Source organism: Coturnix japonica, chromosome 7 (genome assembly GCF_054131305.1).
Source record: "Coturnix japonica strain WE chromosome 7, WE-NBRP24, whole genome shotgun sequence".
Taxonomy (NCBI): Eukaryota; Metazoa; Chordata; class Aves; order Galliformes; family Phasianidae; genus Coturnix; species Coturnix japonica.
The window spans coordinates 28,342,662-28,627,337 of NC_140669.1; the positions used below are offsets into that span (position 1 = coordinate 28,342,662).

At 36.9% G+C, this 284,676-nt stretch overlaps 2 protein-coding genes and 1 long non-coding RNA gene across 24 annotated transcripts; 1 reads left to right on the forward strand and 2 right to left on the reverse strand.

The window, feature by feature from the left end:
- Positions 1–2,616: 2,616 nt before the first annotated feature.
- On the forward strand, positions 2,617–101,783 carry LOC107316438 (uncharacterized). 3 transcript variants are annotated; one of them, XR_004308043.2, is made up of 4 exons: positions 2,617–2,717; positions 23,834–23,929; positions 30,075–30,163; positions 83,794–83,937. It is a non-coding gene; the product is annotated as an uncharacterized LOC107316438 (long non-coding RNA). The 3 variants fall into 3 exon arrangements; XR_014948407.1 differs by lacking the exons at positions 30,075–30,163; positions 83,794–83,937 and adding an exon at positions 97,725–99,678; XR_014948406.1 differs by lacking the exons at positions 2,617–2,717; positions 83,794–83,937 and adding an exon at positions 97,725–101,783 and having other exon boundaries at positions 23,831–23,929.
- Positions 79,670–138,172, reverse strand: CALCRL (calcitonin receptor like receptor). Of its 7 annotated transcripts, XM_085553591.1 has the most exons (14): positions 137,728–137,936; positions 114,047–114,288; positions 105,897–105,996; positions 104,734–104,878; positions 103,216–103,326; positions 102,162–102,274; positions 101,034–101,125; positions 94,969–95,095; positions 92,748–92,901; positions 91,498–91,558; positions 91,313–91,379; positions 84,451–84,669; positions 83,870–83,911; positions 79,670–81,629 (listed from the first exon to the last, which is right to left on the reverse strand). In XM_085553591.1, the coding sequence occupies exons 3-14, from the start codon at positions 105,945–105,947 to the stop codon at positions 81,408–81,410; spliced, it is 1,404 nt and encodes a 467-aa protein (XP_085409717.1). In that variant the 5' UTR covers positions 105,948–105,996; positions 114,047–114,288; positions 137,728–137,936; the 3' UTR covers positions 79,670–81,407. The 7 variants fall into 7 exon arrangements, with proteins under 7 accessions (XP_085409717.1, XP_085409718.1, XP_085409722.1 ...); XM_085553592.1 differs by lacking the exons at positions 114,047–114,288; positions 137,728–137,936 and adding an exon at positions 138,029–138,172; XM_085553596.1 differs by lacking the exon at positions 114,047–114,288 and having other exon boundaries at positions 104,734–104,850.
- Positions 138,173–141,866: 3,694 nt separating this feature from the next.
- On the reverse strand, positions 141,867–246,725 carry TFPI (tissue factor pathway inhibitor). 14 transcript variants are annotated; one of them, XM_015867886.3, is made up of 17 exons: positions 246,596–246,725; positions 191,742–191,819; positions 190,978–191,029; positions 189,757–189,882; positions 179,938–179,998; positions 174,166–174,256; positions 173,152–173,322; positions 172,739–172,890; positions 168,878–168,951; positions 157,654–157,772; positions 153,208–153,408; positions 151,845–151,883; positions 151,117–151,293; positions 149,503–149,598; positions 148,930–149,025; positions 144,052–144,234; positions 141,867–143,693 (listed from the first exon to the last, which is right to left on the reverse strand). In XM_015867886.3, exons 10-17 carry the CDS (start codon positions 157,766–157,768, stop codon positions 143,584–143,586), a joined length of 1,017 nt encoding a protein of 338 aa, XP_015723372.2. In that variant the 5' UTR covers positions 157,769–157,772; positions 168,878–168,951; positions 172,739–172,890; positions 173,152–173,322; positions 174,166–174,256; positions 179,938–179,998; positions 189,757–189,882; positions 190,978–191,029; positions 191,742–191,819; positions 246,596–246,725; the 3' UTR covers positions 141,867–143,583. The 14 variants fall into 14 exon arrangements, with proteins under 14 accessions (XP_015723372.2, XP_085409724.1, XP_085409725.1 ...); XM_085553598.1 differs by lacking the exon at positions 246,596–246,725 and having other exon boundaries at positions 190,978–191,033; positions 191,742–191,814; XM_085553599.1 differs by lacking the exons at positions 172,739–172,890; positions 174,166–174,256; positions 179,938–179,998; ... (2 more) ...; positions 191,742–191,819; positions 246,596–246,725 and having other exon boundaries at positions 173,152–173,270.
- Between the last annotated feature and the right edge of the window lie 37,951 nt (positions 246,726–284,676).

Genomic DNA, 284,676 nt, shown 5'->3' on the forward strand with positions numbered 1-284,676 from the left:
CATCACTCAGGGTTCTGCTGTTATGGTCAGAATCTCCTCCTAGATAGTGGTCAATAGAATTTAAATATTAAATCCTTTCATATATACAACATTCAGCAATAGGACATGACTTTTTTGGTGCATTAGTCAACTCTCGGTACCTTCCCTATGGAACTTAAAAGACGTAGGTCAGTTGTTAGGGTATTTCTGAGGTAAGTATGGGCTAATCAACTGTTTGATCATATAGCAGTAGTTTAGTTTTGTCCAATATTCTGAGTACAAATTGAGAGTAACTTCACTGAGCACAGTGGGGGCTACGCTGCTGATGTATAGAGTGAGTACATCCCAGGTTTTGGGCACTATCAAGCTATAGAAAGTTTTCAGGCTGCTGCAAATGAGGTTTCTTAAGGCACTCTGACAGCCTGTAGGAGTAATTTGAGAATAAGAGCATGCATGCTTATCAAAATGAGGTATCAGTGCTGAGTCTGCTAGTGTTTCTTTGAGCTTAATTGCTCTTATGACTGAGTTACGTATCAGTGCTGAGTGTACGGGGTAGTGACTTTGGGACACTGAAGACGCTGCAAGTGAACAAAACTTGGATTTCATATTAGTCATCAGAGGAACAAGTACTGCTGTGTAGGTAAGCTAGATTGAGTTACATTTGGAAAGCTGCTACGTTGTAGGAATGTGCTTCAGGGTGCTTGCACAAACAAAGGCGATCTTAACAGGTTGCCCAAGTAATATGTATTTCCAGGTACTTATCAGTTGAAAAGCCTGAGGTAGTGCAAGTTAACAGGTTTTGTGAAGATTTGACTCTTGTGTGTTTGAAACACTTTCTTTCATCCCCCTTCTCCCTCCCTTATCTTGTAGGTATGGTAGGGATATTAGTGTTGACCAAGATGACCAAGATGCAAGGTCTTCAGACAGAATCTACACAGAATACCTAGGGCAAATAATTTAGCTTGCTACCTAAAGTGCTATGTACAAAGTTTGCAGTGCTCTGTGGTGTACAACTAGTCCTACAACAAATCAAACAATAGAGAGTGCATTAGGTGGAACAAAAACTGAAGCTGGATGCTCGAGAATGAGAAGTTGGCCTTGGACAGAAATGTTATATTTGATAGATGAGCCAGTATGCTAAACCAGAGTTGTTGTGTGAGTTATTTCTGTGCTGTTGATCTTGGATACACTTACACCTTCTAGAAAACAAACCAGTGTGGTTTTTCAGCCTCAACAATTGCATAATGTAAGCTACTGAATTTTTTCAGTAGTCTGAGTTTTTGTGACCTCCGTTAAAGATGACTTGTTGCTTTACTAGAAGTATTGCTGTATGTTCTTATCAAATTGCCTCTCCTTTTTGTACAGTATTTACTATTTCTTCGGATGCTGTTAAAGGAAGTGCTGTGAGAACTTTTCATGTTGGTTGTAGTAGATGGTGCAGAAAAAGAGATCTTTTTTCTCTTGATATGTAATAGTTCTTAGGAATGGTTTGCTAGGTTAAAGCTTTTCTGTGTTCCTCTTTGATGGTTCTGAAATAGTTTAGATTAATGGAACCCAAGATTTAGTGCCCTTGTAAATGATTAACCTCTCCCCTCCAATATGAAGCTGTTTCTGCTTTGGTTTTCCACCTTTTCATCCACTTAGTGTAACTCGGATTCAACAAGACCCAACTTAGAAGCATCTCGCAGAAGTCAATGCAAACAACTTTGGCACAGCTCTGCATGTATCTCATTGACTGTATCTCTGTATCTCCAACTGCAGAAGGGATCATGTCTGTCAATTATTATGTATGTATATTACGTGATGAGGAAGCATTGTTGGGCTGGTGCATTTGAGGGACACTAAAGTTACTGGAGTTCATTGAATTTTAGGAAACAAAGTCAAAGAGAGGAACTGAGAATCAAACTAGTGATTGCTTTGTAACCTGGCTGAATGAGTCGTGTTCTGAATTGGAGAGCATTGTGGTTTTGGTGACATAAGGTCACAGAATCACAGAATTATCAAGGTTGGAAAAGACCTAGAAGATCATCTAGTCCAACCATTCCCAATACTTCCCGGCTAAATCATATTCATCAACACAACATCCAGACGTTTCTTGAACACTCCCATGGTCAGTGACTCCACCACCTCCCTGGGCAAAAAAAAAGGTCACCTGGTGATATAGGCAGCATACATGAGATGATACGGTTTAGGTGCTGCCAAAGTCATAATGGGATGCTGAGCTAGGGAATACCCGTGATGTTAAAGCACTCGTGCGCAGTTGATCTCTTGAGCTCAACTTCAGCATTAAAGCAGTGCGGCCTTGTCAGAATTTTCTGGCCCTTCCCAGCAGCCGAGTTACCTTGCTGTGCTGCCGCTTCACTTCATCAGCCTAAATAGAAACAGCAGAGCCGATCGAGATGGGGTTTAAAACGCGTTTAAATACAAGAGGCTGGTCCCCCTCTTGCCTCATCTCTCCCTATTCAGCCGCTTTCCCCCCCGGCAGCAGCCGGCTGCTATGGGCTGCAGAGCCACCTGCCGGCATCACCTCGTCCCCGCAGCTGCAGTCTGCCTCATCCTCCGTGCTCGCTGCTGCTTTTCTCCAATCTCCCCTGTTTTGTTTCGTTTTGCTGATTGCAGCCCCGCTGTCGTTCGGGGCTATTTGTGTGGCAGCCGCCAGGGGGAGAACTTTCCGCTCCCTCCCAACGACGAGCTGGAAGGAAGCGGCGAACGGGGCGGAGATGGGCTGCTGCTGCCAGGTAACAGCTATAGGACCAGAGGGAACGGCCTTGGGAGTGATAATGCACTGGAACGGGCTACATGGGGCTGTTTTCTGTCTCTGGGGGTGGTCAAGGTGTTTTATTGAGGGATATGATTTAGTGGGTAAATAGACTTCTGCTTTCAGTTGCAGTTCCCGCTGGTGCTTTTGCCTGTGTGGGATGTGTTGGTCCCCGTGACTCACTGTAGGTCTGTGTGAGTTTATAGCTATGACCACATATCAGGGTTCTGTGAACTTGTTTAATGAGCAGGCTTCAGGAAGAATCTGCTTCAGTACGTGTTGTGGTTCAGCAGCCTCGTTGCACAGTTTAAACACGCATCTTTCACAAGTCACAGTACGGAGAGTTCTTGTAGCCAAATGACGATGTAGTTAAAATTGGTTATTACATATCCCATGTGACAGATCATTCCCTTTTGCAGATCTGAGCCAATCCGTTACAAGATATATTGAATGTCGTTTTGGTCTTACGAGGTGATGGTTCACTTTTCAATAGCTCCTGTCCCAGAGGCCAGTCTAACGCTGATTCGCCTTTTGGTTTGCAGAAGTGCTTTCAGGCCTTCTCCTGCGCTTACAAAGGGCCAAGTGACACTGTTTGCTCCATCTTTTAAGCAGACCAGCTTGTACAGATTTTTGCCAGCATACCTAGCATCTCAAATAGTGTATCCATAGTGTGAGAATTCTTTATATGGTGGGATCCAGCTGTATGAATAGTCTTTACAAATAACTCTTATGTAATAGGGTGCTTTTCCCAGTGTTTTTCGAGACAGCGAGTGCCTTTTATTTCATTTTATTGTATTTTAACAGAAAAAGCTTCTTCTTTTCTGTCAGTATGTAAAATCTTTTGGAACTGTCATTGACGTTGATAGAAGTATGTATATGTGGCATCATCCATCTTCGTCTCTAAGCTGTTACCATGAAGAGTCCAGACAGCAGTGGATTATTTCCCTTCTAACACAATGCAGTTTTGAACGCTGGAGCTCGATTCTCTTTTCAGTTTTCAAGAGGAAAACACAGTTTTAGCTCTCGCCTCCTAAGACGGTGATAAATCTGCATTTCTTACTTAGGTAGAAAGCATCCCATTTTCAGAGTTAAAACTACATGAAGTAGTATGAAATGCTGTCCCTCTAATTTCTGGAAAGAAATTAGAACTGACAATGGTGACTATGCTGAAAAATTGTTATTGTGAGAATCAAAGAGAATTATTGGATCTAGGAAAATCTCCTGCAAATCCTGCAAGCAGAAGATGTTTCCTGTCGGAGATACTGAATTAGAGGTAAGAAATCTATTTTAAGGCTTAAAAAGCAAGGTGACCTTGTGTTGCATTGATGGACTTCTAGAGATTCTAATGATCCTGGCTTTTCTAAAAACTTCCTGAGTGGCCTTGAGCACAATTGCTCAGTACCTCAGTTTTCTAACAATAGTATTTCCTTTCTCCTCTTCCCTGCCTCATCTGTTTAGACTGACTCTGCCCCTAAGGAGGGGGATTTCAGTTATATCACTGTATACTAAAATATCTTGCTTAATAATGGCAATGACATATTTCTTCAGTTGTCAGTATGTATTGATAGTGACACAGGGTTTGCTTTCCTGTCCAGCTTTGTCATAATTACTAGTTGACTGGTGGTTGATTTCTTCCAATGATCATATTAGAAATAATCATATGGCAAAGAAGTCCCTTGTGCAGTTGAGTTTGGATTATCTTTTGGGATGGAGATCCCCCAGTCTCTCTGGAAAGCATCTTTTACTGCTCTCATAGTAAAATGAAAATAAAATATTTCTACTTGTTACAAGGTATTTCCTGGATTTCAGTCTGTGTCTATGGCCTTTCATTATTTCATTGGGCACCACTAAGGGGCGTCTGGCACTGTTTTATTTAGTCATCCTTGTCAACGGTTTAAACGAAAATCCACCTGTGTCCGTGACAGGGAGCCATGGGCCCCGCAGGGGCCCCAGGCCGAAAAGAAAAAAGTTAATTAGGAAAAGAAAACAGCGGCAACGATCTAAGGAGGCACACTTATCTACTAAATACTATATCGAAGTACAGGATAACACAATATAATACAATATAATTGAAAATTGAGCTAACGAATCAAGCAAAATAGGAGAGAGAACGAGTCCCGAAACCGAGAGGCCTTCTGTGAATCTAGGCAAAACGGTGAAGGCTCCCACACTCTCCCCTGAATGCCAGAACTCGAAAGACCATCAGTCTAGCCTGCGTCAGAGATAATATAGTGTCCAGGTCCCATGATCTATCTCTGACCGTGTTGTTTTCTGGGAGATGTAGTCTTCTTCTGTAAGTTGCAGATTCAGTAAAATTATTAATGCTTTATATGATGTTATGATGTGAAATACTGATAGTAAAATTACAAAATTATTAAACCATGACAACCCTCCGTGAGATATTTATAGAAACGAATAGGTGAAGCTAATCATTTCCAGCTTTTTCAGCCTCTTCTTGTATGACATGTGCTCTAATCCATTTATTATCATTATGGCACTTTTCTGGAGTGACATGAGTGTGTTCATCTGTGGAAAGCCGAGCTGAACACAGCACTCCAGCTGTGTTTAGTCAGGCTTAAACTGTGCCAAATACTTAACTTGCTTGATCTGTTGGTAATGCTCATCCTAAAGCAGCAGAGGATGCTGTTGATCACCTTTGCTACAAGGCCCACCCGCTGTCCCATGTTCTGCCTGTTCACCAGGGCACTCAAGGTATTTCACACAGTCAGCATCTACTGGTGACTCATGGGATTATTCTTCCTCAGCTGCAGGAGTCTGCATTTCCCTTTGTTGAACTTGTCATTCCTGTCTGCCTTTCCCCAGCCATTGGCAGTACAACCAACTGATCCATCAACCACCTCTCCTGGTTTTGTATCATCTGCAGTTTTGCTGAGGTTGTGTTTTGTCCTGCCTCTTGTGTTATTAATGATCACCTCAATTGATCTCAGCCCCTGTGTCAGTCACTGGGATTTTCAGTATTAGTTTGATAAATTAGGTGTTGTATTTGCAATATTTTCTTCCGGTCTTATTTTCTACTACCGTATTTCTGTCGTTTTGTTTCTGATGTGACCTGTAATATTTCCAAATTTGTGATCTTTATTTCTATTCTGTGGTTAATAGTTTTGCTCTTGGCATCCTTAGATAGAAGCTTTTTCATTTTTCATGGCTTTAATTTCCAATCGTTGATGATGTATTGTGCTTGTACAATGGCTCTTTTTATCTTGGAGGGAAGCAAATTTGAATCTATAGTTCAACCAAAGTGATTAAAATTCTTACATTGTAATGACACTTAATGGAAACTATTAACATATGCTGAGTTTCTTTGGTATTATACAAATGCATCAGCGAGGTTGCAGGTAAATGATTTCCAAAGAGGTTCATTTCATCCTGTTAGTCACTATAAGGATTTTCATAGTTTACTTGTAGGCAGTTCTCAGGAGTCTCAGTTCTTTTATTTGATAATTGTGCTGAAGCCACAAAGCAGCAAATCTTTGCTCTGTTTAATTTCCATGTGTTTGCTTCTGTGATTAAATTATTCCTGTGTATGACGCAGGCAGGTGATAGTTGAGACAAACCAGAACAGTAATTCACACATCTGCTATGAGACTACCTTCTGTCACTTCTGAGACTGTCAGCATGGTAGTAACTTGTCTGGAAATTCAAGTGGTTCATCAAATGTATTTTATTGATTTAATTACAGAAACAGGACAATCTGCTCTGTTGCAGCAAATGTTGTTTTCCAAAGACGTGATTTGAAGACATTCTTCCCTGACTCATAATATCGTTTGTATTTATGCTATAAGAACATACTCATCACAGGGCATTGTGTCTCTTTTTGTGTTACTGCTATGAGAGTATCTTAAAAAACACGTGTATCCCATCAAATATGGTTAGCATCAGGTAACACTTGAATCTAAGGAATTTCATTCTGAGTTATAACCTTTCTAAGGAAACTTCATTGGACTGAAGTGCTCTCAATTTGAGGCAGCTTCCATCGTGAAACTGTTTTCTGACCGTCTGTCACAAGAGGGAGCTCAAGTTCTTTTCGGTTTTTAAAAGCTGATATTCCACTCCTGGGAGGGGAGGGATTTTGTATATGCGTGTAGGTCAACAAAAGAAGCCCTCCTTGTGTGGCTTCTTATTTGATTGTGTTGTTTAAATATTGGTCTTCAGAATTATTGGAATAGTTAGTTCAAAACGCTGGGTAGTTACTCAGAAAACTATTTTCATATTGTTTCTTGTTTTGTGCTTTGATGGCACATATGTAATTGTAAAAGCCATGATGTACAACTTTGCATAGGTAGATAGATTTTTCTATATGGTCAAGTTGTTAAGCAGTGAAATTCACAGAATCATAGAATCACCAAGGTTGGAAAAGACCTAAAAGATTATCCAGTCCAACCGCACACCTATTACTAATAGCTCCCACTAAACCATGTCCCTCAACACAACATCCAGTCTTTATTCCTAGATCCAGTCTTAAATTCCTAGAGTATGAGACAGGTTTCTGCATAGGATATTTTGTATCTTTAGAGAACCATAGGAAAGTGAATCTAAGGCATCAGCTAACCAGGCTAAAGTAAATGAAACAGAATCACAGAATGACCCGGGTTGGAAGGGACCTCAAGGATCATGTAGTTCCAACCCCCCTGCCTGGCAGGGCCACCAAACATACACCTTTACTAGATCAGGTTGCCCAGGGCCCCGTCCAACCTGGTCTTGAACACCTCCAAGGACGGGGCATCCACAACCTCCCTGGGCAGCCTGTTCCAGGGCCTAACCACTCTCCTAGTGAAGAACTTCCCCCTAACATCCAACCTAAATCTTCCCTCTTTTAACTTAAAACCATTTCCCCGTGTCCTGCTACTGTATTGTGAAATGCTTCACAGCTCCCTGATAGTTAAGTATAGACCATTCATTGTGGTTTCATGATCTTTCATGGCTTGAATTTGGCTTCCCATATCTCTTTTAGATTAGTTGGCAAGTCAAACTCAGCATACACTGAAACCACTAACAGAAGCATAGCTGCGTATTTATGGTTGTTATTAGCTATCAGTGTACTGTGTAAATGCTGTTCTCTGATTTTGTGCTGGAGAGACAAATATCATTCCCTTTTTCAAAATACTCATATGTAAAAAGCCATGGGAGACAGTAGTAGTACAACAATAGGGTCATTTTTTCTGGATAATCGCTAAGAACGTGACAGGTTAGGGGATTGTGTACATTCTTGGCTCATTTATTCACTTCTGAGCACACAGATCCAGGATGAGGAGTGCATTTTTGGCAATGCTTGTGGAAAAAAAAGCCACCATACACAGGGTTACTGAAATGGTTAAGCCTCCCCTTCTTAGGGCAGAAGAGGATGTGACTCAAAAGATTATGTGTTTCATGTTTGGTGATAAAATAGATTCAGGAAGGCTTTTCCAGATTTAAAGAGGTTCATAAATGTTAGATGACTGGAAAGGCTTTGTTTCAGTTACTGGTAAATTATTGTGATGCAAGAAAGATTATAGAAATTTCTGCATTCAGTCTTGTGCAGAAACCTTAACCACCTTGCTCCTTCTTATTCTTAGAGAACTGATTTTAAGTTATTTGTTTGAAAACCATTAATTCTTAAAAAAAAATACACACCCTTTCTTGCATGTCTGCATTAACGTTCTGTACTTTTATTGTGTTATGTGGTCTGCATTATCTGTCTGTAGGCATCTATGAGGCTTGGATATTCATGAAAATCTCATCATGCAGCAATAAATGGATTTGAAATGTTGTGCATCTGGCAGCAATTCAAGACTTTAGAACTTCAACACACAGCTGAGAGGGTTTACAATGCTATGGCAATGCCTTTTCTCTTTCATGCCTTCATGTTTCAGTCTTCTAAGATCATTTTTTTACATGAGTTTTCTTAGAGCTAAAATAAGAGAGTGCTTATAAATGCAGCATTTTCGGGGAAGAAGTGATTTTGAACACATGCTGCTGCATGTGTTCATTGAGAAATACAGCTTCAACTAATGCAACCACAAGAAAAAAATATTGACACATTGCTGATATGTGTACAAATATCAGGAAACTATATGCAGTCCTTATGAAGAACAGTAGTATGGCGGCCCAGTTTCTCCCTTTCTCTGGAAATGATTGCAGCTTTTTTTCTCTCAGGTCTGTTGACTTTAATCTTCACTTGAATATCCTGATCAAAGAAAGGGAAAGAGACAGAGAGTGAGAAAAAACCTCTTGGGCACTACGCTGCTGGCAAAATATGCCTTACACTTAAGTAATTTTGGTTTGTAGTTACTGAATATTTAAGGAGAGTTTGTACCCTCACTTGTTTTTTTTACTGTTGTTACTGAGTACAACAGAGTTCACACATCAAATGTAGAGTATCATAAGAACTTGACACAATGTAAGCTATAGTTCACTTCGTATTTACTCTTGGGAACTCTGAATAAAGGTCAGCACAGGCTTCATTGTGCCTCCCATGTGGTTTTTCCCACACTTCTCTTTTTCCCACACTTGAATGAATTGATCCAGTACTTGCTTATGATAGTTATGGTGTTTTATATTTAAGATATTACGTGTTTTTCTTTTAACTTGAATGTGATGCAGACCCATAGCTGGCATCCCATGAGATACTGTAGCTATTAGGCCCTATTTCTCTCAGTGAACTGAGGACTTCTCTCTTTTCTCCTCTTGTTTGGAAATACTTTTCCTTACATTTGTAGTTGATTCGCCACTGAGAAATGTCTCAACAGTGGTTTTTCTTAAGGAAGCAGCCCAAACATGCAGTTTAATCAGAACATCTTTCTTGTGACTAAGACTCTCAAAATATGAGAGCAGGCACAACCTTTTCCCTGTGAACTGTAAACTGCAACCTCATTTACCTCCACTTAGCTTACTTGTTCTGATCTTGGTCCCTAGCTGAAAGATGTGAACAACAATAAGGAAACCTTATTTTGACAGGGGTTACAAACAGGACTCAGACAGAAGGAAACATTTCTGTTTTTAAACTTCTGTTTACAGCATCAAGCATGATATTTTGTATCTTTTGCTTTATCAAGCAGGGAAATCCTAGTTCTTTATTGCATGTGTGAGAGTTTAAAATATTCTGTTAGATTTATATAGATCTTAAAAACAGCTGGTAATAATAAAAAAAAAACTTCTTGTAGGTCACAGTCTTTGTCTTGTAAACTCTTTGCAATGTTCTTCAGCTGTTCAAATGACTTACCTTTTCCTGCTAAGGAGTTACTTCATAAGCTCAGAGGAGCAGGTGTCATAAAACACTAGGTAGCCTGAGCATAAAAGAATTATCTTGGGAACATCTTTTAAATGTATCTACTAGTTTTACTTACAGTCTTACATACATCAACTGTTAAGAAACGAACAACTCTGAAAGTTAAGTAGGAATTTACTTTGTATATCTTTCAAGGTGAACGTGTATTTCAGTCGGAAATGGGCCTAAATGCCATCTGCAAATCTTGAAGAATGACTTTCTCTGTTGGAGATTGTTACTCTGTGATATGAATAGTGTGTTTATCCCAGACAGGTGGGTGTGGTAAGAGACCAGATGGAGGCTGTCAGCTGTTGCTTTTCTTTTGTAGCTATTGTTTTCAAGTTGCCTTTCTGTGGTTTGTGTACAGGCAGAGCTTCTCTTGCATCATGGAGTCTTGTTAATTTCAGGCGAGATTTGTTTGTGATATAATTTGACCAATGAACAAAATAGCCTGATAGCATCACAATTAAATATTTAGTTTAGAATACAGATACCCATTGAATTTCTATTGACATGAAAGCAGTGTTATCCTGTGGTTAAATAAACCAACAGAGGTTTAGAATATAATATGAATATCACTGAGTAAAAGTATAAAAGTAAAACAGGGTATTTCTACTGCCATTACTGTAAGTAAAATGTGTAACATTGAAGAGGAGAATGCACATAGTTCTCTTGAGGCCAGAGATGTTGGTTTAGTTCTTTTTAGAGGAGGCTGCTGCTGAAGACATTGCACTTTCCTTATGTTCTAGCTGCTGTGCGTTTGAAGAGTTTATCTCAATTTCTCAGGTGAAACAGTTCAATTTTTTTGTAACTTTATCTGACTTGAGAGCTATGTCCCCATCTCACTTTTAAGAGGGTTCTCATGAGAGGTAGATCCTGAAGGACTTTTAACTGACAACGAGTAATACCTTGTCAGGTTTGTTCAACTTCAACATAATCTTTTCTGAACTGTGACCAATACTACATTTTTGTTAGTTGTAGCTTTATTCTATAGAACTCATGTTTGCAAACACTTTCTGAACACATTTGTGGCTTCTGCTTGAATGATAAAGCACAAAAGAAAGCAAGCAAATGGGAACTAAAAGAATTCTGTAGGTTGTATTTGCCAAGAAAGGTCCAAGAGAGTCTGCGTTTGTACTTAAGATTTGTTTTGCTTTTAGCCTCTCAAATAATACCTTTCAGAACCATTCTTCAGCTGCATTCTATAGACCAGATGCTAAAGGATAGAAATTGTTTTACTACATCATCTGTTCATTCTAGCTGGTCTTCCCCAACTATGGTTTGCTGTGTGTGTAATAATACACCTTGACTCCTTGCTACTGAAGTATGCCCATTTTGTTTTTTTTTGTTTGTTTGTTTTTTGTTTGTTTGTTTGTTTGTTTTCTTCAAAAGCTTTCTGATCTCTTAATTAATCTTTCTGTTAGGTCTTCTCAAGACCTTTGATAACTTTGACTTAGTAATAATTTTTTTGTTCTTTACTTCTGCCTCTGTGTTCTTGTCTTGATGATCTCCCCTCAGCTTGAGCAACCATTTAGTTTCAAAATATCTTCAAAATGTATTATAAAAAATCATTAAGATTTAAGATTCTGACTATCTTAGTGTAGATATGATTCAGCTTTGCCAGATTATGACAGATACTTAGAAACAAAGGTACTCTCTGATGTAATCTATTTGATGAACTTTTTCTTGCTAACCAAATATGGTGTGGTGCACAGATTTTTTGAAGCGATAGCATCTACTGAAGTACAGTTCAGTGTACCAGTGAATACACAATGTTTTAAATTCTTTCCTAGGGAACATTAACAGTAGCTGGGGTGTTATGGAATAAGCTGGGTTCAGAACATATTAAGTTTAATGAGGGTATATATGAGCTGAAGGTCTACTGTTTTCAAGTATTTAGGTATATTTATATTATATATTCATATTTAGGTATATACAACATATATATATTTATATTTAATTGTATTGTAAGCTGAAATACTTTTAAAAAAGAGTCAGATGAGCATTCAGGATATCCCCTTTCAAAAAGATGTTTGTAAGAAATTGTTAGAAAAATTAACAACTGCTGATAGTTACTGTAAAACAGAACTTCCATACAGAAATAGAATGGCTTGGGTTGGATGGAGTCTTCAAGCACATAGGGTTCCACCCCTCCTGCTGTGGGCAGGGTTGCTACCCACCAGCTCAGGCTGCCCAGAGCACCATCCAACCTGGCCTCAAACACCTCCAGCAATGGAGCATCCACAGTTTCTCTGGGCAGCAGTGCCAGTGCCTTACCAGCACTAAGATAATATGTTTATTTCTAATCCCTGATTCAAATCTCCCTTCATTTAGGTTAAAATAGCTTCTCCTCATCTTATCACTATCAGAATGTGCAACAATTTAGTGCCCCTTCTGTGTATAAGCTCCCTTTAAATACTTGATGGCTACATTGTGGTCTTCCTGAAGATTCTTCTTCTCCAAGCTGAACAAACCCAGCTCCCCCAGCCTTTCTTCGTAGGAGAGACACTTCAGCCCTGTGTTTATTAAATGTCATTGCAATTAATGGTAGCTAAAATTCACAACTGAAAAAAACACAGCCTGACTCAAATGAAATCTACTCAACACTTGAAAAACTCCATTTGAGAAGTGCACAAAGGCTTTTGAAAATGTGCAGACCGAGCAGCTGCCTCTATGTACAGCTGAACTCGTTGAGACCTTTGTCAAAAATGGGTCTCAACATATTATACAAAACATCGGAAAGAACAAGTTTTGCTGTAGCCTGGCATGTCATGTTCAGTACAGCTCAGGCGGCAATATAGTAGCTGTAGTATGATTTCTTTTTTCATTTTTTTCTTTAAATAAGTGTTGGTAAAATGATCTTTTCCATTTAAGTTTTAAGAAAAATCACCAAACAGCTCATTATTGTTAGCCCAGAAATTTTGAATCCAGTATCACCATCTGTGCTTTTTATCTGACACAATTACAGATGACTGAGTTAAAGATGTCTTAACGCCTGTGTGAGTTTTAAGTTCAGATGTTACATACACCAGTGTAAGCCAGATCTTCCTTTCTAAAATAGAATATGAGCGAGAAAAGGACTAGAGCTGCTGCTTCTGTAGCTTGTTGCTGTTGACTGTAAAGGCGTACCCTCCAAATGTGGGAAGTGAATGTCTTCCTCGTGAAAGTAGGCTTGAATGCTGTGATAATCTTAATTTTCCCCATAGAACAATTTGATTTTTAATTTAATTTTTTTTATTTTTTTTTTTCAGATACTTGCTACACTAACACTGTAGGCCATAGTGAAAATGGAGTTAAAATCTTGGAGAGGAAGCTCTGATGCTTGCATGATTCAATTTTGTTAGCTGCTGAGCTTTGGCTGGTACCATAAATCAAGTATCCACGCAAAGAAAAATCCCTACACAATTCAGAAGGAAGTGGGATATGATAAGCTCCTGTTTACAGTCAGAATAGCTTCCTTTCAATCCTTCTTCTTTTGGGAACAGAAACATTTTCCTAAGGTATTTGACAAATTAGTATGTACTGAATGTATTTTATATATATTAGTTCCTTTTGTGATGAAGCATAGGCACTTTTACTGGAGACTGGGGCGCTTGTAGTGCTAAGCAGAGTTCAAAACAAGTTGAAAAAGCTGGGCTGGCTTTGAAGACTCAGTTTTAATTACCAGACACAGAAAGGAAAGAGCTTTTCCTTCCTGTCTAAAGCTCCAATTGTGGGATACTTCATGCTGGACTGTAAATCTGCCTAAAGGATGCAACTGAAAGAGCTGCTTTTTTTATGAAGAACAACAAAATATGATATGGCTACGAAGTGTGAAAATGAATTTTCAGAAAAAGTAAAGTTGCTGTAGGCTTGTACGTAGTTGTTTTGCTACATTTAAACATGGAACTCATCACAGCTTTTGTATCAAAGCTCTAAGTATTAAACTGAATGTAGGTCATTATAATCCAAACAGAAATATATAGGTTAGTCAATAAGACACAGCTTTACTGCTGCCAGTGCCATTTCCTAGTAGTAATGGATCACTTAGGATCTCCATTCTCATGCCACATGGAGCACATGAGTTAGTAATCTGTGTGTAAGAGAAAGGATATCTGGCATATGGACTGATAAGGAAGGAATTAAGTGGCCAAGACAGCAAGTTAGCCCATTTGTTCCAGGAGCAGAACACAGAAGGTTTTTAAGCTTTTGCATTTTGTTGAAACTAATGTCTTAAAAAACTTAGCAACTCCAGATTTTCTCATTGCCAGCTATAGAAAAGCTTAGTGACTTTACTTGGTCTCTTACCAGTTTAGCCTTCTCTGTTTAAACACAGCTTTGGGAAATAAGAAGGAATGGGTAGAATTAATAGGCTTGCTGTTTAGTTGTCAAAGTACAAAGTCAGAGCTCTACATAAAGGCATGAAAAGTTGCGAGAAGCATCTATATACTTTCTGCAGAGCTTTTATTGTTTTTCAGCCCACCGAAACTGCTATGCCGGCCTCTGTAATTTATGTGATTCTGACTAATACGAGCACATCAAATTTTCCTTCAAATTACTACTGCCCAGTGTTAGATGTGATCATAAAGTACATGTCTTTATTTGTAGCCTGGATTTTAGAAATCCCCACAGACCAATTGAGGAAGTGTAAAGAGACCAACCCGAAATGTCCTGGGAGAATTTCCAAAAAAAGCAAAGAAGCAAGAAATAGAAATCAAAATAAGATCTTTAAATGTCTCTGCCCTCAATTCTTACAACAACTTCCCTTTCAACTTCCTCACAAAAACGTACTGTTGTCATTTTGGTAGTTTGCAGCTACTGTAGATTGAAAAGCATTTCGGACCACCATTAGAGACTCAGTCCAGCCTTTCTTCCAACTCTTTTGTTTTTTATTATTATTAAGTGTCTATGTTCAACTTCCTAGTGAACAGAGGACTTAAAAAGTGGAAAGAAAGTTAAGCATTTAGTGGGATTAGTCAAGCTATTTGCATTTAGCTACTCTTTTAACTGTTTTACTAAGGACTAGTCTATATATTCTATATTTGCTCTTAATGTGTCTCTGGTAGTGCTGTTGCAGGTGAATGTTTGCATGTACAGAATTACAGTGCTGCAATGTGACTGCTTAGAAGACTGACCTCAGTGATTTCACTATTTAACAACAAACTTCTTGAGTATTTTAAGTCCTTTCCTATTCTTAAAAGCTATTATTACTTTATGGTGCATATTAGCACTAAGGACACCGTGCTACATTTTGGCCTGATGGTGATGGTGCCCTACTTTTAGACCTACTGGTGAAATCCCTGTTGGTTCAACAGTATTGGAGAATACCTACCTACAGCTGTTATTTACACTGTTTTAGTATACTGATATTTGGATGCAAGGCAAGTGAATATTAGTTGTATCGTGATTAGTACAGTTACGCTTTCTGTTTTTAGAGCCCTCAATTTTGCATACAGTGGAAATTCAAGCAGATTGGTAATACCTCTGTAAAGATAAAGCATAGTGTAAATTTCTGATGCATTTATATAGCAGATGAGACCCGTATGAATATTCTTTTATTAGATTCAGATTAGTCTTAGTCCTGCAAATCTGAAATAAAGAGTATTATGGAATAGATTTCAAAGGTTGGTGCTCTCACTAGTGCTCATTTTTCTGCAAGGTTGCAATGCTTGACACAATGTGTGACACAAAAATGGAATCTGGATTACAACCATGAAAGACACTTCAGTGAGTTCTTTTCAGACTAAACATGGATATGATTAAGCCACGAAACCATTTAAATGAAGATGATTGAATCTCACACAGTGAATGGTTAACCTAGATATTGCTTCCATCTCCCCTGGCTCAGGGACACATTTTCTTTCCCTCTACGCATCCTTCTGAAGCAGGAATCAACATTACAGTTACATCAACACCTGCTTCTCTCTGTGAGTTTTTGTCTTCTTTCTTCTCCCCGGTCTAACACAGCTGCCAACAACTGTTTGTGTCAGGACAGAATAGAGATGAGGAGGCTTTTTACTGTTGGAAGCTTTTGGCTGCTAGTAGAGCTTTCACTGCTCAAGCAGCTGTTCCTTATAATCCCTGGGGTAAAGTCAGAAATATGGAAGGAAGCCAGCTGGACTGCTTGAATTTGGGTGTCTTTCACTTAAACTTATTGCATTATACTTCATAAGAGGTTGAAGCAGTTTTTAAGAACAAGCTATTGATTGCCAACACATGACCAGAAAGTAATTTCTAAACTGCCAGTTTTCATTGTTTCTTCACATGTATCTTTTTTTTCCCAATTGAGTTTTTAAACATAACTGCAAGTAGAATATTTTAATAGCTTATTTAATTTGCTTTTTCTATACCAACGTAAAGTTCATATATTAGTATCACTAAGTATCTTAAAATGTCCCTTTAATTTACCGATGGTGTCCAATTAAAATGTGCTTCTGGAATACTGTAAAGGAGAGCATATCTGCAGCATTTAGTGAATTTAAGGTTGTACCCCTTCTCCCTTTTTACTGTTTTATCTTAAGCTAAGGAGCAAATAAGAACTGTGAGCCTTTTCCAGCAAACTAATAACAACTGGTATCAAGATAATGCTTATCATATAAAATAAGCTGTAGCTGTATACTACAGCTATATTAAGATAAAACAGGGAATAATTTATGTCTCTATTCTAACATATGAGATAGATGAACAGAACAAAAATGTAGTTTTCCTTACTGGTTGCTTTAACATTATCTGTTCAAGCTTTGGTTAATTTTTCAAAGGAGCTTGAAAATACAAATAAAATTCAAAATTTGCTAATTGCATTTTGAAACAGTCCACACAAACTGTTTTCTTAATAATCTTTTGTATTGTGAATTTCCAGGATCAAAAACAGGCATGAATGGCATTTGCCCCTGTTTTCTTCCCTGCAGACATATGCACATCTGGAGTGTCTTAGAAAAAAAGTCACTGCTAATTGCTAAAGTGAACAGATTTGGTCTAAAGTTAGTGCTGGCAAACTTTGCCATGAGATTTGTTTGTCTTTGAGGCTGCATTTATGAAGAACCTTGAAATATTTGTACCAAATGTACAAAGAAAAAGCATTGTTATAGCTCACTATGCTTACCTGTGGATTCTGTTTCCTTCTGATACATTTATTTTCTAAAAAGTGTGGAAAACAGTGCAGTTCATGCTCCATGTTTTGGAACTGTTTTTCAGCAAAACACAGTTTGCAGCACATTGGAAGTACAACAAATGTGTTTTTCATGTTTACTTTTACTGAGAATTAGGAGTGTAGTTCTGCAAGCTGAAAATTGCCCTTCTTTGAAGAGCGTGAGTCTCCTATGGCAGCAGACATTGAGTGCATGTCATGTTTTTAGTTCCAAGTATTTGATTCTGTATGGCTGACTGCTTCAGAATGGGATTCTTCATACGTGTTTTCTCCATACACCCCTAGTGACCTGTTTGAGAACTTTGTATCTACGTTCTCAACACTGTGCAGATTTGCCACTTATTTCTACTTTCACTAAGACATTCATAAGGGCTGACAACAAGTAGATGATTTACAGTACTAAGACAAAAATATACGAATTTTCTTAGCACTCTGCTAAGAGAAAGATAGAGCACTATGAGCATCCCTGAAGGGACTTAGGGGCAGAGATAAGAGAATGGTGAGAAGTGACTGTCAGCTGACCTGAGGCAAGTACCTGCAGCTGTATCTGAAGCAATTGCAGATAGCAGAGGTTATCATCTTCCTCAGGTACTACTCTCTGCTTGTTCTTTGACCCAAATCATTTCAGTGTATTTGTGCTGTTTATTGAAACGATATGTTCTAAAACGAATGAAGTCACATAGTTTTCCCACATCCTCCTTGGCTGTTTTTGAGGAAATTTTGTGTTGTAAATTAAAAATTAAAGATGATTGCTAAGGATACCAGGATTAAATGTGCTTTTTAGCATCTTTATCAGTGACACTGGAATGGAGTGCACCTCTACCAAGTTAGGAGATGATATCAAGCTGAGTGATAGAACAGAAGAAAATCATGCCAAAGGGCCCTGAACAAGCTTGAGTACTGGGCACACATGAACCTAATGATGTTCAACAAGGCCAAATGAGAGATGCTGCACTAGATATAGGACTAATCCAACTATACATACAAACTGGAAAATAACTTAGAGAGCAGCTCTACAGAGAAAAACTTGTGGGTCCTTATGGATGAAATTAGTGAACATGAGCCAGAATTGTGCTTGCAGCCTTAATGGCCAACAGTATTCTGCACTGCTTCAATAGAGGGGTGGCCAGCTGGGAGAGGAAAGTGAGTGCCCTCGCTTGCTCTGTCCTCGTGAGGCTCCACCTGAAGTATTTCATTCAGGCCTAGGGCTCCCAACACAGAAAAGATGCAACTGTGCCCAAGGATGGGGGTTGCTTTTATCCAGTCTTGAAGGTCCCTCCAAACCCAACCCATTCTTTGTTTTATATGATGTAATTTAATCAAACCAGCCAGTTTTAAATGGCATTTGTACTAAACTCTGTATTAGCTTTATTGATTTATACTTTTATATTTAGCTTTATTGATTTATACTCCCTGTAAAAGGCAATTCATGGAAAATTGGCTTAAAAAGGCAGCCATCTTTATTTTGCTCTTATAGCAGTAATTGTCAACTGACTTCTTTGTCATTTATTGCATTGAAGATTATTCCTAACAATTACTGGAATCAGATTTCTTTCCATATTTCTTTCAAAAAACCATTGTCTTAATAATGTCAGTCATTTTAGTTATAATATTACTTTTTTTTTTTTTTTTTCCAAAGCAGATTTTACCATTGACAAATGCTATAGACCTAGCATATGCTGTTCCTTGTAACTTCAACATTTTCAAGCTATTTGTTTGTTTAAGCCTAGCATAGCAAGAGTGAATCTGTAAATGCAAAAAACCCACAGGGTGTACCACTTATTGCACAAGATATCAAGTCACACAGTGTCTTTCTGGTTTGATTTCCTAATGCAACTTCACATTCACAAGCACAAACAAAGTTGGCTTGGTTTGGGAGTTTTTATGCTGACAAGATTCTAGAGCAGATATCTTGTAATGCGAGCAAGGTCTTTTAAGTATGCCATGAATAAATTATGATTCTGCATCTAACTACACAGAAAAAAAGTTATTAAAAAAAGGAACACAGTAGCGATATTAATTTGACCAAATACCCAGAGAATGAAGTCATCAAAAATCAGTCTGTTGCAGTGGATGCTCAGTAACTTTTGGCTTGACCTGTTTCTTCAACTGCAAGAGTGACTGTTTTAACAAACAGTTGAAATTCAGAAAAATGTAAACCAAAGAAGAGAGAACTTACTTCCATTTTAATTTAAATGATTTTAAAAGAGATCTGTTACTTAAATGAGAAACACAGTTATGAAACTATGGGCACAGATATTTAAGTCATAAGATAAAATATTTAAACCAGCATCTCTCTTTGCAATATCTCTAGATTGTATTTTTGTTTAAGTACAAATTTTAGTGCCAGCTTTTGGTTCTTTCTGTCTAAGTAAGTGACTTAAGGTTTGTATGAATGTCAGGAAAACAAAACTTTCATTTAAATAAGTCACTTATGATTTAAATAATCACAGGCCCACATTATCTGCAATTGTTTGAGAAGGTGTTTTATATGCCCTAGAGCTTTTCTCAAAATGAAACACTTCTTTAAAAATGAATCCTATCTGATCAAACCCCACCCAGTTTTGTAAAGTTGCTGTAGAGTTGTATTGTAAAAAGAAGTACTAATTAAAGCTATGCCCTCGGATGCAAAACTATCTCCTAACCCTGAAAGCATGGAACAATGAGTGATAGGAAAGAAGCTACTTATTTTGTTGTGAGGGACTCATACACAGAGAAAGGAAAAACCTCATGAGGAGGCTTTCCATGTACTTCAGGCTGAAAAGGAACAGAAAGGATTCCATGCTCAAAGGATAAAATTGCACATTTAACTGAGCTGCTTGAAGGGTCTTCTTCCCTCCATGTTACCAAGTAGAGATTTCTATAAATCTACTAATGTCAAAAAAAACTATGAATTCTGCTTATGATTACTTTAAAATTCAGGTGCGTTCACTCTGTAGTTTTATCTATTATATTTTCTAGAGTCTCTGCTGCTTTTATTCCACAACTAACTAATGTGGGAAATGAAACAAATTATTAATTAACTACTCTGGTGTGAAAAACAATAAATTAAAACCACTAAGATCACATTAATTCTTGTCTGGAAATGGGTCATTGCGGTCTACTCCTGCAATTCATTCTTTAAGTGGATGGAATTTGTACTGTTTTATCACTTGTTGTTATAGGTAATTAAAAGCTACTATATGGTAGAAATAATATAAGTATGGTATTGTATGTTTAAAAAAAAAAAAGAAAAAAGAAAGAAAGAAAGAAAAAGCACTCATCCACTCTGAAGCCTTCAAGATAAGTACTCCGCACAAAAACACCATAAAGAAGCAACATCCAGAGGTAAAAGCTACCTTAGCCCTCGAATGGGATCTGGGAGAGGTGGAGTCCAGCTCCACCCGTTCTGGGAGCACAGTTTAATTACCTTCACTTGTGCTCCTGCAGCTGACTCATTGCTTGTGTCTGATGGTTAGTTAGAAATTCATGCTGTGATTGGCCGTTTTTCTTATAATTATGTAGTTTTAAGGCTGGAAGTTGTTTCTTTTGGTATTATGGGTTTGTTTTATTCAAAACTCAGGTAAGTTTTTCAATATGTATTTGGTGGATGGTTTTATTGGTGATTTTTTTTTTTTTTTTTTTTTTTTTTTTTTTGTAGTTGTTTTGCAAAGCTGATAGTTATGATTCCTGTGGAGCAACTTCCCAGTTGTACCAAAGAAACTGTAAACTAGAACAGAGCAAACAGTATCTATGGTAAATAAGATATGTTTGATATTTTTTTATCAGCATAAAGATTTTCTACTTTCAAAATGGTTTTGCTTTTCCATTTCATGCTTATGGTTAAAAATAATGTAATCATCTTGTAGTTAAAAGCCAACTGAATTGCCAGGGAGACAAAAATTAGAAGTGCTTTCTGTAGGCTAGTTAAGAAATAAACTAGCTTGGGAATGTCTGGGTATATTTTTTGGCAAATTTATATGTGTAAACAAAATACATTCAGTTTTAACTATCAAACTTTTATTTTTGTGAAGTTATCTTAGAGTAATTATTATTGTAAGTTCCATTGTTGGTCTTTATTTACACATTTGTTTCAATTTGATATGTGGTTTTTTTTTTTCCTATTATTTTAGATATCATATAAAAATGAGGCTTAGAATCATTAGTTTTGAAGACTGTGTTACTGTGCAGGAAGGATACTTTAATTGAATGCATGCTTGTTCCCCTGGAATGTCTGTCAGTCCTTGTTGTTGTAAACCAGCTGTTAATTTGTCTGGGTAGGGCCCAGTGAGGGAATTCAGTGGTTGTCTCGATCTAATCAGAACCACTAGAGCGATCATTTTAGTAATAGTTTTAGAACATGAACAAATATATCTTATTTGGAAGATGTTGAATAGGTTACTGTGATCCTAGTAGTGTAAAATATGCTTACAAATTCAAGTTTAGATCATCAGTGGATTTGGCCTTTATGTTTACGAATTTTTATTCTCAAATTTATGGTGACACTTAGTCAAAATTTAAGTAACAAATACAAAGAACAGTAATGCATCTTGTTAAAATCTTATGTCTTTTTTAATTAGTAAATTGTGGTTGGAATCTCATACTAAGAAATATTAGAACTGAATGCTGGTGCCTGTATTTGATACAAACAGAGCTGTGTGTTTTGAATATACCAGATCTATCCATTGCCAGGAATAGTACACATTCAAAGTGAAAAGGCGGTAATACGTAGAAGTGCATTTTCCTTATTATGTAATTTTAGTGGCTGGCTTTATCTTTGCATTGTATTGCATTGAGAGGGGAGAAACAAGGATGCATGTGAATGGATGGGATGGACTGGGAAATAAAGAAAAAAAAAAACTTGGGCATCATGACTAATCACGTGTATTATTTCACTTTCTTTCAAGGGTAGGAATATTACACCTAAATGGAACATTTTGCCATTCGAAGTGTGTTTTTTTTACCATTCTACATATTTTCTTCAAGTTAGTATCAACTCCCTATGAATATTAAGAAAAATGTTTCTTGTTTTATATTATATTTTTTTGTGAATTCCAATGGAATTATTTAAACAGAGTTGGTTTAACTACAGATTTATAGAAGACTTAATCATATGACTTCTCATTAAAAAGGAATTTAGTTTCACAAGTATCTTGAATGCATATTAGTCAACCTGACCACACTTCTTGTGTGGTTATACTGTCTCACATGAAGAGAAGCAAAATTATTTCAGAAAATTGAGGACTTCATTGTGAGACTGTCTTGCTTATAGCCTCGTCTTAGGGAGATGCTGTTAGTGACATCAGTCTCACATTTCCAGTATCACATCTGGCTTTTTCTTAGTTGAAGTAACTAATCCCTATCTCCTTTCTAACTCTCTTTTCTCTCTCTCTCTCTCTTTTTTTTTTCTTTTTTTTTTTTTGTATTTTCTATGCATCTCTTATTTTGTTGTTTATGTATTGTCTGTGCAACCTCTGACCTTTATTTAAGCTTATCATTTTCTTCACAGTATCACTATGGAATTCCGGACTGATCATTGCTATATGAACCACTGTAACCATTTCTGAATCTTGTATTGGTTTGTGGGACCAGTGAGCTCTGTGCCTTTTGAAGTTCAGCCTTACTTACAATTAATTTTTGTAATAATTCACTGGCTGTTGACTTCCAATGAGGAAATAATAGTTCATTATGATATGTACAGTGCAAATGAAAAAGTAACTTGATATCTGAAGATATAGCCATAAGAAATGGATACATTCCCATCTGAGGACTGAAAAGGACAAAGAAGTAAGCTGGCTTCCAACCAGATGGAATAATGATTTCAGTACTTAGACATAAAACTCATTATGCCTCATAGCTTCTACGCTCGTGTAAAATCTTTCTTTGCCACAGTAGGAGAATTGCCAGCTTTGCAGACGTTACCTTCTGTGACCTCGAGTCCTACTCCAGAAAATAAATTTTTACTTCTTGGATGTTCTCTTCAGAGTTGTAGTAGTTTACCAAGAACTTATGCTGAGGATTTTTGTCCTTTGGGGAAGAAATGTTGTCTCTCAGAAATTTGAGCTATGTTGTGCAGACAAAACTAATGATGTTATAAAACATAATTAATCGTGCAGAACTTGATTGATGCAGTATGTTCTGAAAGTTCTCGTCTTATTATTCATAACTATCTTCTTTCAAAAAGCAATGTTCTGACTGTATGGTTTCCTTTCTGGGAAGAAGCTTTTTGCGTCTTGCAACAGTTTTCTTAAAAACCCTTTATACACTTAACAATAGCACAAAAGCAATACGTTGTGATTTAGAATTTTTTGAAGTATGCCAGTAATGCTGTCTGCATTAAGAGGCATGATGAACTGCAAGGAGGTTGAGATTTTTTTCATTGTGTCTATACAGTGTAATAAATCCTGGCAGATTTGTACACAGCTCTTTAGTGTTAATATCACGTAATGAATTCTTGGTAAATAGAGATGGCTGTTACATCTTATGCTAGAGGTATATGAGTTATTATGAAGTCCTGTAATTTTAATTTCTTTCATTACCATGTTTTCTCTTTGCTCTTTGGGTTTTGAAATTCATATGGCTTTGGTAACAGTTAGAGGGAGCCTGGTTAGATCCAAATGTTTTAATTTCTGGATTTTCTTTAGAAACTGTTCTGAATTTGTCTTTTGCCTGGAGAATATTCATTTATTTATTCATTCATTTGTTTGTTTTGTTGGTTGTTTTTCAGAGCCTGAGAGGAAGAGGGGAGTTCAGGCTCAGTTTTAACCATAAACATACTGTGAAGGGTACCAAAGGAACAAAGCCTGGCTAACTAAAGGCTATGGTGAGTGGTTTGCTTTGATGTTTCAATGTTAGTCTCTCAGGAATGATTGTTTGTATTCTGTTGACGAAGGCATTTTTAATGTTTTTGTGGAAATCTATCATGTCTAGTACTGTGGACTGTATTTTCTATGTGCCAGTTTATTTTGTAGAAAACCATCAGAATGGCTACCATTATCACATTCAAAACAACAATGTATTTTCTGAATGACTCAATCCCAATTGTCTCTTCCTTGGATATCTGTCTTCACTCATAGTATACTAATATCTAAGTGCTGTAATATTTTAGTTAATGTTGTATGAGGTTTCAGTTTTACAATGTAGCGAATATAACCATTTCTTATGAAGACCTAGACTATTAACACAGTACAGAGCCATCCTCAGATCCCCAGGCAGTACTGCTAAATTTTCATATGTAAAGAAATAGACATTTGAAATAACTATCTTGAGTACTGAAAATGATCCCATTGTGTTGTCACAACATTGCAGTTGGAGTAATTAGCACTACTTCTGACATTACGATGAGTTTTCTGCCTCTGAGTATGCAATTTGAATGTCTGGATGGTGCTGTCCTGAAAGTATGAGCAGTGGTTCCATGAAAGGTCAAGACATCGAGGGGATGAACTTGCTTTAATGTGCATTTGAACTATGCAGAAGGGAAGCATATTTACCAAGAGCACAGAAGCACTCTAACATAATAAAGTTAGTATTCTAGACCTTGCTTGACTGACTCAGGTATCCAATCTGCAAGCTCGGTACTACTCTCTGTGTGTGCCTGAGGAGTTATACAAAAGAACATCCATTTGTCCTGCTTGTTCTCTTTACTTACTGGGTGGTGTGAAGAATATACTGCAGATCATATTACTATGTGGTTCTTTGGGCTTTTGTGGTTTCCTAGTGCTAAATGGCTTGTCTGTAAAAGTAAACAATGCCAGGATTTTCAAGAATTCCAGCTTAAACACATGGGAGTTGGGTGGAACATTTCCTCTGTTGTATGTCATGTAGTTTAACGGTCAGCTTTGATGGTGTTCAGGCTCCATTTTTGCTATTAAAGCAATGAAGCAATGCGCTGGTTCAGTTTCCAGCTACAGTAAGAAACTTCTTTCCAGACTTGTAGGAGTTTAGAAAAATAGGATTGGAAGGGCCCAAGAAATAATCTAGGTTACCCTCTTGATGAAATCTGCTCGCTCCACAGTCTTTCTGACAGTAGTAAAAATTACTAGGTAATAGCCTGAACCAGACTGGCATATGAAAACGTGACTTATATTCTGGGTGAAATTTTGCTTTATGCAGAAACAAGCATAGAGCACCTGATTATCTTTTAGAAACTTAAGTAAGTAAATTGACTAACACAATTCTGTTTGATCATGTAGGTGGAGATAGCTGCTAGTGTGAAAGTTTACATGCAGAGAGGAATGAAAATACAGTGGGAAAAAGCCTTTTGTAATTTAGCTTGCAGCATGTACTGTCTGACTTAGTTGTTTTTTTTTTTTGTCTAGTGGATTAAATTTCCTTTACCTCTTATTTCATGTATTTTCACGCTGCAGTTAGTATAGCAAGTTGAACTGAGGTTAAATGTAAGAATGCTTAGCCTATAGCTGGTCATCATTAAGAGAACTGAGATTTAAAGCTGCTCAGTCTCTTGGATTTTCAAGTAAATGAACCAGTGCTTCAAGTTTTCCTAGTTTCATTTATTAAGGATAGCTTAAAAGAGCTAGGAACAGGTAATTTCTGAAAGCATATGCTGCAGACCAACTTGGAACTGTATTCAGAGGATTTGAACAGCGCTCATTTTTAAGCCTGTTTCAGTCTGTGCTATGTCATTTTACAGACTATAACTAGGGGTTGCAAGTATAACAATTGTTTCTCTATAATCAGGAAACAATGCCACTGAAGATGCTTCAGTTGTCAAGAGAATCAATCTAATATACAAAAAGATAATGATAATGGTCGTGAATGAATAGGAATGAAGGCTGATGTGAATGATTAAAATAACCTTCACTCTTGTACATTTGACAGTTGTGCCGATTGAAGATCTATGCAGCACATCTAGTTTGAAACAGTATTTGTATTTTCCTAGATATGCTAGGAGCATATATCAAAGGTCTTGTTCTCCAGCACCAATAACAGATGTTTACACTTGTTCCAGAAGTAAGATGATTGCTTCTGGGGGGATATGTAGCAACAGAAGTTTTCAACTGTATAAATGAAGGGTATTTTTTTTTTTTTTTTTTCCAATATGAGTGTACATAAGCACATTTCTATTTTGCCTTTTTCAGCACTGAAGTTTTTCTTTGTATTTTGGACTTAAAAATGTTATTAATATATTTTAATTCATGCATAGCTTGGAGTGTAATTTATTTTGATCTGTATCATGGTTAGATCTTAATTATATGTTTAATAATAAAATAATGCTCATTAGAGGCAGAAAAGGCCTTCTCCGAGGAGCTGGCACTCTGATCAATAACAGATATCATTTTTCATAACAAATTGCAGAGTTTATAAACAGAGCTTTGAATAAGAAACTCCTTCTTCACACTCCTCACAAAGGAATGCAACTGCCTTAATGGAACATTTCAAAACCCCAGTTTTATGTCTGAATAACCACAGCATCTTCGGCTATAAACATCTTAAAGCTTTTTTCTATAAGTACTGTTAGATGAAAATTACCAGAATATACAGATTATCGTAAGGTCTATAATTCTTCATTAGAAACAACTTGAAATACTTCCTTCCTGAGCTGATGTGCAGGTAGAATCAACGAGTAACCGAGGCATTGCTCTTGAAGCATGAGTCAGAGCTGGTAAGATACTGCACTTGCTGTAAGAACTGAAGTTGGACGCTACATCTCCTATGATGTCAAGAAATAAAATCTATCTTAAATTGTACTGAAGCTGTATGGAATGTATTGAGTTCATACATCATCTTAACCATCTGGTTTCCTTAAATATTGAGGCTCTTTATTTGTTATTTTAGTTATTTTGTTATTTACTCTCCTGGATGCAAGTGACTGTGAAGTCCAAGCTTTTCAGTGTGTTGCTGACTGCAGTCCTATGAGTACATCATTCCTGTTGAAGTTCTTTGGAGCTGACAAAAGCTGGAGTAGAAGTTATCATGGATACTCATTTCAGAATTGAAATGCAATGAATAATAGAAAATGCAGTGTACTGTGCAATTTACAGGAGGGAGGCAAGGCTGTTTAATATATTATACATGGTGTGATATCAAGAAACAACAGTTCAAATGCTGTTGTGACCAGTTTGTTACAAATAATAACCAACTGGGAAGATGAGAAAGGAAGAGCGGCGACTAACGAGTATTAGGGTGATGGAGAGGGAAAGGGGACAATAGGAAACGTAGGAAGAAAGCAGGAATTGCATAAAGTGGGGATAGTCACCACCTGGATGCAGCAGCTTTCTGTCACATGGCGTTCCACTTGTCCAAGGCAAAAGCACAGAGAAGAGCAGCAGCAAAGTGACCAGCCCCAATATCATCTTGCTACAGACTCCACTCCGTGATTCTTCAGGAGTGGTGACATGAATATTTCATAATGAATAGAAAGGTGAAAAGCGACAACCGTACATCTAACAACAACCATGCATTTACCAATACCAAATAAAGAGGTACAACGTTACCACCCACATCAACACAAAACACCATGCTATTGCAACTAACATACTAAAGTAATCAAGGGGTAAATTCAGCATTCCAGTGTGATTGAATTTAAAGTATTTCTGTCACAAAACACAAATTGCTAAGAGCTCTTTCTGCGTTCAGTCCAAGTCCACAGGAGTATTCTCTAAAGTAAAACAAGACAGCAACTTGCCCTTTTTTGGGCTTTGTTGGGGGGGGGAGGCAAAGGCATTGTCTCTCATGGAGAACCTTCTCTCGTTGCCCCTGGTCTTGTCCATCTGTGTTCCTCACGCAAAAGATTGCTTGACCCTTGCCCAGGACTTACTTGGACTTGTCCATCCTTAGCAAACTTGGAGGCAGTAGTGCAAAAGCATGGTATCTTGCAGTGTTTCATGGAGGATTCCTAAAGGAAGACTAGAAAGAATTTCAACTTAATGTGAAGTACATGGAAGGCAGCTGTGGCAAATGGAAGTCAGTTAGCATTAATGTTGCTAATGAATATGTACAGACTAAAATCTCTTCTAATTGGCATGGAGAAATGCAGGGAAGAGCTCTATTTCCTTATGGCATATGGTTAAAAGAGGAGAGGAACAAGTGTAGTTACTGGAATAACTGATGCATGCTATAAGAGAGAATTACGTTTGGAGCAGCCCTTGTATACTAATAGTTCTCTACATTCTCTTACTTGAATATCTCACTTTTACACACCATAATTAAAAAACAGAGACATTCAGTAATATTCTTATGTTGATCTTATTTAGGAAAAGAAATACAGAAGAGAAAGAACTAACAGAAAAGAAGTACATTTAAAATATCTGATGGGCATTCATTTTGATGAGGGCTTGCAACCAGCAGATCACTTGAATGTAGAAGACATTTAAGTCAGTTTTGAATCTATTAGTCATAATTAGATATTACATTGGTTAATCGAGTTGTGAGAAAAGTGAAAAAGAGCATATGAGTAAGCTTGATAGAGAGAGGTATTCTCTGGCTGAGGACCCTCCATGTTCTTCCCCTCATCTCCTCCCTCATCTGCTTTGGGGAAGAGAAAATGTATGTCACACATAAAAAGCTGACCACAACAAATGGCAGAGGCAGAGGAAGTGCCCTGACACACTAAGTGTTACATTGGATAACAGTTTTACAGTTTGCCATTGTAATGTGGTGTGCATCTCACTGCCTCATCTGAACCGGACTGTTAAGCCATAGAAGAGCTTCATCTACCTTCAGTGCAGCCTTCCCAGTCACGTGCCTTCAATATCACTAGAAAATGCCTCTCACAGTAAATTAATGTCTGAGAAGAGCATTAGATGCTTTTAAAGGAGGAAGAGAATGAGTATGCTAGGCAGAAAAGGAAGTAAAGTGCCTGTACCTGTAAAGTGTGATCATTGGTTCCTATAAAATAATAAGATGAACTAAATGTTCAGTGATGGATGGCAGAGCTTTTGTTCCAGCATGTGTACCTCAACAAAGTAAGCTGTCTACCACTAACTAGAGTTCTTTGCATGTGTGCTGATATAAATAGAAATATGCTAAAATAGCATAGTTTGACATGTTGGTATAAAAGTTTCACTTTTTGGGTGTTTTCAGTGAATTCAGCTTCCATTATGACAACCTGACAAACTATTTCCCCTAGACTGTCAAATTTTGCAGTAGTAAAAAATGAGCAAAATGAACCTCTGGGAAAACTGAAAGCATGTGATTTTGTCTACCTTCTGTTAAGAGGAAAGCTTTCATTTGTAAGAAGGAAATGTCCAAAATATTTCTTAGTATCTTATTTAAAGTTTAGCTCCAAATGTTTAAAATAAAGGTGCACCCATTTTTGCTTTTATGCTTATAAGTACATGTCTGTGTTGAGACTAGTACTGCTACATCCAATATTTCTCATAAAATTCTAGAGGATACAGCCTTGATGAGTGTAGCTGCATAGTAGCAAAGAGATGAGAAGGAGCTCAGAAACAGTAAATTTATCTTGCTTTTTAGGAAGATGAACCTTTGAATGTCCAACTTACACATTCTCATAGTTTTTGTGCAAATACATAGAAACCCTGAGAAATGTGGTAGATATTTCCCATTCCTCAGTTTTTGTTTTATTTGTTGTAAACCACATACAAACCTCTCTTTTATTATTTGCCATAGTGGTTTTTCATTTCCAGACAAAGAAAAATTGGGCTAAGGTTTGGAGTGCTTTGTTGGCCCTATTGTTTTTTGTTTGTTTGCTTGGGGATACATATGGTATGGTTTAATGGCCTTTTATTCATAGCATATCTTAAAAAAGACATATAAACTCAGTATTGCTTTACTTTTGAAACTCTAACAAAATGTTATTTTATGGTTACCCAGCATTTTCAATAGTGGAGCCCTATGATGAGGATTACATTGTGAGATGCTCTGCTGATGGTCACCTGTGTAGTCTCAGGTTTTTGGTGTTAACGATAACGAGCTGTTGCCACAGTGATAGATAGAATGCACCTGTGTCAGAATAGGGTTTATTCAGGCTGTTTTTTCCCCACCAGTGGCAAATAAAAGATGCCAGCAGGATGAGATGTCATGGTTCTGTTCTGCAGATCATTCCAAGTGAACTGCTATTAACACCATGTGAAGGGTAAGTTTGTATTTTTTGTTTTTGTAATTGGGTTTTTCCAGCTCAATTTTAGTAAAAGAATTTGTTTGTTGTTTTTATTCTGGTGAATCATGATTAACTCTTGCTTGCTGTTGTACAATTGAATTTCTTTGTCTCTTCTATGTGTTTGAGAAACTATGCTTGTTGAGATGATGTTCTCTTGTGTGTAGTTTTAAATTTATTGTTCTGTGGGCTAGTGGTTTGTGAGTAATGAGTGTACCTGGTAGGAACATGTATTTTATGAAAGACTTATGTATTTTGTGTAAAATTATTATTTCCAAAGCTGAGGGTGTTTTAATTTACTCTTGTGATAGCAAGCTATTTAATTAAGAAAAGATTTTATTCAAATTTATTGTGGATCCACTGTGATGTTAGAGGTTACGTTTTTTTTTAAGTGCTTAGTAGACAAAGTCATGAGGACTGAACTTGTTCACCAGTTATTTCATAAGCTTATTGTAGGCCAATGGTGCTGCTGGATTTGTTTTAGTTTGAGTATGTCAGTTGCTATACTTTTAATATGTGTAATTAAATCAAAGGGTGCTGTTAATAGTAAGAAAAGACTAGAGTTGAAGACATCAGAATTCTGTGTAATAAAAACATGCTCATGCACGTGTAACTCTTTTGTTTGCTCCAGAAAGTTTTTTTTTCCCGGTCTTTTAATTAAGGTTTTCCTGGTCTTTTAATTAAGGTTTTTATTTTGTGTTTTGTAATGTTTTCTGCTTAATTCAATGTTTCCCTACCTTTTTTATTTCTACTTGTTTATACTGTAGAATTGATCAACCCCAGACAAGATGCACTTCTTAAGAATTTTTTGCTGTCTTTTTACTTAAGTTCTGTTTTCTTTTCTTTTAATTGTGTGTGAATGGTTTCTTACTTTAGAAAGTAGCTAGTGTGATTGCATTCGCCTGTGCTACAAAGTTCTGGTTAGCCTTCTAGTGTTTTAATTTAGTCTAATGGAAGGAGCTGTTGCAGCTGTGTCTGTAGAGCCATTTTGGTTTTTTTTGTTTTTTTTGTTTTTTTTTATGGTTCTTCCCAGCATATGGACTTGCTTTGTTAGGTTTATACTAAATTTCCCTTATAGGTAGCTTTTTCAGGAAGCTAGCTCAATATTTCAGTTTTACAAGAGGTATTTTTAGTCCATAGTCTCCAGTTACTTGATAATTGCTAAATTTATCAAATAGTTTTGGATATAGATACAGGAAATTCTTTTGTTGAAGAAGAGTGGATGGATGTTTGTCAGAGTAGAGATAAGTATGGATTAACAAGAGAAGGTTTAATTATTTTAATATTATGTTTAAGAGTTTCTTTACTGCATGCTGATTCCAAGGATTGCTGTTTTCAGAATGCTTTTACCAGATTAAGTATTAAGTGGTTCTTTTTGTTGTTTTTTTGCCTGTATGTTTATTTTTTTAAAATTATTTTGGAAACTTAACTAATTCAAGCTTAATTCACTTTTAATGGCAGGTGAGATGATAATGTGGTTTTGAAGAAATGTGTGGAAGAGATTATAATTCTGCTGACCAAAATACTGTTAAGAAATGTGAAGTGGTGAAAACAACTTGATGGTAGAGAAGAGATAGTATACACTGTTATCTCACAGAGGCTTACTTTTTACTGGAACTGCTTGTGGCACTGACTTAAGTGACATTATAAGGGGTTTAAGTAATCAATTGCTACAGGGTTGGCAAGCTTATCACTAGACAGTGTATATAGATTAAGAGCTCTATGGTTTGAATACATCTGAAGAAGTGATTTGTAGAAATATCAAAGCAGTACTTATTTCGTTTTTTTTCTGTAAGCTGCCCAAGTTAGCCTAATATTTAACCTTGACTTTTTTTAATAGTCACATGTAAGTGTATAGACAAGATTTGTAGCTGTAGTAATGAATCTGTTTCCTTTCTGCTTTCTTTTTTGGTTTGTTTTCTTGTTCCATTGACAGAAACTTATGTTTGTCCACATAGACAGACATATTTCTAGTCAGTTACATCATGTTTTAGGTGCATCAGAAGTTTACCTAGTGTAGTCAGCAGTCATGTCACAGATGACTGCTTCTTTTCTAGGTTGTTTTTTATTTCCTATGACCAATAATTTTGTTGGTTTTTCTTTTTTTCCATTTTTTTTTTTTCTCTTACAAAAATTTCTTTGCAGTCAATGCAGGTCATATTGCCCTAGAAGTGTTTTATTTAATTCTTTATGTTGGCTTCCCTTTCTTAAGTGGTATTTTATCTCTACTGAATTCAGGGACAGGAGCTGCTAGTAATTCTACTGGTGTGTTCAGAAATCAAACATACTTAAATAGCTAGTGGTTCAGTAATTGTTGGTTGATCTGTTGATTATTTGGGCCAAAGGACTAGGGGCAGGTTGGCTTTTCTGTTTCTTGTTTGACAACAGAAAGGGTCTGGTATGTGTTTAGGAATACTGGGAGCCAAAGAGATAAACAAGGCAGTTCTTGTAAGACAATTAAGAATTGGAAGATAGTCTTATTGATTTTGATGTTATTAGCTTGACAGAAAAAGCAGAAATGGCAGTAGGGGATGTTAGCCTGTGTTTGCAAAGACATCTGACTAATGTATTTAAAAGGCAACAACAAAATGAATTTTTTAGAAAGCCAGTGATGATGTTAGAGCTGTGGAGAGTGACATGGTAGTTTCAGTTACTATCTTAAAAGGATTGTGGAGTTTTTTTAAAAATTTTATGTCAATTTTCTAATACTCTATTTTACTTAAAATCATGTTTTTTAAGGATAGCTTCCTGCTCAAATCATCAGTGGTAGAGCCATAACTATGTCCGGGAAAAGTTTATAACTTAACTACCATTGCTCTCAACTCTCTGGCTGAAGCTAATGAATCACTTGCATGTTTCGTTTTGAGTAAGAATTGGAGGTGATGAATAGGGTTGCACCTTGATTAGTTATGATAGTCTTAGGAGTTCTAAGTATTTAGCAGTGCTGATTGTCTGTCATTCTGGTGCTAAATTTCTCCTGATCTGTATGTTTAGACTTTAGTGATAAATATATATTAATTTCTGCTTTGAGATTGCATCGAGTAAGTTTTTTCCTCAGAGAATCTTGGCTACTCTTACCATTGTATTTTGTCCTTGTGAGTTGTTCTTTAATGTAGGTTATGATATCTGCAGGAAAAGATGAAGTGGTTAAAAATAAGCCATGGTATGATAGAAGCACGTACAGATGTCTGTCTGTGATGACATTAAATATATGTAAGATTTGCAGTTGATGGAATAATGAACTGGATTTCTGTATATGATACATGTGATGGTATGATAGTCAATTTAGTTTGAGGAGTGTCCTTATCTGTTAAAGTGACAACATAATGCAGAAACGTGGAGTCATGGTGTGTGGTCTATTTTAGTAATCGTAGTTTAGGTTATTTTCTTTTTCTTTATTGAGTTTATTGATTGTCAAGAAAGCATCTAAAAACAATTCTCTTAAATATATATCAGTAATGATTAAGGCGTACTGCTTTTTTTTGTCTTTTCTTGGGATGTGTAATATACCTTTACTTAGCTTTGAAGGCTTCCTGGTTCTTAGAGTATTGCAGCATTTTATTGTATTTTTTTCCCCCTGTACTGTTTGAGTACAGTTTTATCTGTCAATAGCTGTGAATGATTGGATGAAGAGTGATTACAGTTTCCTGGGATCTTAGATCAAAATTTAGAAAACAGTATAGCCAAAGCAACCAAACAGATAAACTAATTACAGCACTGTCCTTTTTGCAACTGATTATTTATCTTAGAAATGGTTTTATCTTGGCTTAAGTTAGATGATGGTAGAATTTAAAGCTAAAATGTCCTATTACAGAACTGTAATTCCATTGTTTCCTCTAAGCTAATTCTAACAATTGTGGCTAATATTGCTCATGTAATTCAGGATATTAGAACACTTACAGGGAGGAGCAGTTGGTTTATTTGTCCTGTGCATGCAGCTGGAATCGTGTTGTGTCTGGCAAGGAGAGAAGCAATGATAGTAGGTTTTTAGAACTGTTATTGCTTAAATATCAGTAGATATTTAATGAGAAGGTAGAGCCTTTTTGCTTTTCTCCTTTCAGTGCAGATTATTAGCTTTGAATATTTGTTTGTAATATCTACAAGATATATCTATACCACTTTGATTAAATTGGTTAGAACTAATTTATTCCCAGTGTTGTAATTTTCCTCATACCTTGCTTTTGTTACTCCCTGAGTTTTTTGTTTTGGCAATCAGACAAGCACATTAGGAAGTGGCACAGTTTTTAATAGTAACAAACTGTCAGATGCCGCTGTGCTATAACCTTTACTGTGCTCTAGTTCCTGGGTATGATATATAAGGAGAGGGTTGTCAAGGTATGTGAGTAATTCTGTATAGGTAAGATCTTGCACTTTGTTTACAAGCCTTGAGAACAGCTCTGTCACATAGTATAGCTTTTTAATTGTAATGGAAGAGGGTAATTGGTAAAACAAAAAAGGAAGGATAGGCAGATTTGAATGTACCTGGTGAGTTTACAGCTGGGGGTTTAGTAAGGCTGAGTTTAGGGCTAGTACTAAAACCATGTATTTGGCATATGGTGTCAAAGCATTTTCAGTTCTTGAATATCTAGTGGCATTTGACAGCTGTTGGTTTTGAGTTTTCTTTATGTGTCATCAAGTGCATGAAGATCAGTTTTTTTTATTTTTTTAGTAAGTAAAAGGAAGGAGGAAGCTTAGATTTTTAATTTGAGAAATGATTTAAGGAAAGAAGAAAATGTGAAATAGCCCAGAAAACGGGAAACTGACCTTTAGTTATAATAAATGCACTTGAAATACTACTGCCTTTTTATCTTTTTCCAGCACAGGACTTGTAGGTTCACATCCATCTGAACATCTGTAGGGCACTGTGTTGTGCAGTTATGTCATTGTCTACTCTGTCATGCTGCCAAGCTTCAAAGGAGCAGAACATTTATTGTAATACTATGTATGTTCTGTATTTTTTTTCTTTTACAAGGTCAGTTTTGAGTAACATGGTGGATTTTGAAGTATGCTTTTAGCTTGCCAAGTTAAGACTTCTTAAAGAAAATAAAATATTATAAAAAGTCTATATTTTTCAATAATAATACATTTTGTTATAGGACAGATCAAGTGCACAGAGTGAAGTTATCTGCTGAGGAGAAAAGCTAATACTCTGTTTAGGGAATTGAGATCTGCTGCAGTTCCTCCAAGTGACTCATGCTGTGTTTGTAATCTTGCTCAAAAAGAAAGAGATGTGTATTTCAGGTAATCTTAATTTCTTGTGCTTTCAGAAATGATGTTTGTCAAGGCTCACAGAACAATTGGAATATAGCTGTAGTCAGTTTTGTATTAGTAAACTATTTTTAGGTATAGTTAGCTTTCTAAGTGAGTCTTAGTGTCACCATAAATATCATAAAGAGTAGAATGATGAGGATTAATTATGTGTGAAGGGAATTTCTGAGGAAAATGGTGTGGATTATTTTGTACTTCATAATGTGACACAAGCTTGTTATCTTGATTTCATCATGATCTTGCTATGAGCGTGTTGTCTGAAAGCAGTATCCTGATCTATTTCTCCAGCAAAATAAATCAGAAGGTTGTGGAAAGGAAAAGGTTGTAAAAACCTTGTAAATGGAAACTCAGTTTCTGACCTCTTACCTGGATTGCTTCCAAATAGGGCAGAGAGTCTCTTGGAGAGAGGAAAGGTAATTAATGTTTCTGAGAAGTTTGTATGCTCCAGTGAAAAACACTTAACTTTGTTGAGGCTCCTGACAGGGTTGTATCCTTTTCTATCCATTGCCACCCTTGTTCTTTAACTCAAAGGAACATTTCCTCTTTTCTGCTAGCAGTGGATTTAATGTCTTGGGAGGGTTTTTGTATTCCTGACCAGACCTATTAAAATAGGGCTCAGTAGAAGCTTTCCAGCTCATTAAAGAAACAGAATTAACTTAGTCAGTTCTAACATCTGGGGACAGCCAAATTCAATTCTGTGGAGGTGGCAGCCCGGTCAATCTTCAGGCTCCACTTCTGTGTGCTTCTACTTTGTTTCCTTCTTTATGACCAGCCCTTTTGGAGAGATGCCTGACAGCTGCATGGTTTTGTTTCCCCAGAGCTTCTCGCATCCTCTGCTTTTGTGGCAATTTTTGCTGTCTCAACTGGGGCCCTAGGCAACTGCTGCTTTGACTGATTTTTAAAGCTGGCGCATGTGATCAGCCTATTTTAGTGTAGAGGAGTATATTAGAAAACAGTCGTTTTCAATACTGTGTATACTGTGAGCATGAGGTGTGTAGCCAGCTTTCATGTAAATTTTCCTTATTTACATGTGCCTTGATTTTAAAAATTTTATTCAAATTGAATAGGTTGTATTATTGGATATTATTAAATTATGTAATACAAGTGGAGGCAATATTCATTGCTACACATCTATGTGCAAGTACAATTTTAAGTTTTATTTTAACTGAGGATTTGAAATAATGTAGAGGACTATGGCCTACACAGAAACTGACCCAGCCAAAAGTGTTCTGTAGCTTGTCACAAGATGGTGACATCATTCACAACATACAAATAAGTTCCTGCCAATTTTTGTCTTTCAAAACACAACAGCTGCAAGTTTTCTATTAGATGAGAATATTAGTGAAGTTATATTTTACAGAATCTTATAGATAGTAAAGGTTCAATTGTGAATACGCCAGGAAATCTTTAAAATAGAGAATGGAGCTGATTGTTGCAGTACAATATTGTTTAGGTAGAAGAGAGAGAAGAAACCAAGGCAGTTTTAGCTGAACTATCTTACGAAACAGTTTTATTTGAATACATGTCAAGGTTGCGGGCTGATAGAAGTTGATACTTGATTGTTAAGAATTGCACTAACATTTTTGCTTGTGACTGTAGTAGTTGTCCAATACATATTATTTATGGAGAATCAGTCATTGCTTTTAAGGGTGTTTTCACCTAACTTCTTCTGTCACTTAGCTGTGTCCCTTTCTGTTTCTTTTTGTTTACTGTAATTGGTTCAGAAGCTGGTCCTGTATTACATTAAGCAGCAGTTTTGATTTCCTACCGTATGTAGGTGGTGTATGGAAAGCAAGATATATCACATGAGCTCTGTTTAAGTTGAAAGAAGTTTGTCTGTGAAGTTGAGTAAATAACTTGACCATCAGTGTTTTAGGAAGATGGCCATTGTACTCTCATTGGTTAAGGGATGGTAGGCATTATGTAGAGATTGTGGTAAGGATAGTATTGTCTCTTGTCCTAATCCTATCTTACCTGATGTTAAATTTTTGCTGAAGAAGGTTGTCCCTTTGTATGTTTTGTGAATATATTTTTCTGCTCCCTCTTGTATGTTAGACAGCAATAAAAAACACATGTTATTTCTGTTGTGTTTTTTTTATCACTTAAAAATTCAAGTATTAAAAAGAGTATAAAACAATGTTCAGTTAATATTGAATAAATTATTCTGTCTGATAGGTACAAGTTCTGCTGATAATATAAATCTGAAATAGTTAAACTGTTTCAAGAAAGCTGCATTTTTGCTTTTTGACAACGATCTGACCAAGTATCAAAATTATGCAAGATTTTGAGGATGTGAACCTGTGGATGGATTTCATGTTGTTGTATTGTGAAAACAGATGCCTAACTGTTTAGTGTTCACAGTAGCTTCTTTCTTTTTCTGGTCTCCTAGTTGGATTTTTGTCCATTTATCAGGTAAAAATGAAGTTGTGGATTGTTTGCAGGTATTGACTGTATTCTGTGCTGAAGAAATGGCTTAAGCAGAAAGGTTTTACTCTCCTTGTAATGTTGTGTAATGTTGCAGTGATGTTCACTTGTTTAGGCAAATCAACTTTATCTTTAGTTTTGTTTTTTTTTGTTGTTGTTTTTTGGAAGGTCTTAAATTTCTCAGAATACTTTGCCAAATCACAGGCCAATAGATCATGTCTATGTATATGCATTGTCTTAAATATAGCTCTTAATTTCTCTGATTAATCCAGTAGCTCTCACATTTGTTAAGAGTTTTCCTGGTGCAATGGCTTGCCACATGTTAATGGCAAGTGGGTAATATTACAGCGATACATACCATCTGGGAAATGGTTACTGTGAATTTAATGTAGGTGAAGGCTGTAACTTATAAAACTAGTCCTTTAAGTCTCTGTTCATCAGTCATCTTTTGGAGACTAATAAAGTGAGGGTAAAAACTTTAAGCTTAGTTAGACTAGTAAAAAGTTTTTGGCTAAAAAGGAAAGAAACATAAATCCTGTGGGTCACTCCTTCCTTTTTCTTTTTGGGAAGTTGATGTGCAAATTCCATGCAATAACATCTGAAATATCTGTCTACACAGGTCTAAGTTCAAAAAGAAAAGGTATTATCGTGCCTGTGAGTATTGGGTTGTGGAATCTGAAACCTTGTTTGAGTTTAAATTTTCAGTTATTTGCTGCAATTGCTACTGTAAGTTGTGTGAAAATTGAGTTATGCATGAAAGTCTTGCCTTCCAGATGGAGCTGTCATTTAGTAGTGTGCTGGTGCTGATCTGTAGGAAGGGAAATGATGCAGTTCTTCTTTTCTCTATACCTTGTCTAATTTCTAATGACTGTTTTAATTTGCTTCTAATGAGACACTTAAGAACACCTTTATGGTGTGTGCTCCTTAACAACCAGGTATTTAATTCCTAATGTCAAGTTAAGCTAGTAGTAATTAAGTCCTGCAATTTAAATTGCTTGATCTGTCTTGAGCTGGTGATACAGATAGGGAACTCTTAAGCCTGTGTCTAAAGCTTCCATGAGAATTTACTCTTTACAGAAACATGTTTAAGTGAGCAGTCCTGTCCATTTTGTAAATGAAACCTGGCAAATTTGGTTAGGTATGTTTAGTACTGTATGTAAGATGTTCTGTTCTCTGGCAACTGTAGTTGATGTATTCTGTAGAATTAACAGATGTTTTTTCCTAGTTACTGGCATTAAAATGAAACAAAAACAGCTTTGGTTTCCAACTTTGCAATAAATCTAGCAAGGGAACAAAAGCCAAGTATTGTGTTCGACCATTTGTTTCTGCACAAATTCAATTTTTACTTGATTTGGAGATGTACTTAGTTTGAAGGATTTTGAATTATTTGTTATTATTGTTGATGCTGTTGTGCTGAAAAAGTTGGTGTAGATGAACCTTGGTGAGAAAGGTTGTCTGCTTGTCTGTGCTGCTTCTGAATAAGAGTCTGGACGGCATTTTTCCTCTGGTGTTGTTTCAGGTGGTTTTTCAATTATTATTTTGTCCACCGCTTGTTCCTCATTGATTTGTTGTTTTCTTTACATGTTTCTTAAATGTATTAAAAAAAAAATAGTAAAAGAAAATTGATCCCTCTACCATTGTCCTACAGAGCAAGTAGACAGAAAAAGCTGTCTTAAACAAACCAACACTCCACTACCAAACTGGACCACCAACAAAACAATGACCATCCTATCTGACAGTAGGAAAATAAATAGCAATAACCTAATAGAAAGAAGGTCAAAATACTGATGACTATTTTTCCCCCTTTTGATGTTTGGTTTTTAAATAACCACCTGTGAACAACATGCAGAGGGTCCCTAACTGCAAGGACTTTGTGAGAGTGTTCCTCCAGCTGGACTACTTGTAATGTTTTAAAGCATGTCATCTCGGTAGGATATGTTAGCATGTGTCAGCTGCATTTTCCCTGCTTCAAAGTCTTTGTGCAAATCTGCTGACTGAGCAGTTGTCATCAATTAAAGAAGCTTTGCTGTGTTGAGGTAAGATTAGTTTCTGAACTGTGCTCCATGACCATGCAGCCACTGTGTGTGTTTTACTCCAAATCAGCGTGTTTCCAAGTTGAAAGTCTGCATACCTGCTTGAGCTAGGTATGTCACCCCCCTTCCCCCACCCCCCATGACTATTAATTGAGTTTTAAGTAAAGGGAGTAGGTTCAATGATAAGAAATGTGTATGTTGATTTCAGTTTGAGCTGCTGGACTGCTAAGCCCTTCTAAGATTTAGGAAGTAACAGTTTTGTAAGTACTGTTCTACAAGAGTTTTCTTGGCTTCTTAACATTAAATAAGTTTTCTTTCTCTCCTGCTTTGCCTGTGCATGTGACATAATGGCTTATGTGGAGAAAGTACTGGGATGAAGTCCAAGTCTGGCAGAAACTAAAAGAAATCAGAAATTAGTTGTACTTAAATTCCCTTATGGCTCTATGCTTGCTTGCCTTGTTTATGAGCTAAACTGATCGACAGAAATCATTGAGTCATGATTAGAAAGACAGCATGAAAAATGGTTAAATCAGATGGTACTTGTGGTGATGTAATTAGCAGAGAATGGAAGCATGCATTAACTAAGAAATTATGAGTTCGAAGACAATAAAAATACTTTTTAGCCTTGTTTCTTGAAATCTCTCCCCCCTTGAAGCCTCTGAAGTGCTATGTACTGTGAAATTTCAGTTTCCAAATCAATTGGTGATTTCTGGTATTTTTTTCTTCATTGGAGTTCACAAATAAGATCCATCAATCAAGAGTGACCAAATCTACTTAGTTCACAACATTTTTTAAAAGATATAAAATATATTTATATTGTAGTTATTGTGGAAAGATTTTATTATTCAAAATGGGGAAAGTATTTGATTTTATTCCCCTCATTTGAGCCTGGTAATGCTAAACATATGCATAGTCTTATCAATCAGTGATTAACATTTATATCTGTATGCAGATAACAATTCTGCCAGACAGTTTAAGATTGGTGGCTCTGATCTGAAATGAAGCAAGCTATAACTATCAATCTTGAGTAAGCTGCAGACATTGTTTTTTGTTATGTGTTTTTTGTCTCCTAGTTTATTATGAGTCAGTTATGCTCCATGATTTTGTTCTGTAGTGTGTCTTTTTCATCAGCTCAGTTGTATGGGAAAAATACAGCAGCCCGATTACAAGTGGAGAATACATTGTGACTTGATACAGTGTAGTTCCTGCTAAGCACCTAGAAAGCTCTCTCCGTCTTATTTCATTCAACTTAATTCAGCTACCTGAGTAAATAATTGGGTTTAGTTTCTAATACGTGTAAAATAGCTTGACATCTGAAAATGTTAAACCTTTTTAAAACTAGAATGGGAAACTCTTTGCAAACTTTTTTAATGATTAAATTGCACAATAGAACCTAGATTTTATTAGATGTGTAGGAGATGCAGGGTTTCTTTGGTGACTTCAACAGAAGTCTTTTTTACGTAATAGTTAAGATGATCAAAATGTGAAATCTCTGATATTTCACAGTGCACAGTGTAATATTGTAGCTTAACGTGTTCCCTTGTGAGTACATACTATTGTCTATTAAAGAGCTGTTTATAGAAGGTACCAGTGAAATGTGATCCTGGAGCTCTGAAATAGTTTTCAAAAACTTGTTTTGTGTGGTTTCTTTATTTCATTCAAAAATCAGGATTGAATTTATTTTTGAAAGAAGGACTCAATCTGCCTTATGTCACAACATTAGATCTAAAGATAGGAATTGAAGAGATTGTGCCTGAAGGTTAGTTGAAATTGTATAGAAAATTACAAGGAATAGCAAAGAGATTTAAGTAAGTCCAGAAATAGTGTCTGGCTTTGTTTGGAGTTTGATCCCTTAGTTATACTTAACTGTACTTAAATTGAGTAATTGGAGTAGGGTTTGTTTTTATGTTAGGCTTTTGTAGTAGGCAAGGCTGCTCTATACAGATGGCATTTTGTTGTTATTAAGTGCCTTCAAGTTTATTTTCTAAAGACTATTTTGCTTTCTCTACATCCGTCTCTTGTGTAAGTTAACAGACAAGGGGAAATGGTGTCAGACTAAAAGAGGGGAGATGTAGGCTGATTTTTAAGTAAAAGTAATTTACAGTGAGGGTAGTGAAGCACTACCATGTTGCCCTGAGAGGTGCTAGATATCTTGTCTGTGCTGGTCTGGCTAGACAGTACTCAGAGCACCTTGATGTAGCTGTAGGATTCCCTGTTTTTAAGAGAGTTGGGCTAGGTAATGCTTTCAGGTATCTTGTGACTTAACAGATACTTTAGTGTTCCATGCTTTGTAGGAATAATAGCTTTTTCTTCACTGTCAGATTTGGGCAAGTCCTTCAGTGGCTGTCTGTTCTTTTGTGTATTCTGTGGCACTTTTTTTTTTTTGTCTATTTAAAACACTGCTGCAGAGAGATGATATTAAGGCAATAGGATTAACTTTGTTCATGTGTGACTAGATATGAAAATAATACTGGTACTCAAGGACTTGAATGTTGCTATGACAGGGAAAGCACCGGAACTGTTGGCAGTCGCAGCATCTTGGGAGAAAAGGAACTGAGGGGAGAGAGGGAAAATAAGGGAGTCTTGACATGTTGCTTCTCCTTTGGCAAGAGGACATCTGGACAAGATTCTGTAGAAGCAGTTTGGATTACTTGTCTGAATAAAGGGGAGGGAATGAGGGGGAAGAAATCTGAGAATTGGTGACCCAGAGCTTGTAATTCAAATCCCTGAGAACAGCTACGGTTGCCTAAGGATAGTTTAGTCATGCTGTGTGTGTGCTGTGGAGCCTCTTACATCTTAACATTCAGTTCTTTTCACTTAGACACTAATTCCAGGAAAATAGAAATTAAGGATGATCTGGAGGCTTGGATTTAATATCATAATGCGACTTTGCAATGCTAGTTTTAGTAAAAAATGTGTTATTAAAGAAAACCAGAGTACGGAGCATATTCTCAGTGAACAGTAGCGTGTTTTGTCTATAGTTATTTTAAAAATTGAAGGCGCATTCAGTAACTCTTTAAGTAAGAATGGACAATAGCATTAATACATACTAACTTTTAACAAGTGAGCATTTAATTCTTATGTAAAAATGATTTTGTACTCTTCATTTTCCTGTTAAAATAGAATCTTCACTATGTATTTATTACTTCAGAAACATGAGAGATTCTTGTTATAGTTACTGTTTCTCAAAAAAATCTACCTAATTTTGAGTTTCACATGGCTGAATGATACTGCTCACACCCAGTGATAAAAGCTGTGCAGAATACTGACGTAACTGGGTGTACTGTAGTTCATCTCCTGCTGACGTATCTGCCTTTTGGATTCAGAAAACATCAGCTGTTCAAGACAGTGCAGTTAATATTAAGTGGAGAACAATTTTGAGAGAGTTGTTTTTCAGACATTCAAGTTTATGATCAGAGTCCGGTTGTCTACTTCAGTTTACTTATGTTAAGCAGAAATTAGCAAATTATTTATATAGCTTCCCTTTCCTACTGAAATGTATCCATATAAAGGGTGTCATTTTCCCCTACAGCTTGATCCTAGCTTTTTTTTTCTCACCCATAATTGGTGTAGTTTGCTTTTTGTCCTCTGATTTTAGGACTACTGCACAATCCTATGCTTACAGCATTGGATTGCTGTCAATTTTCAGTTAAGTTATGTTTTTGAGAGCTCATGCTTTGTGGTTTAATGCTTCAGTCACCTACTTCCTGAGCAGAGGGAGTGGAGGGGGAGGTGCTGATCTCTGCTCCTTGTTAATTGAGGACAGGATGTGAGGGAAAGGCACATAGCTGTGTTGGGGGAGATTAAGGCTGGAGATGGAAAAGCTTTTTTGTCCTGTGAATTGTCAAACACTGGAAGAGAGATACTGATGGAAGGGCTGATGTGTGGTGCAAGTCTGTGTTCAGATGACATTTGGTCAGTTTCTGGGGTAATTTGCTTTCCAATTTGGTTGATCCTGGTGTTTTCAGGCAGTTGCATTGTATGATATTTGTAGGTCCCTAATTCTGATCTCTCTGGTTAGCAGTGTTTGAAATATGCAATTTTAGAAGTGATTTATAGAAGTGCTTCAGACAGTGTTCTATCCCAACAAAGCACCCTATTGGACAATATAATTTTCTGCAGAGAAGTTGTCCAAATGTTGGACTTCAGAGGAGAAAACAAAGCATATTTAAGGAATTGTCGCTGTTGTTGACATATGTGTTGAGTGAGTGTTTTGAGTTCTCTGCTACTACTTTCAAGTGGTAACAGTTAAAAGTATTTTTACTTAAGATCTTCTTTATTCTGATAACTTGTGTCAAGCCATGAGTTAAAAGTCATAAATAAGTTATTTCCCAAACTTGTGGCATTGAAATTCACAGCTGCATCAGACCTTTCTGTGTATTCCATTTTCAGCCTTGCTTGTTTAGTTATTGCATCTGTTCTGAGTCTGGGAGTGGAATTTTAAGGCACACTGGCTCAAAGCTAGAGGCTTATATGTATTTTCTGCTCTTAATTTACAAGGGTTGTTCTGAGTATATTGCCTTCAATTTTATTCTATTGGTCCTTGATGTTAGAGGGGGATTTTGGCAGTATGGCAATAGAGGTGTAGCTTTTCTGCCTGGGTTCTGTTACAGTTTGTAGTTATGTTACAGAGTGCGATAGATGGGCAGTCTTACTGAAGGTTGTTTGACACTGAAGTACATATGTAACAAAGATGTGCCATTACATTCATCCATGCAGGAAAAAATGGCAACTATGAACTCTTGTTGAAGAGTTGTGGAGACCTAACAGTGGATGTGAGTGTAGTGAGGTGGCCAGTCTGATTTTTGAACAGCAGTGAGAGTGGGTTACCTCTGTCAGTGTAGGTTTCTATGATTGTGGCATCCAGATTCTTGTTCATTCCTGGTGGAAGTGTGTAGTGAATGGTGGTTATTATTTTCTAAAATGCTTTTTCATAGCTGGTAATTTATTCTATCAAATACTGCTCTGGTGTTGTTTTAATCTGTTGCCATTTTTACAGAAACAAATGAAGCATTTCTTTAAGAGTGAGCTGTTTGTGTCATGTGTATTGCAGGACTGTGCAAATACTTAAATTGAGTAGAAAACAAATGTTTCATTTGGTATCACCCAGCTTTTTTCTGAGATAGGACTGTAGTTAGACTGCATAGGCACTACTCTATCTTTGTTTGTGTGATCTAATATGTAAGCAAGCATAGAACAGGCAATGTTCTTTACTTTCTCTTACATGCAGCTTATGACCCTTGTTGTTTTGGCTCTTGCTTCTGGCAGGAAAACTGCTCCACTTCTGTCTTTTAAACCTGAGGGGGTGGGATAAAGTGTTGGACAAATCCGTCTATACAATAATACTCTTTCTCTAATTGTTCCTGTTTTTGTTTTTTTTTTTTTGTTTTGTTTTTTGTTTTTTTTTTTGTTTGAATCTGTTTTGATTTTCCTGGTGGGGGAGAAAAATTTCAGTTCTGGATGTGACCATCCTTTTGTTTCCATTTTTTGTCTATGAAGAGAAGACAAATGGCATAATGCAGTACAACTTTGCTTGTCACATCCTTGAGCTTTACTGTTTCCTTAGTTTTCTGCCTAATGCTGCCTTTGAATCACATCGTTGTTCAGTTTTTTTACTTTGTTATTTAAGAGATACTAGTAGGAAAGGAGCTTAGCAATCAGGATGAAGGTAGGTGTCATGTTGAGGTTTTTCTTATAGTAAACTAATATACATAGTAAACTGATATAGTATGGTAGGACAGACATAAAACAATAGTGCTGTATAGTATGTAATTCAAGTTTATATGTGTTCTGAAATATGTATGCACAGGTTTTTGGAATCATCAGTTACTTAGTATTGCAGAGGACAGCTTGTTTTATCTGGAGATCTTGTTCCTGCTGGGCCTTAGCATTAGCAATGAGGTTAGTACATGATGTATGTTAGGCAGGAGAAAAAGGGAAAAACTGCAACTCAATTATTCCGCAACTCAATTATTCCTAGAATTCTCTTCGTGAAAACTCAGAATCATAATTTCACTTCACTGGTCATGGTATCAAAAGGAGAGGAATCTTGTTTGCAGATGGTTTTTCTATACTAATGGCCACACTTGATATAAGATGTACTGTGGGGAGTGTAAGGGAAAGAAAAAAGTCAGTGCAAGAGTGAAACAGCCCATGTTTTGGAAATTGTATCTCTTAGGTTTTTTTTTGTGTTTGGCAGCTACACTAGCATTGGTAATGGACTTCAGGAATAATAGGGCACCAATGTTGTAGGATGGGAGTTGGTGGTGCATCTCCTCTACACAGTAATAAAAATATGAGTTCTACATTGAAGTACTTTTGTGAACTCTTAGTGTGATTTATTTTTTTTAAAAAAAAAAAGCAAGAAAAATGGCTGTGTTATTTACATAATGTTCGTATTGCCTATGTGGGAAGAACACTTTGGTTGTTCATTTTATCTAATGATAAATTAATTTTTTTCACATTGTGTTTTGTTTTTTTGTTTTTTTTTTACTTCCCTGCTGTTCACACATGAATAATGATCCATTACGCTGCAAATCTTATTTTTACAAGCGGTTCCTGTTTGGTTGCTGTAGAGAGAATTCTTGTGGAACGAGCTATTCTCAAGAAGGTGTGTGTTAATGCTAAAGGGACTGAAAATCTAAACTGTTGAACTCTGTTCCCAGTATGTCTGCTAACTGTGTGGTCTTTTATGAGACTTAACCCTCTGCATTTCAGCTTTAAGTTCTTAATGACTGTGAAAATAGGATTTCCTATGGGCTACTCCAGGTGTGGGACTTCTTCCTTAAATTGGTAAAAATACTTCTGAAATGCAGAGCAGCGTTATTGAGAAATATACCGTGTGTGCTGTTAAGTTATGATTTGTATTGAGCAAGCATTTGTAAGTGTGATTGTCTATTAATTGCTTTCAGAATAAAAAAGCTCTATAGCCCCCCCACCCCACTGAGATTTTTCAGTAGTATTTCTGTAGTGTCCAGTAGTAAGCTTGTTAGGAATTCAGCTGGTTTAATTGATTGGTATCTTATCTTTCTCCTTTCTAAGTGTTTGCTTTTTTTTTTTGTTTGTTTGTTTTTGTTTTGTTTTAAACTTAAAAATGCAAGATCTCATATAGTAATAAGAGCATGTTACGCTGAAGACATTTGGAGCAGCAGCTTTTTTTTGACTATCTTTTCTAGTGTTTGGGCGAGCCGATATTTGCTTAACTGGGAATGAGTTAATAGGGAAAGGCACAGGAAATTTTAGAGGAAGGTGCATCCGGGGAGTGTGTTCGCCCATCCCTTTTAGGAAGTGACAATATAGTTCTCTGTCATGTCAGTCTGCTTAAAGCCTCTCGATGCGGCCCATTTCCTCCAATTCACGGTTGTGTAAGTAAAGTGCTGATAGGAGTTTCTCTCCTAAGTTTCAAAGTTCCCTTCTAGGAAAAAATAAAAACAACAAAGAAAACCCAACCTGCAATTCCACCATTTCCTGCTTTTGTTCTACCTTAGGCTGAAGAAGATACATGTATAGCTGGAAAAATGCAGGATGCTGCAACATCTAACTGCTATTTTTTTTTTTTTAACCTGATTTGTTGCCAAAGGCAGGTGAGAAAAGTTGCAACATGATCATCAATAAAGAAACTTTACAGAAGAATTTGAAACTGCTCAGTCAAATGGGTGTTGAGAATTTGGATCTCTCCACTCTTGGAAGTGTGGGAAATAGACTCTTAATGTCATTTTCCTGCAAGTCCTTTCTGTGGTTTTAACTTTGAAGATGGCGTAGTAGACATAAATTTACTGCAACTGTCATTTTGTTGTGGTAGATATTTGATGCCTATCTATTCATTATCCATGTTTTGCTTAGCAGCTTGGAATTGCTGCATAACTGTTACAGAGTTTTTAACTGTGTTTGTCCAGGTTATTACTGTAAGACTATCATTTTGTAATGTACTGCACAGGTTAAATTGCCTTTAACACTTTTCAACTTAATACCACACAGCCCAAAGGAATAACAATTTTGTTTTACTGTGGAGAATCTATCTCCAAGTAATCAACTCTTAGTAAGATATTAACTCCCTTAGTTACCTGTTTCTCCCCATTACTCAGTGGGATGTCAGACTTCAGGGAAAATGGTTCGAGTTAAGTCTTTATATTACCATTTTACCTGTTAGTAATTGAGTTTGTGGAAGGTAGTAGAGCAGAATAATTGGGCTTAGGATCGACTTTCTAGCCTGTTTGACTTTCGTCTGGCTAGATGAGCTCTTATGCATTTGTTATGATGTGCTGGAATCCAAGTACTGCTCTTGTTACATTGGGTCAATTGTGATTAACAATAAATAGATATTTTTATTGTATGGACTGTTTTTGGAGATGAATTTACATCATGGAAATGCTATTTCAAGTTTTCAATTTTACATCTTAACTGCAATTAAGGGAGGGTGGCAAAATCTGATGTGGCTTAAGGTGTCAGCAATTAGGTGAAATCTATACACTGTTAAGATCTTATTTATGTTCTTTTTATCAGTAATGTATATCAGATTCTAATTGGCTTTTTGTTCAGGTTTTTCTTTTCTTCCCCCACCCCACCCCTTATAATGCTTCAGAGTAAAGAAGAATCTTAGGAGATCATTCACTTTTTTCTCAGTTTTTCTTTAGAAAGCATAACATTTTTTGTGTTTTGTCTACTTAATGTATGTTCTTATTAATACATGTCTGAGTTCATGTGTAAACAGTATATATTTTGCAATTGATTATTATGGTCCAGTGTAGTCCAGTATGATGCAAAATTTGTTTGTTACTATTAAGAAATGTGAAGGAAATATGTTCTTTGCTGTTACCTACATGCTCCAGTAGGGAGCAGTGTATTTCTTTGCGTTGATACTTACGTTTTCAGTATTTGCCAGCTGCGCTGTAGCTCACTTCTCTGTCAAACTCTGGATGCTTGGGAGCAGACTTCCTCGTAAAGGAATCGCTGTTCTGAGGAACAGACTGATTACTGGCAAATTAGGGCAATAGATAAGCTTTTCAGAACAAGAGATTTTTGAAAGGTTGTAGTATCTTTACCTTTTATGAGTCTTCTTATGAATATGCATGTTCCATACTTAGCTGTCTGGATTAAGTGATCATACTGTTACACTACCTGTGCAAGTTGTGGTTTGGTCCAATTCAGCATGCAGAGAGCCTCATGTGATCTCTTGATTAAAGGAGTCACTTAAAGGTATAAATGCCTTCATCATTCATGCATAAATTAAAGACTACTATTTGTTCCTTTGAAATCAAAATCAAATAGTACTATTTATAGTTTCAATCCTAGTAGAAACAGGCCTAGGAGGGAGCAGTATTTTCAATTGCTCTGTTTTTATTTTGTCATTTGCTATTTGATTCTTTTTTCTTGGGCTGGGTTCTTTCCTATGCAGTAGAATGGAATTTTCAAATAGTCTTCTGTACCCTATATGTTACATTAGCTTATTACTTTAATAAGTATTGTTACAACTACTGTGCAAGAACTATAGTTAAGGATGTTTGAAGACATATTACAATCCTTACTTCCATTGTCCCACTGTTATACTTGGTGAACCCTTCCAAATGAATTTATGTATTTCCTTTATGGACCAGAAAGTGCTATGAAATGGTCTTTTTTCCCTCAGATATCTTTTCTGAGAGCTCTACAGTGTCAGCTCATTAAAGCAGAAGGATGGCAGTTTCAGTGAACAGTGGTAGAATTATTTTGTTTCCTCAGTTCAGAACTTCTTGGTTTGGTATGTGCAGTTTTTATTTCTCTTTTATAGAGTCTTAAGAAAAAAAATTCCTTGAGGCTCCTTATACTCCTGTTGGTCTTGGTGTTCAGCCAAATCTTTAATTACCTTCCTGTCTTTTGATTGTTTTTTCTGCCTTGTAATAATAAAACAGAGCCTCTGCTTTGTGTTGTGTACTGCTAGGTACATCATGACTTTGCTATGGAAATCATGTTGAAATACAGTTTCTTATAGTATCTTATTCTTTAAATGTTATCCTTTGAAATAGAAGCTAAAATAGGCATAACTTTTTTTTCTTCCACTAGAATCACTCTTCATATGCTGACATACCAAGTTTTTCTGTTAATGTCCAATCTTGTGGTTTTTTTCATTCCAGTTAAAGCCCAGGCTTTGTTCTGTGATATGCTTTAATACAGTTCATTCAGAGAGTTGCTGGCAGTGTTAAATCTTCTTCAGTTAATTAGGCGTGATGTTGTTTTCCTTTTGTGAGTTCTTATTTTAGCATTAGGCCTGACCAAGTAACTGCCTGCTGACTTAGAGGGTATTTTCCTAAGCACTTGTTATGCTTAGCAGTTGTATTGCATGTTTTTAGTATAAAGGTAAGTGGTAGCTGTGCATTTAGCATTACAGGTTTTTAACTGCAGACCAAACTTGTGTGGGAGCTGCTCCCTTGTTGCTGGGGGATAAGTGGAATGCCAAGTAGATTAAATAGGAATCTGTATGTTATTCACTAATACAGGTAGGGGTATGGAATATAGATGATGGAGTCAACAGCTTAACTCTAAAGGTGCATCTGTGGAGGCAATTAGCTACATTAAGAAGTTATTTGCATGGTAGTGTATGTTAGACTGATCTCTGTGGGTGAGTAGAGAGAGCTGTTGAGATGAGCTATTAGATCAAGCAGCAGTTTGTAGGGCTCAAGGATATGTGTTTTTTTTTTCACTTGATAGAACCATAGTGGATATATGTCTAATAAACTGTTAAGTGATAATAGTAGTAGAAAAAGAAGAGGTGCATTAGAAGATAAGCATCAAGTCTTAGTGTGACTGATGTGGTTAGATGCATTACACTTAATTTTTAATCTGAAAATGTAATGTTTCAATTAAATTGTATATGTATGACCATGTCATAACCAGTAACATGGGAGTATTGTTCCATTATGGCATTTAAAATCATTCCTCAAAGTCCTTCCCTGTTTCTACACTGAAAAACAGTATATTTGATTCATGCTGTAAGTGAGGATGGGTCCAGATAAGCAGAAACAGCTACATAAACTTCCCTCAGGCTTCATTTTTACTGAAAGACTTTAACGAATCATATGAAAGTTCAGCAGAGCTCAAGAGGGGAAAAAAAGAACAAAAAAAATCAAACAAATGAAAACAAAACAACAACAACAAAAAAAAGCAGAAGCATCTTAAAATAGCAGGTTGGAATGGTGAGATTATTACTTATAATGACAGAGAAGCAATTATTGTTTTAAAAGATAATTGAACTGGTAACAAAGCCAGTGGTGTGTTCTAAAGCACTCTAAAGTGAAAAGGCACCGTGTATTTTTTTTGTAGCATTTACTTAGGTCGCTGTGTTAAACTGAATTTAAGTATAAAAAAGGCACTATTTGTACAACTCCTGTGATCAACACCTGGGGGAGAGAAATGTTTGCAACATCACTAGTTTTACTCATAAGCAGAAGTTTTAGTTCTGTCAGCTAGCTGTCTGTACAGGCAACACAGATGAAACTATTTGTTGGCCCTTCTTTTAAAAGTAAAAATTGCCTTTTGTATGACTGCCCAAGGAAACCTAGTTTCCATGCTAGTAATTAAAGAATATACTTAATATGTCTCTCTCAACGCAGGCCCTTCATTTCCATGAAGACTAGAATAAAGAGAAATAACACAAAGGCTCTGTTTGACAGAGCAAATTCTTAGCTGCAAAACACTGTTTTTTCTATGTAGTTATCACTGTTTGTGGATTTGTGTAGATGAGCCGATTGGGATGTTCTTCATGTCTTTAGTGTGACAGCTGTTCATAGTGGTCCAGAACGTGGCTTGCCTTTCATGTTGTTGTCAGCAGTGGCTCCTGGGAGAGAGCACTGCAGACTGACTCCTTTCAGTTTCAACCTTATGTTTTGAAGTAAGTTAATATCCTTAGCATAGATCTGATCTTGTGGCTGGTAAGTGATAATGTTACTTTAAATATCAGTGGAAACATCCTTAACATTAACTAACTGATGAATGGATGCTGTTTAATGTGAGATTTACTAATGGATTTTTACAAAACTGTTTCATTTATTGTAATTACCTCTGTATATAATTGCATCTGTGTATGTGCATGGGTAGTGCAGGTTAAGTATGATAGGCAATGAAGAACCTGCTAGCAGGACAGCGTCTGCACCCTGGGAATGCCTCGTAAATTTATCTGTAGTGCTGCATATGGTCTGTGCTTAAAGCACCCTCTGTGACTGTGGTCTTGAGAGTATGCAAAACTGAGCAGATGATAGTTTAGATGCCTGTTGGATTTGATTATTTTTTTGCTGAAGTACTTAGGGCTATTTTACCTTGCTATTAAAACTATTCTCAGTGGTGAAGTCCTAGCTCACTGCTTTATTCTGCATGGACAAACTCTGCAACGTTTGGAGTTGAAGATTTATGATAAAATTAAGGTCGTGCAGACCTGTGTGAAAGGTCTGGCAAACATTGTTTCATGTCCTTGAGGTTTCCCTTTCTTAGAGCTTAGAGTTTTCTAAAAGCAAGTACTCAGCCTTACCCTAATAGAAACAGCAGAGAAGAATTGTCCTTAAACAAACACATTTCCGACTCGGTTCAATTGCCAGGGTTCTGATCCTGAGAATTGCTAGATGCAGCTATCTCAGGATCACTGATGACAATAGCAATTAGCAAGATCCACGGATGAGCTGAGAACTGTCTCTTTAAGCTTGAAATTTTCTCCAGAGGTTTTGCAAAAAATGAAGAGAGAAGCTGTTTATGATTATTTAGTTGTTAGTTGTAGGCAAGTTAAGTTAATTAAATTTACTATGGAATGCATGAAAATAGAAAAAAAAAATAGAGGAAATAATAGCGTAAGAGATGAATTAATTGGCAGTTACTTTGGGTCTTTAATTATCGTGTAGCATCTGATAAAATTTTAGATATTCCAGTAAAGTATTTTGCATTGGTTGGTCATCAGTAATTTTGGGAAGCTGCCTCAAAGTTAAGTGAATTTGATTTGTTTATACTAACTCTTCACTGAACCGGAGTAGGATATGCTTGTCATATGTTTCTGTCCTGTGAGCAACTTGAATCCTAGAGCCTTAATTTCTGCTGTACATGCAAAACTTCTGGGAGTAGCTCCACCTTTGAGTGCATTTATTCCTATTGAGGTCATAAATCATAGATAAATGTTCCACTTGTTTAGGGTGTTGTTTTTTTTGTTTAAAGCAGTGGCATCAGAAAAATGTATTGTTGATGCCAGTCTGAGAGTAGCACTGAAATTTTCACTTAACTTGTTCATGCTGTCAAACCACCCTTTTTTTTTTTTCTTCTTTTCTACCCAGTTTCTGTCATGTTTGATTTTCAGTTTTGTCCTTCTCAATACTTTAAACTCTAAAATTACTCTTTAAAATACCCTTACGTGTATTTCCATGGATGTTTCAGTAATGAGCTTGGAGCAGTTTCGTTTGGTCTTCATTTTGTGGTAACACTGTCATTCACTTGTTTGTGGTTTGGTTTTTTTTCTTTAGCTGACTCACTGTGTCAGTCTTTTGCAGCAAGCTTTCTTGGCAGGGTTTACAGTTGAGAATCTGAAATTGGTTAGTAGTATATATAATAGTTTGCTGTGTAGTTTGTAGTGTTGCATTTCTTTATTCTTTTGGATTTTTGTTTTTTTTATTTTTTTGGAGGGGGAGTGGGGAGGTTACCTATGTTCCAGAAAAATAGGTCTGAGTTATTTCTTTCTTAAACAAATATACCCATCCTTTCTATTTCTTGCTGTATCTTTGTTTGAAGTCTTTGCAATAGAGGGTATCTGCCTTTTTCCAAGAGCATCCTACTATTTATGTGCAACATGTGGTATTGTTGCATTTCATTTCTTTCTTCTGCAGGCCTTTAAATGTGTCCTTTTTTTTGTCGCCTCCCGATCCAGCAACAACTCAAAGCTGCCTAGTGAAAGTACTGTGCCTCCATGCACAGGGAACAGACAGGACTCTCACACAGTGTGTAATGCCAGAAATACTATTTTAATGCCTCGCAACAAACCCTATATAGTGGTACAGGTGACCACCCCTGGCAGACACTCGTGACCTAGCTGACTCCACCCCAGGTGCACGCAGGCACCACCTACCCAATACCCAACACTTTTTGGTAGTGCTACTGTTTACTAGTGGCAGTTTCTTGTTTTACAACCTCAGAACAGGCACACGTTACATCACAGAGAGGACAGTATATTTTGGTGCAGCTTTGCTTTATGAGGCATTAGCTGTGTTTAAGATATGTGGTTTTGTATCCATGCTGGCTGTGTATTTGGTAATTCATCCATCTTAAGTTGTCTATGCATATATATAGATTGAGTCACTAACTGTTATTTTGCTTTCCATTATGTCTTAATATGGTGCTAATTTGAAGCTTCTTCAAGGCTTCTGTGAGATACCCAGCATTATGCATGTTAGTGATGCTTCTGTAGTGCACTGGCCAGAGTTCAACAGATAATTAAAACAAGGTTGCCTTGGGCATTATCTTTCTCATGCGTAATGAAAGGATCATTTATTACGCTTTGTTTAAATAAGTTTTTCTGTTACATCATCTTGACTTGGTTCAAACTCTCTTCCTAAGGGATGTGAAGTGTTTCACCCATTGCATTCAGATTCAAGAAAATGAATTTCACAAATGTCCAACTAGTATGTAGCAATTGCACACCTGAGATGACACAAACACTTACTGTATTTGATGAAACTGTTGCTATGAGTGGATCCTAATCCTGTGTGTAATACTTGATCTGCAGAAAAGAACGTAAACTCCTGGCATATTTCCCAACTAAGTATTTTTTTATTATTGTCTTCAAATCTTTTCAGTTCTTTCGTAGTGCTGGATAGCCTGATTGGCTTCAATGCAAGTTAAAGATGCAACTATTGTAAGCCAACACCAAACAGTCTTGTTCTCTATAGGGAAGTTTCCAGGTAGATCTTGAATTTTTCTAGATAAATATATTCCATGATCTCTCTCGGCAACTTGTTCTAGTGCTTTGTCACCATTGCAGTAAAGCAGTTCTTTCTTGTTAGGGGGAAGTTCTTTACTAGGAGAGTGGTTAGGCCCTGGAACAGGCTGCTCAGGGAGGTTGTGGATGCCCTGTCCTTGGAGGTGTTCAAGGCCAGGTTGGATGGGGCCCTGAGCAACCTGATCTAGTAAATGTGTATGTCTGGTGGCCCTGCTAGGCCGGGGGGTTGGAACTACATGATCCTTGAGGTCCCTTCCAACCCGGGTCATTTTGTGATTCTGTGATTCCTTGTGTTCAGGTTTCTGTGTATTGCCCCTTATTATTAATTTGTGTGTAACCCATAAGTTTATGCTTCCATTGACAGGACTTTGTTGATATATATATATATATATATATATAACATATACTATATATATATATATAACATATACTATATATATATTATATATAGCTATTGCTATATATATATATATATATAAACAGCGATGAGTCCCATCTCAGTCATTTCTTATCCAGACTGAGGAGGTCAGGTCTCTCCCTGCATCTCTCCCTGCAATATTTGTCTCTTTTTAAAATGCTCTTTAAGCAATGTTCATTTAAGTAGTGTGTGTCTATTAAATGGGCTCTAAAAGGAACAGCTTACAAGGGCTGTCTGTTGCAGCATCTCAGTGAATTCTGTTTGCATTCTGTACTTGTAACTGGGATTGCCTTGAGCCAAGTGCAACACCTTGCACTTGGCTCTGTTAAACCTCATTAGGTGTTCATGTGACTGCATGCATCTTGTGTGGTTTTTTAGGTTGTGTTTTCTGTTGTGTTTGCGTCAGTATGTACAGAAGGGTTGTTGTGTTTCTTATGTCAAGAGAGTATTTCAGAGATAAGCTCAAGCTGAGGCTGCCCTGAATGAGCTGGTCTTTACTAGTATGGTGTGGGCATAACAATGATTAAGTGTATCTATTATAAGTAGAAAAAGGAAAGTTTAGGGAGTTGAAATAGGTAAGTTAGGTAGAGATGGTTTTCCTATTCTTTTGTCAGCTGTTTTTGAAATGTTATCTAATACTAATTTTTTTTTCCATGAAAAATGTATTATATTGTTAGATACTGAGTTTTTTTTATTTTCTGCTTATTTTTGCTCATAGAGGAGTAGTCATGAATTGTATGTGAGCGTCTTTGCACACATTGTCCCATTTTATGTATTTGTGTAGACATAATGCTCATTGTTTTATTTACTTATTTATTATTTTTTCCAGAAAAAATTATCTGTAAAGATTTCAGGAAAGCTTTTTTATGGACAGAATGGCTCAGTAATAATGAAAGTTTGTTGCACAGTGAGATAAGATGACTACACAATTTCCAGTCTGTTGCAACTAATTTATGTCAGAGCTTTGTTAGGGAAGGTCTGTACACTACTGTGGACTAGTTGAGGCTTTATGGAGGAAAACTGTTGCCATTGTTAGCAATAGTAAATGGGTAGGAGGCAGAAGTTACAGTGGGTAAAAGGCAAGCTGCTCATGAAATGTCTCTAACTATAACAGCTTTTTACTAATTGGTCTCCCAAAGGGAGTCTGTTGCTCTGAGGGAATCCTCTTGGTGTTGTTAGTCTATGAAATGACACAGTATTAAAACAAGAGAGAGATCTTACAGAGGCCTGTGAAGATGTTTGAAGGGAATAGGCTATGGGGGAAAATGTCATGAAGTCAGCCGGCTTGCTCCATGCTCAGTATCTGATTCTGAAACATAATAACTAAGAAATAAAAGCTGTAACAAAGGGGTTCTTTCTATGCTGTACCTCCAAAGCAAACTGAACATGCTTAAAGTTGAGGGGCTTTGTTTTTTAAACTTTGTGTTGATTTAAACAGCAGCATTTTTTTGATGATTTTGTTGATCAGCTATTATGTTGATTCATAGCAGTTTGTGGACTGTGGGGTATGTTTCCAGTTGTAGCTTGCATGTTATTGGACCTCTGTGTAGTCCTGTTTTGGTGCCTGCGTGCTTACGTGTGTTCATGCTGACGGAAGACAGAGTTCCTTGGTAAGGCTTTCCTAGCAGTGAGATGAGTTCTTAACATCTATGAAGCTGTGAGTCTCTGCTTTTTTTATGAGCATAGTATGCATGCAGAGTTGTTTATTGGTGGTAAAAATGAAGTGTAGCAAGTAGTGGTGACTAGGCTGAAATACAGGGCTTTATAGTTACGAGTTTACTCTATCAAACAGTGTTGTGTTCTTTGGTTGTAGTTTTCTTGGAAATATAGAGTAAGTAATACTTGTGGAGTTACGTACATGGTTTTGCAGTAGGTGCACTCTAGCTGAGAAAAAAATAAGACAACGCTTTTTTGGTTTTATACACATGGAATAATAGAGCTTTTCACATTGCAGGTCAGGTCCGAAGTGTGAAGGCAGCAAATCCCTGAAATGTTTTAATGAGTAAGTTCTGTAAAAGTCTGGAGCCTGCCTTGGGGGTTCTTGAGACATAGTACCATTCAAACAGAAGTTCTGCATTATTTTACTAACTCACTTTTTTTTTTTCCTCTCTCCAAGTTGCTGGTGACTGAGATCTTTGGGTGTGACACAGTTTGTTGCTGGCTTCTGTATCTGACAATTTTGCTTGTCCATGTGGATGCTGAACAAAGTGTTGCAATTCAGCTATTATTACTGTTAGTGCGGTGCACAGACAATATTGGCAGAAGCTGTTGCTGTGAGAATTGGATAGGAATGACTGGGTATTCTTTGGTTATTGATGCTTTTCAGGGTCAGCTTAGTAATTTCCACTGGACCCTGGCAAATACTCTTTGTATGTTAATTATGCTGTTATTAGCCAATGAAGGCGAAAGTAAATATTCTGTGGTAAAGAGTACAAGGAACTTCGTGGATTGTCTGAATTAAGGAAAGGTAGAAGCTCTCTGTGTAGGGTAATAAGAGTCAGCATTCATTACTTGAGTAAGAAGAAATTTAGAGGGAATGTAAATGCAGGTAACTAACAGCGAGAGCTCATGAAATACCTTTCAATGTAAGTTAATTTTTTTCATTCTGAGGTCTCTTGGAGACGCAGAGGTTTTTCATTGTCAGAATGTTTTTGTTTTGTGTAAACAAACCTGTATGGTAGCCAACCTTGGAAATATTAGAGTTGGTAACGTTTTCAAGTGTCTCCAAAGTTTGTAGTTGTATCCTGAAAATATGGCTCAAACATCTTGTTTGTTTTTCAGGTAGCCTGTAAAATATCAGATGTCAGGGGTGGCTTATCAGGCTTTAGCATTACCAACAATTTTGCCTTAAATGCCAGTGTATAAATGGCATGAAATGAGGATGAGGTTCTCACAAAGTTGTGTTGATGGTGCATGGTTGTGGGGTGTTGATAGCCAGCCGTGATTAGTTCTCCTAGCTGCTACAAGCTATTTTCATTATTTGGAACTTAACAGTTAGTAAAATATAAAATCTCTTCACATGAAGGTTGTTGGCAATCTATTTAAGTCATTGTTGCCTTAGAACACACATTCGATTGTTTTTGTCCCAGGTTGCATCTACGCTGCTTACGTGTTACTAAATGTGCTGAATAATATGCTTGAAATCTTATTTAAAAATTTGAACGCCAATACAGAACAGGGTCAAGTGTTTCTTACAGACTTGATGTGAAGATACATATTGGAGTTTGTTATGTGTGGCTTCATAGACTAAGCTGTGCGCTACTGCTTGAGAAAGGGCTTGCAAAAAGCAGTGTTTGTTGTATTGATTCAAACAGGTTATTATTATTTAGGAACAAACACAGAGCTGACAATTAGGGACTCCTAAATTTACTTTTGGTTATTCCTTTGGCCCAAATCCTAAAGACTCTGCATTAGTAGTTCAGAAATGGAGTCTTGGGAATTGTTTTAAGTGCTGAAGACTCCCTCCCCTGACTGACTTCCTTCTTTATCAGACACAGCTGATTAGATAGGAAAGCATGCTAGCTGGCGCCTTCCCACCCTGTTTGTTTTTGTACTTGGCTGCTGTGTGGTGCTGGGTCACGTTCCTATTCATTTTTCAGGACCTTTCCTCATTACACCCTTCTTAATTGTGGCTCGCTTCTGTGACCTCAGAGTCCTATAGGGCAATTCAAAAGACCGGGCACTGTTTCTAAGTTACCTTCTGTAAAGGGGGGAAACACAAATTTTTACTTCAAAAGTTTATGACTTTGTATGTATTGTGTTTTCTGAGTGCTGTGGATTTCTTTATATTTTATCTGTCATTAGCAGTCTTCGTCTTAGATGCTTTGTGATGATGCTGTGCAGCCTTTTTGTCTGTGTGATTACATACCTTTAATTTTTGCAGGTAATAGAAAGCTAACAAATTTTATGTTGAAGGATTCTGAATTAAAAAGCTTTTGTATGTGGTATATGGGTGGGTATGTAATTTAATTAAGAAAAAAATAGTACAATAAACTAGTGTTGGGTTTGTCTTTTTCATGAGTTTTCCTCTCCATTGATTTTGTACTCTTCATTCTATTGATGTGTGTTCCTGCCATTTTAAAAACATTCAATTGTAGTGGCTTTGAACTTGTTTGTTTTTGCTGTGGACAAATAACATAATGTGTTTAACTTGTCATATAGCAATTAGGTGAAATTAAACGCCTGTCTCTTAATGTAGTATTCACATTTCAAAAGGCTTAAGTAGGTATTGTACTTTGAGTGTCAGAGCTGTTTAATGTTATCTTCATGAGTTCTATGTGCAAGTACTTGTAACTGTATCTCTGTGCTTAACTGATGGCCAAGTGTACCCTGACTCATTGAAACTGCTTCCTTCCTCTGCAAAAACCATCTACCTATCAGGTTTAGTGCCAAAAAGGAAAGATTTGGAAATCATGCACTGTGTTTTGAGTAACCATGGAATATGTCCACCTGTTTAAGAGTACAAGAACACATTGTTATAGATCAGTTCTCCATGGTTTTGATGTGGGCAGGATGTGAGTTACGTCTGGCCAGAAGTTGTGTAACATTAATTTGTTCGGCACCGAGCCTGTGTTAACGTACCTTGCTTGTCAGCATCCAATTATTGCTCCTGCATGGCTTCTCAATTGGTGCCGTCTCTGTCTCAATGAGATGTGTAGAGCAGTTCATGCAGTCATGTTGATTTGCATCAAATGCTCCTTGGAATATTGGGGAGCTGAGGCATTAGCATTATGTGTACAGGCCAGTACAGTCTCTGTTATATTATGTTTTGCAATATGTAGAAAAAAAAAATGACTGATACGTCAGCTCTTCTTTGCCCTTGTTTGCTTTTTTGGAGGCATTGATTGTCTGATGTAACTAAGAAGGGTTTTGAGACAGCATTAGCAAGATGAGGGGATGTGCACCTTGCTTGTGTCAGTCTCAACTTCTTAGAAGAGGAAGAGCAAATGGTCCTTTCAGTTACAGTATTATAAATAGTTAAGTAGATAAATACAAAGCTGTTTTGAGTGTAACCTTGCTAACCTTGTTGTTTAATGCTTATGAATGAAGATTAAGATTTCTTCAACCACTTTGATATGAAGAGCAGAACGTTCATTTAACAACACTCAGAGCTGTAGCAGAATTTAAAATTTTGTTGCTGTTTATTATAATTGTATTTTTACATTGTAATCAGAGTATTTTCTTTTGAATTTTATAAGGTTTATTCTTTTTCTAAAAGGCTAAAAGATAATTAATAATGCAGTAAGAAGCATCCTATGGTAGTCATCTGTTTTGAAATAAATGTGTTTATAAAGTTTCCCAGAAGATTCGTTTGACTGTGGGGAAAAAAACTGTAGTCAGAATAAACATTGATGGTTTTTTGCCTTTGCATGACTAAATTATAACTAATAATCTGTTGGGTATCTGAACTATATTTTTAAGTTAATCAGCAGTCATACTGGCTCTTAGTATAACTAATGTGTTAAATGTCTGCTGGCACTAAAAGATTCCAATATGTAGATTGTAATTACTGCTTTGTTGTTGTTACAACAGCAGCAAAGTAAGCTTTTGTCTAATATATATGGTCATAGATCTATATTATATGTAGTGTATGTTTTGTCTAGTATTTATTTCTGATTAAGTGTAATGTGTGTTATAAAATATTGAAAATTCAGCAAGTTTTTAATTCTGAAAAGAATTTTGTGAAGAGCTTTATGTTAATTACAATATGCTTCTACTGAAGTTGAGGAGATGGTTGTATTTGCTTTAAGCAAACATCACGCTAGTCACTTCTTAAGAGCTGTTAGAAATCTCTCTGAATTTGTGTATTGTTCATAATCTTGTTAAGAATGTTTTTATTCTCTAAAGCTTTTGCTTTGTTCTTTGTAGAAAGAAAAGACTTTTTAACCTGATTGATAACAATGAGCAAGTACCTTTGTTCACTGTGGTCTGTTCTACTGACACTTGTGGATCTCGAAGCAGGCTCTTAAAAGCTTACAATGAGAAAAAATACATGTATTATGCCTTCTTGCTTTTTGTTTTTTGGTTGTTTGGTTATTGGGTAAGTAGGTTGTTTGTTTTTTTTTTTGGTTTTGGTTTTGCAAGAGAATGTGAACAGTGCAGGCTGTGCTTAAACTTGTCATGAAATACAAATTTGGTGTAACAGGTTGATGCTGAAGCAAGAAATGGTGTCTTGTTTTAAGACAAAAATGTTATTTCTTGTAGTGACTGTATACAACATGGTAAAAAATGAGTCATTTCCTACTGCTTATGATGCTGCCCACTAATAATGGTTTTACCAAAGGATAATCTGAACGGTACCTTCCTGATCATTTCTGGAAATGGTTCCCATTGTTCTTGTTCCAATTTCTACTGATGATGTAAGTTATCAAAAGGCAGTCAGGCTTTTCAAACCAAATGTTTTCAGGAGTCCCATGTTATTAAAAAATGGGAAGGGTAACATAGCCAAATATTTTTTTGCAGATCATTTGTGGCAGAATACATGTCTTGTCTCCTTGTTTAACAGTTTAATTTACTTGTGTCTCTGTGTAAGATGTAAATATCAAACTTTAGAGTTAGCCAGGTGTTTACAATACAATTATGTACTGATAGTTACTGATCTGTATGAATCTGGTTTATTTTTTTAGTTGGTGCTTGAAGAGTTATCTTAATAATCAACTCTAAAATACTAGATTTTAGCATGGGGTTGAGGAGAACACAATTTTTGTTTACAGCTTAATGTATTCAACTGGGTTTGTTTTATTTAGGTTTTACGTCAGCCAGATAATAGATATTATAAGATGTAATTGATGAGTTTACTTGAAACTAATTATGTAAAAATGTTGTTTGTTTAAGTAATAGATGTTAAATTAAAAATCAGATTTGACAAGTAGGGAGGGTATTTCCTGGCGGTTGTCAGCCGTTTGAGTTGAGTGCCAACAGCAAATTGCAAGTATCTATTGCCATTAATTAATTTTCAGGAAATGCCCAGCTTGGGTGGAGTAAGTTGTTATGATTGTATTAAATGTAAAACTTGGTGTTGAACAGAAATAAAAATCTCATATACAGAATGGTCTGCATGAGACCAAGGGCAGTTTCTTCAGTGTAGTTTAACAGCAGCATTATTAGAGTGTCATAATAGTTTTGTGCACAAGCATAAGTCAAGCAGCTAATATTTGAGGCGCTTTTAGAATTGTCAAGGAATGCCAGCATTTTGCATTGCTACTGGATTAGCTTTTACTACAATGCCTAACTCTTAACTTAAGAATTGTTCTTAACCTACGCTGTTTAGACTTTTCCTAATCATAATGGAGAACAACTTTGGTTGTTTAGCACTTCAAATAGAGGGCATTTTGTAACTACTCCTTGCTACCCTGGCTGTAGAGAATCCATTACGAAGATCTTGTCATTATTGACGGTTCCAAGGTTACAAAATGTAAAACGAGTAGTTGTATACATTTTCAAGTTATTAGTAATGGAAAGTGTGAGAGACGTCATTACCTGTGGTATGTTTGTGAAAACTCTTGTTTGAAGTATTAAAATGATTTATTTTTGTGAGAGTAGTTTTAAAGGTAGTTTCAATACTATTCGGTTGCACTGTCATAAGATGTAGACAGATGGACTTTCATATGTAGTTAATTATCTTTCAAGAATGTTAATGTATAAATCTGTTTTTCAGTTTATCAGCTTAGCTTGAAAGGACTGTAATGGGGTAAAAATATTTATGTATTAATGCACATTCTGTGTTTTTTGTGTACGTTCAGTGTAGCTGTAGCAATGCAGAGGTATGTTTGGAATACAGTCATGGGCTCACATTCCAGTTTCAGCATTGGAGAAGTTTTGGGAACCTCAAATTTTCTTCAGGATGACAAATGTTTTTAAAGAGAGCACTGGTAATTATTATGTGACTTAATTAAGGGGGAGAGTTTCTAAACAGTTCAGTTATCCGGTTTAATACTTGTGTGTTTTAAACTTCATGTTAATATATGCAAAGGTTTATTCTGTGTAAGAAATCCTCACATATATTAAGACAACAGCACTGTTTGCAACAGTCAGTGATTAGGCATGTTTTTTTTATTAAAAAAAAAGTGGAATTTGATGGGGATTTGGAAGGTTTGCTTCCTACACTCTATCGCTGCTGATGCTGTTCAGTAGTGGAGTTATCACAACATATGATTCTTGGGTGTGCAATAATTTTATTTCTGTCAACATACAGTGCTTGAGCCTGCTGTTTTGTTTTGTTTAATCATAAATCAACTGTTATAATGTGTGTACAGAGACAGGGAAGTTATTTTAATTGGCAGTGCGGGAGGTGGAGAAACAAATGTGACAGAGAAAGGGTAAAGTGTAGAAAGAGTGTAACTGTGAATAGTTTGTTTCCTTATATTTTTGAAATTAATGAGATACTACGTGCTATTGTAGTCCAGAATAGTGGCATTTGAGTTTTAACAACTGGTGACCATCAGTTGGTACCAGGGATAGTTAACTTATTTTGTTCCAGGAATTTTCCTTTTCTTTTAATAAAATAATGCTGGTGGTATTTTTTTTTTTGTTTGTTTTTTAGTAAAAATTCTTTTTTTTTTTTTCCAAATAATGTTTTTAAGCAAAGTATTCCTGTAATAAGGAATGGCAGGAACTTGTTTGTATCTTAATGAAACTCAAGTGCATTGTTAGTATTTAATGACTAGTTGTTTCCATAGTATTTGCATGAGATAGGAAGAAGTATTGATAAGAAACAATCTAATGGTGAAGATCTTAAGATTAGAAGCTTTTTGATGATCATGCTAATAACATAACTCTATTCTTAATGTAACAAAGTAGCTTACATTTATAAATTTGAGTGGATTTCAGTGTAGATTATACGCAAAGCCTTGTTTAGATGTTGCTTTACATAGCATCACAAATTCTGCCATTGCTGGAGTGAATGATGCAATCTGAAAAGGAGTGGGAATGCACCCTAGTTATCAGTATTAGTACAGATACAGTGGAACAATGAATAAAAAACACTTAGGGTACTTTGTGTATGTTTTCTTTTATTCTAGATGTACACCTAAGGGTAAAACAGGATTGAGTTTTATTGTGTTACCTTTGCCCTGTGGGACACAAGTAGTCATTACAGTATTATAGGGGTTTTCTTGTTTATGAAATGCAGGTTTGAGCCATATCCAGAATCTGTTCAAAATATTCAAGCACGGTATTAAACTCAGTTTGTACCTTACATTTCTGTAGAAAAATCAGCTAATATTTTATGGTGTGACATTTAAAGGTAATATCTTAACCTTGTTTTAAAGTCACAAAAATAGCTAATGTTAGTAGTAGGTTACATTTTCTGTTCTTTAGCCACGTTTATTAATGCAAGCTTAAGGGCCAAAAGGATAGTAAACAATGTCATGCTAGTGTTTTCTTAAAGGAAACTGACCAACTGTGTGAAATGTCACCTTGATCATCTCTGTTATCTTGACTAGAAACTACAGACATAGTTGGTTTGATTATCAGTGTGGTTTTTTTTTAGTGTACATGTTAAATGTTTTGTCTTTAAATCAATAGTATATTACTTATGTGCCTATTTAATAAAGGTGTTTTGAAATGTATTTTCAGCTCCTTACTTTCCTGTTGGTGTAATAGATTATGTGGGGACATTAATCAGTGAAGCCGTGGAAGCTGATATCCTCTGGATAGCTAACAGTAGAACCTTTTTGCATATCTTTTAAAAACTTTGCAGTAAGAAAAATGATGCTCTTAGAAAGATCTGACATCTTAGTTCTTTAAAATGTACCTGTTTAAAGTTTTCTGCTTAAACCTGTGCAAATTACTACAATTACACGTGTGTCTGTTTTTACAGTGTTACTTTTTTCTTGCTTCATTCTTAGATGACCCATGTATATAATGGTTATCTAAGATATTTTGGAGTAGTGCAACAAACAGTGTTTCTGACTGTGGAAAGACACTGGTGCCCGAATAAGGAACATTGTTGTAAAGGTGCGCCATGTAGATGCTCATGTGCCTAGAGGTAAGGCTTCTGAAGAACATAAAAAATAACCATCAGGTTGATTGAGCTGCCAAAATTGAGGTGGCTCAAATAGACTTGGACTGGCAGAACAAGGGTGAATTATTCCTAGCTTGGTGGGCCCATGAGACTTTGGGTCATCAAGGAAGGGATGCAACATATAAGTGAGCCAGAGACCGAGGGGTGGACTTAACTATGGACGCTATTGCTCAGGTTATTCATGACTGTGAAACATGTGCCATAATTAAACAAGCCAAGAGGATGAAACCTTTTGGGGGGGAAAGGGCGATGGCAAAAGTATAAATATGGAGAGGCATGGCAGGTTGATTATATCACCTTGCCACGATCTCGCAATGGTAATCGTTATGTACTCACCATGGTGGAGGCATGGTGGTGGCTTGAAACATACGCAGTACCCCATGCTACCACCCAAAACACCATATTAGGGCTGGAGAAGCAAATCCTGTGGTGGCATGGCACTCCAGAAAGAATCAAATCAGATAATGGGACTCATTTCAGTGTTTGTAACCACTTGGGCCAAAAATTATGGCACTGAGTGGATTTATCATATTCCCTATCATGCACCAGCTTCTGGTAAGACTGAACGATACAATGGGTTGTTGAAAACTATGTTGAAAGCAGTGGGTGGTGGAACATATAAAAATTGGGAGAACCATTTAGCAGAAGCCACCTGGTTGGTCAAGGCTCGAGGATCTAGTAGTCATAATGGTCCTAACCAATCCAGCTCCCTACGTACTGTGGAGGGAGATAAGGTTCCTGTAGTACACATAAAGAGCGTGTTGGGAAAAGCAGTTTGGGTCCTTCCAGCGTCTGGAAAGGGCAAACCTCTCCGGGGTACTGTTTTTGCCCAGGGACCTGGGTGCACTTGGTGGGTGATGGACAAAAATGGGAACGTCTAATGTGTACCACAAGGGAATTTGATGTTGGGGGAGTGCAGCCATTAATTTCTTGTATATGTAAGTAGAGCCTCAGAGATATATGATATATTATGAATGTCCAATTAGATGCAGGACTTAAGATAGAGTGGATTAATGTTAAGGAAACACTTTTTCTGTATACCTTAACTAGGCTTTCTGTAAGCAAGTTTTCTATCTGGGCTCTATGTTGTGCACTGGCCATGCATGTGTAGAGCACACATGGAAAAATATAATTCAAAAGGAAATCTGCTGTGGTGGCTGGGAAAGGATGAGTGCACCTTGGTGTGGGGGATGCCCTACTAGCTCTGCCTTTCCCCTCCACCGCTGTCATGTTTTCCTTTTTCCTGGCAGTTTTGCCATTTTTTCCTCAAAATTAATAAATGATAGTGAGTTAGGTTATGAAGTTTTGTTCTCAGCTTAGGGATTTCTGTGGACCAGATGTAAATTGTTAAGAAAATAAGGTTGCTGATTACTCACAACTATGCATTTTGTGCATGTGTGTGTGTTTTAAGCATAATGTAATGATGTAGAATAAGGGGTGGAATGTCATGGTTTAATAATTTTTGTAATTTTGCTATCAGTATTCCACATCATAACATCATATAAAGCATGAATAATTTTACTGAATGTGCAACTTACAGAAGAAGACTACATATCCCAGAGAACATCACAGTCAGAGATAAGTCAGGGTACCTGGACACTATATTTATTTCACTCCCAGGCTGGACTGATGTCTTTTGAGTTCTGGCATTTAGGAGAGCCTGTGGGAGCCTTCGCTGTTTCGCCTAGAATTTACAGTAGGCCTCTCGGTTTTGGGACTCATTCTCTCTCCTATCTTGCTTGATTTGTTAGCTTAATTTCAAGTATATTATATTGTGTTATCCTGTATTTCTAGTTATGTTTACAATTCAAGGGGTGTCCATAACAGTGTGAGAGTTTGTGAGTGTCACTACACAGGAGAAATACACTTTCAGGATATTTGCAAGTGCCAAAATAATTAAGGCAGTATGTAGCTTGAAGTCTGCATCTTGTGCTTTCTATGCTGGTAATCAATGTAAGTTTGGCTTTTTCCATTAGTACATGAAACAATTTGTACGTTTATGTATAGATCTACATATGATGCATGGACAGGAAAATCTTGTAGTTGGTTCTGAATAGTTCTGAAATACCAGTGTCTAGTGTTTGTTAAAATAATTATAGAAATAAAGTTTTCTAAAACTGGAATTAATATGATGCTGTACCTAAGTCATGCTTTTAAAATAAGGTTTGTTTGCTTTTTTTTTTTTTTTTCATCCACTGTTTTCTCCTATTTTAGTAATTCATTATTTCATATGTATGTCATATGCTATTGAAAACTTTAATTTTCTCTCAAGGAACCATGTTGGCTTTAGCAAAAATGGCAAATTTCTGATGTTGCTCTGACTTCGGATGTTGTGAATGTGTGTGTGAAAATACATATTGAATGTGATGATCAAATGTTACATCCAGTGGTAAAGGGTAAATATCTGGCTGTTAATGGAGTTAAGCAGTGTTTTAGAAGTGAATAGGCAGATGATGTCAACAGCAGATTTGCTAGGCATATACAGAAATCAGTCGGTTGTGTCCCTAGACATACCGTTCCAGTTTCAGTAACAATTTAATGTGTCTTTGTAACTCTGTATGACATACCTTTGTGCAGTTTTCTCCATGGAATTCATTTTAACTTGTTGAGCTTTGAGTTTCTGTTCATGATCTTTGCAGAATTGCAGATCTTGCAGTTTTTTTTTTTTATTACTGATTTTTAAGTAGTTGGTCTTTTGTGGTTCAAGACAAGGTTGGACAGGGCTCTGGGCAACCTGATCTAGTAAATGTGTATGTTTGGTGGCCCTGCTAGGCAGGGGGGTTGGAACTACATGATCCTTGAGGTCCCTTCCAACCCGGGTCATTCTGTGTGATTCTCTGTGTGTGTGTTTTTATGACAGTGACAGCTTAAGATGTTACAATTACAGTGTAACTCAAATATTTTTAAAAACTTTTTGTCATATGTATAAAACACAAGTGAGTAGTACATGTCTTTAAAGCCGAGGAAATTTCTTTGGTTTAGATTTTGTTTGACTTTCGGATGTTTGATTCATGCTTGAGGGTCTATAACATTCAATGATGATCTCACAAGTGATGTAAGTCTCATTGTTTCCTTTTGTTTTCTTGTTGTACTTCATTAGTTACATCATTACCTGACACTTTTCCTACTCGATTCTCATTTTCTTTATCTCTTTTTACACGGGTTTACTTGTAGCATTGCCTCATTCAGTGCATTACAGTCTCACAGTTCCTTGATAGTATCTTCATTTATTGTGTATGTAATGGATTTGCTAGGCCTTGGTTTCTTGATCTCTCACATTTATTTGTCCCTAGCGTGGCAATTCTTTAGCACTGGTAGTGCTTATTCCAATGAGAAGGATGGGTTCTTCTACAGTCAGATGTTTTTTGGAAACAATTTCCTAGCACTGCAGATTTGTGTAAGGAAGAACATTTTATTTATTTATTTACTTATTTATTTTTGCTATTACTTATGGTCATTTCCAGAGGTTTTGTGTGTAGCTTGGTGCAGGAAGAGAAGGACTTGTGTGCTGTGAGTGCTTTTGTGAAGGCTCTTTTGGAGAATAGTTAATACTGGGATTAATAACTACTTAGTTGGTTGTTCTTTTATAAAGCAGCAATTGACTTGATTTTTAGTGTCTATACAAGTATGTCAGAAAACAGAGTGCTAAACAAAATATGTTAGTCTTTAAGAAATCTATGAATATAATACAGGTTGGAGGCAAATGAAACGTTTGTTTCTGTATTTGCTGGGTGGAAACGAGCTTTATGTGGAGCTGTATTTCTGTGTTCTTTTGTTAAATGTTCAAGTAGTTATGCACTGATTTTAGACATGATGCAATTAAAAACATTTGCTAATGCTACGCTCAATTGATTGAGTCTAGTAAACTGTCATGAAGAACATGACAGCCAGTATCAATGAACTTTCCTTCATGGTTTAATTGGTGACTTAAGTGTAGCACCTCAATCAAAAAATGACTATTGACCTCAGAATTGTGTGGTTGTCCCATTTTCTCACAAAATGAGTGATGGGATTAAGGAATGGGGCAAGAAGAATTAATAATCTATTAAGAAAATAAGAGAATATTCAGTGTTAAGTTAAAACCTTCACATCTGATGGGAAAATAATAATTAAATGAACTTCTATTTTATTTTTTTTTTGGACAGGTTTTTGTTTGTGAGCTTTAATTCAGAAGGAATAAGGGAAGACGAGCAGCAATTACTAGGTGTAGATATGTTTAAAGGAGAATTTAAAGGGTAGACCACTGCAACATAGTAGCATTTTGTCAGCCCTGTAAGAAAGCTGTTGCAACTTAATGTAACTGGCAGTAGACAGTGGAAGCAAAGAAATGAAACTGACAGCAGTTGGCTTTTGGTGTAATATGCCATTTACAAGGCAAACTGTGGTATACCTTAGCTACTCCCTTCTTTGAGGATGGCTGCCTAGATTGGTATTGGAGTTTTTGTCAATTTCATAGATCTGTTCCTCAGTGCGAGGCTAATGGTAGGTTTTGTAGTAGAAGGATGCTGGTGACCAGCAAGATTTGAATGTATTCTTACTAAGCCTAACAGGTCTACAATACTTTTGAGTGTTCTTATTGTAGGGAGGAACATTTAGTCTAGGGGTCACATTGAGGAGACATGATTTAGAGAATTGGAGATAATACAAGACAATTCTGAGAACGTGTTCACAAGTTGATATGACTCTGTTTGTTTATAGGACTTGTAAACATAGAGGGATAAAAGGGAGTTCCTAAAGGGTAACTATTGTTAGGAAAAGAGAAATTGACTGTAGAATAGGAAAAGACTAATGATAAACTAAACAAAGGAACAAAGGGCAAGCAGATTTAGAAACTGGGGAGGTGAGTGGTTGAAGAAGTTTGATGTAGACAAAAAAAAAATAAAAATAAAGCTGGGAATTAGAACTAAATCTGTTTTGCAGAATCAGATTAGGTTTGAACTATACTGGTTTTGTTTGTTTTTTTTTTTCCAAGTTAAATTTGCTGACTGTCAAGTACCTTTTGTCAGTGTTAAATTGTGTGTATCCAAAGAGTCATTGTGAGTTGCCTGTTGTTTCTTTCCTTCTGCTGTTTTTTGTCCTTATGTATGTGTCATGCCAGGTATGGCATGTGAAAGGATATACTTTGTCTCTTGTATGAGTGATGAGGGTTAAATTGTTTAACAGTGTGGATTTGATCAAGGGAACATAGTTTGCCTTGCTTAAGGAATTTGGATTTTGATCATAACAGTGGTCTGATTTGAACAAACATTGTAATTAACGAATGAAAGTATTGATGCCACTGCTGGAGCACTTCTGGGGAACTGAAGTGACTGCATCAAGTCAGACAGTAGAGTGTTTTGTTGTTTTTTTTTTTTAAAGATTACATATCATAAAAGCTTTTTCAGGATAGTCTTTTGTGTGCAGCCCTTGTTTAAAATTGGCTTGTGGTTTGTTAAAGGAATGACAGTCTATTTGTTACCTCTCATATGGTTTACAATGCATGTGAAAAATGTGCAAGTTATTTTTATTTAAAGAAAAATAAGTTATTGTTTTTTGATGTGTGCAGCATAAAAGTCATAAAATATCATCAGCTATGATGATACAGCAGTATGTGTTCTGAAGAAATGCTCTTGTCCTTTACATTTATAAGACAAATTATCCCATGTTAATAATAATCCAAGCCCTAAGGTACTGTAATTGTGAGTTTAGTCATGAGCTTAATTGGGTAGATCCTAACCCAAAAGTGACAAAACACAGGAAAAATAGTTTGGCATGTAGTGTTTATCAGTAGAGGTTGAAAAGGGTGTGCCTTGGGTAGAAAATAAAACTTAACCGTACTTGAAAAAACGAAGTAATAAAAGGCAACCATTTGAGGCTTTCATAGATTTGTTAATATGATAGAAAACTTGTGGGAAGCTTGTTAGAACTGTGGTTTTTAAGTGGGAGATTATTTACAGAGTTGATAAAGTAGAGCAAAATGCACAGTTAGCACGCTCCATGTTCTCTGGCATGTGCTTAAGCTGTCTTAAATAAATGCCTTTCTTACAAAGTGAAATTGAATTGATGTGTGGATAGCAATGACTTAGTTCATCGAGTTTTTAATTCAGAAGCAGTTAGAAGCAGTTAGTATGATAACGTAACACAGATACATGGAGCTATAAATTTAGAATAAGGACAGGGATATGAGTTTGACAAGATTGATTTTTATTTTTAATTAATGCTCATCTCCGGTGGTGAATTATTGCTTGGTTTTTCAGAGGATTTTCTCCACAAGCTTCAACTATTGGTTTTCTTTTCAGGAGAAAAGTTATTCTGTGTTTGTAGAATGAGAAACTTGCATTTCTAACAGCTACTGATTAGTAGCTGAATTTGCTTGTTAACTGTTTTTGGGGAGTGTCTCCTTTTATCTCATGATTTTGTTATTTAGCCCAGTTTCACAGCATTCTGGCAATAAGATGTGGGTTTGTAGTCATTAAGTGGCATAAGTACTGAGAAGGTGATCTAATGAATGGTGGTGCTATATGCTTTCAAGGATATTGCAGTAAAAAAGAATGAGTTTAAGTACTGGAGCAGTCAGTTTTCTGGACAATTGCCATAGATAATAGTTAGCATTGAGGAACTACTTGTCTCATTCATCTGTGTCATCTTTAGGTTGGGGTGTCATTTATTAAAGGAAGAGCAGTTACTGTAAGTGATATGAACAAAAAATGTCTGATTAGGTTTTATTACTTAATTCTATTTAAGTCAGTAATGTGCTGATTGTATTCTGAAAGTTTATAAGAAGGGACTGAGTTGTTCTGTCTCTGTCATACATTTGTTTTATAAAATAATGTTGGCTGTTGATTAGGAAGTGACTTTAGTGTGGAAGCGCATCGCTTTAAGTATTTAAGCTTTTAAAGTTATTCTCCTTTCCTGCCATATGTAGTGGTGTGTATGCATCGGTTAGTATGGTGGTGTTTCTGGAGGAGTTTTTTTCATTGTAATTTGATTAGTCAGCAGTCTCACACTGCTGTTTGGTGACTGTCTGAGTTTGGGACAGGAGTTTTTGTGCCTAGTCTCAATAGTACTGTTAATGGGACAAGAAGAATTGTTCTGCAAGCACAATTCAGCATCTGGTGCAGTTCAGACACCAAGAAATTTTAGTGTTATTGTGATGAGATAAAGATATTGCAGAGCTAATTGGGTCAGGCTGGTGGAGAAAGACTGGTTTCATAAAAGGGCTATGTGAGTTCCTATCAGTTCAAAAGCAAATAGTTGTACTGTGTAAATTATCCTGGCCAAGTCTTTTCCCATAGTAGAATGACGATTGTTTTAGACAGAAAAGCAAGATTGCATTAGACATTAAAAAAAAAAAGTGAAGCAGTTAAAGGACATGAACACTCTGGCCTTGCTCCAAAGCATTAGTCTGTCTTGATTCAGCATGGTGAACTCAAACATGAAGTTTTCTGTTTCTGCATAAAATACAAGTTTTACATTCAACATTTCTTCGCATAGTTGTGAAGTACCACTCAAGAGTAGAATTTTGAGGTGTAATGTGCAAATGCAGTTTGTTTTGTCTATAAGAGTGTAATGAACACATTATATTGTATTTTTAACACTGTTTTGTGTATGATATAAATTGGAGATCTTTTTCTTTACACACAATTATGTGGCTTATACCTTTCTTCTTACTGGACATGGGATAAATTTAAACAGCTTGTTTCACTCCAGGTCTGTGTCCTATGTAAAGTACATGAGAAGCACTGAACTACACAGTAACTGTTTTAAGTTGAAATGGGAGGTAGTAGAAGGGTTTAAGTGGAATATACTGCTGTGTAAGTAGTTTCCAAAATGAACTGTTTCATTTGTCATTAATGTTAAGGTGGCTTCCCCCTCATGTGCCACTGGTCTGCGAGGACAGTGAACCTTGTCAGGGCAGCTGTGTCTGGAGCTAAGGGCAGTACTGGAAAGTACTAAGGCATTATTTGTTGGAGTTTACTAGTTCACTAAACACAACTGTTTTGTGGTCTTACTGAAAATTTAATCAAATTTTGAAAGACAGTTTGAAGGAAAAGCAAATTGGCTGGACAGTCTGAAAAAGATGGCTGTTTAAGTTGAAGAAAACAGCTGGTGGGAAATGAACAATTTGCTTTTAGAATGGATTTCATAGGTAGATAGGACTTGACTTAATCGTTATGTAGACCTGAACTACAATCAGAATAATCATAGATTGGGATCTGTTATATCTATTATTACAGCATTTCTAAGCAGTGTTCCTTTGACTAATGATTTTAACATCAGTGAGTAAAAGAAAACATTTGGGTATAAAAACCTAAGGTTTGTTAGCTGAACTTGCAAAATGACAGGGAAAAGGGAACGTAGTTCCATTGATAAGTGTTTTGTTTTTTTTTTAACTACAGTTGTCTGAAACTGACTATTGATATCACAGTAAATGAATTGCTTAGTAAATAATGTTTTGTTCTACAAATAAACTTATGTTTTCTTAGATGTTGTCTTGTTATTTGTATATGTGAAAATGGTTATCCAGAAAATATTTTACAATATGAAATCATTGTTTTGTTTCAGATGGGAGTTAAATAATACTGCATGTGTTTAATAGTTAAAGCTATTGAGGGTACTCTGTAATATACATTTATTTGTCTTTATATGTTGTACCTTGTATTTCAGATAGTGATAAAGCCTCTTAGTTGGAGTAACAAAATGAAGTGTCAGACCTTTTATTACTACTTATGTAGGAATGACACTGACTGTGTCTGATACATCTGTTTCAGACTGCTTACACCATAAAGTAGTTGTACTCAAATACTGCTGAAATTGGAAAAATTGTATTATGCCAGAAGCTTGCACAGTTCTCTGATTTGTAGAATTATAACTGAGTTGGTGGCTCAGAAGTTTTTGCTGAGGGAAAGTCGTCTGAAGATCCATTCAGTGGCTATTTAGAAAGTAAATAAATAATTCTCATTGCATGATTTTATAATAAAGTAATAAAGATGTTGGTGTGGTTTTCTTTTTTGGCCTCCAAGTTACTTGACTCCTGGGTTATGGTTCTGATGTTAGTTATTTTGAACAGTGTTGTGTACAGGACTGTAACTTGGGAATGAAGCTGAAGAAGTTAGAGAAGTGGCCTGAGAGTATAGCACACATTAGTGCTCTTGTTAGTATGGATCGCTGTTTATGTGTTTATGCTGTATTTGTTAAATACATGCGAACAAAAGTATAGTGGCTAATCTTGAAAGCTGTTCATTTGCAAAGTTACCTCAGCTTTTTTATTATTGTGCTTCACTATACCTACAGTTTTATGCAGGTTGCGTTAGGGTTTCTTTGTCTGAAGGAACAAAGAAAGACCAAGGAAAAAAGGATGAGCTGTATGCTACATTTTATTATTAAGCCTGTGCTTAATAATAAAGTAAGATATGGTAAGATTATCACAGAAACATGGTGGGATGACTCCCACAATTGGGATACTACCATCGATGGCTATAGACTCTTTAGGAGAGATAGGTGAGGAAGGAAGGGTGGGGGAGTCGCTCTTTATGTCAGAGATTGGATAAACTGTGAGGAGCTCCCCGTGAGAAACAGTCAAAAACAGGTTGAGAGCCTGTGGGTTAGGATTAGAGATGGGACTAATAAAGGTCAGCTGGTATTAGGGGTATACTACAGGCCACCTGATCAAGGGGAGGCTGCTGATGAGGCTTTCTTGCTCCAGATGCATGAGGCGTCTGGCTCACGGGCTCTTGTCCTGGTGGGGGACTTCAACCATCCGGACATCTGTTGGGAAAACCACACGGCGAGCTGCAAGAGCTCCAGAAGGCTCTTGGAATCCATTGATGATAGCTTTCTGGTTCAGGTATTGGACAGACCGACCAGAGGTCAAGCGTTGCTGGACCTGCTGCTTACCAATGCTGAGGAGATCATCAAAGGCGTCAAGGTTGGAGTATGCCTGGGCTCCAGCGATCATGCCCTGGTTGAGTTTGTGATCTCAAGTGATGTGGGCCTGGCAAAAAGCAGGACCAGGATGCTGAACTTTAGAAGAGCAGACTTCAAGCTACTCAATGGAATGCTGGCCAAGATCCCCTGGCACGCTGCCCTCAAAGATAAGGACGTTGAGGAGAGCTGGCTACTGTTCAAGGATGCCCTCCTGGCAGCACAAGAGGTCTCCATTCCCCTGATTAAGAAAGTGGGCAGGAGAGGTAGAAAACCAGCATGGATCAGCAAGGACCTGCTAAGAGAACTGAGGGTGAAGAAAGGGGTGTACAAGCTCTGGAAACAAGGCTGTGTCACCCGGGAAGAATACAGGGATGCCGTCCGAACTTGCAGACGTGGGATCAGGAAAGCCAAGGTGCAGGCAGAACTGAACTTGGCGAGGGACGTGAAAAACAATAAGAAAACCTTCTACAGGTACATTGGCCAGAAGAGACAGGCCAAAATGGCCGTACCTACTCTGGTAAATTTAAAAGGAGAAATGGCTTCAACAGAAAGCTGAGGTGCTGAATGAGTTCTTCACCTCGGTCTTCACTGGTGGCCAGGATTCTAGTCTTTTTCATGTCCCTAAGTCTTGCACCCCCATACCTCTATGTGGGGACCAAGGAGGTAAATCCCTCCCCACTGTAAGGGTAGAGCAAGTCCGAGAGTGCCTCCTTAGACTGAATGAGTATAAGTCTATGGGGCCAGATGGCGTGCATCCCAGGGTCCTGAAGGAGCTGGCTGAGGTGGTTGCTGAGCCGCTCTCCATCATATTTGAGAAGTCATGGCTGTCAGGTGAGGTCCCGGATGATTGGAGGAAGGGTCACATCACTCCCATTTACAAGAAGGGGAGCAGGGAGGACCCGGGTAACTACAGGCCGGTGAGTCTCACCTCTGTGCCTGGGAAGATTATGGAACAGATCCTCCTGGACAACATGCTTGATCACATTAAGAACGAGCATGTGATCCGAGACAGCCAGCATGGCTTCACCAGGGGAAGGTCATGCTTAACTAATCTTGTGGCCTTCTATGATGGAGTGACGGCGTTGGTGGATGAAGGGAAGGCGACTGATGTCATTTACCTGGACCTGAGCAAGGCCTTTGACATGGTCCCCCATCACATCCTCATCTCCAAATTGGAGGGAAGTGGATTTGATGGGTGGACAACTAGATGGATAAGCAATTGGTTGAAAGGCCGCAGACAGAGGGTGGTGGTCAATGGCTCTATGTCCAGGTGGAGGCTGGTAACGAGTGGTGTCCCTCAAGGGTCTGTCTTGGGACTGGTGCTCTTTAACATCTTTATTAATGACATCGATGAGGGAATGGAGTGCACCCTCAGCAAGTTTGCTGATGACACCAAGCTGAGTGGTGCAGTTGATACGGTGGAGGGAACAGATGCCATTCAGAGGGACCTTGACAGGCTGGAAAGCTGGGCTCGGGTGAACCTAATGAGGTTCAACACGGCAAAGTGCAAGGTTTTGCACTTGGGCCGGAAGGACCCCAGGCACCTGTACAGGCTGGGAGGAGTTGTCCTTGAGAGCAGCTCGGCAGAAAAAGACCTAGGGGTCCTGATAGATGAGAAACTTAACATGAGCCAGCAGTGCGCTCTGGCAGCCCGGAAAGCAAATGGGATCCTGGGCTCCATCAGGAGAGGGGTGGTCAGCAGGGATAGGGAGGTGATCGTCCCTCTCTACTCTGCTCTTGTGAGGCCCCATCTGGAGTACTGTGTCCAGGTGTGGAGCCCTCAGTACAAAAAAGATATGGAGATTTTGGAAAGGGTCCAGAGGAGGGCCACAAAGATGATCAGGGGGCTGGAGCACCTCCCCTATGAGGACAGGCTGAGGGAGTTGGGTTTGTTCAGCCTGGAGAAGAGAAGGTTGCGGGGTGACCTCATTGCAGCCTTTCAGTACCTGAAGGGAACTTACTCCCAGGAGGGGAGTAAACTCTTCGAAAGGGCTGATAATAGCAGGACTAGGGGAAATGGTTTTAAGTTGAAAGAGGGAAGAGCCCAGTGAGGTTGTGGATGCCCCGTCCTTGGAGGTGTTCAAGACCAGGTTGGACGGGGCCCTGGGCAACCTGATCTAGTAAAGGCATATGTTTGGTGGCCCTGCTAGGCAGGGGGGTTGGAACTACATGATCCTTGAGGTCCCTTCCAACCTGGGTAATTCTGTGATTCTGTAAGTTGTATCAGATATGCAGTCCCATGGCAACTGTATAAAAGGAATAGGGAGAGCAAAAATATTAGGTATTATTGAAGGACCCAACATAGTGAATGGATGAAGGCTGATTTATTGATCCTAAATATGCCCTGGTTTTGTGGAGAGTGCCATATTTTGCTTCTCTATTAGCTAGCAATAGAACAATTATATTTGGAAAGTTGTTATAATAAATCTATCATGAAGAAAGGTTCAAAGGTATTATTCTAGCACAAGCAAATCTAACAAAAATAGAGAATAGTGGTTTTTTTGTTGTTTTTGTTTTGTGAAGATAGTCTCCAGATGAGGTGTTTTGGAACTATTATTTTGGATTAAGTCTTCTGTTAAAGTGCAATGACTTTTTGGGTTAAAATTGGTTGGAGAGACAAGCATGTGGGCTGTAAGCAAATAGTTTTAACTCAAATGCGGCAAGGGAATTGTACATAAAGGTTTAGAGTTTGTAAGTCTAGCTCAGATTCAAAGAACAGATGGAAAACTCAAAGAACTACTTTCTAGCAAATGTTGGTGTGCGGTTTAAAGGACTGAATAGGAGAATAATGCAGCACGAGGCAGTAGGGACTGAAGAGGGCACCCACTTCAACTTGCTTTCACAAAGCCTCGTACTGAACTGAGAGATTAATGTGGATCTTAAGTAAGGTACCTCTGTGGTGGAGGTGTTGCTGTGGTTTTCTTGTAGAACAGGTCAGGTGGCTGTGTTGCAGCCTTCAGTAGGTTTAAAGTTAACAGTTTCTGGGGGCTGCACTGTAGACTTAGTTAAAACAGTCTGCAGGTAAACTCAATTTGATCCAGAAGTAAAAAAGAGTAATTTTAAGGACAGTGGGAGAGAGGCTAACATTATTATTTTCCCTCACATGCTTGTGTTAAGCAGTTAAAGATGACAAAGGAAGCTTGCAAAGTAAAAAAGTGTAGTGCAAGCAGAGAGAAGCCAACTGGTCTTTTATTTTTTCCAAATTCAGTTTTCACGGATAACAGAAAAGACAGCAAAAAGCAGGTGACATACAGTTACTGGAGGTCTCTGATTCTCAGTACAGAAGCCGTTACTTAAATAAAAAGGCAAGGCTGTCATAAAGGAGAAGTAACGTGCTATTCATTACTCAAAATAATGTATCAAATGCTTTAAGGGTGTTTTGTTGAGTTGTGTCTGTGATGCTGTTTAAAAGCCAAAATATTAAGAAAAGGATAAACTGTTAACTGCCTGAACAGGTAAGTGGTATGCTTTGCCTAGGTCAGGTAGAGTGATCTGGCACTTTTATTTAAACACTAGCAGGGGCATGCACACACTCAGGGGCACAATCACACTTGGGAGCACTTGGACACAGGGGCACACTCATGGGCCTACTCACACTCGGGCACACTCGCAATCAGGGGCACACTCATGGGCCCACTCACACACAAACACAGTTGGGCACACTCACACTCAGGGACACACTTGGTAAAATTAAGGAGCACGAAAACACTCAGGAGCACACTTACACTAAGGGGCACACACAAGGGCACAAGGACACTCAAAGTAACAGAGGTCAGCAGCTATGAGCGTGCTGTGCTTTGTATAACAAAACACATATTTGCAGGTTAGAAAATTTAATTTTAATAACCTAGCCGAGAAGCAAACTGAATTCCAAACCTCATCTCATTTTGGATTCTCAGATGTTACCTGTCTCGATTGCAATGACCAGGCGGATACCATTTAAATAATTTTCCTATGATATGCCTTACTGGGTGGCAAAGCACCTGCTGATAGATGAGTGTGTGCACAGACTTTGATTCTCAGCTAGTACCCGCCGATACTTAACTCAGATCTCCAGGATTTATACCGGTGACTTGGATGATACATTTCCCTGGGCGTGCAAAGCTGCTATGCTAGAGCAGGAGTCTCCTGCTCTAATAATTTTTCAGAATGTTGCAAAGACTTTTAAGTAACACTTACTTATTTAGTTCCTTCCCTAATTACTTAAAAACAAAGAAAAAACAAAGAAAAAACATACCCAACTTCTAACCATCATCGAATGCTGTGATACGTAAATGCCAGATTTCACACTATTCTTGTGTGGCACCCACCTGATCTTTCCGTCAGTTTCATCGCTCGAGTTGGTAGCCTCGCAGATGAACAGAAATCTAGATTTTAAAATCTTAGCCACATTTGACATCACTAAACTACACAATGAATGCAACTCTGCGCTCATACTCTAAACAAAAGTGTTTAAAAAATACATGAGACAGTGCAAGGTGCAAGTGGCGTAAATTTACTGCGTCCTCCTAACATTATCATACTAAATACAAAGCGTGTCAGGCCTTTTGAAGTTACAAGACAATAAATACTAAGGTAACGAATTACTTCTATGCTACGGAAGCTTACACAAATGCTACCCAAACAATTGTTTAGGTTCAACTTCTTCATACACAGAATGAAGTACTTAGAACTACAGTGGTTTTGCGATAAACAGCCTTTCAGTTCTTTGGAACTGCTTACCTGATGCACGTGACCTTTATAATTGTTGATCAACTTCGCTAATCTCTATTCTGTTTTTGTGCCCTGTCTTTTGAGTAGACTTTTCTGCAATATAAACCTATAAAACCATTTAACCTTGCGTAAGGCTTACGCAAATTCACATCTTAGACTTGATCGATTTTTTACTTTTAATTTAACTAGTATTTCTTTTAAGTATTAAGATGTGCAAATGCAGTTTACTAGACATTTTTCCGATACCTTCTCCACAAACTTCCCGTTTTCCAGCAAGACCTTTAAAAGCGGCTATGACAGAAAGCAACAACTTCCTTCGAAAAAACCGTATGGAATTGAGCAGCTCTCAAGTAACATTACAATCCTTAAACCTTAGCGTTTTCTTAATCTATCTCACAGGTAGCAAATTGTTGGCACTGTGCTCAATTTGGTCTGCTTTTCAGTGACCGAACGAGTCGCAAACTTAATGGAAGTGCAGCCCCACAAAACCGAGGAATACAATGTATTGGCTGAGAAGATACTTAAAAAAAAAACAACGAAACAAACAACGTGGCTACAACTAAATCTGCACGTGATTTTTCCCACCCGAATAAAGTGTTTAAGCGCACAGTTGAGTTCCATTGGTTTGAATTAATGCTTGGATGGATTTTGAGGTGTTCTGGTTACTACTGTTTCTGTACTACTCCTTACTTTTCGTTAACACTGATCTTATCTCCGTTCACCAATCTCATCTTCGTTTGTGACGTTGAGGAGGAGGAGACGCTCCTGCATATGCAAAAATGGTTTAAATATGACTGCTGAAGGCCCGCTGTAACCTGTTACACTGTAATATGCAAGTAACAGAGAACCTTAGACTTCTACTAGTGTCTCCGATGCTTCCTTAAAATTATTCGTGACACCGAACAGGCTCAGCGAAAGCATCTTGAGTCAATTATCTTAATCTACCTGTTGCTGTTCCTTTGTTGGACTATCGAATGCCGGACATCACGTGAACCTGGACGTTCTGCTGTAACTATTGCACCCATTTGAACAAATTTCCTTCATTCGGTAGGGGTCTGATTAAGACGACGCAGTACAGTATTTACACCCTACGTTTCCGTAAGTGAACAAAACAGAAAAGTAAGTGGCTTCAGAACGACCTGTCTCGATAGAGACTTCCAAAAAAATATGAATTCCTTCCTTCCTTGATTCCATTTGTACAAAAAATTACCGACTTTGTCTACATAGTAGAAACTGAAGGGGCAACGTTTGTATGCTTACTTTAATGCGCATAGATATATAGCTAAGTAAGTAGATAGATGTACGGATGACCGTACTGTATCAGTAGACACACACAAACACTTTATATATATACATATCAAAACCTGTTGGTTTAGTTTGCATTGTTTGGGAGAACAAACTTCTCCCGAGTTAGAATCTTCTGGCCGTTAAGTCATCAAATCGCACTTAGAGTTCATCAAATGTGATGGGGAACGCTGGCATCGAGATTGTCTTATTGGTCAACCGTATAACTTCTCAGATTTTAAAACGATGCTCTCCACATCGTGGTAGCCCTTGCCGTTTAAATGTTCGCTGGTGCAGTCGTGATTGTAGCTGTAGCCCGGAACATCGCTGATCGTCGATACCGTATAGGAAACTGTGCGCATAGCGTCCGAGTGGCTGAAGCTGTGCTCGAACTGGATTTTGTACTGATTCCAGTGTCTGCGCAAAACAGCTTGGACCTATGATGGGAAACGAAAGCAAAAGCACATAAAACACGTGGAAAGATACATCTGACTTAATTTTTTTATGAACAAATGCCATAGCAGATGTCTCAGGGAACTAAGAAGTAAGGCTCAAAAATTCCAGGTACTTAGATATCACGTGAGATATTCTGAAAGAATGAAAATATACATAGGGGTTATTGGTGCTTTTCACACCAAATTTGCAAGCTTGTCAAAAGAGTAGCAATAATAAAATTTTCTACTTTTTCCCCTATGGCTGCAAGTAAAATACGGAAAGAACAGATTTACAGTTAAAAAAGATCACTTCTATTCAACCTTATACTAAATATGACAGTGTAGCAACTTTAAAATCTCGTACGGTCCACATACAACGAATGATTTCTTCTACAGTCCCAATACAAGAAAACCTACATTAACGTCTGACCGCTACTTCATAAAATGACTAGTAAGACTATTTTCAGAAGGTTATGTTTAAAATAAAGGTGAGTTAAAAATACTGATTATAAAATAGCTCAAGGCCCAGGCTTCTTGCGTAAGCATCTCTGCAGAGAAGATGTGATGTTTATCACGGGCTTCCTCCCCTGCTGTATGTATAAACACCTGCATGTGTGTGATAGATGAAGTATCACTTTAATTAAATTCACACGGGATCAGCTTGGACTTGAGACACTGATTAAGGAATGCTAAGAATGGCAGCAGCTACTTTGGTTTTAGAATCATAGAATCACTCAGGTTGAAAAAGACTTAAAAGATCATCCAGTCCAACCATTCACCTATTACCAATAGCTCCCACTAAACCATGCCCCTCAACATAACATCCAGTCGTTCCTTGAACACCCCAGGGTTGATGACTCCACCACCTCCCTGGGCAGTCCATTCCAGTGTCTGACCACCCTTTCTGAAAAGTAATACTTCCTAATGTTCTAACGCACTTTTCTTCCACAGGAGAAGAGAGTGATGTAAAAAAACACGAGTTTGTAAAATGTGGAAAAAAAACAGATTATGCAAAAACATGAACGCGGGTAGAATTAAAGTAGCCTCAGAGGATCATAGGGATAAAAGGCAGAGCTGACTGATGGACCGTATTATTTCATAGATCTCTGTAGATGAATGTAATATTTTTGTCCACGTTTTGGCTTGAGACAAAGCAAATACTGTCTGATTTTTTATTTTTTTTTTCCCAAAATGCCTTTTACGAGGGAAGGAGTGTGTAAAATATTTATTCCAAACATAATAAAAGTATCCAAACCAGATACGTAATGCTTAGCAATATGTCCTGCTTGGAATCAAATATATGAATGGAAACTTGAACTGGGATCAGCTTTAGCATAAAACTGGATCAAAAGTGCTGTCCCGGACCTTATACAGTGGAAAAGAAGATCCTCTTATTTCACCTTTTCTGCCTCCTTAGCTAAAACTGCTACTAATAATAATGACACAGACTGACGCTCATGAATTTCTTGTGAACAAAATGTATCCGGAAACCACAGGGAATGTTCATTGCAATTCATACGACTGGAGATTAAAGAGTAAGGGGAGGAAGCGAGATCTATGGGAAATGAATAATAGCCAAATAGTTAACACTTAAGTAAATATTGTTGGTCTGATAAAATGATGGAAGAACGCAACGGGATGAAAGAAACTCAAGGTTTGGTGCCATTAAAACATGCAACTGCACTAAGTGCAAAAAAAATGAACATACAGATGTGAAAGAAAAAAGGACAGGACTGTACCTGTTCCTCTGCCAACAGTGTTGGCTAAGTCCTGCTTCTTTGTCGGGAATTTATTATCCGTTTGTTGTGGTTTTTCTTTCAATCGTGAGTTGCAAAAATTGCACCGAGAAAATTTGCGTGCGTATGCATATATATTTAGGCTTTCTACTGTGTCTATCTTAAATGCTAAAGCCCTCTAAGTATACTCTCATGGGTGAAGCTCAGTTCACAAGACCTTATTCTATTCAAGTTGACAGAGAATGCTTAAGAGCTGCAACAGGGACCCATTCCATAAAATAACAAAACACGGTGTGATTCTTGGGCAAAAAGATGAAGAAGGTAGTTATTGGAACTAACTAATCATGATTTCTCAAAAGTACGCTTCTTATTCAAGAAATTGTGACCAAGGCGCAACAAGCTATTAAGCTCTGACTTTCTATGTTTTTCAGGTGTGCTATCTCCGTTATGGCTAGAATAGACATGATCCATAAACACAAAATAATACGATAAAAATGATCACTTTACCTCTCCGTTGAAGAAGCAGAAAATTGTTGCTACCAGTAGACCCTGTAAAATAAAGATAACTTTCTTTATTTCATTTGTGCATGGATTTTTTCAGGTCTGAAAAACAATCAGAGGTTCCCAATACTATTCCGATAACATAGCAAACGGAATGTTCTATAAATCTAATATCTGCGTCCAGTTTATAAGAACACTCTACAAACTAGTAATAGACCATGGTATGTTTCTATTCTTTAAACAACAAAAAAAAAAATTCAGTACACTGAGAAAGCTCAAGTTGTTGATGGGACTATTGCATAAAGGTCTTTATATTATAAAGTAAAATGAATGGATAGTTTTTTCCTTTGTTTGTTACCTATGCTGTGCCCCGGTGGCGCAGTGGTAGGAATGCCGCCTTGCAACACTGGGGCCCGGGGTTCGAATCCCCCCTGTGGCACAAGTGGTAGAAGTGCCGCTCTGCTACACAGAGGCTCGAATCCCAGGGGTTGGACTCGATCTCTAAGGTCCCTTCCAACCCGCACGAGACTATGATACTATGATATGATGATATGCTGACAGATCGGCAAAACATATTTAATTCTTACCTGGTAATGCATAAGGATGTGCACCACGTAGTCATAGACTTCTTCCGTGATTCGACCTTCCGGTCGCCACGGAAACAGCACAAATTCGATGCCGAGCAGGGGAACCAGAATGAGGGTGGCTCGCACCGCTTTCATGTATAGGTTGGATTCTGCCTTGTGGGTGTCTTTCAGCTTGGTTATGAGCACACGGACGATATTTAACAAGAAGAAAAGATTCACCTGTTGAAAAAGAAAAGGACAATGAAGCTATTCTGAAAATAAACCGCAGACTACTTTTTAATGCTAAAAGCCCTAAGACTAAAAAGGCACGCAGCACGTACACAACATTCTGGTCACACAATTACCAAAAGTTAAGACTCTGAAAACACACTGAAGAAAATGAGGCTGACTGGGGTCTGACATCTAATCCCAGATCGTCTTCTTCTATCCTTTCAAGGGAGTGTCAACCCAAGTTATACTTCCAGTGTTTACAATCCGTATACCATTTTCTTTGCTAGTACACTAATAGTACAAACCTGAATGATGCTTACGAGGAATTTAAACTGCATCTTGTGAAAAACAGAGTGGCAGTTGCTGTTTTGTACAAAAGAAGGAATAGAAATGAACTGCCAGCCGTGACTGATGCAGAAGAAGCGCCTTATAGAAGGCCACAGCTGCAGGCCGATATACACAAAGATCTGACATGTGGTGCAAAGCTGAAAATGCTTAATATTTTGCATCCAGTTGTGTATTTTAATAGCCCTGTATGAACTATAATTACATTCTTTGGAATGACCTTTATCAGCATTAACTTTTCTGAGAAAAGGTAAGCAAAGCACACAGATATCACCACAGCATCCGTAACGGCAGTCTGATTGAAATTAGCTCCTAATAATTCAGCGATCCATTGTGAATGTAATACATGCAACTCGAGCGCGGTTCTCTGCAGTTGAGATCCTTACAGCAGTGCAAAAATCTGTTTCCATATATGGTTTAAAATCTACCCTTCCTCGTCTATATATCTTGGTGATCGCTCACTTCATCTTAAAAGCTTACATTGGAAAACTAACCAATTTCCATTACGGATGTACTTTTATTTTAAAAACAATTGAATTTACCTTGGCCCTTCTGTCCAAAAACTTCCATTCACTTTTACAGTTTAAAAAACAATACTGTCACAGTAATGCTCTCTTAAGATTTCAATGTAAAAAGGGGGGGAAAACATCACTCTTTTTTGAAGACCTAGGGTACTAATGTGAAAGGTTATCCTGAGCTCCACAGCAGTAAGAGAACTGTGTCAAATCCTTATCGTTAATATTTATTTATTTTGCAATAAAATTTTAAATAGTCCCATGTTTTATGGCTGAAATAACAAACTGACCTGAGTGTTAACTATTTATTAAAAGATTGCACCTTGTAGGTTGGCCTGATAAAGAATGACATTCTCCCATCTCTGTATTTTAAACAGGCTTCTCATAAGGACTATCCTTTTTTCTTTTTTTAAACCGTGAATTTGAATAATCTATAGAGAATAATAAGTAAAAGAAATCTGACAAGTTCGGTGTTATTACATAGTTACCGTAGCTGTTAAGAGCTTCTTGGGGAATAGTAGTGAATATCTGCTCATTTAGTTTCAAAACCAAAACCAAACCAAAACAAACAAACAAAAAAATAAACAACCAAAAAACCAAACTGCAAACACAGCTATCCATACTAACTGTCAGTCGGCATATTAGCGCTCATTCTCGATTCGAAAAGCAATGTCTTCACATATGTATATGCATATAAATACATACATACACGCTCAACAGTCTAAGAATGCAAATAATGAGACAAGCAGCAATGGTAGGGTTCTATTTTAATCCATTGTAAAACCCCTACAGAAACTACACTTGAGACGCTATAAAAATAAAGCTAAAGGCCCCCTCGAGAGAGTGCTGCCAATCCAAGGACCGTGCCCAAGGAAATGAGAGGCGAGACTGCTGTCTAGCATCCCACTCCAGAGGGTGGAGTAATAGCGTCTAGTTCATTTATCTCCTCTTTGCATCATCTGTCCTTCCTGCCAACAATTATATAGAGTAAAAAAGAGAAGCAGGGGAAGGAAGAAAACATCAGAAAGACAGAAAAGCTCCTTCTACAATACGTAGGAATTCCCGGCCTCTGCCTCTCAGTAGGACGAGTACGAACAGGGAAGCTGTTTCAAACCATGTGTGTCACTGTGGCCTCCACAACCCTGGCAGAATTCCTCTCACATCCACTGAGGTTTTCAAGATAAACAGCTGTATACTGCTACAGCAATATGGCCCTTGACGGACATGTTATGTTATTTATATTCCACTCGCTTTCTATTTAAACTATTATAACAGGAAACTGCTTTACATAAGAAACTACTGCACTAATTTCTTCTGGAAGATTCCAGCTACCTCTTGGCTTTGTTTCAGCAACCGAGGTCTTTCGGTTCTCTCTCAGGGGATTCCTTAAGATTTTATGCAGCCCGTGATTCTCATCCGATTCCCTGTGGCACACGCAGACAATAAATCCGTCCTCCATTTCTAACTTTAGGCCTCCTCACTTAAACTGCTAATTCATCATTAGCCTCTCTCAGAATTGTCTTCCCTCTTGTACTTTGCTAGCATAGCTGATCCCTATAATACTGTACTTAGAATGCTAACTGAAGATGAATGCAGCTGCATATAGAAGTAAATACCACTCAGAAAATAATTTCTTTTGCAAAATGATTTTCCATTCACCTACGAAAACACAAAAACAATCAACAACAACAACAACAAAAGAACACGGTGAAAAAAAAACATTCAGTGTTTGCAAGTAAAGATCCGGACAAAAAACTGAGACCAAACATAGTACCTGATGAGGAAGAGCAGTATGAAAGTTAGTAAAAGTATGTATAACCCATGACACAAGCATATGGAGCACAGGACAAACTGAAGTCTTAATGAAGTGAATAGGTCTCGATTTCAGCAAGGTAGAGAGTGAATCTTTGCATTCAAAGACAAGCAGGCCAAAAGAACTACTTCAACATATCTTATCATCAGATTGCTTGCTACAGTTTGCAAAGGCCCAAAGGAGTCCTGTCGGGCCAGCTGCGGCACGAACATACAGAAGAGTACTGGCAGCCGCACGGCGACATGAACATCAATCCAGGTGAGTAAGTGAAGGCATAAAGGAAGGCGGGGAAGGAAATCCTAGATGAAATGCTGGATCCTATGCTATGAACTTAGTAGAATCTAAGTTCTACCTTCAAACTGGTTATGATGTGCGGTCTCTGTGACCTGCAGTTCTCGATTTAAAAATTCCCCGGTCTCTGATACTTCTACTACTCTCCACATCCAGTTTGTGCTTAGCAGTACTGTAATTCTTACAAGGATATTGGTATCAACTCTATTTAAATTAATTATCAGTTGCTATAAACAAATCATTCCTGGATCCAGAAACTCAAATATTCTTAGACGCTAATGGGAACTGTTTGCTTTTAATACAGGTATGCAACTTGAGACCTATGCCTACCTGAGCTCGGCTTTCTTGGCCTGTGTGCCTGTATGTGTTCGTGAAGACACGATTTATACCCAACTTACGGACGTTCCCTAGGCTGAGTACACCAGTGCTAGGCTTTCCACTTCTTCAACGGAGTACAGCTGAAAATCATGAAACGTGTTGGTGACAAAAACATAAACAAACTGGGTCCCCTGAACTTCCTTCCAGTACAAAATCACTATATGTCAGGCTAAGACAGCGGACAAAACAACCATCCCTTGACTTTTACTTATATAAATAATGGCATAGCTAAATAAAAAACTATTATTTCAGTGGTGCAAAAGCTAACTAAAACTCTAGTGTACTGGCATATCCAACACTGAAATCTACCTCCCCTTCTATCAGTATTTCTCTAATCATAGAATGGTAGAATAGTCTGGGTTGGAAGGGACCTTTAATATCCTCTAATTCTGACACCCTGCTGTAGGCAGCGCCGCCGCCTGATAGACCGGGTTGTTCACAGCCTGATCCGGCCTGGCCTTGAACACTTCCGGGGAGGGGGCATCCACAACCTCCCCGGGCAGCCTGTTCCGGTGTCTCACAACCCTCACACTAAATAATTCTTTCCTAATAGCTTGTCTAAACCTACTCTCTCTTCCAGATTAAAACCATTTCCCCTCACCCCATCACTCCCTCATCCTGTCCTCTCGGGAGAAGTGCTCCAACCCTTTCATCATTTCTGCAGCCCTCCTCTGGATTCGCTACAACATCTTTAAGTCCTTTTTTGTGTTGGGGGACCCAGAACTGGACACGGTGCTCCAGGTGGTGTCCCACGAGACTGGAGTAGAGGGGCAGAAGCACCTCTTGCACCCTGCTGGTCATGCTTCCCTCGATGCAGTCCTGGATACGGTCAGCCTTCTGGACTGTAAGTGCACATTGCCAGCTCAAGCTTAATCTTTCATCAAGTGACACTCGAAAATGCTTCTCCTCGAAACTGATCCGGAGCCATTCTGCACCTGACCTTTAGTTGCGCTTCAGATGACCCTGACTCAGGTGCGGCACCACGCTCCTGGCCGTGCTGAATTTCACAAGGGTGGCAAAGACCAGCCACTCAAGCCTAACAAGGTCCCTGTGGTTAGCACGCCTACTTTCTAGCAGGTTAACTGCACCGCTCAGCCTGGTGTCATCTAGAAACTTGATCTTATAACAAACATTGCTCTCTACTGCTTAATTCCCATTCTATTTCCTTAATTGTGGTTACTTTGGCAAACATGTGCAATTAGAATCGTAAAATCACCAAGGTTGGAAAAGACCTAAAAGATCATCCAGTCCAACTGTTCTCCTATTACTAATAGCTCCCACTAAACCTCAACACAACATCCAGTCTTTCCTTGAACACCCCCAGGGTCAGTGACTCCACCACCTCCCTGGACAGTCCATTCCAGTGCCTGACCACCCTTTCTGAGTAGTAATACTTCCTAATGTCCAGACTGAATCTCCCCTCCCGTAGGTCTGATCCCATCTGCAGATTATTTGGCAGGGATCTGGCCTCAGTTACATAATAGCAGGGACCAGCAGTTAAGCTGCTAACATTATGTAATTGTAGGATTTTCAGCAATGTACGAGAGGTACAGGCCTAATCCCCAATGACTTTTGCCAATTCTTCCCAGCGCCCCCTTGACGATTCTCTTTGTGCCCTTTGAGATCTTCCGCCTGCAAATAGAAACCTTGTCTTTTCCCTCGATATCTAATTTGCAGTTTAATATTGTTACTTAAACTTCTACTAAAGCAGGTCACATTTAGTGAAGTGTGAAAATTGTATCTGGCAAGCAGGCTGGGAAGCAAATGAGGGTTCTGTTTGCCAACTCCAAATGCACGCTTTTCATCTTCTGTCTTTATCTCTGGCCTGTCTTTTCTAAATCAGTGTATTCATTTTTTTGTTTTGTTTTTAACATCCAAGCAAAAAGTACAGTACTGCCGCATCGCAAACATCACAGACAAGATGTATAGCCATGTCTAATCTGCTACTCTTTCCTGGTTTTCAAATCCAGCTGCTGATCGCATTGAGGCAACAGAAACATACTATGTGAAAAATATACATAAATCAAAGGTATACTTATTTCTAAATTGCAAAGGCGACGGATAGGGATTCTGCCAAAAGCGATAACGCGCAGCACATTAATGTGCACCTAATAAAATCCAAAGACATTCTTAGTGTTGCTATGAGCAGAAAGAAGACTTGACCTTTCGGACTGATCTTTAATGAGCATCTCAATAAGTATGAGTTTTAGCACTGTTTCAGTATGATTTTACTGATGCCACTGCTGGGCATCAGTAACAGCTGGGCTGTTCTCATAATACAGGTCTGCTTAAGCGGTTATATCTTAGCTTTACAGAGCTTTTCTAAAGACTTCAATCCGTGAAGGGACACCTACACGAAAGAAGTGATAAGCCCACATTACAATAAAAAGTGAAATATGGTGCCATTCGAGTAAGCAAATAAACATTGCTTCCTGAGAAACCAAAATTTGTTTTTTTATGGAAATTGGAAAGAATAAAATTGGACAGAATTTATCTCTGGTTTTAACTGTAAAAATTGAACTACTAGCTATCCTGTCTTTAAGGCTACACTCATACACACTACCTAACAGACCGAGGGATAATCAGGGACAATATCAGGAACGTGCCAAGGGCCACGGATCTCAATACTTTCATGGGGATGGCCTCTGGCTTCCTGAGGCAAAGGATCTCAGATGTGTCACACTGTCAAAATGTTCTCAAAAATACATGCTCATCGGTCAGTTTCACTGTGACTGAAACTGAACCTCAAGAACCGTGGGATTTAAGGAAGAGTCTTCTGAGTGATTTCTGTATGCACACAAGTGCCCCATGAATATCCAAAAACACTTTAAAAGTAGAGAAAGTTCATATGGATCAGAACCCATAATGTTTCCAAAGATTACTTCACGTTATCATCCTTAATTTCCTTGCACAAACTGACAGTGATAAGGGAAGTTGTTACACATGCTTGATATCTTTGCCAGATCGGCTTTGAGTTTTTGTTAAGGTAAGTACATCTATTTTAGATATAAAATAATAATAATAATAATAATTATGACCTTATGTCCTTACTCCTATGTAGAAATTAACCACTGACTGAATGTCTTCAATTCAACTCAATCTTTTGAACATTTTCAGAACTTTCTTGAGTAGCAAAAATGTATGAAATAGTAAAAAGGTCAACACAAAGGTATCTCATGTGCTTGGGACACTTAATGGATTAAATGAGAATCCTGTAAATGAGGGACTGTTAGTTTTAAGCTCTTCCCTGCTTTATATATCACCAAGAATAACTGTAAAAACTAAGACAAATTATTTGAACAATGCTTACCAATAGAGCGGCACAAATAGGGCCGTGGATGATGTAGAGAAGATGAGTATCAGAGCTAATCCAACAGCTGGAGAAAAGAAGCAAGGAGAGAAAAACATTAGGTACTTTCTTACCTGTTCTATTCCTTTTTCTTCTCCTTAAACTAAACATATACATTTTGCAAAGCAAATTTAGATACTACTTACTTGTCATTATAATACAAGCTTCTAGCGACGGCATGTATGCAAGCGGGGATCAGTGGAAAACCTGTGAATAGAAAGCAGTTTCTTAACATGTAAACCTATTAGCTAACATGTAAACAGCTAAATAAACCTGCATCTTCCGCAGAGATCCTTCAAGTCTTCCAAGTTATCTGTAAGCGTGGAGCGAAAAAAGGATAGGTCCCATTTCTTTTTTCCCATATTTATTTTAGAGGGGTGTATGAAACCTTATTCCCACTCTCTCCTATCCAAAAATCGATACTGACATACAGGAAGAAATGGTAAAGTAACATTTATAATGGTTTAGAAGGTAACAACCAATGTTAATGCAGATGGTTTGCAGGCTGAGATCTGCATTAAGGCTAAATGGTAAAATAACTACATATATGTCTGTAACTGCATATAAATAACACAATGACTAGCAACATTAATTGAGTTCCTCCCATTTTTGAGTATCCATAAAACAATATTCCTCGCACAAACAAATAAAAAATTAAACTGGCACATACAAACTTTAAAATATTAAATAGTTATTCGAGGTGCTTCACACCCTGGTAATGCCTATATTTTAGAAAGCACTGAGCACAAGTTAGCTCTCAACCTGGACTCTGATGTGTCCACTGCGGTACGGCCAGAGACACGGGCACCAAGTCACGCCGTAGCTGAACGTGCCTGAAGGAAAAGTTGTCACTCACACCTTACTACGGTATCTGAAACCGCCAGGCTGGGCGTGCCAGTTCTAATCTGGATATTACTTTAGATTATTAGCTACAACTGCTCTGTATTTGCAGAGTGAACAATACGGGTCAAATGGAACCGCTGGAAAAATAAGTTCTTAGCCATCTCCGATTGGGTTTTGACCCTCTGCCCTAGACGTGGAGAGACTTCTCTAAAAACAAACATTCACTCCTGAATAAACATCTTCAGATGAGGAACAATGAATAATTACTTCTTAATGTCTTTTTAAAATAAGAGACTATTTTCTCTATACAAAGGAGGAGTCGCTTCCTGACCACAGAAACACGTAATCTCTCTTTCAGCGAAGATAGGGGTATGTTCTAGTTCCTACATCAATATTCCTAGGCCTGTTAAAATATGACAGACAAAGAAGAAAGGCATGTTGTCATTGTTCAAATCCACCGCCTCAGAGAAGCGATGGGACTGCTGTTCGATTGCTTGAGAAAAGGAGTTAAAGAGAGCATTGGCCTGAAAATACAGAGAGTGAAATTGCATACCCCAGCCGAGAAGATAATACCACATCAAGTGCTGTTTCTCAGCAAAAACGGCCACCACGATAAGGGTGTGCAGGTAAATGCCTTCGCACAGCATCCAGAAGTAGTTGCAACCCATTAGGTACAGGTAGATAAACGTTGACACTTTGCAGCTAACCTGTAGAAAAGATAGCACAGTACGATATAAATTCTTCAGTTGCAAAAATCTCACACAAAAGTACTTGGAAAAAGTATTTTCTTTTACAGAATTAAACTTCCATATTTGATAGCCAATCTATTTTTACTCAGTGAACATAAGAAGCGAACATCCTCTAGCATGATGGCAGGAAGCGGGAATGATAGTATTTCCTTTTGTCACAAATAGCGACCCATTTGATCATTCCAGTTAAAACAGAGTCCTCGAATTAGCAGATGCATGAAAAAACATGCTTCTAAAAAGCAAATTCTCTGGCAGTTATACCAGTCACAACATAGAGAATGATAAACATTCTCAATTTCCTTACAGTATTTCCAATGTAAACCTAGCCCCGGGGGTACAGTTTGTACGGCAGGTTCTAGTCATAAGCATTTTTTAAGGCAAATATTAGGCTCACTCAAAATATTCTGGCATTCTTCAATTGCAACAGTACGTAAGAGTTTATTGTAAAAGCAAAAAACCTGAGATTGTAAATAAGAAATAAAGTGCTGTTTTGGACACAGTGGATCCTTTCTTCTTTGGAAATCAAAATGTTTGATCAATTGGGGTGGAAAAGGACCTTAATTATCATTGAGATCCAACCCCTAGGCCGTGGGCACAATCGATGCCTGCCAGCTCAGGCTGCTGAGGCCCTATTCTACCTGGCCTTGAACACCGCCAGGGATGGGGCAGCCGCAGCTTCTCTGGGCAACCTGCGCCATTGCTTTGCCGGCCCCATGCAGAAAGATGTCCTCCGAATATATCATCTAAATCTATTGTCTCTAGTTTAAAGCCACTTCCCCTTGTCCTGTCACAGTCTGCCTGTGGAATAAGTCAGCCACCATCCCATCAAAAATATCCTTTCAAGTACTGGAAAGCCACAATGAGGTCACCCCAGAGCTCTGTCTCCTCTGAGCTAAGGAAGAACAAGTGCTCTGTAGCCCCGGACCTGGATGCAGTACTCCACATGAGATTTCACGTAGACAAAGTAGAGGCGGTTAGAACTGTCACCTCTTTCACCCTGCTGCCGCCCCTCTTCCAATGCGGTCCGGGATGCTGTTGGCCTTCAGAGCTGCAATGGTGCGTCGATGGCTCACGTCAATCTTTTCATGTGCCAGGACCTCCGGGTCCTTCTCCACGTGACTCTCACATAAACAACTTGTTGCCTGCCTCCATCTGGACTTAGAGCTGATGACCACAGCCCTATGGCTGTGACCAAGTATTTATCCATCTAATTGTCCACCCTTCAAAATTCATATTTCTACAGGTCAGGTGAGGGACCACATCCGAGGCCTTGCACAAACCCAAGCTGATGACATCTGTCACCCTTCCTCTGTCCACTAGCTTAAACCAAATAAGCAACTTGATAATGTTTTACTGTGTTCTGCTAATTAATTTGCATATTAACGATAATTAGCAGCTATGTCAAGCCTGTTTTTCAGTATTTTTATGAGCTTTCACAGAAGAGAGAATCGATCTTTTTTACAGAAGCTATTGGAGTTGAGTGTTTGTACCCTGTCACAGTATAAAAATTGATCTAACATGTCTATTTAAAAATAAAGCCATATTTAGGGATCTGTATGTGCATTTCAACTCCTAACCCCGCGGGAGAGGCTACCGATTCACACTTAACGCGACAAGAAAGAGACACAAAGAACTCAAGGTGGAAAGCAAAAGCCCTAGAAAAGTTCCTGAGAGAGCCAAAATGTACTACCAAACTTCAGCCATCTCAATCTCCCTGCCATCATCTAAAACAGGCTACTTTCTTGCAGCTGTTTCAGCACGCTAGTCATCTGCACAAATCTGGAAGAGCGCTTCAGTACGCTGTGTCTGTGAGGCTGCTTTTTTATTTCAAAACCTCAAATATGAAGTGCCCAAATCACTGTTTGACATTTGCTGTAATACGTAACGTGGATACATTATAACTGAACATTTTGACCTTGCTGTATACAACGTTTCATCAACTACCGATGTTTCATTTATCCCTTCTACATTGCTGAAATTTTTCATATACAAATCAACAAAGTGGCCAGATATACTTTCACTTACTGGATTAGCTGCAACTAACTCCTGATTGTTGGCAATTGCGGTCAGTGAAATTATTGTTACGACAGAGTTGCAAACAAAAGAGAAAAAGAGATTTTTATGTAGGGTAATCCTTTGGCAACTCAAGCTCCTAAAAAAGAGAAACAAGAACAAATGAATACACAAGGGGACAGCTACGCGTAATCGGGGACAACTCTAACATTTTGAAATACTAGAGCTTTTTATTATGTACTCTGACATCAACCCTCTCTTCAACTCCAGTCCAAATGGAATAGAACCATGTGAAAGTTAATACATTCCCTTAATCTCCAGTTTATTGGACAACAAGAGGTAAACGAGTATATACAGTTGAAATACATCTACGACAAAGAGCTCGCATTGCAGCGGTTACCTAAAAATAATCTGGAAACAGGTAATGTAACATGTTTTGCTAACGCTAAGCAATTCTGCTTTTGTTAGTTTCTTCCAAATCACAGTCACACCCGAGCTTGAGGAAGTTGTGCCAGCCTATGTTTCAACTTACGTCTGCCTAGATTTTTGGAGGACAACTCTATTTTACTGACATTCTTAGTCACTTTTGTTCCTTAATCCTATAGCTGGAGAAATACCCAACTAAGTAAAAGAGGAAAAAAGTCACCTCGGCTTCTGCATAATCAAGTTTTAAAAAGTATATGAAACAGTTATAAAATGCAATATGCAAATGTTTCTTTTCCACATTTCCTTTGTAGACTGCAATAAAGTTTAAGACTGAAATATATATCAAAAGACTATTAAGAAATATAATAATAATACTCAATCATACCATCATGAGACAGGTTATTATTAACCTACTGATGATGCACTACTGCAATCCCAGCTAATATTCCTGCTCAGTACAAAAGAAACCGCAGGTCCAAACATTCAATGTAAGTGCTTGTCTGAGGAGCTACTGGAGTGAGGCTGCCACCTGCGGGATTATGACCGAATGCCTCTAAGTCAGAATTCCTCCCTAAACGCAGTAATACTGCAGTGCTGAGGCATCTTGGTGGGCTTGCAATAGCCAGCCGCTTCACCTGCCAGTGCAGAGTAAAGGGGAGCTAAGGGAAAGAAGGGGACGGACTCTTTAGTAGAGTCTGTTGTGACAGAACAAGAGGAAATGATTTCAGACTCAAAGAGTCTGGTAGATTTAGGTTGGATGTAAGGAAAAAGCCTTACAGTGAAGGTGGAGAGGCAGTTGATGCCCCAACCCTGGAGAGCCTCCAGGCGAGGCTGGATTGCTCTCTAGGCAACTGGATCTGGCTGCAGGGGAGCCCGACTAGATGGTCTTCAGAGTTTCCTTCCTACTCTAAGGGTTCTCTGACTCTGTGATTCTAAATTATACCCAACAGTGAGCATGGGAATAGTAGATTTCTGCTTTCTCATCACTCAATATTACACAAAAGCAGATCTAACATAGTGTCATTGCAAGAAATAGGAGCGCCATTCATCCAGCTTTTCCAAAGAAACTGATTGTTTCAAACAAACCCTAAATAAAATAAGCAGCCTATGTGGACCAGACTAAAAGTATATTGAAACAATGTCAAAATGTCCCAAAAGAGCAAATAACACCTTTCGAGTTATAAAAGCAGATGATAGGTTTAAAAAAAAAATTAGTTAGGACAGGGAGCTCATAGCACATATGAGCAAGCTGATTTGATCAGTTATACGGCACGCCAGGGACAGTGGTTGGGAACAGAGCCCACTGTGTGCTTGTGTTACCGAGCGAGCCCTCCCAAAGGCAAAGTGAAGTGACAGAGGCTGCAGTACAGCAGACGCTTTGGGGAAATGCTCTAAGGTTTCTTCAGAAAAAGCATCTACAGCAGCCTTCAAAGAGACTGTACTTTTTAACTGCCCCTCCCGTCTGTGTTATAGCCAATGCTGTGCAGTACAGCTGATTCCCAAAATGAACTAGCTAACCGGAGGGAGAAGACTCGCTTTCATATGCAAACGCTCTTCAATGTTAATGGATATCAGACATACACTGATGAGGTCAGCGGTGGACACCTCTGAATTGTTACACGGTGGACACCTTTGAATTGTTACACGGGAAAAAAGAATTCCACTTTTCTAACCTTTGGGCTAGAACGAAGTATAAACTGTGGCAAATCATTTTTTTATTCTGAGGGGAGAGGGGAACAATAAGAAGAGCTTTATATTTTGAAAGAGAGGCTCAGAAATTAAACAGTTGCAAAGTCTAGAGGAGAACATTGATGTCTGCTGAGAATATGATAGACAAAAAAAAGAAAACCGATGACCTCACTAAAAGAGACTCAAAAATCAGTGGCTTTCAAGATTACAATCCATGGCTGCGTTACCTCGAACTCTCACGAGCGACAAGTATGAAACATCACAAAGATACATGGACTAAGCTACCAGGTTTGCATAATGTAATACTGCAGATGGACAGACTGAAGTTTCTGCAAGTCATGCCTTGCAGCCCTAAGACTTTTTCAGATTCCTGTCACCAAATATAGGTCACAGAAAACATTCTAGAAACCACTGGTGCCGTATGGCGTGGCACTCAGATCAGCTCCGATCCTAAGTGATCTTCCGCTATCTGACCTTTATCTGACTAACAAAAATTCACATATAGGTAAGAATTAAATGAAAAAGTATATTTTGTTAGGCTTTTAAAAATACTTTCTCTTTTAATGCCAACAATGCAAAGCTTCAACTATCAAAATATGCTTAGTTTTTATGTTCTTTGAATATATATATATTCCTCTGAACTTTTTTCCTAGATGGTTCACATAGAAAGAAGGAAAGCGGTGCAGGATTTCAGCTAACAGTTTTGTATAAACAAGTCCTGAAGAACTCTGGAAACCCGTCTGCTTATTGTTAAGATTCAGCGAGGAGGCAAGGAAAAGCACGTACAGCTAACAGGGCCATCTCCCGGGGTCATCCGGCAGCTGTTCCTGTTGAATATTCAAACACACCCATCCACACCCACCTCCACCCATGCAGAAAAGCACTAAAAGGATTGCCGGACAAGAAACAAGATGGCAAGACTGCTGACATTTAAAAATTAAATGTGCTTTTGGTAATACAAGGATTTCTTCCTTGTGTTCCCCACCCCTCCCTTTTCTGTTACCCTTCCTATTTCCTTCTTCTGGCTGTTTTTCTTAGTGACATAATGTCCTTTAATCATCTCTCATAATGACGATCTGAGAGCATTCAGATGACCTACCATTGAATGTTTTACCCTGCGTGGTACAAAACAAAAAGCGACAACAAAAATGTCCTGTTAAATTATGTACTTTTATCTATTATAATTATGTATGTATAAGTTCACTTCTGTATGTCTTGGGCACAATGGAAAAATCAGTTCCAGAATAAAAAAATTAACATTTCATTTTCAATGTTCTATTGAAAGAAAAAAAGTAGATCCTTATATACACCCAAGAAGTGAGATCCACGTATACACCTGACGGGAATTAGCCTTTACTCTTATGTTAACTGAAAGTTATTTAGGAACCCAGTATCTTCCCATCTACCATATCCAGTTTTTGTCCAGACTAAGTTCAGTGTTCCTAACCTTTGCAAGTGCTGTCAGATCACTGAGCCATGCTTCATCAACAGCTTCTCCTGTATTTCCTTTCTCTTGATGCTCTGCTCTTTAATGTTTTCTGTTTACTCATTTTTCTTTCTTTATGAAAATAACCATAGAACTTATATATGAAGTTATATATGAAACTTAATTACAATTTTGATTATGTAACAGAATGAGAAAGGAGAGCCACTGCTAATCACTACTCCAGTCTTCACTGATGATTTCTCTTGGAGAAAGACTGGAGTTCCGAGCCTATAACCATTTAAAAACATATTTAAAGCTTAAAACACATGAGCACAGGTCACAAACTGAACTGCTATTTCCAATGATACAGTTTTCTGAAGGAAAAAATTCCAATTGAAAATAAAGTGCACACAACTTGAAAAAAAACACAACAGTCACAATCAAGCAATTGATACTTGAAAAAGCTGAAAAATGTTGGAAAAACAAAACAAAACAAAAAACAAGCAACCTGTCATTTTTCCTATGAAAAAAACATCCCACTTCTGTGATTAAACTTACAGTTACTGGAAACAATCTAAGGGAATAAATGCAAAGGCTTCCATGCACAATACAGGGATAAATAAATAAATAAATAAAGGCCACCTGTTCAGAAGCTATGACTAATCACACAAGCTTCGGTTGATACATAATACATCCTGGTTTTAATCTAGATCCTTAAATATCCTTCTAGAACTAAAAATACTTCAGTGGAACTGCACATCCCAAGAGAACAACTGTAGAGAACTTTCTTTAGTTTCCTTTAAATTCTGTAAATTCCTTTTTTATCCCAACATAACCGCAGTCTAGAAGTTGCGGTCTACAGTCTAGATTAATACCACGTGCTTCTCTGTGGACAGAGGATCCTTCTACTAAAGGGAGAAAAAAATATTCCTGGAGGATACAACAAATGAAATGTAGTTATAATGGCAGTGAAGCAAACCCCTTTCTGTAGCAAGAGCCACAGGTTAACATAAAATGGGCTTGGTTTGCTTTTGTAACACAAAAAAAACCTTTTCCTTTTGCCTTACACATTCGTTACAATGCAATTTTTTTTTCTACCGTCTGAGATTTTTTTTTTTATCTGTCAAACTTCATTGTGAGGTTCACAATAAAAGCGTTGCATTTTTTAATGCAAAATAAAACCTAAGGGGACTTGGGGTTATCTATAATATTAATTTTGTGGAGGGAAAGTGAATTTGGAAATAGAGAAAGAAGTCAGGAAAAGCCAACAAATCACATTACATATGTTTTGAAAGGAGGAGCTATAAACCTGGAACGCTCTATAAGAAATTTATTGCCACGGTATTCCAGAACTCAGGCAACTAATGCATCCCTAAATTGGAAACGCTACCTTCGGCCAGATCAAACAAAAAAACCACCACGTTTTTTTAGCAGATATCTACAACCAAATGAACTCCAAGTCCAGAACAAGAGAAAAGTAAAACCTAAAATAGCCTCACCATGACTGATATCTGTGCTACTCATATTTACGTATAAGGCGAAAAAAAAAAAAAAAAAAGAAAAAAAAAAAAAGGAGTGAAATGTAAGAGTACAGTGATGAGAAACCGATAAGATTGTGAAAAGGATCCATCTTTTACAAGGAGAAACGAAACAGAAACAATTAACAGAGAGTTAACGAGGAGAGCCCATGCTGCGCAATGCAGCATTTGGTAGAGAACGGCTCATCGCTGACAGCGCTGTGCTTGGCCTCAGCTCTGCTCACGTGGCAACCCTGAGGTGATACTGGTTTCAGCTTTCTACTAAGCCTCGTCAACTTACAAACACAGAAAAGTGAGCAAAGTTTGAAGCATACATAACATTTAAAGATGCATGCGCTACGCTTCACGTTTTGAAATTGTTTATGGTGGCAATGCAGTACTTGATTGCTTGCAAGATACACTGTAACTGCTAGAAAGTGGGTAGAACAGAGCTCTCACCAGAATAATATGATGAAAAAGGAAAATTATTGTCCTAGTTGCCATTCCTAATGTTGCTCTTTGCTTTATTTTCCTCACTACTACATTATGTGGCTCTATCCTTCGTAATGTGATTTATATGCCACATGTCTATAAAATGTATGTGACTTACATACCATCAGTACTTTAGTTTCCGTTTAATCTTCAGCATGACCCACTCTTGACATATCCACACCTTAAGATATTACTAAAAACAAACAAACAAGCAAGCAAGCAAGCAACACTCCTCCACCTTCTAAAACATGCTTGTTTAGTAGTTGGTTGTGTTTTCTATCTGCCATTTTCCCCATTTCCAACATCTGCTACAATTTTTAATTTGCAGATCGGGAATGCTAGGTTTCTGAAGACAGAAACCTAAGATTTTATTGTAAAAGCGTATTCAATGCCAAACCCATATAGAGTTTTTTGTTTTTCACCTTGTTGCTCCATCCAATTTATTTGAAAGGCCCGTGTTTCTAAAGCATTGGAACTAGTGTTGCTGCAAACAACAATATTTGGGAAAGAATTTTAAATATACTTACTTAAAGTAAAAGAATATGCCAAGAGAAATCAGAAGTGAGGCGATTGAAAGACCGTGTCCTATGATGGCCAAATAATATAAATTCAGAGCAGTCTGCAATAGAAGAATAAAACCAATAGCATGTGATACAGAATTATTAAGAATGAACATACTTCTACATCTACCCACAAAATAACTGTAATGAGGATTAAGAACACAAAAAGTTGACTGAAAACGATGAGTCAACTGAGAATCCTGCAAATTGCTATCTTACTAACATCTCTGATGGGTAAAACCAGATTCATTTAAAACACAAAAATTCTCTTAGATGTTAAGACAATAGGTTTTTAAATATACACTATGTTTTCTCTGAGTAGTTATACAAAATCAGGTCATTTTTGCAACTGTGCTTAGTGCGCTCCCATCTGAGGTTAGATTTGTCTATCGTGTGTCTCTTAAAGAAAATAAATTAATCTGCTACACATATGAAGGTATGTACTTTTTGCTCCTATAATTTTGTCTCTTATAAGGATACTTTCCTAGAATCGAGCTTTCGTTTGAAGGATACAAATAAAATATACAATGGCTCCAAAATAGCAAAGACTAAGTGGAACTAACAAATAAACCTGCAGCCAAACTATAGTATTATGAAAAGCTAGGTAGAGAGCAAAATAATGAAGAACGGGTGAAGTAATGTTAGTCATATATACAAGATGTTATCATCACTTATTTGAATTAATAACTTAATTTCTACCAATAACAACATTCTGCTTTCAATGATGGAGTCTGCCTCATAAATAGACCTTTTTTGTTTTTGTTTTTTATTACAAAAATCATTTTATGCCGAAGAAAATGAACATCTTTAGGTTGAACCCTACATGACCACGATAAAGCATAGTTGTCCAGATTGCATAAGAAAGTATAATAGCCTGCATGCACAGGCTCACGTACTCCACATGGTACATGTCCTCTGAACCTATTACTCAAATTAAATGTTTGAACGGATACATAAATTGACTTGTGAAATCATATAAACAAATTATATGTAAAACTTTAAAGAAATGTTATTAGATGAGACACTATCTGTGCGTTTTTAATGTTTCGCAGATCATTTTTTGAGACCGGTGATGTGCATTTATTCCTTTCCTACCTTCACTTTTTCACGTGTATAGATATTACACTGGGTGTAGTTCGTCCACGTCCTGTTGCTTTCTGGGTGTCTAAACCAGTTCCCGCTTGAATCGCAGATCTTTGTAACTTTTTCTACAGGCAGTCAGAGTAGTGGAAAAGAAAAACAGAAAAAACAAGGCAAAAACACAACAGTCAGCAGCGAAGCTCTACTTCCTGATCCTCGTGTTTCACAAAAAAAGATTGGCAAATGAATGACAGCTTTATTAATATGACTAGAGAGACGTTGACTGTTACTTGGAGTTCTGAGAAACCTGAGGCCGTTGCTTTTGCTTGGCATGGGCAACCAATTATGTGTGTTTTTTCTTAAGAAAACACATACATTCCTCTTCCACAAATTGCTATCAAAATATATCCAACTGTTAGAGAACTACCAGATGAAGTGATGAGGATATTTAAATGGCTACTTTAACATCCAAGATATAAACAGAAGTCTAACATTCTACCACTGTAAATTGAACAGGCAGGAAAACATCAATAGAGAAACTGCTCTAGAACCAGACTGGAGAATTTCCAGGACTGCATAATGGTTAATTCACATACTAAATGGCCACCAAAAGACCACGGGAAATAGCAAATGTGGCAGAAGCAGACAAGAGTGTCAGTCTGTGACATTTTGCACATGCTCACACAGTTGCCAAGTTCAGCTTACTGGAAAAGACTCGCTTGTGGGAGAAACACTTGTTAACTTCAGCTGCCAAACTAAGGTTAAAAAAGTAAATAAATTACATATCTGCTTTCCTCTCAGAAGGTAAATCTCATCACCAATAGCAAAGAATGGTCATCTAAATTAAATTTGTATTTCCTAATCTATAGAATTCTACCATGGCTACTTTCAGAAAAGTAAAAAACCTTAGAACTTTCCTGTAACAAAGCTAAGTGCAAATAATGGATGTGGAGTTGCTGAAATTCAGATGCATTACCGACTTGAGTAAAGCAAAGAGTAGGCATCAAGCACACAAAAGATCATTTCTTTTAGCAATATCCTTATGTAGAAAGCCCACATACACACTTACCTGATGGATTGAAATCTTGGAAGTAGTCGGGACAATGCTGTACCGATACAGTTCCTGCAGCAACATCGCTCCAGCACAACCAGCCGTCCCATGTCCTGTTACAGTAAGGACCTAGACACAAGTGGACAACTGCCAATAAAATGGCAACTCTTCCTTCAAAGTAGCCTTTCAAAAGTTAAGGTATAACACCAGGAAAGGTAAGTTGCTCATTTACATGGGAGATGACTTTGTAAAGATAAAAATGGAAACTTAAAATTTAGCAGGAGCTAATTAGTATTTCATGTTGTAAAACCACTTCCTTACAGGTATATTTCTCAGAAATATCCATTATCATTCTTATTGACATTAGCTATTCCTGCAGTTCACAAAACACATTAGATCTAAGGCACGGTAGGGTAATGTTCTCTGGGCAAAGAGAAGTAAACCAATTCAAACCAAAAAATACACAACAAAGAACTTTACATTTCATCTGTCCTGACAGGAGGTTGATGATCTTTAAGGTCCCTTCCAATCCCAGCCATTTTGTGGTTCCGTGATTTTGCAAAGACCATTTCGCTGAATTTATTTAGATTTTGGATGTGTACTTCAGCTATAGATGTGTTTGAAAACTGAGTGGTATCCTCGAAGATATCAGAAAGCCTATTCAGGAAGCAGCCATGGTTTCTCTTCCTCAGAGATGAGCCTGCAGACATTTCTCTGTACATTTGAGAACAGGGATGTTGCAGTGTCCCTCTAGAGCCTGTTTCAGCCTCTCACTGCGCTCTCCAAGATCTCTTTCAGAACACCTAAAATAAACTTCCTTTGAGAAAGAGCTGGGGTTTTATAATGAATTTCTTTCCCAGAACACACGCAGAATGACTGACCACAGATTGGAAAAATATTTTCTGTATCTTCCTTCAGTTTTCTCTTCGAGAAATTATACCACATCCTCCCTGCTCTTCAACCCATCTCAAAGGCTCAAACACCGTACTTCCTCTACTTCTGATGTGGAGACTATGCAATTTGTCCATGCTGTTCTTAAATTGTGGTGCCCTGGCCTGTACCTGAGCTTCTACATAAGCACTCTCATATCCATTTCTGGCCTCCAGATATTTGTTTTCTTCAAAGAAACATCTCAGAACGCAAACAAACAAACAAAAAAAGTATTGTAAAAGAGTGCAATTGCCTTTTCTCATCTGGAACCACTTAATATTTTCAGATATTTTAAGGCAGAAACCGACTCAATTTTTAAAATCAGTATATCCCTTCAACATTTTCTTATTTGAAATAAAAGATTGATGCTATACAAGATGCAGTACAGTAGTTAGGTGGTAGACATCATATTACTTTAATGTTGCGTCTAAAAAACTGTACCAAGAGTCTGAAAGAAGTCATGTCTCGGTGGCAATACTTGAATATAAATATAAATATAAAAAAAATATAAATATAAATATAAAAAAAAGGGTCAGGAACTTGGATTACTTTAATCATATGCTTGGCGCTTCCCTTTGGAACACCTTATGAGAAAGTAAACCCTACCTTCTTTCCTATGAACAGGATCTTGCATAATTTTCTGGTAGCATTCATACTGCGCCGTCATGATCTTATTCCGTGTAACGCTCAGTTGACCAGAGTCCTCTGTCATATTCTGATGGCCTTCAGATGGAATAGCGGTGGCAAATAACTAGGAGAAAAAAGACTTTTTTTTTTTTTTTAAAGCAAATCACCTTTTTACAACCGATTTTGAAACCATGACTTGCATAACAACTGATAACAAAATTCCAATACCTTAGAATACTTTATTTAAAATAGAACTTCACTGAAGTGAACCAATCTTCAGATCTTACTACTGATAATCTGACATTGTGTTTTCCTGTCTAACTTAAGAATTCTTCTTATTACTGAATCTTAGCAAATATCACATGATGGACCATGAAAAAATAAATATCTGCAAGATTCATAAATAAAAATTAAAAAAACACATAGGCAGCATGGAAACAATCAGAAGTGTATAGATAATGTTTTCAACACACAGTAAAATATACAGTATTTGTATCATTCTAAGAGGCATTTAGATCAGAAACAAAATGATCCTTCATGAAGAACCTGCCCATACGCCTGAAGCTTTTGACTTGCTTAGAGCTTGCTTGTTCATCCACCATCTTGTAAATGCAGCCCACGTCCAGAACAGAGAACAATATTGCAATGATATTAAAACCACAGTGGTAGTTTTTCAAAATAAAGCATGCCACACGCAGAAGTGCATCTTGAACTACATTGTTTTAAAAAGTAGCAAATTTTACCTGAATTGACTGAGCTTCATGGAAAAAAAACACTTGCAGATAGGAATACTGTAACCTTTTCATACAAGTGGTGAAATTAAAAGTTCCAGGGATTTCCTCTGAATCTGAGCGGATAAGGCTCCCCCACTATCCCATGAAACTACTTGATACTACTTATATGTCACGTGTCATCTGTTACCATAAACTGGCCAGCTAAAGAAATGCTTGGTTCAGCACGGCAATTGCTATTACTGCTCCTTCAGTACAAGAAATAAAACCAAGACATATGACAGATTCTAATTGTGTTCTGCAGTATTTGAATAAACCATTATATCTTAGATAATACCAATTCCTACAGTACTCCGTACACGGTTACTCACACTGATAACGATTTAAAAAACAAAGTGTGATGAAACTCACCAAAGTAACTGAGAGGAAGAACAGCAAAAAGGCGATCCAGTTTTGTGTCATTTTTATATCCGATGCAGTGTATTTTATTTTGCTATTGAATTAACTCGAACTGCCGGGGGAAAAAATATGGGGAAAAAAATATTATTTCAGGAAAGCAACAACTGATGAATGAATTCATATTTTCTCTATGCATTAGAACAAATCAGTGCAGATTTGCCCAATTTTTATTCCACCTTGAGTGTGTAGACCTACATGGAGATGCACAGTATGGTGTGAAGAACATGTATTTGGTTCACCAGAGGTATATTCCAGCAGCTGGATTTTGCCCGCACCAGCACATATATCTCTCACGGTTCAGGCAGGAAGGGCCACCCATTGCCTCAACTAACACAGCTTCTTCAGAGGCTTTACCTCATCTCGGTAGCTGGTATTGACTCTAACAGATACACGGCAATTAACATGTCCCCAAAGGCCGAGGTCTGAGTTGTGTACTGAATTCAAAAACCAAACTGCTACTGAAGTGAGAGGACTACTGCTGTCTATCTTCCTCCCGACTCAAGGCACATTTGTCCTTCAGTCATGCTTGTGATTGTTTTTGGATGTTTGATTTATTTTCTTATTCAGCATCACAACCTACAAACAATTGGTGCATGAAAAACAAATGATAGTACATGGCCCAGCACAGAGAATTAAACACAATTCCTTCTAAAATATCAATTTCACAGAAAAGCAAGCATTCTGTATTTTCTTTGCTAACAAAATAACACTGAGTCTTCCTAATGTTACTGTAATTCAATAAACAGCATTTTGTAGGCTGTACAGTCTAAGGATACAAGATTACTGTCGTCTACTGTAAATCTTGACAGAAATACAGAAGCCTGTTTTAAAATCAGTTACTGTTGTCCCCTTTTAATCCTGAGTAAGTGATCCTCCCTCTATTTTTTTCTGCTGGCATTCAAACCTCTGATACCAATTGCTGGAAACTGCCCAGGTAATTCAGTGGAACACTGAATTTCAAATACGCCAAAGATTTTTAGAGAAAGACCAACTGACAGACATAAAATATATTTGCAGTGCACTCCAGTAGCTCTTTAGAAAATCCCTATCTGATGAGAAAGAAAAACTATTAAGGAAAAAAAACAACAACAACAACAACTAAAAAAAACAACAATCCCACCAAAAAAGATACAAAATAAACCAACCAACCAAAGGGAAAATAACAACCCTAAAACTTTGCACAGCCTGCTTGTTGCCTTCATTACAATCCCTGAAAGAGAATGCACTGGTCCGTGTTGTGTTTCTCACTGATAGCGGTGACATCTTTTGAAGAATGAATTCCAAAGGAACTGCAACGTAGCCAAGAGTCAGTGGTACAGCTTTAGCAGATGTTCACGTTTCTCTTCCTCCTGCTTTCTTTACAGAGCCATCCGTCCTGCCTCGTCAGCTGTTTCTACTTTTAACCTTTTCCCACTCTCCCAAGAATAAATGTCACCCTTGCTGAGTCCCAGACGCTTCCCGTTTCAATCACACAGCAGAAGGGTAAAAAAAAAATAAAATTAAATTAAAAAGTAGAAAAATAAGGGTATTTTGAACTTCAGTCACCTGACCGCTTTTAATTCACCAAGAAAATACAGAGGCTTTTACTTTAAGCGCTTGCTTGTTAGCTTAAGTCAACATGTGTCTACGTACAAGTGGGATAGAAGAGAGTTACTGACATCATTGCATGTACATTGAAACACATGCACAAATATATTTCATGAATTCTCTGCTAATCTGCAGTTCCTGAGTAAAAAAAATTCAAGCTGATTACATTAGCTTGCAAAAATGCTAAAACATTGCAACACAGAAGTTGAAGATACAAATATAAATGTATGTATCCTTACTCTCTACTGAAAGCAGGAGTGCAAATGTCAATTTTCTTGAAAAAAAAAAAAAAACAAAAAAAAACACCCCAACCAAACAAAAAAACCCATCATCAACAACAACAACAAAAAAAAAAACAACACACACACAAAAAAAAACCCCACCCTCTTCCTGTTATGGTAGCACTCCCTACTTTCTTGAGGCTAGCACTCTCAGACATGGAGTATTTTGCTATTTCTTGTTCTTTTTAGAGACAAAGATACAGCTCAAAGTATTCCATTCCCTCAGGCAAGTTTTGGTTCTTTTAGCCCAAGGTATAGCCAAAAACACAAGTTGGAAAATACTCAACTCTTTCCAAGCATCCCTAATTTGAATTGCTGTATTACACTGTCAAAAAAAAAATCCAATAGCCCCAACTGGAGCTACAGAATCGCTTATTTCTCACATAAGCTTTGGACAGACAGACTTTTCTTATTAACAGGCACATTATTCTAACTTGAATGTTTTCTGTGCACCAAATTATTTTAGTCCTGAAAGCAAGCTACCTCCAAACTTGCAAAGAGACAAATTCAGGGCAATTCAGCAATCCTCCTAACCAACTCAAGCTCTCTTCTAATTTCTGTAGGGACTTCTGCTAATTTTTGGGCTGGACTGCTTGGATGGTATTGCACAGCAGTTCACACCTGTATGGGTAGGAATGTCTACCTCCTCCTAATAATTATGTGGGTAAGGAATGAAAGTGAAAAAAAAAACGTTCAGAGAAAAAAATGTACTGAACACTGCGTAGAACCATTTCACAACATTAAAATTCCTTGCTCCCTACTGCTACTTTTAACCAAGAACCAAACATCAGCAGTTGCATATTCCCCAAACAGTTGAGAAAGGAAATGGAAAGATCAATCCTCCCTGAGACAGCTTCTATGGTGTAGAAGCACCAGCTCTGCTCAGCTGCCTACATACCTCACTGCACTGTTTATTCAGGCTTATTAAGACAACAACACACTTGTTCATTTACATACACTAAAATCACCTGGTACATTACCAAACTTGTCAGATCCATCAGTTGCTGTATTTTACAATAAACAAAATTTAACGAATTTAAAACACTAATGCTACTATCCTGTGAATGCTGGCATAACTGCTATAATGCAGTGCTTACAGAATTACCATCGCTGCACTTATTCTTTGAAATCTGTGTGACCACCACAGCGTACTGCTGGCTCATAGTGGGCAGCATCACAAAAATGCAGAGCTACAAAAAGCTTGCCCTAAGAAATGCAGCAGCACACATAAGGATCAACTGAAATCCTTTCATCTGCAGAAAAAAATATGCTTACAGGCCTATTGGAAGACCTCCCCGAGCAGACAGATAACCATGAAAAGATGCACAATATTCATTATACCACCCCAAAACATAATACAGAAAACAAAGTGCAGGTCAGTTTCCTTTCACTTTTCATTCTTCAGACTCACATAATTATTCACATAAATGGAGACATATTATATAAATGTCAAATTTGTAGTTCCACACGCTATCTTTTCTTCCTCTTTCTATCTTAATTTCCAGCTGTGGTACAACAGCATTTATTTCCTTCTTTTGAACTAAGAAAGGAAATACATGAAGCAGAAACAAAGGGGTATACCTTTATAAATCTTATGGATTTATTATTTTATACCAATTTCATCACGCATTTGGTAGCAGTCTAGCTTGATGCGAGAGCATTCACTGCTCATGTCTAGGACTGCACAGTGTGTTTTTCAAGGCCCACTTACAGGCTTATGGCAAGTAGAAAATTAGGTTTAGCTCCAAAAGACATGCCATCACTTTGATACTATTAGCATGCAAATTATTTGGGTTTTTTTGCAAACAATTTTCACTGTAGTAGCTTGCCAGAGGCCTTGCAGAGATTGCAGAACCGTCCGTAGATAAGATTACACAGACTCAATTACTTCTGTGTAGTTTTTCCCGTTAACAGCTTTTGGCAACCATTCATCTACATTGTTTTCTCCTGCTTGTCCTACCACTTCCAACAGATTATACTAGTAGTTATTGGCAACACTTTTGGCCATCTCTAACAATGCATAAAATTGGAAGAAAGTAGCATAAATGGATGGTGGTGCTAGTTCTTTAGGCTATATATTACCATTAAAAAACAAACAAACTAACCAACCAAAAAAAACCCAAAACAACACAAAATAATAAAACGACCCCAAAAAACCACGACCCATGCAAACACACACACAACCCACTCACAACAAAATCACTGTAGGAGTTTTGAGGGTGAAAGCTGAACAGGTTTCTTCCCATGGAACATAAAACAATTTCTGCCCTCAGGCGCTATCTCTTCTCTCTACGTAGCACACCGCAGAGCTAAGATGGTTTTGTGTCTTTGTCCATAGCACCAACTTGACTCTAAACATACACACTGACAGGGACTTTATTGACCAAAAGGGATGTGTACCTTTCAGGTATGGCAGTCAGAAGTGCAAAAACATTTCCTCCTTGCTCTTGCGTAGACAGGCATTCTTTCTGCCCCTGTGTTTCAATGCTGTTATTATAGATTACTGAAGTTCTACTCTTCCCACTGAAATAAGTTGAACTTATTATTGACTTAACAACATACAAAGCCAGCAGTAAAAAATGGTCCAACTGCATGTGGAAGAAATGCGATGACTCGATTACAGATGAATAAAGCTAAAATTCATCAGGATTGTTTTCACTTGTTGGTATCTAACTGTGCCAAATAAATGCATCATATAAATGTTAGAAAAATTAAAGCAAAGTAACAATACTCTACACTTCCAAAATAATTACACAACATTTTCTTGGTTATATTTTCTGCCAATAGTACTCATTATTTCATCTACTAAATGAAAACCTCTATCAGCGCCTGACAGCAGAAAATAATATAAAACTTTTACAACTGCTTGAAGCTCGAATATGGGGCAAGGATTTGTACAGACAACGCTGACATTCCTACAGTTGCTACAGCAAGGACAAGTTTGCTTCATCCCTACACAGCGTGGGCACAGGCCTTAACTGAGACCATGAAGACAGAGAACTGACTTCTTTGCTACAATTAAGAGAACCAAGAGCCTTAACTACATGCTCCAAACAAGAATGTTTCTAATCTTGCTTTCCACTCAGCTTGCAGCTGCTGATATTAATAACAAAAATGTAACCTGCAATAATTCTCAGCAGCAGTGCGTGTTGGAAGGGTGCACAAAGAGAATTTTATCCTGTAGCAGACAGTCTTTGCTCGCTTCTTTTCTTTCCTCAAACGGTTTCTCTTATCTCTCACACTCGGCTCCCTACTCCCTCTTTTCCCAACCGGGAAATACAGGGGGGTTTATTTGAAAAAAATTATTTTAAACTGAGTATGGCTATAAGATTAAATTTTATATGTGAAAAGTAAGGCATATTAACCTCCCTCCTCCAAATACTTCTGCACTTCCATGAAAAATCACTGTCGTTCTGAATTAAAATAACGGCAGTGTGTGTTGAGGAATTCACCAAATAGACACAAAGACAATTCTACTGTAACTGTCACTCAGGTGTTTGACATTCATTTATTTTCCAGACGCTGCCCGTTCCCAATTGCAGAAAGCGAACTGCTGCTCTATGTATGTCTTGCAATTGGTGTTTTTATTTGAAGGACCGCTGCAGCTTACCAAGTAAGGACCAAAAAGAGATCCAAAGGTTTCTTTGTGAAAACAGTTACAGCTTGAAGCCATTTGCTCATCTGGTCCTCTTAAGAAAGCTTTGTTGTTGTTGCTCATTAAAAGACGCTAATTTTACAAGAACAGTATTTTTGTAGTTCAAAGCGTTTTCTCAAGGTCAGAATAATGCAACAGGAACCAGAGAATGGATAAAGCAAAATGCATCAGGACTTCAGTTTTTTTGTTTTTTTTTTCCAAGCTCGCTGACCACTATTTTGTCACCGACCTCGACCCAGTCAGGCAATTGCTCGTGTTCCACGAAAGTCACAGGTCTTACATCAGAAGTTCCCCCACATTCACATATAGAAGTGTGAACCTTTTCAAAAACAACACAGACAAAAATGCTCTAAAATAATGTTGATGAAGTTTTCTAACATGAATTGTTATGTGACCATTGTTTTTTAGGCGGACCACAGAAGACTAACAACTCATAGCAGGACAGAGAGAAAGCAGGTGGCCAGGAAAGGGAACTGCTCGTGCCAGCATAAACACAGTGTTGCAGCAACCACCATGTTAGAACTGGCATCCTAAATTGGAGTTCACCTTTGGTCATTGACTTTAATAGTATGCATAAAGCAATCAGAGGTAAGCTTGCAAAGGAAGTATCTGAAGCACTATCATATATATCTGCATCAAAATATATATATAGTGTGCCCCGGTGGCGCAGTGGTAGGAATGCCGCTTTGCAACACTGGGGCCTAGGTTCGAATCCCCCTGTGGCGCAAGTGGTAGAAGTACCGCTCTGCTACACAGAGGGCTCAAATCCCAGGGGTTAGACTCGATGATCTCTAAGGTCCCTTCCAACCCACACGAGACTATGATACTATGATGATTATATATATTGGGGAAACCAACCAACCAAAACATAATATAAAGAATTAATAATATAATCAATATAATTATAATAAATATAATATATATACATTATAATAATATATATATAATATAATAAATAATATAATAATATAAAGAAACAAAACACTCCTAAAGTTTTCATCTTCTCAGCAGTCATAATTGGTCTCATTGAAAATGGAACAGACAGAAGTTCATTCTGAATATCGACGTTTTCACTCACGGACAATTTCTGATGCCTTCGCAACTTCAAACACAGTTCAGATAAATTTAAGGCAATTTAAAAAAATTAATAAAAAAAGAAACAGTTTAGCAAACTTACAATAAAATAAACCCCCAGCTACATCAAAGCCTTTACCAGGTCAACCTAAGACACCACAGTTCAAGTCATTTCCTCTTTCAGAACACATTTAAAATTTCACACGCCAAAAGTCAGAAGAGCAAGATCTGGTATATTTCAGCCTTTGAATATTAGACATTACAAGTTATACTGTGCTAAATTATCAAAGCTATTAATCTTTACTGTAGCAAAAGCCAAGAAAAAGCAGCAGCCAAAACCAACCTTTTCAGTTCCAGTGGTTTGAAGCCTGTCTTCTTTCCTTTTTAATTAGCTTGTTATTTCCCATTTTTTTCCTATGCTTTTTCATCTTTTGTATTCCTCAAACAGTGTTTTACCAACAAAAACTTTAATTGGACTCATAGAGAATATGCTATCCCTAAAGGAGATTTGTGAGACTCAAAAAGTTGAAAAACAGTAGTAGTTAACCCCAACAGTATGGAAAGTAGCATAAAACATTTTAAGTTTGGAGGGAACGCGAAAGGTCGTCTAGTCCAACTCCCCTGCAATAAACAGAGCCCTGTCCAGCCTGGCCTTGATTGTCCCTGGGGACAGGGCTTCCACTTCTCCGGGCAATCACTTCCCTTGTCTCACCACCCTTAATGTTAAAAAACCACTTCCTTATGTCCAACCTAAATCTCCGCTCTTTTGCTTTGAAACAGTTTCCCTCCGTCCTGTTACAACAGACCCTCCTAAAGAGTCTGTCACCTTCCTTCTTACAGACCTCTTCAGATAATTAAAGGCCACTCTCTGGTCTCTCCAAAACCTTCTCTTCTCAAAGCTGAAAAGCCCCAGCCCTCTCATCCTCTCCTTGCAGGGAAGCTGTTCCACCCCTTGGATCATTTTTGTGGCCCTCCTCTGGATGCGTTCCAACAGGCCCACATCTCTCTTAAACTGAGGACTCCACATCTCAGTACTCTACATGATGTCTCACCAACAAACAGTACAAGAGAGATCATCTCCCTTAGCCCACTAACCATGCTACTTCTGATGCAGCCCAGGCCTTCTAGACTGTAAGGGTACATTGCTGGCTCGTGTCCACCTTGCCATCCACCCGTACGCTCAAGCCCTTTTCGGCAGAGCTGTGCTCCATCCTTACATCTCCCTCCTTGCCCTCATAGTAAGGGTCTTGTCATGATTGAGACGGAAGACCCTGCACTTGAATTTATTGAACCTCATGAGGTTCACCTGGCCCTCTTGCTTGAGTCTGTCTAGGTCTCTCTGCATGTCATCTCCTCTCCTAGGTGTGTCGATCGCACTGCACAGCTTACTGTCAACCACAAACTTTCTGACGTTGCATTCAATCCCACTGCTGATGTCATTTTTGAAGTTCTTAAAGAGCAATGTTCCCAGAACTGATTCCCAGGATACAATACTTGTCACCTACCTCCATCACCATTCACCACCACCGTGACATCTCAGACATCACCAGCAGTGGCTTAGTGACTATTTCACAGCCAGTTCCCTCAGGACTCAGGGACGTATTCTCATTGGGACCCATAGGCTTATAGATGTTTGGGTTCCTCAGGCGGTCATGAACCTGATCTTCACTTGCAGCAGGAAGGACAACGCCCTCATCTTCCAAACTGTCTGCTGTAGGGCTGAGTACAGAGCAGCCACGAGTGAAGACTGGGGTAAAAAAAATAGTTGTTGAATGCCTCAGCCTTCTCTTGGTCCTTTGAGAAATTTCCTCCTAGAAATTCTTTACAAGTCTATAGCACTGAATAATGTTTCCTAGCTGTTTATCCATCCATCCAAATCTTCTTGACACCCACAGAGGCATTAGTCTCGGCTTCCAAAATCATGGCCTATATCCCTAAACAAGCATACAGAACACATCAAAACCTTGCGAATGAGTCCTAACGACAGAAAAGAATTGAAGCACACACTCAAGAGACAAATTAAGAAAACAGTAATATCAAAGCTCTTGACTTTACATAATGAACTCTCTGGTTATAGATATCTTTCTCCTGGTTTTCCTCACAGGGTTGCTGCAGAGATGGTTTTAAAGCAGACAAAAGAAAAATGACGGATAAAAGTGGGTTGTTTCTTTCTTTTTCTTTTCAATCCCCCTTCACAAAACTTCAAGTGCTACAGCTAATAATAAGTTATGGCTAATTTTCCACCGATCTGAATTAATATTAGTGTGGACAAATACAGGAAAATACAATCTGACGATGATTCTAAATGGGAAGTCCTTTTGGCTTCTTCCATACTGTACTACAGAGGAATATTAATGTAAGTGCAACTCTGACACAGGTTCAAGCTCCTAAGTGTAACAGAAACACTTGTTGTGCAAGAGTTACTATCAGTTTTAAGAAGAATTACAGGGCCATAATAATTAACTAATCACCTTAACAAGTGAAGTGAAATTCTTTGAAGAAGAATGCGAGTGTTACTGAGTGACTATGCTAACATACCTTTTGGTTAGACCCAGGTCTAAGTGGCCTTAAATTTGAACTAACACGCCATTCTATTTTCATGCTTTTAACCTGAATGTGATGCTATGCCATTGAAAAAGATCTACTTGAAGAGTTTATGCTGAAGGTAAAGATGTTACAAGTTTGAAATAGCAGAAGCAGTCGGCATGTCACCTAACAATTTAGCTGGCATGCAGTCTGTAAGCCACACACATATTTCATGGCCAAATGCCACACTATTTCATTTCTCCAAATGCAAACTGCAAAAATGACCATTAATAGGAGACCTATATCAGGCACAAAATGCTGCCTTTTTCCTTCTTTTCTCTGCTCCTACCATCTGTTTCACATAGCTGTGTGGTAACCCTGTGGCTGGATGAAATGTAGCACGGCACATTATCACATAAAATCCTCCTCTCTTTGTGAAGCACAGATTTTACAGACAGTGCCAGCTGCAATCTGTAGGAAGCAGCCTGAATGTTTCCATGAATTCAGTGAAAGATCATATGCTCAGGGCGTGGCCGTGGGAAAGGCTAGTCTATCTTACACACTGTCCCAGAAGTCCAATTAGTCTTCCTTTAATTACAAACAGATTTTTCCATATCCTTTTGCACTATTCCACCCCCCAGCTTACCTGATAGCAAAGCAAAATAAAAGTATGAGTTAAGAACATTAAAATACCACAGAGGCTGAACAACATTTCACAGCCTTGATAAAACTGAGTCTCTCTTGGATAAGGAATTTCTAGAGAACCAAATATTTCGTTCCAAACGTAATAAAACATTACAAGTACTATGGCCACAGCACAGAGGAAGGGGAATTACATGCAGTTATTGAGCTCATAAATTATGTATAAATTCGACTTATATTCTATTCACATATTAAAGCACAGTGTCTCCACCCCAAATGTAAAAATAGTAATAATTCTAAGGCCCAAAATTATTGTGTAAAATCACAATTCAAGTTTGTCCAAATGGCAAGCAACTGAAAATTTCCACTATAAGCACAGAAAATACAGGTGGCTTTAATGTAGGCATGCATCTTTTCTGCAAATTTGCATCCTGTATTTATTTTCCTAGATAAAAACAAAACCCTACAAAATTCTCATAGTGATTTCACTGTTCTCCCTTAACTCTATAGGAAGCTTTGATAAGGATAACTTTTACTAAAATTAAATTAAAACTCAATCTATTGACCAGTTCTTGCGCATGATCAGCCAGTGTCTCAGACGCAACTACAATACTCACTTTCAGTAGGTTTGCAATTCAACTTTAATACAGCAAATACTTCTGAGACTAAGTTACCCTAAGTCATTATAAGAGATAATCTTCTCTTCTGTTTTCCCACACTTTCCTGCACTTCTCTACATAAAACACCTTCAAAGGATCACCCATTGCACATGCTCCCATTTTACTCAGAGGATTTGAACTTGCGTACCTCACCTCATCTCTCTCAAAGCTTTGCATGTGTTTTTCCTGTTCCACACAGCGTGCAAAACTTCAGATTCCTTTCGCTGAGAAATTCTGTTCGCAGCTGCTTGCTTGGCAGAGATTTGGTTGGGGGGCAGGACAGGTGAAACCAATTTTCCTAGCAATGGGGAAAAACAGTTCAGACTTTCATCATCAATGGCCTTGGCAGTGCTGGAGCCAACGGAAACCACATCACCAAACTGATTCCATGCAAGGGAACCATCCAGAAGGAAACAACCAAAAAAATGTCCTGCTTTTATATCAAGGTAGCTTATGCCAAGCTTCCTTTGGTGAAATGCAGATTTCTCGTGCATGGGCTTCCTCTCGCTGTTGATAGAGCAGGATATTTGCTTAAACCCAACAGGTAATGAATACAATATTCAGAATTAATCAGCATATACGGTAGAGAGAGAACACTGTTCTCTTCTGAAGCTGAAAGAGCAGGACATCGATAACTGGGTCAAACACAGACACAAAACGTCCATACTAATTCTTAACTAGATGCAAGTATGTTCTGTAAGAGGTACGTGCTTTGTGTATTTGCAGAAATAAAAGCGCTTGACTACTGCTTCAGATCTACAGAATTTCAAGAGCAGAAAAGATCTTCACAAGCTAACTACTCGTTTCTCAATTGAAATCAAAATTTGCAGGTATAAAACTTCTATTTCCCCCCCCCCCCCTCCCCTCCTGCCACCCCAAAGTAGGCCTATTTCCCCTTATCAGGACAGCATTAGGAAGCAATCGTCGTACTGGTATTTTTATTCTTTTAACTGCCTGGTGATGTGACATACAGAGAAATAAACCAGGCACCTTCTTTAGAAAACCTGAAAGCTGTTATTACCTGGACAGTCTGTCACATTTTACATACCCTTATTTATTTTATGCAACATCTCAAATCTATACTGACTGCACTGCTGAACAGTTGCTGTTGCTGCACATGATTCCAGGTCTAGTGGAATTTTTATGATGGCATGAATTATTCTGGATAGCATATAAATGATTTACTAGGAAACGCAGTGCTTCTTGCTTAGTCTAAGCAAAGATAAGATGGATAAAACACAGACTTTGATCAAGAGCAACGCTGACAAGCTTAGTTGCGTCTGACCTGTCCTATTCCAAAAGTCATCATCTCCCAGATACGAATTCAGGAAGATGCTGAGATACCAGTAAGCACCATTCTCATCCTCCAAACTAAAGCATATTCATTCCCAGACTGTTGTTATCAGAGAACATCTAGCTTTGAAGTCAATACCGATCTGTCTTGTACCACTTCGGAAAGCTATGGAGAACGGAGAACCTTTGATAAGCATTTTTAAGGAATAGAGAACTTCAATTCGGAAGTGGCTATCACCCAGAGAGCTGAACTCTGAACCCCACACTGTTGAGTACCAGTCATTACAAAAAAGATGACCTTAAAACATCTGTTGAATATCAAACTAGAAATCTTATGGGAAATTTGAACTAATTCAGAACTAAGAGCCAAATAGCTACTGAAAGTATATAGCACTACTAAACGTGGAATGATTACAGTACAAACAACATGGGTTTAATTCTAACAAGAAAAAAAGAAACAAAAAATGCCTTCAAAAGATGTATTTTTCTATTCCTTTAAGTTCACAGAGAAGCACCAAGAGAACATAAAGAGATAATAAGGATTTTTAAGTATTTTTATTTCTCTTACTGAATCACAGAATTCAGAGTCTTTAATTAGCTAACACAAACCTAATTTTTATTCTCTGCAGGAGAGAATACGAGTGAGAAACGTAGTGTTTACAATCAGCCTACTCAAAATCTGTTCTCAGGCTATGGTTTGGACTTGATGACCTCTGTTAGTACACTTCATATGCTGAGTTGGAAGGAAAATCTCCCGGAAGGAATTCCCAATATTAAATCACTTCAGTAAGACAATCGACACCATTATTTTCTCTGCACCTACAAACCACCAACCAGGCTTTCAACACAACTAAGTAAATGTATAATCATTACCTAATGTGACCTCCTATAAGCAGCTCTATCTTCTCATCGCTTGCAACCCATTCTAAGAACTCACCTTATAGTATGAAGTGCATATAACAACCTCATATAACAAATATTTGCAACCATACTAATCATAACTTGACCCCCAATAATCTGAAAATTATATATTCACATCTTAATTATCAAAAGATATTCAGGAGTAGCTACATTGTAGTGAAGTGCAATGAGACACCAGTGCTGCATTCCGTAAAGTAAGTCTCCTGCAGCATACTGGCATGAAGAAAGGTGATTAAAATTTAAAACCCATCTTAACTCTCTGGCTGTCAGTCACATTGATTGTTGTGGATTCCTTCATTTCTCCCAAAGAGTCTCAAAAGGAATTAAAATCCACCTATGCTTAGATAGATAATAATGGCCAATCTAGCTGCTATGACTGACAGGAACCCCAAATGCACCAAACACACTTCTACAGCACCCCAGACCAAATAAATGCACTTGAAATACATATATTTATTTATATTTTTTATAATACCTCTTGATATTTCAAATTATCATCTGGAAACAGCAGCCAAACTCAGGACTGCCTTTTCATTATTACTATTATAAATGATATTCTTGTAATGCCAGCATGGGCCATTACTCAAAAGCAGTCTGACCTCAAACTTTGATCAGACAACAGGAAAGTTAGGAAAGAAAAAGTACTGTAACAAAATTACCATTACTTGAAATATAACATATTTCTTGATTAAAATTCAGAAAAATACTACAGCGTACGAAAGAATATAACTTACATTAAGTTATTATATGTAAGGGCTAAATATCCATGCCACATTGCAGAGGATTCTTAAACTAAACTAGTATCTGATGATTATCTTCACTGAAAATCAATTTAAAAAGCTATGGATGTAAGATCTAAGACTTTATTCAGATTTTGAAGCACAGTCCCGAACAGCAGTTCTCAAAAACTTTAAAGTCCTTTAGTTGGGCAGATTCATTCATAATTGTTCCAGTACCGTAGGGATTTCTCACATTTCTCTGTGCTTAAAACAATAGCGCTGAAAGGGTGTTAACTTCAGAAGCTAATGATTATTTTTTTTTTTAATACCAACACCATTAACAATTTTACTATTCAAACAATACCTTGGGGAGATTCACAACGCATGCTGGTGGTGTGGAAATGGACCTGCCTACCTACTCATAACACTCATGCCTTTTAATTTATCTTTTGTAAAAGGAAAAAGTAAACATCAAGTACAAATGCCATAGAGAGCGCAAAAAGTGTTACAGACCAAACCACTGGCTCTCACTCTGACTTTTCTACAAATTGCAGGTAGCATAACTGCTCTGTAGTATTAACTGTACTTATCTCAACTTGCCATCTGCAAATGCACAGATGTAACTACACACACAGTACATCTTCCCATCCAGAACCCATCATGCATTTCCATACTGAGAGAGATCAAGCCTGAGTTCACTTGCCTGCAGCTGGGCTCCTTTGGAATGCCCTGAAGGGATAAAAGACATATACCAAATCTGGCCCCAATCTCCCTCAAGCACCCTGCATGGAGGCAGTTGCACTTGAGGTGCACTTCCCAGGCAGAAGTAGGTGCCCATGTACTGGGCAATCTCATCCCACCTCAAATATGTAAAATCCTTTCAAATCTCTTTGCTGTTAATAACTTTCCTACACACAGCTTAGCTGAAGGAGCGAGAGATAAAAAATATACAAAACATACGATGAGAATTTTAAGCAGCAAAATATATATATATATATATATATATATATATATATATATATATATATATATATATATATATATATATATATATATAATATATATATATATAAAATACATATCACTTTCATATTCTGAGTTTCCTAGTCGTTCCAATGAAGTCATTATGTAATCACATGCCCAGAGCAAAATGAACAACAAACTCAAAAGCAAAGGTCGAGTGAAAAGAGGAGAGAGGGATGGGTGGGTGTCGGCATTTAAAGGCCTCTACAGAGCGCAAACAAAGGGCAAATTGGTTAAGTAAAGCTGTCAGAAAAAAATCAGCAAGGGCCAGAAAAGCATTAGGAAAATTCTGGGTGAGATCCCAACCAAGAGCTTTAACATCATGGTATGACTGTATGAAACCAGAAGACAGCTGAAAGAGCACTGGAAATAAGTAGTGCAGATCACCAGCAACTGCAATCTATCAAAACAATCACTGAGGCAGATGAGTACAGCAAGCCATGTAATTTATCTTGTTTACATAGACTTCAAATATTGTATACCAGAAACACTGACAAATACAGAAATATGGAATCCTTTTTTCAGCAAACATCTCCTCCCACAGTTTAAGTGATCACATTCAAGTGTTCTTGAAGCACTGAAAGGGGTGAAGGAAGGTATCCTCTTGCATAGCATATTAGTTTTACTAAAGCGTCACTAGCTGCTGAAGCCAGCAGCTTGCTTCCTTGATTGCAAATGGCACTGCTGGTAGCTGTTATTTGCCAAACAGACATGAAATGGCAGCCCTGAAGGTGCAAATTTTGTACAAGTAAAACAGCAGCACCAACCTCTATTTCCTAAGATGCATTTTGTAGAGGAGATATTCGATGCTGGAAAACATAGCCAAAAACAAGAGGCACACACTGCTCAAATAAGACCACACTGGAAATCCTGACAGCCCCTTGAACAATTTGAAACTTCTCTCCAACAAATTATTTTCACGACAGAGCTGCACAGTTCTGGTTAGAAAAAAAAATAAAAATGAAAAAAGAAGAAAAAAAACAACCCCACACTCAGTGCTGCCTTAATTTTGTTCAAGGACTCTTACATGGACCTTTGGTAACTGTTCATCTGGAAATTAAGGACTCGAGAGATTTTCTGAAAGCAGCAAGGGATATCCTGAGTCCCAGCCAGAAGCCTAACAATACAGCTCGCAGCAGCCAAAACTGTACAAATTGTAAACATGGCTCACTACCATGCTGCATGCTCACAGACCCTTCATGTAATTGTATTTTAACTACACAATGTTTCTGTGAAAGATACTAAGTTGTATCTCATAGACATCCAGTCAATTAAAAAAAAAATAAAAATCAAACTATGGTTTTAAATTACAGTTTATATCTGAGTACGTTTAGGTAGTCAGCTTTGAAAGCTATAAAGTCTAATTGTCATGTACTTTTTAGGAACAAAAAGTAACTTGAGATTTGAAAAGTCTATTCTCTACATTATTCCCATATCATTTGCATTTCTCATCTTCCCAGTATAACATTAAACTTTATTTATGATAACTCATTCTAGGCATAGAGAAAACAATGAAAAAAAAAAACACAACAAACCTGATTCATATTTCAGCATCATGGAAAAGCAAATTTTCCCATATTTACTACCATAAAATGTCTCCATTACATTTCTTTAAGCAGTATCCTTTTTCTCCAATAGGACTGTGACATAGGTGGAGCTCATCACTAAGGGATTCGGATTAGTTTCTTGGCACAAGTGGTTATGACGTACTTGCTGCCACATCCTAACATTTGTTAGCATTCTTTGTCCTAGATGCAGCTACCACATCCAATGGGGATAACTAAGGAATTATTGCAGAAATCTGTTATCTGATCTATACATTTAAGAATATCATTATTGAGATGTGCTTCTGCAGCATTTGTTGCATTCATTGCAAGGAATGCATTCCTTCAATAACTTTGAATGCTATCTGCAGATTATTTCTTGTTTCCACTCAAGTATGCTTGTAACAAAGCAGGGCTGTTTACGTTAGAAAGATGTAAGATTTCCAAACTATTCTAATAAGTCATTTTCAGAGCAACTGTTCTAAAGGCCTTAACTATGCAAATCTGTTTGTAAACCCTATCATTTTTCTTTAAGTTAATTCAGTTAACTTTGGTAAATACATCAAGTAGTCAATTTTGATTGAGGTCTTTTGATTTGAACGAGAGACAGACTTGATGAGACATCCACAAATGTGTGCCTTCACATCTTTGATATTCTAGTGCTTCTCCTGACCCAGGAGAAGCCCGAGTGTGATCCTGACTCTAGCAAAGTTCTCTCATGACAGAAACTGGGAATGTATTTCTGTTACACTTCTCCGTCCTCCACTGGCCCTGAGGCCATCACGAGAGAAAAGAGTCTTTGAAGCGTAACTAGTGTGTTGAAGTTGCCAGAGATGATTAAAATGCAGAATGCTACAAGAGAAATGACCCTGTTCTGAATAAGGCTACATGCCCAGATGGTCGCTGTGAAGTTCTGTTAGCATTCTTGGAGAACAGAAACTCTACAGCTTAATCAAACCTACTGCATAGCTGGCAAACATGCATTTCATCTGACGACATATGTCATTTATGAGCAAGTAACATTTAGAAAAGTAAAAAAGAAAGTTAGGGAGCTGTTGTTGATCAAGACTTTAAACAAAACACAAACACCTTTCTTTCTGTGCTTATTCTAGGAGGAAAAGGAAGTAAACACCATTAATGGCCGATAATCACAAAAATAATGTTACTTTTTATAGCCTAGAATATAGCTTAGATAAACACAGATGATTTTTTAATTTTTTTTTAATTGCTTTTAGTCACTGGCTTTTGAAAATGTCTGGTTAATTACATACTACAGTTATTAACTAAATGTATAGCTAGATTGCGATACGTGAGTTTCAGAGCAATCAGTAAGTTCCTATAGAACTAAGGAGAAATTCAACTATTATTATTTAGGCAAAGCAAAAAGAAATTTAGTTCCTTAAAGCGACCCAAACATCTTTTTTTCATTTCAGCAAGCACTGTGCATAGGATAAGAGACATGCAAGAAAAAAAAGGATACTAAAGCTCACCAGGCTAGAACTGATTTGAGATCAGAAATCCTTCCTCTGAAGTGTAACTGCTTCAGTTCAATTTTATTTGTGAAATGTAATTAAGTATTATAAAATAAATGAAAAGATCAAGAGGCGCATTGCAAAAAATAATGGCCCTGTGATATTCTGAAGCCAGAAAACAACATCACTGCTAACAAATCCAAAACATCTGTTGCCACACAGCATTAATTGGTCTTATGAGCAATTTGTTATGGAGCCAAGCTTCTAAAAACAAGATCATTGGGACTGGAGAAGAGGTGAGGGTGGGAGATCAGTTGCTTCCGGTATACTTAATGTTCTTCCAAAAGCAAGTTGGTCTCTCCATAAGCGCAGTTTTGAAACAGAACTCATTTATGTTTGAGGAGTGGAGGACAACCATTAGATGCTAGCACAGGTCTACAAGGTGCGAAAACCACTAGCAAATTACCAAGAGCTGCTTTTTCCCTTGCTTATTCACAGTGAATACACATTCAAAAGTGGTTTTTGGTACCTCACAGAAGAATTTTGGGGACATTACTCCTAGACTTAAATATTTCCAGGGAGTTCCTGCAAGAGGACCTAAGTGCTAAAGAAGTAAATTCTTCCCAGGAAAAAGACATGTAACTAAAAGAAGATAGAATCTAAATTAGAACTCAGTTACATACTCCACTTTGCTGATCAGTTATCTAAACTTATGTAATCAATTTTATTCTAGGATACTACAGATACTAAAGTAAATACAATTTGAACCAAAATAATAAACCATTACTAGGAGCAACTGCTGCATAAGATAAATAGATTGCTCTGAAAGTAGTGCCTTCTATTTATTTTTTGTACGTAACTGTAATAGATACAAATAGCATGAAAACGCTACTGGATAGAATGAATTCTCAGCTACAGAACACTTTTTTTTTCCCCCCCTACAGTCACTGCTGTTGGTTTGCAAGGACGAGCTGATTGAGATGCCTTTCATTTCATGGTGTGCCAGCTGTGCATGGTCAGATAGAACATGGGCTGTCTTCCACACCACTGTCAATACTGCTGAAACACATCGCCCCACCACCAACAGCTACACTGTGCACACCACCACTGTTTGGTCTCCAGAAGCCTTCAGCGAGCATCAATGAATGTCAGCGTGTGCCATTTTTTCCACAAACAAGAATTAAGTTTTAGAATTTTGCCTCTCACACACCACGTCAGAAGCCATTCTATCAGACTGCCTCTCTGCAGCCATCTGTCTCACTGCAACAAAATATAATGGGATACTAGCAGGAAGGTTCATTGCTGCCCATTTCACCAATGTCTACTTCTAGATGTCACAGACCAAGAGAATGAAATAGGACTCATTACTTTTGGAACAGCCCTCATATGTTTGTCCACATAGGTAATGAGTGTCAAATATGTTTTCCTTTGAATGATTAAGTTTACTGATTTTTATCTGTGAGAGATGAGAAACAGTTCCAGCGAGCTCAATCCCACTTCCCTGAGAAAACAAAACAAAAACAAGAAACAGCACCAGCTGCTTGGCAGGGTTCTGCTAGAATGATAACACAGTCTCCAAGTGCTCTCGTTAAAGCAATGGAATTAATTACTGATGAATACTGACACAGTAACAATGCTGACAACTGCATCACCTACACTAGCAAAGTAGCTCTCTGCTCATGCTACACTAATAGATGGATCCTTGTATGAACTGTTTTTCTATTGTAATGTTTAAATTAAGTACATTTCAAAAGCAAAGACTTGCTAGTTAAGAGAATTTGATATACTAAAAACATGCATGCTCTTTATTAAATCTACCTTAATTACACACAGGAAAAAAATCAGACTTTTCCTAAAGGATATTCACCCTCTCACTTGGGTTAACCTTCAATATTGATTCAGTTGAAAGTTCATTCTGCACGTGGGCTGCTACATTGTCATCCAGCTCCACTTTAAATTAACAGACTAACGCTCATGTCAAATAACACCTATTTTACAAGTACGGTGAATGATGAATTGCATTAAAAACATAGGAAAGGGACAAAAGGACATAGGAAGTTGTTACATACCAGTTTTGGTGAGAAGACGAGAAAAACAGAAGTAACTAAAATCATGCACAAAAAATTAGTGGCAAAGAAAACACTGAAAAATATCTAAACAAACAACAAAAAACAGCAGCAACAACAACAACAACAACAAAAGCCAAAACGTCAACCACAAGTTCTGCTGTAACTCCATGAGCATCAAAGGATCTACACTTTTTTTGAATTATGTTCCAGATTAATAAATCTGGAAGTCAGGGAAGTTAGACAGGAATCTCATGAGAACACATTTTCTGATGATATTTTAGATACTCCCAAGTTGTAAGCCTGCCAGAAATAATGCAAGAGCAGCTTTTTTTCCACAACATTTTGGTACTTCAATTCCAAATCTAGCAACAGAATAGGAACTGCAGAGGCATGTGAAAGACTCGTCAGCAATAAAATCTTCACCCATTCATCAGCTATGTGCAATATGGCATAACGTGGATTTTGGAGGAGAAGACAAGAGAGGACTCTGATCTCATTTGAATCACTTCATCCCTTTCTCATTGTGGAAAAAAGAAAAAAAAAAAAGAAAAAGTTGGCACTACTTAAAATAAATCAAATTTGACAACAGTCACAGTTCTGTTTGTTTTGTTACCAAGCGGTTTTCCAAACATCCAAGGTTTTTCTTGAATGCTCCGCTGTGATTTCACATATGACATTTCTACAGCTAACGGATATGCCTGGTAAATAAAACGGAGCACTGCAAAGGTTACCTTCCTTAACTAACACAAGGAACAAGATAATCCATTGAAATGCTGTCAGAAGGGATTGTCTATTGGTAACAATGATAATGTTCTTGCTATATTTCCTAAAAAGCAAAGAAACCAAGCTATAATTTTCTGCAAATTATTGCTTAAGTCTAGCTACGACAAAAGAGGCAGTTATATCCATGCAACTGACCACATACCTACCACTTCCACAAGCACATCTTGCATTTCTTCAAAAGACATGCAACTTGAAAAAAAGGTCTCCCGATAACCATGCTCTCATGGAATGATGATTAAAGTAAATCAAAAGATTAACTCAGGAAAGGAAGGTTTCTGGCTTAATAATCCTTCATGCTACCTAGGTAGATTCGGTCAGGAAAAATTACTTCATGATTTGCTCTATTACAATATATACACAGGCCATATATGTAAAAAACAGCAAGTTCTTCTAGATAGTTAACGAGAAGTAGCAATCCTCCTAACGATTTGGGGATATGAAGAGCTTTTGAAATGCAGCAGTGAGAGAATAATAAAACACAGAAAAAATAAAAAATGTATATACTTGGTAGTTCCACAGAGTCTATGCAAGATGAAAACACTGTCTACAGGATCTCAAGTGGAACAACAAGCACAAAACAAATAAGTAAGCAAGTAAACTTGAATTTTGCTTTTGCTCTTTTTATCTAAATGACAAGGCCTAGATAGTGGCAGCATCAGAGGAGCAGTGCTGTTTTCTCTTTGAAAGCTGATGCGCCCCAACAGAAGGGCAGGAAAGGCATCTGAATCTCCTCGAGGAGACAGCAGTCGCTTGATAACTTGCTGACCTTCCTGTTAAGCCCAAAGGCTGCAAACACACAGAATCCATACGACCCGTGACATCTTCGAACACTGCAAGATGTGAACTGAGGGTCCCTGCCAGGAAACAACTGTCTCTCCGTGACAAACTGAGGTTCATCTCCCTCTGTGGGACTGGAAATAATTTATACTCCACTTGAGGATACTTACAAATGTAGGCCCACATTTATTTTCTTTTTGAAATATCTGAACCAATAAACCAAACTGTATATAGAAGCCTTTTTCATCTTTTTATGCATAAAGCTAATCTGCAGAAGCAGGAGCAATTTGAAAAGAAAACAAACAATAATTACCTGAAAATTTCTGATGATTTTTTGAAGGTTCTTGTGATAAGAAAGGCCAGCATAATTTAAATTTCCAGGAAGTTAAACTCCATAAAAAGCACATTGGTTTCATCTCCACCTAAATCACTCTGATGATCTATGGCAGTATGACTGAATCACATCCCCTTGGGCAAATTGGTATGACCCATTTCTAGATCGCAGGCTTGAAGTGCATCAGCTAGAAGCCTGCCCAGGTGAGAGCTATTTCTATCTCACTTTCTTGGGAACAGAGAGTAAGGAGATAAGCTTTCTCACACGAAAAGCAAACCAACAGACATCTTCTTTAACCATGGTTATTGTCTTGTCCTGGAGACATGACATATACTCAACAAGTCCAGTGTATTTTCAACTATTCACTGTCTAAGAAAACATAGTTGATTTCAACAAGTAAATCATCATCATATGTAGTCCTTTGCATATGATCAGTGCCCTAAGCAGTTAAACATTCCTTTTGAAAATGGATTCTGTGACGTATTTCTTGGAGCTACTTCCATTGAATTATTGCATACATACAGGCATACAAGATAATTTTCAGAAGGAATGATGTAACCAGTGTGCTGTCACAAAAAAGCTGCTAATTAGTATTAATCGGTTGCTTTGTTTCCTACATTAATCATTCTCTTTCCTATTCCAAACAATATACTGCCATTTTCTGTTAAACAGATAATACAATTGGATGTGGAGACTACTGGGTATCCCTTCAAAGTAGTAGCACGGCCCCAGTAGCCAACCGACATTGTTTCCCCACACGTGCTTTCTTCTCAATGTTTTCTTGTCAGTCACTAGCTTTTTTCCTTCCACCTGTACAATTCCCTTCAAATTGTTGCTGATTTTGCAAGCCTCTGACCTTGTGTTGTGCTCTGCGCACCATCCATACAGTTTCACTTAGTCCTTTGTAAGTATCCTACTCTGTCTTTAAGGATTTGCAGGATTAAAACTCGAAAGCCAAAAGAGCAGAAGTAAAACACTTGGTCTCTGACACTTCCAGCAAGCCATTCAAGCTGCACAGTAACTTTTCAATTAGAAAAAGATTTTGATGAGTAGCATCAACTCCAGTCTCATCCACTGACACTCCATATCAGTTAATGTGTCTCTTATTCTGAAAGAACCAGAACCTTAGGGACGAATGTTCACAAGCAGTGTCTGATTTCTCCACCCCTTGTCCTCCCATGCAGAAGTTCGTGCAAAAGAAGGCAGCACAGAGATATTTAGCTGCCAGACAGACTTCCCCTCACAGTTCTGCTAACCTCAAAGTTGTCCTATAGTACCCTTAGTTTTCCATTTCACAAGACTCTGTCACAGAGCTACAGCCTGGCATTCCAAATTAAGCTGAATTTAGACCAAGAATTCTTTCATCTCAGAAAATAAGATAACTAGATTAAAGACTGAGATATTCTCACACAATCCTGAAAACATGCAGTCTTCATCAGCACCCAAAATCCACCTGGGTTGGTTTCTAATCTATCCTACTACTTCCTGGAGAGCAATTCCAAATTTGTGTCCTCCCAGATGTGATTGAATCCTCTCACTTGACCTCCTTATTTCACACTAACTCAACAGCTTCTTAAAACATTTGCTTCTGTGACCATTTGTGGGTGTCCTTCAGCTACAGTAGTGTCAGTGTAAACACACATCACATAAACTGTCCACAAGTGCTTCAGAGACCCACAAGTGCTATTTCACGCCCTCGCCTTTTTAGAGCAGACTGGCCTTCTGTATTATAAATGTTGAAAATAACCTGAAATGTACTGTGCACGTCAGAAACCAACACTGCAAATGAAATGTTCTCTTTTACAACTTTAAAATCTAAATTTTTGTTTTAAAACATTTATCTAGACTTCTAAATTCAGCAGCTTGGCATAAGCTTCTGGAAGTTCATTTTGCAAAGTACACTAAAACTAATTTGCCATTTCACAGTGCAGCATTTCCTGGCTCTTTTTCTCATTACTTTATCCACCCTTCTTGTCATTACCAATGATGATAAATACTGAATATTTAAAAATATACATGAAGTATGAATAACTTTCTACAAATATATTAGATAAAAAGTCTATCAGATTATATAGAACTTTGATAGAAAACAGGCAGCTCATAACCTTACTGCGCTAATAATAGGGCGCTGACAAATTAACCAAGCTGGTAAATACGTAGCTTGGTCATAACAGGATTGCACAAGAAAATATACTGTAATGACCCTGCCTTGAACATCCTGTTATAACCCATTGTTCCTCTCTATTACTCCAATTCAGCAAGTTTGTTGTGTTTTTTTTTAATTGCGGATGAATGGCAGCAAAGGAACCAAAGTAACATTGAATTACACGTGTACAAATCGTGGCTTATAAATAAGCAAAAAAACAAAAAAAAAGATCCTGAAAAATTGAGAGAAGTTTTGAGCCACCTGATAGCACAACAAAATTTGCATGGCAACGGAAATAGGAAAATTCTTTTCCTTGCATAGAGGAGCAAAAGACACAATAGTAAGAAGCTTCCATACACAGCGACTGGATATCTCGCCTTCACTCCATATGAAAAAATACAAGCTAGCTTATCACTGCAGCTACTGGCATCTTAGCTGAGTAAATTACTAAAACCAAGCAACTTTATTTGTTGCCAAGTTCACATAATGAATAGAAAATGTATTCAGCAACCCTACTGTGAATTCCTATCGTACACATAAATGCAAACACATATCTCACTACCTAAAAGAATCTTTCTATTTACATAAACAATCACATATGTAAAGAAATGGCTGGTTACTGACCACCGGACACCTGGCTCAGCTTTGCCACTGCAGTCAGAATGTCATGCTCTAGGCACTATCATTCCAATTACTTATTTGCACACAGGCTTTACAAAGGGCACTGCATTATAATTATTATGGACATTTTCTGACTGTGTGACAGCAGTTTTAATTCCTTCCATCACATGATCTTCCTTGCTATCAGACTTCATCATTTTACTGTTACTTCATGCTCAAGAAGGCAGAACATCTTCTACCTCAGAACTGTAATGCTGTTCTGTTTAAATGCTTATTACAAAGGTTTAGAAGTCTAACTAACAAGCAAAGGAATTCTAAAAGGAAAACAAACTTATGTGGGACTTCTTAAGCGACTCCTGCATGGTAAAATGCTGTTTTTGAACACTTTTGTTTGGCATGTGGGCACTTTCTGAGAAAGCTGAGTTATCACAGGTGACCACCTGTGAAGCCACAACTGTCTACCACAGTTTTGGTTTCATTAGATAATATGCATTTAAGAGCATCTTTGCTCCCTTTGTCTAACCTTATTCAGAGATCTTATTGCATTTGAGCCTTAAAATCCACTTTGAGTTATTTCAGTGCTGGCTTTGCACTGACTGTATCCGCTTAATCTTACAGACAGTGGTTTATGCTGATATGTTCTGGTGCCCTAGTGGCCTCACAGAGATGGTGTAAGTATTTAGCCATCCTTCCAACATACCTTAAAACACTGTTGTGTCCTTCATGGGCTGTAACATGACTCTAGGAAAAGCTTAACATGTCTGCAGACTATGTTATCTCTATAGCTCTAAATAAAAAGTGCCCAGCTAAACTACATAGAGTGAATTCTACCCTTGGATTGCATGCATAGTTTATAGAACAACCACAAAAGAAATGGGATTTTTAAAATGTACTCTGAAATGTTGGGGGAGGAGGGGGGAGAGAAAAAAACACACAAATGCAGGCCTAGCACTTGTATCTACCTCAATGCAGTGGACAGTGCTAAAACACAAGGGGGAAAAAAAAGCTCTTAGGAACCATGATGAGAGCTATGAAAAAACTAAAATAGAGCATCCAGCATGCAAGAGGACAACGTAAGGTTCTTGCAAGGCAGTGCTGGGACTTCTGAAATCAATCCGCAAATGACACTGTCAAGATTTCAAGACTGTTCAAATCACCTTCTGCACTCAGAAATTAAGCACCTCCAATACAAATAACTGAACAAGCATTAATGAATACCCAATCATTGTACTTCAGAGAAAATAGTTGGATCTGCCAATTACAAACACTATCCCTGCCTGTGATAGCCAATTTTCTATTTCTACATTGCTTGCTGGTGTGCAATTTAAGTCCATGTTTAATCTTTTATATTTTATTTGTTTTTTACAACATCTGAAAACGATAGAATGGATTTAACCTTTTAGATCTCCTTTACTGAGAGCTGATGGAGGAGCGGGGCTGCCGTTCTGCAGCTCTGTGGGGCAATCGGAACACTGCAACAGCAGAATTCAACCTAAAGGGAATCCTTATTCTCATATGTTAATTGTTTTCCAAAGTTACTCTTCTCTAGGACTATAATTCTCCTTGTCTGGTTTTAGCACAAAGACTTTTGTTTCCTGATGCACGTACACAATTAACTGATTAGATATATTTTTTTAGTGTTTATATCTTTACCTACCCAGAACTGAAAAAACAAAACAACACACATTAAAGAAAAACAAACAAACAAACAAAAAGTCCAAAAACAAAACAAAAAAGAAAAAGAGAAAGAAAAAAAAGAAATAGCCTCAAAACCCAAAACCGAGCTGGCAAGCACATAACCACAAGAAAGGATACAATTTAGCTCCGTGTTTAAGTGCTCTCTTAGTGTTAACCAAGGGCGTCTTCTGATTGCTGCAAGCTTCAGGCAAAAAGCGCAACCCCGGTGGCCTTCAATATGTTACCATGCATTATACAAGACGTTTAATTAAAAACAAATTGAGAATGCAGAACATGAGCCACGCAAAGAGTACCTGAGCAGCAGTCAGGAAGGAGCCTTAATTTTGACTTTCCTGAATGTTTTCCAACTAACCTTTTCCTGACTGAATAATAAATCTATTTTATGAGAAGTCACCCATCTTGATATTCAGCTGTGGTACACTCGCTGGTTGCTCTTAAGAGCCTTTCACGGAAAAGGACTCCCAGTTTAAACAGGTAGTAATTTAATGGAAAGGGTTCGCACCCTCACCTTCCCCTTCCAAGAAACTGGATGTGTTAGGACATTCATTTCTCTTTGAAAGGAAGGATAAGGCAGAGGTTAATTTCATCCACATGAGCTAGAGTAGGATAAGCTTTAGGAAACACTGTCAAGACATGTTCTTAATGCCTGGCAAAGTGACTCATTCAGAGCCATCACAGGAAAGGAAGTGGAATAGAATAAAAAACGGAACAGGATGGAGGCTTACACAGGAGAAAGAAGTGACAGAAAGGAAACTGAATTGTTTAAAGAGGCTTGAGGTTACAAGTCCTGTAACTAGATAATTTTTTTTTCTTTTAAAGTGTATAAAATATATTTTTATACATATGCAAAATACACGTGCTCTATGTGTATAATGTACATATATGCACACACACTTAGGTATGCACATAAGTGTAAAAACAACTGCTTTCTGACAGAAAAGAGATGTATTTGTGCTTCACTTTGCAAAGCTGCCTGCTGAAGTTTTGATTCAGTACAAGAAGGCTTTACCAGGGTATGGGAAATAAGCAAGGATTTCCTCTAGAAATCCACACATTCTTCAATATGCTATTCCATACAACATGGGATGCTTAGAGTACAGAATCATCCACTTACGCAAAAAATCCACCGAAACTCAACACACAGTTACACTAGCCTCTAAAAATATACTCTGTGCAACAGATATAAGAACAAAAACAACAAAATGCCCCTATTTTCTCCATTACAAAACATAGAGCATTAAATTTCATGTACTAGCAACTTGATGCAATGTGAAAAAATTTCTCTACTCCAAGTATTTTGAATGTTAGGATAATTATTTATGATGTCAATTTTTGGATTTAAATGTGTGGACTGTTTCAATAAACAAACAGCACTTGTGCAAATAGGATTTCTACTGACAACCAACTTTGACTCCCGGGGAAGAACATGGAAGTATTATTTTTAGTAAGGGCAAAGCTTAACTGATTCCCAGCTCTCCACAGATCAGATCTGACACCTACAAGTAAAAAACTTCTCATTGAATAGTCCAATACAAATGCATGGGTTTTCCTGCTCAAATGGATACTCAGAAAGACTGACAGACTCATTAAATCACATCATTTTAAACAAGAAATGAGACATTTAAAAATGAAAAAGGCACAGTCCAAAAGTTATCCGGGAAAAAAATATACCAAAATAAATATTTTTCAATTCAACATCTCATCTCCCAAACAAACTTATGTATCACTGTGGAATAATCCTTATTTAATCCCCAGAGTGACACCTGCTGGATTTCACTAAGAGAATAAAAGGTCAGGTAACCCCATAATAAGAACATTTCAGGACAACTGGTACAAATCTGTGCCCTTTAAATAAAAATAATCAAAGGATGCAGTCACATTTCCCCCCCACCTCCCCTCCCCCCTCCATTTATGGCATTAAATTAATACATAAATACACAGAGGAAAGAAATGAGAGCTTTAGACATCACATTAATGTCTGATACTTACATTGTTTATTATTTCTGTCTAGGAAGGACTACAGAATACAAAAACGCTGGGAAAATAACTATACTAATTTCTCATAAAATTGACAAGAATAAAAAATAAAGCCTAAAATGCATGGGTTTGGAGTGAACAACCGTCTTTGCAGTTTATCTTCTGTTTACCTTAATAAATCACTACTAAAATAAATGGGCTGTACACTTTTCAAGCTCAGAATTACAATACAACAAGCTCTTAAAGGAAGATAAATCTTTGGGAACTAAAAAGATACTCTGCCTAAATGCAGATGATGGAATACTGTATAGGGAGTAGCTGCTTTGAAAAAAAAAAAAGGAAGAAATAAATATCAAATTCACTGAAGTTTAGTTCCTTGTTTTTGGTATAATAAGGGAAGTGAGGCTGGTATGGGCTTCATTAAACAAAGTTCTGTCACTAATTTTGTTTGGGATATTTTCTTAAATAAGGGTTTCATGCTCCAGGCACAAATCCAGAAGCACAATGTTATTTTTGCTTTCCTAAAATTTGGTTAGCATCCTAATTGTCAGCCACAGCTTAACAGTGGCCAAAACTGCCAGAAATTCTTGGGTGATATCTGTGTTATGTTAAAAGGTAACACCTTCAGGGAGACATACAAATTTACACAAGGAAAAAGAAGAAAGATTCCTAACTGAATTATGTGCTTCTCTCATGGAATTTTTTTTTTTTTTTTTTTTTTTTAATGCATTACATTCAGCTAAATGGATTTCAAATGCATCTTTCCAAGGAAAAGCAACTCTAAATAAATCATTTCTGTTCTTTTGGACAGCATCTACTACAGTAGTGATTGAAAGTGCTTGTGCTGAACTAGGGCAGAAAAAGAATGACTGCTGGGAAAATGTAAACGTTACAAACAAGGTTGGGAGACTAAGACGGACATGCAGAAGAGATGGTTCTGGAAATAAAAATAACTGAAAATCCTAAAATGTAGCCTTCCAGTTTTTTGTCTTGATTCTAAGATAATAATAATAAAGGGCTTCAAACATGCATGGAATTCTTCCTCCTTTTTCTTTTACGTATTAATACAACATTCATATGCACCCAATTTAAAGCAGTACTAACGATTCACTGTTTTCTAAACAAAGGACAAGGTTTGAGGCTAATTCACTTGGTACATCTCCTTCAAAACACGTATGTTGCCTCTTTAGTTGATACATGAAGAGTAAACCTGAGATAGATACTTCCCACACATGTTTAAAAATTATAATACAAGGATATTGTCTAACTCGACTCCAGCACTCTGACAGTTACAACAACTGTTACGTGAAACAAGCAACTGTTTTCAGCAGCATAATGCTAAATGAAAGCAGACCCTGCACAGAGCAGCACCAGCCCCTACAGCAGAGGTAACCATAATGCTGCGGTACTACCAGCACTGCGCATGTGCTCTATAGGAATGACTGCTGATCAGAAGCACAGAATATATTTTGCTAGAAGATCATCAACACTGTAATCACATTGGAAACACGTGGGAGCTAGCTCTTAAAGAGAAATTCTGCTTAAAAATAAAAGATAAAAATTCATGCTTTTGGACTTGTCACTAGATAAATGCCTTCAATTTCCTTAATAATATCCGACAGTGTGTCCAGCACTTACTATAGAAGTGATTAAATAGATACTTTTAAACTATCATTGTGTACACTTGATTATTAAAAACACATTGATAGCAACAGTTCCCTCCAAATGACTGGGCTGGTTTGAATCCTTTATCAGTATGATTTCATACTCTTGTGGGCCCAGTCCTAACCACCTCTTCCACGTGCTACAAATGCTGATGGAAGCAGCTAACTTACTGAAATTCTCAACAGATGGAACTAAGTTCATAATTACAGTAGTAGCATAGGAAATTCTTTTTTCTTCTCTCAGTTCTTTTCTTAATTGTAGCCCACTCTCTAAACCTGGATTGCAGTACTCAGCCCATAGAACAGTGCTGCTGTCCCTATGTGGGCTCCATTTTTTAGCCAGGTAAGCTACCATCACCAAGAACAAGGCATGTAGATCTATTTAATGAGGAATACCCCAAAAATGGCAAAATTTATTAAAAAAACAACTGCCGGTAGATCACAATACGCCAGTTACAGGATGGATACTGTCTGTAACCACAATAAATACTCCTTCAACATAAAAATACCCTCACTGAGGAATATCCTGCCCTTTGACAGTCAGTGGAAAAATTCCCACTGGCTCTCAGTAAATTAGAACTACAACAGTTGCATTGTATTGGGATAAGCATACTCAAAGGGTAAAACGTTACATTTCTTAAGGCAGAGCAATAACCCAAATGATCAGGAATTCAGAGTATGGCAACATTTGAACAGGACACCTTGTCACTCACACTGCATGTTCAGATAGTCAAGTTTGTACAAAACAACATGGACATTTGTCCTACATATCGTCTTGCTTCATTTAGAACCACCAAGCGCCTTTTGTGCTGGTGGTTTTTAAAGCTGGATAAAGACTTTGCAATCATTACTAAACGCAGTCAAGTCAATGACAGTTTAAGCAGATTGCAACAGTGAAAATACACATCTTTATTTATAATTGAACATTTCGGCATGGCAGCATGTGTGTTTTGTAAGAAAACACAGATTCCAAGATTGTCTCATTCATATTTTTCCAGAACCAGTGTGCCCCCTTTCAACACACCAAAAGGACCTCAGAATGCAACAATCAGGCTTTTGGCACATCACGAACCTGAACAGTTTTAAAAGGTTATATGCATTATTGTTGTAAATGAATGATGCGATCCCCAGGATGCACAACATTACTGCAAAGACTCAGCAGTGGCTCATTTGTAAGAGTAAAATCCAGCTCCAAAGTATTTGGCACAAGTTTATTAAGGAACAGAACAATAAAATCACAGCTATTTTTCATGCTGTTTCAACATAAGCACCTTGGGATGACTAAATGAATCACCGCAGAACCAAATGCAACTGTGAAATCAAACCTATTCTGATTCTCAACTGCCCTTCAGTAATAAAACAACATCTCCTGATTCTGTAGATCCATTACACGTCCAAACAAGCAGATGACCAGATGCAGTGAAGGCAATAATCATAAGTGTGCAACTATATTATTCAAAACAGAATATTGCATCTGCTATCAGAAGATGAAGAAGTGGCAAGACTCTTAACTATACACTGGAAGACACAGAATCACACACTACTCGCTGATAAATAGCTTCTCAAGGCAATTCAGTACAAGACAACTACCTTACAATAAATCAATTCAGTGAGTGTTGGAGAGACCCCAACAAGAGAACTCCTGCACATGTACAAGCACTAAGCTCAAACTGACTTTTTCTCAAGCAAATGGATGCTTCATGTGTTCTGTCGTGCTACAACAATGCTAAACCTAGCTATGAAATAATTTGGATATGATTTCTTCTTGAAATAATAACACCACTAAGATTAAAGAAGCATTCAATAAGAGAACTTGCACCACTTTATCACCCAATTTGTCTCCTCTTGAAAGAGCTTCAGTTGTATTGAATTAGTCTCATGGACCATTTTCAAATCGGGATGCCTCTAATTCTCTCCAGATGCAGAGTCAGACATATGGCTAACTGATATCAGGGTTTTAGAAGGAAACCTTTCAACGATTATTAGGACTTTTTTTTTTTTTTTCCTTTTTTTTTTTTTTTTTTTTTTTTTCTTTCCCCAATCTTTCTATTTATTTATCATCGGTTACTTCCCTCAAGGATATATTAAAGTAACACTGGCTATAAAATCAGCTCAGCATTTGGTAACTAAAAATAAACGAAGCTTTTTCCTGAGACCCTTTTCTCCCTGCAGATCACATAGGACATGCTGAGGTTCACGTAAACGCATGCAAACACACCTAAGTCGTCCCTCTAACATATGTAACACCAAACGCGTTCAGACGGCACCAACACATCATTCTTAGGTAAAACAATGACGCTGTTTCGATGTGTACTCACCACGCAGAGTTGTTCCCAGCTCGGTCGCTCAGTTCTCCCTTCCCAGCAAGGGTGCAGATTGCTGCTCGTTCGCCTCGTCGCCCGGCCGGCTCGGAGCCGTGCGGACGCCCGCTGGGCACCGCGCAGTCCGAGAGCCGGCGGTGCCGGCAGAGGCGCCCAACAGGGAAGCGCGGCTCTGGGCAGCGCCGGGAGAGGCTCAGCTTCTAACTGAGAAGCGGCGGCAGCAGCGAGCCATCAGAGCTTCCTGTTACATCACCGAGACCCCGCCCGCAGCCCGCGTTAAGTTACTCTTCGCACTCACATGGCGTGGCCCAGGGAAGCGAGGCTCGTCTAGGGTTTCGAGGAGCTGCCCCGTGCTGCCTGGCAGCCTTGTTCCTGCACCATTCCCGAGGTCTGCTGCGATTTGTCTTGTTCGTGATCCTAAACGAGTTGGAAAAGACTCATCCTACAGAAAGGAGAGCAGAGGATTTGTCTCACATATCTTCCTCCTCATACTAGACCTAGAGAAAGGAGTCATTAAATGAACGATTACTCCGAGCCGAAGTGTTATCAAGCTGCAGTCCTCCCAAACCTGAGTGACCTGAGTCACCTTCGCTGGCACTGAGGGGCTGCATCATGCCCCAGAATCAGTACAGAAAAGCTGTATAGAGAAATGCCTACGTTCCTCAAATAGAAAACAGTGCTACAGCGCAGTCACATTTAAACTATGCACTTGCTTAAACTGAGAAAGTATCATAATAATTTTGTTTCAGTATAATAACAGTTAATGAAGTCTTTGAAATAACAAGGATATGGAATCGACAGAGCAGAACATACCTCCAGCTATATTTAATTACCACTGGTTTCAAAGCATCAAGTATAAGATGCCCAGTTTGCAAACTGCTACAGCTCAAGACAGAGCAGAACAGATGACAATCCTTAGACTAGCTGCAAAGAAGCTTAGATCAGGACCTAAAAATGTTTCCTTACGAGCAATTATTGCTTCCTCTTTGAACAACTGATACCTGTGCTACAGACAGCATCTGTGCTCTCCAAACCAACAGTTGCCATGTACACACATGTGCTACACTAAACAAATGCGGAGATCATGTGGCATTGATCTCAAATACTAGAAACACCACCAACACCAGTAACCTGCATGGGACGCATTGCAGAAAGTCATGGTTTTCTAAATGATCATCAAAATCACAACAATTTAATTTGCTCATGAAACAAGTAGTTCTGCTTGCTTCTTAGTACCCACTGTGAATCCACTATTTTACCAGCAAAAGCATTTGTGGAACATGCAAAACCGAGAAGGGAACACATCAGGCTATTGAAAACCCTTTCTCCGAAAACATAAACAGCCAGAAACCTAATCCGAAGCAAAAACAAAAACCAAGCCAGGAGCACAAATGTTTGAAAGAGAGCAAAGGGGCAGCAACAGTTTAAACTCATGTAGTCGCTGGACAGTATGAATTCTGAAATTCCACTCTGGGGCTACTAAAGCAGCAGGCATATGAATTTAAGGCTCATTTGGCATATGCAAATGTTGGTACTTCTAAGATCTTACATCCATGGGAGAACGTCTGAGATGTATAATCAGTAAGGAACGAAGAACTGGCACTCTAAACTTCTGAACAATGTAAACAGAAATAAGACAGGGATTAGACCTGACTCTGACTAGGGATGGAAATTAAACTGTTTGAAATAAGCAAGGTCACCTCAGGTGGTGGAATTTCATTAGAAGTGAGCCTGGCTGCCTTATTTTAGACCAATTAGGTCTGGGTAAGGGATTGCAATATGGTACATTACACACCATAACCTAGAAAATAATCCATATATTCCAGCTAAGCACATATGTTTGAAACAGACTAAACATCTCAATTAATAGCACAGATTTATTACGTAGACCACGTTTGCTTTGGCATGTCAAAATCAGCAGTTGTGTGGGCTTGAGGTGTTTTTTAAGTTCTAATTCCTTACATTCTACTTATTTAGCTGTCAGTGAAACTTTTTTACTCCTACTCTACAGGTATTTGAGACTTCTCAGCTGGTGTAATCTGCACTTCAAAGATGCAGCAGGCCCCCACACTACTTCAGCTACCCCTTTTCTCTGGTTGAAAGGCATGTGAATTACACCGTATAGCTCTCACAGCGTGGGTGGGAGCACTTAAAAAGAGACTTAACAGAACAGCAGACTATGTGTGCTTCAACTGAAGCTTAAAACCTCGGGATGAAAAAATTAACCATTTCCACCTCTTATCACGAGTTTTGATCTGATGCAAGAAGCTCAAGGATAAACAGTTTTCCTAATGATGGGACTAATCATGAGGGGAGGATGCTTTTTCCCACCTTTCCCTTCGGGCCAAGCAGCGCAACACAGCACATCAGCGCTTAGGCCGGGGCCATGCCAGGGTACGTTGCAGGGACCACGGAGCGCACGGAGCAACTGCCTGCCCGCTCCGTCTGCGGCGTCCTCGGGGCGGTGCGGCGCTGCCACCTAGCGCCCGTCTGCGCCTCCGCTCCTCCCTCCCTACATCGGGCCGAAGGACCTGACCGGCACGGGAAATCGGGAATAACGATGCTCCCCGTGGGGACAGGACGTTGTCTGCCCATCCCCCGCACGGTCGGCAAAAACAGCAAACGAGCTCCGTGAGATAAAGCTTCAGTAACCGCATGGAAATCGCCACGGGTTCAAAAGGAAGTTTCCTCCATGTGGTGATATGTTGCCTATAAACCAGAGTTCATATGGAAACACGGAAAGCCTGGAAATGGATATACAAAAGTTATTCTTTTCCAGGAGATACCACCAAATGTCATCTTTATGTCTACACTGAAATGTTTCAGAAGTGGATTCTAGGGGGATGAAAACATCATTAGTCTCTAAATAAATGTACCAGTTTTGAAAAGGAAATGGATAGGAGATACAGAGAGAAAACTTCTTTAGTAAGAAAATGTGGGGAGGAGGGGGAGGGAAGAGATATAAGGGATAGAAAGTAGAAGTAAAAAGGAAAAAAAAAAAAAAAAAAGGCATGCCAGTAAGAACAAGGGTTAAAAGATGTAAAATGATTTCTCAAAGACATTTTGTTTCATCACCTGCATGGACTGAGGGCACATACCAAGTTACACACAGAAAACCATCCAGCCTCTAACTTGATTGCTTCAGCTTGTTGTCTCCCAACACAAAATGTGGGGAAAATTTCCCAGCAACATGCATGCTTGCTCTGAAGCAATGAAGGCAAAAACAGGAATGAAATTTCTAGATTAATGGACTCTAGTTAATTAATCATGTACAAAGTAACTTCTGACTTGTCAGCCTTACATTTTAAGTTCTTCACCATTCTGACATATAATTCTTTATTTTTGTGCATGCCTGCTATGGCCCAATTATTCCCCCTATTACGTTCATAGTTTAACTGCCTTTGAGAAATGCAGTGATCTCACATCTTGCATGTGGTATTTATGCAGATATTAAAAATACAAGAATGAATCATAAAAAAAACAAAAGGAATTTCTGTTGGAGTTAATAAAGATACAGTCAGATGATACCAATGTGGACCTTTTACAGGAAAAACTGATTCAGTGCGTCTTACAGCAATGCAAAAACAACTTAAGGAAAACTGAGCTGGGTAACTGGTATCATGGCTGAATCCAGCACCCACATCAAATTTCTGATTATAATCAAATCAGTTCTTTTATAGTATATAACATGCCATTTTTCTTCCTCATTGCACTAAGCAATTATACTAAAAGATGAATATCTTTGTAATGGCCTCTTGGTTAGCACAGCTAATTAATCTTGAGATGCCGTAACTCAATAGTCTTTTGATGTTCCAGCAACCACAGAAGAGTTTCCCCAAATGATCATTTGGAGCATAGGGGAGTACCTGTTAGTCCTGCCTTAGCTACTGATGTTCTGGAAGCAGAGAAGAGAGCACAAAGCAACTAAGCACACTTGGTGAGGAGAGTCTGTTAGTTGGCAGAACTCAGCAAGCAGACTTAGAATGGGAAGCAGCCACAGAGCCAGGTTCCTACATGGACAGAAAGGATGATTTTTCCTAGACTTCTGTGTTGGATTTGGTAGTTGTGGAATCCAGGCAGCCAGGGACAAGTTGCTGACCGAAATAGAGACTGAGGAAAGACATACTACCATGAAATGACACATGATTATAACACCATATATTTACAAACACATCAGTTCTTTTTTACACATCTTCAAAATCATAGAATAACAGAATGGTTTGGAGCAGAGGAGACATGAAAAGTCATCCAGTTCCGACCCCTTGTCATGAGCAGGGACATCTACTAGATTATGCAGGCCTTGAACACCTTCTGAGATGGGGCGTATCTATTATCTCATTGAGAACACTTTAAGAAAGATCCAATCATACTTGATAAAACCTAGATTAAGAGCCATTATGGGATTTGGGCACCAGAAATAAGAATTTCTTTGTAAAAATCTGTGGCTGTTATTTAGCCCCCTAGATTCAAAATGCAAAGCTACTTTCATCTTCAGCAGTCAAGCTTATCCTCTTTGAGGAGTTAGTTCGAAGTTCACCAGGTACATAAAAACACACATTTTCTGAAACCACACATATTTCAGAGAGCTCAAGCAAAAGAAGGTTAGTCCAGCAGAACATTTATGTTCTATCTTGTTTACCTTGCTCCTCACTGTAGTGTCTGAGACTATCACATCTATTTCAGATAATTATTTTCATGTTACCTCTCACAAATAATGGTTTCAGTATCCTCAGTAGTCTTCAGTCCAAAGAGAAACTGATACAAGATACATTAAAACTGATCAAGATACATTAAAAAAGATTTTCAGTATTATGGAAGGCTGCAGGGTACTTCTGAAAACCTTTCTAGGAAACAACTATGTTTTCCCTCCTTAAAAAAAAATCTTTTCAGGCTTACCCAAGATGAGAGAGGTGTGTTGCAGAAGGGCAGGAACTGAATGACAGTCTCATGTCCGTCTAAAAACAAACAAGCAAAGCCTACCACAACAAGGACAACAAAAAGCTACCAACTAACAAAAACACAAACAAAAGAACCCTCACACCAATAAAGTCTTCTGGCAAGCATATGTACTATTATATCCAAAGCAAATGTATTGATTTCCTCATCCATGAACTGGGATTGTTCTTTCTTTTTTTATAATAAGAACATTTATTTCTGCAAATCATTAACTCACTAGCCACGAGTCTACTTTATTAACAAGGACAACATCAGTGAACCTAGCAAATATATTTTAAATTCTTATAAATATCAGTTACATTGCTTCATACACTCAAAATTGCAATTCTCTCTTAATGGTTTCACTGAGTTAATTCCAATTCACATTCATCGCACATTAGTGTAATTCTGTGCACTTCAATGGAGTTACATCTATCTTGCATAACCTAAAATAAATCTGATTAAAAACAAACTGAGTTTTTATTTCTGCCTTTAAGCAATAGATCTGTCTCAATCTACAGGACTGAGATAATTGTGTATGACAAGTGATTACTCTCTGATAAGTCTTATGCTTGCTTTTCTCTTGTTTTTAAGATCAAAATAGATTTCAGAAAAGAATGGGGAAATAAAGTAAACTGGAACCTTTCCTACATTCTAATCTTGAGTTCTACACCCACATAGCCTATTACATCCTGTTTCAGCTCTAGTAATTATATTGTCAAACTACATTTTAAGAGCTCCTTTCCAAAGAACAAGGTAATGTTTATTAACACAAATGAGGCATACAGAATAAAAATATAAACAGCTTAATAATATGCAATCAAAATAATCCGTACAGTAAAAATATATTTAAGTGGTGCATTCTAAAGGCTTTCATTCACAGGTAAAGTAACAGTTTACTTCCCATTTCCATAAAAATTAAAGCTGTATTCTTCTGTGGATGATTCCCTCCCCCTTGGTCTTTCGTGACTGCTTCTTTTTTTTCTTGATTCTTATTAATCTTCTTCCATCTTCTCTTTTAATGAATCCTGAGAGTAAAATGACAAAGTTAAGACTGCATAACGAAAATCCTCAATTATCCAAAATGAGACTAGTCTTGTTTTCAAGAAAAATTCTTGAGAAAAGAAAAAGGAACATTCAGTCTTACCCGAAGTCTTCATATGCCCAACCAGTGTTAAGCAGCCTGTTCTTGTACACAGTATTTTAGTATCCATATTGCTCTCTCTAGCTCTCTCTTGTGCTTACCAGTTGCACTGGGCCAACACTTTAAGCTATTATGTTCTACCAGCCCTTTACTTTCTACTAAAAACTGCAAGAATATTTCAGCCCATAGCATGCATAATACTTGCCTTTTGTGACACTCTGTGGCAATATCAGTTCCCATACCTTTCCTGCAGATTCTTAAACATGACTTCCTGGAAGTGAAATTATTTTCATTCCCACCACAACCACTGTAGGTAAAAGGACGACATCTTCCAGTTGAATAGTTGTAGAAAAACCTTGTCTCTTTTGCTCTACAAAGTCCTTTATCCATAGGAGTCAGGCATAAGGAGGGGATAGGAGGTGGTTCTAGAAATACCAGAAAAAATGAAGTTATACAATACTACCCTGTTTTTGTTTCACTTCTATTTTACATGAGACTTGAAGCTTTCGGATCCTTGAAGCCTATGAACTTTACTGGCAAATTTAATTCTGTCCTCCTGAAAATCCAGGATACTGAGTATAAGCATTTGTCATTTCACGACCATGAAAAATAACAGCAAATATTATTCTATCCTTCATTTACAAAAGCAAACAAAACTTTACCTGAAAGCAAGGTTTGGTTTATATGCGTTTACTGACAAAAACAATATTTCTGTGGTTGGAGATAATATTCAAAATCAATTGGGGGAATTTACTTGTAGAAAACGAAACAAAAGAACTGAAATCAGGACAGCCTCAAAATAAATAAATAAATAATTAAATTTTAAAAAAGGGAAAATACTGGTAATAATGAAGGAATTGGACTTTCCAAATTACTGACAGATAATCTGAAATTGTACAGAAGGGCTGCTTTGAAAATAATGCTTCCTATTTTATACTGTTAGTCCACTATGTCAGAAATGGATGTTAGTGGTGTGGCAGCAGAGGTTGAACCTTCCCACCAACATTTTGTCACATTTTGGTGTCATGCAACAGATGGCAGCAGAGGGACAGTCTGACAAAATGGCTTCTGACGTGGAAGTGCATGTGATGTAAGGTGTGATGTTGAATTTCTCCCTGTGGAAAAAAAGGATACTCATTCACATTCATGCTTTTGAATATTTCTCGAGCCCAAACAGCAGATGCAAGCACAGTGAGACGCTGTGCAGTGCCTTTTAGCAGTGGCAATAGCAAGTCATCTTCACTGCACAGCATGTGGAGTGAACATGTGTTCACAGCATGTGTTCGTTGCTGGTGAAAATGCATATATAGCCAGTGGTGGTGATTATGCTGAAAAGCAGTTTTGTAGCTGACAGTTTACCAACCAGCACTAGTGCACTCTTTGTAGCAACCCACAGAAATAAACAGGAGGCATTTCTTTTGGAATGATGTACACACATCATATTTCATGTAGGATTCAATACCTTAAATATTTTATTGATTTTTTTGTTTGTTTAAAGAATATAGAAAGCTTGAGCTAAATAATAACATTTGTTTTACTAGAGAACACTGATCAGTAATCAAGAAAAACTTCTAACTGGCAGAAAAACAAAGGACTGAATGTAAAGATTTAAGTTCTTGACACAACTGCAGTGCTGGTGACTTTAGGGCTGCTGTTAGGTTTTTACCATTCACAAAAGACTGATGTTTTGTTTCTTCAGTGTTGCTGCAAGCAAGAGTGTGAGAACTGAAATACCAGCAAATGACCTGGAGTTAACTGAAGTACCTGAGCACTGGGGAAAACTCAAGCAGCTCACCTGCACCAGAATTCTCAAGTTTTCAGAAACTGTTATCTACCCAACCTGGAAAGATTAATTAGTAAAAGCAAAACTGACATATGGTTGCTGTACAGAAAACAAGAAGAGGAACAGGAGCCACCATAGCAACAATTACGAGGGATCCAAAGGAGTGCCATTTTCTTTAAAGAAGTTGCAGCGTTGAGACAGTTGAGGCCTGACTGCATAAACAAACAAGTGAAGCTAGCTAGATTGCCTGAAGTTAGAAAGCCATGTAATCCGCAAAACTTCTTTGGAGGAAAGACCAAGTTAAAATTTGAGGATTACAACAGAGCTGAAGGCATCCTGTTTTTCAGAAAAGTGGGAAGCAGGTGGGTTACTGAAAGCAAGAAGTTACGAACTAACTTGAGCAATTCAAGAGGCTGAAAAGAAAAAAGCATGAAAAAATACACTGCATGTCTAACACATACCTGATGAAAAAGGCTTGTTTACTAAGTATAATAGCTGAATCGGCATATTGATGAAAAGATGAAAAAATGCCAAAAAAAAAAAATAGAAATAAAAGCGTAACTTGTGGAAGACAGGCAAATTAAATTATTAATATATTTTAAGCCATGCTAGCAGCAATGTACTATTCAAGAAGAACATTGCAGATGCAATAAGTGAGTCATGAAATGGTATTTGAAGACAGATAAAAATAGTTTGAAACTGTTATGAAAAAAGCACTAATTAATTTCCCTGTATTATCTGTGACATTATTATAGCAGAAAGTGAAGTTCACTTTCAATCCAGAATATGTGCCCACAACAGATATTAAACCTACTGTCTTATTTATAATGAAGATGGTAGACAAACTGACTATTGCTGTTTTTGGTATTGGTTCTCTGGAAACTCATGTGCCTAGAAGAAATAACACCCGGCATGGAAGGGAAACTAATATTCTAAAGACATTTTTAGAAACATCAGAAAAAAAAACAAAACAAACAAAAAAAAAATCCCAAGACAACAAAATATGCTTACCTATTTTATAGCAATAGAAAGGCTTTCCAGTGATGAAGGAGGTAAACTAAATTGTTTTGTTATTTAAATTTAATTTAAATATATACTCATAAATTGTTTCTCTTGGGTGTGCTTTTCAGAATCCTTGTTTCTAAAGATTATAAATTTTATTCTGTTTCTAGATTTGTACTGTTCCTAAAAATTGCTTTATTCTCTAGAACACAAGAAAAATGCCTAAGACACTAGAATGTTATTTCTGCTCATCTTCAAAGGATTTGCACATTCTTCACACAGACAGAAGCAATCAACTCTTTATTTTGTCACATAGCAAAATACTGAGAATTGTTGAAATGGTTTTTATCTCCTAGCTTTTCTATGGGGGACTAATAGAAGAAATAGACAAATCGCATAAATGACAAAACTGCACAGAGACTAAGGGATATACATAAAAACACTAAAAACAAGCGAGCATCACCAACACATATCCCACTAGCAGAATTATATTCCCCTCATGTAATCATTAAATTTGTATGAATTCATTACAGATGTCAACTTCACTGAGTGATGAATCCAAAGTGTATTTTTAAATCTACTTTGCTCTCAATTTAGATTGTTACAGTTATACATAACATCAATATTACATATTTTTTTCTTGAAATCAAGACAAAAAGTACTTCAATTGCATAGTAACGTGTTCTAAAATTGATAAGTTCTCAAAATTTGTTTTAATGGTGGTCACGTATTTTAAAGAAAAGATAAAAGACCGAAAACACAAAATGTTATGGTAGCAGATCAGCTACTTCATCTGTTCTTAAGGAGACAGGAATCAAACATTCCTTCCCAAGCAGCCCGTTTTAATCTTTTATGTGTACAACTATATTCTCTCACCCCTCACAGAGGGCTGTGGAAAGTCAGTGCATATTTGCAAGAAACTTGCTTTACTTTACAACTTTATACGCAGCCTAGTGCAAAACAGATGAAGGTTATAAAGGAGAAAAGAAAGTAACATCTTCATATTTTCCATTGAAATTCACCAGTCCTTCCAATTTCACATTTCCCAGCCACACTGACTCCATCTACCCCTGTTACTGCAGTCTTTCTTCCCTTAACCTTCCAGTCTCTTACCTTCCCCAAATCTGCTTAACCTCAGAATTCACCACTGCTGAAAAAACCAAGAACTTTTCTTTTTTCTTTTTTTCCCCATTTTTTCTCAGAGAAAACACGATAAATAGGCCTCTTTGCTTTTATAGGCCAGTTACTTTGTGAATCGGGGGTTCATGTTATGAGCTCAAGTCTGAGCGCAGGTACACTCTTAAACCCGTAGATTTATTTTCAGGCCTTAAATTATGCAAATATTTGTCAGTAAAATAAGCTGCCAAGAGGCTTAATGTTTTATATTCAGTCATTTTAATAGCACAGTGCATCGGTGTTTTGTATGTGGAAAAAAATCCAGCTGTCTCAGAAACTTACCTCAAACCAACTGTACGTGATCACAGTACAATCAAACAAAATAGAATATAACAGATTCACAATTTGTTAGACATTATTCTATCAAAGAGCACAGAATTTTATTCTACATGCTTATTATCTTACAGACTGTATAACACATGAAAGCATTGATCAATCTGTAAACTGTCATTCAATACACAAAAGCACAAGGAAGAGTAAATGCAAAGAAAGAACAAACAGAAATACTTGATAAGAATGCTCGGTCTTTTCCCAACCGTTTCTTGTTTCCTCTTGCATAACTGTGGATCATAAAAATGACATGCCTCAAATTCAATCACCCTTGTCCGTGTGAGCAAGCACCAGCAATCTATAGTGGAAATTATACTACGTAGTAGTGCAAAAATACCTTGAAGTAGACATGAAATTCATTCACACTCACCTTCATAATAATCGAACCAAGAGCTGAGTTTAAAATAGCCTTAACAACAGTAAAACTGTGCTATGATAAATACATTCCTGTATATTCCAAATACAAATCTTTCTTAAGCTGTAAAATGAGCTTTAAATCAACACCTGCCAGTTCAAACCCCACAGATGTATTCATTTTGACTAAAAGATTTCTGCATCACTGCTTTTGGTTTTGATCTTTAATGCTTTGTGTCTGTCAGACTTCAGGACAGGACAAGGTGCGATAAGTATTTCACCATCTGATATCTATAGGAGATATTTAAGTAAAAATACATTTTTCACTTTGACTTGCCTTGCTTACCAAAATAACTGACAAAGATTGAAAGCAATTCTTTAGTCTCAGATAAACTGGAAAACAAGAGGTAATGGAAAAGAAATGAAGAGCACAGATAAATACAGAGAATTGAGAACTACAGAAGCAAACTCTTACCAAAAGAGCTAGGAAACTTCTTGCGCTCTTGCTGTGGGTAACTACTGTTCACAGTATGGGACTCCTCCTCATTTGGAGCAGTTGGCAACAAATTTACTAAAAGACGAAAAAAACAATGGGAGGTAGTGGGGTGAAATAATAAATGGTAGGCTAACTAGACACAACAAAGTATTGAAAATAAACTATAATTAGTAACTGCCTGATTTGTTCCACGATGTTATTAACACTACTATAAGACAGCGTTCCTTCAAGTTTAATGCCTAATGTTTTAAGGCAACTTCAGGTTAGATCTAATTTTCTTCTTTCATTTTATTTGTGTGTGATTGAAATCAAACTTGGTTTGGTAAGGCTGTTATATTACTGGCAGACGTTTTGCAGTGATGGTACATTTTCAAGCTATGTATTATTTATGACAAAAACAGACATAAAGCTAGATTTATTGTCCCCAGCTCACTATACTTACGTATTTCACCTGATGCATAAATCCCCAAATAAACAATAACATGAGCAGACAAGCCAAGGAGAGTTTGCATTAAAAACCAACAACTATGAACAGCAAAAGCAAATTCTTACCAAAAATCCCAGGAAGCTGATTGGGTTCTTCCTCTGGGGAGCTACTGTTCATATGGGTAAGACGTTCTTCATTTGGAACAACTGGCATTATCTTTGCTAAAAGAAAAATGAAAGAAAAACGATGAGGAAAAGCACACACACACACCAAAATTTCAGTATAACTAAATTTTTAAAGCAACAAAACATTTTCTTTTTAAACTATAGCAATGGCTCCTTAACAACCTGGAGGCTGTGGATGAGAAAATGTACCCATCCCAAGAATACAACCCACTGCCCTGAGAAGTGGAGAGGAGTTAGGAAAGTTTAGTGTATTCTGATACACAACAATTCACTGGAACTATAAGGACAGGGGAATAGAAACATGATTTGTGGTCAGTCTAAGCTGCTGTTTCATAGCCCAAGCTGCAGAGCTAAATGATTCAGAACTGAGACACAGTTTTTCCATTGTTCTTTGGTGGGAAGGTAGCAACCCATGGTAAGGAAACAGTAAAAATATACATCTTTTTTTCCTCACGAGACCCGTTTGAAAGGAGTATATTCAGATGTAAGGGTTAAAACATATGCATGTGAATATTTTATGGTCACTATCCCCTGATCAAGGTCGTTGATGAAGATGCTGAACAAGACCTGACCCAGTACAGACCCCTGGGGGATGCCGCTAGTTACAGGCCTCCAACCAGACACCGCACCGCCAATGACAACCCTCTGCACTCTGCCAGTCAGCCAATTCTCAACCCACTTCACTGTCCACTCATCTATCCCATACTTCCTCAGCTTTGTTATAATGATGTCATGGGGGACAGTATCAAAAGCCTTACTGAAATCAAGGTAGACTACATCTACCACCCTCCTCCTGTCCACCCAGCTAGTGACATCTTCATAAAAGGCCACCAGGTTGGTTGAGCACGACCTCCCCTTGGTGAACCCATGCTGGGTACTCCTGATAACCTCCTTATCTCCCAGTTGTCTGGAGATGGCATCCAGCATAAGCTGTTCCATCACCTTCCCTGGGACAGAGGTGAGGCTGACTGGCCTATAGTTATCCGAGTCTTCCTGCTTGCCCTTTTTGAAGACTGGAGTGACATTGGCCGTCCTCCAGTCTTCAGGCACCTCCCCAGTTCTCCAAGACCTCTGAAAGATTACAGAGAGCGGCTCAGCAACAACCTCAGCCAGCTCTCTCAGCACCCGCGGATGCACCCCATCAGGTCCCATTGATTTATGGACCTTAATGTTTCCTAGGCACTCACGGACCACCTCTTCCCTGACTAAAGGGAAGTCTCTCATTCCCTGGATTCTCTCATCAACCTCCAGGGTCCGGGAATATACAATAGGCTTAATCAACTACCATGAGAAAAATAAAAAAGGTAAGAAAGTCATGTAATATTAATTAAAATTAATCAAATATATCATTTTTAACAGAATTTCCCTTTTTATTTTACATTTCTCATTTTTGTATGTATACTTAAAAATACATAACTGTGTAAACTTCAGGTGTAAAACATTGCCCTTTAAGAAACTACTAAAATGTGTTTTTTCCCTCGGAGGTAAACACCTTCAAAACACAATGCTGTTTCTAGAAGAATGAAACTAAGAATAATGAAGATGATGACTTACGGTTGCCTTGGCAGGTAGCCTGGCATTCTTCCAAACTCCTGAAGTTGTTCCGGTTTCCTAGGCACCCACCATACTCGAATAGTTCACATTTTTCTGTCTCTTTGTTATAGAAATACCTGGCAAAAAATCCTCGGCAGATTCCAGGGTCTTTGTCATGATAACAGAAGTTGGGTTTTTCTGCGAACAAAGGTAAATGACAACAAGGTGAGGGAAGAAAAAACAACAACATAAACCAGACGCTAAGACAAGAACAGAGTTGGAAGAAGTTGATGTAATAAACTTAGTCACTTTACAGTATAGACAATCTGTAAAATAACTGCAGTTTTAATGTACTGCTTTTATTCTCTCTATATAACACTGCAATATCTATTAAAAATATTTGTATTTTAGTTTCAGAGTCATTTTACCTATTTTGCTAACAGCAGAATAAGTATTCAGATTATTCAGAAAACACACAAGAAAAATTCCACATCATATTAGAATCTCTTCTCTCTTTTCTGATTATTGAAGCAATAAAACAGGCTTATTTTAAGGACAAGAGAGTAACCGGTGTCTGTAGTTGTCCTTCAAATCGTTGATGAAAATGGGCAAAGATAAAATATCTCACCTTAGTGTGAACATTGCTGTTCTGCTTAGGAGATAGCCTGGAACAATAACAGGGAATCTATCCAAAGCAGCTATATACCTTATCGAAAACTGTCTAAGGTTACTGATGTAAACATAATTACCTCTTCCAATTTTTGCTATCATCACCTCCAGAGGCAATTCTGTAATACCAAAAAAAAAAAAAAAAAAAAAAAAGAAAGAAAAATAATTAATAAAGACAATGATGTCAATGTCAAGTCTCACCTGTAAAACAAGAATGCCTCACAGTGACTGTGATCCCCAAAGAATAAGAATATAACACCTCTTCCCTTTCTTTATCCTCTTTATTAGAGAGGTAGCACAAAATCTTGGTACAAAGGATTGAACTGTTTTCTCATGTGGGAAGAACTGACACACGTGAAACTAGAAGATAGGGTAAGCAGTGGAACTGTGCCCATACGGAATTGAACTGGCAAATTCCTCCTCATGTTACCAGAGTCAGAATCTTGAACCATATTGTCTTAGTCCTCAAAAGACATTTAATCATCTGACTTGTTTAGCCCCTATTGATAATGCCAACAGCTTCAAAGCAGATCTAGCTAGCAACAAAGACCTCTGACATGCTAATTCCTTTTGCTATGCCACATACAGTCAGAGTAAAGTTATCTTTGTGCTGTTTATGATATTAAAGCATCAGGTTGATTCTTAAAGGAAAAACTGGAGCTGCTGCTATGCTCTTCCTTGTTATGGAAGCAGAAACATCAGATACTTCAACAATCTTCATCCATACTCTTTGTGTAATTTTTAATTTTCATAAAACAAAAATCTTCCAGAAGATTCATCCACAATATTCTGGCTCAATCAATAGCGGAAAGAAAGAAAACCTGTTTGCTTTTCTCTGTAAAACCTTCACAATGCTGAAGGCCTTAAATAATTATTACAATTCTGTTTAACTGCAAAAACAGAGCACTTGCTGTATATTTTGTATCTCATTTTCTTTTTTCTAATCATTAATTCAATTCCAACAAAACAGACCTTTAAAGTCCAACAGCCGTAACTGACATTTTAAAAGATAATTATTATTGCAGTTCTAATTTTGTTGAATCAGTAGATGTTAAAGATCTTTGACAGCCCTACCAGCTGCTCGAAGAAGCAGAAATGTAGAATGAGAAATTGGGTGTGATGTTTTCAAAGCAATCGATGTGTTGACCACCATTTTATCCCAGTGTCAAAATCTATTTCATTTTAACAACTCAATCAAAACACGACCCTAGCCAGAAAAAGAAGCTTTCTCGTATTGCTCTCTATTTAACAATGTGTCTTTCTAAATTCAGAATGTTTGCTTGCAGAATCTAAAATAATTCATATGACTAGAACACAGTATAACAACTGGGAACATAATCAGGGACCTTGTATTGGTATATTAACCAGAACTTTACAAAATTCTTAAAGTGTATAGATGACAGCTAGAAGAACTGATAGAAGAAGAGGAGAATGGGTACTGGCCTGTTACCACACATTTGTTCTGACATTCTTCCAGAGTTAGAAAGTTGTTAGCATTGCCTTGGCATCCACCATACTCAAATATTTCACACTCACGGCTTCGAATATTGAAGTAAAAGCGCATGTGGATTGCTTTGCATGGACCTTCGTCTGCTTTCAGGGCACAGTCTGAATGTCCCAGTTTCAGTGGTGGTAAAGGAACACCTGTGATAAAGAAAACAGGACAGCTGTTATCAAGCTGGTTTGCTGTAGAGTAACTGCAACATTAGATTGCTTGCCTGCTCTGCTAGAAAAGCACTTGCCAATATACATGCATAAAGCTCTGAACAAAAAACACAGATGTAAAAAGGTCATCAACTCCATTGGAAGAACAGTTCCACTCAATCATATGGAAAACAGGTTACAGTTATCAACTGAAAGAGCTCATATTCTAAACTTTCAGTCCATACCAGAACTCTCTAGAGCAGCTACAGGCAGCCATTTATTCATAAGAACTCATGAAAAATTCTCAACAACAAATACATTGAGAAAATCCTGGCAGCTCCCAAAGACACACTGACTACTGCTGCATAAATAAAAAGCAGAAAAAGTGTCCGCTGGGCTCTCTCTCTCCCATGCGTATCTAATAACCAACGCTGCTCATGAAAACTTCTCACAAGCAGTGTGGCAAGACAACCCTGCAGAGGGCACCATTCCCCTTCCAGGTTAAATGTTACCAGCACATAAACCCATCTGTTACAACTGAAAATTTACCATATTGTCATAATTTCTGAGATCTCACTGTTTTCATATTAGATCTTTCAATAGTCTTTAAAAAAACAATGATTTTTTTTTTTTTGAGATCTTTTCCTGCAGTTTTTTACCAAAATGAATTATTTTTACCTTAGAGTGTTTTGAAAGGTTTATGGAGCCTGTATGCTTGCAACAGCAACAAGAACAGAGCTGAAATCTTTCCCTCGCTCTCCCATAGCTAATCAGAACACTAATGTGTCTTAATGTTTATGTGTAAAAGAAGCACTATATGCAGTTGCTCTGAAAAGAGGGGGAAAAAGTGACATCAAGCATTCACATGAACATTACAGAGCTTTCTCCTGCTCACAAGATAAAGTTTCCACTTTTAACTACAAGAATCCTCAGAAATCAACATTATTAGTTACCCCGCTCTGTGGCTATTTAGATTTAATGTACAAAATAGTCCTTATTATCAGAACTTTAAATGAAATGAACAGCTGAGATAAATCCTCATGAACAGTAAGGTCAGGTCAACGGAAGGTGACACTTATTCCATTTGGGGCATTTATCACTATTATACTTACAGGAAATATGTTTTACCAGTAAAATCTTTTAACCCATAACATGTAGATCCCTGAAAAATTAACACTTACTACACTATCACCATTGTCACAAGAACTGTAGCAGATAATTTATCTTCTATTTTTAAAACTGACAAATGACAGACTGATGTCTCATTTCAACATATTTGGTCCCTAAAATGAGCTATTTCCTCATTAGTGAAATGATATTTACAGATTGCAAAGTCAGGAAGAGAAATTTAAAAATATTACTGAAGATTTCCTAACACAAAATGTGGATGCATTAAATGAATTTAAGAGACAGCAGTTTCATTAAAATTCCTACAGAGTTCAGCTTGCCCAACAGCTTTCTGAATTTTGCTTATTTCCTTATCTGGATAATCCTGAAGAATCACAATTTAGATATCGGAAGTGATTCCTAATGTCTAAACTTCTCCAACGTAGAAAGTCCCTTGACTTGAAAAGGCTCAGATATAAAAGTTCAGAGGATACTACATTGCAAACTGAAGCTTTAGAATCCCCTTAACCGGTAAAAGGGTGAAAAATGCTTCCAGAACATGCAAAGTATCAGTAACATTTGGATTAACTTCTGAGAAGCTAACATCAAACACTTCGAGCTGCACAGAAACCAATCTGACTCAAATGGGGACAGGTGTGACTTGGCAGCTGGTTATTTTCTTGGCACACAAGTAATAAAACCTCATAAATGACCTGTGCCAGAGACTCGGTCCATTCTAAAAGACATGGCAAAAAAGTTACTTAGTACTAGAATTACAGACATAAGATTATGTTAGATCATTTTGCTTTCGACATTTTACCCCAGCCATGGTCTGGGCTATCAAAACAGAAATAATGTGCAAGCATAGTTGCAAAACTGTACAAAGATGATGAACAGATGGCTTGGTACAGTTTATCTTAGGAACTTTCTGGACTCCAAGCTTAGTTCCCAATAAAACCCCAAAACTTAATTATTGTTTTAGTTACCTCCTCAGGCCTTCCCACTGCAGTCACTGACACTGTTATCACTGTCATATGTGCTGATGTTTGCTGCAAACATTATGACTATTTCTATAGCACTTTTGCAATTTATGAATCAGCAGAGGCATTTATTTTCTTAGAAGTGCTAGTAAGTTACCATACTTCAACTAAAATAAGTACTCTGCAATGTCTCAGAAGACCAAGCCCTCTCCATCTGAGCAATAACCAAATGACTCCACAGAAAGAAATCTCAAAAGGATTTACGCAAACTGAATCAATCCAGTACCTGGAAACAGAGACAGTCTTTCCCCATTAATTTATACCTGGGAACAATCAACTCAACATGAATGATGTAAAATTACATTTTCTTTTTTCTCAGAAAGATCCAATAGATGAGAAAGCAAACATGAGTATTTGGCCATTGCTTCACATAGATACCTGCCTGCACTCATTCCACACGCACAACATACAGAAGTCAGTCTGAAATGAATGCCTCCTATTAACTTCCATAGGAACTACACAACAGATACCAAGAGCACAATAACACTGGTTGACAGAGCAAATTCTCAGCTAACAACACTGTTGGTCAACATCGTCACTACCACGCATTTTACGCATTTTCCCCAGCAATGAAGAAAAACCTACATGCCGTGATTCTAAAATCTATACCTGCAGAGGTGACCACTCTCACTGTTGGAATGGTTGAAATGCACCACCCACTGCCTTGCAGTGCTCACATCCAGTGTTTGATCTGCATAAACATTCAGCAAGTGTCCATCTATGTGAATGGGTGCCATTTTTTCCAAATGGAGGAATTCAATTAAACACAAATGTCAGAAGCTATTTTGTCAGACTGCCCCTGTGCTGTCACCTGTTGCAAGGCAACACAACGTAATAGAATAATGGTGAGCCCTCAAACAAGAAAGGCACTCCTATACATCAAGGTTAAAGAGAAATAATTTCCTTCCATAACAACTTATCTGACTACATTAACATGCTAAGTATAGCGGTGATGTGGAATGGCTTATAATTTAAATTGTAGTGACTAATATCAATGTGCTCTTAAAACACTCTCTTCATTTGCAGCAGCTCCATGATTGTGCATAATTAATAATTATTGTTCCAAGGATTACTGCTATAGAAGACTTATAAAAAGATACAATGTGGATGGAAATTTGCTAAGATGTGAGCTGTTAGTCTGTCAGCAACAATAACAAAAGGTTTCCCTTAGCTGTACTCCTTGTTGGGCTTCAAAATTAGACCTGTCAAATAGGACAGGTATTCACTACATCTTTCTCTGCAGCGTAAGAAAGGGATTAACATTTTCTAAAAGGAAAAAAATCATTTTAATGAGGCCCAAAAAGCATATTTTCTTCTCACCTGCTTTCTCAAGCGTGATTTTTTTGTGATGAAACTTAAATATATTTTGCAATGATACCCAGTGTAGAAACATGGAACCATTTCAATCAAGTCATAGTACGCTGAACAATGGCCTCGTAATGGTATGAGAATCCGAGAACCTCCCTTGTTCCAAGTCACACTTCTGACATTATTTTTCTTGACACAAACTACTAACTGTTGAGTTTTTGTTTATCCATCCATAGCAAGTCAGTTGGAATTATACAAAGAACTTATCTGAGGCCAAGGAAAACAACCAAGGCAATCCAGAATTGTATTATCCGTAGAACAAATATTGCAGATTAACTGTGACTGAAGAAAGCTGCACACAGGAGAGAGCAATACAGCTCTACACTGCTGTTCATCACATTTCTAACTCTCTTTGCATAGGAAGGCAAACTCTGAATTAGTACCAGCACATTCCTTTCCCTCAACACTGAAGTTTTCCAGGGAAACTAAAGGGGGAGTAATCTTGACATCTAATACCAGGTTAGGTTAGCATTAGATGTTTCAAAAAGCAAAAGAAACTGAAGTTCTTACAGTCAGCTAACAATTTTGTTAGAGCTTAATGCAAAATCCAAGCTGCTCCCGACTCCTTAGAACTCAGTTTGTTTTTACCACTGTTTTACACTCAACTTCCAAATTTCCTTGAAAATTTTCCAGGTACAGAGTTACATCTACAGTGTATTCTATCATGGTGTGTTTCGGTTTTTTGTTGTTGCTTTGTTTTGATGTGAGATAGTTTTCTGTCAAGTCTTACCCAGAACATCCTCTTCTTCTCCATCATCAGAGTCATCAGTTGCATGTCCAGTGATATAGACAAACAGCAGGATAAAGGAGAAAGCTAAGAACCATCCTCTCTTTCTTCCTTTCATTTTCCTGAATAAAAAAAATCGACAACATACACTTGAATGAAGTTCCTCGATTATTTTGTCTAAGTTATTAGCAAGGTAGTACATAGTTTTACATATGCAAACTAGAAGCTTCCAGAAGAATATAAGATACATTAGAATAACTACATTGTAAGAGCAATGAGAAACAGGACAAGATTTTTGGTTTGTATTCAGCGGATGGCAAGTCTCTCGTCCCATCTCCAGTACAGACTAGAGGCACTGCTATTATTTTTATTTTAAGCTATGATTTTAAATCATCTTCCAGAATCCATAACTAATTAAAGTGTACCAGTTTGTAATATAAAGTAGTTCTTAATGTCAACTACACATGCACGGTTGACCGGCATTTCTAATTCTCCCAAATAAGTTTTACTCTACCTGAAAATCTGGGATTTGGCGTCAAGCTCAGGACTGTTTTTTTAACAAGTATTTCATCACTTTATGATACCAGGTTCCTTGAAATTGCAATTCACAGCAGACAGTGCAACAAGAACTTCAACTTTTTAAGCAGTATTTTGTGTCTTGCAGACCCTCTTAATAGAGAATACTTGAATTAATAAGTCTAGTGCTGTTCTTTTCTACATAAGAGCAGTATAGCTTTAATCTTTTCTACGTAAGAGCAGTATAGCTGTACCCATTCACACAAAGAAAACTTCTTTATTCCATAGCTACCGGAAAGTTTAAGTTGCCAAAGGTCAAGTTGTGCACTCACGTGTATGAAAGCACCTCAGGAAAACCTTTGATTTAATTTTTTAGAAATACACATTCCCAAACTAATTACAAGTTCATTAGAGAACATAAGATAAGAGGCTCAATATATCCTTCCTTATAGATACCATTTTCTCTTTAAGTATCATACTAAACTATGGCTAAGTTATTTAATAAACTTCACAGAAATCTTAATAACTAGGAAGTCCCTTGCCTACAAGCACTATTTTTTCTTTACTATTATTGTCCTCATGTTTATGAGGAGAACTGACACAGATGCACTAAAACAACGAGGGCAAGAGGATCTATGGGAAGAACTTGTCACTGATCTTTGCATATAGCTTTACACTATGAGAGCTGTAGAGACGCTACAGCTATATAGCAGGTGGCAAAGAGGAGTCACCTTTAAGAGATTAAACTTTTCTGACTGGTATATCTTTGGCTATGACGTTATAAGTAAAACATCACCATAGTATCTAAGAAAATACAAGCAAGCAAGGAAATCTCAGAAAGGTGAAGTACACACAGAAAAAAAGAAAAAACAAAACAATTTTTAACAGCCACTCAGAAATGTGCCAGAACCAGAAATTGCAATTGTATCTTCAACACCAAATCAGAGACAGAATTTTCACTTCTCACTCTTCAATTGATAAATGTTCTCCCCATGCATACTCACTGTTTTCCTAACTAGCAGTGTTTGTACTAAAAGGATATGTTTCACTTGGCTGACCGTGGGATAACCTTACATTACTAAAAGACAATAATAAAAACCACCAACTATGGCAATGTGTTATGAACACATCAGTTCATTCCAACTTTTCAGACAAAACTCAATTGCAATAGTCAATGCTACTGTCTGCATTTACTTGTGTACCCTATTCAGTTATCAACCTTGCTCTTTTATTTGTCTGTTTAGTAGTCTCTCACTTATGTGTGATGAATATGTGCATTCATCATTCTTTCTGACGAATGCTACCTTCCTGCAAATAAGTTGTTACAATGTTATCTTATTGATCATCTTTGCAAATAATGTACTATTAGAGGAAAAGAAGAATCTTTACTGAAATGCCAAATGCTCTCCACTCAATACTTCCCAGTTCCAGGCTTGGCAAGAGCACGATAAAGTCTCTTATTAAGATATTCTCAACATTTCAATTCATTGCTCAGATAATTTTCAGTTTTTCAGTCAATCAAACAGCAGAATCCCACTTCAGTACTTACAGAAAAGTAACCATTCAAGATCAAGGGCAATGGCATTACCATCACAGTTTCAGTAAGACTGCCCTAAATTTGATCTGCTTCTATGTGCTAGGACAGAATTTAATGCTAGAATATCCACATAGAAGGATCTGTTTATAGACTGCTTGGCAAAAATCATGTTTGAGACAGTAGATGCTAGGAATAAATCTCATAATACATAATATGGAAAGGTTTTAACAAACTAAAATAATACCATAACAGCACAAGGCTAATCCAAATTAAACCAAGAAAGTGGCTAAAAAGAGTTTTATTGACTACATTGCTGCTAAAAGTGAACAGTTGAAAATCTTCCTATTCAGCTTTTATAGGTCACTCCATGATTTCCAGAAACAGAACACCTCTTATGATGCATTTAGCTCAAAACAAGATTTTCTTCTATGCAAAATGATGTGCTGCAAGGTCTGACAACATTTTTATGTTCTTATTCCAGCTTTAGATAAACAGTTATGGTAAATGTCTTTATTCACGGTCTGAAAAAAAAAACATCCATGCTTTAAAGGGGAACAAAAGAACTCTGTGCAAAGTTGTCTATATATGTGAAGACATATATATACATATATATACACACATATATAGACAATGTGAAGTTGTCTAATACTGTCTTTATTATTTCAGACACATCTTATTCATATTAATTTGAAACTAGCGAACTCTTAAATAAATTCACAATTAAGAAAAAACTGCAAAGGGAGAAATATTAAGTCAAACACTTCAAGTCTTCAGCAGGATCATGTAAATAAAAACAGTGATAGTTTGACATTTAATCTAGATAAAACCATTCAAGCTAAATAAAATATCATAAAATATTCAGCTCAGTAAAATATTCAAAGAACTTGAGTGAAGGATTGCACATAATGGGAAAGATGGGGCATGTTTTGAATCCACAGGAATTCATGTTAAATGGCCTGATTATTGAGACCAAAATGTGGAAACTTTTGGGAGTACAGACAGCCCGTTAGTCCAGGAAGGTTCTTAACAAGAACAGCCAGGGGTCAGTTCAGCATTAATACTGTTTTTTCTATACATCAAAATACCAGTAAAGCAAATTCTTTGAATTCTTAAGAATCTTTCCTTAGGAACTGGCAGTTTGTTGCTCGTCAACTAACCAGCTTTTAGAGACATTTTTATATCTAAAAACATCTAAGTTTCCTGATAGTGGAATCAAATGGTAACACAGTGACTTGGCTACTGAATTAATTAAACTCACATTTGTGAGTAATGCCACTCACTTCTGCCATGCTAGACAAAGCAGACCACAAGTAATAAAGCAAATTCCACAATGAAGATCTTTATTATCCGGTCTTAAATAGCCAGACTTGTTTTGCCCTTTTACATAAATACAAAAAAAAAAAAAACCAACAAAAATTTCTATGCTTTTAGCAGAAAGGACCAGAGCAGTTAAAAAAATTGCTGTACTTTCTGAGACTTTTTCATGTATAGTTACTTAGCAGACAGTTCTGCACGATACCAGAATGTTTAGAAACAACCATTCTTTTTTCAGCATGGTATTTATCTCTAACCAGCTAATGGGAAAAAGCAAAACAAAAGCTAGCATATCCGTAGAAGCCAGAAACAGACAGTTTCAGAAAATGCCATCAAGTGACACTGTAATGACTCTAAAAGTGACTCATTCACAATGACAGGCCAGGAAATGGAAGGGAAAGAAGAAAGAAAAAAGCAAAGAACACAGTACATGGAAGAACATATAGCAGGAGATAGGCTATGTGTAGTCAGAAGTTAAATTTAGCACATCCTGAAATTAAAGACAAGGAAGTCTAATTAGACATTATTATAGCACCTCTGATATAAAAACAGACTTTTATTAGCTCACCATAGTTCTAAGGCATTATATTCAACCACCAGGAACTGTACAATAGATGATTAACAGAACATACCTGTAGCATGGTCTCTCAGCCTGTTAAGTCAGTGGGTTGCCTGAAAGCATTTTTTACTGCATTTGCTGTTTTACAGCTATTCCAATTAGTATATTTACTTACTGTCTACCACATCATTTATCAATTCTAATAAAATTACGTCCCTTTAAACTGAAAGACAAATCACAGGCTATACAAAACAAATCTTTGAGATGCATCTGCACCCTAGTCCTGAAAAAAACAGCTTAACATAAGAAACATGTCAATTTCATTGGCCAACATTTCTTTTTCTGTTTGGTAAGATGTATCCCACAATGTTTTCACAATGTGTCAGTCGTACTTGTATTCTCTGAATGTCATTGCCTTAGGGGGATAGTTACTAAAGGTCTGAGTTTCAGTATTTTTTCCTTCCTAGTTCCTGTTTTTTACAACAATGACACATTACATTCTGCGAGCATGCAAGAACTGAGCCACCTTCCCAGCCTTACCAAACTAGACTCCTGCTAAGATTTATTTCCAGAGTCGCATGTTGTTTTGACAACATACATCAGAACGGCTTAAAAAGTAAAACAAACATTTTATATCAATTCAGTAGTGAGAGGGATTATCCCTCTTCAACCACTCTGGCAGTACTGCCTTGACAAAGATTTTTCTTTGTGCAAAATAATGCTGAAGCAATAAGTAGTTTCCCTTTAGGTGCGGCTTCACAGGTGAAAAATAATCTTCTGTTTCCTTCCTCATACTTGCAGCAGAGAAGCCCCACTGTACATTAAATGAATTTCAATTTCCACCTCATAGAAGACTGAGGATGCAAATCAAGGTCAAGAATTAACAAGTCAGTTATTCCTTTTTATGAGACAACTGCATCTTTGTGACACATTACGTTCCAATCTAAGGTAAATCTCTACTCATATCCATCCTTGTTTTCATTGTGACATAGCTTCCAACAGCGAAAGGAAGTATTAATTTGTTCCTACCAAATTACTTTTAAACATGTAATAAAACAAATCACTAATGTACATTATTTCACAAATCTAAAAACAACCAAAAGCCTACCACAACCACATCGCCAATCCTGTGCTTCTCTAATGGACTGAATCATTTCAGTGCCCTATATCTGTCATCAGTTCAGGTGTGTGCATTTTAGAATTGTACTTACTACAGAAATATACCTACTTGATTGCTCTTATGTGAAGCTGTCAGCTACTATGGAGAGGCATAGGAGCAAACCATCTGCTACAATGACGCGTCTCATGATTGATTTTAACCCTACCTGACAATTAACGTTATGAAACCTCATCATAAATGACGTTTTGCGCACACACCCAACATCAAAATAATCATTTTCATCCTCTGTCAATAATCAAGTTCAGCTCACACTACCTTTCTCAGGTGGATACAGAACAAATTTTAACTTCAGTGGATGTGTGAGCTTTGGATTACTGCACGGTTAATGCTGCAATTAAGACCACTGGGAATACCTCTCACTTTAAACTGCCTCAAATTATTGCCCTGCAGAGTCTCAAAACTAAAATAAAACAACGTGGCAAGCCAGACAGAGAACTGACACGAGCTTGACAAAGCTGTGGAGGGGAAGCAGGGGAACTTAACAAAAAAATGAGTAACAGTGACACAGGAGAAAAGTTGAAAATGTTTATAGAAAAATACTAATGCTCACCTTTATGTTAATGCATACTGCACCAGTGAAGTTCTTCTTTCATGTAATTCAAGTATTTCCAAACTACTTGTCTCAATGACTGTTCTCAATATAGTTATTGTAAAATCAGATCATGGAAATCTCTGTGTTCTGCAAGAAGGATGTCTAATTTTCTTGAATCAAGGGTCAACATATTAAAAGGCCTAGTATTATTTTTCTCTAAAGAGCAAATCAAATTAACCAAGTAACCTGGAGGGTATAATCAGTTGTGCATAGCACATATCACGGAAGGTGACAACAACACTAACAGAAGAAAATGAACAGTTGCATTAACAGCAAGGGGGCAAAAGCCCTGTGGAAACTGATCATAGTTGTGAGCAAAAATTAAAAGGACTAAAAATAAATCCATTTTACTGTGAAGTAACTATGACAGGAAAGGAATTGTATGACTTCCCATATGGTTTTGCTTCATTCTGTCCCCAGGGAAACTTTGTCCCATACTCTTGTAAAGTAAAATAAATACAGCTTCATAAGATAAACAAATAAGAATGGGGGGAGTTCATCCTCTTTTTGTTCTTCTTTACAAAAAAAAAAAAAAAAAAAAAAAAGTATGAAAGAAAAAGAAAAAAGGGTAGTTCTCCCTAGTTTAAGTGCGGAGATCCATAGATATTCAGACCCCATTTCTAATCCTTACAAAAAACACACCTAAGCAGTTTTTGTTTCTTTAGGAATGGTCAGCTTCTCTTAGTTTTTAAGAGTGAAGAAAGATAAAAAAGACAGTTCAAAATTGAGTCCAAACAAAAAGCAGTAAGTATTGGAAGTGGATCATAAAAACTTGCTCCAGAATTGCTGTATACAATACTCTTGTAATTCTTGAGGCTTGTAAACTCTACTATGTTAGCTTTTGTTGCTATTTTTTATTTTCCTGTTTTTGTACGCTCTTTCTGGTTGACACTGCCCACAAATGCTGAATGCACAACAGCAAACACAATACACAATAAAATCAATATTCTTACAAAGTGCTTCTGGAAACTACCGCTTTGATTTGAAATGCAGGAGAAAGTTACTGCTAGAATCATCTTTCTAAAGTAAATGTAGGAACCAGAATAGCTTCTCAGAACGTGAAAGACAGCATCAATTCCTCTTTTTGTCCAGAGACTTCATACTCAAGCTTCCAGAACCTACCTTAATTCCATTGCTACACCTGTGTGCTCTGCACTCAAGTAATTTAAGGCTTACAGAGCTAGCTAGATAGAAGAATAAGATTAAAGATATTAGTGACCCTGTACTGGACAGAAAATCTCAATGCTTCTGTTGACGTATTTAGCATGGAGAGTTTACTGGAGAAACACATAAACAATTCCTGAAGCTTGGTCTGCAACCCAGTAATTCTTCTCTGACTGTGGGTCTGCTTTAGCAAGAGGTTATATTACAGTCTCTCTAAAGACTTTGGATATGTTTTCTAATAGATTGTAAGTGTGCTCTTTTACACCTTGACTTTGCCTCATAGTCACATTGTATCCTGGACCATTTTTCCTCAGTCTCTGGATGTGTCCTCTAAGAGAAATTCTGCCTCATTTTTTTAGGTATATTCCACCTCATGGCCCTTCAAATACAATTCTCCACCTTTAAAAAGTTAACAAGCTTGAGTTTTGACCACTAAAGGTCCAATATTAAGGAGAATTTGAAAACTGCATTACATTAATTGCTCAAACAGGCCTGAATTGAGAAGACCATAGAATAACAGTTAAAACTTATTCTGCATTTAGAATATCAGCTAGATGAGTTACAACTGAGTTGTCATTAGCAATATTACCAAGTGTGGACACCGTGCTGAAAGGCTAAAAGCACTGAGACCATATAACTACACTGATAGCTGAAATACACTTCATTTACAGACTGCAAGTCAAACAGCACACAAAGTAAAGATAAACTGAATTATTGAAAGTTTACCTTCAGAAAAGAAAGTCAATTTAAAGAATAGTTGAATATTTTCTATAATGAAAGCTATATTAAAAAAACAAAATATATAGATTTATCGAGTAATTGCTCGTGTGACTACCTTTTAATGACAATTTATGTATTTGGTAGGAAAAGAGGCTAGAGCAGCATGCGTTCTCATCTTCAGCTCCTTAATGTTGTTCTAACTGAATGCATGACGCACAGTGTAAACTCTTTACTGATTACTGATGGCAAATTCAGCTTAATAATCCAAATGAATTTACTGAGGATGGAGGTATTTGTCACCTTTACAGGTGATCACAAACTCTCTTCTAGTATAATTTAAGTACATGAAGAAGGTTACAAAGGAAGGACAATTTTTCCCAAGTAGATGCCTAGAAATTACTTAAGCTTGCCTCAGATGTTCATATCTGTACTGACAGCTTGGACTTCCTGTCTTTGCAACTGTCCATAAGGCATTCAGGAAGGAAGGTTTATATCTTCATATGTTTTCCATGAAGTACTTTGATGACTAATTTCTATAGTACTGAGTCACACTGACCTTTCACATACTCTCCCCCCTTCTAAACTGCTGTCCTCTCTACTCTACTTTTCTCATTGTTACATGCCTTTTCCTCTTTCAAGTTACATAAATATTTTCTGGCTCCATTATTTAAAATTTTAGATTAGTTTTTGTTTTTGTTGTTCTTTTTAATACAGTCTAGCATCATTCTTTTTCATTAAACAGTTACTTAAAATGAATTTTAGACAGATCCTTAAATAAGATATTAAAGAAGACACCAGTGATGGTCAGACCAACAAAATCTGCAAGCCTCATTCACTATTCCGTTTATTGTTCAAACGTTTACTTACTTGAGAATTTCTATAATACACTGTGAGTGAAATAGTTTTGTACTATCATCAGATTAATTTGACTCTCAAACGCTCTCACAGTATTACTTGCTTCAAACGTTACAAACCTTAGAAGGATATGAAATAGCCCAGCAGAATCAAGTCTGAGCCAAGCCTCCCTTGAAGCTGCTGTATGAGAGGATTTTTTTTATTAACTACAGCTTTTTTTTTCCTTTTTTTCCCTTCAAACTGCAACAAATGGCTTTGCTTGAAAAAATCTTCAACTTATTTGAAGCTAAAAATACCTTAATCTGGCATTCCGAAAAGCAAAGATGAGTTGTATTAATATTTGTAAAGCTACATTAATTGCTGTCCTGTTTCAGATCTCTAAACCATAAGTCTCCCTTTTTGCAGCACATATTACTGGACTTCGAATCTAAATATTTGAGTACCCCACCTATCACATTCTAAAGAAAACCTTACAGCAGACACTTTACTACCAGCTAAAAAGAGATTTGTAAAGCAAAGATGTTACCAAGTACTCACCAAACTCCTAGAAAAAGTTCTTGAACTCGGAAAGAATTCCTGAATCAGTGCTGAATGTGATCCTCCCCTACTAATTCACGTTTCAGATACTATGTGGGGGTGTGGTGTAAAACAACAAGGGCACAATTGCAAACTGATCTTCCTAGAGCAGCCCCCTGACTGTTGATTCATCAGCTAGTCAATGCTGCTTTTGCAGAGCACAGAGGTTTACTCTGGGTAGAAGTCAGAGATCTGCAGCAGCAGCCAGGAAGTTTCCTGTCTCAAGTTGCCAGATCTGCCTGCAGTTTACAGCAATTGCTTTCTAAAAAGCACTAGCTAACTTGAAATACACTTTTAAAGAACAACTTACAGAATGTAGAATATTCTGTTATTTGTTCCTAACAGACTTTGATTCTGGAGGATGCCATAATCACTGCATTTTTAAGATAGAGACGTTGTAGTTTATTACTCCGGTGTCTTTTTTTTTTTTTTCATTGTTTTGTTTGTTTTGTGTGTTTCTTCATGTTTATCTGTTTTTAAACAAAGCCATGCTATGCACACTAGATCTAGGCTAGATTCATTGTAACATCTGGAGCCTGACTGTGATAAAAAGGCTCTGCCGCCTTTAGTAAAATACATGCAGTCCTTCTGTGAAACTAAAGGTAAACATTAGTACAGTATCCAACCCTTTCCTCAGCCACAGTACTCCTGTAAGACAGAGCCATTTAACTTGCCCATATAAAGACAGTAGACTATTCCTGGACACAACACAATGGGAACTTCCCAAGTAATGAATTAAAAAGCCAGAAGGAACAGATGAAGAACAGTAACTTATACAATCAGTAGCTGTAACCAACCACAATTATTTCCAGGCAAAGACAAACAAAGGAGTCAAATAACTTTCATGGAGGATTTAAATTTTTATGTTAATCAACATCCTCAATCAGATAGGAAATTTATCAAAGCCAATTAACAGGCTTATTGGTTCTGAAAGAAACAGAAGTGCTTCTGGTAGCATTTTGGATATTCTGTCCATTGTACCTGGATTTTAAGTATGTTTGCAACACATCTCAGGGCAAAGTCTGTAGCCAGCTGAGTTGACCAACTATTGACTGGGTCAATAATCAAATGGATTACCTACCCCAAGGTAGACTAGAAGAACTCAAAATGTAAAGGGGCAGCTTAAATGCTGGGGATTGGGTTCTGCTATACAGTTACTAATTACCAACTCCTAGCTCAGATAAAGGGGAGAGCAATCCCTTCCCAGAGAAGCTAGTTAAGTGGAAGCAGTCCGTCTGTCATGTGTGTAACATTAAACCTTTGAAAAACATTTTGGGGGCCCATGCATTAGGAAATGATACCTGGTAGTGCTACCCATACATCTCTGTAAGGTTCACAAGTAAAATGAGATATATACTAAAATCATATAATGATTTAAAAAATAAATAAATCTGCCTGTAAATTTACTATAGAAATAACATCATCTAGGTTTCCAAAAATGACACACCTCATCATTCTGATGTTCTTACAACTCATTTCTGTGAATGAGCGGAAATTCAAATTTATTCTGCTATACAAAGTAATTGCATTGCAACTGCTTTCTGTGCAGCCACACTGGATACTGAGTGGGCTTAATTTACCAGTCTGTCCAAAACCATTTCAAATCTGAAGACTTGACCTGGTATAAACTTCAAGTTGGCATTTTTGTTTATTTTTTTTTATGAGTAATGTTGAAATACTTAGAGCATATGCAAAAAAATGTTGCAGGTTTCTATCATAATGTATCAGCACCACTTCTTTTCCCCAGAAATCTTGCTTGGGTCACACAGAGCTAGTGTGCAAAATAATACTCCAGCCCACTTGGCATGCTACTTTCTGCTGACCTATTTTGAAGAAAATCAGGGTTTGAAAGTCAAAGGAAAGCCCAGAGAGCATTTATGTGATTAATATCCTATAGCCAGGATATCTTTATTCAAGGAAAACACTCAAGAAAATCAAAGACTGGAGAAGAGCAGGAAAAGCACGGCAGAAAGGTCTGAAGGACAGCAGACAAGACCAGAGCTCCTAAATACTTTAAAAATCATTCATATCTCCAATAATTCTTAATAATATTAAGAAATCTAACACAAACATAGTTTGTACCATCATTGTACCCCAAAAATTGTCTAACAGCACATTATTTTTTAAATACCTTTCTACCAGTAAACAGATATATATATATGTATGTACCAGCAGGACATCAGGAAGATGGAAAGAAAACGGTTAATAACTAACCTCAGAGCTGAAGAGTACCAGAGCAGTGGCCATCTGGAATTTGTGTCACCAGTCTGAGTTGAAGATTACAGAGGCTGAAAGGGACAGAGAGAGAGGCAGTGAGCTTCAGATTTAAATTTTCCAGTACTATGCAGCTTTGTTTTATATGTGTAAAACTGATGTCTTTGCAAAACGTTATACTTGAATTCAGTGTTGTTCAGAAACAAAAATTAAGTGCAAATGTCAAATATTGCTATTTTACTGTGAAAAAATTCAGGCTAAGCAACACAAAATTATATGCAAAGTTTGATGTATGCATGTACAATATACATAATATACATTAATACACACATACAATACATAATTTTAGGGAAATCTGTAATACATGAGGCAAGACTGGCAATAAAACACAGTTGGAGAAACACAAGTATTTGCCTATGCAAGCTGTTGTTCAGGTCATAACACAAGTGGTTCTTTCAGTGAGGGTGTGACATTGCTTGCATTCTCCTTCAACGACATAAATATTTCTTATGTTTTATTGCCCCCTAGTGATGCCAATTCATTTTTCCACAGCTTAATACTTTTACAAATTCCATAGAACAGCGTTCTGTCTCCCACCTTTAATTAAGTAAATCAATACTTAATACATCTTTACGGCGCTTGAATTGGGAACCTCTTAAAAAACTATTCTCAATCTTCATAAGGAACTAGACAGCACCTTTACAGGAAAAATACAGTCAGCATGGTTGTCTTGTCCCACTGATCTTAAAAAGTGAAGGGTAAGAGATAGTAGTCACTATCATCATGTATGGCAAAAGCTCCAGAAGAACTTTTCCTCAATGCAGAAGCATCTACTCCTGCAAAACTTCTGAAAAGACAATATGTTGCTATTTTTTTCCATGCACAGTGGCATGGCAAAATATAATGTTGGGGATCAGCTACGTAGCACAGACTCCACATTTGCACAGCTAGTAGTCAGTTTTGTAGTCAAGCATTACATTATCTCATAATCAGTTCATCTTTTTTAAGGCAGCTGAAGTGAATAAAGAATATGCTTGTTTTTCCATCTGAGGTCATCTATATGCAATGATATGCAACGACATGCAACTTCAAGACTGTTCCTGGGTTATTAAAGAGGAAATTTAGGTAAGCTCCTTTTACTAAGATGGAGCTTTGTGAGTAGCTCTGATAAGTGGTTTGTACCATCTCTCTCATATTATTTGTGTTGTGGTCTTTAAATCATTTAATATTTAAAACTCACATTAAAAAAACGTGGTAAAAAAACCACATAAGGATGGCAAGAACCCAGCAGCTGGCCCTTGAAGACCTGTCTCTGTAAAGCACTTCTCCCCTTTTATTCCCTGTTCTGTAACTTCCTGTTCTTACAAAGAAAACAAGGCTATCTTTACTGTTTTCTACCAATTAAATCTGGAATGAACAGAAAGGATGATTGTGTATTCCAATAACAGAACATTGAGATAGTACAATAAGAAAACCGCATTTTCAGACAAGATTTCTGACCTCACTTCAGGACTCACCTTGAAAGGTAGACTCTTCAAATGCTACTACTCACTGCATCCTTAAATGTCTGGGAGACAGCACTCATAACAAGCTAAGGCATGTGTATGTTTTGGAGGTTTAGATAGAAGTGAGAAAAGGAAGTGACAGATCAAAGTGCTAATCAGATCCATTCCTTACTGGATGCAAAGTTTCTCCCTCAAAAATACTGAAGCTGTTTGAGAAGGAGCAAGAAACGCATTCAACATCTGCTTTTAAAATTTATGCTTTTCTTGGTATCACTAGTCAAAACTATTACCTCTTGCTAAAGGGTCAGATGTGAGAAACTTTGAAATTCTTATTTTAGCTGGACACCTGTTCCCTTTCTCCTTCTTTAAAATACCCTACTTAACTAAATCTGCTTTTCAGATTGTCACAAGCTACTTCTTTAGTACCATTACAACAATAACAAAGTACAAAATACATCACATAGCATTTTGAATAATAGCAATATTTCAAGAATCAGTTCAAAAAAAATAAAAATAAAAATAAAAATTGAATAACTGAGGAAGTAGGGGGTCAGGTCAGTACCAGATACCACTCATTCTTTAGAGCCAGAAACTATGCGAGATTTGAATTTCATTACAAAATTCACACCAACTTTAATTAAAACAGAATCAGGTATGACAGAGTTGTACAAATTTTGTCACCTTCCTTACACATGGACTATTTCTTAATTTTTTTTTGGCCTTTGGTGCATTAATATTGACCCAAATTCCATCTCCATCCTTCAGCATTCATAAAAATGTAGATTAAGTCTAAAACTTCCTGGCTTAGTCACTGGATGTCACTGTTGCAGCACTAAGAAGTTAGAGATGTTATCTAGAAACAAGAGGTAAATTCCCCTATTTTTTTCAATATATTTTTTAATTATTTTTTTTAAAGGAATTTTTTCCTGTTCAGGATGAAGTTAGTATGACTTTTATTACAGAGACCAAGACATAGGATAAATGCATGCTTTGGGGAAAAACAGACCATTCTACTAGCTCAGTTTTCATCTGATTTCAGAACTGCTTCTGTTTTAGTGAGAAAACTTGCCCATTCTTTGCTTTTGTTGTTCTGATAAGAGCTTTATTTCTGGATATATTTTTATATATACAACAATGCACAATTCTGTTAGCATTTACGCACAAACATATATAAAAATATGTACAGAAGCATGTGTCAGTAAGAAATCAGCCTTCTTATAGATACTTTTCCAAAACCCCTCAATATTCATTATATCAGCATTCAGGTTATCAGCAGTGGTCATAGCAGTACTCAGCTGTTTCCATCTCTTCTTTAAATTAACCAAAATGAAACCCAGTGGAACCCACATTTAGATAGATGAGCAAGAACAAGCATTATTTCCTGTCTTTGTCTTTTCTATTGATTTCTGTGAAAGTTATGAGCTTGTCTGTACATCCTTTGTCTTAATAAATGATTAACAGAAATGAAAATTATTTTCTCTGTGGTGAATTTTACTGGAAGCCACTGGTTAAAGAGGCTCCTCTGAACAGAACCTAAGTGGTCTTCTATGACATTCTGTTGTTGTTTTTAAACGCAACAGCTTCTCACAACCTGTGAGGCTGAATACTCCCTTTATGATATGGCTGAAAAATAAAGTAGGCATGAGAGATGCTCAGGACTTGACATAAGGAGCAACAACAGGAGTTTCACAATATGCCTTCAGGAAAGTATTTTGAAAGGATGAGTAATTGTAGGAAATGGCAGCTGAGGACACCATGAACAGCTGCCTGCTCAGTGAAGTCTAAGCAGCTAGTAACAATGTATTTGCTACCAAACTTGCCAGATCTGAACCTACTCCTCAGCCCTCTCTGCTGCAATAACAAATATGCTTTCTCCTGCTCATCCTACTTCATATACCATGTCATTATGCCCTTGCCTAGAGCGGCTGTTCAGCATCCTTTCCCTAGTTCATATTTACATGTTCCATCCTCTTGCTCACACCTAGTGACTATTCCAGCTATAGAAAAACAATACAACCAAGAAAGAAACAAACTGAAGGGATGGTAGACAAACAAAAAAAGCATTATGACCAACTCCTATGATGAGGACCTGCACTAATTCCCTGAGTCTGGTCATCAGCTTTCCCAACTCACTGGCTTGCAGACAAACCAACCATATACCTGGAGAGAAAAATTTTCTTCAGAAGACTTAAAACCATCTCTTAAAAATGCTGCATACATCTTAACTGTCTTCAGCTGCTTAGAAAACATAGCTGAGCCTAACAAGCTCCTGAGGCGCTGTCACAAGAAGGAAGCAGACTACTGAAAACAGCCAATTCCTCCTGTGAGACAGTCCTACTGCATTGCACCTACTTACCAGAGGATTATTGACATGGCAACTGTAACTCCTAGAAGGCAGAGAACAATTGTCTGTCCTGTGCTCATACTCTCCTTGAAGCCAAGGACAATCAGTGTTTCTCAGGTAACAGAACACCAATCCATCTTCAGCAAAGTTCATGCTGCCTAGCACTGAGACCAAAATCACAGTTTCCCAGTATTAATATTTTTGCCAGCAAGTGAAAATAAGTGATATATTAGGAGCAGATTAAACATGGATAGGAGGCCTAAAAGAACAATGGATAAAAAATTCCTATGAGATAAACGAAGTATGTAAACAGAAAATCAGAATATTTCCAATGAAAATTTACAAAAAAATAGTTTATAATGCAACCTCACCCATGAGCATCTAGAAATCCACAATATTTCACATCTTCATATTTTGTTACATACCAGAAGATGAAGTTCAGAGGTGATTCACTAAGTCACAGGCTGGACCAATTAACAGCTTTGCGCAGAAACCATGAAGTACTGGCAGCTTCACAGGATTTCCAGCTGCAGTCAGCAGCTCCATTCTTTGGCAGAGAAGTGACTTCAACTAATATACAGAGTTCAACGCACTTCCTATGAGAAACAGTTCCATGGTGCACCAACAAAAATCAAAAACTTTAAAAAGATCTTTTGCAATATTGCCTGTCTCAAGAGACAGGAAACGGAAAATAAAGCTATTCACGAGAGTTTTCCATTTGGACTTAATCTTTTCAAAATGAAGAGTAAACATCTGGGACACTGACCAGCCAAAATCTCTTAAGCATGCACTTATCTCAAAAACACATGAGTTGAAATACTGCAAGAAGGAAGAATTTTTACAAAGCAGGACAATATTTCATAGGAATCTAACAAACTGTACTTAATACTGATTTGTCTTTCATAAAGAAAAGTATATTGATCAGTAACTAGATGAATGAATCAAATGAAAATCTAACCATAAAAATTTTGTAACAGTAATGAATAAACAAATGCCAGCCAGTTCAAGTGAAATATTCACTAATTGAACTAACAGAGGAAAAGTCAGATTAGAAATGTTAGCAAAATGAGTGCAATCTGCTGAAGGTTAACGGAGCGTCATTATATTGACAACAGAACGATGCTGTATCAATAACAAGACAAAATAAGATTTTTGCAGTATATCCTTTGTAAAACATATATAAACACAGCTGTTCTCAGAGAAGTTCTATTTAAGATGTGGAAATTCATGTGGTTTCTAAAGAAAACATCAAATTGAAATTCTGTAAATTACTAGCTAGTTGAGGAATTGTTATAAATGACAAACATCTCCCACCGAAACACTACATTCACATAAAAAGCTTTTTCATAATCGCTACAAAAGACAATACAAAGTCAAAACCCATCATCGCATTTTTGTACACCTCTCCAAACAAAACCTACAGGCACTACGTTACTTACCCATCAGATTTCCTTTTGGTACTAATTTTGTGAGAATGTAGTGAAACTTGATCAAGAGTTGAAGTCTCCATCCACATTTGCTGAATTAGACCTTTTGAATAAGAAAACTTGTAAATAAGAAGGATTTTTTATAAAGCTTAGGTGATGTTGGGAAAAGAAGATTAGTATTACTCTGTATTTCTATTTGATCCTCCACAATTTCTTACCAATACCATACAAATCTCTTCTAGATTCTGACAGAAACCTGACAGCTTGTTTGATTTCTTTACGGCATGTGGAAGAGCGGGGGTCATATTTTTTGCTTCTTTATGCTTCAGGGTAAAAAAACAATAAAACACCCAAATCCAAGATACTGTAATACGTAGTCAGCTGTAATAAACTGGATGACTATTCTAATGCAAGCATACACATTTATTTCACAGAATAATCTTCATACATTCTATTGCTTGCACTTAGATTTCAAGCAAGCTCTTAATACAAACTTTGTGCAGTAATAGAAATAATGAAGCAATTCCTCTCAGTATCTGAACATACACTGAATAAACAGTTCTGATCATGACTAAATAAACTACTGAATCAAGGAAGAATGCCATACAAGGATAGTCTAAGTCCAATCAGAGACCTGGATTTCCTACCTGAGATAGTAGTAACTATGTGATATGAGGTTAGGAGAGCAGGAAGCCAAATTGTATTGTAATCACACACAAGATCTACAAATCAAGGTTCTTACAAGCTAGTTGCTTTCTTTGCTGTTTCAGCTGCCTATGAATAACCTAAAGAGAAAAAAAATTGCTATCTAGTAAGGCAGTGTCTATTTACAACCGTAATATACTTTGAGCAGGCTTTGCCATTCAGTGTTAATACATAGACAATCTTCATGACTGAGTATGTAACCTCAACACTGTGTTTACAAGGATTTACAATCCGCTGTTTCAAAGGAAAATCATAGCAATGACACTGTAAATAAAGCCTATACTCACATCACATAAGTCAAAAATTCAAGTAATAGAGAACTCAAGTAGTTCTCCTGCTCTAGTTCTCATAAGTTAAAAGATACACAGGAGTGAGATAAGCAAATATTAGGAGATAAAAAGATCTTTTTTTGTGTGCATGTTTCAATTAATATTCAGAGAAAAAAGGCTACATCATACATTTCACTCACAAGCTGCGATTTCTTCTGAGTATGAATGACTTTGTTAACCACCATTTTTAAATGCCTATTTCTATTCATGCAGCCTTGGTACTTTCAGGTTTCAGTATTGACTGGAAGTGCCAGATAAGCAGTGGGAAGAGCACTGTTCCAAGATACTGAACATGAAGAACTCAACACATTATTATCTAGAAAACTACAGAAACTACAGAACATTCCTTTACTTGGAACAGAAGGATGTCATGGGTCTGCAGACCATGAAGCATTGCAAGGACTGGGTTGCATTTCCTACATAGTCAGGAGAGAAAACTTTTTGAGTACAAATCATTCTCAGAAGCATTTTTTGTGTTCTGCAGAAGGGAATGAAGTGATAGTTATTTGCACCTAAGCACAGGAATCTTGTAACTGCACTACTCTATCCACTTCATTTATCAGGACGACAAACTAGAAAGACTGATAATTCAATCTGAAGCACGCCAAATTGCAAGCTTCCCTCTCATTTTTATTCCTTTAATGATAAACTAGCAAAAGAGAAGTTGAAGCACTGACATATAATCAATAAAAAGAACTTGAATAGGACAGATACAGAATGGTGTTATAATTCTTCAAATGCTGAAGCTACAGATAAGAAAAATGAAGTTTTTTTCAGGACTAGTTCAGATAGGTATGCAAGATGATGTATATTCATTCAAACAGGTCAAGGGTATTCTTTAAAATACAAGGTTCACTTCATTTCTTTTAGCGTGGTTCAGATAAGGTCAAATTTAATGAGAAAAACAAGACAAAGAATCTTTCTGAGTAATACGTCATTCACGAGGAAAATAATAGTTCATGAATACATGCACAGGAACACCTACAATTTAATTTTTCTTTCCTTCTACACCTCTATTATGACTTTGTTTCTCAACATGAAGCCCAATAGTTTATTCAGTGATACAGGTCTGCTTGCAATTTATTGTCAGGTTGTGTCAAAATTCTCCAAACAAGAACACAGGCACTGTCATGACTTGTGCTCTGTTGTTTAAAAAAATCTCACTCGCTTTTGAACTGTGCTTTTTGGACACAAACAGCAAGCAGGTGGACAGGCCAGCTGGAATGAAGGAAAAAATAACCCAGAAAAGTTGCAATTGCCCAAAGCAAGAGAGAAGCACTGATTTAAAGATGGACCCCTACAGAGATTTTTAGATGTATGTTTGGAAATAAAAATATTCATGCTAAATTAGGTAAAATTTTACCTCTCAGTAAGCATGCCTTTTTTTCCCCAAAAACTAAATTGTCTTTTACTAAACTTAGCCTACGTATCATGTGTATATATGCATCAGCTAAGTAAGGTCCTTAGATTTTTACAGGGATTATACACATTTGATTTCCTTATAAAATCTTCCTCAGCCATCTCTTTCACTTACAGGAGACTACAGAAAAATGATTAGCCAAATATCTGCTTTAATAATGAACTACCAGTTTTTTCTGCATATGGAATTAAGGAGGCAATGTCAATTTTACAAACAGTACAGGTTACTGAAGTAAGCATAGGATAAATACAGGACCAGGACAGGAGTTGTAACTTAATTACTCAGTGTCCATCTGATACACACAGAGTTTAGATACTTTTACTTTCCAAAAGATTTTAAAAAAACCAAACCACCATTTTGTTTTAAAATGTATCTCAGCTGTGACAAAGCAAGCATTTTGGATGCATGGTACTCTTCTACAGCTACAGAAAAAACAGCCACTTGTCCACAGAATACATATTTTTTTGGTAAAGTATATATAATATGAAAGAACTGCACCAAAACTCTAGCGTTACAGTAGGTACCTGAGAGAGCATCTCTTTTCCTCCAAAATAAGAGGAGTTGCAGTGGAATGCAGTGGAACTCTGAATATTTACCGACTCACAAGCATGGAGAAACTTCAGCACCCGGCCAATCTCTGCAGCTGCCTGGCTCTAGCAGATTTTAGGTCCACTACACTGAAAAGTAGATCAGTCACTAGGGGTGTGAAGATAGGTATATGCCCCAGTTTTGTCCTATTTCAGCGCATAGTTAGTATTCTATGCAAGTCACTAACATCATGACTTTGTAGTATTTGCTTAATAGGTGTTGGTTTGTTTTTTTTTTTGTTTTTTTTGTTGTTGTTGTTGATTTTTTTATTTTTATTTTTATTTATTTATTTATTTTTTTATCCTTACATGCAGTATCTTCTCGGAACCAAACACACTAATCATACTAAACATACTATTGAAGTGTTTCCGTAAACTGTGCCAAAGAGAAATCTGTGAGGTAAAGCTAGTTGTGAAAATAAAGTCTTCTAAGAAAAAATAATAAAAATCAGAAAAGAAAATAAAGAATTAAACAATGATATCAGGAAAGTATAAAGTAAAGCAACACTGAGGAATTAAGAAGTTAACCTATCGTTATTATTTGATTCTGTGAAAGTTTAGCATAGTTCTACTTTGCATGAACAAGACCTAAAAGTTAACAATTGCACCACAGACAATTAATCAGTATGTAATATGAAAAGTCAGTCATTAAGAAGCAGTTTTGCACAAAGACAATATGTAGTACAAATGGAAGCTGTCTTCAGCAAAGCTGGTCAGTTTTCACCAGGCAGAGGGAGAACACACCCACTGCTTCCTGCATGCCTAGTAAGAGCAGCATGACAACCAAGGAATTCGATAATGCCTGTGTAACAAAGGGCTGAAGCAAATGAAAAGAGACACTGATACTGACACAGGACTGAACAACTATAGAATTCTACACATTTTTTCAGTGGAGTAATACATTGTTAACTTCCACAAACTCCACCAGACTGCACAAAATATAAGCATTCTATTTCAGCAATGCCGAGCAGAGAGCCAAGTCCACACTCCCTAATTGCCTGTGGAAACTCCTTCTTTGGAGATACTCAACACTCACCCGGACATTTCCCTCTGTAATCTACTGTATGGAACCTGTTTTAAGAGTGGGGATTGGAACTAGTGTTATCTAGAGATCCCTTCCAATCCCTGTGGTTCTGTGATTGTATGATACCTGAACAGTGTTCTAACACAGCTGGCTATTTATGCAGAACCACATTCTCAACACACAACCATTAAACTGAATCAGTACTATTGAATCATCAATTCTGAGACATTTAATGAGAGGATCAGACTATTTTACGACCAAGACCCCAAGATATTTGCCTCACTCCTGCACTACCATACAGGCTTCAAAACCTAGGTCAGATCACACACAGGCTCCCCAGTCAGACTTGTCCTACTCTATTTAAAACAATATCTGTTCTGAACCAGGTATCAGAGAGTTTGATGAAAAACAGTATTTCGGGTTTCAATTTAGGAAGTGTCATAAAGTCTTGCTGGTGACTAACTGCTCTTTTTGGTCTCGGTGCCAGAGGGATGATGTAGCTGTCACATTGCCATGTGCCCTCAAGCCACAAAATCCGCTGCATCAGACGTTTGTATTCATCCCATAAAAAATTAGAAAGGCACACTGAGTAACAGATGTTAATTCTTCTTGTAGAGGTTAGGGAATAATTACCAGCTCACGTGTTTTTATGGTTCTTCCTTTATCCGTTCTTTGTAACTGTTTTCCAAACCTGACATTTTGACAGAAGTTCAAATAACATTTATATTTAAACCTTTTATCCAAAGAACAAATAAAGCTCTACACAGTAACAAACAGCAGCACAAAGTAATCTCTCTCTAAAATAAATCATCTGTTATATATGCTGCAGGAAATACCTATTACGTCTTAATATCTCATGCTATAAAACGAGAAGTTCTGCTGTGATGTTTTCTCATATTTCCTGGCATTAATCTTGCTCATATTAAAAAGTATAATTATTTTTACAGTTTGACAGCTTCCCTAACTACCAACTACAGCATTTAACTGTGAAGAGTAAACTCTTCTTTCCTCTTATCCATTCACGATAAAGACATGGAAAAAAAAAAAACCAACAAAAAAAACCCTTATAGTTTACGTTCCCCACATACACAAATAAAACTAGCAACACACATGAAAAACATCACATGGTTGAATCAAGAGACCAAGGAAATCCAGATCTTTTTAAGAAAATTGAAGAATAGATAACACAGTATTGTTAAACCAGTTTAACAGCAGCACATTAGGGAGCAAACAACGCAGTAGCAGCTGTCATTGGATTAGAAAGTAAAATTGAAACCAGTGGGCTTAGAAAACAATGGGGTTACAGTAGTTTTGAAGGGTGTTGCAGTATAATTTTTACATTATGCTAGAGTAATTCTAAATGTCAAGTCAATAATTTTTCAACAAGCTGACAAAAACACATTGAAAGTAACATATGAAGTGAAGTTCATAAACCTTACAGACAATAACAAGCCTAAAAATATTATCCGGAATATTTGGAACTGGAATTAAAGTAGCTCTTCAGGAGAGAAAATTATGGCAGAAACACAAAGAGTTTCTTCCAGCCCACATCAACAGGACATATTTTTTGCACAGTCTGTCTTTTATCATTATTATTTGATAGATCTTAGCTGCAAAGTGCCAGCTTGCAGAGTTTAATCTGCATTTTAGATTGTGTGCCTAGAATGTAATTTTCTTATTAAAATGTAATTCATGCTGGTAACATCAGGATTTACTTACTGTTTCACTGGATCTCCAGAGCAAAGTAATGAGTTTGAATTACATGTAAAGCCCTTGATACCTGCAAAAGTGATAAACTATCAGTTAATTCAAGCCTTTTCCCTTTTCCTTCTCTATTTTTTCCCCCCAATTTAATCAGCCTTCCTTTATTGTCCATATGTCATGGATCATTTTAAGTAATGCTAGCTTTTTATTTACCCAAATTACATTGGAAAATAATGCTAATTCATAACAAGAAAACTTGTTCAAGAATGGAAACTTCCATTCCCAGAAATCTTAAGTACTTTAAGAAATAACACACACAAACCTTCTAAAATACATGAATAGTCAGTTATACAGTTTCCATACAATGTTCATTTCAGCATATGATTTAAAGAGAGATTATAAATTGTTACAGAGTATGCCTTAGAGCTGTGAGCATTTCATTTCAATACTACCATGAGTTTGACAAGTAACATCACATACCACCTAAACTGTATTTATAAATAGAAAAAACAAACAAACCAAACAACACAATTTATAGCGTAGAGATGGCAGGAAGATTCCCTTCAAACACCTCTCCCAACTCAGCAATGGTATTGTGCCATGTGCGTCAGAAGGTAAGTAAAAGTTCTTCAAATACTTTAAATAAAAGTGAAAAAAGTAAGCACTGATACAGGAAACTACAATTGAGATGTGCATAACTGGGCTGAGAAAATGTTTTGAGTGACTCCTATCATTTAAAGCCTTCAAGAAAGTGGTCCCCCAAACCTACATGTATGTGTCATATAGAAAGCTTAGAAAGCACATTAGCAAACCCTGGTTCTTAGTATTCTACAGTATTGAGCAAAATACAAAGCACATTACTCAAGGTTTATTCTTTTAGCTTTTCAATCTGAAGAAAAAGCAATGCGAATAATAGCAACACTTCCACAGTTAACTTGTATTTTCAGCTGTACCATATTTTGATTTTTTTAAGCTTCAGAACATCTTTTTCCAAAAGAAGTGAAAGACGCAGAACATCAAACCAAGTTACTACTCAAATTTTCAAAAGCTGTAGAAACCTGCATGTTATTTAAAGCAATGAGATGACATCAGTAGACAGAAAATGCCAAGAGGGACTGCCTGCTTCAAAAACATGGAGATAGTGGAAAAAATCCTCCCTGGAGTTTTATTCCTCCTCATCTTTTGTTTTTGTTTGTTTGTTCCCTTCTTTTTTATTTATTTATTTTTTTAATGGATCATATCAACAATGTGATAATCTCACATTCCCATTCCACTGTCATTACATTCACTAAAACAACACTGCCATTATTGCTGAAGTCACTTAATTTCCTCTCCAGCAGATAATATACACAATTGTGTAATAGTATTATATTGTCTGTCTTAACTTCCTGGTATAATAAAATAATCAAAAAGGAGGTGATAAAACATTACAGATGCATGTGAAAAATCCTTACTGATGGACGAGCAAGTGAGCAAAACTTAACCCTACAAAATATAAGGATATGGCTTTATCTAGAGCAACCTGCCAAATCTTCAATCTCACTGTTTCCTGAGCAAAAAAACTAAAAAATTGGCTTTGCACCATGAAACCAATAAAAGCTTTCCTCACCTACATGGAATAGAAGAGTGAGCTCTCAAATCCCATTAAACTATAGCTTTCATAGATTACATTCCAGACCCAGGCTTAAAGCTAAATGACCTCCCACTGTTAAAAGGCTTTATGAATTCTTTCATTTTGTTTACTTAAAAAAACCTGATATGCTTAAATTATCCAGAGTGTATTTCCTCTACTTTGAAATCAAACTACGCATTACATATTTCATTTCCTCTTCAGCCCTCCAAGGAAAAATCCAAAAGGTTGCTTCATGACTAATAGATGTTAGCAGACAAATAAACCATTTTGACCATCTAATTAGACCTTTTATGTGGTTCCAACCATAGAATTCTTTAACTCTCTCACTCAATTCAATTACTGGCCATACGATATTTAAATTCTGATTTGATTTACAGATATAAAAACCACAAAGAGTGTATGTACAGCATGCTGTCACAAATACATCTGGTGGTTAATTATCCTCAGCATGTGGATCTTGTTTCTAAAAAGAATATACTATCCTTGGTTCCCAAAAAGGTAGCTGTGTTATTCATTCAGCTAAAATGTATTTCTTCCTTATTTTTATTACAATTAACATAATATAATTACAATTAACAATTAACTGACACAACTTCCGCTGAAAATAGAATGAGATACTTTGTGTCTCATCTTTTCTTCTCTACTCACTCCACAGCCAATAATTGGCTAATAACACAAGCTCACAGGAGTACCACAAGTGGAGCTACTAGTACTATCAGAAATCATTTTTCAAGCTCTTCTAACCAAACTATGCTGAACAAAGTCAAAAATATGCTTAAAAAAAAAGTTGCATCTAGGACTTCCTTCTGCATTTTTATATGCATGACTAAGTAAAAAGCCCTCAGATGTCAACTGCTAAAGTAGCAGAATTGCCTGAACCTGGTATATGGGACAAATTCAATTTACTCCAGCCCCAAATTATATTCAGTGAATGGTAGTTCAATAACAGAGTGTATTTCCCCATTATTAATGGATAAGATGAGGCTGATAGGACACAATAAAAAAGACTGTAATTTTTTCATATACATTCTATCTGGGTTGAAGTAAAATACTGAAGAGAAACTAAGCAATTACAGAAAGTGAAAAGAGAAGTACATTCATGTCTTTACAAGTTTCCATTTGGATGTAGACTCCATAGAAACACAGGAAAGACAGACTAAAATAATTATAATGTCAGAGCCATTATAGATTCCTCAGAATAAATCTTAAGTCATAAGACTGCTGTATTAGAAGATACTGAACACAGTATTTTGTAAACATTCTGATTTCAAACCCTACACTGTATCTCAATACACATACAGTTAAACAGCTTAACAAAAAAAGGAAATACAGCTATTAAAAAAAAATTAGAAGAAATGTCAAAGGAATTTAAAAGCTTTGTACAACTGCTATATATCATAATGTTATTAACATTGTTCTTGGAAAAAGTAATCTCTCCTTAACTTCTCTCTCTGCAAGAGTCTTAAATCTTGCCTAGAAAAAGATAAACAAGCATCAGAGTCATCAAAAGATGTGAATTTTGTAAAAAAAAACAAAAAAAAAAAAACAAAAAAAAAGAAACATTATTAAAATGTGGATTTACTTTACAAACGGAGATAATCTATCATGAAACAGCCTTTGATCAAAAAAGACCATCTTATTAAAGTTTAACATTTTATTGAGAATATACCCATGATAAGAATTTATATCACTTAAGAATTAAAGCAGAAGATATCCATTTGAAGCAGCAGCAATATAATTAAGTCTATGAGATTTGCTGACCCACATCACAGATTTGAATACACTTCCTTTAAATACCTGTAGGTGGCGATGAAACACAACTGTTTCTTTAGAAAATGACAAAGTAATTCTGCAACAAAGCAACAAAGTTAAGCAGACCTGATGTGAGGAAAGTAGCAGATGTGACAAACAGCTGACTCAGCAAATTCAAGTTTGTTCTTGGTGCTGTCTTTCCTCAGGTGTTCGTTGCAATGCCATGCCTTACAGCTCCATTTCCAAGACTTATAGTGCAAATTAACAGGGTAATTTGAAATTGTTTTAAAAGCTCGATAACAAAAAGATAAACTGAAAATTTAGCTGTCATGGATATGACACAATCATGGAACCATAGAAATTCATGAGTTCGAAGTACCTTTAAAGGTCATGTAGCCCAACTCCCCCAAACAGGGAAAACTACAGCTAAATCAGAGTGCTCAGAACCCCATACACAGTATGACCTTGACTATCTCCAAGAATGTGGCTTCCACCACTTCTCTTTGCAACATCTTCCAGTGCCCCACCACCCCTATGGTAAAAAAAAAAAAAAAAAATTACATTCAGTCTAAGTCTCCCCTCTCTTCATTTTAAACCATTGAAACATGCATCAAAAGAAGCATGGCCATCAGGTTAAGAGAGGCAATTCTGCTTCTCTGCTCTGGTGAGGCCTCACCTGGACTACTACATCCAGATGTGGAATCCCCGGTACAGGAGAGACGTAGGCCAGCCGGAGCGTGTCCAAAGGAGGACATCCTGATCAACATAAATTTCACCTCTGAGTATAAACTACGACAATGTAGCTACTAATAATAGCTCTCAGGGCCCTCAGCCTAGATCACTGGAATAAAACAGTACTAACTTACTTCTCCATAAACATAATGCAAAGAACAAAATCTGTGCCAGGGATTATTAACATACAGTAACATATTAATCAATAGCGCATGAGTCCTTACTTTCTGGATTCAGAATCAACATAAAATAATTCCATGGTAGGACTATTTACAGAAAACATTCTGAAACATTCACAATTATGTGTATACTGTATGGAAAACATCATAGTTTGAGCTATTTCCTGTAATAATAACACTTGACATCTAATTTCCAAGCTGAATTCAGCCTTTGGAAGTCATTAAACATAAGAAAAATACTTTAAGGAAGAAAATAACTGTTATTAACAGCACTACAGTTTTTCTACAAGAAACGGCGTGAAATTATATTTGTGAACTTGGTACAGCCATGTAGTAGGATATAAATCACTGCATCTACATTTTTTGATGGTAATAGAACATAGCAAGTTTGAAATTGCGTGAACAACTCTCCTTGAGTGTTAGGAAATCTTTACTTCAGTCTGCACAGCTTTACTTGCATCAAATTGAATTAATGTCATTATATTTCTCAATATGCCCCATTTCTCCCTTGCTATTTTATTTAAATGGTATATTCTACAAACCAGTGTAAATAGCCAGGCAAGTCTGGTCATCTCTAAAAGCCAGCTGTATGAAAATGAGACCAATATAAATCACTTTGTCTCTTCTGTTATGCATGGAAATTAACGAAAATCAATGTTAATTTATATAGGTTGGGAATGTGGTTCAATAACGCCTTTTATCACTTGAAAATATAAACCAGCTCTGAGCTGACAGCTACATGTTCCCTAAGTGGTCAAGTGCAAAAACTGGCCCTAAAACTAAGAACAGTATCTCAAAACAAACAAACAACAATGCAACACCAACAGCTACTAGATGGAATGAACAACAGAAGAGGCCCCAAACCACTAAACCTCAGAACACTTGACAATCTGTAATAGCTACGTACCTCCCCAGGGTTCCAAAGTGCATCTTGAGAGATTTAGGGTAAACTTCATTACTGGCTTACTTAGCTGTTTATAAACTATCCTTTTCCTGACTCCTACTTCAAGTATCACACTTTAAATAAACCTCTATTTCTTGTTTAGTCCATTCTTAGCATCCTAGTTATCTTCAACAGGGCGCCCCTTTTTGCACTTCTCAATATATTTTGGGGTGGGAGAAGAAAACACCTGGACTATACATAGCCATTCATCTGAGCAGCTGGGGAGAAACAAGGAAGTAACTACAACCAAGTAACAGCACCAAAGCGGAAACTTACCTAATCTCCCACTGCTTTTTTCCAATTATAGAAGAACTAGCATTCCCATTTGTCAAATTCCCACAGCAAGACAGCTCAGATATATTATTTCATTTACTACCTTCTTTTTCAACGTACCTTAAAACTGTTTTGCACCGGAAAGTATTGAGGTAAATTATCAATCCTACTGGATGCTACGCATAGGTCAGAGCCTGGATTTTAAGCCTGGCTCTTCATGTTGTCAAAAAACAAAGTCAAGATCACAGTTTTGTTGACACAGGGCTTCAAAATTTCTCAAAACCAATTGCATCCTGCTGTTGGGAAACCAACACTGCAACAGTGCTGTGACTATGCCAGTTTCCATTCACTACTCAAGACCCTGGTCCATAAACTGACTTCTCTCAACCTAAACCCCACCACACCACTACAGAACTTTTGCCTAGTGGTCCCAGAGCTGTGCCTAACCCTGGTTACCTTCTCTTGAACTAATCAAACCCATCTAAGCTTACTCAGTTTCCCAGTCTGATCTCAGACCTGCTTCATTACACAGACTTGCCCAATGATCTGGACTCTCATCTGACTGGTTGCCATCCCCAGACCTGCCACGCGCACCTTGCTCACACCGCAGGACATGACACTTTTTGGTTGAGGCACCACTATTTCAGTCTGAACAAGGTTTATCTTCCTTTGTGCAACTGTCTACTCTTTTTTCATTCCAATGCCTTAATGTATTTTTTTCTTCCAGGGGATATTGTAATGCACAGCTAAAATATATCTTACAGGCCACTTCATTTCCAAAAGACGGACCTGCTCTCTCCCTGCCTCCTCCCTTTCTTCTTCTCCTCCCAGCCATCACACCCTTATTTTACATCAACTCATCTGCTCCTTTGGCTTTCGTGCTCCATTCAACAATGCTCAGGCAAAGGGATTCACAAGTTTGCTCATGGAAAAGGGAGGTGAACACTTATACAGGCAACTGCAAAAGAGAAGAAAGGAGAAGAGCAGAACAGGCTCTCCCTTTCTAAGTGAGACTGAGTTGCAGTATCAGCTCCAACACAACAGCAACTTCTCCTTTGGTTACCTTATTTCACAATGCACTGTGGCTCTCCTTTTAACTTAAGTTAAATATATAATTTCCAACCTTGCAAATCCTCAGCAACCACTATAAAAAATTTTGAAAGGCACTAAAAAAAAAATCTTATTTTACATCTAATTACAGTTTAAACACACATCGTTGTCCTCCTACAAGCAGTGCAAAAGCCAAAGTTAACGCTTCACTGAGTGCAAAGCTGACAACATATTAAGTGTCTATTTGACCCTTTAGTCTGCTAATGTTATCAGTGATGAATAACTAAAACACTGAGCTCCACAGCTCCATTTGTTGATAGAGCTACAAGCTGAAACACATCAGATGACTGCTTTCAAACTACACCTTAGGGAAACTTACCAGATGTTTACACAAATAGTCGCTTATGTAATCAATTAGGTATAACTACAGAAGATACATACCTCAAATTTCTCTGAAGAAAACTACAGAAGATACACACAGGGTCCCTCCACCTCACTGCTGTGTTTGCTTGTTGCACATCCCAAATACACAGCTGAGTTTCTCTTATTCCTCCTATTGAAGTAGAACTGAAGTACTCTAAATTTAGCTGACTGCCTTTTCAGCTCCCTCGGACAATCCCAAGCAGTGAGGATAAATACACAGCACCCCATAAAAGCATACAGCATGGGAGCATTCAGCTGGACAAAGCAAGTCAGATTGGCTTAAAACATGAAGGAAACACAGCCTCAAGCCAACAATGCAATTTCAGACACAAAAATACCTGGGATGCCTACCTGGTAGGTCCTGAATGCCATCATGTTAATTTTGTTAAAACACCTGTTTCAAAGACTGCTCTTGACTTATTTTTGCCTCTCTAAGCTACAATTCTCCCTTAAAACTTATCCATCATATAATTCAATTTCTTCTAAGATTTGGACAATCAATACTTTCCCCAAACACATATTGGTTGGTTTTGCCCTAGCATACGTACCAATGAAGGATTGTTTGTTACTGTTCAGAAATATATATATATATATATATATATATATATATATATATATATATGGGTCCTCCCAATTCCTATTTTGCTGAGGGAAAAAAAAAAAAAAAGTCATGCCAATGTTTCAGCTTGGCCTGTCACAGTTCATTGAATTTGAAGTACAAGCAGCATGTCAGTAGTAGTAAGCCTGGCAGAGACTCCAGTCAGTCACAGATGGAAGGTCAAAGCTGGTGGCCTAGATGGCAGCTTTTTGTAAAGCAATTGAAAAAGAAGGGTAATGAGTGAAACAATTACTATATTGTAGAACAGTAGAAATGGGGTCTGAACTATATTAAACACAAACATAACTCATACTAATTATTTAGATCTACATAAATGCTTCTCTCAATGCAGCCCAGGATACAGTTGGCTTACTGGGCTGCAAGGGTATGTTGCTGTCTACCATCCACCAGCACCATGTGTCAAGGGATACACATAAAGGCCAGATATTTTAGGGTTAAAAGCACACCACTTAGGTTGGGGAACACCAAAACAGGTTTATGAAAATCAAGGCATGAAAAATTCATGCCTACTTTTCAGAACGCAAGATTTGAAAATAAATTCTTTACTAAGTTTAACTACTCTAGTAACCAGCTGTGGAACAAAAATGGCACAGTTCAACACAGAATTATTTAGCCAAATACAAACATTACGTATTTCATACAGGCTCAAGGTAGGAGGATTTAACACTATGTAATACACTACTCTCAGACTGACGTTAGGAGTCTCTTCACAAACCATTAGACACAAGTCACAACACCTGAAATTGCAAAGCTTTATCGTTGCAGCTAGAGAAAATGCCATCAAGGGTGACAGATGCAAAGGATCAGCCAAAAGAAACCCAGCAATTGATACAATTTTCTTATTATTTCTTTTACTTTTACTTTATTTATTTATACTCAGCATAGAGATATGCATACTGTTTCTGCTGCTTGTTCTTTTCCTAGAGAGGCAGGTGAAACAAAGTTAAAAAAACCATGCAATACCTGTAGTTTAATAACTCTGCCTAGAAGATTCTGCTAGAAATATAGCTGCCTGTTCATTGCAGGGGAGTTGTTCTAAATGGCCTTCAGAGGTCCCTTCCAACTCTAAGGATTTTATGATTCTACAAGATCTATACAACTTAACTATCAAATTCCATCATAGCATTTAGTAGAAGCTGGTAGAAGATGGAAGCTGTGCTTCCATCAGTCTGCCTTTCCACCTTAATTAAGTACAAAATAAAAGACAAAGTTTAAAAGCTGTGACGTTCACAGGCTAGCCTGGAAGGGAAAGGGCTTCCATCCTACCTCAGCATCTACTGGAGCCACAGAAATGAATCTTGAAGCCTTGTAACACTTATAAAAAAAATCCACAGATGCTTCACTACCAGTCTTGCAATTAGTTAAGTCCTCTCCTCCTGCTGTTCCATTACGATGCTTACCCATATCTGAGCAGAGTTTTCCTTAATGCTTTTAGTACTAATATCTTGCTCACATGGTCTAGATAACAAAATACTTCCCCCTCATAAAACTACTTATGAAGCGGCACCTGAGAACATCATTAAAGGTTTCAGCTACTCTGCCACCTGCCATTAGCCCAGACTGAGATCAGAACATTATTGCATTTACCAACACAGAAGTTTATTTATACTCAACAAATGCTCTTCCCAATATATTTAAAATTGTTTTCATATCCATCCCATTTATTATTATTCTTTTATTGTTTTTTTCCCCATAATTCACTAAATTTTAAAAGGCGTTTACATGTTCAAAGCAGGCCCAGTGAAAATAAAAGTGTTTGTTCTTTAAGAATTAAGACAGTTTACATATATAGCAAACAACTGCTGCCACTCTAGTTTATTCACAATATGCCACCATGACATCTAGAGATACACAAAGCAGATCTGTCTGATCTTTACCATCCTTTGTCTCTCCCACAGCACCTATTTCCTAGTTGTGATATCCAAAGAGCACTTTGTGATGCTGGAGCTCCTTTTTACACCCCCTTCCCTCAAGAAGACAAGTCACTTCCACAAGATACAACACAACCAACAAGTTTCTGAAATCACTTCATTCATAATTTCCTCCCAACGTTACAGAATCATGTTTCCTTGCCAGAAAACAGCATCAGCTATACTTCTGAATTACTTAAGAACTTGTTTACATACCACACTTACCAGTTAAGTCACAACAGGCAGCCAGCAGACCATTGTGGGGGTACAGCAGGTTAAACCCAGTGCTCCCAGCATTTCACACAGCTCTCATTTCTCACCTGAACACCACATACAGGTGGCTCCTCAGCTTCCTTCTGCAGGCCACTGCTCCATTCTCTATATTACAGAAAAAGCTTCTCCTCCATGTGCTGAGTGCAAAACAGGGCTGTTTCTCTGCAGGCAATCTGTAGAAAAGTAGTTTAATAAATACAAAAACAGTAATAAAACAAAAACTTAACACAACTTCAGATATGCAGGTATGCTACTGATTTTACTTTATAAAAGCAGGACAGAGCACCGTGCTATTTGCAGATTCTCCCACAACTTCTGCACCACCTTAACCTGAGAGGAGGACCAACTATAGAGCCTGAAAAAAATTTCTCACATTTAAATAAACAAGTGACTACCTTTGTGTCTGCAAGAGAAAATGAAAGCAGAAGCACACTGCTCATTTTGATGAAAAACCTGAAGAAAATTACAAGAAACAAGGAGCCTACATAAGATTTTTGAACTATGTATAAGGGCAGCATATAGACTAAGGCAGGCTCAGCAAGTGCCTGAGCATTTTGAGTGGGAAGCCTTAAGGTACCTCAGATAGGGCAGGAGAAATATTTGGGTGGGAAGCCTTGGTTTACCTCAGTAGGGACAGCAGAACAGCTCAAGTGAAGCCCTGAGGTACGTCAGCATGGAAAACAGAAAGGTTTGGGCAGGAAGCCCTGACTTCCCTCAGCAGGGACAGCAGGAGCATTTGGGCAGGAATCCCTGAGGCACTGCTGTGCAGACAGCAGAATGTTCTGAGCAGGAAGTGCTACCTCCGCATCTAGGAGGGAAACAGTGGGTTATCTGAGGACAGTGGGAGCATTTGGGTGACAGCTGGTGCATAATTGATATAGAGTAGACAAGCTCATTTACTGGTAAAAATTACAGTAAGAATTATTTGAGAAGTCTAAGGAATCATCTGGGTGAACAACTAACCTTAGAAAGCAGAAGGAATAGGTGCAAAAGCCAGAAAAAAACACAGCATGAGGGGGAGACTGCCTTCAGTCCCAGACCTCTGCTCTCAGCTTTTTATCTAGCCAGAAGACAATGTACTGTCCTAGGGACTCCAAAGCTGTTCCTAAGAGTAAGGGGAATAGAAAGTACTGAAAAAAAAAAAAAAAAAGACAAGTATATTAAAGGCAACAACTGTACTATTCAGAAAAGATGAAGTCAAAGCATTTGTGCAACTAATGCAGCAGTAAAAATAGATTCCCAATTTATTTATAGCACTTAATACTCACTTTTCACTTTAGCAATAACCACTAATCCTCTGCTTATGGACTCCATACAGCTCTGCCTCATGAAGAATAAATTCAGAGTTAGTATTTATTTGCCATCACATGACACAGATATGAAGTATATACCTGCATTCTTCATGAAGCCTGCATTTCACATAAAACTACAGCTCTCAGACCTGTAGTCTCCATAAATCAGATTCTGAAAAACATAAAATGTATCCATTCGTACTATTCCCAGTATTAAATACTATATGATCATACCAGTAAACACCTACAACTCCACATTATTCTTGTCCACATGAAGTAGACATATACCTATTTCAGTAGTGTAAAGGGCAGCTACTATAGTAACTTAGCCATGGCGTAAGGCATTTTTCTACTGAATACTGATCGCTGAAAATGAAATCGCCAATCAGTTTTTACAGCTAATTTAAACCTCCTGATGTGTTTGAATGTCATTTTCTTGTTTTCTTATATGATACGGAGAGGATTAGTAATCTCCTCTGAAGAAGCTAGGGAATTACCAATGGTTTATTTTCCCTGAATTCAACTTAGATTCTTAGTATGCTCACTTATGCTTGTTAGGAACTGGGGGAATCTGGAGAGGTATAAAACGAATCCCAAAATGACCTTGTAACAGCAAAGCTGTGTATGCTAGCCTTCAGCATTATAGCTGCAGCACAGCAGGTTTTCTGCTTCTATTAAAAACATGACATATCACAGTGATAAACTGTTTAAAAAAGCAGTAAACTCAAGAAGCAGCATACCTAATTTCCAAGCCGAAAATCCACGTTGCTCCATGGTAACAAAACATGTCTTCATGTTAATAGCTTGGTAGAAAACTTCTGGGGAAATAGAAGTAAAAGATGACTGCTGTGCAACTCAGGCTCACTGTAAAATTTAAGAGACACCTTATTTGCTAATAAAGTTTCAGTAATGCCATCTTGAAAAGCCCCAGGATAAAATACTTTTTTTTAATGTATTTTTTTTTAAGTGCAGAGCTTACCATGATGATTAGATTAGAGTATAAAGGGAAATAAATATGTTCAATGCTATTCTTCGTAATGGTTTCTCAGTTCACAACACTGACACTAAGTTGCCTTTGTCTTGGTGTTTTTTTTTTCCCTGTTCACTCATTTTGATTGATTTCTTATATAGAATAATACAAATGGCATCTTTCAATCTCTCTTCTCAGCATGCCTATTACCGCTTTTACTCTGAGAATTTACTCTGATAAAGAGAGTATGAACCATCTGTATAGTTCCCTGTGGGAACCATGGGTTTACGTTATTACTAAATTACTTGGTATGTGCTACAGGAACAATGCCATCTAATTATCTGATAAACACAACCTGCAAGACAAAAAATAAAACTCTAAAATTTCATATTAAATTTTGAAATAGCAATGAAAATGATATTGTAACACTGGTACATTAGCAATACTAAGAACCAAATCCTCTGTCTATGAAAAAGATGGAGGATAACAACATTATTTTCACAGTACTCTTCATTCTTGCACAATTCTTTTGACAGGAGGTACTGACAGCTATTCAGTCATTATTAGGCTATAATCTATTTTGACTATTTATACGGAGGATGAAATTGAAGTTACAGAATTATCCACTAAGCCATCTCTCCAGAATTTCATTTTTCATAGCACAAGCTCTTGAGATCAACGATTACTTCATTAATACAGTCAGTTTTATTCCCCATCAAAAATTTTTTATTTTAAATGACTAGATAATACTCAGATTGAAAGAGGTCACTTCCCCAAGGTTAGTCCCATTAGATGACTCATCCTTATTGTTTCTTATTGTAATCTCCCACACAGTCATACAATCTTTTACCTGAAGAAGGTTAAGCAAGTGAATATTAGAGTTATGCTATACTACATAGTATTACACGCCCCATATAAACACATGATATACACATACTAAGGAAACAATGTTAGATTACCCTTTGTATGCCTCATAAAAAATGATAAAATTTACTTTTAAGCATTCAATTACATCTTGTTTCTTGAGATATCAAGTAAATTGAGATGAGAGCAACTAAAAATGAAGTCCACATACATACATTTTTATTTTTTTTTTAACAGAAGTGATCTGGTCATCCAACATGGCCTATAGCACTTTAGTCATTTCTTTGCTCTGTTAGATAGTAAGGAAAAAATTTAAGATATTTCTTTGTTCCTGGTAAGGTTTTTGAAAAAAATAAATCGGGAACTAAGAGCAGATGATGATGATGCAGTTACAGAACATTCACATAACTTGGTCCTTTGTCCAATAGAAGAGTGCTATTACTTCATTTAAAATAAAAGCAAAGAAAAACCACTTCTGCTCTCCCTTTCTCTTTCAAGATAACAGAGAATTCAGTACATAAATTACTATTATGGTACTCAGGATGACCTCACAGGACTTATTACCTGAAATTATAACCATTTTACATTGGATCCCGGAGGTTTCAGAGTTAAAACAAACAAATGAAACAAAACAACTACTACAACAACAAGCAATATTAACACTGTCATGGGAAAAGTTTCCTTGCTACTGTTTCTCATTTTATGCTTAGGACTCAAGTGCAGTTCTGTCAGAGATAAAATAATCAATATCCATGAAGGTTACCCAAAGAAGCTTCTGCAAACAAATGTCAGATGACATACAGGGCCATTATATCATTTTCTCTAAAACTCCATCTTGTTCAGTGAACCTATCAGTTCCACTGGTCTCAAACCTAAGTACAGAACTCTCTGCCTCCTCTCTAACTCCCCTTCCACCACCACCATATCGATACAGGAGCCCACTTCTGTGACTACACCCTACTTAAATATTTCTCTCTAAGGAACATTGTTAGGGTTTAGTCTCTTATTTAGATTTTTGCCATAATACAACAGTGTAACTTCAGAAGCATGCAGGGCCACTTTTACAAAGCAGTTAATTACCAAGGGAAATTAGATATAAACAAGAAATAGAAGCATCCAGGATAGCATTTTGCTTCTGTACTTTACAACCTGTGTGTTACTACAAGAACCTCTGAAAGTGAAACTAACTAGAAACTGTAAAGCTTACTATCATCACATTATCTTTCAAGAGAGAAAAAAAGAAGAGAACTGAGGGATTAGACAGTATACACTTAAGAGACAAGTCCTAAAATTTCATCTCTGAGAGATCAGGGTTTCTCTAAGTTTTTCACCTTTGTTGAGAAAGAGACCTCAGCTAGGCAAAACCTCCTGCTTACTGCTCTGTACCTGGTCATCTCACTTCTGCATCTGGCTTTGTGGTTTCAGTCCGAAAATGCTTAGACATTTTATCCAAAAGAAAATTTCACTCTACCCTTTCCCTGCGCATGGGAGTTGGTGTTCATTAATAGAAAAAATGTGGATGCCTGATGTGGATGGTTGCAAAGGGACTGCTGAAGGAAATAGATGTATTATCATCTGGCCTTCAGGATAAGATATGATATCCAGAACGTTGTGCATTTTAACAAGTCTCAACATGGATAGCAACCAATAAAGTGATCTCAGGTTAGATTAGCACTTTACAACTGCACAGTAAAGTTCATGTACGGAAAAATCCACAATCTAAACTTCAGCCATTTCTTGTCTTTTAGTTTTTCTTTAGTATCTCTACACTTTTATATCCCTCCTGTTCTTCAGAAATGCCTGAAATTAAGTTTACATAATTTCTCACAGATCTATGGAAATGTATCAAATCTGAAAGCTTTCATCTTTGAGAAATCCCACAAGACTGCAAAAATGCTGCATTCGATGGACATCAGTGTTGACTTCATATAAATCATAGCACTCCATATTTGGGCTTTAGATTATGATCCATACTGATAACAAATTTCAAGACATTCTGCTTGACTGGAGAGTTTATATTTTTCTCCTTCACTTTATACCACATTTTTATGTTTCAAGGGAGGGTACGCTGGGTAACCTGATTGCCTTAAGCTTATTTATTGCACTACGCTTAGTTGGGCTCACACTACTGAGAACAAAAGCAGTGCATGCAGGACACAGCAATGTTAAAGGTCTCTACAGCAGCAAAGAATTTCTGTAAATTCTCAGAAGGTGAAGAAACAATCGTTTTAGTCCTAGGGACAAAGAAGGAATTTGAAGGTTTACTGCAATCTGGGAAGCCTATTTTAAGTCATTAAACAGAGGAAAAAATAATAGGCAAAAAGAGATGTGTCCTGAAAAGCCACATTAGGCAGGAGGGAGAATTCCTTTTGCACCTTTCAGTTTGGTTTAGTCTTATGAAATTCCTGTTTCCAGAGAGTTACATTTTCCAGTGGCACAAAATCAAATTACGCTTTAGGCTACTACACTGAGAATCTCATGCCCCACCATGTCATCATCACTACATATTGCTACAATTATATATCTCTCTATATTTCCAACTACGGTACAATATGTGTAACGCACACTTAAATCAACGGCTTATCATTTATCTGGAGATGAGTGTGCTGTTCACAGTTGTTTATGCACCTGAAGCAGACTTAGAAAACATCTTTCCAAGTACATTGTATTAGGAAAGATTTGCCCCGAAGAGTCTTGCAGTTCCTACAGACTTTTTCAACACCACCTATATGGAAAAGACCAAACTTCCTTCGACATCATTTACTTCCTTGCCAATCTGATGACACTTATAGATCAAGCATGCAGCAGGAAACACAGAAATAGCACAGTTAAGCAAAACCATTCTGATTTCTTTGTAATATCCCACCTCAATAGTTACAGCCAAGTCTAACACACAGTTAAGTCACATCTTCCTTCTCGGAAAGGAATTTGTCTATGTCTCCTAGACAACCCCTGTGTCACAGTTTGCAGCTAAAGAAGAAAAGCAAAGGAAACACCCTCTCAAAGAAAACACTCTAAACCCTGATTTTCAATATTTGCTTGATACAATGTCACACACAAACTGCCAGTTCCATTCAATTCTAACCAAAATTGCAAAGGACATGTTGGCTACTCAGACCACTTTGAATTAGAGATAGCATCTACTTCACTATTAAAATGCTTCATCACTTGAAACCTTTTTAATAGTTTATATTATTATTATTATATGTTATACTTTTTATAACATTAAAAATTCCAAAATGTTGTTTAGACCATCAAAGACACCATAATCACAAGAGGGGATGATTTAACAGATTATAGAATGAAACTGCAGTAATACTGTATTTTTACACCTCTTTCACTAGAGGCTTGGGCTGGAAACACTACAGCCAGATGTCCTCAGGGATATAATGCACAGGAATTAAATCTCCAACTATAGCCAGCTAACGGTTTTTATTAGGCTTCTCATAACACGTCCTTTCAGTACTGAGATAATGTAAAGCCCCAGACAGCAAACTACCTGACTACAGACCGCCAGATAGACAAGATCCTATCCTATAACAGCTGAAACAGTTATCATTAACTATTCATACTACTTCTGCTGCAATAATCTAACTCAAAGAATGAATATTCCAGGCTCACCAGTCAATGAGATTTACGCTGAGGACTTACGTTTCCACCACGATACTGATCAATAAAACAGGAGAAGAACATACTAAATCAATATTAAAAAAAAAGCTAACTAGAGCTTTTCTGGTTTTCAAATGAAGACCTTCTCTACTGGCAACACATTAAATGCTAAATACCTAAAAGCAAAAATGCCATCTCCAATTGTTTTTTTGTATATTTACAATATACTACATCTTGGTCACTTAAATAATTTTCTTCACAATATTATTATTTTAAATCAATTGTTGTCACGGGTTACTTAGATTTACCTATGCCCGTGACAGGGGAAGCCACCCCATAGGGCCCCCTGGGGACCAGAAAGGAGGGGGAAAAGGGGAATGGGATAAAAACAGTGGCAATCTAAGGAGGAAAAACTTATTTTACTAAATATGATATCGAAATACAAGATAACACAATATAATATAATTGAGGCTAACAAATCAAATGAAACAGAGAGAGAGAGTCCCCAAAAACCGAGAGGCCTACTGTAAACTCTAGGTGACACGGCTGAACACTTCCCACTCTCTGAGAAGTTCGAGAAAAGAACACTCCAGCCTGGGAACAAGATTATATAGCGTCCTGGTCCCGTGACTTATTACTGACCATGTTGTTCTCTGGGATATGTAGCCTTTTTCTGTGGACTGCACATTCAATAGAAGTATCCATGCTTTACATGATGTTATGATGTGGAATACTGATAGCAAAATTACAAAATTACAAAACCATGACATTTGTAAATATTCTGAATGTGTACATTTTATTACAAAATCCAGCCTTTAAAATAAAACTGACAAGAAGAACAAACAAAAAATCCCTCCACTGAAATAGGCTTGAATTAATTTAGTCCTATAGAACTCTAAAACATATATATCTGGTACACATCAAACTTCCTATCCGCCAGAGTCTACAAATTCCTGTGGTAGTTGCTGCAACAAACTAAATGTGCAACCAAATAAATAACTAGGGGGAGGGATAAAGTAGAATAAAAAAAGTCAACGCAACAGAAACAAACAAACAAAAAAATCACCACGAGAGTGCATGAACTGAAAGAAAACTCTTTCTTTTAAATCTTTGGAGTATTTCCAGGACTGTGGAACTGAACCATTCTCAGATTTCTTTTCCTACCACGTATTTTCCATGAAGAATGTTTTGTGAGCCACAATCATGTAGTAGATCTTTAACAGATACAAACGGCAACAGCTCCCCTCACAACATATCTTTATTTGGGAAACCAAGACACTTCAAGTGAAAAAGCATTGAATTTCATTGCATTTCTCCTACAGATTGACCTTCAGTTCGCTTCCAAAGGGGCCAAGACCAAACAGTCCACAAAACCATATGCTACTTTTATGTTTATAATTAAGCTATTCTCTTACAGGCCTGCAAAATATTTTCGATTGTTACACCACTGCATTTGAGTCTAAAAGGGAAAATCCTTTTTGTAAATTCTTTCAGGTTTTTCATCCATTTCCAATGCCTATTGCAGTATCTTAGTGAAATTGTTATCCAGGGACCTTAACTAAAGACATTTACAGCTCCTGTTCTGATGACTAACTCACTAATAGTCCAGTGTCCTTCACAGATAGTTGTTTTTATGTCATAATCATCCTTCCAGAGGCCAGAAGCATAAACCAGATCATTATGAGTTAATTCAAATCAATGTCCAATGACTTCCTAATTTTCATTTCACACTTAATAGCATTCATGTCTGCATTTGGCAACAATTCTACTCAAACTTTCCATCAGATACTCTTAAGAAGTTTTTTTTTTCATCTTTCTAAAAGCATGTGTAATCAAGCATGAACACAGACCATGTTTTCTTGGTGAAATGGCTGGAACTTAGTCCATTTCAATACCACTGGTCAAAAATCTCTCTTGAATTTACACAAAATATTTCTATCCTTACACTTCTATGTAAAACTTCAATTATTCAGTGGTAGTCTGTCACTTCTCCTCTGTTGCAGACTCACCCAATTAAGAGAGGTAGCTTAGATCTCAGGCTCCTTGATAGTTTTACTGTCACGGACAGAAAAATCACATCCTTTGTTTAGGTTCTGTTCCATCTAGAAATGAAGTTATCCTAACAACAAGACAAAATCATTACTTAGTATGTAACTGTACTCGAGTAGGCTGTTCACATGAATTTTATTGGTGCTTACAAGTATAATTTGAATCATGCTGCTTTACTATTGCACTCTTGTCTGTGTGTTTCTCCCGTTTAAACACACATTATATTGCTACACGTTCAACTGACGCTCTTGTATGTTAAAAGTACGCTTAAGTTATGCATACACATTTCATTCAGTTCTATATTTGAAGTTTTTTCAAGATTTATTCCCCATTCTTTTCTAGATGTGTTATAACTGCTTAGACATGACTTCAGAAGAAAGGGCTTTCAGCCTTTTAATCTTTCCTCTGTTGTGTAACCTCTACTGCTGTATGAAACCTTTGAAATAAACCATTTGCTTGACAAAAATGCTTAACTCCTAAACACTTACCTGAAAAATACTTCAGCAAGAACTGCTTCACTGGCTCATATAAGCTCCTCATAATTTAGCCTCAATAGCAGGTGTACGCATGAAGACAATTAACATATTATTCAACAAAAATGTTTTTCTCCTGTATGTCCTTTTAGTTTTGAATAACTGGCGTAACAGTTTAACAGAGTGAAGTATTACTTCATTTTGAACCTAGCACAAACTTTCCAAGCACATATCATTATTTTCAGAGGAACGTGTATCGTTGCAAGTACCTTAAAACCTGTTGTATTCTCATATGTATATATGTATTCCTTTGCGTATGTATTATTTGTGATAGCAACATCCATGAGAAAAAAAATCCCATAAAGGAACATTACACTAAAAGCAATAGGAAACAAATTATGTAAAATTAAATAAAACCTATTTTATTAGAGTTACCTCTTCAAGGTACTGCCACTTATTTTCATAGACAGTGAAGTGCTCCTCTTGACCCTAAATATCTTGGAACATGGAATGCTGTTTTCTTATACTGAACAAAAGGTAGTTATTCTTCATCGTTACAAGTAAAAAGGCTTCCTAGTGAATTACAAGGCTGAAGCAGAACAGTGAAAGCTCAGGATCCCCATTAGGGAGATTTGAATCAAGCCATGTACCCTCAAAAGGTTTTCTTCATTGCAAATAGCTTAGAAAGAACTTGCTAGGCACAACAAACTCATCTTCTTGAAGATTTTTCATAATAAACTATCTTTCACACCCCCAGATTATGACAACACCCTGCTTCCTGTAGAAAAACTGTCATCCACAGATAAACCATTTTCAGGAGTTTTCAATGCTAGTTTACTTCTAAACTGAGGAATCAGACGGCAGATGTAGCTGTTTATAAAAGTCTTGATTCTTTGCTGCTTACTACTCCAGGCTTAGTACTGAAAGTTCAGTACTATTAACTAGTAATAAAATAGGCAAGGCATGGGTTACTTCACAGTTAGAAATGTACCTTAACATAATGTTGCTAAAAAATTAATTAGTCTTCTCATTAATTATAAGACACATCCACAGCATGACTCTTCTTTCTAACAACCATGACAATATAATAAGATCCTGTTCAAGACAAATAACAGCCTAAACCTGAATTTTTAATAACCTATTGTGAGAGTACTGCAGCAGGGGACATAAACTGTAATTCACTGGACAGACTTGCCATATGGTAAAGCTTTTAGTGCCAGCATTAACTCCCAGAAACCAACATTTCCCTTTTTGAGCCTGAAAAAAAAATCAACAAAACCTGTTTGCTCCCAAAGGGAAAAAACAACATTAAGTCATGACAGATATGATCTCAGCTGAGATTTTCTATACTAATATAAAGTATTTTCTGAGGAAACTGTCCTTGCTGCTACGTTCATACATGAGTATTGGGTACATACAGATGCTTTGTAGCAGAACATTTCAATACTACAGGCTCCAGCGCTTTTGCCCTGCTTCCAAAGTTCTGATCTAATACTTTCTCTTACCTAGCTAATTAAACGGCTTCTCAGTAATTGCTCTGCAGAGGACTCCCAGGGCTCTGACTTGCTCACATTCCACTGTTACAGGTATGTTCTGAAAGGCCAGAAGTGAAGATGTATTCAGTCTCTACCCATAACACATCAGAAGTATCAAGTTACAGAACAGTATCAATTATATTTACACATATTGTGGAAAGTACCGATATCCTGGAATGGATGAAGTGATACTTTACTGGCATCTTTCAGTACAACAGCCAATTTATATTATGTGCCCCCTACCAACTATATGTCTGTACATATATTTTTTTGCAAAGTCCATCTGTCCTACATACATATGTATAAACATATCTGGCATTGAACACCTGCCCATGAACAAAGCTAGAGAAAAATTTCCTGAATAAGCAAAATACGTATATACATGCAAATAAATAAATATAGGTCATTCTGTCCTTAATCTAACAGAGACTTACAAGTTCTTCAGTACCATTTCCTTACATGGAGTACTTAAATGTACTGTATTATGTTTTAATTCCAGTGCAGACTAAAACATACAAATCTTACCTGTGTTCATGAGTCTGCCAGACTAGAATGATCTGTTTCTCAAGTAAAGTGAGTTCAATGACATCTTGACCACAGGCCGAGACAGTAAGTAAAGAAAATTATACTAAACTGAATATTTCAGAAAAATATTTAAATGAGTTTCAATTTGGCCAGAGAGGATAAAAAGTAAAATAAATAGTCCAGAGGATGTTATATTACAAGAAACATTTCAGGCACCTTTATTCATTCCAACATTTATTCTATATAATACATCTGTCTTATTGATGCAAAGTCAGACCTGCAAACACCTGGAGATGCTGGATACTCTTTTTATTATTATTATTTGGAGGAAGAAAACAAGCAAAGAAAAAGCTTTAGAAAATCTACTGCTGCAGAAATGAGCAAGCAGAAAAACCCTAAGTACTGTTGAATATGTGGAGAAATAACTGCATCGAGAAACTAGTTCAAAGACAGCACTGTTTCCTTAACAGATTTTTCCTTTTCTTTCAGATAAAAACATGCAATCACCAGGATAAATTGATTATTTTCCCTAGATATGTTAGCTGTTCTAAATGTGGATGTTCTCCTACATATAGCCTGTTCAAGGACATTTCAGTTGCAGGATCTCAGAAGGTCGTGGCAGATGAATATCGTAAGCTCCAGGGTAGATACTCTGCTGTTCTGAAACAATATCTAGACTCTAAACACAACAAGAAAATATGGAAGACAAGATTGGGACTTAAGATTCTGTGAGAAATGTGAGAGGAACAAAAGGTGTAACTAGAAGGGCAGCAGGATACATGGTAACATGTTTTGTTTTCACATACCTCAGAGGATCCAGAAGAGGACAAAAGCTGCCACCTCATTTCTCTCAATTTTCAGCCCCCCTTTCCTGTCTGTGGCTACACAACTTGTCTGCTCAGATCTGCAGGAACAATAATGAACTTAGATGGAACCAGGACCAGCAACAGTGTCTGAATTGTGGAACAGGACCAAATTGTTTCTGGGTCCAAGAACACAAGGAATAAATCAGTGCAGATAAAAGATCAGGCCTATGAGAGAATTGATTTTGGAGGAATTTGAGGATTAAGGTAGGAATAAAGGGCTTCTGGTTAACTTGTGAGAACTTGTCTTTTGAATGATGAGGAAAATATCTGTGTATGGAGCAAGCTATGAACATATTTTGCTAACTGTGCATTCTGTGTTCCTATTAAGCTTAATAGAAACAATACCTACAAACCTCTACTCGGGTACAACACAAACACAACAATTTGAGGTAAGGAACACTTCTAAGTGACTTGGTTTTAATTTCTGCCAAATGCATGTGAGATTGCAGACATTTAAGCCTCCAATACATATTTATTTTTCATTACCTTAACGGGGCTCTGAGTATTACAATAATGAATTAGGAATGATAAGTAGTTGCCAAATCCAAGTAAATTCATCAGAAAAACAGTCTCTGAGTGCAACTCTTGCAAGTGTAGCAAGAATGTACCTAGAATGTAATAATATAAATAAGTTGCTACATGACTTATTTTTCCTATAACTATTATTTCACAATATATAAGACAGTTGTATTTCTTGTTGACTCTCACAAAAGCATACTTCTTTGGTTCAAAGTGGCAATTTTGAGCCTAAAGATGTTTTCAGAGTTGAAATGAAATTTCCATTGGGGGATGGCTAGCAAATAAACACACGTCATCTTTTATTATTATTATTTATGGTTCGATTGTTTTTATCTGCCAAAAACCAAGCATAAATAGGAAAAAAAAAAAGTCAAATTTATGGCTAGTGTCAACAGCAACTACTCAGCTTACTATACAAGGATAACAGTTGGGAGAAAAAAAAAATCACCTGCAGTTTTTAGTTTGTGATTTACAGCAAAAAAATCACCATCAAATCTCTGTGTAATACTGCTGAAGTCATTGTATCACTCAAGAAGCAAATGTTACTCCCAGTTTCCTTGAAGCTGTAGTCAGTGATTAAACACAAGAAGACAAGTCTAAAAGCAATTTAAAAAGTTAAACTGTCTTCTAAAATGCAAAGTTCAGTCCTTATAATTCAGATGGCTTCAAACAATGCTGATGCCTTGTACTCTTTGCAAATGTAAAAGATTCCGTGTGCTAACTCTATTAATCATAACTTCTAAAGAAATGAAAAATGAGTACTTGAATATTCTACTCCTCTTCCCTACATTTATTCTTTTGACAATTGTTTCTATTGAGAAAACTTTAAATGTTTTAATAATTCACAGACCCATTTTATAAATTGAACTATGTCCCCAGATGGGCTGATGTTTTTTATGATTTTATAATCATACCATTTTGCAAGTCACTGTACTAACAAAAGTGAAGAAGACCTGTGCCCACAAAGCCAGAAAATAAATGTTCTTGACTCTGAAACACACGCAACGCAGCTGAAGGACTGATGCAAAACCAGTAACAAAATACTCTTTAAAAATCTGTTTCTTTTCTTACTAAAGTAATTTGTCATAAAGCAGTGCTGGGAAGCCTCCCACCTGCAAACAAATCTGTTTCATCACCAAGTCATCAGTGAAAACACATGCAGTAGTCACATGCACTCAAGACTTCAAGCATTGCCACACTGCTACCTGCACATAACTGACTCAGAAAAGATTTTTGTATTCTGACTGGGGGCAGGAGAGGAATTCAGCCCAAGAGAGTCACCAGAAAACCTCATTGCAGTGCAGAGAACCACCAGAAACCCTAGAGCAATATTTCCAAAGAAGGAAGCTCTTTCCCCATGAGTTTCATAGTCCCTCAGTTACAGTGCTGCCCGTATACCAAAGTCATCTGCAGGATTAACTCACTTAGAAATGATTTATGGTGAAGTTTTGGCTCTGTAAAATGCCTTCAGGCTACCTTTAGCCAATTCATTTCTGAATTATATGTATAGTAATTTGAGTGAGAGAAACAGGCACAAGCTCTTACATACTTCCATATTCTTGCTGCCTGTTTACAGGATTCCAGAAGGCTCATCTGGTCAAAGTTTTTAGATTTGAGAACCCCATTCTATGGTGCTGTACCTCAGCCACTGGCTGCTATGCAAGGAAATGGGGCTGTGAATATCACATAAAGTTTCTACCTCAACCTCATTTCAGTATTTTTTTTATTTTTATTTTTTTAATGTTGAAAAATATTTGTGATTTAAATATATTATGCATTGGCAATCTCTTGAGTGTCTTCAAAAGGAAACAGCTAAAATGTGTATCTATGAAAGGACTATTAACTCAGATTGAAGACAGAAACTGGCAGGTCCAAAACTTGCACAAGATGAATCTTCATTTTGAAGTTAAAAGTGACAGTAAAAATTCCCATCTGTCCAAAGATGCTTATGTCAGGTGACATTGCATCAGATGGCATTAAAAATCAATTACTTCCTCACATTATTTTGCTGCAATTGCAGAGTAACAACAGAACTGAAACAAGACATCATTGCATTAAGGGGAACATAATCAAGATATCTGAGAGTGAGCAGGTGTCCTTCTGTATAATAAGCACTTCCTTGTGTTTCTTTGGACTCATTTGCCATGGATTATTTATTCATAATGCCAAACAGCTGATCAATAGATGTCCCTACTTCCAGCAGTTTTCAACCCCAAATCATTCTCAGCTTGTCAACAAGTTTAAACTTGTATTCTTTCAACTTTCAAACAAGAGAATTTGTAGTTCAGATATGTATGAACTTTGTTACTTTCCTCCAGCCTGCTACCTGACATGTTAAGGCAGGATTTTTTAACACATTCTACTTCTCAGCATTTCAGACATAATTAAGAGTATGCTTTACATCTCCTTCTCCTCAAGATCCTTTCTCACCTATTTTTGAAACTGAGTAACAAGAACTTACGGCAGCAAACTTGGCTGAATCTTCCGCACATAAAGCAGCACACAAAATAAGACAATCTTAATGCTTGCTCAAAATCTAGTTGTCCATCTATGCTCAATTCTACTCCCATTTCAAGCGCTAAAAAAGGAAATTGCTCAATTTCATATGTTATTTAAAAGGACAAAAGAAAAGCTTCTCAATTTCTTCCTGAGTTCAACTCTGATAAGCACGTTCCATACTGTCAAACTTCACTACAAATATACTTTTAAAAACTACAGATAACATGCTTACATCATAATCTTTCAGATCCCTTTAAAACCAGGCATCCAGCAGAATATAATTTTTAAGCTTTTAGTTATTGACTGCTATGCCTCAGAAGAGACAGAAAACACAGACCAAAGAATTTATTCATAAACTGGCTTTAGTCAGCCTCAGACTACTTTTATGAGAAAATGAGCATTTACATTCTGCTACAATGGGAGATCTCTCAGGGAAGAGGCAGTTCTGCTCCACCACCAGCTGAGTTAGAGGTGAGGTTAAAATTAGAAATGCAGAGCCATATTTGCCAGTTAAAAAATGAAACATCAGTGCTACCAAATATGAAAAAAGTATTATAGAAACACTTGGCAACTGTGTTTCTGTCAGACCTAAGTCAATATGGCCTGCGTTGAAATTAAAAATATTTCCTACTATTTTTATTTCCAAATATTTTGTTACTAAATTGACTTCTAATTTAACACACCAGTAAACAGGATACCTAAGAGCTGGCTTTTTATCTGTGCTATGACCACAGTTTTGATTAGAGGGAATTTGCTGTGAAGCTATTACAAAATTCAAAGCAATCTCTTCACACTGTGCCAAGCTGTATCTGCCACACTTGAAAATAAGAAAGCAGATTTCAAGTGTGCTAAATTGCATTGAGTGAATTAATCTACACAGACTAAACGCTTCATCCTGCTTGAAAAACCAGCCTTTTCTAACATTTTGCTTCTATGGGAGATGATACCCTATTCATAGCTCTGGTTGTTAAGCTCGGAGTTCCACAAAAGAAAATAATTGTAATCCATCCCATAAAGGAGTGGGGAAATAATATACTACTTTCAAGTAGCTATAAAGCAGCGTGTGTTAGCAACTCAGTAAGCCATTAAATAGGCTTGTTCCTGTGCTTTAACTCCCTAGGGCCTCATTTAAAAGAAATTAGAGGCCTTTTATCTGCAGAAAACTCTCAAGTGCACACTATAATTATGTGCCAAAGATTATGTAAATTTAAAAGCGTTTGGTTGACTAAGAGATCTTTGCCAACAATGCATTTGTAAATATACTGTTTGTTACTAGAATGGTAGAGCTATTACTCAATTATGTGATTATATTAATAAATCACAGAAATTACCAAGTATTTAATAACACTGAAGTGCTCTGCTGAAATGTAGTACATAAAGGTGTTTCAGTGTAAAACCTTTATTTTTTGGCTAGATGCTTTTCCTCCTACTGCACGTAGAAAACTTCAAAATCAGCTGTTCCTTCAGAGTCATCCATACACATTTTACTATCTGTTCCTCCAAATACAGCTACTCACTCTTTAAACTCTCAGTGGCTTCTTTGTCATTGCCACAGTCTACAAACTCACCATACCTGCTGTATCATAATCCTCCACAGAAATATAATTTTCCACGTAGACCTTACTGAGGTCTTGCAGTATCTAAAGGGGGCATGCAAAAGAAATCTAGAGAGGGTCTTTTTTTACAAGAGCATGGGGAGACAGAGCCAAGGGCAATGGCTTTAAACTGAAAGAGTGGAGATTTTTATTGGATATAGGGAAGATATTCTTTACTCAAAGGTAAAGGGTAATGAGGCACTTGAACAGGTTACCCAAAAAAGCTGTAACCTCCAGAAGCATTAAGGCTGAACATGGCTTTGGGCAACTGAGTATAGTGGAAGATATCCCTGTTTAGGACAAGAAGATAAGAACTACATCAACTTCTCTTCCAATCCATTCCATTCTGTAATTCTATAATTAGGTCCTTGAAGGACAGATTTTAAAAAAGGAAAACATATTCTTCAAGTTTGCAATTGACCCTCTAAAGTCAAATAGAACAACGAATGAAAGTTTTTCATCTCATTTAATCAGCTTATTTCTCAGCTAACGGCTGAAAGATTTTAATTCCTTAGTAAAACAAAGAACTTATAAAATATCAAAAATGTTCATTAAAAATTTATTTCAAGTCACCAACTCTTTGGCTTTTATCTCTTCGCCTTTAAGTTTTCTTTACGACTGACATTTTGTGCTGATGGCATGCAAAGTGAAGTTTTTATTTTAAGTCTTAAGAACTGTTATTTTAACATGAAAGATAGGAAATGATGAGAAGGTATCTGTGGTGGTGCCCTCCCCCTTGTCCCCAGTACCCTCCCTTGGCCTGGCCTTGCACATAAGGCCTTGGAGAGGAAAACAGAGAGCAACAGTGCCAATCTGTCCCAAACTAGCTGGGTGGCTGAAAGAACTGATAGCAGTCACCCAGTTCTACAGCTGAGAACCAGGTGAACATTTGTCTACAAACCCATCTATGACTATGTGTCAATCAATCTATTACATAAATAGCTAGGCAGCCCAACAGCCCATTTGAACTCTCCTGCATGGAAGTCAGCTGCATGACATGATCTCCCCTTGAGTAGAAATGCCTCTCGAGATTACAGCTGCATAGAGATCCCATTACACCAGGATACCAAGGCACCTCACCAAAATTAAGAGTTCATTTTAACCTTTGTTAGTTTCACCAAGGTCACATCTTAAGTTTACTGTAAGCTTTGCTAGTTTTGCTAAGATAGTATTTTAGACTGATATTGCACATATAACCCTTCGGATGTAAACCGTTTACTGAAGCTGTGACTAGCAGTGAATCTAGCATCTAAACTCCCTGTGTCTGCTGTTCAAGGAGTTAAGGAAGCAAGGGTGTCTACTCTGAACCTTGTGACTCAACATGAGAACCTCTTTAATATTTAGATAAGAGCTGTTGATCACACCTTGGACTAGAAGCAAGTCCAGCTGCACCTAGGCTCTTTACCTCTGTGGTTCAAGGAGTTTAGCAAGAAATGCAGTCCACTCTGAAACTTGCGATGCAACAGGAAGGCCTCCTGAACATATATGTTTAACCATGCCCCCTAAATAGTAAATAATCAAGTGTATATACCCATTTCAAATCTCAAGTCACCATTAAATCATTACATTATATCTTCATTATGTCAATAAGCATATTCCAGCTTCTCTTTTTTCATGAATAGTAAGATGTTGTTTTTTTTCCATCTGTGACTGTACCTATTTAAAATAATAAAAGCATTGACCGTTTAGCTTTTATTTGCAACAGATTTTACCTACTAACTTGTAATATTACAAGTTAGTATTCACCAAAATAAAACTTCTTCCAGTGCAAGGAATTATCCTAAAAATGACCTAGTAAATATTAAGCTAGTAAACATTCTGACAGTGTTCCATTTCCAAACTGTTCACTAGAACAGTCAGTGAATCATACTTTCAAACAACCTGAAATTGGAAAACATAAACTATACTTTGCCCATGCACGTAATCAGTTAAACATAATACTTATTTTGAAACTATTTCATGAGGGGAAAAAAAAAAAAAAAAATCACCTAAAAATAAAAAATAAAAGATGAAAAGACTAAAATTAGACACCATATTCAATATTTGAATTAGTTTCTAAGTGGGATTGATCTACATTCACAAAGCAAACCCATTATAAACCCATAAGAAAGTTCTCCAAACCAGATATAAAACAGATAAGATTCAGAGCACAGATCTCTGACAGACTTAATTAAGTAGGAAACATCTGCAAGAGCAGAATGCATGAACCTAAACATTTTCTTTTCAATACCCTTCTATTTTTCTGCAATTCAAATTCCATACCTTTCAACCGCAAGAGTCCAAATGCAATTGTTTATGGACAACTGCGGCACATTGTTCTTCTACCTAGGCTCTAAGTTGAAATAAAAATCTTGGTCGGCATATAAGATCATCAACATTAGACAGAAGGCAGACAACTAAGCTTGTCATACTCAAAGGGAAAAAAGAAAACAAGCAGATTTTCTAACTCTAACTGCAATTTAAGTAGTTACACTGTTCCCTTTAAATGCTGCTGTAATTATGGAAGAGGCTCCAGACATTTCAGTAAACCAATTTGGTTTCAAAAGATTGAAATAACCCTCTATGGCAGTACTGTTGTTGTGTACAATGTCATATACACACTTAACATTTTAAGATGACCCTGCAAATGGAAACATTATGATAATCATTAATGTCTCACTTTTTTTTTTTCAGAGCTCCCTCAAAACTTCAAAACAAAATCACACTACTCTTCATAGCATTTGGGAGAAATATACATTTGTACTTTAACTCACAGTAGCACAGCTAACAGGTGTTAACTAGATCAACTTCGCCGTTCAGTTCTTCTCACTACCTTGTCCAAACTTCAGTGAGGAAAAGTGAAATGGGGGTGATAAAACACTGACACTACTTTGGAGATTTAACTCTGTATACTAGTTAGATAACAGAAATTAAAAGAAAAACATCCACCATCTTCATCAAAATCCTTTTCAAAGAAATAAATGGAAGGTGCTTATTAACATTCAGAACATCTACTGTCAGTGCTTCTCAGTTTAAGCCTGTTTTTTTTTTTATTACTAAACATCACTAAAAAGTGACAGAGTAACAGTTTACTCTTAATGGAGATCCATAGAAATTATTTCACTCAAGCTAATTTTTCAGTGCTTCACAGCTTTGTTTCAGAGTTCTCTTCTTCAGAATAAAGAAATAATTCCAAGTAAAAAGATTACAGCTATTATCTGCAATCTTTCTTTCAATGACAATAGAAACATCAAGACTGTACAAGTGACAGACACATCTAGAAAGAGAATAAGACAAGACCTAAGTTTCATTATGGAAAGCTAGCTGGATGAACGTTTACCCACACATCAGGAAAGATTTACAATGCCAGCAATTATTAGAAATTAAGATAGGATTTTAAATAAAGTTCATATCTAAATCAAGAAATCACAAATAAGAGAAAATAAATATACACAATTCAGAAAGAGCTGTCATTATCTTTTAAGCATATATTAATTAAGCATATATATTTAAGCAATAGTTTTGCACGCTCCCAAATTTTCTTACACCATCCAGTAACAGCTGCATTGTACTGATTTATTGTGGTGAATTGTCCATCAAAAAGTGTGAGTCTCCTGAGATTTGTCATAAATTATCACAAAGGGGTTGCTGAGTTATCATACTTACAGCAGAGGTTTTTATGACAGAAGTGATGCTTTTTTTTTTTTACGTCCTCTAAAATCTTGAGCTTATACATAAGCTAATCACCAATGTGTTTTCCCCTATAATAGGAAGCAGCCTTTCATTTACAGTTTTTGAGGTGCTTTGATGTGCTGCTCATATTGCTGTTTTCTGCAGTATTTTAAACCATAACTAAAGAGCATCAACAAACAACAAAATTAGCACTCAGAAGCTTCCCCCTTGTTGCAGTTCCCAAAAGCTACTGACCCTGCAAGACTATTGAAGTCCAAAGGCGGCAAACTTGGGACCCCAGTAACACCTGGTATCTTTTGCACAGATCGCTGAAAACCACATCTTCTCATCACGTATCGACACCAGCAATCTAAGAACATACCTAATTACTGTATAACTAAAACCTTATTAATTAATTTTATATTTGTTTTAGTTCTAGATGGAGGCCTTCCTGAGAGTGAAAGATTAAGTCCTATGAGTAAAGAACTTGATCTTTTTTATGACCTTTGAAGTACAGTATCCTGTGTAACATCCCTACAAGTTGACTACCACATATTAATTGATAATTAACATTACTAATGGATCATTCTTATGGAACTTGTAGTTTATGCACCCAAGTCTCACAAGTCAACATTTGCTATTTAAAATAATTATAACTAGTCAAGTTTTTTGTTAGTTCTGATGCCAATCAAAATCCAAGTTAGCGAGTATAAAGAGCGTTAATTTAATTTTCTCTTCGCAGTTCCAGGTCATGGAATTTCATCAACACTTTGCCACACTTCAGTAGCACATAAAGACTGTAACAGAAAAGGCAAAACGAGAATTATGAGAAAATCACCTTTAAAATTAATTGAATCAGTAGTTTCTTTTATGAAATCAAGTCACAACACATTCATCTCAGCTGGAAAACAAAACCCTCAAACAGACACAGCCTAGGGATTTCCTGTCCACAGAAGTAGAGTTATAGTATTACTTTTCTTCCCTAAATGACAGAAAGCAAGGTGTTTTTAAAATGAGGCCAAAATTAATTTACTTATTCCAGTATTCACATGTTTCAACTACATGGCTGTACAAGAACAGCAGCAGGTTCTCTTTCCCCTTCCTGAGTTTCTTCTTTTTAGTCTTACACTTGATCTTCCATTAATCAATGTGAGGCATAATGATAATCAATGGCATCAGGATGCTGCAAGTTCAAGAAAATACTTGAAAATGCTTTTATCTTTTACATAAGGTTTCATAGAACCATATCTCTTCACATTCTAAAGGCAGTAATTTCCTACGTTATAATACTGTCATACAACAATCACTTTATTCATTTGCTTAAGGGTGTAAGGGAGTGAAAACTTATTTGTATGAGCAAATAGTGATCAAGTGAAATCAGATAATTACAGTTGTTAGCATTTAAAGGTATTAAAAAGGATGACAAGCCACTTGTTCATGCTGGACAGAGAAGTATTCAGCTTTGAAAAAACAACTAAAAACATACACTTAATGCAAACATTTCTGCGTTTGCAAGCATGGAGGTAATACTACAGGAAAACACAGTGCAAAACTGGAGGTGTTGTGCATCTCACAACTCAATGCAAAATTAAATTTTGGCAGCTAAAATATTCCCTAAGTTGCATAACTACCTTATGAATTTATTGCGTTACAATTAACCCCCTTCCTATTATTTTTCTTTTAAGTAACACGGATTTTAAATCTAGTTTCACACTTCCCATACTGTATTTAGCTGTTTCTGAAGAAACAGAAATGCATCCTGCCTCGTATGCTATGGCAATAAGCATCATAAGATAAAATCAGAAAGAAACTAACTCTAAATAACTTTCTCCTACTCCCAAAAGACCAAATCTTAGGATGGCTGAACTTCAAAGGACACAGAAGAAATAATCAGGAATTCCATCCTGCTAAGTAACAAAGGGTTTTTGTCTCAACTTTACATGGTCCTGCACAAAGGGCTAGGCATATACAACACCAAAAATACACGAAGCACAGCAATTATAGGCAAAAAGTCACAGAAGTGATAACTCCCCCACTTTCTTCACCATGATCCTGCTGAACACTCACTAAGCATTATGAATACATGAAAACACTCACCAGAAACCTATGTGTTAACTAGCAAAGAAACAGCTCTGGCTATCTTAAAAAATCCTGTCACCTAGGGCACAGTTCATTGCTTCTACACAACCAGCTCAGTGGGATGCTTTACATGAAACGGACTGGACTAATTAGTTTAGTCATATCTTAATAGTCCTAAGTCAGAGTTAAAAAATTTTCTTTTACAAGAAAGCTTCAAAAAAAACCTAAGACTTCTATAAAATGGGAACTTAAGCCACTACTGAGAAATTATTTGCTGCCTAAAAAGAACTCAACATAATAAAATTACTTCAGCCTGTTTATCACTACCCAATTATCTTAAACAGTTCATGCCCATTTTGAAAGACCACTAGAACTTCTCCAAAGGAAAAGAAAAAGAAGCTGATCTCCATTTAAATTAACAGTTGGAATAACAGTACAAATACAATTGAAAAATGTGAACATGTGCTACTGCCTGCTTCCAGAGAGGGCTTAATTTACCTCCAAGTAACTGAAGTAAATCAGCATTTTTTACATGGCACTGGCATCACATTTATATGTTAATGTTTTCTCATGAGTTGTTTATTTTTTATTCTTAAGTAAACCTCCCATTTCACACCTACATAACAGAGGAATCCACTTTAACTGAAATCAATAAGAAGTACACGACTGTAATTGATGTGATTTGAAAATGAGAAGATGTTAACAAATCAACTGAAACTACATGATCAATTCTGAAAGCGTTCACTCCTTGTCCTTATGAAGTTTCCTATTGCATTTTCTCCTGAGCAGCAGCTCTGACAGAGTTACTTTATAAGGTATCTTTAAGCACTAGTAGATACAATTACAGAAATCTGCCAACTTGTCAAAAAACTTTTTGTATATTAGAAAGAAATCACATGACCTCTGCACATCCAAAGCACACCAGTTAGACAAATGAGAATAAACCTACAAAAGCTACATTCTAGGAAAATATAAACTTGAGTGGTTTCTATTCTAATTACTCAGCTTCGCAATAGATACTATTTTAAGTCACCTGACTAGCTTACTTCTGAAGTACTTCAGAAAGACTCAGAAGTCATTACAGTCCAGAAAAAATGACATTAAATTCTGCTAGTTTCTAGATGTTAATATTCCAAAATCGTCATTCTTTTGGAGAAAGAGAGACTAGCAGCATTCACATAATAGAGTGAGAGAAAGAGAATAGTCACATAGTCTGTAGGCTCATTAGCTAGAAAGCTAATCAAATGAAACTAAAGAACACAATCTATATATAAACATACAATAAAATACAATAAAATATATTCTGTATATAATCATTCATATATAAGCATTAAAAAACCTAATCATACAATTCAGACAACTCGCTACTCTTACCAACTTCAGTACTGCTCTAATCAAGGAACCCTAAAATTATTTACACCGTGTAATTGCTTAAACATTTTGTTTTATGGTTAATACATAGCAACAGAAGAGAAAAAAAACCCAAACAACTGGTACCAGACAAATATATTGAGTCTTGATCATTTAGGTGTTCAGGACAGCTCAATGGTCACAGCTCGTTTTCATTCCAAAATTGTCCTATTACAGTCTAAATGGCAACAGGTCAATCCTGAAATGCTTCTTTAAGTAGTCATCATTTAAAATGCTTTCCTGACTGAAGAAAATAGTAGAGATGCCAAGAGTCCATTTAGCTCATATATTGTAAAAATAAATTTCTATTAGTTCCATCGGGGCATTTCTTTAAGTGACTTGGTCGGTTGAAGGAATTACTTTGTAAATACTTAACTGTAGAAGATTTATTAAGTTAATAACAATCATTCAAGCATAGAAGTTTATTAATTGTTTTAGTGCTTCCCATTTATTGAAGAAAACAGTAAAAAGAGTAGGGATACTTTTAAAACTAAATACTTATTTCAAGCAGTCTCAATACAGGAGTTGTGAAGATACTGCTACATTGATGGGGCCTTGAACATTTGTAATCAGTCTGGAAAGTATTGCCTGAAGCCATCAGCTGTTGCCTGATGAATAGCAAGCTCTCAAACCCAATTTTAATTAAGAGCACCAGCTGATAACCTGACTTTCTATAACAAGGAATACCAACTGAATTTATAGTAACTGAATGCAACTGGAAAGTATTGCTTTGCTAGTAAAATGACTCTACAGTTCACAGGACAAGAATTGATCTTTGTTCATTACTTAGTCTTGTTGAAAAATAATTGATTTCACACAGTTCCATTTCTAATAATGAAACTATTCAAGGAACAAGATAACTTTCAGAATAAACAAAGAATACTCTATTCTAATGGACTGAATAGGTTACAGAGAGAAAAACAATTAGGAAGAACTAGAAGATCTTGAAAAATATTTTCTCCAATTCCTTTTGTGTATAAAAATCAGACCTCAGTTTTCAAAATCACCAGGAAACGTACCAGTTAATTTTTTCTCCCAGTAACTAACAAGTTTTAAACCTTTTTTTTTTTTGAGGTGAAGACCTGTACAGAACTTGAGTTTGAAAGAGTCAGAGCTCAAGTAATCCATTTCACAGTATTGTCCTAAGGAACAGATTACACAGCTAAATTTTGGGTCTCTCCTATTTGTCAGCATTGGTGTTTCTCTGTCTTTACTAAATATAAGAGATGATGGAAGAAGAAAACTCTTTTCTCCCATTTCCCTACCCTGGGCAAGATGCATCTCTGGTAGGTAAAAAACCTGAATAAACTTGAATCCTGCAACAAGACAATTCATACAAGCAAACAGACAGCTGACACGTCAGACTGACATACTAGTCACTAGTGAGGACAATGTCTGATTTGATGATGCAATACTACAATATTCAGTATTGTATTATGAGTTTCTGGAGCCATTTGCATCTTGTTTCCCTTTTTCTATCCACCATAATTGTTCTTTCCCCCCCCCCCCCCCCCCAAAAAAAAAAAAAAAAAAAAACCAAAGCAAAAACACCAAACACAACAACACCTAAAAACATTTGCAACAAGGAAGAAATCTGCAAACCAAATAATTACGCAGTATCCTTTAACTGTGCATTTCCTTGTAAGACCCTTCTGTGCTATTCTCTTTTTACAGTCCTTATTGCTGTGAATTATATCAGCTTGGGAATTACGGGTTAATAAGCATGTCATGTTTCTGACACCTTTATTATAGCCAGATAACTCAATAGCACAGTCTAGCAGACAATTCTCACAGCTCTGAGATGATGATTCAGCACACCTTTTTCATTTGCTATACAGGATAATGAAGAAAAGATCATTAAAAAATTGGGTGCCATGCTGCTGGATGTTTTCCTTAGAAAAAAATATTCTTGAGAAATTATTTCTTACCTTGTCTTTGCTGACAAAGCGAAATTAAAAACATAACTCAGTTCAAAGAGATCAAATATCAAGTTCAAATTGCCAGAGGCTGAGGAGCCCATCTCCAGGTTTTCCCTATAGCATTGCAAGTAGAGCAGAATGCTTTCATCAGCAGTCTCACCCATTCCTCCTATTTGTCTGCAGCAAAAGCAGAAAAATTCTAAGAGAATGTTTCCATTAGATAAAAAACAACAGATTACACTAATGTTTCCAACTGTGTAAGGGTTATTATGCAAATCAGTCTGTATCTAACAATGCTTAACAGCTGCTACAGTTGGAAACAATTTTCAGCATTTTTAAGTAATTACAGGGAAGTTGAAAGTCAAAAGCTTAATCTTCAGTTATGTAATATCTTTTGGCTCATTGTTTGTATACTACATGTGAAACTACATCAAGAGTTTAAAACAAAAGATACATTGCTTCAATAATGCAAGAAGAAAAACAACAAGTAACAAATAAAAGAAAAATATCATCCTATTTTCAAAATTTATTGCAGGAAAAGAAAAAAATGAAGACCTGGCACAGCCCTACTGTTAGATTTCTGTTAGCAGGGATGGTGATAACAGTTACCTTGCTTTGCATAGTCTGCAAGCCACAGAGAGACAACTACCACAGGATACACAGGCAAAGAGCCATTTCTGTTAGTCACATCAGCTTTCAAGTGCCTAATTCTCAATTATTTTAATTTTTAACTCAGTAATCTATATTGATAAACTATTTTCTTTCTTATACTCAATAATACAAGTACAACTCTACTGGTCTAAAAGTTTTGTTAGGATATTATGTTGGTTCTGTGCACAGCTAAATAGCTTCCTGATGTCAGTAAAAGAAAAAGATGATTTAGTTGGAATTAAACAAGAATGTGCTTAGAGGTTACTTGCTATCCTTCTGCTGCTTGTGTCTTTGGCACAATTTCAACTACAGCAAAAAAACAAACAAAACAACAACAACAAAAAACAAGCCTTCTGAAACAATGAATAGAATTCCCAAACCAAGAGGAGAAACAGATGCTCAGAGTAAACTTTCCAGCAACAAATTCAACCTACAGTATTTTCCACAAGATTTTATGAAGTCCATCTTGATTTAGAAAGTGAATAGAGAAAACTGATTCAACAAATAGCTATCAAGGACTCAAGAAAATCTTTGGAGAGAGTGCTGTAATATTACCAGAGGGACATTCTGAAGGAGATGCATATCTGCACCTCCCCATTCTATGAACACAACTGTGCACCAGCTACTTGCTGCCGAGATGCTGCACACATTGAATTACTACATCCACATTAAACCTGATCCTCAATGTAGAACATGAAAGAAAATGGAATGTACGCAGGTACAAGCACTCAGTAAAAATGCACTCCTTACCAGAGGCATTAAAACGCATAAACAATGTCAGACTGCTGCAATTCCTAAAATTTGAATCAACTCAGAATTAGATCTCGACATCTGCATAAACAAATGTTCTGATCACATCTAGTTGTGAGTCTTCAAAGGCAGTAAGTGGCATAAGGCACCTACTTAACATTTTGTCAACCTTCTGAACAGAAAATTATTTGTACCATGCACTGAAAAAATTGTACTCAGATCATCAAGTAATTCCATTACACAACAACGCTGGCATGTTTATCCGCCCCCTTTGCAAGTTAAGCTTGCCCTCCATAAAGGCATTTCAGCAGTTAGACTTGTTGATTTTCCAAGTTATCTGTCATTTTTCCATAATCTCTAGTAATGCTAATCATGACTACATAACATTTACCTAAAAATTAAAAGGGATATTTCACTTCTAATAAATATAGATAGATGTGTTATTTTCTAACTCAAAAAAAAAATAAATTAAAAAAAATAATTTGAGAGAGAGTCAAGAAAACACTAACCAAGAAAGAAAGAACTAACCAACTAGGGATAAGCACAGTCAATGGGGTCTGGATTAGAATTACATCTATATTTCAAGGAGAAGAAGGGAGATAAGTTAAACAGCCTTTTTAAAAAGCTATTCAGTAAGCTAGTTTAGAGATTAAAGACTTATGTTCTAGCCGTGGTCAATTACCTCTGAAAGTTATTGCCGCCAACTGACTCTTTGATGGCTCCTGTGAGCAACCCTTATTGCCTCGTTCTCGATACTAACGAGCAGTAAATGTGCGTGCATGTCACAGCACCATCGTTACAAGTGCAGTCATCTGGCTTGCTTGTCCCAGCAGATAATCTAACACCAGCACGGACTGACTCTTGTGCTATCTCAGGAACACTAAACACTGTGGGCTGTAGAATTATTCCTCTGGGCTGATATATAATTTTGTAGAGGAAGGAGCCACAGGAGGCTAAGTGGCAGTGCTTCTACAGCCACTGGCTATAGGGCATCTGTTGCCTTCTGCAGGCATTGAAGCTTCCATTCCGGCATAACCAAGACGTAGAAAGGTTTAGGAGCAGACAGCTCTTCTGCATTAAAATAGTTGTGAGCTGTGGCAACAAGTATGCGGTTAATCAGACAGATTCAAGCACCTACATTTAGAATTTTCCTCTTAAGAGGACAATATTTTAGCTGCTTGCTGACTTTCTGCATAATTGGAACCATTTAGGAAGAAAGTTACAAATGTGCATACATACATAAAGGACTGAGTTATGTGAAAGATTGATTTTACTTACTACCGCTGAGCAATCATCTCTGTAATATAAAATCATCTGCTTAGGAAATAGCCCTAGGCTTCCAGAGCAGAAATTGGTCAAGCCACTTCCTTGTTACGCCAGCACCTTCCTGTATTTGTCACTGTTACAATATCAAGGAATAAAGCAAATTAGGAAAATCCACTATTCCCAGCCACTTTAATGAATGAAATTAATTGCTCTGTATCCTTGAGCGATGTTCTGATTCAAAAGGGATATCCTAACCTCATTTAGTCTCTCAATCGTTATTAAATGCAGTTCATAGTATACTGGCCACACGTATATTGTAATGTTCCTACTTGAAAAAAATGTAAATATCGTAGTGGGAGAATACTGGAAAAAAAATACCAGATAAACAGTGCTGATAATCTAAGACAGTCCACAAACTGGAAAAGAACCCATGACTTGTTTTTTGATTGTTTTAAGACTAATCCACATTGCTTAGTACTTCAAATAAACCTAAAATCTATAACTATTATCTGCATTGACATCAGTAGTTGTTCATCCAAATTTTTCATTACAGAACAAGAGAAATAAAGAAAAAATGCCACGTTTTCACCAATTTTACCCTAATGAAAGCAGAATAATGGCTTAATTGAGAATGATTTATAGGACACATTTGTGAGAGATTTTATTTTGTAATTACATTACGAGAAGAACTCAACAACTACTGCTTTCTTCCAAAGGTAATCACCATGAACAGGAGTGATTTGTAACTGTGAAATAATCACTGGATACATGTTTTTCTGAGCCAAACTTAATTCTGATAGTGTTAGACATCCCTTTTTCAATTAACTATTTTAACACTGGTACAGATTCAAAAAATCCTAAGACTAATTCAAGGTTCACACATAAAATTTGGTATTTATGACAAGCCTCTTAACAGTTCCTTGTAAAACCTTTACAATTTGGTCATGTCTAACAGAGAAGTCTAACAGCATTTTCACACCATTTCCTTTCCATCTTCAATTTAAACAAATAACATGAAGATGAAATATAGCTTAGATTTGGCTTAGAATGCATTGCTGCTTAGATTTAAATGAAATTAGCCCTAACCAAAGTGATAAAGAAATTCACACAAGACTGACGTGCTTGAAATCACTGCATAACCTTTTTTCCAAGAAGCCTACTTCAGCCTAGGTAGGATCTGAACCATGAAAGTCATTTCATATCTCCACAAATTCACTTTCCACTCTTCTTCCCTGCTTCTCCATACAGCTTTCTATTACTCCTCTAATTCAGAATCATTCATTTACACAGTAGTTCCTTTCTGATACTCCCTGTTGTTAACACTAATAAATTTGTGACTTCAAGCATGTCTGACTTCAAACTCACGTCTCAACATGTATTTTGAACTACACGTGTCTAAATAGTTGAGAATTACTTTTGTAGGGTGCAGAAATGCTAGCAATAAATTGTAAGGGCAAAATCCACTTCTAAACGATAGTTATTTGTAAGGGTATCCTTAGAAGTATCTTGATCTCTACTCAGACAAACTAACTTGCATTAAAAACAGTCTATGTTTATTATACAACATAAGACTTACTTAAAACTCTACAGACTACTGAAATGGCTTCTGCCTAATTCTTCTTCATAATGACAGTAAAGACAGAAGACTTACAGATGGCTTTGAATATAAGTATCCAGTGGATTCTCATGATCAACACAATTCAATTCCAGAGCAGTAGCATATAGACAAATACAATAGAAATCGCCTCAAACATGAACTTAGCTGAACTCTCTCAAAATCTTCAAGTCTTAATATTTACTTAATACATTCCTTACATTATTACTCTGTTGCCATGGTAAAATTGATATTTCAAAACAATTGTAGCATTGGACACACTTAAAATGTATTATTTAATCGCAGTTAGTGGATTGCCAAAAGTCAATTTAATTACCTTCCACTGAAGAAGGGCAACTCCCCATCATTTTGTGCCTTCCCTGAAGTACTAAGCTTTAAAATACAGGAGAACAAGTTACTATTCATACAGAAATTTTATTTACCTCAAATCTGTGAAAACTCAAGACAAATTAGAACTCACATAAAGAACAGTACAGCGCAAGCCTGCACAGTGTGCTCAGAACAGATATATTATTGCACCTTGCTGCAATTTCATTTAAATGCAAAAACCAAAGCCACCCCATATTTAGAAAAGACTGAACAACCCTGGCTGGTCATTCCTTTAACAGAGGGACGCAAAACAACCATAACTTTCAGACTCATCTAAGAGACTCTTAGGATTCTCGGTTGAAGGAAGGATTTCACTGGCTCTTTAATAAAGACTCCTAAACTTCAAAATGCTGTCAAGTGATTGTTGTATTAAGAAGATAAACTAGTCTGTAGTCTATCCAGCAAAACGTAATTGAAACTATGTCAAGTCATTAACAAGTTTCTTCTAACCAATTAGAATGAATACCATTTAATTGTTCCTTCAAATTTACGAGAATGCGGCTGGCCACTTTTCATTGAGTAAATCCGGTATTATTGATTTAAACATGATGATTACTTGGAACAGCAGCTGCTAATCCAATCTGTGCTTTAAAGGAATATTATTCACATGGCACAGAAATGCCCATACTTAGAAGAACTTGTGCCAGAGATCTTTAGAATTAAGTTGTGTTAAGAAATAACAGATATGTCATTACTTAGATACCATCTACATTGGTTTTTTTTTGTTTTTTTTTTTTTAATCAGATAGGTTACTCTCAGAACACTGAGTCAAAAATCCTTGAAAGACTTTAAATCCTCAGAACACACAGAAAAGCTTTCAGAGGTTTCCATTTGTAGAATTCACGTGTTTTCATGCTGGCTCCACCTACTTAGAGACAGAATAGAACCCAGTTCTTTTAGTGCTGCAACCAATTGCCACTCTGAGATTCGTGGGACAATTTCTTTGTCAACAACAGTTTAATGGCTTGTTCAGCTGTCTTTGGTAGTTTAAGGTTTCTCACTCTTTGTCAGCAATCTCAGCTGTTTCCATATTCAAAATAGACAAGTTAATATAAAAAGAATAAACTATGTATTTACATAAGGCATGTCTGAAGACTTCTGTAATCCCTAAAAACGTATGTCAAAGCAAAATACCAGCTATTAGTGTCTGCACATTCCACATCAGACAGTCAGACTCTGAGCTCTGTCACTCTTCATCTTACATCTCTAAGCAGTATAATCATTGAATTCTCAGAATAGAAAGCAGGAAACGGAAACAGCTGGAATCCCCCTCACTCCCCAGATATGACAGCAGAGATAGTATTATGACCCTTGTCATTTTGGTAGATGAGCCTGGAGTCTCCTGCCATTCAACTGAAAACTGCCTCAAGGAGAGCACTGTCTAACACATTAATTACACTCTGTGCTCCTCTGTATAAATAAAACTGGAGATATGGCCTAAGCAGAAAAAAACTAAACCTTACAGTTTAGGTTCTCTTCTTTCTCATAAAAGAGAGATCCTCTTTCTCATAAGAACTCCAGAAGCAACTCTGTATTTTTTTTTCTCTAAAGATGAACACATACAGAATTTTACGACTTTACGAGGCAGGATACCAAGTAAATACTCAGAACAGAGTTCCATCTTCCAGCCCTATGACAGTTCTGTACATAGCCACAAGATGACGCTAGACAGGCGTTTCATTATTTTGCCGGTGAATTAACTGCAGCAAAACTTGAACCACCCGACCCAGGTCATAAAGACGAGCTCAAAACCAAAACTACAAATCTGAGTCTCCCGTATTAGCTAGTGGATGCATTATACTTCATAATGTCCAATGTTGTGTGCACAGGTAAATTGGTTCAGCCTTCGCAGCAAAAAGAGAAACAGTCAGTGCTCTTCTAGTTTTCCCGCTTGTCCCTCATAAGCCCAAGACTGGGGATTTTTATTTATCAGCAGACTGCTTTCAGTTATTTCACCTGCTTTCCTTGTGATCCTAATCTCGTACCCACTGAATTCAAAAAAGCAGATCAATTACTTCCAGGAGCGTTCAATCAGCTGCAGAACCAAGATAAGACTCATTTCAAAGTACAAGCTAACAGCAGCAGTATGGGATTCAGACAGCAATGGGAGGAGGAATCAGGATATTCTGAACAGCAATCTACAATCCTGAGCACTTAGCAAAACAAAACTACTCTCTCCTGTTGCCCTGTTATGTATCAGGTTGGTTTACATGCGCCGCTTGGCTCAAATAGAAAAACAGTCATCTTTTTTTCACCCCACATGCAGCTTTACAAGCGTTAGAGTAACACAGGTAAACAGTTACGATAATTTTCCATGATTCTTAGTCTACCATTTAGTTCAAGCTTACTACAACTTGTAAGACACTGGAGTGCTGCGCCAACATGCATAGTGTAATTAAATGAATATTTTATCTAACCCATTTAAATCACGAAAGGGCAGTTTTTATTTACTAACAAAATAGCTCAACTGTTCTACAACAGCGTGCTAAACAACAGCAACAAAAAAGATGCTCCATTTACTCATACCAGTTAAAGATGAATAATCCTTCCTCTTCAAAAAAGGGAAGTTTTTCTTTCACTTCAGGTTGGCAGCTAAGAGAATTAATCTGCATCCCAATGGGAACTGCTCTTTTCTCTATTAGAAGATAGAAATTTAAGTTTTTGATACAATTACAGAAAAAAACATGGCCATAACAACAGCCTAATACTGTACCTAAAAAGAGAGCAGAACGCATGTTCAGTATTCTGCACAAGACACAGGATGCATCAACATCTTCCAATCTAGACAAATCCATTAACAGTTCTAAGCTTAGCACTGTTCAAATTATTTGTCTTTTACTTTTTCAGCTGGAAGTAGACATGAATTTATGCCAAGATGAAGGCATGAAAAACAACTTCATTTTTAGAACCTAAAAAGATCTCAGGGTTCAGTGAAGGTAACAATGTGAGGAATCATTTTCTTAATGTGTGATGCTTTCCTGGAAGTCACCATGGATTTTAAGTATTCTTACATCTCAAGCTAAACTTGGGTGTGACAGAAAAAGCACGAACGCCTATTGAAGAGTTTGTGCAATGCTAGGAACTATGAAATTAGAACTTTTAAACGTGATTGAAAATAACAAATCCATTCTAATTCTGTGTATTTGATCAAACAAGTTCATCAGCAATCACTGAAGCCTAATTATACAGAATCAATGCAAGAAATACTATATTTTCATCACTTAACACAAAGTTCAAATTCGGTTTAACCAAAATGGTTTGATAAAGCTCCTCTGAGAAGTCTGAAAATTACCATTAATTACTAATTACAGGTTTTCAGAAATTTAAAGCCTTAGTAATATGCATTCAAAACACATGCTTAAATTCACATTTGTTTCACAGCAATTTAACTTAACAGATTTGTATGAAAGTGCCTAGACTTACAGTGTGTTATTAAGAATAACTCTTGACTCCAAGTGGTGGGCAATTTGATCACTGCTCTTCACTCTTATGAAAAGAAAGACTTGCAATAACAACATGGGATAAAACGGCTTGCTCAATGAAGCCAGTGAGACCAGAGTTCAGTGTAACAGAGGTTAACTCCCTGGACCTATGAAATCCTCAGGGAGCATCAAGCTAAAAAAGCTGTTGATTGCAACTGTACTTCACTACTTCGACCCTAAAACAAAGATTTGTTCACTGTACAAATGCTTTAAGTCGCATTGAGAAATAGAAGCATTAAGCCTATTGTGATTTGAATCATATAAATTCCTCTCATTAGGTAACAGTTACTTCTATAACCCACATAACATCAGCGTTGCTTAACAGAAGCTGCTGCTTTTCATTGACCATCTTTATACTATAGTATTGGCTTAAATCTTCACTACTACCCCCTATTAAGAAGTTTTTCTTAACATCAGAATCTTCCTGTTATCTCTTTCAGTATCACTTAAAAGATGTCACGGTATGGTTTAGCACACTCCCCTTAAGATACTGTTTTAGAAGCGCACAACTAGGACATGGGATGACATTTGCATTCTCTAAGTGTCTTCAAAAAACTATGGGTCCTTATTCTCATGGTGATATTCCAAAATAGGCTGTAATTGGCACAATTACTTCCTGGCTTATTCACACCGTTGAAAATTATTTGACACAATTGCTTCACATTTGCTCTTTTGTTGGAGCTACTACAATAACGCCACTGTTCAGGGTGTAAATGAAGTACACAGAGACAAAGAGGATTATTTAAAAACCTGGCTGCATTTCTCTGCATTAAATTATTTCGCTTTAAAGTGGAAGAGTATTCAGAAAATGTAACCTCACAACAGCTTAAAAAAAATACACTGACTTGGTAGTCAGTACCTTCATGTATGTTGTGACAAGGGCATTTCTGCTTGGACAAATCCAGATCGAGTAAAGAAGACAGAAACAATTATCTACAAGAACAGCTTGTCTTCTTGCTAACTTCTAATTACTTCAAGTTAGCAACACATGAAACAGAAACTGCAGAACTTGCTTGAATTTAGCCTTCCTAGCATCGTTTACACTCCAAAGGAAAATATAGAAGCTCAAGGACACACAGGTTACATTCTGTAAAAACCACCTAAATCTTATTGACAAAATATCAGACGCTATGCATTGCACAGAAGAAGGAAACATCTGTGACCACTAACACAAAGAGAGATGTTCGAAAGTAGTTTTCTAGAATTAGGTTGTACCACTGACTTCTCGTTTATTTTTAGGCCACACAGGAGATTTACACAATTCAATGATTTCTACTGATATAAATAATAACTCTTCACTGCAGTCACAAGAGTTTTCCATTACTACTAAATAAGGCATCCATACGAACCACAAGTAAGACAGGGGGCATTGTGGTCAAGAAATAAAAGGGCAAAGAAAGACACAAAAATAGCAGTCATACAAGCTCTGGGCTACAAAGCACCAATTATAGTATTGCTCCTCTCAAATCAATACTAGAGCTATTCTTTCTACCTTGAATTAGCAAATAAGCTGTAAAACCTTGATAATAAATAGCTATTGCATACAGCAACGCTTTCTGGAATAAAAATTGATATCAACAGCTGGAGATACTGTTCAGGAAGGAGACCCTGACAGGCAGCCCCAAGGATGCAGCACAAGCAAACACCACCACAAGGACTGTGCAGCATTACAAACCAGGAACTGGGGAGGATCACAGTAAAAAACAGCAGTAAGAGATTCGGATGACTCTGGCTGCCAGTACTTGCTAGGTCATACTAATTGGTCCTGACAGTCAACACCAACCTAAGATAAAAGATTCAGGAACTATCAGTCTTACAAGCAAGGCTTGTAAATAGCCCTGGATATCAAGATAACAGTAGGGCAGAGAGATGCAAATTCAACTTGCCAGTGTACAAATCAAGGCTACCAAAACATGGTGCTCAATATACCTGCCGCTCATAGAGACATACTTCAACCTGAAACTGCAAAATCACTTGGATCCAATGAGAAGACCTGGAGCCATACTACCTTACCAAGAATAGCTCAGAGTTACACCATTCAACACTCAAAAATAAAGGCTTATCACATTTTTATAGCCAAATGAAACAGCATATTACGGAATTTCCTGTAGAAAGCCACTTCACAGGGCAGATTATTAAGAACAAATACCATCCAAACTACCTCTGCATTAGATGCTCAGTATACACTAGCATGTGTAGATTAATGCAGTATGTATGCACATACACACATACCTTTCCTCTTGTTTGTTATTCAAATTCTTGTACTGAAACAGCTTCTCCCCCCCACTCCCCCCTCATTAACCAGCTGGAGAAACATTGATCATTTCTAAGATTACTCTCTGAATTGAGCACAGAAGTTAGGAAAGATGCAAGATTGATCACACTGTGTCTGCCAGCTGATGACAACACAGCAGAACTGCAGCCAACTCAGAGAACTAATTCTGCTGCTTATTACTGCAGATAAACACTCTGAGTGCAGCCCTCTGCTCCCCCGGCCTTAAGTCAATCACAAGAGCCAAAAGGCACCTCACTTGTTACTAGGCTAATGGCTGAGCAATTACAGGTTTGCTCCATCTGTATCTATCCCTTCCTATTCTTACCTTGAGAACACCCTGTATGGTAACATCTTTCATATCTTCATTTCCATTCCCAAGGCAGCACCATTTATCCAGAGAGACGTGTCTATCACATGCTGTTTTTCAGTCAGCCCATCAGTGCTTTTGCAGAATCCTTTCATTTTTTGATGCACTGCACCAACTTACATCACCTGAGTTGGGCACCCAAATAACTGCTTATAGACAAATCCACCTTAACAATAAATAAAATGAAACATAATTGCTGACACAAACAAATTCATGACTTGATATTTTTGGAATATGTACCTGCAAATATTTTTCTGCATTAACTATAAACAAGTGCAAAGATCTCAGAATGATCCATCTCACATGCACATGCCTAAGGTGGGAAAAATAAACCAAATAATAATAATAAAAAAAAAAAAAAACAACAAACCACAATTATGTTCAAACTCTTTCAGGCAATTTCTTGTCCTTGTTCATGAGAGGAGCAGGTCATGGAAAAATTACTGCTTGGCTACCAGCCTTAACTTTCCAATTCTTTACTGTTCTGACAGCACGTGCTTATAGTCGAGCTTACTGGATTGCATGTGAAGTGTTTGCTGTATTTTAATGAAGTCAACAAAAGACTTCAGCACATTTCACAAAAACAATTAGTAATTTGCAGAAGTGTGACATAAAGAATCAAGACAGTAGATACAGACAAAATAGACATATTAAAGGAAATTTAGTGCTTCAACTTCAACACATGTGAGCAAAGAATAACTGTGTTTTTTCTAATTCTTTTCTAAATGTTTCAAATGATCATGTGAATGATCCTCATTAACAATACCCACAAATTCTGTTGAAAATGCATACTACCAAAATTTTTTTTTTAGAAGACCTTTCTTAATTTAAATTACACAACTACAGATCTCTTCTCCTTTCACTTCAATACTCCTTTATTTTTATTACTTACTTTCTCTTAGAACACAGGCTAACCAGGTTTAATGCCCTGTGGGCTGGCTGACAAGTAACAAAACCTTTCTCCTTTCTTCAGTCTCATATCAACGTGACTCACAACCAGAAGCATCACACAATATTAGACTTCCACACCAGTCCACACATAACATAAAGAGCATTTAACTGTTTTCCATGTGTAGAACTATATGCCCAGATTTTCTTTTTCTTTGTAAAGAGCAAGTAATTTGAGCCTTCCTTACTCCTCAAAAAAATAAACCAGCCACCCTCCACAAGAATTAGTACAGGAAAAATAAACAGTGCTTTGGCAAATGACAGCTGTCACTGTCAATGCAGATGTTAACCTGACAGAGCAATCCTGATGCTCTGTGTCCGCACGCATCTGTAATACATGCTCCCAGAAGTACCACATATTAGAAAAATAGATTTTCCTGGACTGCTTCCATCCTTTCAACCTGATTTAACAGTCACGCCAAAGAGTTGCATCTGGCGAGCATTTGCTTCTACCCTTCTTGCAAATGGCCATTTTGAAGTGACTACATTATTTTTTCTCCGTTCAGTAATAGTGAAGCACACCTGCTTGAAGATATACTGCTTATTTATTTTCATTTCTGTTACTCCTCACATTTTTCTATTTTAGATGTTTCAGGAAACAGAAAGCAGGTTGGCTGTATTTTTTTTCCTTCGATTTTCTCCCTTTGATGGTAAAAGGGTGAGATATGTCAACTAACAGCAAACATTTTGAAGGGTAAAACATTTCAAAGCAGTTTCTCCTTTTACTTGAGAGATTCTACTGAGCTGTTGATTTTGCAGCTGCAGCACTGACACCATCTACTTTTCTTCCATACAGAGATCTCCTGAAGCTTGGTGAAAAGCAAATGCTGACAAGATGAATAAGAAAAATGGAAATCAAAGCCTCAATTACTGAAGATACTGCAGCCATTAGGAATTAACCTAAAACTTGAAATTTGAGGGTGCAAAGGTTCAATTGGTTAAAGTCAGATGGATCATTACACAGAATTACTTTGGCTAAAGTAATCCTAAGCATGATTGTTGGTAGCTGATGGTATCCCAGCATCAACCATATCTGACACAACACCGATCAATCCCATACACAAACTGCCATGAAATAGTATGAAAGAGCTGCCTAGTATACAATCCTAAGAAATAAATCTAAACACTATTATAGCATGAAATAATTATTAAATGAAAGAGTGGACTCTTCAGACAGAAACATTCCTCATCCGCAGTACTTTATTGTAACCCAAGTGCAGTTGCAGTTAAAGAAATCTTCATATCATGGTACTGGTTTTAAAGAAGCCCTACATCAATGCTCTGAAAGGAAACCAATTATAGTCTATATTACTATGGGTAATCAATGCTAATTAGTCCCAGGGAAAACTCACTACATTTGTACCTAACCTTTCCCCTTCCCTTTACCTCTCACTTCCCCAGAATGTCTGTCATCCCAGCAAGACCCATTGGAATCAAAAAATTCTGCCTTGATCCATCTCCCTTGCTGAACCGACAGAAAGAAATAGGTTTGTTGAAGAAAAAAAGGACTAACTTCATCTAAGAAGACCTCAATGAAATCACTTAAGTGTGAATAACTCAGCTTGTAAGACATGTTTGGAGATAACCATGGGCCTTGTTTAAAAAGGCTATACTCTCCTTATTCATGTAGCAAGATTTAACATATGTTATATTCTTAGGGCAACCTTCACAAATGTTGGTATAACACCAACCTTCTACCTCATGTGTGCTTTAAGTATCAGCTACTTAAAGACTTTCACTTCAACTTCAACTGCTGACAAGTTTTATATACGTTTTTTCCCATCCTGCCATATTTTAATGAGTCTTAGAGAGTGAAGACCATTCTATTTTCCAGTAACTTACTTTCAAAAAAGGATTTCTACTTAGAAAACTGAATTTTACAACAAACAAATGCAATAAAGAAATACGTAATTAATAAAGTAGGATTACTAGAAAGCTGACAAAAGCATGTCTTCTGGAACAGCGGCAAAGACAACAGGCACTATATAAGAAATTCTGTCATTAGGCAGTTAACCTGGTAAACTGAGTTGCATTTTCATACAGTGAGTCACAAGTGCCACTCCAAGTCTGACAATTAGCTATGTTCAGTGGGTGATGACTAATAACAGATTAAAAAAGATTGTTAGAAGCTCAACTGACTTACCCCTGGAGGATTTCAGTTAACAATCAACAGTGAGCTTTCTCAGTATCCCAGTCCCTATTCCAGTTAGAAGTTGTTAAAAATAAAACCTCCTTCCACAAAGATCGAATTGAAGATAAAACATTTAATGTATGTGTATAAAAAATGTCACCCTAAATTAGTTCCCAAATACACAACCAATAAGAGTGTCTTACTAAGAACGAGACAGGTTTTGAAGGTAAGCAGACTACCTTTGTCATAAGTAGCTAACTGGATTGGTGTGTTTCTTTTTAAACACATTTGTCTTCAAATATTCGAATCACAAATTATTTTACCTGAACTTCCTCCTTTAACTGGCAAATATTTCCAGCTTTACTCTCCTCCTAATCTCCAGCAGCAGAACTCCTGACATTCTCTTAAGTATTTCACAATTACATCATTCACTCTCTATCTACTATCATACACAACACCTGGATGTCAAGTTTCTGAAACTGTTCGTATCCTTATAAATAATGCAGCTTCCTAATGTTGTAAATTATGACACGTACATAATTTATTGCTCCCTAGAGCTAATGCAATTTTCTCTCCTACAGAATGCAAAACATTAGTGTTAACAGTGATAATAATTTTTAATGAGATTATCCCAAGGGCAGAAAGATAATTTTTTTCTGTCTCTCCTTACATTACACTTCCATAAAAATTAGGAATTTTCCTTAAGCGCAAAATGCATGATTTAAGATAGTAGACTTATTAAATAACTAAGAGGCAAGTAAGCAGAAAAAAAGATTTCAGAAAAAAAAGGATTTTCAAAAAAACTCAGCACCCTGTGATATCAAATTAGTCAGGTGCTTATTTGCATCTTTGACTACTTAACGACCCCTGGAAGTAAGCAATCATTTGCACTACTTAGTACATCTTTTCCCTTACAAAATTTTCCATCCAATGTTCAGCAGCATCTCATTTCGCACAGCAGACTGCCATTTATTCTACCAAAAATCTCCTGGGTAATGATGGCACTCAGTTCTTGTGTTTCTGTTCTTGTTGACAGTGCATATTTTATTTGTTATTTGGTTTGACTGTTCATTTTACGCCTTCAAGCCAGCAATTCTTCATTCTCCATTGCATCAGAGATAAGATTTACTTGGAAGATCTAAGTGGCAAAACGCTTTTAGCAAACTCAATGCATGAAGAAAAAAAACAGCTGAGTGCAGTAGGCTCCCATTGGCTCTAAGTCGGGAAGGACTACATATGGGAAGCCTTAAGGAGCTGAGCAATCCTAGGCATTCCCTAATAATTAGGGATTCAATAAGTTAAAAAATTTTAAGATAAAAACAAGGAATTGTGAAAGAAATATTCTCTACAAAATAGACTCCTTAATCACTCTCCAAAATCCTGACTGTAAATCCCTGACTATTTTTCCTCTCATTAAGAAAATTCATCTTACTTCTTCTATGTGCAGGAGAAACATGGGACAACATGCTGGAGAAACATAAGTCCCACTCATGACAAGTAGATTCCAACCTTGAGTCAAATTATAAATTTGCTCTCTCCACAACAGAGGCACATCTTGAATATCAAGAAAGCTTTTCATGCAGCTCATAGAAATGCTATAGCAAATGCTGGGATAAAAAACAAGACAAAAAACAACTTTTACTCTAAAAGAATTAATCTTGAAACCAAGATCTTGAAAATAGTTCTTTTTTTGACACAGTCATTATTAACTAATTAGCCACACACTACACTGCAAACTGGATTGAAGCCACCTTACAGAGCAAGCCAAATTGCATCACAATGCTTACAATCACATTAATGCACATTTTGTTCATGGCCTGCAAGAATAAAGACCTTGGAATAACCTCAGTGAAGGATTTTCCAAGTCAATCTTACTTAATTGTATAATATATCAAGGACAAATTTTTAGAAGCAATAAAAGTCAGAACAATTACTATGTCTAGACATATATGCCAGTGTAACACTACATGGGAATAAAGTACATGAAGTATACATAGCAATGCAGTTCAATTAATTCCTGTTTGAGTCTACAAAAGCAGACTGAAGTCAGTTTTGGCACAGACTAAGGAGAAATCAAATTTTCAGAAGAAAAAAAATGCTTAGCTGTGTGATCTGCCCAAGCACTGCTCCAAATCACCTCCTTATTGATTCTTTTTTAACACTTTGGCCATTGTATACCCAACATGTTTAGTTGAATTCATTTTAAGCTAAATAACATGTTTTAGACCAAGTTGTGTGTTTCACCAGTATGACTAGTACTGAGGGAGCCAGCTGAATGGAAGGCACTGAAGATTCTGTGAACTGGTTTAAACAAGTCACACATTTTCATATGGAACATTTACAGCAATAGAAAATCAAAATAAGTGCTTCTAAAAGCAAAGTAAGCAGCAGACGTCAAACAGATAAATCATGTTGTTGCATCACAAGACTTGACTTCTGTTATGTGTTTTCACCTTCAAAGACAGGATTGAAATATTTGATCACTTCTCTCATACTTGTCAAAGGTGAAAACTAAGTTGACTTGTTTCATCATTTTGCATTAAGTTTTATTACACCTACTTCTTAACTCAATGTCTAATAATTGTTTTAAGCATACATAGGCAGAAAATCTAGCTGCATTCTAAAATTGTACTTTACTGATATTGAAGATATTCACAACTGCTATCTTTGAAATAGAGTTCAGTGACAGAATAAATCTATGACTAGACTGATGACTATTTTTCTTTAGAAAATGATATCAAGGAACAAGTCAGCCTTTTATGTATTTATGTATTTCTTTTTAGTTTCCTTCACATCAAAGCTTTGCAACTTGACCAATAGTCAAAGGACAGATCTACACCAGTCAGAAAACATTAAGTAAAGAGCCTGTAGCACGTGAGAGTCTGAAGCACTGGAATGGTTTCTGATTTTTTAGTATTATTGACAAAGGCACAGGTCAGCCAAAGTGCAACCTCATAGCCAAAAAATTTTGCCAGGTATAAGCATATATTGCAAGCAGAGGATTATAAAGAATGCCTTAGAAGAACATAATACAGATTGAATTGGTAAAAAAGTTGTAAACAGTTAATTGAAATAAAGATGTAAGAGCACAAGAGATCCCTCAGAACAACAGCTTTTCCACCCAGAAAGATATCTCAGTGTCAGCTAACTGAGTTCACCTGAAATGGTAATATTAACAGAACATGTTTCTTACTGCTTAGGCTGTGACTTTCCATTCAGAATGATCTTTAAGAATCATGAGGAAAGACTTCTGACTCAGCTGTACCATGAAAAAATATCTAAGTGTTTTCTAAATCCAGGCTGTATTGCAAGTATTAGACCCCATCTCTAAAGAATTCTAAAGGTGCCAAGTCAAACCAGGTACAAACCTAACTGCAGGCTTTTTGTTTTTTGACATTGACTTGGTGCAGCAGCAAAGAGAAAGGGAAGCTCCTGAACACACCATAAAAACACAAGTCTGCAAATATCAAAAAGAATCAAGTTCTAAGTAAAATAACATCATTCTGTATCATTGCTTTTTTCCCCCAGCTTCTACATACTCCAAATTATGAAAGAAAAAAATAAAAAGATTTAAGTGTTTAGCTGCTAAAAAAAGCTATGCAACCATGCAGAAAAGCAACCATGAAATTAAGTATTACCACCTTGCTACCTTGCTAAAATATTTTATAGAAGCCTGGAATATTCAGCCCTAGCTCCTCCATACTCTACAGAACTGTACAACCACCCTACTTAAACAACAGTGAATGCTTTTAACAGGTTACAAATGCTCTAGCAATGCCAAGGAGGCTGTAATGTCTCCCCAGTTTCCTCTGAGAGTAACAAAACTATCAAATCTAAAATCAGAGCTGTTATTCCAGGTTCTGTGCTATGATTGCTTCAGAGAGCACATCTCTATGTGCTTCAGCTGAAAAGCAGTTCAGAGGCAAACATGATCAAGAAGAACATTTGAAGCAACTGATAACAAGTTGGGAATAATTGTACTATCTTAAAATATGTCTTTATAACTATAGAAAATCACAAGAAAAAAAAAACTTAAATATAAATTAGTTACATTTGAGTATCTTCTAAATGATCATGCTAGAAAAAAAAAATAAAAAAAAAATCAAATGCCGCCCACATTTTTTTGTATAACAGCAGCTAGTTGCCAGTTTTAATAGTGCAGGCACTAAGTCTTTCAACATGTCTCAAAGCTAAGTATGACACTACCCATATTGCTCAAATCCAGAAGCGCTGGAAGGTTATCGTACCTGTCATCTTCAAGCCTGTGGCTATAAATATCGTGAAAAATGATTCAATGTAGAAACATCATGGATGAGAGATCAAATAATGAAAGGAGCTGTAGGTAATAATTCACCAAATGCTGAAAGCTAACTGGAAAGAACTCTCAATTTTCAATTAAACACTTAAGGGCTATTTAAACTCTTAACAATTGTTAAAAGCTAAGAAGATATTCAGTTGCTCAAGCGTTTCATCTACAAAGAGGATCAGAAATGGAAAGACATCGGTATTTTCTGGTGTTCTTTCCCCTTCATTTTCCATTTCCAACTCAGCATAGCACAAAGAATGAACGATCTGTGCTCACCATGTCCTTGGGAAGTTCAAGACAAGGAAGTTGAGTTTTGGGTTGCACAATTTTTGCAATTTACATTTTCCTCGGGGTGTTTAATTTGAGACATTTTTAACTGACTTCCTCACAGACAAAGCACTGAGCTTATCCCTCATTCAAATATTTATATTGTTTTAATTAATTCATAGAACAATACTAGTTTACTTCATTCAGCTGTAAGCCTGCCTTCCAACACTAAGTACCCTATTATACTCTCCCTTTCAATTTTTTTTCCCAATCCTCCTCCAACCACATTTAATCATACTATTAGAAATAAGAAAAACTGTTTGGTCAGCTTTTCTTGCTGTGTCATCATCTCTCATATAAATTTCTTGGCAGAACTGCTTGAAAATTACCAAGAAAAACAAGTTTTCCTTTTATCAGAAATCACAAGAGCTCATAGCCTTTGATGCCATCTAAGAGGACTCAGGCAGACAGCCAAGCAAATCCGAATTCTTGGCTACTTCATAGAGGGCACTCCTGCAAAGCTCTGACTGCAGAGCCCTTACCGAGCCAAGACTACAGAACCTGGCAACCCAACAAGAGAGTCTCAGAGCTGTTGTTACTGCTTTCTCAGTGCTTAAGAAACTTTGGTGCTTCAGCCCAAGTGGTGCTCTCTCATGTTAAGTAACTAGCTACAGGCATACTTGATTGGCATTCCATAGCTCTCTGCAAAGCCTCTGAGCTGGACTACAGTCAAAACCCCAACAGTTTTCATCCAGCTCTTTTCTAGCCATGACTTACAGATAGAAATCCTTAACTACTTTCACAGATCCAGTCTTAAAGGGAAATTTTTGAAAGCTGTTTTTGGCATGGGGTTTTCTAAATGTACAACACCACCTAAACCTAACAAAAGTCTTCAAACTGAACCAGTTATACCATTTCTAAATCAAGTTATTTCCTATTCTCTTCCAGAAGGTATGAGCACATACTTTCATTTTTTTCTTCCATCACTAAAACTCCAGAGCTTTTCCAAAATATTCTGCCATCCAACAGGTATCGGGTATTTTTTTCCCCCATCCTCATCCTTTCTATAAATTTATACTCAATGCTGCCTTTGCCAGACACATACAAGATGCCTGAATGCCTTTTTTCCCCCCTCTGAACACACGGTGGTAACATTGAGACTAGTAAGGCATAATATTTGTCCAGAGAAAAGACTAAACCTCATAAGCAAAAGGACTTAGCTGTACATATAACAATAATAATCTCCCTCTATTACTGTGATATCTCTAAGATTTTTTTACTGAATAGACAGGAATATAGGTAAAACAGATTGCTCTGAATATGAAACAGTTTTAAATATAGCAGTGGTCATCATGAATTCAATTTTACAGGTAAAGAACTACAGAAAGAACCTATGTCCATACTTTCTAGGAAAGTGTATCAGGTAACCAAAAGCTGTTCTGGCGGCAGCATGCCAAGAAATGTCCTCTTATTTCTGTACCTTACAGTTCTTATTTCTATTTCTGTCTCTGAAGAGCAAGGAAAAGCTTTCTACATTTTACCTTGACAGCATTAAATATAGACCAAAACACTGAAAAATCCTGCTGCCACTGGTAGAAACTACAAAGCTATGACAGTGTCACACCTCCTCTCATTTTTAAGGTGACATATCTGCTCAATTCCACTACGTCAAAAAGAACCAAGTCTGAAAAAAGACAGTTTACCACAGGTAGATAATAACTACTAGTTTAAGAAAAAGAGAGAAATTTCCAGAGCTTTTTCTAACAGCAGTCTTTGAATAACACGCATTTGCAGTTTGCTTTCATTTAGAAACCAGAATGAGCCCCAGATAGAAGCTTCACCAAAGTAACGTGTACTGGAATTACATTCCTATCAACAATTAGGAAGTATTCACAGGGTCCCCATAACCTTCATATTTGGAATGGTAGCTGCTCCTATTAAATGAGTTCTGAAAGGGCAAGCATTAATCTCATTTCACCTACTGTTTCACTCAGGAAGTTATTTCTATTTGGCAGCTGGCAGTGCAAAACAAATATAAATTATTAATGGTGAAGGTCATTTGCTAAATTATCTTCCTTTCTGAAAGAGATGCTTGTTTCTCATATGTACAAAATTGGAGAATCTGGCATTAGCAGACACTTTCAGGACACACTGGATTACTATACTATTATGATTATTTAAGGGGTTCTTTACAACTGCAATCCACAACACTATCATAAGCATGATTCTTCTTTAATTGAAACTACAATGACTGAAACCCTTCCAAGTTTCCAACCTTTGCAGCTGCTAGATCATCTCTAACATAAAAGTCTTTTCTTCTTCAAGTGCAAGGCTGACAAAGCACTTCAGGACTCCTAACTGGTACAGAGGCTGAATTTAGGTTTGCACACAAAAGGCAGTCCAGATAAACCCTATACTATGGGATTGCAGCATTACTAGGCACCTAGGTAAGAAATTTAGTGTCCTAGTGTTTCGCTTATTCCACAACTATTACAGGCTTACAGCTCCCTTTATTAAGGCTGCTCTTCCCTAGCTGTGTGCAGTTACTTTATACATGGATGCAATCCCTACCAGCTCTTTCATCCGCTTTGACTCAGTCAATGAAGGAGAAAAAAAAAAAAACCACAAAAAAACCTTATTTTTTATTAATTAAATCACATAGCAAACTTGTAACAGTTACAATGAAAGCCATCTGACTTTTCACTTGTATCAGTAGACTAGTAACACATTGTTACTACAGAAATAAGTTACAGAGATACGACCTGCAGATTTATTCTGAATCAAATTACAGCTACGAACATTGTTCTTCCTTCTGAAAGGACTGCATTGCAGTAAATATACCCTTACACACAAAAATGATCACAGGTTGTACTTCTGAACAACCATTTAAGTACTAACATATCCCACAGGAATCTAAGATTAAAATTACACACCTTAGAAGAAAGGGGATTTTCCAATAAAGACCACTGTGATTTACCAGTGAGCAATTGCTGAGAAGGACACTTATCCTATATTACTCTGAAGCAAAGCCTCTATTAAGTTTGTGTAATAATACCTTTCATTTTCCCAACTGGTAGCCTAAAACAGCTTAACACAGAAACCAGCTTCCCAAACGCTAGATGCAATCATATGAAAACCACAGGTTAGTTACACATTACCCTGTTGTGGTTAATTAAAAAAATTCACACTTCAATTTATACACAGAATTAAACTGAGTACACATTTCATAGCTCATTTACCTTTCACCATACACTTCTAAAATATTCCTTTAACAATATAATGTCAGTCACATTTCCTGACAGGAAATTCAGAGTTTATTTTAGGAAGTAGTTAACATCTCAATATCATCATTTTATTTGTCTGCATTTTCTATTATCTAACATGCAGAGGAATATTTAAGTCAATAGATACACTTACTCTACAGAGTCCCAAACAGAAAGAAGAGAGCAAAAAAGAAAAGCTGATTGACCATTTATTTTATACTTTTTCTGAATTTGTTTTAATCTATCTGTGTGGATTTCAAGTAACACTTTCTCTTTTTATTCAAAGCGTTACTTAAAAAAACAAATGTAACTAGCAATATACTGTTCTGCTCTGCTGTACTGACAGATTTCTAACCAAATCCACAGTGCAGCTTGGGGATCCAGGGAAAATAGGAAACAAGTAATAACAGCAGTAAGAGAAGCAAAATAATTCAGAATTGAGAAAGTTGTTTCCATCCATAGAAAGAGTATTCAGGAAGATAAACCCATCAAAACACTTCATCTGCCTGAAGGTATCAAGGACTTACAAAGCAAACTGGACTGGTTGGGCTGATGGACTGAGGCCAGCAGTACAAAAATCAACCAGTCCAAGTGCCTGGTCCTGCACTTCAGTCACAACAACCTCGTGCAACACTACAGGATTGAGGCACTGGCTAGAAGGCTGTGTAGAGCAAAACAACCAGGGGGTGCTGGTTGATGCTTTTAGTAGACTATAGCAGAACTTATGTGAACATTGTTTATGAGATCAGTAAGTAATTCTTAACAGCAAAGGCATTTTAAACATAATTTTATTAGTTATTTTCAGAATACACTAGCTATTCATTTAAATGGTTCTATCTTGAACAGCAATGACAACTTATTTACTAAAATTTGAATACTAAGCACACACCTACACACAGTACAAGACTATTAAAGGTAGTTTCAACATTTACAATAACTGTATAGGAGTAACCATGCAGGTCTTCCAGTTTAAATATTTACAGTCTCTATTTCACATTCTCTACTTGAATTTTCTGCATAGTACTACACAAGTGACTTGCACACCTGATACAGAAAGTATGGAGAGACTATATTAAGGAATAAAATAAAGGAGACAGAGTACATAAGACAAAAAGTTGATGCCATTCAGTCTCCTCAGGAACTCATTTTTGACCGTATTTTCTTGATATCTAATCCTTTAGCATTATTATACTACATCAGCAACTTTAATTTATCATTGTCAGATTTTGAATAGCATCTAGAATACAATTACATGTCTCATGATATGCTAACAGCAACAAGGGAATTAATCGGATATTTAGAACTGACCCTTTGGGGGATAGTACAAGGACAGGGCTTTTTGAGGAAAAATAAAAGTGCCTCACTTGTTCTAAACAAGAAGTCCAAGTTTTCATTAAGCCCCTTGAACTTTAACACATGGATCCCCACTGATACATAATCGTATGTAATAAACAATCATCAGTTGTATAGCTCCAACTCTATACAGTGTTTATCAAATAGGAATTTTATCCTCCTTATGCTCATCAACTTTTATAGGAAAAGCCACAAAAATGAAAACAACTTATTTACGTAGCTTCAGGAAATCTCAAAGGCTAGCAAACCTGAAGAAATCTATAAGAAAAAATCAAGTTGAATCAACAAAAATCACTGTTTCTAAAATACAACACAATTCTTGGCACTGATGGTAGATGTATCCTATACAACTTCTCCCCAATCTTCCCAACGTTTTTTAAACATTTGCCGAAAGTATCCCTTACAAGTCAATTATATAATACTGTCCTGGATGTTCTAGTCAAATTATAGATACACAATAACAAAACAGATTAACAGGATGCAAAAAAAAAGTACATCTGTAGGGCAGAAAAGAAACCATGTTCAGGCTTCAAGCACTTACAAGGACAGACAGGTATCCACATCCTCTCTGGGCAGACTGTTCCATCAGTCACATATCATTGATTTGTGTAATGATTAGTTGCTAACAAGGCAAGTATTAACAGAAACTAAGTATGAAAAGAAGCAAAAAAAAAAAAAAAAGTTTACTTACTCAAATCCACTCTATGGATCACAACTGTGGGAGCCCCAAAGACACCGACCTGAATAGCTAGCAATTTAGAAGACCCGAAAAGAATAATATACCTCATCTTCCTTTTGACATATATGCATGAATACTTGTTAACACTTCCTTCAGTACTGATGGATACCACCAGATTGCATATTTTCCATCAGTAACATACAGAATGAGTCACATCAGAATGAGCAGGTATGCCATGTGAATGTGCAGTAGCCCAGCTGTCAAATCCTAGAATGTATCTTCCAGCAACTTAATTCACCACATACATTCACCTGCACCCCAGAAGTAAGAAAAAAGATTTTCCCAACTAAATACAGTATTACCTCAGAAAAAAATACAGTTGATGGAGCCTTAGAGAAATGAAGTTTAATAATGACTCTGTAGGGTGCAATTATACTAACAAAACTAGGCTGATAAACCCATGCTAATAGTAGCATCATGCAGTTCATTTGCTAATTGTTCAAGGAACAATTCAGCTTCTGCAGAAAAATAACTAATCACTTCAAAAATACCCCACTGTTCAATCCAGCTGCATAATATACTCTTGTGGAAAAGCAACAATTCTTTTGACCGGTAGCTCTGAACACAGTGAGCTAGAAGCTTTGTATAAGTTACAAAGCATCTCTGCCCTTCCACGCAACTCTCACTAATTAATCTCCATGGGATTCTGTAAAGGCGTGAGAATATTAACTATAAACTACCCTATAGCACTCAACAGTCATTCTGTATTTGCTTGAGGTGCTTCCACAGGCACTCTAATTTCAATTCCATTAAGAAATGATATAAAAAAGAAAAATATCACAGCACCTAATTAAGTTACCTCAGTTAGAAGCACAGGGTAGTTTTAACATAATGAGATGGGAACAAGTTGTGTTGTTAATTTTTGCAAGTCCACTTTCAAACAACATTTCTATAGTTCAAATACAAAGATAAAGTCACTAGGAAAACCAATTATCAGATGCCAGTATGTACTACAGATTTGTTGTAAAAATGTGTCCTGTGAACGACCATCTGATAAATAATGTGAAGGATAAACACATGTTTGTTGACATAGCTTTCTGGTTGGTTTTGCAGTATTATCAGAAAAGCACTGAATTTCACTAGCTGTGTTCAAGAAACTCTCACGGAACCTGTGATTGTTTTAAACAGAGAAGAGAATGCTGAGAGGAGACCTCATTTCTCTTCACAAGGATCAGAAAGGAACTTGTAGCAAAGCACAGCTTGGCTTCTTCATCCAGAAAACTAGCACAAGAATGAGATGTAACAGCCCCAAGCTGTGCCACAGTGCACACAGTGGAGATGGGCCCATATAAGGTCTTATCTTCTGAAGAACTGCAGTAACTTAACCAACTGTGTATTTCTAAGTTAAACTACACATGGATTTTTATTTAGCCAGCTATCTGTACAGTACTTGACAACTACTCTACTACACTGCTCTCCCTCTTCCTCACCTCAAAGGCTAAAAATCCTGGAGTTGCCTTTATTTACATCATCATGTGAGACTGAAGTCTTAAGTGGAGCTGCTAAGGGTGCTACACCAAATAAACTAAACAGGCAAAGAGAGAACAACTGTTCAACAATAACATAGTTCCTCCTCCCTATAGCTTACACCACTATAGGGATACCCTTTTTCATTATAATAGATGTCTCAAGATTTAGACGATGTTGGATGAGTTCAATTTGTACTGCATTACAGTGAGCTTTTAGAGCACACTGCACAAGGAGTGTCCTTTCACCATTAATAATGTATTCAGAGTTATTAATGCAAGGGTTTTACTGCAAGTTGCCAATCAGGAAAAGGAATGTGTTGAGATATAGCTTGACACTGCTTAGCAGTCTCATTTTGAACAGCAAAGCAGATCCATACATAAACATTTTGCCACAGATCCCTTGGTTTAACCTAATAGAGGACTTAGCTAAACACAGTTGGTAACACAGCAAAATAGTGATACTGCCAAACACTTGTACATTTTACTGAATTTTCTAGTACATATTATTGGCACTTTGGCAAGATGTATATATCTAAATACTCTGTTTAAATTTAGACAAGTGATTTGATAAATAACTGAAGCATGTACAGTAAGCTCCAAATTGCTCTTTGTTGAGTCTCATAGCTCAAAGGAAAAAAAAAAATTCTTTCCTAGTATCCAATACCTGAAGGTGAACATTCCCATGCAGCTCCAAACTGTTCATATAACTTAGTTTTAAAGTTGTAATACGTTGTGTTTAATTGCATCTATGCTGCGTTAGTAACGCTAAAGCAGTACAGTTCAAAGCAGGAATTTTTTTTGAGTAATTCCAATATGGCTATGATCTAAGTTCATTTCACTGGACCTATTCAACAGCATAACTAAATGGAGAAATTAGAATTTTGGGAAGAAATAGACACTTTTATCTTTCTTAAAACTACAACACTACGTGTTAGATGAATCGAAACGCTAAAGAAAAAGCACATCTGCTTGGTCATCTTATCTAACTAGGTTACTGGAAGAACAACTCAGCTGATATCCTTGCATGCATGTTAACAAGTCTATCACTATTTTTTCCCTGGCTTTCTATACTTCTGTTTGGGATTATAAAATACATCTGCTTTGAACAATTGGGACCCTATTTGTTGAAACAAGAATTTAAGTGAAACACAGAACAAGAAAAATAAAAAATATATTCATCACAAATTCATAAGGCACAGACAAGATTCTCACCATACTCTCCAAATTCTAAGTTATCCAATATTAGACAGTTTCAAAAGCTATTTAGTTATAATTACAAAATCATCAGTATTTACTGAAAGACTCTTTTAAACAATTCTTTGCTTTATTATGCCTTTGGAACTTGATCTTCACAACACACAAGAAGTAATTACTCATCATTTGTATTATGCTCCTGTGTTCCCTTAGCCTGTCTTAATATAAAACATCAGAAAATAAAGCTATATCCAAATCTGCATTAAAACCACAGAAAAATAGGAAAGTTTCACAGTCTTTTGGGTATTTTTTAGTCATAAGGTCAGTGACTACCTTTCATACAAATGTATGAGCGCATTATTTATAAACTTTTATTATAAATTTTATCTCCACAGGAACATTATTGAGCTGTTCCAGTCACCCAAGAACATGACAAGCGTCACTCTTTCAAGCATATCCTATTTGTCTACCAATAATTTTTAGGAAGATAACCACAGGACCCTTTCCATCACAATATTAACAATTAGTAAATACTTGGACTCCTGATTTGGAGGCTTGTTTTTTAGCTTGAGATTTCAATATTATTTGTACAGTTCTTCACAGTGATGGCAGAGGAGAGCACTTAAGCTCAAGTCAGGCAATTTGAGTTCAGTCATGATTTCCCTAAGATGGCTTTTAGTGCAACCAATTCACTGAAAGACTCCAAATAGATGCTGCCAGGTTACACTTGCTCTGAAGTTTGCTAAAACTTAGAGTAAAACTCCTCCATCCATACTGCAGATGTGCAAGCTTCACCCTCTCTGGGTGCAACAGATAGAATATCATCCTTTTATTTTTCATTCAATTAATTCAAACAAAATGAAACAACTAAGACCTGCTGTTTGCAGAATTTGAACTAGTTCCTTTTGCCTTTGGTACATAGTTACTCCAAGTTCCATCTGGCAGACCGGAGCGGTTAGCAAATCTTTTATAGGGGACAAAGTGTTAAAACAGGAGTGGGTCCCATTCTTCCTTTAAGTTATTAGTAGAGCACACATGCCCAGAAAGCAAATAGATTTGACCTACAAAAGAATTATAGTGAAGTAAAACAGTATGTTAAATACACACAGCAGCATGTAGCTCCAGAGGGACAGAAGGAGACGAGCAGTCATGTTATCCTCAAGATGACAAAATATTGGTATGCTGAGGTATATTGACTGTATTTAACACAGAAATTAATTCCAAGCAAAAGACAGAATTTTCAAGCATACCAATAAAACAAATCCCTTTCAGAGGAAGGAAGTTGGGTTGTAAAACTACATATGGTTAAGTCTAAATTATTCAAATTCAAATGCATCTTTGCAAGGATTGACTGCATTTATTGTCCACAGACCATCTCAGCTTCTGTCAATTCCACTTGATTTCAAAATACACCTTCATGTAAAATATATAGAGAATGGAGTAGATATTCTTAAGTAATCTAAGTTTTGTGAAGGTTCACTGCATTAGTCATAAGCTCTTCCAAAACAGTGAATGTGATGCAGTTTTTCCTCCCTGAAATATGACTACAATTTTACTGAAACAGAAGAGATGAAGTAGTCTGATTTTAAAAACTAATTCTGTCACCATTTTGCACTCATGCTAATGCAACCTCCCAAACACTCCACATGCAATGGCTGTAATCATTTTCAGAATTAAAAAGTTGAGCTTCACTGAGGTTAAGTTGAAACCTGTTTGCTACGACAGTGATTACAGACCTTTCAAACCCAACTGTGTCTGTTTAAAATAAATAAGTTATTAATCCATTTTAGCACAAACACATAACAGACTGCAAAGGATAACGAAAATGTTATGACCAAAAACACTTTAATAAATGAGGACATCCAAAAAGAATTATATCAGTATTTTTTAATATTTTAAGGGCAGATTTGAGTATGCATTAAAATTAAAGTACAGGTGTTATGCCATCACTATTCATTTCTTACACTAACCTTTCCATATACGTCTATGCTGATTAAAGCAAATATTTGATGAAATTCCTGTACCTAAACACAAGTTTAACCATGCAACTACACCAAACATCTTTGTCATGGGTCAAGTTTATAAAAGCCAAGTTATCCAAGACACCATAAAAAATACAAAAGCTGTCAAAGCAAAGGCAATTAAATTCATGATATAAACACACATCAAACTACGCATTTATTTACCTTTATTCTTAAAAAAAAAAAACAAACCATTACAGCGATAGCTACACCTTAGAAAGCAACAACCTGATATTCTTCACAGACATGCATTTAACACTGCATGATCAATCTGATTAATAAAAACCTAGACAGAGCCTGAACCCATCTTCAAGCTGTTTACCTCCTATGCCTTCCTATGAAGAACTTTGCTGTACTGATAACATTTCAGCTGTTGCCTTTCACAAACTTCAGAAACTGAAGGAAATTGTTTTTCTTCCTCTTTAGCTATGACTGTTACAAGTCAACTCTCTGCACAACTTCAGACTTACGTTTTGGTTCATTTCCAGTTCATTCCTTTTGAAGTTTGTGATTTCAAACCATTTTAAAATACTTTGAAATCTATCATGCAAGGCTTCAGTACATCTTGTACACATGATTCTCCAGAGGAAACCATACTATCAGTAGAAGTGCCTTTCTTCTTAAGGCAACAGCTTGTTTTTCTATTATTTCCAAGCACTGTACTACGATCAAACCTCCTGATGTGAAAAATCACATACACCAGTTCTCACAGACTAATGCATTTACAACACTCCTGGCTCCATCACACACAGTTGCCTTTGAACCCCTGCTTTTCACAATAATACTTTGATCTGTAGTCATTAAAAATGCCTTTTAATGCAAGCCATCAATCAGCTTTAAGGCACAGACCTTTCTCCATTGCAAAAGACCTTATTATATTTTCTTCCCTATTGTGTTTTATTCTTTTCCTGTCAGTATCACTCTTGCAACACCAACATTTTCTCAAGTCACCAGTTTACATGAATGCAGAACACTTGCTTGCCCAAATTTCCAGTCAATCTTCTATTGGTGTAGTAGTTACATAAACCTCAGCAACATGTAATAGCTAGGAGTTCCTCAGAAAGTGAGGCTAAGAGATGCCAGGTAGAACAAGCTTGTCTGGAGCCCAGCCTAACTACCAATAAGGCCCAAACCAACTGCTGCCATGCCATTCATGGCTCTATCCCAGCATCACCGAGCATCAACCAAACATCAGTGTAAGTATGGAGAAAAAACAAACAAACAAACAAAAACAACATGTGGACTGAAAACAGCACATAGGGAGGGCTTAGTAGAGTGTTAAGTGACATAATAGGTGGATAGGTTTGGATACTTAGGCTAAAAACAGTCCTTTGAACAACAAAAAAAAAGCAGCCTTGTTTCCCAGTGGGATAAAGAGATTTGAGAGGAGCTTTCAATATTGCCAATAAATAAATAAATAAATAAATTTGATTCATTTGCAGCTTCATTCAATCAGCATAAATACATTACTTAAATTTTCAAACGGAACATATATGATAACAATCCAAATATGACCCTGTTTCTCTACTAGACTTATATAAGCCTTGCCTTAACAGAGAGAAACAGTCCTCGACTTAGAACTGCATTTAATTCCACTGCTTTTTAGCAGTACATATGTTAGTGAACAACTAGTTTCAAGGATAAAGCACAGGAAGAGCAAAACTTAATCCAACATCTGTGACAAGCACCTTGAGAACTCACTGTGAATTGCAACTACTGCCATCAAACCAGCCTCATACGTTACTTTCCGCAAAAACTGGTCACATATCCCCCACTTTAATGGCTTTATTGCCCTTTTTTGTGTGTTTTAATGCAAGTTTAATAAGTAACAAATTCTGTTACTTATATACATTAACTATATTATATAATTGATAAGTGCTACTCCATTAGCAATGCATGCTATTATACTGGCCTATTATACATGCATGTTAGTGCTATTGCAATGGAGGCTGAACCTCTGCACCAAGTCCCCCACCACAACACACAAGAACACAGCAGAGAGGCAGTCAGACAAAATAACTGCCTGACATGGAAGTGTGCAAGAAGCATTGGGACATCACAAAACTCCTCCACTCTAGAAAAATAGCACCTATCAACATTTGCACAACATTCATTGAGATCAAACAGCGGATATGAGCAAAGTAAGGGGTGGGTGGTACATTTCAGCAGCAGTGACAGTGGATTGCCTCCTATAGCATAGAATATTACAAGTGCAGCATGCCAGTTCTTGCTCATGGCTAGTGAAAAAGCATAGCTAGTGGTGGAGACTATGTTGCAAAAGAGTATTTCATGGCTGAGAACTTCGTCTATTAAACAGCCTTGTTGTGCTCTTGGTATCTATTGTAATTTCTGTGGAAATAGTTAAGATTTACTTTTCTAATAACCTTTCCAGATAATGGCCCTAGACAATTACTCTTAACTGAACGCAGCCCAGGCAAGCCAATTGCTTGAACACCCATGAGTTAAGGTGATACTTCATTCTCACAGTGGAATTTATTAGAAAGGTTTAAGACTTAACTGGTTTGCAAGACTTCAGCAAGAAACACTACCTTGAATCGTACTCACAGTTACAGAGGTAAACAACTTCTGCCAGTACATCAACATGAGACTGTCTGTAGTTAAAACAGAGTTATCCAGTCCATCCATACAGCAGCTGCTCAGTAGCTGGCATTTCAAATCTTCCGAATTATATTCCTAAAACAAACACAGAAATGGTAATTAAGAAACATTTACATTTTAAGAAACATTTACTTTTCAGGATAGGTTCAAAATAGATCAGACATGCACATCACTTGCAACCTATGACACACTTTAGGACATTATTCTTGTGACCCTGTTCAGAATTAGAAGCTGAAGTTACAATCAACACATCGTGCCAACACACTGAACGTCAACTTGAAGTATGAAATTATTCTCTTGTTCATCACCAACCCTAATTTTTGTTGTTGTTGTTGTTTTAAAACCAGGTTAGGTTTCAATAATGTAGAGCCATAATATATTTGCAATTAAAAGCTTCTTATACAAATTTAATAACCTCATTTTTTAAAAACCAGTATTTTTAGTTTATCTGCTGAGACTAGAAGTATGTTACAAACATTTTCATCCAACTTAAAAGCAGAGTTGGAGAGAATGAGAACAAGTGGTGAATTTTCAGATTTTAAGGTTCAGAAGATAATCTGCTTAACATCATCTGTCATTCATCACAGTGGCCAGGAAGATATTTCCTTATGTTGATACTGCAGTTATAATATTATGTGCTGAGTAGTGACAATGCTTCAAGTCCATAACTTGAATTAATGGTTGTCATACTGTAAAAACTGTCTTTGCTATCAACTATAAAAAGACAAAATCAACAGAACAGATGTTTCAGTAAAGATTAGAAATGCCAAAAAACAAAAAACAAACAAAAAAACCCCAACAACCAAGTATTTTCTTCTGCCCATGACAAAGCATTATAAGTTTGAAGAGTGGAAAACTAAAGCAACATAAAAGTAGCAGTAACTTAACATGACTGTATCTGTTATTCTAACCAAAGTAAACATAAGCAACAACACATAATGCACTGAATATATAAGTATCCTTAAACACTAAACCAAGTCAACTGTGTTTTCTTCTCTGTCAACAGGACTGATTCTTGCTAAAACATTACTCTTCCAGCACTATCTGTACCAAGCCCATAACAAGCCTCAACCCATTGGCAAATCTCTTGCATTTTCCCTTTTCTGAACCACTGCTGTCAAATAAAAAACACTTAGACCACAGTTATTTATTTAATGACTGGCAGACATTCTCTGGACTGAACATCAAGTTCTGTCTGTTGGTTTTCTACTTAGGTTTTGTTTTGTTTTCTTTCAAAATACATATAAACCATTTCTTCCCCATCAGAACTTCTCATAAATTATTTTGTAAAGAACATGTGTCAGAACAGCAAAGATACCTTAGTGTCTTCTGCAGACTGACCCATAGCAACTATATGAATTGTAACTTGCAGTCACTGAGCTTCTCATTAATTCACATTATAGAACTAATGCTATCTCTTTTGCACTGCTCCCAGAAGAGGAAGCAAACCGAATAATCAGTCTTGAAGCAAGAGAGGAAAATTAATATACTACTTAAACATGAAATTGTGTTGTCTCATAGGTTTCACTTTCAAAAAAAAAAAAAAAGAAAGAAAGAAAGAAAGCAATACAGAAACAAATACAGTTCATTTACATCAGAATAGCTTTTTATTCTATCATAGTACAAATTATTTCATTTTTAGTGCACTTCAATGTTATTATCTAACATAGTAACACCCCAAAACATCACTCAAAGGGTGTGAAAATACCAAAAAGACAAGAAAAAGTAACACTGAAGTATACTCACACCTGTGAGTTCTTTCATTCTTCTTTTAGTTTCAAGAAAGTGATTGGAAAGGCAAGAGATAGAAATTTGAGGTAGAAATCAGGATTCAAGAAGAAAAAAATTTAAGGCAAAAGAAACAGTCCAAGCGAGCATTATCTTTTCTTTTGAATAGGTATCAGACAAAAATTGAGATGTGTAGAGCAAGTACAAGTAGCAATACATCAAGTCACATCAAAAGCAAGAGAATTAACTCCAGTCTCAATTCTTGCACCAACTCCTCCTATGCCTCCTATAATAATTATAGGGCATGTCTAGAAGATCATCTTACCTCTGCATATAAGTTCATGCACTGCCATCTATCTTTACTGAAGAGAAATGCAGTAACTGATAATGGTTTATTTCAGTACTACACAAGTTAAGCTGGCAGTGAAAATATCACCTTCAAGTATTTGAAGCTTCCCAAGGACCTTATTAAGATATTAAAGGAGGAACCATTTGAAGAAGTCATAAGCAGTTTTAAAGACTGGGGAATCAGATGAATGCTGAAATGCATTTAGTGGGGCATGAAACCACCAGCTTCAAATGGGAACATCCTCAATCACATTAAAGCATCAAATTGAAAGTGCATGAGAAATGAGGAACTGATAGGCAGCAGCACTTTGAGAGTTTTAATACAATTCTTACCCCATGAAATGACACTAAACTAGGAGTAAAATTAAGACACTGTAGAATGAGGTCATATGTAAAGCTACTGCATTTAAATAAATTGTTGTATTAAAAAATAACTATGCAGTGCAAAATTAATGAACAAGTTAAATGTATCTAAACGTCTGTAAAATATTAACATTTTAACCATGGTTGTTCTAACATAAAATGATTATGAAAGACCCAGATACTTGAGTCTCTGCACTTCTTTGAGTCCTCATATCAATATGTGATGCACAGTAATGATGTAGCAATGAAAACAAAGGTTCAAAGAAGATACAAGGATTTTGATTCTGATTGTATGAGTTCTAGTTTGCTCTAAGCACTATAAGTTATTTCTTAAGTATTTTCCTTATCAAAAACATTCAAGATATACATTGTTTTAATAGTAGGTTCATTGATTTTTACACAGAAACTAACAAATTAAGAATGCACCCCTTCCCAAACCTCATTTAAGGGCTGATGGTGCAAGTGAGAGTGTCTCCTATGGATTCATCTGTCTCTTGGAAGGATCCTATGGGCCTTCCTAAGGTAAGCAGCCCTTTTCCTGTTCCTGCATCTAGTGCTATTAGATCTGAGCAGACCATCCCTAAGCTACCTTAACACTCCTCCATCTCAAAACACTATTCTAAATCAGAAACTAATTTGCAGCTCTAAACAATGCCTGGAAATAGTCAACTCTGCAGCAATCCTTGGAAATAATCTTGCACATGACACAAGAGTAAAATCAGATCACCAGCTAGAAAAGATGTCTTCTCAGCTTACTTAATTGTATTGTAGACTTTGTCTTTACAGTGTCTAAGCAATGATGTTACCTGAAGGCATTGCATTACAAGAGAGCACTCCCATCATTACCTTGACTGAGAAAAATTCAGGTTATAAAGAACATATTCCCAATGCTCTTCCAATCCTTACATATACCACACTGCCCAAAGTTATCTTACACACAGAGGACCATTGTCAATACTTTCTTGGAAATAAGGAACTGTCTCCAGGTCATTTGGATTCCATTGGGAAATGACTCAGGTTCTGATGTGAGCATCAGAGTCCTTGCAGTAGCCTTCTCTTCATCTTAGGCTAAGTAAAACTGCAGGTCCTGAGCACACATGCTCAGCCTGGCAACAATATTAGAGACAGACAAAGGAGGGCTTCTGAATAATGCTGTACATTGTTTACGTAGTATAACTTGCTGTTTCACTCCCTAAGCACTCATTTATTGAAAAACTTGTTCCTGGTCCCCTCCTGGTTATCATTGATCTAATTGATGACTTGACTTCACAAACAGAAGCAAGAAATACATACGATACAGGAGGTTTTCTGTTTCCTTAACTTAATAAAACATCTGCAGTTATCTCATCCTATTTATGAGTTTGAAGCTGCTTTTCCCATAATCACACTGGATGAGAAAGCTGAGCAAAACTTAACTGACACCAGCCAAATAATCCTGAGTTTTTATAAATGATTTTATAATAAAAAGACAGCTACAATTTGTAGTGAAACTCTACATAGTTCTCTGAAGCTCAGCTGGAAGTTATAAGGTAGAAAGCAGAAACCAAACAGCTTAAATTAGCAGACATATATATGTATACATATAAAATACCTACATATATAGCAAGGGATGTAGAGTAAAATCAACAGCTATAGGAAGGTGTACATGGGAATTAGACCATGATCTGAGGAGGACAGAAATAATTGATGTAAAGGGCAAAACAACAAGTGTAAGAGCTCTTACACAAAAATACTAAGTACTTATCCTTTCACACTATTTTTAGAGGAGGTAAAGATTAGAAAATTAACATCATATTGAAGTGAGTCATTATACAATCTACATCTAGACTGTCTGTTCTTTACAGAACTTGTGCTGATTAAGTGGTACAAGAAATTAAAAGTGAGCATCAGTGCTCCTCAGCCAGGTTCTATACAATTGGCAGGGATAAGGGCAGGCAGTTGAGCTGATTGATCGCAATCAGATTCATTCAGAGGCAATCCTAAGTAACTCTTCCTCCCTATTTTATACCTGTTATCATGAAATTAAATGGTAAGTAATATACATTAATTAAGCATTTTCATTCCAGAGCGCTAAGAAATCACCTATCACCTATAAAGCTCATCTCTTATCTCATGGGCTTCAATTGCAGCATCATATGATTCATTAGCACTAATTACTCAAAATTATGAAAGAGAAAGTACTTAGTATGCACTCCTCCTTGCACATCTAATCAGACTGTATAACAACAGTCTGATAAACAGAAAGTAAAGGAAGAGGCAATTATACACAAACTTGAAAGCAGTAGTGCTACTAGCTTTATCTGTCCGACTGATTGTATGGACATTTCAAGGAGAAAAACAGCCTCAAAGCCTGAAAAATGTCCTTAGAATTCATGTTTAATAATAAGGCAATTATTGCTTCCAAGATTTTCAGCTTGCTCACTAGAAATAGATCTGCATGAAATGTTTTTCACACTCTCAGCACTACTAACTAAACATTAGGAACTATCAGTTGTTATATTCTTAGACAAGTAAGGTTTAAAAAGCAAAGTTACTATGAATTAAGAGAATAGTTACATCAACTCCAAATGTAAAGTATCAGAATGCCCCATGCCCTGGTGCTCTACACACAATACAAAGCAAAGATGTGTAGATGAAAACATGTTTTCCATCAGTACCAAGCTGATTGTTCCATTTTAACAATGATGAGCTTTTACTACATATGATTACTATATTAGAATCACAAAATTGTTTGAGTTAGAAGGGATTCTTGAAGGCCATGTAAGGGCTGAATTTTACTACTGTTTTAGAAAATGTGAGCATGAAAAAAATCTTTCCAGTCAATTCCAAAAACTCCTTGACAGGAATTTGTGTGTTGAGAGAAAATAGAGCCATTTCCTCTCCTCTGCTAGGCAGGAGTTCATCTAACAACAGCCATCTGAGCCAATTGACATGCTCTGATTTCAGAGCATCTTACTGCTTGCTCAAGAAGCAATGACTAGCTACAGAGTGGGAGGCTCCTAAACCATACATCTCCTGAAGCTGCAAGTTGATGATTTTTCTGTGGAAAGTCTGGAAATGACCGTTTGCTTTGCTCAGCCTGAATGTCCTCCAAACATCTGCTGTTGGCACCTATCCAACTGGATATTGTGCTAAATAGATCTATTTTGACTCCTGTCATATCATTGATCACTCAGCTCAGTTTCTGTTGGCTTTGAAATACTAATTTTAATTCTGCCTTTTAGTAATTCTTTCTGGTGTGGAAGATCATTTACTTAAACTACTTGACTAGTTTTTTAATGTTTTTTGTTTGTTTGTTTTTTGTAATTTATGTACTAAACTTGCATAAATGCAAGTAAAAGCAATACTACTACTGTTCCATTTTTGTCTGATTTGGCTCTGAAGAGAAAATCATCTCACTGCTGATAGAGCAATCTTGGCACTTCTACACTACATTTTCCAGCTCATCTCAGTTACCTAGTCTCTTAAGTTTCCTCAGTCAGTGTACTTTTGTTTATGTAATAATGCTTTTATTCTGCTCTTCAGTTTGGCTGGCACTTTCCTCTTGGTATAAGCCTTCTTTTCTTACTGTTCTCCACTTCTTGGTTTTTGTTTTTTCCCCCAACCATGTTTATTGCTAATCTACATTTGCAAAGCACCAACTCCAGAACACTGTTGAATATTTAAATTTAGGAAGCCCACCCATCAAAGATAGAGAGGATGCTTTTCAGGAGAGCATCCTCAGAAGTGCTATATTAATGCAGCAGTAAATGCAGCCTCTAATAGAAACTATCTGTCTTTTCCTACAACACCAGTATTACTACAGCTTAGTGTCTCACTGAAAAAATATGCCTAGGCAAATAAGGAAAAAACTGAATAGGATAAATTGGACATATTACTTCAACATACCATTCAAGTATATTTTTATCTCACAACTAGCGAACTCCACAGACGAAATGCGGTTTGTAGTCCATACTGTTATTTTTTTACTTGCAGTCGTTTATTATTTGAGAAAATTCATTAAATAGACCAGAGATTTTTGATTTGCATTCCAAACCGTATCAATTCATCTACAGAATGAGACTGACAGTTAACTCTGTAACCAAGCTGGACAAGATTTGTTCTGAATTCAATTACGACAACACCTGCTCAACTAGCAGTATCAATTTATAATCATGTGAAGAAGTGGAAGAAAATACCAGTACTATTAAGCGCATTGAATTACTAGGTACTGACAGAGTGCACCTTATGGGGAAAAGAACACTGTTCAAGTAACTTCAAGGTAAACCAATAGTTAGCTAAAGAAAATAAGTCCTGTCCTTTTGTTTAAATACTTGAATGTTTTTATGTCCACACATACCACATCTCTCATGGTTTCAGCAGTGTTTAAAACAGGTTCTCTGTAAGAACTTTCAAATGCAGAAATCACTGACTTCAGTACTTAACTGAGCACTTTGTCCAGGACTGAATATAGCCTTCTCAACCCATACAGTACCAGCAACAGTTACAGGAAAGTAAAAATGGTAGCACAGAAAGAGTGTCTTCTTCATCCATGTTCTTGTGATGAAGAAAGTCACCTCTTACTTTATTAACAGTCTCACTGCTTGCTCCTATATGGTGTGATGAGACAGACAAGTCCTTTCTGTCAGTTTTCTAATGATGCCCAGTCATGAAATACACTATAGTGCCCTCAGCATATAGTGATCATACAAGCAAATAGAAGACTCTTCCAGAAACCAATTCCCAAGGGCAAGAAACTCCATGTCATCAGTATTTTTAAGTCCATGAAACAACTGGAAAACACAAGACATGTTCCAAAACATTAAGTTGTCTTCTGAGAGCCACACAAACTGCTTATTAAGAAAACACTCCTAGCCTTCCTCAGTTCATTAACTCGGACTTCAGATCTGTACACAGTTCCCTGGGCTAACTCTCCAATTCACACAGATAAGCTGAGACTCTCTTCACTTTTTGTTGTGACAGCTGTGCATGGCTTGTCTGATGTCACCACTGCAACTGCTGAAACACAGCACCCACCCCTCACTGTGCTCACAACCACCATTTGCTCTCCACAGATGTTTATCTATGAATTTGAGTAGCAGATATTCTTCCTACATGAAGAAAATCAATTCCAGAGCTTTGCTTCATCCATACTTCTGTGTCAGACACTATTTTGTCTTACTGCCCCTTCCCTGCCATCTGTCACACAGCATCCAAAAACTAGAGAATATTGGTGGAATGTTCCACCTCTTCTGCTGTACCACCAACATTCACCTCTGATGTCACAGGACAGAGTAAAATAAAAAACATGACTTCTAGAGCAGTCCTCACAGAACCCCTGATCTATCAGGTTATTTTCAAGAGGATCAAATGATAAGGCTGCCCAGGATCACTTGAATCATAATTTACTCCTTAATTGTGTCTACACATTCTGTACTCAAAGCAATATTTATGTATTAAAACAAATTTATAAGTGGCAATCTCTCATTTTAACTGTCTTGTACTTCTATTTTTCTGAAGAACGATGAGAAATATTTCCTTCATCACATCTCTTCTACTTTGGCCATGACCAAAAACAAAAACCACAGAAAGGAAAAGAAAGCTGAATGAAACAGAGCATTGTGAAGAATTCCATAATAATTTATGGATACAAATAAGGCAATAAAGTATCCTGGTAAGCAAGATGTGTTAATGCCATTTTGAGTTTACCTAAGCAACTTGTCTAAAGCCAGAACTGCCAGAGAGAGAATTAGAGGCCTTGATTACTGCTTTTGTCCATATATTATTCTCATTTGCACCACAGCTGAAAAGTAAAGGCAGTTTGACTCAAAAAGTATTACTAAAAAAAACAAAAAAACAAAAAACTATTAGAAAATTTGGTGTTTAACTACAGCGTAGTATTTTGCAACATCAAAGAAAATTATTTAAAATGTGAAGTATCTAATTAGACTTCAGCTGCCCCTACACTTGTTTTCAGAAGAAAAATGAAGCTACATCTAGTGTATAATACCTAGAAACATGTGTCACCTTAGTATTTTTATACAGAGGTCAGATGTGAGACAACCAGGGATTACCAAAAGAGCATCAAGTTCAGTTCACAAACAGAAGTCTGGTTAAGACCTTTGAAGAAAGCTATGTTGAATATTACTTAGTATGAGCTGCTGCAACCCTCTGTAGTTGCCAGCACAGACAACTACTGTACAAGGTTTATTAGAATACTGAAACTGGATTTTTGCGAACCATCTTTCTTCATACGGAAAACAAGGACAAGGATCATTTCATCAAGCAAGAGGAAATCTGTAGCGTTACTGAAAAGCGAACAAAAGAGACATGATTATTTGAAAGAGTTCTGTTCCCTACGATTTAGGGCACCTTAATAATATCAAATGGTCTTGTGGGGCTGCCTTTGAAAAGAAGTGCTAACCGATCTGAAAAAAGGACCGATCCAAAGAATGAAAAACACTTCCTGCCTTCCATACCATTTAAACTACCTTCTTACAATTTAAATATCTTTTCAGTAACAGTGAATAATTTGCAGTCCAACAGAGCTCTATCACTACTCTCATTTCTCCCAGGCTTCCACAAAATTTATTTCACATACTTGAAAAAGCAAATCAAAGAAATAATGGGCACAAGGCGCCAGTACAGAGCGCAGCATGCTAAGTGAGACATGACCGGCTCTAGTACTCCCATTCTGTACCCATCCTCTTACACCAGATAACAATAAAGAACAGCTTTTAGCAGCCTGAGGATGTCTCACAGGAAACAATAGCTCTAAAATCTATTGCAGTCCAGTGAAAGATTTGTGTTAAGTCTACCTGGTATTTTTAGATACCAGCCCCAAAACACTGGAGAACTTAACTGGAAGTATGCTGATTTCCCCAGTTGAAAACACTAGTCAGAAATTTATCAGCAGACTCATCCTTTGACTTCTTACTAACCTGAGTTAGAAGTTGCTCTGTGTGATTAGGTCATTCACTTGATTTATTTTAGATGCTCTTAGAAACAAGGGGGAGCACGCTAGCAGCATTCTCACATCTCCCAAAAGGATCAAGGGGAAGCAAAAAGGTGCTCATTTTCAAAAAGAGTAGGGCAGCATAAAAAGGAAGAATAGAACTAGGAATTCACAAACCATCCTGTGCTGCTCCTGAGAATCCATGTCAAGTAGAAAAGGGTTGACACTTCTAGAACCAGAACAATTCATTTAGAATCTCATACAATACCACCTTCCTCTCATTAGAAGACATCTGCAACAATTTTTCCTTAAAAGTATTTTTTTTGTTGTTATCAATTACACTTCACACCACTATCCTTGTCAGCCTTCCTGCCTGCATCCCTTCCCTCCTGCTGCTCACCACAGACCTAGCTCAAGCAGCATCTTTCAAGCTAATAGACAGCTGACGGCCACAGCTGTGATTCCACAACAAGCATGGGAATCGCAGTTGGTGTTACAACTGTCACAATTGAAAACTTGTAGGGAAATTCAGTTCTGACTTGTTGTCACCATAAAGAACACAAGAAATAAGGATTCCACCTCTCCGAAGGTATATCTTTTTTATACCTTTTTTAAAATACTTTTTAAAAATTCAGAAATAGAAGGAACTGAAATATTTTTGTGGCTTTCAAATCTTTTGACTCCAGCCCTCTCCAGAAAGGGAAAACAACCAGCAAAACATCAATGAAGGTGCTTCACAGCCTCAAAGCAGTACATTCAGTGATAAATTCTGAAGTATTAAACACAGGAGACCAAATAAGTTTCAGAGGCAAAAGGACTTTCATTATGCACTTTTACGTATTTAAGGTACACCATTTAAGTACTCTTTAGCAGCCTACTTCGCATCTTGTTAAGAAAACAGTCATTGTTAGCAATCATTTTGTGAGAAACATTAAGTACCTGCTTGCAGCTCTATAGGTGCAAGAGGATAGTAAGGTTTTCTTCCCATTAAGTTAAATCTCCTTTTATTCTCCACAGATGGGAGAGCTTCCAGAGAACTCAAGGTAACAAAGGCACTTTGTTAAACTGAGTTAAACCTTTACTCTAAAATCCAAATAATATGAAGAATGTAGACATTCTGAAATGAAGATCATCTGCTCCTAGAAAACTGTTACATTACATTTCATATTTAAAAATAGCATTAAACAGTATGAAAACAGCATCTGGCAGTGTTTTTCAAAGCACAGACTGTTCCAGTCCCGATCTCAGTGTTACACTTATGAACAAGTGAAACAAATGAAAATACACAATGCTCAAAAACATTTCTAAGCCAGAGTATCAGGTATTGCAAAAAGAACTTGTTAGCACAAATAATCATATTCAGTATAGTAGTAATATACGACCAATGTTCTGAAAAGCTACAGAATGTGTCACTTATTAATTAAGTGGTTATGGACCAATTAATCTAGCACACCAGGCAACTGAAAAGAATAAAAGTAACAAGACCACTTAATGAAAAGCATTGAAACTATTCCAGATATTAAGATGAAAAATTAATAGCAATATATGTCCTGACTATCACTTGGGGGTGAAAATTGACAAATAAACAACACACATCCTTTTCATTATGGAGAATAAGTGCAATACGCCTACTAGCTCAGCAACATATATAGGCTAAAACAAAACATACTTTTTATACTTGTAACTAAACACATCTGACTTAGGGACATGATACAGGTTTAGATATTTCTCAATTTGCACATGCCGTCTGGACAAATTAGGTGATTTGTCTCAAGAAGTCTCCAGCCTGCATTAACTATCATCAACTGACAACACTTAACATACTAGTCTGGTGGAGCATTATTTCCTACTTGCAGAGATTAAAACACTAAAAATACTTCCATTCATCTTAACTGTTATGATTAGTACTGCTTCACTGTCTGAAGAAGGAGATTTATGAAGTCTGATGGAGTGTCACATCAATTTTAAGATCACCTCTCCTATGTACAGCTTGAAAAATAACTTTGCACTGCTACAACATCTCACATCTCCCAGCAGGGAAATATGCTCAACAAAAAAACTCAACTGTTAGTCTTATTATCTCTTGTGAACAGCATCAAAATCATCCCTGTTTTACTTCTCTTTCATTGGCTTCATTTTCCAAATCCACGCTGCTTATATCCTAGGAGACTGAATCACAAGGGTAAGTTTTTCTGCTGTGAACACCTATAATCAGTCCCCTCTTAAGTGTCACCAGACCACACAGAATTTAATCTCCTTACTGCAGTGATTTCGAGTAACAAAACAAAGACTTCCATGCACTTGCACATGGCTGGGTCAGGTGTGCATAAAGTTTGTATAAAAGCCAAAGCAGAGACTCTTAACAACGCTGCCCCCAAACAATTTGTTCAATGTAATGATAACTAAATGCCTGCAGGAAAGTCTTGGTAATACATACAAGAAACACAAGTTTATATGTCACTTGCGATGCCTAGGAAATTTACCTAAATATGTCAATATGGTGTCCTCCAGTTTCAACATCAGGAGAGCTTTTAGAGTTGAACGGTCATCTGGCCTGATCTCACACTGGAGACAAAGGCTATAAGCAAGGAGAGAAAATGATAACAGCAAGACTCTAAGGTTTTTGAGCACTAAGACATGTTTTTGAGCACTAAGATATTGATAGCTGTAGACAAACAAGCAGAGACAATATGCAGTAAGCTGTTGCTCTGCTTGGCACATCCAATGCTGAGCCCTATTACAGGCCTTACTATAACCGAATATAAGATACTCAAAAACCTACATACAATATGAATCCAGTAAATATTTGTAGCATCAAGTTGCTCTGGAAGTGCTTGTAAGTATTTTTCAATTAGTATTTGATACATTCTACATCTTCTCAGTGCACTGCTGCCCATTCAAATTAACACCACAGGACCTGCCTACTGATATGGCTTATTTAGGGATATGAAGAATAACTACAAACCAAACACTGTACAGCAAAGAAAATGAGAGAAAGACTACTCATCAAATAAGGCAATTACATGCTGTACTGACAATGTGCCAGATGCAGAGCATATCATTAGCACCAAAACAATAAAGAAAATTATCATGTCTTACATTCCTAATTGCTCTTGTGCTCCATTAGAGTTTTCATACGGATAGCTTTGGTTTGATTCAAATAGAGTATATGTAAACCTAATAGACTTTCAAGCCCTGTAAGTGTTTTTTCTGCTAACAATGCACTCATTTTAAATGCTTTCATGCATGTGCAGTCATAGGTAATAGTCATACATGATGTTCATTACTAATAGCACTGATATTACACAAGGATATGTAATGCTTACAATTGCTCATGAAAAATTGATCTTGGGTATACTTTTGTTGAGTTAATTATTTTGAGTAACTTTTTTTAGAGCTGGTACATGAGACTCAAGGTATACATCATGCCTGCCCTCCACTTCTCTTAATTGCTAGATTTACTTACAAGATCCTTAAGGTTCTATATTAACACACTATGTGGGCACATCTTCATGCCAAATAATTAATAATGAAAAAGTAATAAACCATGTACTTGCTTAAAAGTTTCCATGAATATAATAATTAGAACAAACGTTAGAGTGTCTAATAAAAAGGCAATGAGAAAAACATTCCCAGAAGACTATTTTATTCACAGTAGACAGAAGCATTAGATCTCTAAAAGCTACTTCTTCTGAGAGTCTATTAGTTCATCAAACAACACATGCTACAAGATTATGTTTGCTTCTTGGTACTGAATAATGAGTAGTATTTTATTTCCTTTGAGAGTACCTGCAAAACATATTTTCAAGGCAACTCCTTGAAATAATATTCTGTATAAACCTTAATGGAATTAGTCTGAGTCTTGCATCTGAGGAAAAAACATACTTAGAAAAAATGGCTTTCAAAGTTAGAAACAAAAAGGGGCTTGCTAATTCGTAGTTCATTAATTACTGTAAACATTAAAGAAATATTTATTTATCTACTCTAACCTCTCTTATGCACTAGTAGGTGTGAAGAGAACCCTAGGAACCCAGGAATTCCTGGCAAGACATCATGGTACATAATTTTATTTGAAACAGAAGCAGGAGCTGACTTTTTCCTTCCAAAGAAAGGAAAAGGGAAATTCCATGTAAGCAGATTCCATTATTTGCCTAATTAACAGAATTCATTTCATAGCATGCTGTCATTCAGAAGTTTTGTGTTTTTGTTTTTTTTTTTAACACCGAGAGTTCTGTGTGCTGTGACAATCTCATAGATCCTATCAGACAGCAGAACAACTTTAGAAACAACAGGAACTCTTTTACTTTGAATGGCTTAGACAGCACCAGATTCGTTTACTCCTAATGTAGTATTTCAGGCTTTTATTTCTTGAACAGACTGTTATAATATACTAAAAAGAACATGCTTTGAATGTTATCAGCTTAGTGGCACTAAGTGATCAAGAGCAACCAAGAGATATCTACATCCTTCTAGATCTCATAGTAAACACTAATGCTGGAAACAACTGCTTGATCTGCCAGATAAAGGTACAATGCTCCAAGTGGCATTTAAAATAAAATCTCCATGTATTAAGATTTTGGACTTCATTGCTTCCTTACCTGAATAAGTAAAACTCTTGACAGTTTCTCTTGGCTAATAGCTTTCAAGTTAACCAAGCACAGAGCATTTGCAGACATACCACACCAGGAAATTTCAGAGCTGTTCTAAAGTAATCAACAGGCATAAAGCAGGCTGTGGATTGCTGCCATCATCTATTCCCCAGCAACATGTACATCTGTCTAGCATCAGTAAGAGCACTCATTTCCCCTCTGCCCCATGCCCCAGTGCCTCATTGTCTAGGAAGCCCAGCATAAGCCAGAACAAATCCCACAAGCTGCAGAAATTGACACACCAAGGAAGTTGTCATTCCAGATAACCTCTAACATGTTTCACGAAGATATTGGGAGCAGCACCACTTCTAAGTGCCATTTAATAACTGCTCTATCAACATGCTCACATAAAAGAATATTCCACATATAAACTGTCCCAGTCAACTCAAGAAAAGGGAAGAAAGCCATTGCCTGAGCTACAGACAACAGTATAGCCATTTTCTTCTTCATTCTAAAGTAATCATGAGCAGGATAGCTTGATGCACAAGGTAAAATAATGGTTTATAGTAAATGTGTTTTACTTAACAGCATGGCAGTCAAAACATCTGTCCACAAGCTTCAGATATGATTATCAAGTGCACCAGCCCTTGCACCCATTTTACTCAACCTGTCAGCACACACACAGAGCTACACTGTTCACTGACCAGTATTAACGGCACCACAGGACTACTGCTGGGCTGAACGTAATCTCATAAGGAATAATTAATACATCTAAGGCAAAAAGTCAAAACTGCAACAAAAAACCTTACACCCAACTTCCGCTGAACTTTCTGAACATCTCAGCAGCTGCAATATAAACTTGTTGATAAAGGTTACAAGGGTTGGATTTGTGGATAGCTTGAACTCAACCTTGATCAAATTCCAAAACTGAATGCAAGACTGCGGATGTCAACTGCAACTTCGGCTAGGTGTGTTGTTTCCTCATGCATATAAAAAGACATTCCAGTAACGCCTGAGGAAGCTTAACTAAACAGATAGCTGAAACTGTTTTCGTTAGAGCAATGCACACTGACTCTGAAACTAGCTTCAAGAATTGTCTAATCAGGTAATCAGATAGCTTCTACCTTGAAGTCAAGAGACAACTTGAAAAACCCAATAGGAGCTTGTAAGCAATCACACCAACACGAGTAAAACTTACTGCCGATCAAAATTACTTTAAAAAGCTGCCCCTTTTTCAGAGGATTATTGATACAGAAAATAAAGATACAAATACATACGAAACTGCATCACAGAACTTTTCCAATCACACCTGCCCACATTGTTCTAACAGAGAAAATCTGTGATAAAAAACAAAGTTTTCAGGAATTAACTGAGAGTGAAATGCCTGGATTTTCTGTTCCTAATATAATTGTATCTACAGCTCACATTCCTAACTTGTAACTCTCTCCCACAGAAAATAAAAGAACACAAGCCATAGAAAAATTTGTGTGGAGACTACAAGCTTCTGACATTTGTAAGTACGTATGTAAACTGCTGAGCAACATAATAGAAAGCTGTGAAAGCAATATGAAGTCTAGTGACACTACTTTCACAGGAAGATGGAATACTGGCTTAATAATTCCTACCTTAAACTTGCAAGGGTTAGATTTGGGGCACGTTAACTACAGGCACAAAGAGCGTAAGACAGCCTCGCAGCAGAAAAGGCATCTGGCAGCTTGTTAAATCATCTCTGCAATTAGCAGAAGTGGCTTTCTAAATGGGTCCTCAAAATAGGATTGTGTTACAACACAATTTTGCTAGCACTATTAAAGAGTCACCAGAACAGTTAACACCAGTTAAATGGTTCATAAATAGCATAGATAGAAAACCTAGTTATCCTAAAATGATTCAAAGTGGACATAAAGTCCAGCATCCTTTCAAATAAACAGGAGATAAAACACAACTTGTAGCATTAATAGTAGCAGTCTTTTATGGTTTCATATCTTATGCAGGCTCACATTTGGAAAACATGCTCAGGTTTAAAGTAACCTGGGCTGGTAAAACAATTTGATCGTTTTCTTTAAGGTAACACAGTAATTTACTCTTCTAAGTGCTCAGCAAGAACAACCTTCGTATTCAACACAAGAGCATCCTGTAACCAACGTGCCACTAATTTAGATTACTTAAGACCTTCACAAAAGTAAAAAGCAACAAACAATATGCAGGATTGAATCTCTGAAATCAACTTCCTGAATAGAAAAAGCCCCAGAACACACAACCCTGATGTAAGTTGATAGCTTTCTTTCTTGTTAAATACTGTAACACAGCAAAGCAATCGGTGGCCATCTAGACACAACAGAAGATCTATACCTTGCCAAACCAACTCCCCCCACAAACCACAGCTCAGCAGGTCAGACTCTTTAGCCTCAACAGATACTGAGGCTAAGAGGCAGTTGTACAAGTACCACATGTAAGAATCATACAGAAATAAAAGCACTAACACAGTCTTTCAGTGAGAACACAAGTTTAGAAAACAACAATTTGATAAAAACTTGAAATTTAACTTTATACACGGTAACTCTAAGCATCGTAAAATAACTAAGACTTAAGAAGGATTTTGAGTGGTGAATATGGATACAGCATGGATTTAAACACAACAGTCAAAGACATTAGCCTGACAATGAACTTAATCAGCTTCCTTTAAAAAAATTAAAGTTTTTAAAAGGAAAATAGAGAAGGAAAGTTCAGCAGAACTTAAAGAAAAACAAGCCTCTAAAAAAGGTTCACTCCTTGTTATGGTTCAATCTTACTCAAGTTTGTGATAAGTACTGGAAGCATCCAGATGGTAATTAGTATGAAAGCTGTACACCCTGGTTGTACCCACAAATGCAGTTCAATCAATTGAAGTAAAAATCAAGTTAGTAGAAATACTAATTATAACTGTTCATTCAGATGCTGATATCAGCCTTACACACTGAGATTTTGCAATTTAACACCCCTGATGAACTCATCAGTTTTCTAATGCAGAGAACAGACCAGCATAAGTTGCACAGAATAACACTCTGGCAAGTCATGACTCATTGACTTACTACTAATTTATCTCAAAGCATAAATATATTTAGCATTAATACTAAGTTGCACTCCATTAGAGATACACAGGCTTTTTACTCAAGGGCATTTTAGATAATTTCTACTGTAATTTATTGATTTTTGCCTTCATTAGTCATTCCTATTGCTTTCTTTGCATTCGGAGGCACATTTTCACCTGCCACAGTGGGCTCCACTCATCGCTATTAGAAACGAGATTTAGCTTCCCAACTTGAATGATTTACACTCTAGTCCTTGGCTGAGGCTGTTAGGCTAGACATTATTTTATGACCCGAGCACAGTTTGACTTCTTCAGTATTTAGAAAACCATGATGGGACATAAAAAATGAAAAGTCACTAGATACATATAGCCACGTGACCACTGGATTACTATAGGTCAACTTCAACAGCATGGCATTCCTCATCTTAAATCAATATTTACTGCAATACTATGCCTTTTATTTGGTGAAACAAAGGAAATATTTGAATATTTCTACAGAGGAAATGAGTACAGATTTTACCTTAAATTTAACAAAGTAATTTTTTAAAGCAAAGATTCATTTGAGCTCTATTTGCCCATTCACTTAAAGAACAAGTCTAGACTCATCCTGCAAGAAGTAAATACAACTACTCTATAGTTAGAAAAAAAATTAGAATCAAAAGTAAACCAAATAAATTCAAGTAGCCCATCTCTGCTTCATGTCCTTTCCTCACTCTGCCTATTTCTAGAGAGCTATACTTCCAATGGAAGAGTATATAGACAACTTGTATTACAAGTTAATCTCACTCCATTGAGAAATATTCTTCACCTATTCATAGCCTCATCCAAAAATTAACATTAGTCCCTGAGATACACATAAAATGCCATACTATACTATTTAGTTAAAACATTAAGATTAATATTTCCAGGCATGAATTTAAGTCACATAGGAGACTGGCAACAATAATTGGAAAACTGTATACAAGACAACACAAAGTGATAATCTAGAATCTACTTCCAAGATAATAAAACAACCACAACAAAGATGCAGAGAGGGATGTGGCTGCTAGAATGCCATTTAATATAACTTTAGGGCAACAACATCCGTACACAGTAATATTTAAGTTTCATTAAGGAAGTTTAACAACAGGTGAACTTCAAATAGCCACTTTTACAATTGTTCTCCTTTTCAGGATTAATGGTAACGAGCTCTTAAAGGCACATAACACATTGTGGTCATACTGAAACAGATCCAAGAGATGCCTTTAAGCGCATTTACACATTCTAAAGGGGACTGCAGAGATGGAATCTTAGATCAGGAGGGTAAAACAAGAGCCCCAAATACATTAATAAAAAAAAAAACTGTTAAATTTTAGATTTAATCTTATCAGAGCGAAAAAAGTTCTGCCATCCTCAAGTGACTTCCTGGAAAAAAATATTCCCATAAATAGGAATAGGCAAGGAGGTTGGACTCTATGATCTCTAGAGGTCCCTTCCAACCCCTAAAAATCTGTCATTCTGTGATTTTGTTAGCAACAAGTTTACACTAATTACACAAAGTAACCCTGTTGGGTGCAACAGATCCATCTCCAAGCCAGTTACACACTCAGCTCTCAACAGACATGAAAAAAAATTAAGACAACTAAAATATTTCTCAAACTTGAACTCATTTGTTCCTAGAACAAACTCTCCTACCTGGATAATGTTGAGCAGTTCACCCCCATTTTCATTTTAATTTCTGAGTTTTTTTTGTCACACTTATACACAGACATGTTTTTACATAAATCAGAAAGCCCACTGGGAAATTTCATTGCAACACCACTGTAGGAAGCAAGTCACCTAAGATCAAACTGAACCAAAAAAATCACACATTTTACAAGATGTCTTACTGAGGTAAATCTGGGCAGCCACAATTATAACTGATCATGGGAACTTATGATCATACAGCATTTATGCAAAGCATTATATTCAATTAAGTCACTAAATCCAGTGTTACAATACTCCACCCCTGAACAGAAAAAGCTGAGATTGGGTTTTGATATTACACAGGTATTTGCGTAACAAAAAGCTGTTAGAAAAATCAAAGCAACATAAAGCCATTTCATTATATGTACCACTTAGTCTTGAAAGTGAATGGGTGCACACAAGAGTAGTGTGTTTCAACTGCGTGAAATTGAATCCTCAGCATTAGAAAATAGCAAATGCCTTATCTACTAACATCCAAGCTGTCTCTACAAGTTACACTTACTCCTTTTTCTTTACAATTTGTATTGAAGTTGAATAAATTCATCTTAGGCATTTGAGCCAACAATTTCCTTGCCACAGCATTCATCTCCCAGACCAAACATGTTTGATTTCTTTTGCTTAACAGGGCACAAGTAAATTCACACAAGTTCTCCTCTGCAGAAGAAAAATAGCATGCTGCCATCTGAGAAATACCCTGAACATGAAGAGCAGTCTCCTTTGGCACCGAGCTGCCTCAATACATCTCATTGATTTTTGCCCTCAGTAAAGCTTGGCTGTGTTTCAATTTAAGTGCCATTTCATATGGCATTTACTGTGTGGCAGATCTTATTACACAAAATCCTCAGATCACATCACACTCTCTAGTATCCTCAACTGAAAACCATTTCTACACAGATGGCCTTACTGAAGGCAGACTGCTTTCCATTTTCGTTATGCTCAGGAAGCTACACTAAGGCCAGAGTGATGTTTTTTTTGCTGCCGGGGAGGGGAAAAAAGTATGAGAAACTTAAGGAGAGCAATACTAGTAGAGCTTAGAGGAAAAGGCAGTCCTGCCCTGCTTTGGCTTTTTCCAAGAACAGATGAAAAAGCAAATAAGAAAAACATGAACTATTTTTCTCCTTTGCCAATATCAACAACAGACTGAGACTGACTGAACAGAAAACACACTATGCTTTTGCCTTAAAACAGCTACAATCTAGTCACAAACACTTAAGGCCAGCCACAGTAAAACAGAAATGACACATTATGTTAAGAAGTGACACTATTAGTCACTGCACATGAAACTACATTTGTTTTACTCAAGTCAGCAGAGTACAGACAGAAAACTTCAACTTAAGGAAATTAAAAATAAAATCAATTATGTTTTCAATTAATACCTTTGTCACCTTGTTACTGTTTATCAGCATCAGGCTCTGAAAGCTTGAATCAGAAAAAAAAGCCATTATCACAAACTACATACCATGCATTTCATCTTGAAGATACTGTGGCAACTCTCAGCTTATGTCAGCCAGCTCTGGTCTCTCTATGAGGACCAGATACCAGCAGGCCATAAATCATGTTGACAAGGTTCTATTTTCACATATAAGCTTGCTACCACACAGTCAGCCTAAGTGAAATACTTCAAGACACAAAATTATCAGCAGTAGCCCCTTCTCAATACCAAAAGTACATACACAGGTGGCACTTGGCAAACATGAAAAGAGAATGTATCAGTCTTACTCAGCCTGTCACAACAGAAACTTCTTCACAAACTTAAACTGTTTGTTTTATTTAACGTGATCCCTGCATAGTCTAGAAACTAACAACAACCAGATCCTCAATGTTTTATCAGTCTGAGAGTCAATTTCAAGCTAAGCTCTGAGAAACCTACATACCTACATAGGTACATCAAACAGTCTCTTCTAGTCTTCTGTTTAGGTCAAAAATCGTAGCAGTCCCTCATATCAGTCACTGAATATTATCATACACTCCAAATGATCACCCCACATAATCCTGTTTGATTCTCTTATAACCTAAGATCAAGCATTTATTGTTCCACTGCACACATGAAGAACAGTAACACCCCAACATCTCTCCCACTTAAATTTCTTTCTTGTTGCGTACTCACATAAGCATGTAGTATTCAGTCTCTCACTAATGTTTTCATCACAATACTCAGTCCTGGAAATTTCCAAGTAAGAAATAACTCACGGCCTACTGAAAATTGGCATTAGATAATAAACCTCAACCCACTGACATCTGCAGATGAGCAAGTTCACAATAAATAAATCAAGTGTTTAGCAACCAGCAGAATCAACCTTGACACACTTCCTAAACATATTTTATTTAACCACTGAAAAATTTTCTACACTGTTCTACAGGAACACTTATGATTTTCTTTTCCTTCAGCTACTAAATCAAATAAGAAATACTAAATATTAGAAGTATGAACATACAGTGTAACCAGAAAAGGAGGAAACATAACAGACCATTCTTCGTTTGCACATCTAAATGCCCCCAAACTAAGGAAACTCTCTTGCTGATGTGGGGATTAATAGCCTGAGAACAGGTAGTGAATTTATCTCTCAAAGGTAATTAGATTTTATTTCCCAGGAACTGGGGAAATTGTTCAGATCCATTCGTACTAAGTATTTAAGACTGCTTACCTTTAACAACATATTTTCAAAATGAAACAGTATTTTAATACAACAGATTCTACATAATTCACCTGCATATACACAGAAAAAGACCAGTGCAGCGTAAAGAGTTCATGTCATCTCTTCACTTTCAATAACATTTTACATATTACCTTCTTAATCTGGATTTTGATGAGGACATTGTGCAAAGCACACGCAGATGCAAGTATTAAATGGGGAACAGAATGCATGTTTTAGTATTCCTTCACATTCTGTCTCTATCACTACATTCTGCACAGTCATTTGATAATTCTCAAGTGAAACAGCATTAATACAAACAAAGCCTTCAAATACACACAAAAAGCAACTGTCGTTCATTAAGCACTATGAGGAAATACACATTTCCAGAAGGAACACAAAGCTCAGATGCAATACAGTGAAAATAACTGGTTTCGAGGTAGCATAATATCTGAAACACTATCAATTACATAGGTAATTAACTGTACCTAGCCTACATACAGTATCACTCCTGGTATTCTTCACTGCGTTTGTTTATATATACATAAACAGGAAATCCTTAATAAAAACTGCAATAGAATGCTTACAGAAGTTGACTTTTTGAAGGAGAACTGGTTAGTTTAGTTATTTATCAATATTAATGAATTACAAATGCATGATGAACAACAGACCTCGACTGCTCTACTAGCTAGTTCACATTTAGATGTGTTTACTGCTAGGTGAGCCACAAAGAAAAAAAATATTGGTAATCTACTTCAGAACGCCTCACACCATTTCAACAGAACTTGCCCTAGAACTTCCTTCTAAGGGAGTGTTAAACCACAGGCCTGGATAAATAAGAAATATGGATATTCAAGTCCAAGTTCGGTGGGAAATGACAGGACATTTACAAAGGAAAAGTGACAGCCCCTTTGACAGAAAGAGCACAGCCAAAAAGCAGCAAATGAGCAGAGACATAGTCTGTGCTACAGTTTCACAATAGCCTTTGATTTATCCCAGAATTTCACCCATACTTGCAGATTTGCGCACCTCTTGGATCAACATACCTACGTTTAAGAAAAATATTTGGGCTAACATTGACTTGTAGCTGCATTCGCACTCATCCCACTCATCCTCTGAAAGCTGTATAGAATTGACAAGATTTTTTGCAAAGAGATTGAGAGAACAGCAGTTTAGAATGTGCAGTGCCGGTGGCTTTGATCTTTTATTCTCTGGTCTTTCAAGCAGCCTGATTTAAATGCAAGGCTGCTACAGAAGTTCACAGCTTCTGGAAGACATCTCTCAAAGATAAGCCAAGTAAAAAGATGCAGTCTGAGAAAAGCTCCTGCTCTCTATTCCATGTGGGAGGAACAGCAGGGGAATTGGGAACATCGATCTGGAAGGCACATCAAGGATAATCAGGTCTAGTTCTCTGGCAGATACATACATTATTAATTATTGATTACTTGACAATGACCTTCAAAAAGCACATCATAACAAAAATAACACTGTGTGTGTATGTGTCTGCAAAGACTACTTCAAAAGATGTCTTTCTGCAACTACATGCATATCTACAAACAAAACACAAAAACATGAAGTGACATACCATTTGGAGTGCATACCGTGTCCTAAGAGACAATGACAAGTCTTCTCTTACATCTGTTCCCAAATGAACTAGCCATGGAATCTTAAATTCAGACTTGAAGACGTTTCCTGGACTGTCATTTAGTTACACTTTATCCAGAAGAACAAGAACACAAAAAACAAACAAACAAAACACCCCACAACAAATAAACAAGCCTGTTAGAGATGACAGAGGCCTACTTCAAGATGGGGGAAGGTAAGGTAGTGATATTGTTTTAGTGAGGATCTAATAGAAGAAGGTGCTTTAGTATCAGAACAACTAAATGTACAATTAAACCTACCAGATGATCTAGACATACATTCTTCTACATAATGCTTTTCTATTTTTAAGGTTCCTATACCTGGTCACAGGTATTAACAGAAAGCCATAATCCTCTTCACTCTACACATCCCAACATTCACATAAAAGCATTTCACAAAACAGTTCTTTCAAATTCACTTGTATCAACGTTTATTTTCCCACATTATTAAAAACTGTCTTTAAAAACAAATAATGTCTGCTATAAAAGGGGTGTAACCTGCTGCTCAATTTAGGATCAATTCCCTGGAAAGGAAATACCTGACTAACTATAGAACAGTACTTTTGCTGAATCATAACATAAGCAGTCTCATAAACAATGAATAAGTAGGGCTACACTTGTTTACATTAAAGATCTACATTTGAGATGCATTTCCATCCAGGAATAAGAACAGAAAAAAACTTGGAGACCTTTAAGAAGGAAACTATGCAATTCTGAAGCAGAAATCATATGCCCCAACAGCAATTGTTGTCCAAACCTTTGTTAAAAGGAAATAACCTTTCAGCTCTTTCCAGAAAATAGTCATCCATTCCATCTTGTCTTTCCTAATCTTAAAACAGCTAGATCCACGTACACATTAAATCCTAAATCTTCTGGCTTTGCACTCACAAGCATCAGCCATTTCCTGATGCAGTGTTACCCTAATATAATTAGGCTTTTACTAAACACATTATTCCACCTTCCAAAAGAGAATGACCTCATGGATAAACCAAATAAATTATACTGAAAACGTAACATCTAACAATTCAGTCTGTTTATGTTTACTTGCTTAAGACATGGCATTGCTGCATCTCCAAAACACATACATATTTGTATGTTTAAATATTTTTTATATATATGTGCGGTTGTGCTCTATCTATAACACCACTCATTCTCACAAATGGTCAAGAGGAAAGAAGCTCAGACACCTCAACTTGCATCTTTCATCACAAAAGCAGCCTCAGCCGTCATGTTCTTCTCAAGCTGTTATCAACTCAGCCGAAACACAACTACGTAACCAGCCCAAAAATTACATAGACTAACCAAAAAACAGAGCAAACCACGGCAAGTCCAAAAGAAGCAACTGAGAACTAGAAACATCAGTTACTATCCTTTAGGCTAACAAATGGTGAAATAATAGTTGCTAGTTAACATGTTAAAAAAAAAAAAAGGTATGCATTAGTTGAAATAACAATCAGTCTCAAAGCAGTTCACATTACCCAACTCAGCAGATAGGCATAAAGCCCATTAGGCAGCTATGCCAGTATTTAGCATAACTTATTCTTTCCTTGGCTAAGAGATGTCTCCCAAAGCCCTTTATAAAAGACATCGATTCTGAACTCCAGGCAGCCGTATTTGCCCACTTTCAAAGTTAATTAAGAAATTACTGGATTATATACATTTTACTATACAAACCAGAAGACAGTTAAATAGCAAAGCCCAGGTTCATGGTCCTTAAGGTTTTGAGAGTACTAATAAAACTTACAGAAATCAGGTAAGTAACTTGTTTTACCCATGCTTCTTACAGCTTTCTTTCAGCACATAGAAACTGCACATCAGATCCAATAATTCACATAGATTAACACATAAGACATAGAAATTGCAGCACATCTTTTATTTCCTATTAATAGGTCATGAACACATACACCATGTTAAGTTTGAAGTTGCATATATAACCCTTCCTAGTAATCTGAAACTTCCCACTATTCTTCCAATGGCACTAAGAATTAAACCTACTATCAATATAGTCACAGGGCAAACAAAGACTAAGCAGATGTTAACAGTAAAGATAAAATACTTATGCTCAAAGTCACTTCCTCCCACATCACCCTAAATGTACCGATTAATGGGTGATTCACATGAACACAGGTACAGTAGAATAACAAGAACATACCTGAAAGATGATGCAAATTAGCTGAATACCTTGAGCCAGCAGCACGGGCTTTTAAGCCTCCTGAGTACAGATTCCCATTAAATTATTTCCAGCAACTGCCTCCAAAATATTTACTTAACTCCATCAGAGTTGAAGAACATAGCCTCCCTGAACTGGCCATTTATCCATGCTGCCCATTGTCCTTCCCACTATCAATTACCAGTTCAGAGTTGATCCTGGTTTTCAAGTTCGAAATACAATATTTTGGTTCGTAACACGTAATGTTCCAACAGTAAAACCAAGGTAAAACATACATAATTAAACATTACCCTAATATGATTTTCTAATATGTCCTGCAATTTCCTAACCAGTTTTTGTTTTGTGCTATTTTTATCATTTTCTATTTAACTGGCACAGAAACATTATCAGAGGGAAATAAATGAAATCAATTTTTACTGCTAGAAATCCAGGATGTAATTAGGAATAAGAAAGAAAACATTCAACATAGAAAGGAGGAGAGCAGAAAGGTATTTTTAATGGTGGAACTGAATTGCTTAACTTTCACATACTTCGAGGAGCCTGTGCCAGTTCTTCAGCATAACTGTTTAATGCCACTGAACAGTTTCATCAATCATACTGCCTTCAACAAGCTACATGGAACTTTCATATTGTCTCTGGAATCTCTCCAAGTGGAGGGCTGCAGACAGAAGTAAAAGGAGCCGTGCTTTGATTGAACATGAAAATAGCTCTTAGTTACATTCCTTCTCAGCCAGGACCTTCCTATTACATACACAGAAGGACACTGGAAAATAAGAGGAACAGCCAACAAGAAACAGAGCTGAACGCACAGGGCAGGTTGTGCTCAGTGCATTGCATCAACTCCTTCAGCAACATGTAATTACTAGTTATGAAGAAGATGACTGGAACATAGGAAGGAGAGAGACACAGGGAAGACTGTTATTTCACAATTAAGCTGTTCCATCATTCTAAGAAATACAGCTCCACTGTAATAACCACCACACTAAGAAGTAAATAGACATGCAGGGAATACACACAGTACACCTAAAAAGTTTGCTTTATGGGAAACACCACTTAGTTAAGATCATCAAGGATTCAGTACACAACTGTATTCCACATGCACAAGAATTTGACCATTTGCATGAAAAGATCAGTATAGATCTCAGAAAAAAAACAAGTAGTCCCAAAAATCAGAGATCCACGGTCCTATATACTAGGCAACACATGCTAGCCTTACAAGCACAAGAGGAAAAGGAGCCTCCCTACAATTACAAGTAATTTAACTATTAGTTAAATGCATTTGATGTTACCTGAGTTTCAATAACAAAACCAAAGCAACTAAGAATGCACTGGTCACACTAGCCTAACTCCACGTGGAAAACAGCAGGGGGACTGGAAAATGATGAAGTTCTTTTAGATTTGCCTCTACAAAAACCAGAGCTCAAAGGAAGAGTCTTTTGATCCCAGACACCAGCAGTGAAAAACCCCTTTCTCAGTATGTAGATAACTAGCAAATTATTCCTTTTGTGCATAGTTGTCAGCAAAAAAAAAAAAAACAAAAAAAAACCAAAAACCCTTCATATTTAAAACAGTTTCTGTCTTGCAGGTGCTATGGTTTGTTGTCTGGACAACAAACTCTTAAGTCAATCCCACTCTGAACATGATACAGTTCACAGGTCTACAGTTAAACTGTCCTGAACACTTCACAACGATTCATCCCATTTTCGTGCTAGGAAATGCCTTCATTTCTTTTCATCACTATTCACACATCCTCTACTTCTGCAACAAATCACTGTTTCCTGGCATTTCTCGTGACTTCTCCCTCAAGCAGCTCAAATGGGGTAGCTATTTACAACAGCACAGTTAATAAGGTTGCTGTCATTTCATTAGTGTTTTATGTGATATACGCTTCCAAGATTTATCATTTGCTGGCAGTCAGCCTGAGCAATGTGCCCTCAGTGAGGACTCATTTTCCTCATCGCCTCCTGAAGAAGTTTCAAGACACATATAATCACTCACAAATTCCTGCAGAGTGCTTTGGGCTACAGTGTCACTTTGAGTGGTTCAGCTCCCTGATAAATATTTGAACCTGAAGAAAAAAAGGGAATCCAAGATAGACAGTTGGAAACTAATATATCCTTGGAGAATTTCAAGAGAATAGCAGCCTTAGAAGAGCTACAGCCTAAACTAAATAGAATAAAAGTCCAGATGAATTGTGGGGCAATAATTCTGGGGAAAATGGTGATGTTAAAAGCTTCAACAGCAGTGTTGAGCCAGTACAAACAGGAGTCTCCCACTCCAGATGTTACTGTCACGTTCATATAGCACTGGGCAATTCAGGACTTCAGATGTGCTGCTGCAGAAGGGAAGAACATCACATGTATTTTCTAGGGCAAGCCAAGCAGTTCATTAAAGGTTCTGCTCACTACTTTTCCTGTTGAAGTTCCTTGCTGTAGACCTCACTTCTCATCCCTCATCATTCATTAACAAAGAACAAAATCCGACACTTCACTTTTGATATTCAGCCCCCACAGTGTTGTGGGATGATACAGCTTTGCATGATCAGTCTGATGTAATACAGTGGTTTAATTCTCTGTTCATCACAGAAACATTTGCAGTGATGCTCTCTTTGCTACAAGGATAATTTCTAGAACTCTGCAGCAATGAATAGACTTAACCACACCCCTTCATAAGCATAGCCTCTTCCTCTCGCTCAGTGACCTAATTTAAACATGAAGTAAAAAAATGAAATTGCAGAGAATTTCTCAAGATTGTTTTATTAATAAAGTTCAGGTTCAGTGCACTTCACTGACAAGGGGAAACGATCTGAAACATGAAGGTGAGGGTAATTCACATTTATGTGCTGAGAACAGGATGCCTTCAACAAAAGCAACAAAAAAAGCAAAGAGACTTCTTGATTTAAAGCCACATCTAACCAGGATTTCGGTTGCATAGTACACATTAAGTTATGCCCATACTTGTTAGTAATTATCACAATACACAAACAAAACAATATTAACCTCATGTTTAAGATTTGGGCACAATGGCTCTTACTACAGAAGAAGCTGCTTTGATCTATAACTTTGCACCCCAATTACATTCTATAATCCATACATTTTATACTATAAATCCTCACTAAGTACAAGCGTGCATTTGCTCTTTATTTCCTAAAATAAACATTTCACCAAACCATCATACACCTGCATGAAGGGAACACATGAAACTTGAACAGCCCTTTGAAATATTTTGTTTCAGCAACTAGCTTAACACAACTTTCTGCAGACCTACTTCAGACACTACTTGGAGAACAGCCCTGACATGAACAAAACTTATTTGGTCCTGGAAAGAGGTCCACATGTGATTTCAGCCTTTTCAGCACTCACTCAAAACAAACATGCAATTTACTTTTGTCCCCACATGTCATAAGTTAACATTTCATAACTGTCACTTAGCAGCATTTTTAAAAGATGCTTTATGAATTAAATTGTCTATGGCTATAAGGGCACAGAGCACAAATTAGAGTTAATTAGGACTTGTTTTTAAGCTGCACAGCTATTGAGACTTGTTCAAGACTGGCAGAAGCAGAGTGTTAAAAGCGAAGAAGAGAGGCACTAAAAATTTTATTGCAACTCATGACAAAGCATATCCTCTCCTAAGTTCAGCCTTATCATTAGTGCAAGGCATTAAAAATACTTAATTATCCCTGTAGATGCTGCTCAAAAAGCTGTCTGTGCAGACACCACTGAAAAACACCAGTGCAAATTATAAATTAACATTATCAAATGCAAACTAGAGACAGTCTTGCCGGTTTCCCTCATAAAAATACACTCTTCCAAATGATTGTGTCAAAACAGTAAAAATACACAGACTGTAGCTCTCTGTATCCTAAAATGGTATCCAGAGATTGATAAAAACTGAGTACAATTACCAATCCTTAAAAAAAAAAAAAAGCAGAGTTTGCTAGCTTTGATTCCGCTTATCTCAATACAAAGGGATTTCACAATCTCTCCTCTGTCTCAGCTGTTAGTTCACACGATTTCTCTTGAACTTTGCAGTGACAGCATGCATTAAGAAATGCTTCCAAAATTGAAGCATCACTTAACACAAAGGGTTCTTCAGCATGACTTCAGCTTGACTTGAAATTTTGACTGAACACCTATGTAAGCAGTTTACAAATCCATATAGATATTCATGGAAAAGGCAGCTTTAGTCAAAACTAACTGCACTGGGAAAATGGAGATAATAAATGCAAGATGACTTGAAATCTATCAGGGCCATTCCACAGTGAACACAACTGCCATATTATTGTGTTCCTCAATTTAAGTCCTGCAGTTTAAGATCTCCCTTGAATGAACTTCAGAAGTGCTTTTGGTAGTAATATCTCGGGTCATTAGCTTCAACAATGTCAGCATGCCCTCGTAATTGCCTTTACTTTAATTAATGTAAGCTAGTAATTAACGGCAGTTTACACAAAGGAATTCTTTGGCATATTGCCTGTCTATAGTGAATTCAGATTTTTCTAAGTGTTAAAGAATTGAAAGAATTGGTTTCAAGCAAGAGGTGTAAAGACAAGAGAAAGCTAAGCAATTTTAATCTAAATTTAGTTGTAAGATGGATTTAACTCACAAGAAAAACAACAAGCTACAATACTTTAAATCTTGTAACACTGATTTACATAAATAAATGTAAGCCTGCATCTATTGATTCAAGGCAACAATAACTAGAATTAGAGGGTTGTCAGTAAAATTTTAATATGGTAATAGGAGTTATTACCCTCATTCTACTGCCTCACTGCTACCTTGCCAGAACATCAATATTTCAATGCATTTTGTCATCATTCATGTTAAGAAATGTTTTAACTTTAGGTGAAACAAAGAAGCATGGTATCTACCAAGACACTTATGACCTTAAAACTACTGCTATGCCAACTTCTGCACATGCTCAAGAACAATTAAAAAAACAACAACAAAATCCTCTCAGGATCAAAAACACACAGTACGTACAGCAAAACAGTTGGAAATACCATTTTCAAGTACTCTAAAAATAAGCAGCCTGTTCAGAGATTTTTCCAAACTCAATGACCAACTTCACTAAGTTGTCAAAAAGCCAGCAAATATTATTGCACTGAATCTAATGTTTAGACAACAGACCTGACACTAGCACTATTTAGCAGGGCTGGGTCAGTATGACTATAGAATAGAGCATAAAGTACAGTGTAACCATAACAGAAAGGGATGCCCATTCAAGTGGCAAGCCCACTCGGACTCCTCATTTTCCTTCCTGGATGCTAACTGAAAAGGATTGGTCTAACTTTTGTGGAGTTTGCGTAATATAATGGATTAACACAAACATTTCAGCTGACAGAGAAAAATAAACTGAGGGCATAAGAATAGAAAACGATCCTACTACCAGATTTCTTTTGGAACATTCAGCAAGTCATCTGTACACTAGTACTAACAATTTTGAGAGCCATCTGTGGGGAAAAATTTATACCTGTAAATTGTCAAGTACCACCATTATGCATTAATGACTTATTAGCTCACTTATTCCTTTGAGAAAAAGAAAGCTTCCATTGGTTTGTTCACACCTTGATCTGCACTCCAGTTTTTAATACACTCACAACATAATTACAGCTATAACACTAAGTATCAGTGCATTTTCACTGATGCCTACAGTTATGTTTTACTAATATTTGACAAAGTTTGGCTTTTCCCTGGATAACTGTGTTGCTTTCACTGGCTTCTTCAGATTTTTAAGCAGTATTACTAGAATTAGATTTACTTAAACCTAGAATATATCTAGACAGACATATCTTCAAAGAGCACTAAAGCAGTCACACAAAATGACCAACTAAGCAAAAAACTAACAGGAGTATAATAAAAGTTTTCAAAATTCAAGTTAAAAATTATCTGAGGTAAAGAAACTGAAATCCATCACAGGTTGGAAAGGGCAACAAAAATCATGTAGTTTCTTACTCCCCTGCTATTTGCAAGGTCACCAGCCAATAGATCAGGCTGCCCCAAGCTTTGTCCAGCCAGGCACTCCAAGTAAGGGGCATCTATAACCCCCTTGGGCAACATGTTAGAGTGCATCAGCAGCCCCTGTGAGAAATAGTTCCTCCTAATATCCAACCTAGTCATAGAATAACACTCTCTACAGCTGAGAAAATAAAATTTTGTTCAATTATATACATAATACAACTGAAAAGAACACAAACTTAGAAAATTTACTTCACAGGCATTTCCATTAGATAACTCAGGCTACGTGAATAACTGATAAAATATGCAACACACGCATAAGTTTAAGTAGTGTGTCGGTTCCAGCTCTCAGTGACTAAAGCCAACAGGCCATTTATTTTCCACGCAAACAAAATTTAACAGCAAATTTAACTACTTAATTAGTTCATTCACTGCATCTGTATGAAGACTAGCAGAATATTTTCTTTTAGTGGCCAGGTCTAGAAATGGTTGGCTACTTTATAAAAAAAAGCAAACATACAGATGAAGTCTGACAGGACTAAGAGTGTTAAGCCCAAGGCTTTTGCTGTAATTGCAACATCAAGCAGTGGACAGGCTGATTAAAACCAACGTTTTCATCAGAGCATTTCAGCCCTCCGGGACAGAACTCTTACTCCAAATTGCTAGAAATTAGTCAGACCTTGTTCATTACCTCCAAGGCATCAACTTGCACTAAGCAATTTGAATGCAGACTGAATAAATAACTACTTTTTAAAATGATTTAATAAACAAGCTAGAAACTCCATAACTATCCACATGCAGACAGGAAAATAACTCATATTGCTTGCGATTATGTTTTTATTGAACATCCATCTGGTCTTTTAATACTTAGACCTACATATACCACAGGATTGCTACTATAGAATTTAATATTTTCTTCACTGCCCTCAAACAACATTACCAGTAACCTAACTTGGGAAGCCACAAACAACTCTCAATTCAGCATAAAATATCCAAAGAACACTGAAGTAAATATTTTCATTTCTACTGCATTATTTTTACTTATCTTAAGACAATGAAATAAGAAACAACAAAGATGAAAGAACACAAGTTATTTCTTATGCTTATGTCAAAGCTGGGACAAGAAATCCTTAAGAACAGGTAAAGCTATAATGGTCTGGCCTAAAACACAAAATATCCTTCCAATTTAAAACTTGGCACACATCAAAGGAATTGCTGACAAGGCATATGCCAAAATGCTCTTGTCATCCTTATCACTAGAGGATCAAGGCGGAAGCATCAACATAGAGGGTTTCCTAAATGGTTTACTTTATACTAATTAATGTATTAATGTTTGAGATTCGTGTAGTGTTTTTTTTTAATTGAGGCAAAGCTGATAATTAACATAGTTTTTCTAACACCTAAAATTAGGCTGTATTTTAAGTATCTCAAACTTTTAGTCATTTCTATACAATAGAAAATGTTAGGTGATCAGTAACCTCTATGAAAAAGAACTCCAGGTCACATTCACTACAATTTTCCTCCGTAATTCAGCAATGCCTCTCAAATACACAATTGCTTGATTTGTTCCCAGAATCATTATTTGTAGAGCTACTACCGTGCAGGAATCTTTTAAAATAAACATGTATTTGACAAGGGCACACTAAAATAAACTTGCTCTTTGATGTTCAGTAGTAACAAGCTTCCTCTGTGAATACAAACTAGTTCCCTCAAAACATGCCTCAACTATAAACAAAGGAAGAAACAGTAGACTGTTTACACTCTTAAGCGCTGAAAACCTAAAATCAAAAGACTTGCTATCATAGTGCTTTTCCTAAATTTACTTCAAGTAGTGAAAACCTACATGCTCTGGTTAGCTGAAAAAAAAATTCACGTCACAGAAAGGAAATGGAAGACTTACTGCATCAGTATTTTGAGTACAAGCTGCCCAAACATACAGTATGACTTTAAACATTATTCTACAGATGTATTTTACTTTATATTTCAAAACAGGAAGTAATGCATTACTGTCATTACTACCCAGTGAATTGTAAATGCTGGCAATAGCACATGAACTACATATTAGCTTTCAATTTTAAATTAGCATTGACTGTCTTCTCGTCATTTCCAGCAACCAGACAGTTATTTCACTAGTTTTACCTGGCCACTCAGTTCTCTGTTCAAAAAAGATCCTATGATACCTAATTGTGAACTACATATCAAGATTCATATAAGCAATTGTACAATTTAACAGAATGAGTCACTTTTAAGACTTCTATTCAAGGTTATAAGCCTGAAGCTGCATACCAAGCTGTGCCTGGCTATATTTTCAGAAATGCAGTTCAGTAATTTAAACTCCTGATTTTACAAGATGCTGAAACAGAAATCCTGAAATTCATTTTTATGGTTACTTAACAACTGTCATTAAGCAAAGTGTTACGCCAAAGAAGGCTGCCTGCCCAGGCTGCTGGATATCTCACTGCTTGACAGGTAAATCATAATATGGAGAGGCTTATAGAGTTCCCATCACCTCATAGTCATTCAGAAGGCTTGGTCTGTATCACAAGTTCTTCATTCTAGAGAAAAAATTTTGAACTCACAGGCCATCTAGTACAAAAAAAAAAAAAATAAAAAAAAAATCAAGTGTCTTTTTGCATGAAGATAAATGTTTATTTTGAAAGTAACAGTGATTTAAGTAATACTGTCAGACTATGTCATTACGAGAATTAAGTTTCCTGAATTGCAAGGAATTGCAAGGACAAAGAGCTGAGCCAGCAATTAAATATTTCATATAACTTGGGCAAAGCCCAAGAAGACTTGCCAAAAAACACAAACAAATGAACTGTTTTAGATAACTCTACTTTAAATTCTTGATTATCAGGTTAGTTTTGATCTACATACAGGTTGAGACTAAGGTACAGTATTTAGTCAAATTTGGATTCCATAATACACAAACTTTCTTGCAAAACTTGTATGCATATGGTCAATAAATGCACACAAGCTATGCAGAGACGCAGAAAAGCTATTCCCTAAGGGGCACTTCCAGGCATCATTACATTTCTGTTCCACCACATCCATAAATTGACACGTTTGTGAAAATAATAATGAAATGATAAGCACGTTCTTCCCAGACCATGACATAATGCTGAGCAACAGGAAACTGGAAATCTACATCTTCACTTCTCTCATATGGTAATTAAAACTGAAGAGAAAACCCTAATTATCAAATAAACAATCAAATAGAGTTAACTTATATATACTATAAACTGACCTTGAATGCATCACAGTGTAATGATAACATCAGAAGGAGCAAGGTAAAAATGAACAGCTTAATAGCTTAAGATGAAAATTAACTATAAGTTAGGGTTATTTTATTAACCCCTAGGAAGAAATCTAATAGAGTTGGAAAAGGACAACAGTTTGTTATTGCAGAAAACACGAGATAACAGTTTATTTCCCCTGCCAAAAGTATTCAGTGACTACTGTTTAAAAAAAAAAACAACACAGAAGAAAACAACAACATTCTAAACATTTCACAGCAGAAAGTCACAGTGGAGAAAAAACAAACATAGCAGCTACCTCTTTCTAACACAATCATTATTCCTTCTGAAGCAGCTTAGCAGACTTTAAAACATGCCTTGCAATACCAAGGCAAATCAAACAAATTCAGATAAGTATTTCTGCAGTTGCTAAATTACATCCTAAGTTAAAGGTGAATTCCAAACCCAATTCATTTGACCAGAAACTCACCTCATAGCAAACACTGATGAGTATGTGCAAATCAACATAAAACACTCAAATTCATTATTAAGAAAGCAATTGCATTGCAAGTCTAATACAAGTACTGACTTTAGGAAGTTCAAAACAGAAATAACATTCTCCTGAATTGAGGTATCACAATTCTATTAGCTGCTGAAGAAGATATAGAACTGGGGTATAGATAGAAAAAAAAAATCAAGTTTAAAATCAACAGCAAAAAACTTTTTGCTCATCAAGTTTTCTTCTGTGGATTGATAAAACTAGGAAAAACAAAACCAATTCCATTTCATTATGCTGCATATTCATCTTAGGAATAGGTCACAACTTGAAGAACAAAAGTTACTGAAACTAATGATTTTAAGTGCAGCATGAAGGAAACAGAAGAGACTACCGTATTCCCAAATATGTTTTGCAGTCCTTATGGAAGCTCACCATTTTTAGCTTCAAGTACTTACATTCTACTTCAGAGAGTGAAGGATTTTAATCAAGGAAAGAGACTCCATCTTACTTGTGCTACATCTGCATTTTCCAGGGTTAATATCAACTGATTGGTATATGCTACTGAAATATTCTTACCTCCATTTTTTAACACTTTAAAATAACCTACATAGAAAAACATACTTAAGAGCCATTCATAGCAACATTACTACCTCATGAGTCAATATTCACCGTGCACTATGAAAAGGAGTGCAAGTCAAACAATCTGTTAAATAACAGTTGCTTAACCATAGTATAACTGGGCAAATGAAGCATTCAGTCAGATGCTTTTTCCGCATCAATCAGAATAAAATGGTTCTAATCTAAACACTACCCATCTTTTATCACCAGGAAACTGAAAACAGCAACCTATACTACTATAGCAGCACACCCCTCCAACAGAGCTGATCACTATTTTCTGTATCACATAAGCCCACTCTCAGGATATATGGTTACATAAAGCATTATGAAGAAAAGAAAATATATCCATGACTCTGAACCAACAACCCCTATTCCAGGTTTCACCCTTACTTCTTGCTTTCAGTATTCCTTAATTGCCACTTCTAGTTTATTAACACTTAATTGAGATATTATTCATCATTCCACTAACCTCTCAGAACTAGTTGCTTTCTACTGTTTGAGAGTTTAGTATTCAAATTTTTGGTCAGGAAACCACTTGACAAGTGCTCACTGAATTACTGTGCTGATACAGCAATTTTATTTTACATGTACCTTTTATTTGTCACATGAAGAGTTCAGCACAAGTATGTTTTATTTTTGATAACAGATGGGAAGGTATTAGGCTTCTACCTATCAGACAGGAGGTGACCAGTCCAGAGGCACTGATGCCATGGCAGAGAATAAAACTATCCTCAGTGCCGTTACACAAGCTGCAAAAGAAGTCAACATTGAAAAGTAGCATGCAGGGCAGTACAATTAAGCTTGAGCCCTTTCAAGGCATTATTCTAGTTTCTCAAGTTAGGCACCATGAAATTAGTACTACCACTTAAAATACTACTAAGCAAGACAAAATAGTTGAAGATAAGCACTGCTCTCTTGCTTTTGAAATGACTTGAAAAAAACCAAACTGTTACTTAGAAGTGCATTCCACACTGAATAACCCAAAGCAATAAGCAAAACCACAGCCAGAGACTGAGTTACATTTTCAGCTCAGCTAGGCTCTCATTACTTTTTGTATTCTCATTATTAAATATCAGATCTAAAGGAGGGCCATGAACATTATCAAAGGTGCCAAGCACCTCTTCAGTGATAGAAGGTTGAGGAAGTTATGCTCTTTCAGCTGGAAGAAGACTGCAGAGAAACTTCACTACAACCTTCCAGTAGAAGAAGGAAGGTTTAAGATGTAGGGAGAATAACATTTTTGCACCATCTGATTGTGATGAGAAGGAACAGCCTTACACTAAAAGGAGGAGCAGTTAGGATAGGTGTTGGGAAGAAATTCTATACTCATACTAGCATGACCCTGGCACAAGCTGCCCAGACTCATTCTGAATGGTGTCTCAAGTCCTTCACAGCTGGGTTCAATCACATCCTCATCAGCCTGTTGCAGTGGGCTGGCAAATGTGCACCTGGCAGAGGAGTTGCAGCAAGATTATCTTAAAGGTCCAGTTCAACCCAACCCATTCCAGGATATTTCATTTTTCAAACTGATTTCATAACAAGATGAAAAGTACTAGGAATTGGTTTTACTAGTTGACTATGTTGACCACGTTTAGCCACACTAAAAATCGTAGACTCTACCTTACACTCCTTATTTAAGCAAATAATTGAAATGCAGTAATCTGATCACTGTACAACCGCAGTGTTAATAGATGGAAGCACCTTAAATGAATACTTAAGTTCTGTCAGGAAGCTTTACAAACATTTTGGACACCTGGTCCTAGGAATGTAAAACCAGGCAGAGGTCACTTAAAACAAGTAATGTTAAAACTTAATTCTTAAAACATTCTTAAATACATTTGTTTACAAACCTCCCAACCCTCCATTTTTGTTTTAGTTTTCACCCATATTTAGCATGGTATTGTTTGAAATCTCATTCAGAAAAAAACCCATTAAGCACCAACTTGAGAACATTCTCCATTGTGTTTACTTGTAATGAGTTATTTTGATCTTATTATTCACAGTATCTGCAGAGCTTTATCAAATATATGCAATACTTAAGATAAATTGCCTAATTTTGCAAGTTGGGTGGAAAAATTAATGAAAATTGCTTAATAAGTTTCTTGCATGAATATTATTCAAATGCATTCAGAAAATAAAATGTTGGGATGGCAGTCAAATTCTACTCCTCCTCCTCAACTTTCACTTTTTCAGACCTTTGTTTCTTTTTATGCACTTCAGAAGTGCTAAATTCATTATATTAGCTTTGATCACACAAAGCCTTAAGAAGAATTCATGTCAATCAGTGCAATAATTCAGCTAAAAATAGGGAATTCCTCGATTTTTAACATAAGGTAGCTTTAAGGAAAACACCTTCTCCATTATGCGCCATTTGTATTCTTTGCAGCTAACCCAAGGAAGCTTTAAAAAAAAAAGTAACAGCTATGCTTAATACAGCTAACCAAGCCAGAAATAAGGCTAAAACACTGTCAAGCAAAACCTCAGGAAGAAAGCTCAAAGCTCATTAAGAGGTTT

What these genes read in the sequence shown, in the direction of transcription:
- TFPI (XM_015867886.3), bottom strand. Translation starts at nt 157,768, where the DNA reads ATGAAAGGAAGAAAGAGAGGATGGTTCTTAGCTTTCTCCTTTATCCTG. An exon ending in GATAGCAAAAATTGGAAGAG is followed by an intron (nt 151,294 to 151,844) that starts GTAATTATGTTT and finishes CTTTGTTCGCAG; the next exon opens with AAAAACCCAACTTCTGTTAT. An exon ending in GAAGTTTCCTAGCTCTTTTG is followed by an intron (nt 144,235 to 148,929) that starts GTAAGAGTTTGC and finishes TGGTATTTCTAG; the next exon opens with AACCACCTCCTATCCCCTCC.
- CALCRL (XM_085553592.1), bottom strand. Translation starts at nt 105,947, where the DNA reads ATGACACAAAACTGGATCGCCTTTTTGCTGTTCTTCCTCTCAGTTACT. An exon ending in ATACACGTGAAAAAGTGAAG is followed by an intron (nt 101,126 to 102,161) that starts GTAGGAAAGGAA and finishes CTTCTATTGCAG; the next exon opens with ACTGCTCTGAATTTATATTA. An exon ending in CTATTTGTGCCGCTCTATTG is followed by an intron (nt 84,670 to 91,312) that starts GTAAGCATTGTT and finishes CTTTTTCAACAG; the next exon opens with GTGAATCTTTTCTTCTTGTT.